The sequence below is a fragment of the Podarcis liolepis genome (assembly GCF_965112155.1).
Source record: "Podarcis liolepis genome assembly, chromosome: 10".
In the NCBI taxonomy this organism is placed as follows: Eukaryota; Metazoa; Chordata; class Lepidosauria; order Squamata; family Lacertidae; genus Podarcis; species Podarcis liolepis.
This window is the reverse complement of record NC_139562.1, coordinates 46,038,851-46,292,847: the sequence shown is the minus strand read 5'-3', so window position 1 is coordinate 46,292,847 and position 253,997 is coordinate 46,038,851. Positions and strand designations below refer to the sequence as shown.

The 253,997-nt window shown below is 42.8% G+C and overlaps 3 protein-coding genes across 7 annotated transcripts; 2 read left to right on the top strand and 1 right to left on the bottom strand.

Moving 5' to 3' along the window:
- Positions 1 to 39,509: 39,509 nt before the first annotated feature.
- Positions 39,510 to 79,757, bottom strand: WIF1 (WNT inhibitory factor 1). Its single transcript, XM_083463732.1, has 10 exons — positions 79,397 to 79,757; positions 76,872 to 77,011; positions 53,699 to 53,807; positions 49,000 to 49,140; positions 47,506 to 47,601; positions 44,848 to 44,943; positions 43,749 to 43,844; positions 43,171 to 43,266; positions 42,906 to 43,001; positions 39,510 to 40,313 (listed from the first exon to the last, which is right to left on the bottom strand). Exons 1-10 carry the CDS (start codon positions 79,554 to 79,556, stop codon positions 40,192 to 40,194), a joined length of 1,152 nt encoding a protein of 383 aa, XP_083319858.1. The 5' UTR covers positions 79,557 to 79,757; the 3' UTR covers positions 39,510 to 40,191.
- Positions 79,758 to 93,513: 13,756 nt separating this feature from the next.
- Positions 93,514 to 114,217, top strand: LEMD3 (LEM domain containing 3). The gene is made up of 13 exons (XM_083463425.1): positions 93,514 to 95,124; positions 101,024 to 101,058; positions 102,617 to 102,680; positions 104,072 to 104,139; positions 107,151 to 107,230; positions 107,914 to 108,062; positions 108,745 to 108,846; positions 109,681 to 109,783; positions 109,931 to 110,109; positions 110,544 to 110,625; positions 111,233 to 111,338; positions 111,422 to 111,500; positions 112,114 to 114,217. The coding sequence occupies exons 1-13, from the start codon at positions 93,579 to 93,581 to the stop codon at positions 112,275 to 112,277; spliced, it is 2,757 nt and encodes a 918-aa protein (XP_083319551.1). The 5' UTR covers positions 93,514 to 93,578; the 3' UTR covers positions 112,278 to 114,217.
- Positions 114,218 to 116,062: 1,845 nt separating this feature from the next.
- Positions 116,063 to 174,180, top strand: MSRB3 (methionine sulfoxide reductase B3). 5 transcript variants are annotated; one of them, XM_083463777.1, is made up of 8 exons: positions 116,063 to 116,480; positions 127,685 to 127,828; positions 130,001 to 130,127; positions 138,401 to 138,509; positions 142,122 to 142,199; positions 146,571 to 146,599; positions 166,124 to 166,221; positions 171,495 to 174,180. In XM_083463777.1, the coding sequence occupies exons 3-8, from the start codon at positions 130,052 to 130,054 to the stop codon at positions 171,657 to 171,659; spliced, it is 555 nt and encodes a 184-aa protein (XP_083319903.1). In that variant the 5' UTR covers positions 116,063 to 116,480; positions 127,685 to 127,828; positions 130,001 to 130,051; the 3' UTR covers positions 171,660 to 174,180. The 5 variants fall into 5 exon arrangements, with proteins under 5 accessions (XP_083319903.1, XP_083319904.1, XP_083319905.1 ...); XM_083463778.1 differs by lacking the exon at positions 127,685 to 127,828 and having other exon boundaries at positions 116,150 to 116,480; XM_083463775.1 differs by lacking the exon at positions 130,001 to 130,127 and having other exon boundaries at positions 116,265 to 116,480.
- Positions 174,181 to 253,997: the final 79,817 nt, after the last annotated feature.

Here is a 253,997-nt window from a genome sequence, read left to right as displayed (position 1 = left end):
AGCTGTCTGACGCTGAGGTCAGTGTCTTATGTGGAATTCTGCATGGGTACTAGAGCCCTCCCCTGTCTCTGCACATCAATAGGAACAGCTAGTTTTGGCATGGTGTATCTACCTTTACATTATTATGATAGGTAGTTCTGGACTCATCATTGTTGCCACCTGAGTGATGCCGGTAAGAAACTGAAATAACTTACTGGGTCTGTCTGCCTTTTGTGCGCTGTGATTTAAGATACTTTGGTGTTAAACTTTGTATCTTTGATGTATACAATGTACTATAGATATTGTAACATTATAAATATATACAGGATAATATATACAGGATGTATGAAATGGTGTCTTTGTCGGAGAAGTTTTTTCTGTGTTTGTGTCTGAGTCTCATCGGTATAGTTGATGCCATTTTCTGTCTTGTAGATTAAATAGGACTTACCAATAATGCGTTTTAAATAATAATAATGAGTTGCTTCCAATTTCTTGCAGTAAGGCAGGGTTACCAAATCTCAAATATTTCTAACAAAACAAAAATGCACAGCCCATGATTATCCATGCTGTGTGCACGATCTGCAAATGATCTCTTGTAGATAAATAATTGAATCAGGATGCCTTTCTAGTACAGTGGTGCCTTGCAAGACGAAAAGAATCCGTTCTGTGATTCTCTTCGTCTAGCGGTTTTTTCATCTTGCGAAGCAAGCCCATTAACGGATTAGCGCTATTAGCGGCTTTTCGGCTTATCGGATCAGCTGATAAGCGGCTTAGCGGCTTAGAAAAAGGGGGGGGAGGGAAAAAACCCGCAGGAACTCACAAGACATTTTCGTCTTGCGAAGCAAGCCCATAGGAGATTCGTTTTGCGAAGCACCTCCAAAACGGAAGACTCTTTTGTCTAGCGAGTTTTCTGTCTTGCGAGGCATTTGTCTTGCGGGGCACCACTGTATACAGAATACACTAGATGATATGATATTGTAAAAACAACAACAACACCCTAATTACTGTGCCTGTAATGAAATAGAAACCAGTTCCTTTGCAATGCTCTCAACAACTTTAGAGTCTCATGAGCATATTATAAGAATGCATTGAAATGAATCATCCGTGCAACTTGTTCAGAGGTGATCCTTGTGAGCTGATAAGCTGTGGGGGGGGGGGAAGTATCACTGTTGGTCAAAGCAAACGGTTGTGTACAGTTCCTTCTATCGTGTCAAAGAAAGTAATGTCATGTACAACAATATGATAAAATTCATACACACAGAGAGAGTTAATTAGAAGTACTTCAAATTAATCCAAATGGATGTTGTATGTTCACATGCAACTTGTGGCTCTAGCTGCCATAAGTGAAGCTATGCAGAGCATAGTTCTGCACAGTTGTCACATTGCAGCCAATACTTCAGGATCCCCTTCCCCCCATTTCTGTGTTTTGTTTCTGTTTCATAATGTGCTTATACGTGTTGCAGGTTTGCTTGCGTCTTGTATGTCATCCTTCAAGGTTTGTTTTAATTGTTATACTGTTTGTGTGGTACAGGAATGCAGCAAATGATAACAAATACACCAGTCAGTTGATAAAATGTTCAGTTTGGGGAATTTAAGAGTGTGGACTTCAATGTGATTCTTTTAATTTGAAGGGGAAACTGTCTCATCTTTGAATTAGTACATTTGTTCACGCAAAGACTCTCCTCCCTGGAAGAGAGGGGAGTGGTTGTGGGCGGGAGACCGAGCTCCGCCCCTGGTAGGGGGCATTAGCCCCCTCCCCTCCTACCTGGCTGGCGCCCACGCCCACTGGAGGTGGCCAACCAGGTGCCTCCGGGGGGCGTGTGTAGCAGCTTAATGCTGTGGTGCTAGCTCCGCCTCCTCCTCTGGGCAAGGAAGTTTTTGAAGAAAAGGAAAATAGCTGTCCTTTACAGTGAGCCAAAAAGAAATGGAAATATAAACTGTGGGTTAACCTGGACTTTTCAGTAAGGTACTATAAGCCGAAAACTTTTGTTGTTGTTGTTGTTGTGTAAAAGTGGTTTTCTTTAGGGAGCCTGTACTGGCAAGTGAAGCCAATGACAAGAACCAGGCAAAGGCACACCTTCAAAGGTTTTAAACATATAGACATGGAGTGCTGAGGAATGGTTCCCTGATCAGAAACCCTGAGTTGTCCACCCCAAGTCCTGCCTTATTTCTTCCCCCAAACATCAAGCGAAGGGGGGGGGGGTGGCTTAGAGAAACCAAGAGGGGTGAGGTTTAAGCGCACAGTCTATTCCAATCCCCGGCAGCCTTTAAAATTTTACAGGGGGCTCCCGCTTCAAGTGCTACCAATGGAAGGGATGGCAGGGTAAATTAAACCCACACTAGAAGAGTAATAAATAAATAAACAAACGGCAGGCACAATAAACAGCAGGCACAAACACACGCTGCAAGCACGCAAGCACACACACACACACACACACACACACACACGACTTAAAATTATAGAGGAACAGGAAAGGGAACCCTGAGGATCATCTAGTCCAACCCAAGCAATGCAGAAATATTCAGCTGTCCCCAACAGGGATCGAACTTGCAACCTAGGCATTATCAGTGCCATGCTCTAACCAACTGAGCTATCCAGGCTCTCAAGGACAATGGAGGGGGAAAACGCACCAGCACCCTGGCCAACAAATTAAAATGTAAGGCAAACCCACTCAGTCACCCAGACCAGCCATGCAATTGGACAGGTAAGGGCAATAGAGGGGGAAATGTACAAGCACCCTGGCCAGAAATTAAATAAAAACGCACTGCCACCAAGGCAGAGGCAGGGTAAGGAAAGCGAGGATACGAGGAAGAAAGAAAGACGGAGCCACACTCACACTCAGACCTTGCTGGGGGCATGTGCTGGGCAGGGGAACAAGCTGCAGCTTAAGAAAGGTTAATTTGCACTCAGGCTGCACAAACAAATCAAGCACCAGGAGTGGGGGGAAAATAGAAGGTTAAATGTAGGTTTTTACCCGGAAGGCAAACCTGGCGGCCTGGGTTTTTAAAGTTAAAAGGCAAGCCAGGAACCAGGCAGCCTCCACACACACAGACCCCTCCCCCGACTCCAAACCTCGTGGCTCTTCCCTGTGATAACTGAGATGACTCCTAGCTGATGACTCGCTGAGGGACAACAACGAATGAGGAGGAGGCGGAGCTAGCACCACAGCATTAAGCTGCTACACACGCCCCCCGGAGGCACCTGGTTGGCCACCTCCAGTGGGCATGGGCGCCAGCCAGGTAGGAGGGGAGGGGGTCGGGCCCTCGATCCACAATTATATTAATTGTGATACGTGCACACCAACTCTTGAGTGTTTAGTGCAGATAGTTGATAATAGATCAAAGCCTGATATACAGTAAAACAGTTTATGTATATACTAATCAATTGCCTCGTATCCAAAATTAGCTGCATGGTGTGAGCAGTCTGGGTGGAGGGCTTTGATAGTGCAAGGACCTGTCAAGTGTGTAGTGCATCTGAATGCATTCTGCATATTACACTCCTTTCTTCATTCCTGATCCACTGCTGCAAATGGACCCTGTTTTGACTACACCTTGCCTCTTAGGAAGTTGTGTTGTGGGACGTCTGGAAGCGATGCCTTGGTATGCATGTACAGTATTCTGGAATTTATTGCTTTTTCAACTGAAGCTGCCAAGAGCACTTGCAGCCATTTTACGTCGTTATGACCATTGTCAGTAAAATCAAAGCCTGCAAAAATAATAAAAGTAGAGTTATAAAGCTAGCTTCTGGAAAAAGCACTGGAAAAAAATAGTTTTCCATATGAACTTGGTACCTGGTAAACCATCATGGAGAAGCTGTTCGGAGCTGGAGTGTCATGACAGAGAAAGTCCTGTCTTAACCCACCTTGCTAATGGTAGCAACAGAACGAGAAGGCTTTCATTAGGAAAGTGTTCCGTAACTTTTTCTGCTATGACACCCCAACTCTGAATACCCTCCCCAGGATGGTTTGCCTGGGTACAGGTCCATTATATTTTAGGCTTCAGATGAAGATGGACCAGGAGCCAATGTAGTACAGTCGTACCTTGGAAATCGAATGGAATCCGTTCCGGAAGTCTGTTCAACTTCCAAAACGTTCGGAAACCAAAGCACAGCTTCTGATCGGCTGCAAAAGGCTCCTGCAGCAAATTGGAAGCCGCGGAAGCTTGTGAGATGTTTGGCTTTCAAAAATAGTTTGCAAACTGGAACAGTCACTTCTGGGTTTGCGGCGTTCGGGAGCCAAAATGTTCAAGAACTAAGCTGTTCGAAAACCAAGGTACAACTGTACTTTTAAAACTGGTGTTTTGTGTTCTATTCTCTTGCTCCTAGTTAATTATTTTGCTTCTATATTTTGAATGAACTCCAGTTTTTAATTGTCCTAGTTAAATGGAGTTCATTCAAAATATTGCCACCCCTCCCGTTACCTCTAGTATTATCAAGCAGTTAACGTTAACTACCATATTTTCTCAGCTCAATTCATGACAGTCAGAGCTGTATGAGAAATCATTCAGAGCTTTATTGTGCATGCATTCAATATGGGAAGCGTGCTCTTCTACTATTTCTAAATCAAACTGTCTATGCAGCCTGTATCTTTATAGACCTTCCCCCCAAAAAAGGTTTCCAAAGATACAGAAGTAAAGCAGAATTCTGTTGTTTAGTGGACAGAAGCAATTGTTAGTGGGGGGAAATAATTTCCCACTTGATCACTAGATGCCACTATTGGTCTACACACAAACCACTTTGCAGTTGCAGAATGCTGGTGTTTGTTTGCAGAGCTATAGTGGAAGCTCCAAGAACATTTTCTATATGAGTTTAATCTATCTCAGGTCTATTCATGTGCTGCTATGAAAAGAGCTGGCTATCTTGAAAATTACCATACATTGTTCATTCTTTCGTCTTTAATGGAAACAGTACGGCGAGACATTCCTTTGTATTGGATTCAAATGTGTCGGAGTGAAGGTGTTGGCTTCACTGTTCATGCAAACTTTTAAAAGGACCCCACAAAATATTGGGGGGGGGGATATCATTCCATTGAGGCTGCAGGTTGTTGTGTTGCATGCTAAACACTTGTGGAGTGTGTGTGCTACATTTTTTTAAAAAAAAAAAAAAAGTAAAACTGTTGTAGCTCCAGCAATGTAGTTCTTTAAACAAGAAAGAAGAAACTGTTATTGTTTACCCAAACTCAAAACATGCAATTAAAGTGCCTTCCACACTAGATTATTAGCTCCTAAAACTGGGTAGTAAAGATCATTTTCACTTTGAGAAACCTGCTTAGGCTGGGTGACGAGCAGTATTAGGTAGCTCAAGCTGCTTCTAATAATAATTGTAGCAATGGAAAAAGCTTAACTTTCCCTTCCACTACATCCTTCTTCGTTAGACACTGCAGACTTTCTGCCAATTGACAGTACTCTGATGGGCTAAAGTAGATACCCTAAACGCATTTAGTGGTGAGTAAGCCCCATTGCCATAATAGGGCATGTCAAAGTAAATACACATAGGATTGTACTGTCAGTCTACGGTATTTTCCTTTACAAACCTTGTAGCGTAATCCTAAGCACGTTTACTCAGCTGTAAGCACTGAGATCAACAAGATTTTAACAATGTAATCCTAACACATGCTTCCTCTGAAGTAAATGCCACTAATTTCTGAGAGTGGGAAACACAGACAGACCTGACTAATGGAATGTGCACTTTTTCAAGATTTGGAATCATAGAATTGCACAGTTGGAAGGGACCATGGGTCATCTAGTCCAACCCACTGCATTTCAATGGGGCTTATTCCCCATAAGTATGCATAGGATTGCAAACTAAATTATAGAATTGCAGCTATAATCTAAGCCACAAGGAATAATAATACATATAATAATTCATCGTTTTATTATATATTCTGTCTTATCTGCAATGACACCTGCAATATTTAAGAACATTAAACTATTTTGACACACAAGAACCTAGCATTGGAACAAAACTGATCCATTAATTTCATTGAGTCTGCTCAGCGCAACACTTGGCTGGATCCACAACCCAATTAAAAGCATCACCATAGCTCTGTAAGAAGTCACCAAATAAAAACCCCTTACAGTTCTGCCTAGAAATGTTTCTGGGCTTGGCCCCACATGGCTTTCTTAGGTAGGCGTTCCACAGCTGCAAAGCTACTGCCAAGGGCCAGGTAGATGCCTTATTCACTTACCCACCCTGACAGATGGGGAAATCCTTTTTGGGATGGCTGTTCTGACATTAAAGGAGCATAGAGTTGCCATATTTCAAAAAGTGAAAATCCGGACACAATAGCTGTTGAGGTTTTTTTGTGGGGGGTGGGGGTGGTAAGCAGGCAAAGTTGTCAAGCTTTTGTTTTTAAAGAGTTTTGCACTGTGGGTTAAACCACAGAGCCTGGGCTTGCCGATCAGAAGGTTGGTGGTTCGAATCCCTGCGATGGGGTGAGCTCCCGTTGCTCAGTCCCAGCTCCTGCCAACCTAGCAGTTCGAAAGCACATCAAAGTGCAAGTAGATAAATAGGCACCACTCCAGCGGGAAGGTAAACTGTGTTTCCGTGCGCTGCTCTGGTTTGCCAGAAGTGGCTTAGTCATGCTGGCCACCTGACACCTCCCTCGGCCAATAAAGCGAGATGAGCGCCGCAACCCCAGAGTTGGCCACGACTGGACTTAATGGTCAGGGGTCCCTTTACCTTTTTATAGCCTAGAGGTTAAGATCAGTAGCCCGAACAGGACCAGCGCTAGACCATGGTGGTAAAGGATGCAAGCAATTGAGTGCAGGTTTGGACCTACACAACCTTGCAAAGACCCCTTATAGAAATAGACGAGAACTGGAAAACCGCACACATTTTTTCCGTAGCGCAGAGGCAGTGGGTTTCTACTGCAGAAAAAGCATGAAAGTAGCAAAACAAAGGCCCTGCTTTCCTGCATGTGGTCTGTGTAAGTGAAGATATTTGAGAAAGCACCAGATAGTGAATTCAAGGAAATGGAATTTACTTCCATGTGTAATCATTCTCAGATTCTCTCTCTCGGTCTCCCCGCATCCCAAACCCCCCACCCCAGATGAGTCAGTATCTCTTTTAATGTTCCAGAGTGCCTTGGTGAAACACGGTGTTTATCTAAGTTCCCAATCCAAATCGGGGGGCCTCCCCCGCCAAACCAGAATGGCTCAGCCACGGATGTGATCTGTTCTATAATAAATGAAATGTCGAGCTGACACACTTGCAGAAACCACACCAAGATGAGAAGTGACTTCTCGCCTACTCCACCCAATACAAAAATGTCCGACCTATTATTCTAGTATATTTTTACCATATGTATGTGTGCCTGTATCTTTCGCTGCTGCCTGTTATTGCCATCTGTGATTCAGGCTGAGAGCAATAATATGCACTCTCTTATGTCAGTGGGTTGGTGGGAGCGTGGAAAAGAAATTAACATGTGGCCAGTTGCTAAATCTAGAGACACGGGGACATATGTATTTGTGCCTCATTCCTTCTTTTTTCTTGCTCTGTGCCTGCGGACAGCCCTACCGTTAGGCAGAGTTGAGGCAGCCGCCTCAGGCGGCAGGTTTGGGGTATCATGAAAGGGCAGTGCATTGTTAGTTAATGTGCTGTCATTGTATTTTGCATTGTAGCATTGTAGGGGAGAGACAGTTGTGCTTGTGGGATAGAGAGGTGACATGATAAAAGTAGGCATGGCACAGAGAAAATGGATAGAGGGACGCTGTTCTCTTCTCTGACAACGCTAGAACTTGCGAACATCTAATGAAGCTGAATGTTGGACAGACAAAAGAAAGTACGCCACTTAAGTAAACGACAGAATTCACTCCCAGAAGAGGCAGTGATGCCCACCAACATGGATGCTTTAAAAGAGAATTGGAGAAATCCATGGAGCATAAGACTGTCAAAGGCTGCTAGCCATGACGGTTATTCTCCCTTCACTGTTGGGGCAATATGCTTTTGAATGCCAATTTCTGGGACTTAAGGGCAGAGTGCTTTTGTGCTTGGGTCCTTCTTGCAGACTTCCCATAGGCATTTGGTTGTCCACTGTGAGACCAGGATGCTGGACTAGATGGGCCACAGTAGTAGTAGTAGTAGTAGTAGTAGTAGTAGTAGTAGTAATAATTTATTATTTATACCCCGCCCATCTGGTTTCCCCAGCCACTCTGGGCGGCTTCCAACGAAACATTAAAATACAATAACCTATTAAACATTAAAGGCTTCTCTAAACAGGGCTGCCTTCAGATGTCTTCTGAATGTCAGGTAGATGTTTATCGCTTTGACATCTGATGGGAGGGCGTTCCACAGGGCGGTTGCCACTACTGAGAAGGCCCTCTGCCTGGTTCCCAGTAACTTGGCTTCTCGCAGCGAGGGAACCACCAGAAGGCCCTCGGCGCTGGACCTCAGTGTCCGGGCAGAATGATGGAGGTGGAGACGCCCATTCAGGTATACTGGACCGAGGCCTGATCCATCAGGTTCTTTTTAGTTTCTGCCTCAGGTGGCAAAATGTCTTAGGCTGTCCTTGTTGTCTATGCATACATCACCACATGCCAAACAAAACAAAGCATGCAATTTAAAATATGTTCCTTTATATATGTATCCCCTCAAAATTTAATTTCAGGGTTTAACCCACAGCACCACCTGCGTCCCACTTGTAAATCTACCAAAGAATTAAAAAAATAAAACCAGGATTAAGGGGTTTTCTCAGGACGTTGGAGGGTATGTGCGCTGTGTCCCATTGATGAAGTGGTGGCGGCACTCACCCTTCTTTTGATAGAAAATGCTCTGTTGGGGGAGGGACACACACACACAAAAATGTGGGGAGGGTCGAGCAGAGTCATTGGATGGGGAATGAGAAATGTCCTGAGGAACTGTGGAGGGCCTGTCGTTGCAGTGCAGTGTGGGAAAAAGTGCTCAGCAAATGTGGTTCTAGGGACACACATTATGGATGCCCCAAATGAATGAGCTTAGAAACATAGCACAGTGGCATGTCATCTAGGCCTCCCAAGCCTCTGACGTTAGCCGCCTCTGGTTTAGATTACAGAATAGTTCTTTTCTGAGCCAGTTCACATTGTGGCAGAACCAACTGTACTTCCATTTCCATAAAGCTACGGGGAGAGAAGTCCTTACTGCATACCGAAGAGCCATGAACTCGGAGGAAGTAAAGATTTAATGAGATGAATAGGGAATTGGCTGTGAAATACAAACAGGGTTTTTGCCGGCCAGGTGTGTAATTCTCAGATCCAAAACTTCCCCTTGGAAAAATAGCAATCATTAAAATGGCATGCTCTTGTGAGTAATTTAAAGATGATGAAAATTGCCAATGTACAAAGTTAAATGCACAAAAAAGGAGGTGTGTGTGTGTCTGTGGGGGAGCCCTTTCATGTTCTTATTTCCTAGCACAATTCAAAGAGAGATTTAAAAAACTATACACAGTGTTGATCTTGCTATATTAAGCTTCATATGGCATTGCCATATAAAGAGGCGTTGTAGTTTTTGATCAGAATATCAGACTCAGATGAAAAACAACAAGGCTGCATGTGAGAGCACGAGATTAGGAGATGGTGCTCTATTTTTTTCATGACTAAAACAAAATGCTTCTATTTGGCCCCATCTTTCCACCACAAACCATTGTGAAAGGAAATCGTCTTATGCCAACCACTTGCCATGACTTCAACACAAAACAATCTCATTTTCTTTTATGTACACATGCCTCTGGTATTCAGTGGATTATGCTTCTGACTAGAATCCAAGTATTTGTGCAGTTTAGTGCAAATTCCTGATGTGATTCAATATTTCACAATGGCATCAAAGGAAAATTCCCCAGTTAATGATTCCTCCCAATTAATAGGGAGATGGGAATTGCCCTAAAAGGCTACTGCAAATAATGGGCACCGAACAGACGGCAAAGATCAGATAGGCTTAAGACAGAGGAGGTAGCCTGATTCAAAGGCCTAGGGCAGGAAAAGGGGAATGAATTATAAACAAAGGCTACCACTGATTGTTAAAAGTAAAGGCTGTCATTAATGAAAATTTTAAAAATTCCTTGTTATATACAAGAGCCAAAATGCTCCCCATATAAGTGTGTTCTTCAGCTTCAGTCTCTCTGTTTTAAAATTCCTTCCTTTTACACCTCAAGGTAAATACTCATACCCCCCCCCCCAATTAATCAGTGGAACATCTTGCTGAATATCTTGCTTCTTTCTACATTTCAGTTTATTATCATCAATCTTGATTGGATTTCTGTTTGAGCATGTGGGCTGCTTATTTTAATATACAGTGGTACCTCGGGTTACATACGCTTCAGGTTACATACGCTTCAGGTTACAGACTCCACTAACCCAGAAATAGTGCCTCAGGTTAAGAACTTTGCTTCAGGATGAGAACAGAAATCGTGCTCCGGCAGCACGGTGGCAGCCAGAGGTCCCATTAGCTAAAGTGGTGCTTCAGGTTAAGAACAGTATCAGGTTAAGAACGGACCTCCAGAACGATTAAGTACTTAACCCGAGATACCACTGTATATGTTTATATCAGGACTGATGAACTATTCTTATTGTCAATGTTGGCTTTTGTTGTTGTTGTTGTTTTCATTCAAAGAGAGAGAGGAAACCCCCCCTTATTAATATGGGTAAATGCTGTGAGGAGAACCCCTCCACTATATTGTAGGTGACTGAAATGGTGATCCTATGTACACTTGGGACTTACTTCTGAGTAGTCAGCGGTACCAGGAGATACACAGAATTGAATCTGGGATCTACTGCATTCAAAAGATACTCTGGAGCCATTGCCTTTTACTTGTAGCAGAAACAAGTCCACCAAAGCTTATACCATAATGTATGTCCTAATCTTCAAAGTGCCAAAATAATCTTTGGTGTCTTATTTTTTTACTGCTCCCCATTGTTGGAAAAACCACAGCCCAGTTGTTGCTCATATTTATCCCATACATAACAGCAACACACACAGGTTCCTGGTTAGGTAGAGGAATAAAAAGAAACATGGCACGCTATATATTAGCAAAGCTGCAGGTGAATTTTGGGTTGTATACTAAGAATCGATTGAAGCCCAAAATGAAGAACCTATTGACAGCCAATAGTATAGTATCATCAGTGGTTGGAGGAGATGTAACTCTGAAACTCCCATTCCACATTGAGAACAATATACATATAAAAAAATAAAATGACCCATTAACAGAAGAGCCAGTCACAACTGGGGAGATATTCAGGGGAATAATAGAACCATAGAATTGTAGAGTTGGAAGGGACCACAGGGTCTTCAAGTCCAGCCCCCTACAATTCAGGAGTCTTTCACCCAGTGTGGGGCTCGACGCTGAGATTAAGACTCTTGTGTTCTACTGACTGAGAAAGGGATGGTTTTCTAACCAGATTTTGATAGACATTTTTTTACTCAGCTGAAATCCAAAAACACTGCATTGGACTTTCTGAAAACTGAGAGTGATTCCACAACCTTGAAAGGAAGAAGATCAGCTTATTAGCCAGTACATGTAGTTGTCACATGTTTTCAGTTACGTTAAGCTCTGAGGGTAGCCGGGGCTCCTTCTTCCCCACATCAAAAGAGATCCTGTTTCATATTATGGAGACGAACCTGATATGGAATGATAGATCTAATGGGATTTCACTCCCCCCCCCACCACACTAAGATAGTGAAAATGAATTCCTAGTAAGTTTCGCATTGTTCAAGTGCCACTCTTCGGCACTGCAGTGATGACAGGTGCAGCGACTTGAGGGAATCTCCATTGGAATGATTAAGCCCAATGGCATTTGCCAAATTGTATGTGTGTCTTTTGAGTTCTTTTAACCCTTGCTGTGGTAGCTACTGTAAGCATACTGTTCACATACATAATTTCTTCCTGAGGCATGAAGCAAGCAGCAAAATATTCACTGTTACCACCATAGGGTGGCTAGGGGCAAAAGAGGACCAGGTTCCTGGACCTTAAAAAAAAAAGGCCATCTTGTTAATTTTTTAGTAAAATAAATTCCAACAAAACCAGTCATTTTAAGAAAAAAACCTGAGTGATGCCACGGCCAGATAACTGAATTGTTGAATTATTAAAATAATAATTTATTATTTATCCCCTGCCCACCTGCTGGCTTTCCCCAGGCACTCTGGGTGGCTTCCAGCAGAATAATAATAATAATAATAATAATAATAATAATAATAATGCAACAAAACACCAAACATTAAAAACTTCCCTAAACAGGACTGCCTTCAGATGTCTTCTAAAAGTCAGATAGTTGTTTATTTCCTTGACATCTGATGGGAGGGAGTTCCACAGAGCGGGCGCCACTATTGAGAAGGCCCTCTGCCTGCTTCCCTGCAACTTCGCTTCTCACAGTGAGGGAACTGCCAAAAGGCCCTCAGAGCTGGACCTCAGTGTCCGGGCTGAACGATGGGTTGAAGCCATTTAGGATTAAGAGAGCTCAGACAGTAAACTGCCCTGATAACTATGCCTCCATCACCAAGAGTTCAGAAACCACTGTGCCAGCACAGTGGCTCAGGATATCAACTGCATGAATTACTGTGCCTGTCCTTCGGAGGTATGTAAAGCATTAGGACCATGTCTTATCTTATGCCTAGCCATGTATCAGAACCTTGCTGTGACCGCTGGTTTGCATACCCTGCAAACCAAGTGACAGCAGCCACGAAATTAAGAGACGCCTGCTTCTTGGGAGAAAAGCAATGACAAACCTAGACAGCATTTTAAAAAGCAGAGACATCACCTTGCCAACAAAGGTCCGTATAGTTAAAGCTATGGTTTTCCCAGTAGTGATATATGGAAGTGAAAGCTGGACCATAAAGAAGGCTGATCGCCGAAGAATTGATGCTTTTGAATTATGGTGCTGGAGGAGACTCTTGAGAGTCCAATGGACTGCAAGAAGATCAATCATATCCATTCTTAAAGAAATCACCCCGGGGGACTCACTGGAAGGACAGATCCTGAAGCTGAGGCTCCAATACTTTGGCCACTTCATGAAAAGAGAAGACTCCCTGGAAAAGACCCTGATGTTGGGAAAGATGGAGGGCACAAGGAGAAGGGGACGACAGAGGATGAGATGGTTGGATAGTGTTGTCGAAGCTACCAGCATGAGTCTGACCAAACTGCGGGAGGCCGTGGAAGACAGAAGTGCCTGGCGTGCTCTGGTCCATGGAGTCACGAAGAGTCGGGCACGACTAAACGACTAAGCAACAACAACAACAACAAAAGAGAGTTCTGGAATAAAGCTTTCAACACCAAGAATTCGGATTCTGAGTCTGATAGTGGGAGCCAGGAAAATAAGTTAACCTACAAAAGTTTGCAGAGTGAAAGTTTCTTGCAGCCTTGTCTGTCTTGCAGTCACCTGCTCTCCCTCCCTCTCTGGAGGGTCCGTCCTGAAAAATATGAGACAGAACATGAGGCAGGAAGGATAAATCCAGAATCAGACTTGGCTCCTAAGAGCGCTTAAGACACTTCACCAAAGGCACATTTCTGGCCCTCTCCTCTCCCCAGCAGCCCCTCCCATCCTGATGGGAAATTTTCTTTCCATAAACTTCCTCAAGTTAATTTAAAGTAGGTTTTAAACCTTGATGTTGATCCTGGATCACCCTGGGATAGAATTTCCCCCTTGGCAGAATTAGCATGCCACAATTTTGCCACAGTATTGGGAAAGGAAGTGAGAGCTTTATGAGAAGTATCATCTGCTACTTCACTTAACATTTCCCACTCTTTAATAATATTTGGGCAATCCCGTATCACATGTCAATACTCATTTTCCCCCCTGCATGCATCTCCACCATAAATCTCTTGCTATAATCTATCTCAGCCCTTTGTAGTTCAAGCAGCACCAAGACGATTCTTCTCACCACCATTAAAGCGGAAAATATTTCCGCTTGTGCCTTTTTGTTGCTAGTTCCGTTCCGCATAGCTGCAAATGTTTATCGCATTTCTTTCCTGCAGAATGTGGCCAGATTTTAATCCCAGTTGAATTTATGAGACTCCTCACCACCCTTAAAAGTAAAAAGGTCTGAACATTTTTATGATCTAAGAACAAACTTCTTTGCTCCGATTCATATAGCAGATGTGATATTTTTAACACTCCATTTCTTGGGTGTGCAGCAAATTTCCTGTTGGTGCCAATGGGCATCTTATGAAAGAAGTACTTTCCACTGAGCTTTCATGGAGTTAGAAAAATATAAGAGGTTCCTCTGACAAACAGAGATAAACTTCCATACAGCCTATAGAAAGGTACGAACATGTATAAACAAGTCATGAATTTCAATAGCAGGCATGGAACGTTTGCTCTACAGTCAATAAACTGGTCAGATAGAAGAAATAAATTTTATTAATCCTGTTTATCATGAAACACTTCATCAGACTTACAACCAAACTTAACAAAAACGGTTCTAGTGCTCTCGGGTTTTGTTTTTAGTGCCAAGCGACATTCCAATGTATTTTGGGGAAAATAAAATGTTCCAAAACTAAACCAAAGTGTAGAGTCAAAAGAAGTCTGCTTTCCTGGATCAGTTTTTGTTTGAAAATCAACATGGGGCATTTTTCTACTAACACATTAGGATTGGCCAGCACACACACGCACAAATGCACAACAAAACTCAATAAATTTATTGAGGTCTGTTTATTTATTTATTGTCCCAGGCTCTTGCGGGTTCACAAAAAACAACACTCTATATATGTGCTTAAATTTGAATCACTGGAATGGTTTTTCATGGGCTCCACCCCCTCACCCCCACTCCCGGTATATTAAGATGGGCTATGACAAAAAACTATATCAATGACAAAGTCAATTACACTTCTTGAGGTAACTACTTTAGTCCCAGGCACTTTCTGTAATTTTTTTCAGCTAGAGGTTGAAATTGGGGGACATTGTTGTTTACGTATTAATTACATTTATATCTCGCCCCCCCGTTTCCTTTAAGGAGCTTGAAGTGGGAGGCATGGTTATTCTCTTGCACATTTTCTCCTCATAACATCCCTGTGATGTTAGAATGAGTGGTGGAAGACTGGCCCAAAGTCATTCTAGTGAGCTTCATGGATGAATAGGGATTTGAAACCCAATCTCCCTGGTTTATCTATTTATTTGGACATTTCATATACTGCTTATATTTAAACAATACACCCAGTAGTTTACAATATATGTATTGTAATAAACAATACAATTTGTTTACTGGAAGCAGAGTGGGACACAGAAAATGTTCCACATTACCTGTGTTTTGTACATGCTCCTACTTAAATTCTCATTTCTTCACGTTCCATATAACGTTTCCATCTGCAGAATGTCTTTTGGAATAATTCCCACAATTGCATACATCCTACAAGGGGAAATATTTTGTCAGAATGGGTCTACGTAATTCGCTGAATGGTGATGATGATGATGATGTAACGCTCATGGCCGTTTCTTTGAAGAAGCTGCAGGGTGACAGATTCAGATGTTGACCCCTTACAGAAACTCTTAGTACCAAAACCTTTTACGCAGTAAGGGCAGATTAGGGGGTCAAGGACAGTCCATGTAGCAGCAGAGGCGAAGGGTTCTGGGGCTCAAGAGGAGCAGCCAAAAGCTTCTTTCTCCCCAGTTTTTGTTGTTGTTTAGTCGTTTAGTAGTGTCCGACTCTTCGTGACCCCATGGACCAGAGCACGCCAGGCACTTCTGTCTTCCACTGCTTCCCGCAGTTTGGTCAAACTCATGCTGGTAGCTTTGAGAACACTGTCCAACCATCTCATCCTCTATCGTCCCCTTCTCCTTCTGCCCTCCATCTTTCCCAACATCAGGGGCTTTTCCAGGGAGGTCTTTTCTTCTCATGGGGTGGCCAAAGTATTGGAGCCTCAGCTTCAGGATCTGTCCTTCCAGTGAGCACTCAGGGCTGATTTCCTTCAGAATGGAGAGGTTTGATCTTCTTGCAGTTCATGGGACTCTCAAGAGTCTCCTCCAGCGCCATAATTCAAAGGCAGTTGCCTCACTCTGCCCACTGCTAGCCACTCTCAAGAATCTGCCTCACCTTAGGAGGCCATGCCAACTGTCTGCCTTGGGCTCACTCGGACTTCCTGCAGGGAAGGGGAACTAGAAATTCCACTTAAAATTCCAGCCCGACTTGCCTCTGTGATTGACAACTCTGAGGAATTCCAGATGGCCCCGTCCACGCTTTTGAACAGATCGTTTGATCTCATTTGAATTTCCTCCTTGGTTCACCTGTTCCATGTTTATTGAATGGAGACCGAGCAGGTGGGCATATCAAGCTTCTTGCCATCGGGTTAAAATGGCTTACAGGAAATTGGTATACACAGCTGGAATAACTATAAATGGAATGATTCAGGATTTATGAGCAAGTGAAGTGATACGGAGTTTAATTACGCGAATTACAATGCAAAACAAAAAACAAAAAACCCACTCATGGCTGTTTGTAATGATATTATCAACCCCCAAACAACCTTATTTATCTGCAATGTATATGCATTAAATATTTCATAAACTATGAAGTTTTAACATGGCTACGTCCTTTGATCTAAAAAACGTACCTTGTAATTCTTACAAAGACAGAAGAGTCAGTGCAACATATTAGATTCCATCCACACCTATTTCTCATTAATACTGCTTTCTTTTCCCTGTTGAAGTTTTATGAAATCTGTCTTTTGGTTGTTCTCTGTAAGCTCTGAGAAAAATAAGCACTTGATCACCTGGAAATTTGTTTTAAAAGGTTGCATCAAATCATACCGAAGAAACAATAGCAGAAAACCACGGAAGTGCACTTAAAACTTTATTATCCGGCCAACCACAAACCAAATCGGTGTTTTGAGCTCACTGGATGTCTGTCCAGCAGAACTTTTTTTAATTTACAAAAAAATGCTTGATCAGTTGCCAATATTAGGCTGCAATCCTAACCCCATGTGCCGGGAAGCAAGCCCTAGTGACTTATTTCTGTCGGTTGCAAAGAAAAATAGGTATATGAAAAGGACAATTCCTGGATACCAAGATCCAAGTTTGGGGGCAAGTACTCATTGATGACAGAGGGACGCGGGTGGCACTGTAGTCTAAACCACAGAGCCTAGGGCTTGCCAATCAGAAGGTTGGCGGTTCAAATCCCTGCAACAGGGTGAGCTCCTGTTGTTCAGTCCCAGCTCCTGCCAACCTGGCAGTTTGAAAGAACATAAAAGTGTGAGTACATAAATAGGTTCAGCGGGAACGTAAACGCCGTTACCATGCGCTGCTCTGGTTCGCCAGAAGCGGCTTAGTCATGCTGGCCACATGACCTGGAAGCTGTCTGCAGACAAACGCCGGCTCCCTCGGCCTATAGAGCAAGATGAGAGTGCAACCCCAGAGTCATCCGCGACTGGACCTAATGGTCAAGGGTACCTTTACCTTTATACTCATTGGCGACAGCTGCCCAGCAGAGATTAAAAGTCACAAAATGGGCAGTAAAGTAAATAGCAGTTTTGATTTACTCAGTTGGAGCTATCCAGAAGGGTCTTAAGACAGCAGTCCTTTGGGACTCCACTGAAATGCAAGGAAGTTCATCAAGAGCAAAACTGCTGGGCAGCACCCATTCATTTCAGCAATGCTTGTTCTAAACTAGTTTACAATTGTGGTATGGGCTTTACCCTTTTACTACAATTTCTCCGTCTCTCTCTAAAGCATAATTGAACATATATTGGAGATGTGTCCCCCTACTGAGACTGCTAAAGTAAATGTCTGAAATGTCAGCATTACTTAACCCTAGGAAAATAACAATAATAAGGGATCTTGAAATATAAGCAAACCACACGGCTGCATTTTGTTGTGTCAATTACTCTTTGCCAAACTGGGACATGAGCACGTAGAACTGTCTGCTGCAGTTTAACATAAATGTAGACTTTCATTATCCTGCCCTCATCTGTCTAAATTCACTTTGTGAACTGTTTAGTCCACGAGTTATTTACAGAGCAGCCTTATGCACATCTGCTTAGAAGTAAAGTCCCATTGACTTTTATGGGCCAAGGAAGTACTATAGGGCTTGTAATTTTATTTTGGGGCTCAATCCAACCAAGTCCCATTGACCTCAACCCCTAGGAGTTGGTGCCCTCACCCAAGGCACATACATAAGCCAGTTGGATTGGCAGTTGAATCTTACTCCAATACCAATGGAAGTATATTTCACTGCACTTGAGGGAAGCCAGCTATTGTTGGGGGTACAGGGCAGGCTACATGGAACTCACAGCTCTGTCCCCTGCCCTGCCCTCAGCAACTACCGCCTGAGGCAGCTGCTTCACTCTGGCTCATCCTAGGGCTGGGCCTGCCAACCCCAAGGGAAAAGAAATGTCCCTGTTGCCCTTTAAGAGAGCTCTTAAAATGTTTTTTTTTTTTGTTTGACCTGCTTTTAATTAATTGTCACATTTTGATTAATTGCTACTGTTCGTTTTAAAAGAGCCATAGCATGGTTTTAATCTGCGGTTTTATATATTATTGAAAGAGAGGCTGTTATAACTCTCTTGTATTCTATCATACACTGCTTTGTGAGGTCATTGTGCCCTGAAACGCAGTTTTACAAACCCTCTTTAACAAAATAAATATAAACATATTTATTGAATGAAACCAGTCTTTTCCATAGCTCCCAACTCAACGCCCATTCCCTTCCATTTTTGGCAGGGTGATGATCCCTCACATCTGCTTTCCCACAAACCTTTAGGTGTTGTTCTTCAGATTCCTTATCCACTGCAGCTGGAGGAAAATTTGCCTGCTCCTGGCCTTAGATGCCAAGTTGGTGGGCTGACAAAGTAGCTATAGAATTTCTGACTAGAAAGTACTGTTAGCATCAGTTACTTGTGAAAGGGTCCCTAAAACATTGTAGTGTTTGCAGGCTCTAACAGCAGACACCCCAGACAGCTTATTTATTGAACATTCATCCTGATCGGCTTGTACAAAGTTCACATGGAGAGGTTTGATTATGGCTGTGTACACAGCATACCTCTAAAATGCACATTCTTCCCTCAAAGAATTCTGGGCACTGTAGTTAACCCCTCACAGAGTTAAAAGTCATAGCAACCCTTAAGAGATTTCCTCTGCCTAGAATTCTCTGAGGGAAGAACTGTGCTTTGGATGTGCAACAATCCTGTGTATTGTTGGCACCTTGAGAGACAATGGAGTGTGCCTCTGGGGGTGAAGTCAAACTGCTGCGCTAGCAACACTGAAGTGACTTCCCCAGGCCGCAAGCCTAGGGCAGTATGTAGGGAGTGTCCTGCGCTGCTCAGTCGACAGCACTCGTCTCTTGGCCTTCCAAAGGAAAGTGGAGCAATACGTTTGGCACCAGCTTGGCTGCAGGAGTTGCTGGAGGGAGGCACCATCCAACCATCTTAAAAAGAGAATGTCTCAGACCTTGGTAGAAATGTATTTATTCACTGATTCCACTCTTCCTTTGTGGAAGGCAGAGCAGGTGACTCCCATGCAGCCTGTTAAAGAGCCGCTTTGTTTTAGTCAACTTTTAGCTGTCAATTTTTCCCTTTTCTTGCGAGGAATCCTATTCGGAATAAGGGAATTTCCCTTTAAAAAAGGGAAACGTTGACAGCTATGTCCATCATGGAGGGCATGTGTTGTGGTGAGATCATCAGAAACTGCCCCCTTGTTGTGGGGCGGGACCATTCGGATGGCCACAACACCCCATTGGTTGCCCCTCTGTTGCTGGGGCAGAAATTTGGTCAGTTGGGTTGGCTATTGGCTGCTGAGGGGCTACTTAAGCTGCTGCACGTCGCTGGAGAGTTTCACTTTCTTGCGATGTGCAGCGGATCACCCTCCCTCCTCTCCCTATATTTAGGGTGGTTCTTATGGCCTTGCTATGCCTGTCTAGGGGCCGTCTGTTTTGGAGCAGGGGCCTGATAGGAATTTTGCCATTTGGCTGATTGGCTGGTGCTGCTTGTTTTTTGCCTACCGTGTAGCAAATCGTCACAACTTTGGAAGGTTGGCGGTTAGGCATTTGGTTCAGTGTTTTGGGGAGGGGACGTGGTTGGCTGTGCCTGCCCCTCCATTGCTGCTGCTAAGGAATTCCGTTAAAGGAATCCAGGGCTCGCCTTGCTTTTGTCCAAACCCTGTCAAGCGGCTGGGGCCACGCCAGAGCCCCTGGGAGCATCTGGGGTGAGCTGTGAGATCGAAGGAGTTTTCGCTCCCCCAGGATGCTTTCCCTTACTGACATACGGTGGTGCCCAGTGTCAGTCCTGTTCCTGCCACCAATGCCTAAGCAACCACTCGCATGCTGTAATCAATAAAGTTGTGGCCAAAATTTAATGCCCAAAACCTTAAACTAAAATCTGTGTCTGTTGTGTCTTCATTTGCTGGTGGTTTTGGAGGTCTTCTCACGCAGTGTAATATAATTGTGTGGTCATCCTTGGACCGTTTTTTTGGTTTGCAAATTTGCAGGATAAAACTTAGCTAAAGAGAAAGTACCCAGAGCAAACTATTTTTTCCTTGCTTGCTTTCAAGCTGCATTTGAGCACTTGTGAAACTGCAGTTTCCATGCCAAAGGAATGGTTTGCCAAAGGAATTGCCTCAGCGTCCTGTCAAAATCATAGTAATTCGGGCTTTTCTCTGTGCTCATTTTAATTAGCAACATAATTTTAGTCTTGGCAGGGAAGCCAGCATCTTCTATTTTCTCGGCAGAACTGCCTTTGCTCGCCCCACTCCCTGAATAAAATCTCCCACACTTATTTCGATGTCAAGGTAGAATGCTGACTTTTGTCCTGAGTTTATCGCTGGCCTGTGCTTGGTCTGCCCTGGGCTGAAGTTTGATTGCAGCCGACCTGCTGCAGTGCCTGCCTTGGAAACATCTGGGGATAAGTATAAACAGCGCTGGAAAGCGTGTTTGCACAGTTCAAGGTGTCCCACTTTGAAGAGGGGCAGATGTTCCTGAGAACAGCTAATGAGGCACACAAATATTTAGAGATGGAAGTTCTGAGCTAATCCCATTGTTGGCGCTTGCGGCTTCCAGGCAGGGGCTGGGTTGCTCACTCCACTCCTTCCACGGCCTTTATCTTTTCTGTCCTGGCCCAAGCTACAACTGTGTATATTGGGGGAGCTTATTTCCCAACTGCTTTGGGTGGGCTTCTTTCCTTGGTGCTCTTTCCCCACCCCCCAACAGCTTGTGGGGTGGTGGTGGGGAGAAAGGCCATTGAAAGAGCTTGAGGATATTGATATTATTTAGTTACTGAATTTATATCCTGCCCTTCCTCTCCAAAGACCCTGAGCATAGCTTTCTGAGTTAGCTGAAAGCAGGGGTGTGAAACCTTGGGCCCAATAGCTTGATAGTTTTTTGTTTCTTTATTAAATCTCTATACCACCCTTCAGCTGATGATCACAGGGCAGTTGGCAATATAAATATGGCCCACCAGACCTCTAGCCCTCAGAATACCCCCCCCCCGCCACTCCCGACATTGACCTTGATTTTCACCCCAAGTGTTTCTCCCTTGAACTCTGGTAACGCCTCTCATCTGGATGGAGGGTGTGTGTGTGTGTGTGTGTGTGTGTGTGTGTGTGTGTGGTAGTTAGTCTAGTGTACACTTTTATTTCTGCCCCATCCTGTCCACCTTAGCACATGGCCTCTGGAATGTTGCCACAATGAGAGAGCAGCCCTCAGTCTCAGGATGTGCTGGGCCCAGGGGTTAACCCGAGCAATGCGGTCCAGGTCTGGTCCCGAACCCAAGGATTCCATGAGGAGTCAGTCCAACAGGGCCAAGGAAGGAAACCAGGCTAGGTCAGGCACAGGGTAACAGGCAGGTTCCAGCAAGCAGCAATGTTGCTCCCACAACCTGGGGCGGGGTCTGACAGCCTTTTATCTCTGACGGGGTAACGGCCGGTCCTGATCCCCCGGTGACTCACCTGCCTGTTTCGCCCGAAGGAGAGCACTCCTCCTGCGAGTACTCAGGTCTCTCCTCCTCTCAGACCTGAGTCTCTGCAGCTCAGGAGATGTCGGTGGGTTACTAGACCCAGGGGCTACCTCAGCCTCCTCTGACCCTACTGGTAGTGGAGCAGCTGTAAGTGATGGCCCAGCTGAAGGCAATGAGGTAATCCCCGCATCTGGAGCCAGGGCAGGCTCAGGCCCCTGACTCGGCCCAGCTGGTGCTTGTTGCAGGGGAACCTGTGCAGACTGGGGCTCTTCAGAATCAGGCCCCAGACTCGGTTCAAATGCCGCCTGAGGCAGAGGATCCAGTGCGGACCGAGACTCCTCTGGTTCCGAGCCCAAGACCGAGTCCCAGGCCATCACACAGGAAATGTATCCCATTCCGGTAGCTTAAAAGCTATTAAAATAATATCCAATTTCTAGGAGCTCTCTTTCTGAGGTCACATCCACCCAGTGCCGGATTTACGTATAAGCTAAACAAACTATAGCTTAGGGCCCCACTCTCTTGGCCCCCTCCCCAATTTAAAGGGGGGGAAAACCCTGTATGTACATTTCCAAAATATAATATTAAAAACAAATAAAACAAAACCTTCATACAGCAACAGTGTTTTGTGTTGTGTAGGTGTAGGCGTCTATGATGTAAGTAATCGGCCCCGCCTGCTAGCCTGTTCCCTAAAATATCACTGGTTAGATACCTATTAGGTCCATAAATTACCATATAGCATATATTCAACACTAAAAAACAGCGACAATTTGTTGTTGACAAAGGACAGCTGGACATATAAAGGGCCCCATCACCTTCAGTAGCTCAGGGCCTCATCAAACCTAAATCTGGTCCTGCTCCCACCCTTCATTTAAAGCTGTGGTTCCCAACATGGGGGCACATGTCTCACAAGGGGGCAAGTTGATTTTTAAGGGGGGCAATTTGGAAGCACGTTTAGACCAAGTTAATAGCCTTTCAGGCTTCCTCCACGTGAGTACGAGTTCACTTTTTGAATAATAAGAATTATAAGTCACGGGGGGGGGCTGGGGGGCATCAGGATTTTAGAGATGCTTAGGTGGGGCATGGCCAAAAGAAGGTTGGGAACCACTGATTTAAAGCCTTTGCATACCACTTTCACAGGCTCCTCCCCTCCTAATCCTGTGAGCTGTAGTTTCTTCAGCGTGCTGGGAGGCAGCTCCCGGCCCCTTTCGCAAACCACAGTTCCCAGTGTTCTTTAGGGAAGCAACAAGAGTCATGATCCCAAATGAGAATTCTGATCTGGCTTGCATTAAAGAGACCTGATTGCACCAAGGTGGCTTAGGAGAGAGAGAGTGTGCTTCATCTGGCTTTGCTTTCCTGGATTCTCTTTGTCGCATTGGCAAAAGAAAGTTGGTGGTGTGGCGATGCAACTGCCTGCCGCGATTCCATCTCCCTGCCTGTGTGTCCCATCCAGCGGTCTCCTACTTTTGTGCATCTGTTCTTGAAAGCAGATGCTCAGGACAGAATGTACCCCCTCTGCCCAACAGTTTCCTGATCTAGCTGGGGACTTGACAGTGATGTTGACATTTCCCATGTCTCTCTCAGGGACTGTGCTGAGGAGGGCTGCATAGATGAGGGCTGCACAGATCAGGAATGGTGGGAGCCTCCCCCTCCCCCCCCTGCTCCTGAGCAGGATCCTGAATCTTCCCAGAAGCAGTGGGACAGTATAGATTTGGAACAGTATAGATGTGGAGCAGAGAGACATAGTTCAGAAGACAAAAGTTGGGAAGAACTGGATGGTAAACAGCAAGGAGAAGAAGAACCAGGAGAGAGAGAGTTAACAGACTCCATTTCACTGGAAAGTGTCTAGCCAATCAGTCCAAGGCAGGCATTGGCAAACTCGGCCCTCCAAATGTTTTGGGACTACAACTCCCATCATCCCTGACCACTGGTCCTCTTAGCTAGGGATGATGGGAGTTGTAGTCCCAAAACATCTGGAGGGCTGAGTTTGCCTATGCCTGGTCCAAAGTCACGGAGATTAGATAAAGTAGCTGCACAGAAGGCACAGTGGTTGCGAGATCAGGTTGCAAGATGAGGGAGTGACAAGGATGACTCGGGGGGAAAGTGGGTGTAAACCTTAATTGGGAGCACCTTTACCCTGAGAAACGACTCTTTGTTCTGTCGCTGTGATCATTAAATCTCTTTAAATGGTAAGAGACTATTTTTGCTTGGTTCTGCTTATCCACGGCCAAAGAGAGGGAAGAAGCCGCTTCCCGGAAGCCTGACAGTCTCATTTATGCATTTTGACATGTAAGTAGTATATAATTTATTAGGACTACTATGCAAATCACTGAGATATCTACCACTAGATCCTGGTCCTTTTGTCCCTGACATAGCCCTGCCTACATTGCCTCTTTGACACAATTCTCTCTTTTTTTTAATGAAGTTTTATTAACACTTTTCAGAATATAATAAAAGGACAAGTTGATCTACACAAAGAATAATGAAAAGAAAGAAAATATGAAAAGATACAGAAGAGATGGAAGAATACAAGATCCTCCCTCACAAATATATCTTAACTTTTGTCCCATACAGAAAAATATGTGTCCTCCTCCCATCTCTCACCTGGGGGCACCCCTGTTTTCTCCCAGTCTCTCACCCTAAGAGATGTCCCCTTCCCTGTCTCTCACACAGGGTCCTTCAGACTGTACAACACCATCACATGCATGTAATTCTTCCCCAAATACAGCAAGAAACAATATTAAGAGTAATGATAATAGAACAACACCTCTTCTACTCAGTTCTTAAAGGCATAGGAGTCCTGTCTGTTGCATCTATTCACCCTAGTAGCACTGAGACTGTTCTCTTTACAGTATAGTGTTTTTTTTTTACCCCCAAGAAATGCCAAATCCTTTGAGAAGAATGGGGAGAACGAGCGATGCTATTTCATTAAAGGAAATCTTGATGGCTCCAAAACGATAACTTTAATTCGAGTCTGCCAAAAAGGCTATCATCTTAAACATTCCAGACATGTTTTGGGTTCTTATTCTGGGAAGAGTTCGGTTGATCTGAGTGGAAGAGAGCAATTACATTCCCCCACGGACTCCGCCAACCAACACTGTCATTAAAAAAAATGGGACAAAATTTTGTTTACCATCTGAGGCCACACTCAAAGCTTTGCAGCATATATTGTAGTAGATATCTATTTTTGTACTAAAATAAAAAAGCTCTTACCACAAAACATGTTTTCACATTTTGTATATGACACCGTGACAGACTCCTAGTCTTCTTTATTTCACTCTCTCTTTGCCCTGTCAAACCCAAGGAGGTTGAACTAAACACCAGCAGAGAAGAATGGAAGTTGGACCCAGATAACCGTACATCTTTTTTGCCATCTGATAAAAGTTCGCGAAACTACAAAGTTACAGATAGGTAGCCGTGCTGGTCTGCCATAGTCAAAGTAAAAAATTCCTTCCAGTAGCACCTTAAAGACCAACTAAGTTAGTTCTTGGTATGAGCTTTTGTGTGCATGAACGAAAGCTCATACCAAGAACTAACTTAGTTGGTCTTTAAGGTGCTACTGGAAGGAATTTTTTACTGAAACTACAAAGGTATACCCTCCAACATACCCTCTGATGAAATAGGGACGTTCTACCATACCCTCCAACATCAGAACAATTTTTTCTCTCTTGATTAGCAAGGGACTTTTTTGAGCATATGCGCTGCTGAGTACCATACAGAAGATTCAGAACACAATTGTGTTCCCCCCCCCCAGCAAAATTCTCCACCCAAAATATTCTTAATGGATAGATCACAAAGAGGGCTGGAGAAATCTTTGTTCTGTTCTCGTTCTTGCACACACACACACACACACACACACACACACACACACACAGCCATAACATTCCTATCCAGGCAGAATAAATCCTTCAGCAGCATTCTTTATCCATGGTTGTTTGATGTAGTTCCAGCAACTTCAAACACAAGAACCATCCAGACTGCTTAAAGTCAAAATGGCTGAGATTCCACTGTCAAGGGAACCGGCAATTGCGACAATGCAGCCTGCCTGACTGTCATGAGTAAAGTTGGAAGGGAAATGCGTCCAGCACAAACTAGCTATAGAGGCTCCCTCCCTGGCCCTTCTGCTTTTCAGCGGGCCTTGAGGCATCTTTTGTAAATCTGTTACCAACTAAACAAGAGAGAAAGAAGGGCGCAGGGCGGTGGGGCAAAGGGGGAGGGGAGACACCCTGAATAGCTTTACTGCTGTGTGAAAAGCAACGTAATGGGAACAGGAGCTCAGTGCAAGACCCACAAGTAAACTTCAAGGAGGGTCTGAATAAGAGGCTGAAAACAACAGCACGGTTTTGTGGAGGGGGTTTGGCTGCACTGAAGGATTTCACAGCCCTCGTTTTCAGCGCTGGAACTGCCTCACGACTTCCATATGCCTGGAGGCCTAGCTAGTTCCTGAAGTAAACCTAAAGGCCAACTGCCCTCCAACATCTTGAGTCCCCAAACTGGGACCTGCATCTTCCCACCATGAGTCACATGACCCATGCGAGATCATGGAGCCCCAAAGACTTGGGGGTTTTTCTGGGCCAAGCTCACACGGCACCCAAAAATGTGCATTTTGTGGTGTCACATGAGATTGCAGCACTGGAAAAAAACTTTTTTTGGGGGGGAGAACAGTTTTTGGGATGAGAAATTTCGCATGAGAAAATGGGTTGTTGTGGCCCCCCCACTTTTGGGGTATGCTGCTCAGGCAATATAGAGGCAGATCCCATCATAAAAGCCACATTGTCCTGAAAACAAGACAAGGATCATTCATCTCTACATGACTTCCCTCTCTCAACCAACTCCCACAACCAGAGAGACAAACCACTGGGCACAGGCCACCAGCTCCAGCCACTCTGGGCTTTGTGGTCCTCTGCACCCGTGAATGTACCACCTTGCTAAATTCTTGAGCATTTTTCCACACTACCCAGCAGGCAAATCACTGAAGAAATGAAGGACAAACAAAAGGCTTGTTTGTGGCATAACCCTACTGCCAATTATTTCTCCCACTGTTGTGAATAACTGCTGGAACTGGAGATTATGGCTTAAGTTGCATCCTTGGCATTATCATAATCGACAATGGAAAGTATGTGGTGTTTTTTCAAGTGTACCAAGATCTTCACATTACTTCAGTACAGCAGTTGTTGGCGTCCATCTGTCTCAAGAGACAATGGCGTGTGCCTTTGGGGAGGAAGTCAAACTGCGCCAAAGTGACCTCCCCAGGGTGCAAGCCTGGGCAGTTTGGATGGAGGTATTGGGCTGCCTAGGCAACAAGATCCCCCTCTTGGCCTCTCTGATTTGGTCCAAAGAAAAGCACATGCGTTGGGCACCAGCTTGGCTACAGAAGTTGCTGGAAGGAGGCGTATAATCTTCACATTTTAAAACTTCATATTTTATGTGATCTTTCATACAATGCAAAAGCCGCTTCTGGAAATCTAGTAGAATCTAGCTGAAACTTAGTGCTTATTGCTATCTTAATTGTTTCCAGGGGAAAAAATCATCATTGGCAGCTCTGTTATCTCAATCACAGGAACTTTGAATTGAAATTTCCCCAAGGTGTACACAAACACATCACTGCCACTCATGTGTTGACATTTGGGGTGGCACATGGCTCTTTCCTGCCACTGAAAATTTAGCATGCCATGGTAGTGATCAAATAGATACAGTTCCATCATGCAACAGGCACTGCTGCGTGAAGGGAATGTTAGAAATCGGAACAGATGTGCTAGCATTATAACCAGGAAAACTAACGCAATAAACCCCACGCTTGAATTCCTAATCATAATCTAACCTCTGTGTAAGCTATGTGCAAGCAAATCAGCATGAATGCTTCTTGCCCCCCCCCCAAGGAATAGCGAGAATTGGAGAAAGAGGAAAGATGACAGATCTCAGATAAACTTCTCAGCACCATCAGAGTTAGAAAATATCCAGTTTAAGACCTTGTTGAAAACTGAATAGGTTGTACTTATTACATGTGGTTGCACTGGTCCAATAATGTCCCAAAAAATGGCACGGCGTAGTGAATATATTGCAATACTCTCTGTTTTTGTTTGTGGTTTAGCCATCACACTTTCCAGGGTCTAGTTAAGTGATTTACTGTACAGCTTAATGCCTTTCAGCTGTCAGTCAGATAAAAGAGATCCCCAGGAGCAAGCTGCCAATGAAGAAAAAAAAGCTAATATTTTTCCAAGCGCAGACTTAGGAGAACAGTGGAAAACCCAGTTTGGCAGAAGACATAAGACGGATCACATTATGCTCTTCACGCCACACATAGCACACAGAACCAAAAAAAGAGAAAGGTCTGCCTGTTATTCTCAGACTTCCTTCCTACCCACCTAGGGAAATGTGATTCAGCTTGCATTTAAAGACCTATCTAGCTCACGATTTCTGAACCAAAACTCAGGTATCCATTGAAGTTTGCAGTTCTCCAACCAAATAATGTGTACAACATGCATATATGGGGGTAAAATGCCCCTAAAATGCATATATTGGCAGAAATGCTGTAGCCGGTGGTAGGGCATCTCATTGGCTTGGCATGCAGTCGCAATCGCCAGCATCTCCACATAGGGCTAGGAGATGCCCCTTGCCTGAAACGCTGGAGGGCTGCTGCCAGCCAGTGTAGACATTATCAAGCTAAAGTCAGAATTATATGACTTGATAGAAAACAGCTTCCCGAGTTCTCTGTTCCCTATGAAAGGGGCAATTATTTTAGGGGCAATTGCTTTGCAAAAAATAAATAAAAATGCCTTGCACACAGACATGAGAATGTCGGGACAAATTTGCACTCAAAGCAGTTGAACTTTCGCTATGATTTTTCTAAAGGATAGCAAATTGATGTGGAAATATGGACAGCTAAACTTAAGCTTGGGATAATTAGAAACACAGGAAGATGGAAACTGACACGTCTGTCCATCCTTTTACCCCACCTCAGTCTTAACTGAGAGCCAGTGTGGTATAGTGGTTAAGAGCAGTGGATTTGTAATCTGGTGAACCAGGTTCAATTCCCCACTCCTCCACATGCAGCTGCTGGGTGACCTTGGGCTAGTCACACTTCTCTGAAATCTCTCAGCCTCACTCACCTCACAGAGTGTTGGTTGTGGGGGAGGAAGGGAAAGGAGAATGCTACCTTTGGGTAGTGATAAAGTGGGATATCAAATGCAAACTACTACTACTACTACTACTCTTCTTCTTCTTCTTCTTCTTCTTCTTCTTCTTCTTCCTCCTCCTCCTCAAACTGCTGTTTGTGCTCATTCTGCACCCAGCACTTGAGCCCAGACCAATAGGCGGAGGCCAGGATAGCGCCTCCTCGCATTCCAAATACAGAAGCCGAAGAGACTGGCAGCTGAATCTGTCAGCACTGGCAGCGGGACAGCATCCTCCAGCACACCTGTGGGCAGCAGGCTACCTTAGGAGGTGTAGGACAGGCTTGTGTGGCTCCCAGAGCCTTGTGCTCTTTGTTGCGCAGAGTGACATCAGCTCCAGCAAGTCCCTCTCTGTCTTCCTATAGCACGTATCCAGAGAAAACTCTGCCCCACTGGTCCTCTCCATTCCAACCGGTTTCCATTACGCTTGCTATATCCATGCTTTACTTTGAAACCAGCAACTTCCTGGCTCTGAGGTTTCTGCCATTAGCATATAAACACCTACAGACAGTGCTTCTTTCCCAATGTCTCTGGCATGTTGTGCATATTGCCCTGCGGCACTTCCACGTCTTCAGCAAATACCCACAAAAGCAAACAAAAAATTAAGCAGAGATAAATGTATCCAGCTATACCTTTCCCAAGACTGTTTCTTTAACGAAGTCCATGTTTCTCTGTTGGCATCCCTCACTTCAGTTTCAGGGGAGTGTGGGTCCGTTTGTGCTCTTCTCTCTGCTTTTTCCTCCTGTGCTCTCTATCACTTTCCCACTTGTTCCAATTCTCTTCAAATGGTTCAGCCCTTGTTGTTGTTGTTTAGTTGTTTAGTTGTGTCCAACTCTTCGTGACCCCATGGACCAGAGCACGCCAGGCACTCCTGTCTTCCACTGCCTCCCGCAGTTTGGCCAAACTCATGCTGGTAGCTTCACAAACACTATCCAACCACCTCGTCCTCTGTTGTCCCCTTCTCCTTGTGCCCTCCATCTTTCCCAACATCAGGGTCTTTTCCAGGGAGTCTTCTCTTCTCATGAGGTGGCCAAAATATTGGAGTCTCAGCTTCAGGATCTGTCCTTCCAGTGAGCACTCAGGGCTGATTTCCTTAAGAATGGAGAGGTTTGATCTTCTTGCAGTCCATGGGACTCTCAAGAATCTCCTCCAGCACCATAATTCAAAGCATCAATTCTTCATCGATCAGCCTTCTTTATGGTCCACCTTTCACTTCCATACATCACTACTGGGAAAACCATAGCTTTTACTATACGGACCTTTGTTGGCAAGATGATGTCTCTACTTTTAAAGATGCTGTCTAGGTTTGTCATTGCTTTTCTCCCAAGAAGCAGGCGTCTTTCAATTTCGTGGCTGCTGTCACCATCTGCAGTGATCATGGAGCCCAAGAAAGTAAAATCTCTCACTGCCTCCATTTCTTCCCCTTCTATCTGCCAGGAGGTGATGGGCCCAGTGGCCATGATGTTGAGCTTCAGACCATATTTTGCGCTCTCCTCTTTCACCCTCATTAAAAGGTTCTTTAATTCCTCCTCACTTTCTGCCATCAAAGTTGTGTCATCTGCATATCTGAGGTTGTTGATATTTCTTCCGGCGATCTTAATTCCAGCTAGGGATGCATCCACCCTAGGACCCTCCAAATATATTTGGACTCCCACCAGTCCCAGCCAGCTTGGCCAATCATGAGGGATGATGGGAGTTGTAGTCAAGCAGTGTCTGGAGGGCCCCAGGCTACTTAGGGGTACCATCTACTGAGTTCGCTCAGTGACATTTCATTCCACACTCCAGTCTTGAACACTTTTTCCTGACATTCTCACTGACAGCATCATTTTTCCTGGCAGGTACAAGCCCTCCTTTTACACAGCATTTACACACTTGACATTGAGTTACTGCACACCCTAGAATGTAAGGCCTAGTCAGGGTTTCCCAAACTTGGGTCTCCAGCTGTTGTTGGACTACAACTCCCATCATCCCTAGCTAGCAGGACCAGTGGTCAGGGATGATGGTAATTGTAGTCCAAAAAACAGTTTGGTAAACCCTGGCCTAGATGATAGCTCAGGTGATTCAAATAGTACATTACATTTAGTGAGAAGAATCATGAGTTGACGGCGTGGTCAGTTTCAGAGAATTAAGGAGATTTCTCCTTACCTCATGCCCGGATTCGTTTCCATATGGCCTTTTGCTGTTGCCTAAAATTCGGCAACAAGATGCTGACAGCATCTCTTTTTAGTTACATCCACGTCTTTGACTTTAATAATTTACCTCTGCTTTTGCTAATTAAAAAGAACCCCAGAGGGGCCGCATAAGGAACAAATAATGTTTTGTTACAAAAGCAAGGGCAATCAAAAACAAATGGCACGATGAGCTCTGATTAAAGTTTCCATTAGGATAGTGTGCCTCCCATTTGCTCTTCTGTTTTTGAAGATTCCTTTTTAAAAAGCCAAAACCTCTTGAAATGAGTAGGCAGAGTTCAGAGCTAAAATTTCAGTCTCTTCCTCGTGTTAAATGAGGATATTTCCTAGCCACTTAGCGAGTGAACATTTGTCCAAATATTTAATAAGCCATGTGCTCTGTCCTTGTCTTTTCTCCGCTTAATGCGTGTCTCCCTTTGATTTAGATGTTTGTTTTTTCATTTGCTGCCAGAGAAAATTGATTGGTCCTTCTCAAGCAAAACAGAACTGTCTGAGTGATCAAAAGGAGTTTCAGTCTAAATACAAAGAAATAAACTGTTTTCGTATTGTTTCTCAAATCCCCAAGATACTGTGCAGGCTTAGCATAGCTCATCTCTCTTGGTCTGTGGGTGGTCTCAAGAGATACTCCAACAAGTTTTGGTGGAAAGGAAAGACATCACCCGCAGAAAGACAGAGCAAAAGAATTTGTGACTCGAGTACTGAATGTGTTCCCTTAATGAGCTGCAAAGTCTTGGACTGAGTTTCCCCGTAAACAGAAAAAAGCCTTTCCCATGTTTTTATAGAGTCTGTTCATACACCTATCATGCCACTATCTAGTCATTTACTGAAGTCCCCCCTACACTTGTGTTAACAATAGATTGTGCAATATATAATACATATACAGCAAACAAACGCAACTTCAAAAGCCTGCTGTCTCTGAAGTAAAGGAACAGTCTCTCTCTCTCTCTCTGTGTGTGTGTGTGTGATAGAGAGACAGACAGACAGACAGACAGACAGACTTCCTGCAAGTGTGGTGGGTGTGTCCATACTACCTGTGCAATGGCTTCTGAACTAGCAGAGGTGTCCACTAATCAAGCAGAAGGGGAAGATGGTTTTTGCCAGTTCCATGATCCTCCTGCACTCCATCTGTTCCAGGGGCCTGCCATAGTAGCGTGGATAGGGCGCAAGAGGCTGCAGCGGGGAAGGAGAACTGGCCAAAATGGCCTCTCCAAAATGGACGTCTCTGCTATAACAGATATCACCCCATAATGCACTCCACCTATTGACCCATTTACAACAGTAGCCACATAGAATGAACTATAGCACAAAATCTATGTTAGACCATTGCCGTGTTTGTTATTTGTTTCATATAATTCGATAGATCTCGGTAAACTTACAAATTGTAACGCAGGAGTTTAAATATGTGCTGTTCCATAAAACCTCCCCACAATCTGCTGGAATCCTGCTACTGTGGACACAGATTTTTGGAATAGTTTGATGTCTAAGCCTAGCTGAGCAATGATTCCCCACTAGTGGCTAAGATCCCAGCAGTGGCTCATGGGAGCTTTGTGGCGAGATTACTCAACTGCCAGCGTTAGGAAGCCTAGAAATGAGGAAGCTTTTAGGCAAAAACATAGGACTGACTCACCGGCCTCAAACAAACCTAACAATTTGAGAGTTCATAGTATAGCAGTTTGGAAACCATTGACGCAGTCCACCAACGATGTTTGTTCCAGAGTACTCTGAGGAAGTGTTGTCAAGAACAGGTGGTGGTGTTGGCTGCAGAATTCATGTTAATGGTTTAATTCTCTGATAGTGGAAGCGGAAACAAGGGGCTCAATAATGTGTTTTAGTGTGAGGTCATAAACCTCATGGCTTTTCAGCCATAGACCATGGGGCATTTTCTCCTCCCCTCTTCTATGACAGATAGTTAGTCTTTGGTGTATAGGTATCCATTGTCACTTGCGTGCCACTTCTTGTAACTACCAACACATAGTCCTTTCTATGAAAACCACAGGGTACATACACACTGTGCGATAATGTGCATTCAGTGTTGGATGCCGGCACCTTTTGGGGGTGCCGTACACACAGTGTCATCCCCAGTGTTGCCCCTGTCCCACACTGTTAACTGAAGTTCATTCTGCTGGGGGGGGTATATAAAATGTATTTCTCAGGTAACCTCCTACTCATGTTGCAGAGCTGTGCCACTGTATTTACCTTGCCTATAAATGAAATAGGCAAAATAGGAAGCGGTATGGTATAGTGGTGTAGCGTGGGTTGCCAGTGCCCGTGACCATGCAGAGGAGAGGGAAACGGACAAGAGTATGTATACACATTCAACTCCACATTCCCCAGGATATCGCAGCTGCAGGGGTAAGGAAAGAAGAGTCACTCCAATGTCTGGAGAGCTCACTCCCTGGTTTGCATGGAGAAGCCGTTTTCAATGGAGCACAGCAACGGAAGCACGTAGCTGTATTCAGTGCTATTTTTCTAGAAAAAGAGGTGATGGAACTCACCATGTGCACCTCCCTTGTTCTCGCAGAATGACAATGGCACCCACCTGAGAGGTGCTGGAACTGAGCTCCAGTGGAAGAAACCATGGCTGTATTGAGGCAGCACCAGGTGTTGACATTTTGCACACCTAACAAATGTTCTCCCAGGGCAATCATCCCTGTGCCTGAATACACCTAAGAAGATTTGAAAAATAGGGAGTCTATTGTAATAATGAACTACTCTGGCCCCCAATAATTATGACTAACTTGTTCCATTGGTTTCAGTGGACCACCTATGACTCTATACTATACAGGTATTCTTGGAAATATTCCCCAATTAGTTCAATTGGTCTTATTTCCTTGTAAGGCTGGAAACCTGTGCAGAGAATCTCAGCCTTACTCAAGGCTAACTGGGAGCAGGAACCGCCATCTCAAAATACAGAAACAGGATGCATGGATGCCTTTATTGCACAGGTGTAAATGCTTTCCACATAACTTCAAAAACATAAGCCTTAACAAGGAGGGGGGGAAATTGCCTTATGGTATCTGTTAGAAGCTCAGTCTGGCAGCTCATCAGTTATAAAAGAGAACAAGACATTAAAATAAACAGAAAAAGAGCTGCTGGATAATCATGACTCAGAACAAACCAGAGCACAAATCACTCATACAGTAGCCAAGATTGCTCCATAAAATGTGGCAGCCAACTCTATGGGAAGGGAAAGGAATGCCAAGCCTCAGTTCCACCAGTGCCAAGTGTTAAGTAGCCATGTTAAGAACCACCATGTTAGAATGCAGAGTGCCAGATGCAGAGCAGTGAATTCTGTGGCAAAAGTGATGCTCATCCTGTGAGGCTCAGTTCAAATATATGCAGGCAGATTGAGGTCCAGGTTTGTGGATTCTTCAGCAAAGTGCCCTGTGTTCAGCCCTAAATTGTTTCAATTGGCAACCCAATGGGTCTAACTGGTGGTAGTGGCAGAGGTCATAAGTACTTCAGTGGAGCTATCCTTTACATTTCTCACCACATAGCATCACCCCAGGGCATTGTGGGAAATAAAAATGGTGGATCATCCAGGGACCCAATGCAGAAAAACAAAACAACAAAAGTTTGAAGGAAAGCCCAAACAGGCATCAGTGATAAGTCCTGCCAAGACACAAGGACTTTTGTTCAGGTATGATGCCGATGTCAGGCCTATATCCATATTCACAGTCCCAATTTCATTTAAATCCACTCAACCTCTCACCAAAGCCGTGAGTTCACAAAGTGGTCTTAGAGAAGTCACTGCCCACTCTTCCAATACTGACTGCTATTTAGGAATAAAAATGTTGACCTATTTTACAGGATTCTATTTGAATGTTCTTATGTGAAGTCTTTGGCCACATCTTCACCCCACATTTTAAAAGCACTTCAACCGTCATGGTTTCCCCCAAATAATCCTGGGAACTGTAGTTTGTTTAAGGCTGCTGAGAGTTGTTGGAGACCCCTATTCCCTTTGCAGAATTACAATTCTCAGAGCGGTTTACCAATCGATTCCCCTTTCCCTGGGAACTCTGGGAAATGCAGCTCTGTGAGGGGAAAGGAGTCCCCCAAGAACCCAGAACAAATGGCAGTTATATGACAGGATTAGAGAACCTCAACCTCGTGGCTTCCCATACCATGCTCCTCAACAGCCTTACTCCGCTCTCTCCTCAAGTACTTTTGTTTTGTTTTGAAAGCTTTATTGAACTAGCTGGAGCAGGGGTAGACTTTGATAATATGGCATCCTGAGTGAGGACAAAATTTGCCCTGCCCCCAAATATTTCTTAGTCTCATGCCTCCCTCCCTCCCATGCCTTGCCTTCTGTTCTGTGCAGTGCTGAATTTATGTACAGTGGTGCCTCGCAAGACGAAAAGAATCCGTTCTGTGATTCTCTTCGTCTAGCGGTTTTTTCGTCTTGCAAAGCAAGCCCATTGATGGATTAGCGGATTAGCGCTAAAAGCGGCTTTTAGTGGCTTATCTGCTGATCAGATCAGCTGATAAGTGGCTTAGCGGCTTAGAAAAAGGGGGGGGAGGAAAAAAAACCCGCAGGAACTCGCAAGGCATTGTCGTCTTGCGAAGCAAGCCCATAGGAGATTCGTTTTGCGAAGCACCTCCAAAACGGAAAACTCTTTCGTCTAGCGAGTTTTCCGTCTTGCGAGACATTCGTCTTGCGGGGCACCACTGTATAAGCTAAACAAGCTATAGCTTAGGGTGCCCCCCCCAAAAAAAATTAAAGGAAAAAGAAACTGGATGTACATTTCCAAAATATAAGATAAAAAAAACCAAACCTACATACAGCAACAGTGTTTTGTGTTGTGTAGGCTCCTATGAGTAATGGGCACAGCCTGCTAGCCTGCTCCCTAGTGATATTTTTATCACTAGTTTGCTCATTTCTATATATAGGGTGCCTACATTCTGCATGGACTGGTTGCATGGCAATATGTGCAAATGGCTTTAGATACCTGTTAGGTCCACAAATTACCATATAGCATATATTCAACACAAAAAACAGCGGCAATTTGTTGTTGACAGAGGACAGCTGGACATATAAAGGGCCCCATTACCTTCAGTAGCTTAGGGCCTCGTCAAACCTAAATCCGGCCCTGATTTTGTGCATGCTCTCAAGTACATTACATCTGACTGGGGCCTAACTTTGAGTAGCTAAAAAAAGGGTTTAAAAAGCCCCTTGCATCCCCTTGGTTTGGCACCCTGTGAGGAGGAACTGGCCACACCACCCTTAAACTGGTACTGACTGGAAGTGCTGGACTGGGTAGGGAGACCTGGATTGCCAACCTTCCCTGCCACACAAACTCGCCTCAGAGCTCCCGTGTCCATCAGTGTCTCACCAAAATTTTTATTTCATTCAGAATAGGGACCTTATGGCAAATATAAAATATGCTGGTTTTGTTTTGTTTTCATTTCAATGAGTGTCCCATTGTGCTGTGTGATCATATCCTTTTCCATGGTATGGAAGTGTATGGAGAGTTCTCCTCATTTATTGCAAATCTAAATACAAAAATATCCTCCCCGCATATGGTAGGTACAGTAGCACTTTGCAAACAAATGTAATTTAATTTTGCACGAGAATCTTATATTTTTTGTTCCTAAAATGTCTCTGGGCAAATTGGCACTATGGTACCATAATGTACAAGAAAAGACATTTTTGAGAATGTACGTGAGAATGTTTTTTTTGTTTTAGTTTTAAGCCACACTCTCTTTTATATATAGCCAGCCTATTACAATCATTGGATGATGCCCATCAGGAAACACAGTGGTACCTCGGGTTAAGAACTTAATTCGTTTCGGAGGTCCGTTCTTAACCTGAAACTGTTCTTAACCTGCAGCACCACTTTAGATAATGGGGCATCCTGCTGCCGCCGCGCTGCCAGAGCACGATTTCTGTTCTCATCCTGAAGCAAAGTTCTTAACCTGAAGCACTATTTCTGGGTTAGCGGAGTCTGTAACCTGAAGCGTATGTAACCTGAGGTACCACTGTACAGTGAGATAGCTGTTTATATCAAGTTGTTTTGACAAAGCAGCACAATGGAGAAACAGGCCCTTTTAATTGCTCTGTTGTACTAAAAAATCATACAAAGGCTGTTATCATTCTTTTCGGGTTCAATCACCCACTGTAAGTTAGTTGCACTTAATGGGTTTTTTAGTTCTGGCTAGTTTTGCATATTGATTTCAGTAATTTCATGAGCTTATGACTTACTTGCTTTGGATCCAACCCCTTGTATTTACCCAGTAGTAACACTGACTTGTCTAAACTTATCCAAAGACCTTTATGATCTTTCTCCATCCAAATAAACAAATTTGCTTCCAGATTTGCTCTGTCTGTTGCACCGCATAGTTGCTTAGCCAAAAAAGTTGGACAAGTTCCATGTGTTCAGTTAAAGGGGTGAGGGTGAGGCGCTTCTCTGTTGATATTTGCTGCCACTTACTTTCCAAGCAGCTAAACCAAATAGGTCAATAAACAGAACTTTTGGAATAATTTTAATATTACTCTAATTGTTAGATTTATCTACTTATTTAAATTGTTTACAGCTGCAATTGAAGGCAAGATCCTGCTCTCCAGGTAACATATAGTAAAATAACCTCCCACCTTGAAGAAAAACACATCATAATCAATTTTTAAAAAACAGCAGCAGCAGCAGCAAGATACTGCTGGATGCTAGCTGGTGTGGATTATTGGTATATTATATATGAAAATCTCTAATATATTAGATTTCTGGGGTTTCCCTGACTCTTTTTTCTTTTCTTTTTTAAAATTAGAAATAGTCATTTTGATGCTGTGATGCTACTTTGACAACTGCTGCAAACATGCCCACCAATTCTGCTGTTCACAGAGCCAGAGAGAAATGGCTCATAACTGGAATTTCCTGGCACACTCTTGCACCAATGTGAGGCAACCAAGGCTAACTGGACCACCTTTCAGATGCTAATGAGGAATAGGTTAGCACATCTTCCACGTTAATAAAATGTCTTGGCGACTCTACAAAAATTTGTAGCCCTGCTCCTACCTGGCCTAGTGAGATCTATAAAATCCACAGAACTATCTAGACATTTCATAGGTCTATGGTGCTACTGAGACTATAAATCTATAGGGTTCTTGTTTTTTTAATCTGTAAGTCAGGGCAAGTCATATTGGGCAATTAAACATGGTGGGCAACCATCATGAGTGGCACCTGAGCATGGCTTCCATTCAAAAAGCATGAGTTCTGCCTGCACACAGCTCAAATGACTCTGGGGCATGACACGGAGGGTGATGAGTGGCAGCCTGGAGAGAAGGGAAGTGGTAGTGTTGCTGCCCCTGCAGACAGTGGTGAGCAGGACAGATGTCCTGCACTGGTTGGAGGGGGTGTTGGGAGCGGAGCAGCCAGGCAGAGGGGATATGTGTGATGGCAACAGGGGATCTGCCTTGGTTGGGTGGGTGACCAACCCATGGTGCAGGGCTGTGTGTCTCTTGAAGTTCGGCACTGACCATCCCAGGGGAAAAACCTGCTCTTTAGTGCTCAATCGGAGCTAACAGGAATCTGGGTTTCCCCCGGATTGCCATTTGTTCTGATATATCACTAAAGAGTGGGTTTCCCTTGGAAGGGAGTGGGGCAAGGGGAAAACTCATTGGACCTGTTATGTACTGAAGTTCTCACCCTGGGCTAGCAGGGGGATACTGTAGATAGTTTTCATCAGGTCCACATATGCAAATAAGGAATTGAAAGTGACGTTCAGTGATTGGATAGTTACAGAAAGTTGTTACTGTTGCGTTGTAGTGGAGCTCTATATAAGCAGGCTGGCTGAACCCTTCAGTTCAGTTCTGTTCTGGGCCTGTGAATAAACAAGAGCTGTCTGAAGAATCGCTGTGTCGTCTGATATGTTCACCCTCAACTTAACAGGACCCATGCTTAGAAAGCATGGGTCAAGCAGGTAACTGCTAGGACTTGTGCTTTCTAGGCACAGCACATGTGGAAGTCTGGATGAGCCCTGTGTACACACACACACACACACTTTACAATTTTTTATGTGCTGTAAGCTGCCCAGAGTGGCTGGGGAAACCCAGCCAGATGGGCGGGGAATAAATAACAAAATCATCATCATCATCATTGTCCCAGCATAAGAGGTGGTGTTGGATCCTTGTGGTGGGGCAAGCTCTCCCCTTGCACCATGCCACAATCTGAGCACCGTGAGGCCTAGTATCTTAGAACCACAGAGTGAGAAGGGCCTTGTAAGCCATCCCACCCAACTCTTTTCTTGATGCAGAAGTTCCTGAGCTACAGCATCCTCCGACAGTTATAAGATCAGTGCATCTCCTTCAGATAAGATTTCAAGCATCTCAACACACACAAAACTAAAGCAGCATCTTTATTTCATACATAACAATCAGTATAAAAATGTTTATTACATAAGAGCTGTTTTGTGTACACAATATATTATATTGCTATAAGCCGATGCAAAGACTGCGCTCATACTTCATAGTTCCACTTTGTTTCCAATATATTATATTGTTTCAATGCCACAACTACACCGTATTCAATAGAGCATGCTGCAGAAATGGGAATTGGCTTTAAATTAAAAAAAGCTTTCGCCTTTAATAAACGGAACATGTAAGACTGCATCGTGCCAAAATAAAAAATAAAAAATTGGTTTTTTAAGACACAAATCCAGGAAAAACTGTGGGTTCCAGGCCAGCGTTTTCAAAATCTCTCCCCAATTTTGGATAATCAATTTGTTCTGAGGAATTTCTTACAAGGAAAGGGGGAAAAAAAACCTCCAAGTCAATAAAGAATTGAAATATAGTACAAAAAAGAAACCGGTCCAAAAAGCACTGAAAACAAGAAGCCTATATAACTGTGCTAGAGAAGTAAAACTTAAAAGGAATAGTAAATATCAGCTCAGTGGTTTATAACGAAGCTAGTAAAATTCAGGCCAGTAATCTTAAAATGTAATGAACAGCGTTTTAACATTCAACACATGAAAGGTTAATGAAGGCTATGAACTTTGTGTAACATAAAACATTTCAGATGTTGGAGTTCACCAGATATAATTGGATTCAGGGGGTGCTTGCTTCTCCTCGGCCCTTTTCGGTGAAGGCGTGTACTGCCTGTGCTTGGTGCCTGTGGGCCTCAGGCCATTTGTCAGGTTGGCTCCGTACCCTGAAAAACAACCCAGTTCAAGAGTGAGGAAACTACAAATGCAGGCCCCCCCTCCTTTTCACTGTGAATGTTTCACATGGAAATTTCAATATGGACTTTGTGCCAGACTTCACACAGTACTACCATGAGACAAACATTTATTTCCGAAAGGCGATTTTTCTTGTTATATTTATGGATCTGCCTTGACATGTGTATCCTGCAGTAAGGTAAAGGTAAAGGGATCCCTGACCATTAGGTCCAGTTGTGGCCGACTCTGGGGTTGCGGCGCTCATCTCGCTTTACTGGCCGAGGGAGCCGGCGTACAGCTTTCGGGTCATGTGTCCAGAAGGACTAAGCCGCTTCTGGTGAACCAGAGCAGTGCACGGAAACGCCGTTTACCTTCCCACCGGAGCGGTACCTATTTATTTAATTGCACTTTGATGTGCTTTCGAACTTCTAGGTTGGCAGGAACAGGGACCGAGCAACGGGAGCTCTCCCCGTCGTGGGGATTCAAACTGCCGACCTTCTGATTGGCAAGCCCAAGAGGCTCAGTGGTTTAACCCACAATGCCACTCACGTCCCTGTACCCTGCAGTACTTGGTCACAAATCTACAGACAAGTAATCAAGAGGCAATTTGCTTGATTACCACATTGGCCTGAATATAAGCCTCGCTTTCCCCCCAAATTCTGACCGTGAAAAGTTAAAGTGCAACTTATGTTCACGACCTTACGGTATGCAGCCAGGAGCGCGGGGCAAACAGCGCCAGGAGTGCGGCAAAGCAGTGCCTGCCTGGTGCGTAGGCCCCCGTCCTCTCCCCCAAGGCTGGGAAGGGAGAGAGTGAAGAAGGGAAAAGGCCATCGGCAACGCAGCGCAGCTCCCCCCCCCCTCAATATGCAGCCAGGAGCAGAGAGGAATGGAGTGGCTGACATTTGGGTATTATTCTTTTTTCTCTCCCCCCCCCTCCAATTTTAAAGGTGCAGCTTATATTCTTGTGCGGCTTATATTTGGGCCAATGCAATATTCTACAGGGGTGCCAACTAGAATAAAATATTGGGGGACCCCAGGTCAGCCCCTCCCTGCATAATCAATCACATGATTGATTATCACTGCAATGCGCTCAAATGCACCTTTGTGTTTTTTTTTTGTTTAAAGATTTTTTATTGATACAACAAGAAAAAAGAAACAAACACAAATGCCAAATTACACACAGGAATAACTATAGACACATAATTTTCTTAGCAAACAATATAACATATATTGGTCTTAACACTAAAGGCCCAACCTCCCGTCTATCCCATATTTCAATTTCATGATACTTATTGCCAAGACACAAATGCACCTTTGAAGGTGACCCGGAAACTACAACTAATCCAGAATGCGGCAGCTTGACTGGCGACTGGGAGCGGCCGCCGAGACCACATAACACTGGTCTTGAAAGACCTACACTGGCTCCCAGTACATTTCCGAGCACAATTCAAAGTGTTGGTACTGACCTTTAAAGCCCTAAACGGCCTCGGTCCAGTATACCTGAAGGAGTGCTCCACCTCCATCGTTCTGCCCAGACACTGAGGTCCAGCGCCGAGGGCCTTCTGGCGGTTCCCTCACTGCGAGAAGCCAAGCTACAGGGAACCAGGCAGAGGGCCTTCTCGGTAGTGGCACCTGCCCTGTGGAATGCCCTCCCACCAGATGTCAAAGAGGACGACAACTACCAGACTTTTAGAAGACATCTGAAGGCAGCCCTGTTTAGGGAAGCTTTTAATGTTTGATGCATTACTGCCTTTTGATACTTTGTTGGAAGCTGCCCAGAGTGGCTGGGGAAGCCCAGCCAGATGGGCGAGGTATAAATAATAAATTAATATTATTATATTATTATTATGTGTCACCCCCACCCATTTGAATGGCAAAGTCCATCAACTTTGGGAGGCCCCAGCCCCCTCAGTTGGCTCCTATGACTCCCTATAAGTGTGGTAGCCATCTTTGTTATTGGGATTAACTCCCATCACCCCTGAGCTTTGGCAGGGGCTGATGGGCATAGGAGTCCAACAATGTCTGCAGGGTACCATGCAGGATATTCCTGATCTATATGGTGACAGCAACACCAGCTGATTCCCTGAGTGGATTCTGGTAAAGTAAAGGAAGACGTAATCTTAAAATTGGGCTTTGAATGGTGGAGGGGTACCTCCCTATGGCTGCTTAGCATGGCACAGGAAAAAGACAAAAAGACAATGAGACAACTAATGAATTGCTCTTAATAGATGATCTCAGGAGACTAACGTTTAAACTGTAGTGTATTTATTATATTTTTATCTTCTCCCACTTTATCCTCACAACCTGTGAGGTTAGTTAGCCAGAGAGAGAGAGAAAGAGAAAGAGAGAGAGAGGTCCGCTGCAAGCTCACATAAAAAGCAGAAATTATCAGGTAAGGAAATGGGTGGATTAAGTGCTGTCTAAGCGCAGCCAGAGTCTGCTAAATCATCTTGGATCTGAGTACACAGTGCCTAGTAGCAACCCTGTGCGATGGGATCGGTGGGGAAAGGATGTCAATAAACCCATACCACACAGAGTGCATATTTTATGGAGGCGAAGAGTCATATTTTGTCAATGCCACTTACTTTTATTGCAGTGCCTTCCATGCCAGCCTTCTCGACACTGGCATGTGTTAGGTTCAATACAGATCCCATACGATCCACAACCAGGTTCACAAACAGCTGCAATAAGACACCTACAGTTAATATCGAAAGCAAGTCTTTCCTTTTGTTTTAGGATCTTTCACAGCAGCACACTAACGCATACCCACTGTTGAGCATGAAGGTTACAAAATCCCGAATCTGCTGCAAAAGCTTTTTTAGGAAAAGGTTGAGTTGATTGAGCACTTACGCTTTGAACAGAGATCTCCTTGGTAGCCTTTGGAACACTTGCATTTATTTTTACCGGTACATTTGCCTCCATTTCTACACGGCTGATGGCATTTGCCTAGAAATGATTAAAAAAAAAGGATGATAGCACTGCCTTTATTGCCTTAAGTGAAATCCGGCCCAGCCCCATTAGAGTTTATTATAGATTTAACAGCAGTTATTACCTATGAGATGCAAATGGGACCACCACTGTGATCAACAAATACTGACATCCCATACTCAATAGACTTTGTACCCAGAATATAGGCCTGGCTTGCACATTGTATTTATACCACAGCTTAGCAGGAGTGTGAGGGCTCCAAGAAAAGAGATCATGGCTGCTTTGCTCTTCCCCAGGTCATTCAGCATCTATATGCCCTTACCCCATGACTTCTGTATCCTTAGTAATCACCAATCCATAAACCAACAAACCAGACACCAGGCAGCCCAGTGTTGGGAAACCTAAAGCTCGTTTCGGCTGCCTGCACCATCTTTTGGGAGTTAGGAACCTCAAGAAGAATCTTTTCAGTCTGCTGAAAATGGCATAAAATCAGGACTCACTGATTTCACACTGATCCCCCTCAAGTCCTGCAGGACAAATACATTTTCCTGGATAAAAACATGTTCCTCCATTGAAGCAGGTCGTTGTGCAGTTTGCTGGGGAGGACAAAGCAAAAGTATGAGACTGGATAGGTAGCCTTTCACCACCAGAAATGGATAGCTTTGGTAAGGTGCAACAAAGTTTGGGGTCTTTTCAAAAGCCAATTAAACCAGCCTCAGCGAAGGCTGAGCACTATTCCTAGCACCAAAAATTATATTTTCCTGCCATCACAGTTATGGCTCTGATGAACAGTTCGTTCAAGGCTGTCCTTTTATTGAACATGGCAGTTTCTTGCATGTGAAAGAGATGCTGTACCTCCAAATCCACATTTGAGTGCATTTGGTGCTAGGAATGGTACTCAGCCTTCGCTGAGGCTGGCATCCTAAAGGGCAAACGACAAGAAAAACGAAACTGTCCCAGAATCATTGGGGCACATTCTAAGGTTAAGCTTTGCTGAGACTCGGGTAGGATGTGCTAATCAGTTATGGTTTCTCTCAGTTTTTCATTTTTCCAAACTTAATTTCAGTTTCTTCCATGTTTCTGCATCAGTTTGAGATTATTTCTTTTAAAGTCCTCATGAAAATTCAGCAGGATTTTAATGCGAATTTCTCCTAATATACACATTTTTGTATGCAGTCTTGTTCCCCCAACTATACTATATGTCATTTTCATGAACATATGCATTTTAATGCACATTTTTTTCTCAGTATATGCATTTTTTTTCCAGGCTAGAGCACAGTATCGCTAAAATCAGAGAAGCGCAGATTTCAAAAAATAGCCGTGTTTCCAGCTCACATATTGTTTCAGAAAGTGTGGGTTGGGCAGAGCTGCCTTTAAATGCTAACTGAATCAAATTCCTCCCCGTCCCTAGACTGTCAGCTAGGCTGTCCTGTCTGCTCTTTACTTTTCCTGCTCAAATTTTCTTGTTTGCAGTTCTCCCAATTAACTGGAGGTGATTTTTTTTTAAAAAAATCTGCTGTGAAAGCTTTGGTGGCTTAGCCTACTGAGTGAATGGTTAAAGCTCACAGGTCTCGTTGTAATCCTTTTTTTAAAGCATACCTTTGTCGCAGTTGATGCCATAGAAACCAGGTGGGCAAATACACAATCCAGGCATGACGCAGAGTCCGCCATTCATGCAGTGCGGAGTACACAGAGCTGAATGGAGAGAATCAACACTATAGTAAATTGTTGGCACTGATGCAGAGAGGAAAAACCTTCAAAGCATAAAGCACATTTTATCTTGCAACTCATACGACTCCTTAAGATGAACTGTCTCTTCTGCAGGCAAAATGAATTCAGCCTGAAATCGGGTGTAATAAAACCCTTGAGCTTTGATTTTCAGACACCTGTCTCTGCAAATTACATTTAAAAATAATAATATTAATTTGTATTGAAGATTTTTCTTAGTTTGCAAAAATACACGCATTGTCGCTTTTTTCACGTTGCGTTTTCTACAGATCAGTTACGTTTGTTGTGAGACATTAGTGTTGCATGCAGTATTAGGTTGGGAAGAAAAGAGGGGGAAAGCGGGGAATGGTGATTGGGGTGGGGTGGCAATGCTTTTTTCTACTTAGCATACGTGTGGGGTCAGCGTCACTTGTGTGGGTTCTCTTTCTATTTGCTTGTTATATTTCCTTGGTGGTGAGAGAGGTTGGGGGTAGCCTAGTGTTAAGTTGTGGGTGAACATATCAGACGACACAGTGATTCTTCAAACAGCTCTTGTTTATTCACAGGCCAGAACAGAACGGAACAGAAGGGTTCAGCCAGCCTGCTTATATAGAGCTCCACTAGAACGCAACAGTAACAACTTTCTGTAACTATCCAATCACTGAACATCACTTTCAATCCCTTATTTGCATATTTGGACCTGAGTGAAAACTATCTACTGTATCCCCCTGCTGGCCCAGGGTGAGAACTTCAGTACATAACACCTAGGGTGTGGTTGGTTGTCTTTGGTTGGCTGTAGAGAAATTTGTTTATGTGTGTGAGTGTGTGAGGAGGCAGCCATATTGATTCGTATGCTGACATTTTAGGCATCATGCTGCCATGGAAGAAAACTATGGGCTATATCCAATGTTAGCTGCTCGCTAACGCGAAGGCTAACAGGTGAGTTTTAATGTCGCTCCACAGGGGAATCCAGTGCAGCAAGTTTGCCAGCGGAAACTCATTGCTCAACAGATGGCACCGTTTACCATGCAACCAAGTTACTCTCAACCTGCTTGTGCATTTTATTGTGTGACTATGTCTTGCAGGCACAAAACCTTTCACCAGAGGAACAAGTATACCACTAATTGACTTTAACTTAGCACTGCATTGGATATAAACTGGTAAATTCATACTCTCCGACAGCAAAATCTGGTACATCATCTTCCTGGGTGTCACCTCATTTTCCTCACCGGACATTTAGGGAGCCATGATTTCGCACCACAATTTGTTGTTTTTTTTGGGGGGGGGGGACAGAGCCGCAAAACATGCATTTTAGGATGCTGCACAAGATCGCAGCCCACCCAAAAGCACTTTTTCATGGGGGAAATTGCACCGTGAAATTGAGCAAAATTACAGCTCCCCAAATGGCTGCTGTTCCCTTGTGAGAGAGAAAGAGAACCTCCCATTCCTCACACACACACCCCGGACACTTGCGGGTTGTGTAAATTTGCTCATCCTTGTGCCTAAACACAACCACACCCAGGCATTCGCTGAATGCGCGAAATGGCAGGAGAGACTACTGGGCCCCCATTGCATAGATACCAATGGGTTGTGAAGAAGAGACCTTTCTCATTATTATCACAAAGACCATCTATCTGGAATTTTTAGCTATGATTCCTGGGCCCCTTCCAACTCTACAATTCAATTATTCCCTATAGTTGCTGGGGATCGTGGTCAGTGAGTGTGGGCTGGTTTGGGGCAAGTGTAGTAGGTGTGATTCTATTTCCCCCTTCTGGCATGTAAATAATGTGTGAGGGAGTATGTGGGTCCAGCCAGGTTGCCCTGAGTCTATAGTGACATGGGCCTGGGCGTGGTTAATCTTTTCATTTTCATTTCATTTACATATTTACACCCTGCTTACAGTCTCAAAGGCAAACCACTTCAACCTCGAATAATGATGGAAGAATAACTCTAGGTGCATGAGTGCTTCACCTAAAATAAATAAATATCGAGATACCCAGAAATGCCTGCCAAAAGCAAAACAGGGACAAATTACAGGCAGGGATTTACAAGGCACAGATCTGAGGAAATCCGAACTGATTCTGGCAAACAGGGCCGGCTGGAAAGGAGAAAAGGCTATTGCGCTCTCTCTCCCAGGCAGGCTGTGCCTCTGCACAGATGGAGACGCTTTCATGATCAAATTGGGACATTCTCTTCAGTAACAATAGCCGAGTAAAATAACTGTGGTACTTTTACAGCTAGTGTTCATTAGCAACAGCCTTTTACTTAATGTTTTGCCAGATGGACGCTCATTCAGTTGTTGGTCAGTCCTGTTCCGTCCTTTAAACCATTCAGCGGAGACTTCTTTATCTTTTTGTATAAACAATCTATGTTTTCTGAGAAGCCACAGCTCGTAAAATATTTTTCTTATGCGTTTAGATTTAATTTTTGGAAGCGGCTTAAGCCACATCTGAAAATCTCTACAAAACAATATTTTGAAAGGCAGCGCCTGCTTGGCTGTTCTTGCAGTGTAAATAAAAGCGCATGAAATAATTGAAGCCTTTCGATTACCTTTTTCGCAGTGAGGACCATAAAATCCATCTGGACATTCGCATACATGCCTTTCATTGCAAAACCCGCCGTTCCTGCATCCTCCAGGACATTCAGCTTCAAAGAAGATGGTAATAATTATTGGATGAATTGAATATGTGTTGTGTGAACAGTCTGATTACAGTCTGAGGTAAGAGCATCATAGTTTGTGGAGATGGAGCAGGGGAGATGCCCAGGAAGTTAATCCCGGTGTCCAAATGATGGACATTTTGGTAGTATACATTGACTGAGATGCTCAAATAAAATGTACAAGAAAACTAGATATTCACAGTTACAGATAGGTAGCCGTGTTGGTCTGCCATAGTCAAAATAAAAAAATTCCTTCCAGTAGCACCTTAAAGACCAACTAAGTTAGTTCTTGGTATGAGCTTTCATGTGCATGCACACTTGTGTATCTGAAGAAGTGTGCATGCACACGAAAGCTCATACCAAGAACTAACTTAGTTAGTCTTTAAGGTGCTACTGGAAGGAATTTAGATATTCACAGGCTCGGATCCTGAGGCAGCAATCCTAAAGGAGGAGAACTGAAGGCAAATGAGCTGCCACACCCAACACCCTGCTGGGCTCTTTGACAGGGTAGAAGTGAAAGGAGAGTAGTGTTATCAAAAAAAATCCCTTTCCCCGGCTTTTATTTTCCCTTTAATGATTCTCCTCACACTGCAATGTCCTGATCCATTCCCTTTTTGCCCCACCAGTGTAGGAGCTCAGATATTGATGAAGCTAGGGCCAGTGGTGGGCTTTCAAACTGTGCAACACCAAAATTCGGGTGCCCCCTGCTTCTCACCTTCTGCTCTAAGTCATTGCTGTGGCTCCTCCTGTGGCAACCCTCTCAGCCTGGTGCCCAGTGTGGGGAAACTGGTTGCACTTCCCTAGATTTGCATCTGCTAGAGCCAGAGATGTTTCCATGGAATAGGATATACACAGTCAGATTACTCTCAAAGAGAGAGGTCTGATATATCCTATTGCTCCGGCAGGGCCCACATGCCCATGAGGTGAACTGAGGCAGTCACCTCAAGTGGTGTAACACTAAGAGGCAGTGCCCCTGAAGGTACCACAGCTTCTCCACCATCTCCAGTGGTGAGGAGAAGTGGTGGTAGCAGCGGCGGCAGCTTCTGGCGAGATTTCACCAAAATCTCACAAGATGTTGCTGGAACCCACCGCTGCCTTTGGGGGAGGGGTGGAGTGGAGGTACCTTCCTATGAAGCCTCTGGCTGCTCCTGACCTCCTGAGATGCCCTCCTAAAGACCGTAGAATTATAGAACTGAGGAACTTTCCCCCTTCCCTCCCTCATCCCTGTAACCCTCCCCAAAAAACCTCTCATCCTCATCTGTATTCATAGTAGAAATTGCGTCTCAGCTTGTTTCTAGTCTGACAAATGTGACCCGCTATTCCCCAGGTGTGTGAGGACAATGACAAGACAGACAAACTTCCCTTCCAAGGGCAGGTTCTGGTTACCTTGCTGACATGTCTTAAAGAAGATGGCGTTCTGTGGCGTTTGGAGTATGGTATTGCCTTCCGAATTCATGATAATGACCGTCACCTCAAATGCCGCCACGCCATCTTGTTTCCCAAGGCAGGGAAATCCAACCTGGACAACTAAAAAAAAGGGAAGGGGACAAAGTGCGAAGAAAATAAAAGATGGTCTTACTGATTATCTGTGAAATCCGGAAATTTTTTAAAAAGACATTCCATACCAGTGACAATCTACCGATAAATAAGCAAAACAAGTACTATGAATAAACAGCTGATCATATTGCAAAAGTGCTACAATAGGTGCAAATGATTTAATTATCTCGTCCAATGCACTGTGGTACCATGGTGATTTTTGAGTCAAACAAGCTGCATCTACACAGTTCACGGAACTTCTGTCTCTGTCCGTCCCCCATCTAATAGTGCCAAGGGATGTCAGTTATCAACAAGGCATGTGAGGGTAGTGGCACTGCTTTTAGGCACTGTTTTTGTGGCACTTATGTGCTGCTTATGTACACCTAACCAGTGTCAGAAACAGGTATGGGTCTGATCAAGGAGAGCTTTCCTTGTGTTCTTATGACTGCCTTGTGCACCAATGTGAGCAAACCTTGGAAGCTACAATCAATAGGGTAACCCTATAACTGGATAACTGGATTCTTGCTGCCCACCATTAAATTATTCTGAGTTCATATTCCCATTCTTAAAATAAAGAAATGGACCAGTCAAGTCTCCTTTTAAAAATAACATTTTCAACAACACTGACAAAATTCTTCACACTCTGCACTCATTGAGTGAATGATCTTAGCCTTCCATGTCGGGACATTTCCAATCTTGTTTGCAGCTGGGACTTGTCTTTGGCTGTGGCTGACAGATCATTTTCTTTTGTTCTGAGTGATGCTTAAAGAGAATTGGTCAGGGCTGCAACATAAGATCCTTCCTATGTCCCCGGATATCCAGGCAGCTCTGTCACATGTGGATATAGATATTTTCTAAAGTACAGTCCTATACGTAGCAGGCACTCCTGTCTTCCAGGCACTCCTGTCTTCCACTGCCTCCCGCACTTTGGTCAAACTCATGTTGGTAGCTTCGAGAACACTGCCCAACCATCTCGTCCTCTGTTGTCCCCTTCTCCTTGTGCCCTCCATCTTTCCCAACATCAGGTTCTTTTCCAGGGTCTTTGAGGTGGCCAAAGTATTGGAGCCTCAGCTTCAGGACCTGTCTTTCCAGTGAGCACTCAGGGCTGATTTCCTTCAGAATGGACAGGTTTGATCTTCTTGCAGTCCATGGGACTCTCAAGAGTCTCCTCTAGCACCATAATTCAAAAGCATCAATTCTTCGGCGAACAGCCTTCTTTATGGTCCAGCTCTTACTTCCATACATCACTACTGGGAAAACCATAGCTTTAACTATACGGACCTTTGTTGGCAAGGTGATGTCTCTGCTTTTTATATCTTTTAGCAAAAAAAAAGGCTACGTTAAGCAATAGTTCTGTCATTTCCCCAAGGAATTGGAGAGAAAAACTATAAAAGATACCGGTTTAAACCAAAGGTGTTAAGTGTTCTAAATGCAACAAATAGATGGGGATGGCTGCCTTTAATGCAAACTTTCTTTTAACTACAAAGAGCCAATGGAAGGCAGTAAATCTGGAGTATTTTAATGAGGAGAAAAGCCTGGTAACCCCAAAGCCTTGGAATGCTGTTTTGTGGTTGTTTCATTTGAACGCTGCTTGAGATTAATAGTGACATTTATCTGCTTTCTTTATGACCAGCTTCTCATTGATGCTTTTTGGAACTGCACCTATTAGGTTCCCCTCCCTCCGTACAGCACATTTTGAGGATTTTACTGCAAAATACTCTGCTAATAAAGATATTCTGCTAGTAAACACCAATCTATTTTGGGGGGGTGATCAGCTCACTGTTTCTGCAAACAAATACTAATCGCAAACAGACACAACAGCATCATCATACGAAACATAAACCGTTCTTCATTATAGATGCTGTTTTGTATCAGTTCCATGTCATACTTTTATTTGGCTCAAAGGAGCCATGAGGTAAAGTGGTCATAGCTGTCAAATTCTTGGGTGTTTCTTTCCCACTCACAGGCCACAGAAAACGTTATTTGCTGAGCTGCATTGTTTCAGAATAACCGGCTCCGCTGAGACCTGAATTACTAATGTGTCATGTTGATGCACACACATACATTTCAAACTCAGCTTACTGAATAATACTACTGCAAGCCATATGTATTAACTTAGCGGGCGCTTATTATTCAGCGCAGCCTGTAAGTATATTTGTATGTCTGCACATGCTCGCCATATGGAAACAAAGTCTACATCTCCAAAGCAGTCTTGGAACTCAAGTCACCAGAACTACAATTATAGCGAGCCTACTTTCATTCCATTCAGACCTCCCAAAAGGAGAGGAACCCAAGAAGCCCCTTTCCAAGTCTGGACGAGGAAGAGAGCTGAGACTGAGCATTCCAAAATGGTCAGTTGCTGAAGCAACTTCAGAACGCACAAAACCTGATCCTTCCACAAGTCTTGCCCGATTTGCATGGGAAATTGTGTTTCACAGCTCCGTGATTTTGCTGCTCTGCAGGCCTGAAGCTCGCTCACTCCTTCTTTCATCCCTTTCAGATGTGGAACATGAGATAACTTTGACAGCAAAAGTTCAAGAGCTTTTGCGGTTACCAAGCTATCAGATCATCTGACACAAACAAGTTTGTGGGGGCAGATGCAGCAATGGCAAAAGACCTTTCCCATACGTATCTCTCTCAATAACTTGCAATTTGAGGGAAAACGTGCAGTCTACACAAACAAACCAGCACTGTATGGATGCATGCAATGGTTGCAACACCAAGTTAATGGCTTGCTCGTGGGGAAAGGGCTCTGGCAGATCCGACATCAGACACAGACCTTTCCCAGAATCCCAGACACAAACATTTGCAACTGGAGGCAGTTCCCACATTCAGCTGAGAGCCATTAAGTGATATAAATCATGGAGCGATGCAGTTTTAAGCGATAAACATGTATGTGTGAATCAGCCCTTGTGGGATGGCCACCAAGAGGGAATCTGCCAGATTCCTCCTGAGGGGGCAACAATTCTATGTAGCAGCTGCAACGTATGAGATTCGAGATATGGGTTGTCTCCATTGCAGATACAGTTTTGGCCTCAGTGCAAGACGCATTGTAGCCTCTGCGCATGGCAACTTCGCAGAAGCATAGCCAGTATTGCACTAGTGCAGTCTGCAGGTTATGTGCCTCACCAGTATTGCTGTTGTATTTTTGTATTTCATTTTAGATCTTGTTGTGATTTATGTGGAAATTGTTCGATTTGGTTGTGTAATTTTTTAAAAATGTTTTATTCATTGCTTATGACTCCTTTTGTTTTGTTGTAGTTATGTATTTTATCCATGTTCTAAGCCGCCTTCAGCATGGTTTGACCCAGGGCCAGATTTAAGTTTGATGAGGCCCTGAGCTACTGAAGGTGATGGGGCCCTTTATATGTCCAGCTGTCCTTTGTCAACAACAAATTGTTGCTGTTTTTTGTGTTGAATATGTGCTATATGGTAATTTATGGACCTAATGGGTATATAAATCCATTTGCACATAACAAATAGGAGCCTACACAACACAAAATACTGTTGCTGTATGTAGGCTTTTTATCTTATATTTTGGAAATGTACATCCAGGTTTTTTTCCCTTTAATTTCTTTTTGGGGGGGCCCAAGAGAGTGGGGCCCTAAGCTATAGTTTGTTTAGCTTATACGCAAATCTGGCACAGGATTGAACTGGGGAAAGATGGCATGCAAATAAAATTATGTCTGTTTGTGTGTATTTCCCTTCATTCACTTGCTCTGCCTGCTGTTGACAGTGTGATCATTTGTTTTTCTTACAAAAATACTATACAGTAAGAAAACTAAACTTTTCCCTTGAGCACTTCTCTCCCCCCCCCCCCGGGCCCATGAAGAACCTTATTGGTTGCCAAAGTTTACTCGTTACTGCCTTTTTAAAGTTTGAGGTCTTTGCCACCTGGCAATTAAATACTTAATCTCTAATTTTGAAAAACACACACACACACACACACACACACACACACACACCCTTTTCAGTCTGGGACATCAGTAAAGTGGATAGAAACCACCTTGAAAACCATTTTGCTCCCGTCATCGTTCATGTCTGCTGACTGGAACCACCAACTGTTATTTGGCTACTGCTACGGAGATGCCGAAAGCTTATAATAGTAACGCCTTTGTAAGCATTGAGAGTAGGAGTCACATTTAACATACATATATTTTATGCTTTGCACTTTGGACTGGCTTTTGCTAGACTGCACCCATTAGCAATACTAACAAGGTTAGCTTGTACAGAGAAAATACATAAAAGATGCTATTCATTAGCTGTTTCAGAGGAGAAGTTACATTCTCTTGATCACATATTATTTATACAGAATAAATATTCAGCATTATGGCAAACCTTTCCCCTAACAGATCAGTTTGACCTATAATATTATTTTTTATTCATTATGAACCGTAAAATTACCATATTTACTCGAATGTAATGCACACCTTTTTTGGCCAAATTAGGGTGTGCGTTAGATTTGATGGTGCATTAGATTTAAGTAAATATGGTATTTCCTTGCAACCCCCCCATCTTTGAACTCATAAATGCATACAGATCCACAAACCTGATGCCTGGTGAGGTATTGTTCCAAGCAGAGGGATGTTCACAGTTGGGTCAGCCATTATGCCTTTATCCAATGAGCGCAAGGACAGGAATTCATAAAAGTATTCAGCCTGCAAGAAAATGAATGCATAAGAGAGGTTATTTTTTATCGCATCGGGCTATCTGTTCTTCATGTGAGCAATACAACTAATGCTTGCAATCATATGTATCAACGAGTAAGCTCCAATGAACATAGGAAGACTTACCTCTGAGTAATAGAACTGGAGATTGAACATTGGATTGGAGTTTTGGCTATTTACAGATATTGTAATTTATTTATTTATTTGCATTTCTACTGTTTTGTTTTCTTTTAAAAAAAATTCACACATTTAAAGTAAGAGTACAAAGGAACAGAATAACACTTACACGAAGGAAACTACTCTGTTCACCACAAATTATATTCAGCCAAGTCCTTCCCAGACTAGACCCTTTGAAATCAACAAACCTAAGTTAGTCATGTTGGTCATGAATGTTCTGTTAAGTGAACTTGTAATGTCAGTGGAGATATCAATCCTCAGTTGTTGTTGTTTTTGGTAGATCTGAAACAGATACTTGAAGGGTCTTAAGAGACTGAGGGGTCCGCCAGGGCCCAAATCAAGTCCTAAGCCATCCAGTGGGGCCAGCTCAGAATCCAGCAGATCCCAGGCAGACTCAACCCTCCCTATCCCCCCCCCCAATGTCATTTTGCCATTCATATATTGAATAAAGTACTTCAAAATTTTAACGAGACATTTCCTTCCTCAATTTTTTTTTCATTCACCCTTCATTGCTGTTATTTTGGTAGGGATCAAATAAGAAATCTGATAAACTGACAACTGTCAGAGGCTGCAATCCAAATCCCTTGTGCTGGGCAGTAGCAGCACTATAATAAAACAGGGTGGAGCACAGCAGGGGCAAAGTATATTTCTAAGGTAAAGGTAAAAGTAGAGGACCCCTGGACGGTTAACTCCAGTCAAAGGTGACTATGGAGTTGGGCCGCTCATCTCGCTTTCAGGCCGAGGGAGCCGGCGTTTGTCCACAGATAGCTTTCTGGGTCATGTGGCCAGCATGAATAAACCACTTCTGGCACAACAGGACACTGTGACGGAAACCAGAGTGCACGGAAACACCATTTACCTTCCCGCCACAGCGGTACCTATTTATCTACTTGCACTGGTTTGCTTTTGAACTGCTAGGTTGTCAGGAGCTGGGACAGAGCAACGGGAGCTCACCCCGTCGTGGGGATTCGAACCGCCGACCTTCTGATCAGCAAGCCCAAGAGGCTCAGTGGGTTAGAACACAGCGCCACTTGTGTCCCTATAGTATATTTCTAGGACCCAGGTGCTCGAGAAAGAAAACAAGGGCAAATGTTAACGACAGGAGTTCAGAAATGAGGGGGAAGCAGGGAAAGCTCATTGTTTGGTGTGGCACTCTGGTAAAGGAGAACTAGACAGGACAGGGGTGTCCCTTTGTGCAGCCCTGCAGGCTTCTACCCATGAAGCTACGCTGCCCCAGAGCTCCTATGCCACCAAATGTTGGGTGGGAAGGAATGCTGCTAATGGGGTGCCATCTAAACAGGACATTCTGGGGGTGGGTATGGGGAGGGTTGAGTCTGCTTGGGATCTGCTGGATTGTGAGCTGGCCCCACTGGCACCATTGGATGGCTTTGGACCCAATTCTGGCCCTGCTGCACAGCTCCCGACTGATTTACCTGTCCCTGCATTCTGCCCAAGCTGGCATGAGTCTACAGACGCAATGGTGGACCCCTCAGTCTCTTAAGCCCCTCTGCTTCCTGGCTGGTGTGTGGATTGCGGTGAAAATGTCACCAAATGCCAACTATTAAGTACTGTTGAATTTCAACCATCAGATATTAAATACTGGTTGATGTCCCACCAAGTCATGCTCAGAATGGCTGAAGTCCACCGATTTTAATATGTCTACTCTAAGTATAATCATCAGTTATTGAAATACCAGATATTCAATATCTGGTGAATAGTTGGCAAGCAAACTGCAGAGGGATTAAAAAAACCATACGGTGGTACCTCAGGTTAAGTACTTAATTCGTTCCGGAGGTCCGTTCTTAACCTGAAACTATTCTTAACCTGAAGCACCACTTTAGCTAATGGGGCCTCCCACTGCCGCCACGCCGCCGGAGCACGATTTCCGTTCTCATCCTGAAGCAAAGTTCTTAACCTGAGGTACTATTTCTGGGTTAGCGGAGTCTGTAACCTGAAGCGTATGTAACCCGAGGTACCGCCGTACAGAAAAGTTGGCACATATTGAAGTGGAAAAGGGAAATAGAAAAATAAAATCTGTCAACTGTCCCTCACTCAAAAGATCTACTCTTTTGCCCCTATGCGTAGCACTGAAGCCCTTAAACCTTTTGGTACTTGGTAAGCAAGTGAAAATTTGCCTAATGGAGGCAGAATGCTCCACTCAGTAAAGGACATTTGAGAGAAATACAGTGCAGAATAGGAAGGTAGCAAAACAGGAGATAAGAGGTGAAAACTACAGGTTTTAATACAAGGCATGCAGTTTTTCCATGCAATGTGGAATAAGCAAACTATCCAAATGGTCTGTACAACTTTGTTTATGAACACTTGTTTTAAAAACAAAATAGTCTGCTCAGAAGAAAAATAATTGTTTTGTTTCCTGTCGATCCCTACGAAGCCATGGCATCAGAGCTACGGCCGTACTGTCTGTTTCTCATTGTTTCAGCTTTGATGTTTTAATTATATCAAAACCCAGGTTATAATGGGCTTTGTGATTAAAACAATGTGTTCTTCATAGTTTGAAAACAACAATTGGTGAGTCAAACCAGCAGCTCTCTCCATCTTAGCGCTGCTTTCCACTGTGCAATTCTGCCGTAGCATTTTGGAAGGTAGCTGGGAGACCCGACATAGAATAGGCGAAGATCCGAGCTGAGTCATTCTTCAGGGAGAGCCATGGGACTCATACTAAGTTGCCAAGCTTATCTGTACAACAACCCTGTGAGGTTGGTTACACTGAGAGCTAGGGTAACAGGATGATGAGTTTCAAGGCTGAGTGGGGATTTGAATCCAGGTCTCTGTAGTCCTAGGGAATTCCTAGGGAATGCAGCCCTCAACAGAAAAAAAGTTTGCCTACCTCTGTAGCTTGGGCTAGTGGGTGATCTCAGCAATTGCTTTATTCCACACTTGTGGTTATTGCTTCCTAGCTGTAAGAGGAATGGTGCAAGAATCTTCCTGCTCCAGACTATGGGCAATAGATTATTTCCACCTGAGAGGCCTGTATTGCAGATCAGGAGATGCTGTTTTCTGGATATACCCACAGCCACTCGCTATTCCTTTCAGGCCAATTGAGACTGTATGCACTACAGATGTCTACAAGCAGGTTTGAGATGTTGTTGGGAATTAGTCCCATGCCTACTGATATCACAGTATTGAAGGCACCCTATTCAGTCTGCCTCACAGAGTTTTCATTCTACACAATTCTTAAGATAGAGGAATGTCGGAAGCTGCCTTATAATGAGTTAGACCATTAGCTAAGCAGCGTCTGCACTGACTGGTGGCATCTCTGGAGGGTTTCCCGACAGGGATTTCCCCCAGTCCTACCTGGAGCTGCCGGGACTTGGACCTGGGATCTCTGCTTGCAAAGCAGATTGTCAGTCCCTGAGCTATAGCCCTTGAAAAATAAAGGAGATTGTAAGAAGTTGCTTCCTCCATCAAAGTTTGTAGGTTTCTCACACACAATTAAACTATCACTTCTTTTGCACATTCCAGATTTTCTTCCGACTAGGTGCTCCACTAAAACAGTAAAAGAGGGAAAGAAAAGACTCATAGGCACACAGAACATTTTTTTTCTGGGAGCGTACCAAATTGCAGTTTTATTTTGAAGAACAAAAATACAAATAGAGATTTTATTCTGAAAGGCAGGAGAGATCATTTTGGGGGATTGCAGCTGGGAAGTAGTTTATTACTAAACAAGCACATGCCTGTCTACACAGACGGAGTCCCATTTATTACCACAGGGCTTACTCCCAGTACCACAGGGCTTACTCCCAGGCAAATACAGCCTTAAGGATTGCAGCCTTAAGCCAGCAATGTTACTTGAAGAAGATGATGTACAAAACCCAAAGGATGGATTCGCACCTATTTATTTATACTTTTTCTCTGCTGCGCAGAAAAACAAATCATGTCAAGCCTTCTGCAATTTTCTTTTCATTTGAAAGATTAAAGGGAACGAGCCTTTGGGGCAAAATAAATAAACACGTCTTTAGAACCGTGTGTACATATACAGGTTTCCGAGTGGCATCGCTGTAAATTAAACATGTATACTTAAAGATTTTCATCTGTCAGAGACAGAAGTTTACCTGATGTGATGAGAGAAGAGTTCACAGCCGATGGAGAGGATCCCCGACCCCTTTGAATGGTAGGAAGCACGAATTGAACATGCAAGGTCATTTTGGCCATGCTTCAAACTAGGGAGGCCTTTGTTCTTAAGGCTCAGAAGACAGCTTTGAAGTTTGGGATAAAACTCCTCTAGCACACCATTACCAAAGAACAACCTTTTGATTATGATCTCATGAAAGTATAATCAATAACTTACATAAGTGAAAAGTGTGGCTAGAAGCAAAGGTTTTGTAATTGGACCTTTATTGGTTCCACGTGCTGCCCTACAGCTCGCTCCCTTGCACTGCTTTATAATAAATATCTACCTCCCAGCCCCTGCATTTTTTAAAAACTCTCTTTAAAATGATGAAACTTCAGCAGCTACTGTCAGACTTGAACATATCCAGGCCATAAGTGCAAGGCGCTTTTTTAAGATGTGAAATACCCTTGTCAAAATCTAACCTAGAATAGATAAATAAAAAGCAAAATGTGGGTACCGTATTTTTTGCTCTATAAGACTCACTTTTCCCCTCCTAAAAAGTAAGGGGGAATGTGCGTGCGTCTTATGGAGCGAATGCAGGCTGTGCAGCTATCCCAGAAGCCAGAACAGCAAGAGGGATTGCTGCTTTCACTGCACAGCGATCCCTCTTGCTGTTCTGGCTTCTGGGATTCACAGCACCCATGCATGGAGGATTCTGTTGCCCCAGCAGAGCCTCCCTTTCCTCTTTCCTCCACCTACAGGTAGGCAGACAGCATTGGGGGGGGGGCATCCATCTAATAAGGGAGCAATGGCAGGTAGCTCAGCGGGGGGAGGAAGTTGCGGATGGAGCAGTGCAATATGGGAAATGGAGTCAAAAACATGAACCAGAGGTAAAGTATTCTTGTTAGGGTGGAAAAGAGCAGAGAAAACAGGGAGATGAAGGATGATGGACCAGGGAGACAAGGTGAGGGAGGCTGAAGAAAGTTAGCAAATCTTGAGATCCAGAGAGCTACATGCTATTTTGCAACTGAGTTTCAAGCCTGCACCCAAATCAAAGGAGGCTGCATATGTTGGACTAGTGGAGAGGTTAAGAGCTATTTTTGAGAAGTTGTTCATCTCTTCCTTCTCTTCCGACACCTTTTCTCGACTATGCCCTGTTTCGTTTTTCTTGTTTACAGTTGCCGCCATGGTCTTAGACAGCACTGATTCAATCCACACTGCCAGTTGAGGTGGTAGCTGCTCTTGCTGTAATTTTAATCCTTCCCCAAGTAATAGGAATGATAAACTTGATCAGCTCGCCTCCATTACTCTGAAAGCTAATGAACTCAGCTAGCAATAATGTGAATCTGTCCAGCCACACAGGCAGAAGAGCCTTTCTTTCATGGGGACCTGTCCTTCTTCCTTACTTAATCTACACCTATGGTGCAATTCTGTGGTGATTTAAGAGGGTTTTCTCCATTGTCTATGACTCAGTGAGTATTTCTTTCATGATACTAACCAGTGCATCAGCACACAGCCACAATCTTCCCTGCACACTGCCATTGACTGCACTGACTACACAACAAACGGGAATTCTGAATGGATGTCTTCCAGATAGGTGTTCATCATTATGCGGGTGATACCCAGCTCTACCTCTCTTTCATATCAGAACCACTGAAGGCGGTGAAGGTCCTGTGTGAGTGTCTGGAGGTGGTTGGAGGATGGATGGTGGCTAACAGAGGCTGAACCCTGACAAGACAGAAATACTGTTTTGGGGGGACAAGAGGCAGGCAGGTGTGGAGGACTCCCTGGTCCATAATGGGTAACTGTGCCCCTGAAGGACCAGGTGCACAGCCTGGGAGTCATTTTGGACTCACAGCTGTGTCCAGAGCAGCTCCATCTGGTATGCAGGTCTGCCCGCGGACCGTCTCGCCAGAGTGGTGCATGCTCTAGTCATCTCCCGCTTGGACTACTGCAATGTGCTCTACGTGGGGCTACCTTTGAAGGTGACCCGGAAACTACAACTAATCCAGAATGCGGCAGCTAGGCTGGTGTCTGGGAGCAGCCGCCAAGACCATATAACACCAGTCTTGAAAGACCTACATTAGCTCCCAGTATGTTTCTGAGCACAATTCAAAGTGTTGGTGCTGACCTTTAAAGCCCTAAACAGCTTTGGCCCAGTATACCTTAAGGAGCGTCTCCACCCCCATCGTTCAGCCCGGACACTGAGGTCCAGCTCTGAGGGCCTTCTGGCAGTTCCCTCACTGCGAGAAGCAAAGTTAAAGGGAACCAGGCAGGGGGCCTTCTCGGTTGTGGCACCTGCCCTGTGGAATGCCCTCCCACCAGATTTCAAGGAAATGAACAACTATCTGACTTTTAGAAGACATCTGAAGGCAGCACTGTTTAGGGAAGTTTTTAATGACTGATGTTTTAATGTATTTTTAATCTTTTGTTGGAAGCCACCCAGAGTGGCTGGGGAAACCCAACCAGATGGGTGGGGTACAAATAATAAATTGTTGTTGTTGTTGTTGTTGTTGTTGTTGTTGTTGTTGTTGTTGTTGTTGTGATTCGGTTTTTACAGACACCACACTGAAACACCACAGTGTTTCAGCCACCACACTGAAACTGAGGTAATCATTAATCAACATCAATTACCACATAGTCTCAGTCATGCAAAGTATGATGCCACACACAGCCTCCAAAAGAATACTTTTGTCATAGTTAAAAAGACCAGCAAAGGAGACTCTGTCATTACTGGGAACCAAACCTGACTACATACAGGAGGATGAGGAGAAGCTCTCCACCACATTTTACAGGGCCCTGTCCCCAAGAGTAACTGAGGGAACTCCACAATGTCCTTCTACATTCTACACAGGACAAATCTGACATCAGAAATGACAACATTCATTCTCCAGTGGCGGAACATTTCAACCTTTTCAAAGATTCTGCAAGTGACATTTAAGTGGCCATCCTGGAACAAAGAAACTTCAAAAGGGAACTGCAAAATGAAATCACTGAATTACAATGCACACAGGGGTTTAGTGCTATCACATGTAGACAGAACTGAGGCAAAGGATTTTCAGCATATTGTGTTAACAGGTCGATCATGATAAACTGGTAGATCGTGGGGTGTTCCTGGTAGATCCTTGGCCCCTCAGTGATCTCCCCTCCCCCCAAAAAGGGGGGGGGACACAACTGTGGCTTCCTTAAAAAAGCTCAACCATTTTGCCTTTCCCAAAAATGCTCGACAACTTTGGTCTATCTAACGACAATGGGTAGATCACTGCCAGTTTTTTTATACTGTAAGTAAATCACAGTCTTTTGGGAGTTGTATGTCCCTGGTCTATGGCATCAATAACAGGTGGCGCTGTGGGTTAAACCACATAGCCTCGGGCTTGTCGATCAGAAGGTCAGTGGTTTGAATCCCCGCGATGGGGTGAGCTCCCGTTGCTCGGTCCCTGCTCCTGCCAACCTAGCAGTTCGAAAGCACGAAGTGCAAGTAGATAAAGAGGTACCGCTCCGGCGATAAGGTAAACGGCTCTGGTTCGCCAGAAGCGGCTTAGTCATGCTGGCCACATGACCCGGAAGCTTTACGTTGGCTCCCTTAGCCACTAAAATGAGATGAGCGCCGCAACCTCAGAGTCTCAGAGCAACTGGACCTAACGATCAGGGGTCCCTTTACCTTTAAGTATCTAATTATCACTGTTTGTACTACTGAGTATTTCATTTTCCTCTGACACACCCTAACCATGCATGCATATACAGTACCTGCAACTCAGGATAATGTTTCATACATCTGATAAAGAGGACAGTAATCCACAAAAGCTTGTGTCATAGCAAATGTGTTAAGACTTTAAGGTGTCACAAGGCTCTTTGTTGTTTAGGATAGCTGTAGTCAGCACTCAAGAAACATGATTGTGTGAAGTGGCTCTTAGAGCAGAGATAGGCAACCAATTGTTGTTGATCTAAAGCTCTCACCAGTGCCAGCCAGTATTGCCCAATGGTCAGGAATTTGAGCAGTTACAGCAGAGTAACATCTGGAGAGCCACATGTTCCCCATCCTTGCCTTCAAGGCAACAATCCCATAAGCCAGCCTCCCCCCCCCCCCGGCTAAATATAATAGTCAAGTCCAGAAACAAGCTGCGTTTCAGCAAATGATCTCAAAGATGGAAAAAGCCTGTTTCTCAAGGTGAAAACTCCAGACATGGAGGAATGAATGTGCGTTTGAAAAGGAAGACCATTTATTTCGTGCCAAAAAAAGAACTTTTGAAATATGCCAACTAGTCTGGATACTGCATGTTTCTGTCTGCTTGCGAGTCGGAAGAAAATTGAGGGGAGGGTATGGTGACTCAAAATCATTGCAAGCTCCTCAGCCTTTCGTGAGACTTTAAAGAGCTTCTGATAGCGCTAGAAGACTGAAAGGACCTGTGAGTAAATATGCACTGAAGTGTAATCCTTTTCATGAATGGCTAGATGAAAACCTGCCCTATTCTAGGATACTACATTCCATTCCCCTGCCTCCTTCCACCCTTGCCAGTTTTCTGCTCTTCCCCAACATTCAGCCAGCATTCCATGCCCCCTGAGCATCCTCACTGAACTATTTTGAGGTTTCCACCAAAGAGGGGCAGTTCTGAAGATGCCTTGTTGTTGTTGTTTAGTCATTTAGTCGTGTCCGACTCTTCGCGACCCCATGGACCAGAGCACGCCAGGCACTCCTGTCTTCCACTGCCTCCCGCAGTTTGGTCAAACTCATGCTAGTAGCTTGGAGAACACTATCGAACCATCTCGTCCTCTGTTGTCCCCTTCTCCTTGTGCCCTCCATCTTTCCCACCATCAGGGTCTTTTCCAGGGAGTCTTCTCTTCTCTTGAGGTGGGCAAAGTATTGGAGCCTCAGCTTCAGGATCTGTCCTTCCAGTGAGCACTCAGGGCTGATTTCCTTCAGAATGGAGAGGTTTGATCTTCTTGCAGTTCATGGGACTCTCAAGAGTCTCCTCCAGCACCATAATTGAAAAGCATCAATTCTTCGTCGATCAGTCTTCTTTATGGTCCAGCTCTCACTTCCATACATCACTACTGGGAAAACCATAGCTTTAACTCTGCAGGCCTTTGTTGGCAAGGTGATGTCTCTACTTTTTAAGATGATGCTGTCTAGGTTTGTCATTGGAAGATGCCTTACTTTGGCGTTTTTCCAAGCCTGCTGGTGTTTCCATTCCCTTGTGCATGGATGTTGCCATTTTGGCTGCAAAAGAATGGGCAGTTGGAGAACAGAGATCATGGTTAGTATATATTATGGAGCAGCCAACATGGTGCTTTCTGAATGTTGTGGGATTGCAACTCCCATCAGCCACAAGCTCACTTGATTGGAGAACAGCTATGAGTGTTGAAAATGGAGTCATTCTGCAGAAATAAGTTGATGTTTATCTGAAGCCCCCTGCCCCATTCCTCCCCTGCCCTGCCTGCTGCTTGACTGATCTGTGAAAAGGCAGGTTTGTGGGCCATGAAAGATTGTACAGTGGGTCAGAAAAAGCCCAGGGAACAAAGACCATACCTTCTGAACAGGAACTAGAGAAAAGCCATTGAAATCATGGAGTTTGAGGAAGGAACATGCAGGGATCGAACCTGCAACCTTGACGTTATCAGCACTACACTTTTATCAAATATGCTATCCATGCAGGGCAGGTTTCTTAGTGACTATGCATAATGACTGGAGAATTTGCACATTGCCTGGAGAATTCAGCAGATATAATAGGCACATTCCCCAAGGCCTGCCAGAGGTTATGCATTTTCACCAGGAAATGTGCACAATTCCTTCTTTGAGGAAGGGTTTTTTTGCACATTCTCTATGAGGTCTGGTGAGTGTGTACAATGGATAGTTGTGATGCACATTATACACTCAATTTGCACCCCCCTAACTATATATAGTATGGGGTTTTTTATATATGCACATGTACACACAGTGAGAAATGTAAATATTGGGACCAAGGAATGTTCCAGTTATTGCTATATTGAGTGTTCACTATCCTTCCCTTGTATACATTTGTGCTTTGCATAGAAATGCCAGGGAGGGAAGCTGTAAAGATTTAAGGAGGACATTATTATGAAGAGGTGTTTGGGGTATTTTTTAAAGCGCTAAATAAACTATGCACTTGGGAAAACAGCAAAAGTTCTATCCATTTGTCTTCGATACATTCATCATAAAAGCTACTTTACTATCATTCTTATAGACTATCGATATTTGAACACAAAAAGTCAGTTTAGGGTTCTTGTAAACATCCAAATAACTAAAAACATGTAACAAGCTACCATTTGACAAATCTACATGGATGGGGTTTTGTTTTTTAAATAGAACTATATTTATTCTCTGTTTATTTAAGATGATGAAACAGTGGTTCTTGTCTGACTCAAGCTTGGAGTTTTTGATGTATATACTTTAATCCATGTGGTATACATTCTGCAGATGAAATGTGCAGGAGATCAAACTCCATTATCACAGCCCATGACTGTGAGAGGGCAGGGGGGTGAATTGTTAGGATTACTGGGTAGTAAACCATAAATTACCCAACTAAACCCATAGCGGAGGGGGTGGATTTTGAAATGGCAACTAGACTGGCACTGCCTTTTCTCTCTTGGTACCTAGTCTTCAGAACTCTTTTGACAATAAGATAGTAGTCCTTAGCGCATCTTGGGATGCAAATTCAAGAGGGGCTTATGTAAATATGTTTAGGATTAATTGCTGGTATCCAAGTTATAATATCCATCTTATGTGGCTCACACTATATTGCTCCTATTTAGTTTTTGCACTAAGTGTGCGATGTTAACTATAAGCTTCAATTGTGCTACAACCACTATTTGTTTTCCATTGTGTGATTTGTAACATTCGCACACCTGCTATCAGAGGAAGTACTGCTACAGCAGAGTACAATTTTACAAAATGCTATTACAAACTATTTTTAAAATGGGTATATGCTGGGGAGGAAATCATTTGAAAACTGAATGGATTTTCTCTCTCAAAAAACTTTGACAAATGAAGGGAAAAGAACCTACAATCACATAAAGAAAAACTGCAAAACAACAAAAACAAAAAACCAAAGCAACCATTTTGCATTTAGTATTTCTAAGTGAGGTACATAAAAAATAAATCATATGGAAAATGAAGTACTAAAACTGAACATAAACCAAAACACTATCATGAAATGCCTGCTGGAATAAGAAAATATTTTCCTTGTGCCTGAAAGTCATCACAGATTAATATAGAAATGAGCTGGAATGGATTTGTGAATCAACACATTCAAAATTTACACAGAACAGAGGTAGACTGATCCTCCATCTCTACAGAAGTCACTTATGGTTGCCATGGCAGCTGTAAGCAGGTGACCTCCTATGTGCCACACAATGAGTACCACAAGAAGTCACCTCAGCAGGGTATCCTAACGGCCTCTTGGTACTTTGGAAAGTTGCATGTGCTATAATAATAATAATAATAATAATAATAATAATAATAATAATAATACCCCACCCATCTGGCTGGGTTTCCCCAGCCACTCTGAGCGGCTTCCAACAAAACACTAAAATACAATAAAAGCTTCCCGAAACAGGGCTGCCTTCAGATGTCTTCTAAAAGCCTGGTAGTTGTTGTTCTCTTTGACATCTGGTGGGAGGGTGTTCCACAGGGAAGGCGCCACTACCGAGAAGGCCCTCTGCCTGGTTCCCTGTAACTTGGCTTCTCACAAAGAGGGAACCGCCAGAAGGCCCTCAGCGCTGGACCTCAGTGTCCGGGCAGAACGATGTGCTAATGCAATGATGCACCTTGGTCTGCCAATGGTATTAAAGAGGGAATTGTGTCTGCAGCATATGAAAAAGCACAGGAGGCTGTGTTCAATGTGGCAGCCACACCACCTCTCACTTGCGCCGGTGTGGCTATCCCTCATACCATTCACTCCCGTGGCTGCAAGCCTTGAAATCTAAATGTTGCCAAACCAAGAAAAGCAAATACACCCTCCCCACCGCCCGGTTTACAGCGCTTTCCCCCATTGGGTTGGGAAATGCGCCCACCAAAAAATGCCTAAATCTCACTGAAGCCGGTATTTGCCAAAAGTTTATGTTACCGTGAAGAAGAGGGTGGGGAGAAGAAGAGGAGAGTAATTCTGCAGTTTACAGATATGCCATGTAAATGACTGTGCGAACCAGATGTAGCTTACAAGGTACCTAGTAACTCATCTCTGCTGAGCAATAAAGCTTTTCTGGCAAAAGTTTGAGAAATTTACTGCTGTTTTCTGTCAGCAGCTACAACAGATGGCGGGCACATGCCTGCCTTGCTAAATGAAGTGGGATCTCTACAGCACGATGCTTTGATCTCTGGTGGCAGGTCCACAACACCGAGATGCAAAATACCACAGCAGAAGCACAATCTAAATATTAGAGGTTCAGAGCTTCACTTTTGATACAAAGACCCTCGTTTCTTTCTTCCCTTTTTAATTGTGTCCATAAGCATGTTCACATTCCACGTTGCCGCTCAAGTATGGAAGTCAGAAAAGATTTTTTCCCCTCCCTGTCTGGTGACAGGAAAGCAGCGAACATACCATTCAGGCACAACTGCCCCCGTCATAACTGTCTGTGTGTAGCTGCCCGAGTTGGCTGTTGGATAAACGGTGGCAGAAAAATGCAAGAAATAAATATGAAACATTGAGGGAAATGTTATGGACGAAAGGGTGGCTTCAGAAAGGAAGGACTCCTGTGCCAAATCCACTCAAGGAAGAGGGTGGCCTATGTTCGTTCACACTTTCTTTGGAACAAATATTTGAGCCGAAGCCCACTGCCACACTTTTGTTTAAATGTTAACAGCACCTTGGATGAAATTTTCAAAAATGGAGAGTGGGACCAACGGCCTCTTGTGCCAACAGTGCATTATAATAAACAATCCCTTTACCTTTGTGAAGGAGGCTAGGATAAAAGGGGTCAACCGTGGCAGTCAAAATTCCTTTCTTCTCCTCAAACTGATTTCTGATCTACCGTATTTTTCGCTCTATAACACGCACCCGACCATAACACGCACGTAGTTTTTAGAGGAGGAAAATCCGTAGGCATGCCACCCGTAGGCATTCCCTCCATAACACGCACAGACATTTCCCCTTACTTTCTAGGAGGAAAAAAGTGAGTGTTATGGTGCAAAAAATACGGTAAATAATGTACACATCCATAGAAACTCAGGTCGGGCGACATTTGTTACACACTTGTTGAAAGAGTTGGGTTTGTTTAGCCTAGGTAAGATCGGTGGCAAGTATGATAGCTGCCTTCAAGTATCTGATGGGCTGTCAAAAAGAAGATGTAACAGATGTATTCTCTGTTGCTTCAGAGGGCAGAACTGGAACCAATGGATGGAAACAACAGAGAAGCAGATATTAATAGAAAGTCCTCACCTAGGGTGGAAGGATCTGTCCATTTTGGATCTCTCCTATAATTTTAAATACACCTAAACTGACAAATGTCTCAACTGTATTATCTTCAGTGGATTGCTGTCAGTGGACTAGGGGGACTAGGCCAGTCCCCTAAATATTCCTGGTAAATTAGAGAATTAAAGTATTAAAGTCTGGCCTTTTAAAAATTTATGTATGCCACTACTGCGGCCCGTGTTTTGTTAGCCCCAAAATGGAAAGCGGGCGAGGCCCCAACCAAAGAAGAATGGCAACGTAAGTTGACAGAATATGCGCAGCTTGCAGACTTAACATATAGAATAAGAGAACAAGAAGAACATACGTTTAGAGAAGACTGGAAAACATCTATTGAATATATGGGAAATAACTGTGTACAGCTGAAAAGGCTGGCAGCGTTAAGATAAATTCCAACAGTGTAACTAAGTTTTGATGGATGTAACAATGGATTACTGAATGGTATAGTTTTTGTAAAATACGCAGGGATTTATGATATGCAAAATGAACCATGGAAAGAGAAGAAGGGAAGTCATTGATATCTTAAGGATGTAAAAATGAGTACTTTAAATTGTAAAACAGAAAAATTAATAAAAATTATATATATATACAGTGGTACCTTGGGTTAAGTACTTAATTCGTTTCGGAGGTCCGTTCTTAACCTGAAACTGTTCTTACCTGAAGCACCACTTTAGCTAATGGGGCCTCCTGCTGCTGCCGCGCCGCCGGAACACGATTTCTGTTCTCATCCTGAAGCAAAGTTCTTGACCTGAAGCACTATTTCTGGGTTAGCGGAGTGCGTAACCTGAAGCGTATGTAACCTGAAGTGTATTTAACCCGAGGTACCACTGTATATAAAACAAAGTCTGGCTCCTCCTTCCCAAAACTCAGGAAGCTTCTGCCCAGCTTAGGGACTGAGTCGAAGAACTCTCTCTTGTCACCTTCCCAAAGCCCGCCCTGCTTTGGGAAGCTGGCAGGAGGGCTCCTGCATCCTGTCAGAGACCTGGTGCCTCCTCCCCAAAACCTAGTTTAGGGAGGGCAGCACTATGCCCATGTACGTGCCGTTGGCCCCCCACATTCACCTCTGGCCCTAACTGGCACCTCTGGCCCTAATTGTTTCCCTACGAGAGATTTCACCGCCTGCTACTGATTATCTTCCTTGGATGGAAAAGTGAGAGAGGCTTTGCAGCAAACAGAGCCTCTTGACGCAGGGACAGGGAGCTCCCCAGGCTGGTAGGAACAGACGCCTGCAGGAGACAGGGTAGGCTCTTTTCCTCCCAGTACGGCTAAGCACAAGACAGTTCAAGCTTGAGTCGGGGCACCTGAGTGATGTTTGTGGTTGGGCAGTCAGACCGATACCTCAAATATATACAGTGGTACCTCAGGTTAAGTACTTAACCTGAAACTGTTCTTAAACTGAAGTACCACTTTAGCTAATGGGGCCTCCGCACCGCCGCCGTGTGATTTCTCTTCTCATCCTGAAGCAAAGTTCTTAACCCGAGGTAATATTTCTGGGTTAGCGGAGTCTGTAACCTGAAGCGTATGTAACCTGCAGTGTATGTAACCTGAAGTGTAGGTATGTACCACTGTAGTCAAGAAGAGAGAGGTATTCCATTCATCCTGCACATATATCTATTCCAGATGTTCATTTGATTAAGAGACGGGGAACCTCAGGCCTGGAGGCCAAATGTAGTCCTACAGGCCTCACTACCTGATCACAGGAACACCCCTTAGGCCAGGATATTTCCTTTGGGGACTCACCTGTCCAGCTCTGCATTCTCTTAAACCCAGCCAACAAGAACATTGCAAGTACTAGGATTCAGTGACTGAGAGAGAAGCTAGCGGCAGTAGGTCACACTTGAAGGAGGTATCATTATCTGTCTCTACAACGGGAACTTCAGATCATATTTCTAACCACATTTAATGGAACTCTTTGAAATAAACACCATCCCTGAAGTAACTCGGCCAATTATCTGCAATAAGCAAAATCATACATGAGACAAACTATCATTCAAAAAGCTTCAGAATTCTAAGAATAAGATAAGAATTGCAGCCAGTAAAATAGATGATTGAACTTGTGTACCTTCATAAGTAGGATCAAACAGTATATAGAGTCATAGAATAATAGAATTGTAGCTTTGTAGTTCAATGCAGGAATCTCAACTACTGTAAAGACATCCAGTCTCTGCTTAAAAACAGAGTCCACCGCCTTCTGAGGGAGTCCTTTCCACAGTTAAACAGCTTTTACTGTCAGACATTTCTTCCTGATGTTCAGCCAGAATCTCCTTTCTTGTAACTTGAATCCATTGGTTTGGGGGTCCTACCCTCTGGAACAGGAGAAAACAAGCTTGCTCCATCTTCCATGTGACAGCCCTTTAGATATTTGAGGATGGCTGTCATATCTCCTCTCAGTTACAGATAGGTAGCCGTGTTGGTCTGCCATAGTCAAAATAAAAAAATTCCTTCCAGTAGCACCTTAAAGACCAACTAAGTTAGTTCTTGGTATGAGCTTTCGTGTGCATGCACACTATGTATCTGAAGAAGTGTGCATGCACACGAAAGCTCATACCAAGAACTAACTTAGTTGGTCTTTAAGGTGCTACTGGAAGGAATTTTTTTATATCTCCTCTCAGTCTCCTTTATTCAGACTAAACATACCCAACTCCCTCATTAGGCTTGGTTTCCAGACTCTTTAGCATTTTGGTTGCACCTCTCTGCACAAGCTACTAAGGAGCCAATGTGAATACTAGCAAAATTGGAAACTAGAAAACTAAAAGTATCTTCTCAAAGATGAACTGAACATGTAACAGACTTCTAAACTTTCACGTGAGATCTTAAAGGAGGAGCAAAAGTAGAAACTAGTTCCCTGAATCGCATACACAATACGTATCAAAAACGGCACAATAAATAGCACAACAATTTCAGTGATTCTACCACAATCTTTACTCATCACAGAATCCTTCTGAAGCAGTAATTAATAGGTTTTTCACTGCAGTCTAGCTACCAAAGTATAACCGTACCAGATTAACAATTCTAGAAGCTCCATTTACAGAAGATGATGTAATTAGAACCTCAAAACATGAGGACCTGATAGCTTCACCACAGAATTTTACAATAAATTTAAAGAGTAGTTAAAAACAAGTAGAATAAATGAATTACTTAACCTAAAAATCAAAGACAGACGCGTAGATAGTAGAAACGATTCACATTACCCTGCGCCTATCATCTAATATCACTCATCAACCAGGACTTTAAAATATGGACAATTATCACTGGAAAACTTAAAGAATAATATACCATATGGACTAAGACCAAGCATGCTTTATTAAAAACAGAAAGACTTATAAATTGTATTGCGATAGCCCCATTTGCATCACGAGCAATTTCGGGTGACAAAAAAACACACCTTTGATTGAGTGGAATGCGGTTTTCGATACAGAACCTAGGACTAATTTAATCATAGAATTGTAGAGTTGAAAAGGACCCCAAGGTTTGTCTAATCCAACCCCCTGCAATGTAGGAATCACAGCTAAGGAATCCCTAAGAGATAGCCGTCCAACCTTTGCTTAAAAGCCTGCAATGAAGAGGAGCCCACAAACCCACTGATGTAGCCTGTTCCATTGCCAAACAGCTCTCACTGCCAGAAAGTTCTCCATCATGTTAAGGCAGAATCTCCTATCTTGAAATTTGAATCCTTTGCTTTGGGTCCTACCCACTGCACCAGCAGAAAACAAACTTGCTCCATCCTCCATGTGACAGCTCTTCAGATATTTGAAAATGGCTCGAAGAATAATAATAATAATAATAATAATTTATTTATACCCCGCCCATCTGAGATATCACATCTCATTCTTCTCTTCTTATGGCTAAGCATACCCAACTCCCTCAACCATTCCTCATAAGGCTTCTTTTCCAGATCCTTTAGAATCTTAGTCACTCTGCTCTGCACATGTTCCAGATTGTCCATATCCTTATTTTAAACAGTGGTGCCCAGAACTGGACACAGTAACTCTGTTTTTAAATTATCCCTCCTCAGTTCATTACTCAAGCACCCTAATTATGTCAACATATCAAGTAACATTACTGTATATTGAAAGTATTTTGTAGTGCTTGTCTGATAGTATCAGAAAATGATTAATCAAACAACGCATTTTTATTCAGTCTCCATTGTAATAATGTTGTAATGTTACTCAGTCTCTTAATGTTATTTGCCTTTGAACTTAATAAAAATGGAAAATAGGACAGCGGCATTTTAGGGGGAACTTCTCAGAGCTAATATAGTTTAAACCACAGTGTTCAGTACGTAAGGCTATAGTCAACAGCACTAAAGCCCTGAATTATCACTGCTTATCTTGGTAATATTTAAGACGTGAATAAAAAAAACCTCATCACAAAGTATGAGATGTTTTTACAGTTTCACATCAAAAAATTATTTTATCAATCTACAGGTGGATTATCAATGGCCACGTAATCACAATGATCTTGTTATTCCGCTGGAAGGTTAATAGTACTCTTTCAAATTTGGCACATTGTTACCCATTTGATAACTAAATGCAGCCACCTTCATGAAAAGCCAGTGATAAAGAACTGTATTATCAACCCTAATACTAAAAGACTGGTCCAGAAAATGTTTGGTTTTCTATCTGACAAAAATAACTGGATCACAAGCAAACATCTTTGCCGAAAAAAACGGGGGAAAGACCCAAAGAGTCTAAGCTTTATGTGAAAACAAGAACGGAACTGATTGCTCAATAATGTCCCATCAGCATTAATAATGACAAACCAGAGGAAAACTGTTTAAAAATATCTACCAGTGGCACCTCATTCTGTGTAAACGAAGCAAAATGTATCACTCAGCCTCAGATTTATGCTGGTGGTGGCAAGCATCAAAGGCAGATTGCATGCATATTTTTTGGTCAAATTTTTTCTACTATTATACAAGAGGTTACAAGTTACCATTTTATACCCAGTCTCAAAGTGGCTCTTCTGTGTTATTTAAAAACCAAAATTTTACAAGCCGGTGCACCTTTTGTGTTATGTTTAACCATTAGTAGCTATGGACAATATTAGAAAGCATGAGAGAATAATTAAAGAAAGTTTGGGAAACTGCTTCATTAACAAAACCTCCATTCTTCTCCATGGCCAGGTGAAACATATAAAATTCACAACAACAATTTGACTGAAGAAATGGTCTTTATTGTAAATTACTGGAACAACAAATTTCAGGACAATTTACAACTGTTTGTCTTTTCTTTCCTGTGTTTTGATGACCTTGCCTTTTACACAACTATTTTTCATATTTGTCTATGCTAGCATCAATCTGATCAGACTCACATGATCTCTGTGCCCAACATTTTCTATTTTTCATTATCGAACTCTCACTTTTAAAGAGTTACTGTATTCATGTATGTGAGTATATTTTTCTGTTTCTACTGCTTACACTCTGAGATCCTGTAAATTTTCTGCATTTTTGAAATAATATAAATATATTTAAAATTATTTATAAAAATAGAAAATAAAACCTACAAACTAACACAACAAATTATAGCAACGTTCAAACAGGCAGGGAGATTAAACTGCTCTCATTTAAGAGCTTGGGAAAACAGAAAATGTTTGCGACTGGTCCCTAAATTATAATCATGAGAGCATCGGGCGGGCATGGGAGACTCAAGTGATAACTCATAAACCTTTCTGCAAGGTTTTATTACAATTAAGTGGTATGTAAATGGGATGCAGGTGGCGCTGTGGGTTAAACCACAGAGCCTAGGACTTGCTGATCAGAAGGTTGGCGGTTCGAATCCCCACTACGGGGTGAGCTCCCGTTGCTCGGTCCCTGCTCCTGCCAACCTAGCAGTTCAAAAGCACGTCAAAGTGCAAGTAGATAAATAGGTACCACTCCGGCGGGAAGGTAAACCGTGTTTCCGTGTGCTGCTCTGGTTTGCCAGAAGCAGCTTAGTCATGCTGGCCACATGACCTGGAAGCTGTACGCCGGCTCCCTCAGCCAATAAAGCGAGATGAGCGCCGCAACCCCAGAGTCGGTCATGACTGGACCTAATGGTCAGGGGTCCCTTTACCTTTACCTAAATGTTGTGAAATAAAGAAAGAGCACAAAGTAGGGCTCCTTCTCAACAGACTTCTAAGGGTCCTCACCAGATTGTGGAAATGAAGCAGAAAAATACTCATTCGTGGGAAACTTAGAAGTGTGATAGCATTGATCCTAGACAGCAGTCTCATTCAAAGATGAGGCGAGCAGCTTTAGTGCAGTGGTGAGAACATCTGCTTGGCATGTAGAAGTCAATTCCCAGCATCTTGAGATAGGCTGGAAAGGACTCCTGCCTGCCACCCTGGAGAGCTGCTGCCAGTTATAGAATTGTAGAGTCGGAAGGGACCAGAGGATCATCAGCTCCAGCATCTTGCGATGCACAAAAATGTAGCTGTCCCATACGGGGATTGAACCTGCAGCCTTGGCGTTATTAGCACCATGCCCTACCCAACTGAGCTACCTCAATGTAGGATGTGCAGGCCATTTGGCCTCACTCCTGGCACTCTGTGTGCTAAGAGACCCTCTCCTGGCATTTGCATGGATAGCTGTGCATGCAAATATCTTCCCTGCAGACATTTATGCTATGTGCGCAGATGGCAGGGACATGGCTTCCCAGTATCATGGCATGGCTTCCATGTTGCACAAAACACTAGAGTGCAAAGGAGAAGCAAGATGGTGTCCAGGAGAGCAATTACGTCTGCAACAAGTACTGTATCTGAAATTGCCAGAAATGGCTCGTGCTTTTCAACGCTCACAAAAAATGAACAGGAATCGAGGCAGTCCCAAAATAAACGTGCTGTTCCTCAGCCTAGCCAGTCTTCATCTCATGCTCTTGTGTGTCCAAGCCCACTGACATGTGAATCCATTGAATTAACTTGATGGACATTTGGCAAGGGATCCACATGAAAAGTGAGTTTAGAGCAGAACATTATAGAAGAACTATGAGAATTATGTCACACCCTGTTGAAATGGATGGTGATATCAGAATGCATGAAAGCTCACTGAGGTGGTTGCTCATCTGCTTTAGAGGAATCATAAAAGCATGAGAGTGCTTAAAAGGGAAGGAGATGAATGCATTTCTTCATTAAGGGGAAAAAAAGGATCAGCCAATCTTATGTGCATCCCATTTAAATAATGTCCTGCTTCTTGAGCTGATTCTCAATTAGCACCAGAGTCAAGCTGCAACCCTAAACACATTTAGAAAAGAGCAGGTCTCACTGAACACAGTGAGGCTTACCTCTGAGTAAATGTGCATAAGATTACAGTGCATGTTAGCCATGCTTTAGATGCACTTGAAATCAGTGAGACTTCCATTAAGCACAACTAGCTTCCCCCATTGATATCAATAGATCAGAAGTGTTACTAACTTAACATGGATCCAACCATTGCAAACAACATGCTTATTAATTGTTTGGACGATTTCTTCTTTTTTTTATTCCACCTGAAAAATACGTGTCTATTCCCAGAATTTTCCCCAGTGCCCTGAAGGCTTTTATGCAGATTCACCATATGTTGTCATGATGTCAAACTGCACATGTGCGTGTTCATACCAAGCATTCCTACACGATTTGTAGAGGTTTGCTGGGTGTACAGATGCCAGTGCCCCAATCATTTGCAAATAGTGCTTTGCAAATTTGCCTGGGCAGAGTAGTTGTCTCATAGGTCTTCATTTTATCTATGGGTGCCATATTGAAGCCACATGCAGACAGGTAACAGCACTGAAATCTAAGAGCTAGCGCAATGTAGTGAGTAAGGTCACATTTCTATGCATGCTTTTTCCTGCAAGTAAACCCCACTGAAGACAGTGGGGCTTGCTTTCGATTTGTGGAACAGACTCCCATGAGTGGTGATGGATCCAGTGGCGTAGCGTGGGGGGTGCAGGGGGGGCCGGCCGCACCGGGCGCAACATCTGGGGGGTTTGGGTTAGGGGGCGCAAATCCATGGGTTACGGGGCACAAATCCACGGGTTAGGGGGCGCAAATTACTTGCATTGCCCCGGGTGCTGACAACCCACGCTACGTCACTGGATGGATCCTCTTTCCTTGGAGACTTTTAAGCAGAGGTTGGGTGGCCATCTGTTATGGATGCTTTAGCTGAGATTCCTACATTGCCCCATCGGGGTCTAAGATTGTATGATTAAACATGCATGGGTAGGATGATGCAGTATGTGACTGAAGCAGCAAGGGCTTCAAAGCTTGCCTCTGCCACTCGCTAGATAGCTTTAAGCAAGGCACTTTTTCTCAGTTCCAAGCTCAGATCTGTAATGGCGGGTAGCAACAGGCTTCATAAGTCCAATAATTAGCACATCTACCTCAGTAGCGTTTATCCTAACTGGCCACCTCTACCTGAAGCTGTGCAGTCTGCCCCCCATCCTGATTTATTACAGGCGACTTGCAAAGATGATTAATATTACTTAAATGAAGGGCCAGTAATGATGTACGGAAGTGAGAGCTGGACCATAAAGAAGGCTGATTGCCGAAGAATTGATGCTTTTGAATTATGGTGCCAGAGGAGACTCTTGAGAGCCCCATAGACCTATCCATTCTTAAGGAAATCAGCCCTGAGTGCTCACTAGAAGGACAGGTCCTGAAGGTAAGGCTCCAATACTTTGCCCACCTCATGAGAAGAGAAGACTCCCTGGAAAAGACCCTGATGTTGGGAAAGATGGAGGGCACACAGAGAAGGGGATGACAGAGGACGAGATGGTTGGGCAGTGTTCTCGAAGCTACCAGCATGAGTCTGACCAAACTGTGGGAGGCAGTGGAAGACAGGAGTGCCTGGCGTTCTCTGGTCCATGGGGTCATGAAGAGTCGGACATGACTAAACGACTAAACAACAACAACATGAAGGGTCTTGTGCACTGGAAAAGCACCTTATGAATGGCAAATGTAATTGTTAAATGCTTCCAAGAATGGAGTGTTATATAAAGCATAAGATCAGCTATCTTACAAAGCTCTGGGTCGCTGAGTATTTTGTCTGCTAAACATTCTAGTTGTGTGTGTGTGTGTGTGTGTGTCATGTTTTCAGCACCTTTCCATATACACCTGATAGTTTCTGAATGAGATTGTGAGCTATTTTCCACTTTAGGAACAAAGTTTCATAGAAGATGGAGAGGAAGAGAGAGAGAGAGAACACTGTATACTTGTGCGTGTCATAGATGTGATTTATTAATATTTCTTATGACAGGTGATTCAAGGAACCACTTTGTAGTGACTTTTTGGCACATCACTGAAATATTTTCCGCGAATATTTTCATAAACTAAATATTTGCTCTGGTTAAACATGCAGCTCTTCTCCCCTCACCGGTCAGAAGTTGCGCTCCTCTTTGCCAACTTTTCCCAATCCCAGACTCTACCTACCCTTCCAGTTGCTTGCCAGGTGAAATTCATAGAGTGGATATTGACCGGGATGGCAGGCATCCTCTGCTGGGCTTTCCTGAAATCGTGGGTGAAGGGGGCCATCTTCCCCTCAGAAACAATAAGAATATCCTCTTCAAAGCCTGTAAAACAAAACCAATTAACTCAAAACAGGTGGGAGATTAATCGTAATGGAGGATGAAAAGCAAATGTTGTTTTTTTCCCCCGCTGAAGCTTTTGCAGACAGGCAGGCAGGCAGGCAAGACTCCTGTGGGGAGGAGGGGGGTGCTTCTGAAATTTCCTACACGGAAAGCACTTCTGTGGAGGGAAAAGGGGGCAAACCTTATGCAGATCGTCAGGCGTGACAACGGATGCACACATATCTTCGCGTACACAGGCAAGGAAGCCGCAATTGGCCACAGCACACTGGCGCTCTGCAACAAGTCCATGTGAGTGGGAGCACCGTGACAATGCGTACATGTGGCTTTGATTGTGAAAGCATGGGGCTGCTTTCGGTGCGTGGGGGGGGGGAGAGATGCACTCCTGCAATCATCGCACATGATCTAGTTGCTCTCCCCCCCCCCCGTTTCTCCTTGAGCTGCACAGAAGTGCTTTACCGTGCAGAAAATGTGGCACAGATGAAGAGGCCCTGAGATTTCTCCCTCTTCCGCCCCTTCCCTTTTTTTTCAGGGCACATATAAGAAGTGGAACATTTAAAGAATTCGGCACAAGCCCATGGGCTGCTGCTTCTCCCCCCCCCCCAACTTACAGCAGAAAAATGCTAATCCATTCAAACTGAAAGCCGACATCCTATGCACGTTTATGGGGGAGTAAATCCCACTTAATACAGTGGAAATTCATCAGACCTACCAGACGGGCAGAGGGCCATTTAGCCCCCTTAGAACCAGACAGAGGGCCTTCTCAGTAGTGGCGCCCGCCCTGTGGAACGCCCTCCCTTCAGATGTGAAGGAAATAAGCAGCTATCTTCTCTTTAAAAGACATCTGAAGGCAGCCCTGTTTAGGGAAGTTTTTAATATTTAATGCTGCATTGTTTTTAACACCTGATTGGGAGCTGCCCAGAGTGGCTGGGGAAACTCAGCCAGATGGGCGGGGTATAAATAAATAAATAAATAAATAAATAAACAAACAAATAAATAATATTTATTATTATTTATAATAATAATTTATAAATAATTATAAATAAGAATATAATAATTAATAATAATATTAATAATAATAGTTTGTGATGGCTGCCTTAGCTTCATTTCCAGAATTTTGTTTAGGAGAGACAGATTGGGCTAAACTTTGGAGGTGGGTGGGTGAATCAGGAGGGGACTGACAGGTTTCATTAAGGTCCCCCACTCACTTTCTCCTTCATCGTTCCAGCACTGCCTTGCTTCCCAGTAAACTGAGCATAGGATTGCTCTGCAAACAGACATGGACGGCAAGTGGCACTGGACAGACCTATGTCCAGCTTTAATGTGAATGGATGAAGCTGGCATCAAAGTAGGCAGACTTACGACGCTTCCAGATGAGAGTGTTTATGGTGAGATCACAGAATGGTGGAGATGGAAGGAACCACCCCCAGGGTCATCTAATCCAGCCCCCTGCAATGCAGGAATCTTTTGCCCAATGCGGGATTCGAACCCACAACTCTGGGATTAAGAGTCTCACGCTCCACTGATGGAACTGCAAGACCAACGCTCCTCCTCGCAGCCTCCGCACCATGGGCGTGGCGGGGAGGGGGCAGGCAGGGGGACGGCTGCACTCCCCTAAACCAAGCAAATAAATAAAAATAATTCTTAAAGCAGAAATTGCAGGAAGAGATCGACAATTTTTTTCCTGAGCACTTGCAGTCAAAAGAAAGTAATTGAAAACAACTGTTGTGGAGGCCATTCATTCTGAATCAGCTAGACGGAGCCACGCAGAGGATGGTGGCAGGTGGGTGTCCGTCCCCCCAAACATAAATCCCGGCTACGTCCATTCCTGCGTTTGGCGTTCATGTGAATGGACGAAACCGGCATCCGATCAAGCAAACTTTCGCAGCTTCCAGACTGGGGGGTGTTTATGGCGAGGTCATAGAACGAGAGAGTAGGAAGAGACCCCATCGGGTCATCTAGTCTGACCCCGCTGCGACGCAGGAAAAACTCCGCTGCAACGAAGGAAAAACTTTTTTTTTGCTCAACGCGGGGCTTGAAACCCACCACCCCGAGACGAAGAATCTCACGCTTCCTTCCTCCTCGCATACCACGTCCTGGCACCCTAATGCCACCCCCCAGGCTCTCATTTCAATTTCCCCCCATGAAAAACCCCATGACTTTATTGGTGCTGCTAATGAACCCGATTGCCAAACAGCAGCAGCAGCAGCAGCAACAACAACAACAATTTATTATTTATACCCCGCCCATCTAACAACCTGATGTCTTTTCAGTTGCCATAAAACTGTTGCGTGGGGGGGACCGACCCCGTGGCTGTTCCCCCCCCCCCAATCCGCGTGGGCGCGGGGCTCCTCCCGCCGGGCGCCTTACCTATGAGCACGCGGGCTTGGTGCGCGTCGATCCACAGGTAGAGCGTGTCCTCCTGGCGCGGGGCGGCGCGCGCAGGCGGCGGGCTCCCCAGGCACAGCCACAGCCAGAGCGCCCAGCACAAGGCGCCGCCGCCGCCGCTTCCCCTCCTTCCCCCGGCCATGCGGACGGGCAAAGTCCTGCTTCGGAGAGCTGCTCGCTCTGTCCTTCTCCTTACAACACACGCAAGCGAGCGAGCGAGCGCTTCTCTCAGCGCCGAGGCGGGCTGCTTGCTTGCTCGCTTGCTTGCTTTCGCCTGCTGCTGCTGCTGCCCGAGGTGAGTTTGCCTCTTGGCAGGCGCCGCAGTTGTGAGCGGGACTCCTCCGAGAGGGGGACGTGCCCTTGTGGGGGAGAGCGAAGTACGGGGAGGGGGGACGGCGGATGGGAGCGGTGGCGCTCAGCTCCGCCAGGGGGCGCCGTGGCACCGAGGACGGAGAAGCGACTCTGGCCAGGGCGAGGTATAGAATCATAGGACGATCCCCTCCAACAGGAAAATAGGGGCATCCTATTCCAAAGTGAGGAGGAATTAAAGAACCTTTATATTGAGGGTGAAAGAGGAGAGCGCAAAATATGGTCTCAACATAAAAAAAAACGAAGATCATGGCCACTGGTCCCATCACCTCCTGGCAAATAGAAATGGATGAAATGGAGGCAGTGAGAGATTTTACTTTCTTGGGCTCCATGATCACTGCAGATGGTGACAGCAGCCGCGAAATTAAAAGACGCCTGCTTCTTGGGAGGAAAGCAATGACAAACCTAGACCTTAAAAAGCAGAGACATCACCTTGCCAACAAAGGTCCGTTTAGTTAAAGCTATGGTTTTCCCAACAGTGATGTATGGAAGTGAGAGCTGGACCATAAAGAAGGCTTATCCCCGAAGAATTGATGCTTTTTGAATTATGGTGCTGGAGGAGACTCTTGAGAGTCCCATGGACTGCAAGAAGATCACACCTCACCATTCTGAAGGAAATCAGCCCTCACTGGAAGGACAGATCCTGAAGCTGAGGCTCCAGTACTTTGGCCACCTCATGAGAAGAGAAGACTCCCTGGAAAAGACCCTGATGTTGGGAAAGATGGAGGGCACAAGGAGAAGGGGACGACAGAGGACGAGATGGTTGGGCAGTGTTCTCGAAGCTACCAGCATGAGTTTGACCAAACAGCGGGAGGCAGTGGAGGACAGAAGTGCCTGGCGTGCTCTGGTCGATGGGGTCACGAAGAGTCGGACCGGGAGGGCTTCTGTAAATCCAGGACTGTCCCTGGGAAATAGGGACACTTGGAGGGTCTGGAGAATTGTAGGGACCTCAGGGGCCAATCTAGTGTCTCACAGGAATCCTTGGGTGGGCTCGAACCACCAACCTTCTGGGGTTAACAGCCAGATGTACTGAGCCATTGTTGCCCTGGATAAATACAATATTACCATAATAAAGTTTCCTCGGGCCACAACATAAATTGTATTTTAGTGTTTTGTTGGAAGCCGCCCATAGTGGCTGGGGAAACCCAGCCAGATGGGCGGGGTATAAATAATAAATGATAATGATGATGATGATGATGATGATGATAAAGACATCGTGCTTCCACCCCTCCTCCTCCCGCAACGCGTGCTTGCAGGCTTCTCTAAATAAGTCGTGCTCGGAGATGCAGACCCGTTAAAATCCATGCCCTTAGGTGAATTCCTTTTATTTCAATGGGTCGGGTCCGGAGCATAACATCTTCTCCACCCCGGCAGTTGGGAAGGGGAGGGGGACACCTCGCGGACGCAACAGGGAGCTGGAGCTTCCACGAGGAAGTTTAAAGCCGCTCGTGACAGGTGTCAATCATCAGGGCCATTCCGGCAGTCACTGGGGCTGCGGATTGTCCCTAGGCTTTGGAGGGAGAGTTTGTCACTGCATCGTCCAGATTTTCGGGTGCTCTGCGAGCGCAAGCAGTTTGGGCTTCCCCTTCATCAACTGTCCTAAGTCTGCCCTGGAAGGCTGGAACCCCAGAACAGATTTTAAGGAGGCGCAGGAAGCAGACAGACGAATCCCATTGCACAGCCCTAAGGATTTGCGCTAAGGGAAATCCTTAGCTGGATACCGACCTTGATTTTTCGCATACATTAAGTAGTTGACAAATGGATGCTCTGGTACATACCATTATTTAACAGGCGTTTATGCATGCTTAACTGCTGTTGGTGTAACGTGGCCCTCTAGTGGTTTATATTCCTAATAACACATTCTGAAGACAATTACTACAATCTTACGCACCTATTGAGTCTCAGCCACGGTAAAATAAAGCTGTTTCATGACTATCTTACTCATCAGTAGATATCTTGCATTTCCTCCCCACCCACCTTAAGAATGCTGCAGACTTTTAAACATCTAACCATGGGGTTTTCTTTTTAGCATAAGATGCTGGTCTAGATTGAAAATCACTCTTGTTTATAAGGAAAGTCTCGTCTGAGCCAGCTACAGTTTGTAACATTGAAAAGGGAACATTTTTATGAACAAGTACAGCCACACCCCTAGAATTCTTAGACGGACTACTATATTTCCCTTGCTCAGTGTCTACATATTCTGTCTTAATCATCCACTAAAATATGTGTCTCTTGCAATAACGCCACACCAGCTTTTAAGTATTTTTCGTTTCGAGAGCACCTGTTACCTTTTCCTAGGAGAAGCGATGCAACATTTAATGTAACAAAATTTAAAGTTATAATAAATCTGTTACTGTAGCGATAAAGTATCTGTCAACTGCATGTGTAGAATATCTTATGACTGTCCCACACTGCAACATACTTAACATCTCCTAATGCCCAGGCATATAACACAGCTGCTGAAAATCTATATAAATCATAAGTGAAAGGCATGTAATTAGATACTTGTGGGCAGTCAAACTAAACGGGGAGTGCTGCCCCAAAATTTATTTTGCACATGTGCCCGCAATGAAGTGCTACTGGGTAGTCACGCTGGTGTTCTGCAAGAAAAACAACAGAGAGACCAGCTAGACTGGTAAAGAGAAAGCGATTTATATGCATTGTATGTGAGATACAACATTGTGCCACCAGATGGAGATGCAGAGTCTCATTTTTCTCTACCTGTTTTCCCTGTTTAAATTTACAATGCTTTGAACTGAAACGCTTCTTTAATGTGTCTAGATCCAGCCAGAGTCTTCTGGCATCTTAAAACCTATTAATTGTTGGTTTTAATTTCTTTATCTATGAATGAACTTGTTAGCTGCTTGCTGCACAAAAGGTTTTCTGAATTACCTTCATCATATGTAAGAGAATAAGCATGAGTAAAAATATATAATAAAAGCATATTGATATAAAACACATGTACGCCAAAGCACATGCAATTCATTACACACACACACACACACACACACACACAAAACAGCCCCCAATCCCAGCAAAAAACGGGTAGTAAAGGACTCCTAGATGGTTAAGTCCAGTCAAAGGCGACTATGGAGTGCAGCACTCATCTCACTTTCAGGCTGAGGGAGCAAACTGTGCTGGTCTCGGGGGGGGGGGTTACTGTGCGGCGTGGTCTGAGTCCGGTCCTGGGTCAAGGGTCTGGAGGCTGTCTGTCAGGGGCGAAGCGGGATCCAAGGCAAGGAGCCGGGCATGGTCAGGAACTCCAGAAGAGCAGGTCAGGATGCTGGCAGGAACAGGTTTCCAGCGATGTTGCTCCCACAACCTGGGACTGGGCTGACTGGCCTTTATCTCCTCTGGGGCCTAGGGTGGTCCCGGCCCACAGGTGACTCACCTCTCCTGGCCTTAAGGCGAGCACTCCTCCTGATAGAACTTAGTTCCCTCCACCTCTCTGCCCTGAGCCTCTGCAGCTCAGGAGAGGCTGGAGGGTTACTGGACCCAGAGGCAGCCTCACCTTCCCCTGACAGGACTGGGAGAGGAGCACCTGTAGGCAATGGGTTCTCAATCACCCCTGGAGCCAGAGTGGATTCATCTGGTGTCTGCTCCTGAGGATCCGGCACAGGTGCAGGCCCTTCAGATTCAAGCCCCTGCCCCGGCTCAGCCGGCCCTGGAGGCGGGGACTCCTGTGCAGGCTGGGATTCCTCTGGTTCAGCCTCTGAATCAGATTCCCAGGCCATCACAGAGCCAGTGTATGTCCACAGACAGCTTTCTGGGTCATGTGGCCAGCATGAATAAACCACTTCTGGCACAATGGGACACTGTGACAGAAACCAGAGCGCACGGAAACACCATTTACCTTCCCGCCACAGTGGTATCTATTTATCTACTTGCACTGGTGTGCTTTTGAACTGCTAGGTTGGCAGGAGCTGGGCCAGAGCAATGGGAGCTCACCCCGTTGCGGGGGTTCGAACCGCCAACTTTCTGATCAGCAAGCCCAAGAGGCACTGGCGGAGGAAGAAGAGTGTGGGGGGAGCGCACCGCTTCTGGCAGCGCAATCCCAGTGGGGTGCCATCACAGCTGCCCCCCTGCCCACGCTGGGCGCCACACCCCTGCAGGTGGCGTGCCCCACCCCCACCACCACGCCCCTGCAGGTGTCAGCTTTGCCTTTGAGCCGCTGCCAACAACTGGGCTCAACCTCTTCAGCCCTGACTGGGCCAGGCGAGCTGGGAAAGCACTTCCAGAGAACGTCCACTGCAGGGAGCAGGTCTAAGTGCAATGGACTCACAACTTTGAGCTGTGAGCACCAAACTCAGTTCCAAAGTCAGCGGAGCACAGCAGAGTATGAACTACACGAACGACGGCCCTGAAGCATACCTTCTTTATTCTTTTACAACTACTGCAAAACTAAAATAAACTAACTAAAAACTATCGGAGGCTACCGGACTACATGAGTGTTACAGTTGTTTAAGCAGTCATCTTATCTCTACACAGATAACACTCAGATTCATAGAATCATAGAATCATAGAGTTGGAAGAGACCACAAGGGCCATCGAGTCCAACCCCCTGCCAAGCAGGAAACACCATCAGAGTACTCCTGACATATGGTGGTCAAGCCTCTGCTTAAAGAGCCTCTTTTTGAATCAGGCTGGAGCGGAAGAAGCAATGAGCAGATTCCGCCTCCTCCTTTCTGGAAACATTGTCAGTAGATTCTTGCAATGGGAGGGGTGAAATATCCACAGCGGGTGGCGCGCCACGCCCCTGGGAAGCACGCCAGCCTCGCCCCAACTTGCTCTCTGCCACTGAAGCTTCGCCACTACCAAGAGGCTCAGTGGTTTAGACCACAGTGCCACCCACTCCCTGCTCCCAGCACAACCAATAGGAAACATCATTGTTGTAGTCAATCAAAAGCTTGGAGCGGGGGTGGGTGGGGGTGGGACGGACTTTTTTTTTTTTTAACCTGCCACTCAAAAGACATCACCAAAGGCCCCAGGTGAAGCTCTCTCACTCCACAAATGGGGAGCCACAATTGCAAAGGCCACACCCTGGAACAGTTTAGTCATCAGAGCCCGAAACTCTTCATCTCAGGGGCATGGGCTCAAGCATCATGTTGGGCAAAATATTTCTGCATTGCAGGGGGTTGGACTAGATGCCTGTGTGGTCCTTTCTAACTCTGTGATTCTATGAGTGGATCCTTTGTTATTATTCCCCAAGCATCCTTCAAAGCAGGAATCCAGAGAATGCCTTCATTAAGATCTAATGGTCTAAGAAGGTTCATATAGGCAAATTAAGGCTCGGGGGCAGGATCTGGCCCAATCGCCTTCTAAATCCGGCCTGTGGACTGTCCAGGAATCAGCGTGTTTTTACATGAGTAGAATGTGTGCTTTTATTTAAAATGCACCTCTGGGTTATTTGTGGGGCACAGGAATTCATACATTCCCCCCCATATAGTCCGGCCCCCCTCAAGGCCTGAGGAACAGTGGACTGGCCCCCTGCTGAAAATGTTTGCTGACCCCTGATATAGGCTAACAAATCTGTAAGCCTTTGAAGTGGCAAAGCACTCTTTGTTGTTTTCAGAAATCTTATGTCCTACGAAGTTCTATCTTTGCAACAGCCCTGTGAGGTAGGTTAGACTGAGAGTCACCTAGGTTTCAAAACGTCACATGCTTGGAGAGTTTTCCACCTGCTATTGTTGCTGTCAGCGTTGCCCAATCAAAACATATCACTACAGATCTGGTTTCCTCCTTCAACATCATGTACATCTGAAAGTATGGTAGGTGGGGAGACAACCTCTCTCACCGTTTTATGATAAACAGGGCAGTTATTTGGGTGGGTGAGTTCAGGGAGCTAGTAGACACCGGAGGAAGCCCTCAAAGGTGTTACTGTGCCACACTGGCAACCCAACCTCTATCCCCTCATCGCATTCCTTCTTCAAATACTTTTTGTTGCTAAGACACAGCAACTTGCCCAAGCTTTGATCGGAGCTTAATTCAGATTGGTCGTATTTCTTGCCTGCTGCCATTTTTTTTTTTTAACAATGTTGTAAAATGTGTTCTAGTCTCTATGTTTGTTTCTGAAGACCAAACACCAGGAGCAGGAGAAAACAGTGCAATTGTGCGTTGTTCCAATTATGATGTCAGCCACTTGGAAACAGAGACTGAGAAGGGAGACATACATTATAAAGTAGTAAAATAAAAAAAGATCTTCTCCATTTCAGCTGTTAAAAAAAAAAGGTTGCTACTGCACTTGAGCTTCCCATGTAGCCGACATATGATTTCTACAAGCAGCTGCCTATAGGGATCGCAGCTGCAATCCAGATGTGGGGGTCAGTGAGTGTTTTCCCTGTCAGCATCCACAAGTGAAGTGCCTCGAGTGCACTGGACTTGTGACTTGGGTTTCAATCTCTTGCTTAGCTGTGTAGCTCAATTTGGGTGGCCTTGAATCAGCCCTATCCTCTCAGCCCAACCTATCTGACAGGGTCATTATTAGGATAAAAATGAGAGACGCCCACATATTTCACTCTGAACTCTTTTTGTGGAAGAGCAGTCTGTAAATCTAACAAATAAAATGCTCTCCCTAAACCCCCAAGCTGTTTCTGGATTGACTCCTTCCTTCCCCCTGGCTTGTCCTAACCCTGGTTTGCCTTCTGGGCTAGGCCAAACAGAGGCCCTCTGCTTTCCCTGGAGCAACTAAAAAGGCCTTGAGAAAATATGCCGCCTCTGAGGGGAAAAATGAAAACGAAAAAGGTGGGAAGGGAGATTGAATTTAGTTTCTTGGTTCACCAATGTCTGCTGTCCTTCAAAACTTTGAGGCTTTGCTTGCTAGGCATCATGACCAGTTAGAAGTGGATAGAGAAATGAGAGACACTGCTGTGATCATTTCCTTGACTGGGCCTGATAATTCAGTTCACTCATCATGTTGATTTTTAATGGGTCCGTGCAAACAACATAAGGTTCCTAAGATTCAGGGACAAACTAACAGCATCGGTTGCAATGGCTGACTTGTGAAAATGCTTTTTAAAAAAAAAATAGTTTTGAAAAATATATCGAATCTGCCATCAGCTCACCATCACCATCTAGTGTCACATTTGTATAATGCACTTAAAACACACTTAAAACATTATACAGTATATGCAGCTGTATAGCTGAGTCCTTTCTGTGTTTGTCCTCTGCAGGGTCTCCAACTGTTTTTGGACCACAACTTCCACCATCTCTAGCTAGCAGGACCAGCATCAGGAATGATGGGAATTGTAGTCTAAATACAGCTGGAGACCCAAATTTGGGAAACCTTGCTCTACTACACCATAAGGTGGTACATTGTTGCCCCCTGGTGAGGAAACAGCTAAGCATGGTAAGTGTATAGGAAAATTGGTTGTTGCACCAGCTCTGTTAGTCTGTTGCAGCAAAAACAACCAAGGATCTCATAGCATCTTAAAGAATAATTTACCATGTTGCAAGAAACCACTCATCAGGAACAGAAAGTGTTATCCTCAGTTGACAGCTTTCATGCTAACAATGCAGTCAAGTGACACATTAAAATTTACATCTATGCACAAAGACCATCCACAGTTGTAATCATTGGTGGTAATGCAATACCTTAACACTAAGTTAATTACCATTAAGAAACGATTATCATAGCTGCTAGAACTGAACCTGATGAGTGAGTTGCAATTTCACATTTTTCACACTGGGGTTTCTCTTTGAAGATATTTTGTTCAAGCACAGCCATTTCCAGCAGCAGAACGGAAAACCTTCTGTTTCTGAAGCAAGGTTTGGGATGGGATTTCATTCAGCCCAAGTCCCAAACTGTCTTCAGATCTCTGGGGAACAACCTGGCTGGCATCCAAGCAGAGAAGAGAGCAGGCTGCTGTGGACATAGGAGGCTTCTGTTCTCTCTCAACAAGTTGGGGGGGGGATTTCTGTCTTGTATTTTGCAACTGCTCTCTCTGCTCAACATTTCTCTTCTTTTCAGGGTGTTGGGGTTTACGGTGTAGGGCTACAAGCAAAGAATGCAAGTCACCCTGGGCTGAGGAAGGGTTTCTGAAAAACACGCTATTGGGAACTTCAAGTTAGAGCCGTATTCTGGACAGGGTTATCAAATGCCATGGTGATGGCTAAATGGAATGGGGCTTTCACATGTAGGGAGCCAGCCAAGCCCCAGATCTGCCAGGATGAACTGAGTTTGGAATAGATTGGACCGCTGGCTGAGTCTGAGCTCAGTCGGGCAGAGAGAGACATCCACCTGTTGCAAACTCTGCTCCGCTGCGTCATGTGACCTAGCAACCCAGTGGAAGTTACAAAAAGGCTGATGTAAGTCAAACTCCATTTTAAAGGGTTGTTTTCCCTCCAAAAGGCTGGGTGGGACTGAATTAGCTGGCAGCAGCCACACTCCTGATAGGAGTTTGAAACAGGGGTAAGTTACACTGGCATAAATTGCCCTGGCATAAGTTACACTGGCTTCCTGAAGCTTAGTGTTGTATTTTAGTGTTTTGTTGGAAGCCGCCCAGAGTGGCTGGGGAAACCCAGCCAGATGGGTGGGGTATAAATAAAATAAATTATTATTATTATTATTATTATTATTATTATTATTATTATTATTAGATTGCTCTGCCCAGGGCAGTATATCTGCCACAGAGTATCTGGTTGCCAACAATTAAGAAGGATCTCCACAAGTGACTGGCTGCTGTGGAACTGAGATGGACGTCTGCTCTGACCCATCAGGACTTCTCTTATATGCTTAGCCTCTGCAATAGGCTCTCTTGTGGTATCCTCACTGCCTCCCAAAAGTGATCTTCCCCTTCACTTGCTCAACCCCCTCACCTCCATCAGCTATGTGCCAGCGCAGGAGAGTCTTCTTCTTCTTTGGCGATCACTCGTAGCTGAGTAAGTTTGTCTTCCACGAACATGGTCTTAACGGTATGTCCGTAAGTGACTGTGGAGGCCAGTTCTGGATCCACACGTCCTTCCACAGTGGGGACATAGCTTTCCGGGCAGGAGTTGTTCATGGTGAGGGTTTGCCAAGCGTGCCTTCCTCTTAGCACCTTTCTCCCTTTCATCCTGAGTTCAAGCGTCTTCAAAGCCCACAACACCTTTGGTAAAGGCTGTTCTCCAATTGGAGCGCTCACAGGCCAGTGTTTCCCAGTTATTGGTGTTAATACTATATTTTTTAAGATTTGCATTGAGAGAGTCTTCCAACCTCTTTGTTGACCACCGGCATTACGCTTTCCATTTTTAAGTTTGGAATAGAGTAGTTGCATTGGAAGATGATAATCAGCCATCCAAACAACATGACCAGTCCAACAAAGTTGATGTTGAAGAATCATTGCTTTTGACACTAATGATCTTTGCTTCTTCCACTACACTGGCGTTCGTTCTCCTGTCTTCCCAAGTGATGTGTAAAATTTTTCGGAGACACCATTGATGGATCTTCTGAGGAGTTGGAGATGGCCTTTATATATATATTTTAAAAATAATATTTATTAAAGTTTCATAAACAATCAAAAGCTTCAAAGTTTAAACATAGAATACAAAAACCAAGAAAAACTACAAAAATGAAAAAATACAAAACAAAACACATAGAAGTACACAATAGAAAACAATTGACAAGATAGAAAAAAAACACACCAAAAAGCAGAACAGAAAAAAGATTAGTATTTCCATATCTTATACTTCATTCACTAGTTTCTTGACCTCCTCACACCTCCCTTTTTGTATTCCAGTTCAGATATTTAGTTCAGCAAATCCTTACCCTCTATCATTTATCCTTACTCAGCATCTTAACCTATAATAAATATATATTTTCCACCATTATCAATCCATATTTACATATTCTTAATAATCTTTTTACCAATACCACTTATTTTCCATCCAACATCATTTTAACATTCCTTGATTTTACAGTATTTCTGAAAGTAGTCTTTAAATTTCTTCCAGTCTTCTTCCACCGACTCTTCTCCCTGGTCACGAATTCTGCCAGTCATTTCTGCCAATTTGGAGATGGCCTTTATAAGTGGTCTGCAAGCTGCTGGAAGGAATGTAAGTGATGAAGAGGGGCACTGAAGGCATTGAATCTCAGATTGCCTATGCTATGGTTGCAGTGCCACTCCTTTACAGGGATGTTGCGGCTGCTGCCAGAGGCTGGGCGAGTGGCTTGAATGTCCTTTCCCATGTGGTAGCCCTGCTAATGACAGAGGTTCTCTAGGCTAGCCTTACCCAACCTTGAGCCCAAGTGTAGGTGAACTACAGCTCCTGTCAACTCCGCCAGCATGGCTAATGGTCAGGATGATGGAAGTTGAAGTCCAAAGGCATCTGGGGACCAAGGCTTGGAGAAGGCTGCTCTATGCGCTGGTTGCTTGCCCTTTGACCTAAGGTGGCTTAGAACAGCAGCATGACAGCCACAGAAGTATATGGTAAACAAATTAAGGAGTCGGTCTCCAAATGCATGTGGGTCACTGGCTAAACACTGTTGCTTAAGCCATTGATGTGGTATGTCAAGGAATGTTGATCACCCACCCACCAGGAAAGGATGAAATGCATGTGTCTGGGCTAGCTGCAAAGCCAAAGTTTATTCTGAACTTAATGCCTGTTGAGAGCCAGTGTAGTTTAGTGGCTACAGTGTCTGACCAGGACCTGGGAGACCAGGGTTCATAATCCCCACTTGACCACAAAGCTCACTTTGTGACCTTGGGCCAGGCACTGCCTCTTAGTCTAACCTACCTCACAGAGTTTTTGTAGGGATTAAATGGGGGGGGGGGGGAGAACCATGTATGCCACCTCAAGCTCGTTGGAGAGAAAGGTAGGATATAAAAGCAAGCAAACAAACAAATAAATGTCACCAGCTGCATTTTCACATAATTTGTCTTATATATAAAAAAGGTAAATTATTTTAGAAATGGGACTTACAGCAAAACACTGCTGTGTGCAGTGCTTTTGTTTAGGCTACTCCATTACACAGGCACACACACAGAGTGAGTCAGCATCATTCCATGCGTGCTGAGTTTGCTGTTCTGGAGAATTTTTTACTTGAGATTTCCCCACCCTACTTTCTGCGGATCTTGAAGTCTCCTTGAGGCTGCTAGCACCTCCCTCTTGACACCTCCCATTTGGGTGACATTAGCCAAACTCATTGGAGATCATGGTTAGTATATATACATACAATTCAAGAACTTCCCAGAACTGTGACAGACACCCTCTTAGAAAAAATGCAAACATTTCTTTCAAATGTATTTTATTCATATGCAAATCTGTGGATTTAACTGATGGATGGATCAATTCCTGAATGAAAGCTCCTATGTTGAGCTAAGATTTCTGCAAACAGTGACAGCCCAATATCTGTTATTAGCATTTTCAAAGCAGCACACAAATGCCCAAACCCAGACCTGCTTAGCTCCAGCAAGGTGGAAGCCTCATATACCTTCAGGAGATATCCTGAGACCTAGTAGCTAATATAGATTTATAAACAATGCATCCTATTCTTATTCCTTCTTGTGGCTGCTCTTTCTCAGATCAGGAAAACAGAAAGCTTTGCAGACATGGAGTAATCTCCGATCACTGCATAAAAGAGGACTATTCACAACCGTCATGTAACAACAGCATCATGGAACTGGATGACTTGCTTCTTGACAAGAGTGTTGATTCTTGGGTGCTGTGAATAATCTAAACTAGGAAACAAACAAATAAATTAGATTAAATATCTGGGCTGAGTGGGGTAGGAAGCTAATTTTGGTGGCTGCTGCATGTTATGTAAAATAAATGTAGAGCATAATTTATTTTTTCTCTTGCTAACCAAAGCTTGCTTCCCATCCTCCTTCTCCAACTGGCATGGGAGAAAGGCCTTAAAAATGGGCTATGGAACGCAGTCTTTGTCCCTCCCATCAGGATCCATTCAATCCCTCATTTACCATCTACACTGTTACTCATGAGTAAACTAAAAAGCCTTCTTGTAAGTAATTAGCATAGGGTTGGACAGAGTCACAGCAGTCCCTCTTATTTTTAACCTGCTTCACCCATATGCCTTATTCCCCACCTTCTCTTTTTAAAAAAATGGTCACAGTCTCTGAGCATGTGGATACCTCCATTTCCGAATTTGGTTCCAACATCCTATTGGCATCCGCTAGGAATAATGTTCATTATTAGAAGGAATGTGGCAAAGTTCACCACTTGGAAGCAGGACATGGAGCCCATACAAAATGACTGGAAATTATCTCAGGTGAACTGGAGGAACTCGATTTTGTATCATCATGTCAAGCCCTAAGGAGTATTTTATCACACTTTTAGGGGATGACCGAGTAGTTAAATACACACTGGGGTCACTTGCTATTTGGTCATGGTAAAGGAGCTGGTAGCATCAGCCACTGTGGTGAGAACAAATAGCACCTTGAAGCAAACCCATTTTTGGAGGGAGGTTTTGGATCTGGTTGCATTATGGTCACGCGAATAACGTTTTGAGTTGGGCATCCCACTGCAAAAGCTGTTACAGGATGCAGGATATGAAGCTGCTAAACGTCTTTTACAGCTGTTCCTTTAAAGAACACAGAGAGAGCTCTTCAGTTCAGGACGTTAGGACTCCCCCCACACGTGTAGGGTGGCCCCCAAACTGAATTACAGCCTTTCTCCGTTTGGACTTGGTGCCCTTTGTACAGGAAGGGAGTGTTTGCTTATTAAGTTGCTATTCCAGCCACATGGAACAAAAACGTCCCTAATAAGTAATACACGTGTATGTATGTGTAACACTGTGTGCTTTTACATGACACGCCTCATGCTTGTACTTTAGGGTCGTGATGGGAGTTTGCAGTCTCTCTGTCCCAGAGAGAGATCTTGAATTTAGGAAGCCCACACAACCCGCCTCCCTCCTTGGCGGGCAGAGCGGCGCTTCCAGGGTGACGGGCGGGTCTAGGCCACAGTCTAGTGCGCACGCGTCAGTTCCGGCCGGCGGGGACCAAAGGGATAAAACAAAAACCCTGAAGCTTCCCACACCTATCGCTTCCTTGTTCTGATTAGACTTCCCCAAGCCAAGCAAGTGCGGATTGGTACCTGGGGTGAAGGAAGCTTTCAAAGGATTCCCAACACAGTTGCACACTGTGTGTGCAAATATACTGACGGCCATATCCAAACACGGAGCAATATTTAAATCTGCATCTCGCCTTTCCTGCCAAAGGAGCCCAGTAAGCGCACTTTCAGGTGGGCACGTACAGGATCGCAGCACCAGGAGGATCTATGTTTGATACTTGAAGCAATGGTTTTATACGAGGGTGAAACTGGTTGAAGTCCGCAGGGCTTCCACTGGGAAGCCTGGTGCCTTTCAAAGTTGGCAGCAGGCAAAAATTCAACAGGTGTGGATAATAAACAAAGGTGCGCTGTAAACTTCTGGCTGTGTCACAGAAAGCAAACGCAGAATCTGATTCCATCAGATAAAGACCGTTTCCTACTTTGGGGTGGGTGTGCAGAAAACGGCACACACCCGAAAGGTTCTCTAGTCTAAAAAACCAGGTGCGGCACAGAAACTCAGCAGGTGAAACCCACCCCATCTCTTCAATTTCTGTCCAAGCCAAGGTGTGAATCCTGTCAGGAATAAAAAAGTCGCCCTTGGAGATTGGGTCGGCTTTCCCCTTTTTTCGAAGCTATGGGCAGAGCGCGCGTGTGCAGCGCTTAACTCTCCTTTTTTACCCCGCACATGGCAGGGCTTCCATCGGCGAACCGGAACTCTCGTCAGAGGAACCTATAAGACCGCAGCCCCTTGGGCGGGGACCGGAGCTTCGGCGCGTGGGTAGGAAGCGGCCGCGGCGGCTGTTGAGGGAGGAAAATGGCGGCTGCCGCCGCCGCCGCGCAGCTTACCGACGAGGAGCTTTTCTCCGAGCTGAGGCGACTCGGCTTCTCGCCGGGGCCCGTCACCGAGAGCACACGGCCCGTCTACCTGAAGAAGCTCAAGAAGCTCCGCGAGGAAGAGCGAGCTGGCGGGGCCCGAGCCGCCGCCGCCGCCGCCAGCAAGACCCGGAACAGTAACAACAATAACCCCGGGGCAGGCGGCGGCGGCGGCGGTTTGGCGTCTCGGCTGGCCAGCGCCGACCTCTCTTCCTCCTCCTCCCTGTCTGGGGCGGCCGGCGGCGGCGTCCGGGCCCGCGGCGGCGGCGGCAAAGTGCTGCTGGGCTTCAGCTCTGACGAGTCGGATGCGGAGGCCGGTCCCCGGGGCCCGGCTGGCGCCGCGGGCAGCCGGCGGGAGCGGGGCTCAGCCTCCCGGCGGGACGCAAGGCCTGCGGCGGCGGCGGCAGCCGTGGGCACTGGCTGCCTCCCCAGCAGCGTGGCGGCGCTGCCTCTTCGGAGGAAGCCCCATGCCTGGTGGGGGGCGACGGCCAGGCGGGCGGCTGGAGCTCGGGAGCAGATTCCGGGCGGCGGAGAGGACGACGACGACGGGGAGGACGACGACGAGGAAGCAGCAGCCGCCGCCGAGGACGAGCCCCAGGAGGAGCAGCCGCAGCAGCAGGAGCGCTGCAAGAACCGCGCCGTGAACGGGAGCCGATTCCTCTCCAGCAGGAGAGACAAGTACTCGGACTCGGAGGAGGAAGAGGCGGCGGTTGCGACGGGGGCCAAGCAGCAGGTGCTGAGAGAGGAGGCGCTTGCCCGCCACTACCTGGCCCGAAGGAGCCTTAACAGACCTGCCTCGCCGTTCTCGGGCCAGGCAGGTGCAGCAGGGGGCTTGATGGAGACTGGCCAGGGTGCTGGTGGTGGCCGTGCATTGAATGTTAGGGTGGCTGCTGCTGGCAGGAGCAGTGACAGGGGGAGAAGTCGAGAGGAAGACGAGGAGGAGGAAGAGGAGGAGGTCGACCTGGCGAAAAGGGGCGGGTATCTGGACTCCAGTCCGCCGCTCCTGCCCAGGTACCGCGGTGGCGGTGGCGGCTCTGCGAGGAAAGCCCACCAGCAGCTGTTTCTTCCGCCGCTGCTCAGCGGCTTGGACAGTAGTAGCAAAATGACTGATTCCTTGGGCGGCGACAGGAAACCAGCCAACAATCATATCCTCACTGGTGGCTACAATGTGGAACCTAGGATATATACCGCTACCACCATCCTCTCTCCAGGTGCTACCACTTCCTCGTCCACTAGAATCAATCACTCCAACCACACAGGTTCAAATCATACTTATCCGAAAAACACCTACAAGCAGAAGGTTTCGGAGCCCGAGGAGGATCTTCTGCAGCAGTTCAAGAGAGAAGAAATATCCACCACAGGAGGCTTCAGTGCCCATTACCTGTCTATGTTCCTCTTAACTGCTGCATGCTTGTTCTTTCTGATATTGGGGCTCACGTACCTAAGAATGAGAGGTTCGGGAATAACTGAGGATGTGGGAATTGACAGTAAGTATTGGGAAACGGGGTAGAAGCCCTTTGCTCCACTTAATGACGTAAATAAATGTGTGAAGTATGTCACATAAGGAACCCAGAAGCTTGAGTTGCTGCTTTGTTTTCTGTCAACCCTAACAACTGCTTCTGTAGACTTGTGGATGTTTTTGCTTACGGAGTGGAACGAGAAACAGCTTTTGGGCAAACCACAGAGACCTCTCTGTTCCTTAATTCAATAGCCTTTATGTAGATTATGTTTCCTCTTAACTTCTTGCCATTAATTTTGTTAGAACGTCTCAAACTTTTAAGGATGTGTCCTTAAAGATGGATTGGGGTCATTGGCCAGGAGTTGGTGCACTTGACTATCTTTTTTTTCTTCCTAGAACAGAATAATTACTGCTATGCCTCTTAGATTTAAAAATGGGAATCTTATTCTAAACTTGTGATTTGTAGCTGTAGTGCTCATGGGGTGAATCAGATTGTAAATGATGTTTGAAACTCAGATACTCATCCAACTAATTTTTATTCTGTAGGAAAGCACCCCACACATGACAAAATTCAGACACAGGAGATGCTTCTGTTTAAAAATGAACGAGTTGTATAGGGTAAATTCATTCTGATGCACATGTTGTATGTTAATTCCTACATGGAAATCTTATGTAGGTATTTATAACATGTGAGTGACACCTGTGTTTAAATTTAATTTAAATTCTAAATTTAAATTTAGGATTTACTCTTAGGATTCTGAAAAAAAAAAACTAATTGTCAGTGACTCAAAGTTGGCTTAGTTACAGTGGGTTCTGACAGTTGGAAGGAACAGTGGGAGGAAATAGCAGGTGTTTGAGTTCAGCTGAGGGGGGATAGGGTAGTGGGAGATCTTGAGCAGGAAAAAATAATTAGTTTAAAGTGGTTTTAACAAGATGATTGTCTTGTTTAAGGCGTAAACACCTTGGATTTAATATGCTGTGCAAAAAAAAGGGGAGCTTAAAGGCCTCCTGAAAATCTGGCGCACACACACCTTTTGCTAAGCAAATCAGCACCTTTAAATGATTTCCTGTAACTTGTGGTTCATTGACATAGCCACAAGGCTAGATTTAGAAGATCTTTCCATCGTAATGCTGTCTTTTTCTTGGTTTACTCTTGGCATTTTCATGGTGACCTGGTTTTCATGTCACCCTAAGCGAAACCATAGCTTAGCATAAACACACAGGTCCCAGGAGACAGATTTGTGCCTACCTTACTCCTCCCTAGTCACTCTGCTGCTATGCTAAGTCAGCGCTTGACTTAGCATGTGGTCCTGGGTTTGTGGTTTAACTGTCTCCATACTAACCATTAGATGTAACCCAAATTTGTCCCATGGTTTGTGGCTCATTGTTTGTTTGGAAGAGCTAAACTGTGAGCCTGGGTTCAGACAACATGCTAAATCAAGCTATGGCTTAGTGTAACACAGCAGCCAGAACCACTGGGGAGGCCATGCTCTTCTCTGGAAACTTGCACACTCACATTTGGACTGAGCCATGGTTTGGTTTGGTTTGGTTTGGTTTGGTTTGGTGTAGTGTAGTGTAGTGTAGTGTAGTGTAGTGTAGTGTAGTGTAGTGTTGTGTAGTGTGATGTATAATGTATGATGTATGAACCAGGCCAGTGTTGTCCTCCTGGTAAAGATGGAAAAACAGAATATGGTGGTTCCCCCAATGGTAGTTTTGTGATTTATGAAAACCTTTTTACTAGGAAAACATGGATAAAAGACTATTTCATACCTGGAAGCTGCAGTCTTCCTTGGTTTATTTAATCAGGCAAAGTGCTTCTTGCATACATTTGAATCCTTCTAGCTTAGTTGTATGTGTTCATTTTTATTAATCCATAATTGCCTGCCTGAAGTACTGTTTGGACAAAAAACCCCTTGATGGATTATAAAAACTAGGTAGATAAGTAATATGTTATCAGAATTCTGAAACTGCTGCTGCTGTATGATGAGGTTCAAAAGTCAAGAAGTACATGCTACTGTTTTTATCGGCCTGGTTTTTGTGTTGCTTCATATACCACGTAGATAACATGTGAAGCAGCACCCAAGACTTGAAATGCTTGGAAATAGCCCTATAAAGAGAGAGAAATTGGTGCCAAATCAGAATATTTCCCCAGAGTTCTAGTGCCTCAATCTATATTCCTAGTGGTTTGGTGATATGCTTGGCTTTTGAATCTCAAGCCTCCAGATTGCGTGCACACACATTCACCTGGTGGTTTTGGCAATATTGAGTCATCTTGGCCCTTTCCTTATTAATATGCTATATATATGCTAATTGCAATTTATATTTGCTTCTGAAGTTCTCAGTGGATGTAATCTTACGGTCTCTGAGAGTGTATCATGGGTCATACAATAGATTGCATTGATACTGAAGGCAGAGAACTGGACAGGGCCATCTCATATGAGCCTCTGTCTTTGCTGCTGGCTTCAGTGCCCTGCTTGAACTAATGTCAGAGCTCCAGCACCTGTAGGGCCAAAAGAGGGACATGTCTGGAGCCTCCCATGAAGCAGGTTGGAGCTGAAGTATTCAAAGCTGCCCCAGTCCCATGGCACTCCAAACCAAGGAGAGGAAGTTTAGACATGTTTCTAAGCATGTCTGATGAAGCAAAATGTCCTTTAAGAGTTGGAATGTGTATAATTCTAGCAAGGCTCAGGTGAGGAGAACAGACAAATGTGTCGTCGCCAATTTCTAAATGTGTGTAATAACTAAGCTTAGGGTTTTTTTTGGGGTGTGTGAAATTGAATGGTTAGAGGTTTTGTGCAGTAGCTTCTGAACAAGTGGATCTTGAAAACTGAAATTTGTATCAAAACTGCATCCTTTTTCAGGTGGGCAAGAATGTTTATTGTGTTTCTGAAACTGAGGTGCACCCAGCAAAGTTGTGGAGGAGCTGAAGCTCCTGGGTGCTGCACATGCTTTTGTATGCAGAATTCCCCAAGTTCAATCCTTGGTATCTCCAGGTGTGACTGGGAAAGGCCATATCTGAAATCCCGGAGAGCTAATGTAAGTAACCAGGGATAGGGCTAAGCTGGATGGAATAGTGGTGAGACCCAGTCAAGGCAGATACTTGCCCTACAGCTCCCACAGTCCCTGACATTGCTGACAGGCGCTAATAGGAATTGGAATCCAACAACATCTGGAGGGTCACAGGTAGGCCACCCCTACCTACTCTGCTGTATTTGCCTACAGAGTGTGGAAATATTGTTGTCGGTACGTAAAGTGGACTTACGCTGCATATAGCAACATGCTCCTCTGTGACATGGGACTAGTGATCTTGGCAGTAGCCCTGTGATTCTAAACAATAGCTACGCTGAGGTACAACATATATGATCCTCCAAGCAACTCTCTGTTGCTTGATTTAAAAGGTTTGTTAAAAGTAAAAGTTTCTGTAAGTGGTTAGAAACCTGACTGCCACTGTAGACTTTCAAAATAGGGCTGGAATGTTCTTGAGCAGGAAGCTATGTGATGTAATCTTATTTTCAGGGACTCGGTACAGGGGAAAAAAAATGGCTGCCCCAGGCACAAACTTTTTCTTTTTTAAAGCCAACTACCTTGTAACTGCAAGTTGACTAACTGCTTCCCTCACTCACCTCAAAGTCAAATATGCTTTGTTCCCCCCAATTATTATTATTTTATTTCATAAAATTTATGCACTGCTTGATTGTAAAAAACAAACAGACCCTCAAAGTGGTTCACAAAAAAGTTAAACCAGTAGGATTATCAATAAGAAGAATTAACAACAATTTAAGACTTTCAAAAGTTAAGATAATAAAGCATATTAAAACTTGCACCAACTTTCTAAGTATCTGGGCAAGCAAATGTTTCCAGCGGGCACTGAAAAGAGTACAGTAAATGCACATGGCATCTGCCGAATATCCATAGGCAGGGAGTTTCAAAGTGTAGGTGCTGACACTATAAAAGATCAAGTTCTTACAAATGCGGAATGGGTATTATGTGCACCTGTAACAGTGCTGGTTCCACTGTTTGAAGTGGTTGAGTGGGTGTATATTTATTTATTTACAGTGGTACCTCGGGTTACATACGCTTCAGGTTACAGACTCCGCTAACCCAGAAATAGTACCTCGGGTTAAGAACTTTGCTTCAGGATGAGAACAGAAATCATGCTCCGGTGGCAGCAGGAGGCCCCATTAACTAAAGTGGTGCTTCAGGTTAAGAACAGTTTCAGGTTATGAACGGACCTCCGGAACGAATTAAGTACTTAACCCGAGGTATCACTGTATAGCATTTGTACCCCACTCTTCAGTCAAAAAGGCTCCCAGAGTGGCTGACAAGAAATCAAAACAAGCCATTCCCTACCTGCAGGCTTCCACTCTAATAAAAGGAAGGCATATCCCTGAAAGCCTCCCTAGTCCCAGGCTGGGAAGAAAAATTCAGCAACGGTGGTGGTGGTGGTAGGGATTTCTGTCCAGCTCTACTTAAAAGCTGGGCAGGTTTTTCCACAACCCGGTCAGAACAGTTGGCCATACCAATAGTTGGACTTGTGCCTGAAATGAACTGCTAGCTGGTGCACTTAATGGGGGGGGGGGTTGTCAAATGCTCTCTCAAACTGGTTTCAGACCGTAACCTGGTTGTAGCCAGTGTTAGAAACACAGATATATAAGATAGGCACCAAATGGCTCCTTAAGCCAGGGTTACAGTCACCAAACTGGAATGTCTCGTTGCCATTTTGGGGCCAGATGGCTCAAAAGTCGTATTTCTCAATATGACTTTTTGGTTCTTGAAATTCATTCTAATTGTGCAGATAAAATTTTAAAGGATGTGTTGTTAGTGTGTGAAAACAGGCAGGATTTAAGGATTTCCAGGAATGCACCTCCAGATAGTAGAGACATCAGGCGCCATCTTGGCGCTGGACATCTTCACTTGCTTGCAAGTGGCCAATAGCTGGGTGCAAAAAGTGCATGGCGAGTGGCGAATTTCGAATGCTGGTTGCAGCATTTTGCAGCAGCTGAATCTCATATACCCAATTTCTTCACCTGCTATATTATCCTCACAACATCCTTATGCAGTAGGTTATGCTGAGAAGAACAACCATCTCAGTGAATTTCATGGCTAATTGAGAATTCTAACCTAGGTCTCATTGGTCCTGGTCTGACACTGAAACCATTCCATGACATGCTTAAAATATCTTATGTGTACACCTAAACAGAACATTGGATAAGTTTTTCTGCTTTCTTCTCAAATGTAAATGCTTGACTTTATGAGCACTATCAGTGTAGTCAGCAAGAACTGTTCTATTTCTTTTGGCAATACTTAAGTCTTCAATTACTGTTTGAGGGTACCAAACAAATTGGGCTGGCTAGAAGGGGGGTGGTGGTGATACCTTTTTTTGCCAATTCCCCCTCTTCCTGCAGCCCCCTGAGCCTCCTAAAAATCTCCTCTGACAGGTTGGGGAACCCTTTGAAGGCAGCCTGATGGGTAGCGTTGAGGAACTGGGCATCTGTGAATATTGTCGTCTTGCCCTCTTCCTAGAACAGGAAGTCTCTGCTGAATCTCTGTACCTTCCATAAGCAGAATACAGTAACTGTTTCCATTTGTGGAACAGCCACTCTGTATCCAACTAAAATCTAGTAAGTTGTTGATAGCCTGCTCAAATTCTGCGTTTTAGCTGTTTAGGAGCAAGTTTATGCTTTCAGCAGTGACAGGTGACAAGTCAGGTGGACAACTTCCCCACTTGCTTCTAGGTGTAGTAACACTATAATACGCAAAATATTATGAATGGCATGATATTGTGCTAGTCACATTGTAATTACTGGATTCCTTTGTAATATGTATAATGTAAGCTGCATTTAACCTAGTGGTTTTATTTTTTACAACATTTAAGATATTGGTATTGAAATGGTATTAAGTAAATTTCTTTTTTCCACCTTTAATAGATAAAAATCTTCTCACTGGGATGGTTAATAGAAACGTGAGTATGCTCTTAGTATCTATGTTGAGGGCTTGTCTTTTGAGTTGTATCATGTCCTGATCATTTTGATTAAATAGGTTATTGACAATCTTAAATCTTGGATAATCTTAATGCAAGAGTTTTGTGTCTGCAAGCTAGATCTCCATTTTACTAAGAATTTGTGTCCTAAGAATTGTTGCCGACTCTGAGAAGTCCAGTTTGTAGGCCTCTTGATTATAAGGCTGTGTTTGAATGACTTGTACACAAACCCTACACTGCAGAAAAAAATAGTTGAATTAGGGGAAATCCTGTTTTGCTAGCTTAAGCACATTAGGTTCTGAAACCATTTACTCTGATGGCCTTATCATTTCCAACCACTCACCTAGAAGTGAGGGCACTCAGTTCCTTGTATTGCTTTGCTTTCAGTATGCAGTAGCCTCACAATTTTTGGCAATGTAGATCAGTCCCTATATGACAAACTACCATCCAAACGTAACACAGCATTTCATATAACTACACTCTTCTTTGAAGCCAGTATTGGAATAGTGGCAGCTGAGAGAGAGAGAGAGAGAGAGAGACTCATGGGAAAGTAAATTGTTCGTTCCTTTTAATTAGAGCATTGTGCCTCTCCCAGCCCCTGGGTTTCTTTGCTGTTGAGTGATGTTTCTCAGAATTTAGGATGGTATTCTTTTAAGTCTGTGGCACTAAAGATTTGAAAGCCCAGGGGGCAAAAACATATTTTTCTCCCAATTTTGAAGAGAACACACACTCCTATGAAACAAAAGTTTCTCTTTTGGAATGAGTGAAATTTTATTCATTTGGAATGTCTAGTGTGAAAATTTCTATTAAAGGCATTCTGAAGCTTTAGAAACTGATAATTTCTATCTATAACAATGCAGAAATATACAATGCTTGGATCCAAGATGCATTTCTGCTCCCAGGACATGCGGCCATCTTCATGAAGAACATACATTGCTTTTGTTTCCTACAGCTTTCTTAGTTTGTGCATCTCAGAAGTAGGAAAAAATAAGATAATGTGCTTAGATAGCCCAGGATGCAACCATTTGCAACTCTGTAGTATTTAGCATGCTTACCATTTTGTAAACTTATATAGGATTGCTCTATGAATTTTGTAAGTATGTCATATTTAGCATACTCACCGCTTTGCTTGTAGAAAATGAAGCCATGTGTCATATAGCAACATGTTACATACAAAAATGTATCATTTATATTTTTTGTATTTCTATAATTTTGTATTTGTGTTATTGTATTTGTATTTATCTGCTTATTCTTGAGTCACCTTGGAAGCCTTTTTGGCTGAAAGGCGGCATATAAATAGTAACATAGCAACATAACACATTTTATATTAAAGCAGCAAAGTAAGTTTTGTTTGATAAGAATGTATCTATTTGATATATTTTCATTTTTCCCAAAATGGGGGGAAACAATTTTGCGCCCACCGCTTCGAAAATTTTTGGGGAAATTGTACATCTCTGTGTAGTGCTATCTAGGATATATGCTATTTCCATTATTTCAGACTTTATTATAACACTTCTTAACTGGCTTATTAAATTTCTAGGTAAATGAAACAATTCTTATGAACAGCTTATATAAACTACATGATAAGCTGGCACAAATAGCAGGTGAGCATTTAAAGCCAATATTAAACCGTTGGATTTCAAAAGAATGCATGTGTAAAGATTTATAGCAATAAGCAAATTGTGAAGGTGCTTTGTGATTGCAGGAATAAGAATAATTATTTCATTCGTATGGATACAATAATTGTATTGAATCAGTGCTAATATCACAGATATTATGGTAAAAGACCTTGTCTTGACTGTTGAAATATGCTTATAAAACAAGAGAGATTTTAAAACGAGAACTTAAATATTGCATTAATCAGCAGGGTAACTAATTCCCTCAGAAAAAAAACATAGAAAAAGCTGTGTTGGCCCATTAGGGGAAAATGTAAAAGGTAAGTACGTTTATTGGGATCAGCTAAAACAATATGAAATAGTGAGCCAACTTTCAAGCTGTCCAGAACTCTTCATCAGGCAGACATTAAAACAAAATTTGTCAGGGCAGGGTGGAGTAAGTGAGGTTCGGGGGAGGCAAGAAAAAGCAGGGAGTGGTGTATTTTCTGAAGTCTGCAGTGTATAGCAATCCTGAGCTGGAATACAGGAGTTCCCCAAGGTCCAAGACAGATTGCAGGTTGCATTCATTACTGTTGGGGCTAAAAAGCAGGAATGGATGTTACCCTTGTTTTTGGAAATATAAAAATGAGCAGTTTTCCACTTTTGTGTCGGGCTCTAACTGGAACACATAAGTGACTTAGGAGGCAAAGAACAGAAAGGAGTCTTTAGATTAGCAAAACTTTGGATTATTTGCATCAGTCCCCCAAGGTATTCAAATGGTAGAAGATTAGCTATGAGAGACTACTTCAGTTAAATCCATTTTGCATTTGGTTTTGATTTTTCATCAGAAATAAAGTTAGTAAATAAAAGTCAGCGTAGTAGTATTAAGTTTCTTACCTGTCTTTCACCATGAGGTCCAGGAGAGAGCCTTTACAACAACTTAAAAATACAAGATTGAAAATATTTAAGAGAGTACCTTTGCAATATGTGTGTCAATAGGAACTGTACAGAAAACCTATTTTAAGTCTGAGAAATTTTAGAAGTGTATATACTGTAATTGTTGAAGTACACAATATCATTGAACTTAAAGATTATTAGACTTTATTCCATACCTGAATAGAATTTGACACTTAAGTTAATCTTGAGAATAAGCTCTAGTGAAGAAAAAGGACTCTACTTCTGTGTATACATGTATAAGATTGTACTGTCAACTGTTAGTAGAGTCATCTAGCGATTTATATACTATTTATCTTATAGGATACTTTTCTATCAAAGCAATATCAAAAATAACTTACAACATTTCCCCTCATGTATCTGAAGTTAGTATTAATATATCCAAAGTTTATTTAGTTACATAACTGTGAGAAATACATAAAAATAAATACTTTTCATTGTACTAGGAGATCATGAATGTGGCAACTCTATCAAGAAAGGTCTTTCTCTCCAGGAGGCCGATACATATTTAAAAGTAAGTAAATGCTCATCATTTTAAACATTGGAATTAACTTGGTATGAATGTTACATTGACTTAGCTTTGTGTTCAGTTATTCTTCTTAAAACATATTTTTGTCAGCAAAACAGAAGCTTCAGTGGTAGGTTTCTTAGCATGTGTGATTTAATAGCAAAAAAATATTGAGTGGGAAAATGTTTTTGGTTTTTTTTAAAAAAAGCAGGATTCTGTTCTTGTTGGTCAAATTACTCATTATAACCTATATATTTAAAATACATTTAGCTGTCTTTACCTGCTCCACTATTGATCAGAAAGCTCTCTAAGAATAGGAGAAATCCTCACTTGGAGGATTGTAGGAGACCATAAGCATCAAATTGAAATGTTTACATGCTATGTGTGTTTTCAGTTGAGAGCCATGGAGCCAAACCTTGAGTGTTTTGGTCTTTAGAATAGAGGGATCAAGGCTCAAGCACAATGGTTTCTCTTCATTACCTGACGAGGGTTTACATACATTTTTCAGCAGACTGTTCTTTCTCTGCTTTGGGGTGAAGTATTGTGGTTCAGCTGACACCTCTAAATTTTTACTTCGTATTGTATGCCACCAAGGAAGGAAGTGCACTCTACTCAGGTGCCACTGATTAGGCAAAAAACTTGAGCACCATACCCTGCTGTTCTGGGGAGAGAATTCTGAAAGTATGACACTTGAATACAAGGTTCTACAGGCTACCGGAGAGTAGTCATGAGCAAAGAGTAGCATGGAGCTCACAGATTTTAAATTTGGAGTAGGTATGTTGTGGGGAAGATTCTTCTGTCTTATTTCTTCTTATACTGCTTGTTCCTTTTGCTCATCTGTGTGTACCTGTGTCATGAAGGATTGGGAGTTGCCAGTCTTCTACAAAGGAGAATTTTTTGCAGTTGAGAAGCATGATAGTTTGACTTTCTCTAGCTCTGGACAATATGAAGGCTTTGGGCCTAATCTGATCCGCATGAACATGGCAATATTGCTAGTAGAAACATAAGTGTTGAATTTTGTTGCTCATACATAAGTATGTGAATGTCATTTTCTGCAATTTGTTATATAAATATTTTAGCTGTTGTATTCAATAGCCCGGGAGGAATGTTGATGTGGTAGAGAGAGACTGACAACCATAGATACTCCCCCCCCTCCAGTTAATTAACTTCATAAAAACTGGTTCTGCCAGATTTTTTTGTCCAAATTCCTGCATAGCTACTTATTAACTAAATTCTTCTACTCAGAGTACAGGGATTTGCATTGTTGATTATCAGCTTATTTCAATAGCATAGCAACATCTCAGTCCTGTGTTGCCTTATTAGACATTTACTAGCAACAAGAATAGTTCTAAGCTAAATTCTCTTTGGCCCTACAGTGGTGATACAATACATTTTTCCATTGAAATATGCACTGTATCACTGTTGGTTGGTGTATAATATGCAGTCTGGGGCTATTTTAAGACCTGTGTGTTTTGAGGAAATTCAGAAATAAGGAAGCTAAGGCCAGGGAGCTTGTGCCACCAACTCTGAAGATACCGTCAGTTGGCCTGGGAGGTCTCTGTTGCTCTATATTTTATACCGTTCATGTGTTTTAGTGTTTTAAAGTTGTAAACTGCATTGGGCAGAAAAACAGCATAAACGCAGTTAATTAAACAATAAACATATGACTTTAAAAAGCCTTACATTATATGTATAGTCTCACTTTTCATAGGAAAGGGGCAATATTGATTTGCATTCATGGAACGGGAAGTAAGCAATTAAACTAGCAATTAAAGTATAGAGCAGGGTGCATTTTTTTATTATTTTACAAAAGTACTAGAACTAATTTCCATTGAACAATTCAAACACAGAGTATGGCATTTGTGTGTTCTAACATGCTTGAAAATGGATTTAATACTTCGAAGATTAAAAATGGGTAAATGCATTGTCATTCTAATGCACTGTAATACTTTCAGTAGTTTGTACATGTAGACTTGCAAGCAGCACATCCCAGTGCAAATGACCTGATTGTGTTGAGAACTGGGGCAATTTTCCTGTTTCTCTCCCCAAGTAGTAGCAGATTGGAAGAGCATTGGTTGCAACCAGGCACAAATAAGTGTTCAAAGGTGCAAAGGAATGGTTTTTTTAAACAGTATTTTGCATCCACCGGAAAAATAATTATAGCAAAAAAATCAAACTTCACAGAAATTAGCAGAGCACTAGTATTACTTTTAAAATGCATATATTTGTAAAAGCTATCTAGAGGCTAACCTGTTACCAGTCTAGACATTTTATAGCTTTGTATCCTCGCACTACAATGTAAAATAATCTGTTTACTGCGTTTTATTCTGCTATTAGTTTTTCTGTTCCTCTTTGTGAAATACGCATGGCTGCTACTATTTGTGACTACCGTGTTGATTCATTGATATAGTTGATTTGGTAAAAAAGCCAGGAAATATGTTGCATTTTATTGCACAGCCATTAGCATTTAAATATTACTCAATGCTGAACACAGAATGGCTTTTGATCCTATCAGTATGACAAGGGAATGGAAGGGGCGGGGAGGAAGCACATTTAGAGTCAAAGTCTGGTTGCTTAACAAATGTCAAAAATTTGTTCAAAAGTGAAGAGGCCAAGACAAGTGAGGGCATGGCTGCATCTCCAGCTGCATCAGACAGCGGCCTGGTAAAATTGTCATAGTGTTTTGAATGCTATTGCAGGGGTTTGAAAGGGTGGTGCAAGCAAATACTTCGTTTAATTTTCCTGCATTTGATGGACAAGTTCCGACTATAAACCACAGAATTTAATATTGATAAATCAAGCTGAATAAAATGTGGTTGGCTTTGCATGTTCCAGATGTTGAGGAAGGAATTGATGGTTGAGGAAGAATTTATATATAAAAATGTGGTGGTGGTGTTCCTTTTTAATATGTTAAAATGCTTTGGATGATATTGTCACATTTTTGTAGCATTTATTTTGGAATTTCTCTTGCAACAACTGCCATTGAACCCTTTGCTTTGTTTTCTTTTTCTCTTTAGAGTTTAGGTCCAGAATACGAAGGTGTATCTAATGAATCCCTGCAATGGATTCTAAATAGTGGAGAAGATGTTGGCATAAAGTAAGTCATTTTATTTTGTAGTCTGCTTTCACACAGAAGCTCAGTTCAGGCAACCTTTTAAATAATGGTTTAAAGGGACGCGGGTGGCGCTGTGGGTTAAACCACAGAGCCTAGGACTTGCCAATCAGAAGGTTGGTGGTTCGAATCCCCGCGACGGGGTGAGCTCCCGTTGCTCCGTCCCTGCTCCTGCCAATCTAGCAGTTCGAAAGCACATCAAAGTGCAAGTAGATAAATAGGTACCGCTCCGGCGAGAAGGTAAATGGTGTTTCTGTGCACTGCTCTGGTTTGCCAGAAGCGGCTTAGTCATGCTGGCCACATGACCCGGAAGCTGTCTGTGGACAAACACCGGCTCCCTCGGCCTATAGAGTGAAATGAGTGCGCAACCCCAGAGTCGGTCACGACTGGACCTAATGGTCAGGGGTCCCTTTACCTTTATTATGAACAAACGCAGGATCCATATTGCTTGGTGCACTTGCCCTCCAAAGCAGAATAATATGAGGTTTCTGATTGGCTGAGGGCGGGGATGAATGATAAGCATAGGTTGCTGATTTGGTTGTTACAACAATGTATACTTAGTATAAAACAAGAAATGGAGGGGAAACCACAGAAGAAAGGAGGCATGTGTGCATTTGTGACTCATTCATGTCTAAGCCATAGCTGTCATAATATCTCTTTTTAAATAGGTTTGTTGACAACAGCTCTGATGAGGATTCCATAACCAATACAACTAATGTAAAATACCTGGTATCAACTAGGCCACAGATGTCTTTTACGTGTCGTTTTCGCCGTGCATTTATTACTGTAACATGTAAATCGTTAATTCTGCTTTTGGGTGAGTTTTTCCCCCTGTCAGTTTATTTTAATACTTGTATATCTCTAGGGAAACTGTGAGAATGATGTTACCAGACAAGTGCTTAAGATTTTGTAATCTACTTCATGGTAGATTAGTCTATGGGAAAGAGGAAAAAATAGGCAACCACTTTCTAAAAAAATTGTGTAGGCAGGACATGTTGGCAACATCAAAATTCTGTAGTGCAAGAAACAGTCTTTATCTTCTCTTCACTTACAATGAGATCTTAGCAAAGTCTGTCCCTTTCTCAAGAAAGAAGCACTAAAAACTCTACAGGCATTTTCACCTTGTATAAAAAAATGTTACTGCTCCTATAGTTCAGTAAAAATTATTCATCAACATTTGGTATAAAGCAGAGGTGGGAAACCTCCAGACATTGCTGGATTGCAGCTTCCATTGTCCCTGGTAATTGACAGTACTGAGGATGATGGGAGTTCTAGTCCAACAACATCTGGAAGGCCACAGGTTACCTGCCCCGGGTAAAAATTTTCTTCATAAAAGATACTAAGGAGTAGATGGAAGTAGTAGATGAATGATGTTCCTCCTTAAATACCTTAAAAATGTTAGTTTTGTGTAAAATATGTCTATTGCATAATGACAGCCAGTGATTTTTTTTAATAAAATTTAGATTATTCAGCTGAGAAAATCTTTCTATTTGGCACAGGTATAGGAATGGCTTGGGGAGTCTTAAGGTATATGAAATACCGATGGTCTAAGGAAGAGGAAGAGACCAGACAGATGTATGATATGGTTGTAAAAATTATAGGTAAGTTTCAGCTAAATTTGGCAGTGGCTGGACTCAAACACAATACTAAACTTTGGGTGTGGGTGTGTGAATGAATGTGAGCCGCAGACTCCCTCTCATTCTCCTTTCTCCAGTTCAGCTGCAAGCAGATGAGAAACTCTTACTTTCATTTTCGGTAAACTGCAGTTAAATTTTACTTCTGAACCCTAAGCAGTGGTTAGCTTAACTATGGTGTGGGGAATAGAATAATAGAATCATCGACTTTGTAGAGTTGGAAGGGACCGTGAAAGTCATCCAGTCTACCCCCCTGTAATGCAGGAATTTCAACACCCAGTTCCCTGAAGCAGGCCAACTCCATTAAAAAGCAGGGTTGAAGTTAGCTCTTTCATTATACCATAGTTAAGACTAACTACCATTTGCCTGGGTTCAGAAATCCTGGTAAAATGTTGTTAGTTAAAAATAGAAGTGAAAGCTTCTGATTTTCTCTTTGAGATGGAGTAGAGGGAAGCAAGGAGCTGATGAAGTGTAGGCTTGTGTTCATAATGCTAATCCATAGTCTAGCATTACATGTGAATGAAGTCAGCGTCTCACCAGATGACCCTGTCAAGGGAATCTGCGTCATTTTCAGTTTTGTGTATTGTGTTGAGAAATTAAATGCTATTCAAGGATGGAAAATGGAGAATATTTCATGCTGGAAGATCTTTGAATAGCTTATTATGCTGTCTTCTGATCTATATCTTAAATGTAAGAGGGGCAGTATCTTGAAACATTTTTTCTTTAAATACTATGATTTGTAAATGTGATTGATTCCAGTTCAGATTTTACAGTATTGTTAACTTGGTGCAATTATTTCAGATGTTTTAAGAAGCCACAATGAAGCATGCCAGGAAAACAAAGACTTGCAGCCATATATGCCGATTCCACATGTACGAGATTCCTTGATTCCACCTCAAAACAGGCATGTACAAGTTACATTATAGTCAGTTTATACTGATGCATGTTCTGTTTTGCCTTCAGTGGGAGAATTACAGTACTTAGCACACTGATAAGTAACTTTGCTTTCGTAACTTTTGAAAACTTTTTTTGGGCTTGTTTTTAAATATAGGAAAAAAATGAAAAAAGTATGGAACAGATCTGTTGATTTCCTTGCTGCTAATGAATCTAGAGTTCGCACAGAAACACGAAGAATAGGTGGTGCTGACTTCCTGGTTTGGAGATGGATACAGCCATCTGCGCCATGTGATAAAATATTAGTTATACCATCTAAAGTATGGCAAGGGCAAGGTATGTAACTATTTATACATCCCTTCAGTCTGCATTTACTCTAGCTGAGGTCTGTTACCGTTTTAAACTAAGTTTAATACAACTTAATTGTAGTCAGAAAATTGCGCTTTAAACAGAATTTCTTTATCATTGCTTCTTGCAACATCTATAGCTATGTACGTTCTTTCTAATACAAGCGTCTTGTACAGTTATAAAAAGTGAACTCTTATCCCTCAGGGCTGTTCCTTGGCTTTTGAAATCTTCTTGTCTCAGTGTGCTCTAAAAGTTAGTTTATCAGATTCCTACCAGGAAAGCTGGTAGTTGACCCCACACATAATGCACACACATGTATGCTTTTATAACTTGTGTAATCTACAGGAAACTGATTAATATTTGAAATAAGTGGACTAGAATCAAATCCTATTTGCTGATTGAACTTTTTTTCCCCTTGGCAGCGTTCCATTTAGATAGAAGAAATTCACCACCAAATAGTTTGACACCATGCCTAAAAATTCGCAATATGTTTGATCCTGTCATGTAAGTACTTTTTAAAATTCACAGCGAATAGAAAACATTGAGTTTATGTTTTGTCTTGACAGTACAGATGCAGAAGGAATACAAATTCATTATTACTGTCTTAGCTGGTATAATGACACTGGGCAGCTGGAGAGGGAGACATAAGAACAAATTGCCTGAATACTGTTTTCATTTTTAACTTCATGTGATGACTCAAGCAACCAGGGCTTTCTCTTTGTTGAGAACCAGCCTTTTACTCTGACTCTTCCACTATTCATAACCGTATATTTTTTAATGCATATTCATTTCAGAGAAGTTCTGTTCCAAGGAAGTCAGTACTTGTAGACCTATAGGCCATATTTGCATGGATTGCTAAACCAGGGGTGGGGAATATTTTGATCCTTGTTTGACAATAATTCCCATAATCCCTAACCACTTATGTGATGCTTGCTAGCATTCATGGGAATGGGACTCCAATAACCTTTAAATGTCCACAGGTTAACCATCTTGATCTAGAGAAAATGTTTATTACTGTGTTTCCTAATAAGTTTGTATCATTATTTTCCCCCACAAAAATCAAAATACTAATAATGATGTGCAAGTTTTGTTTTATGTGTGTGTATTTTAGGGAAATAGGTGACCACTGGCATTTGGCAATTCAAGAAGCGATCTTGGAAAAATGCAGTGATAATGAGGGAATTGTCCACATAGCAGTAGACAAAAATTCACGTGAGGTAAAAAAAATGATTTAAAGTCGATAGTTAGTATACTCAGTTTCTCTATTTGATACAAATCAAAGCTTTATTTCTCTCCTCAGGGTTGTGTATATGTCAAATGTTTATCTCCAGAATATGCTGGAAAGGCTTTTAAAGCATTACATGGATCTTGGTTTGATGGTAAGTTGTTCTGATTTACAATTAATTTAGCACGTTGGTACAGTGGTACCTCGCAAGACGAATGCCTCGCAAGACAAAAAACTCGCTAGACGAAAGGTTTTTCCGTTTTCAATTTGCCTCGCAAGACAAATTTCCCTATGGGCTTGCTTCGCAAGACGAAAACGTCTCGCAACTTTTTTTTCTTTGTCTAAAAACAAAGACATGTTTTGTTTATAAAGTTAATTTATTTTCCCTTAAATTTTTGAACTGCTCTTTACAGTATGTGTGACTTTAAAGAGCAGTTAATAAACTGTTGTTGTACCAAATTTGGCTTTGTTTGGACTTTTTTTGACCATAGGAACGCATTAATTGATTTTCAATGCATTCCTATGGGATTTCGTGATTCGCAAGACGAAAAATTCGCTAGACGACAAAAATTGCGGAACGAATTAATTTCGTCTTGCGGGGCACCACTGTAGTTGGCTATACATCAGTCTCAACAGCAAGAGTGACTAGCTTCTAGATAAAAGTATTGCATGTCAAAGTATTCATCTCAGTTATATGCGCAAATCAGTGTGTAGAATAATGCTTTAAAAATTCAAAATCTTAACATTCTGAACTTTCTTTACTATAGGGAAACTGGTAACTGTAAAATATTTACGGCTAGATCGATATCATCATCGTTTTCCCCAGGCTATTACTTGCAATGCTCCATTGAAGCCATCAAATACACGCATGAACTCAATGTCACATCTTCGTCTCCGAACAGGCACAACTAACTCTCAGGGAAACTCCTGAGACATCTTACTGCTACCAGAACTGTTGACTTGCAGCAGGAAAAATTCCTGTCTGGTCCCGTCTTCCACTTTTAGTACTTTTTGTATGTAACATTTTCATTAATCAAAGTTCCAGAGGTCTCATTTTTCAGGATTTCTGAGCAATGAGGCAGTAATACTGAACAATTGCTCTATGAAGTGTTTTGGAGCTCAAGCAAACAAACGCATTAAGTTTTGCATGACAGATGTTGAATTTATTAAACATTCTCAGATGTGGCTGTATTTTTGCACCAACAAGTGTTTGATAACAGTCTAAAAGCATGGAGATGTACTGTATTTCCATAGTTCCTGTGAAATAATCTTGTGGGTATTTTGTAACACAACCACCTACAGTTTCTGATGGCAAGTAAGTAGAAGTGTTAGTTTCTGTCTGGTTTTTGGCTTCTGTTGCTGTAAAAGCTTCATCTGTGTCAGCCTAAGGATGAGAAAGGAATTATGTCTTGGTAATTGCTGAGAGAAAACAAACTGAATACAGGTTTACTGGTTTTGTATATAAATGTAGATGCTGGTGGCGGAGGCAGCAAAAGTAATCTTGTTTTGTGAGGATGTCTGCATTAAAGCAGTGAATAAGCTTCCTATTTTATTCATAACCTAATGTTTTCTATGTTTTGGCTGTACCATTACATAAAGGCCAAACACCTTGAAGTATTAGATACAAGTTAAATATCTTTTATAGGTTTTATATTAAAATATATGGTTATGATTTTTGTGTGAATGGTCTGATATTGTAACTGTGATAATGGATTCAAAATTATGTGAGCAATAAAGACGCAATTGGCAGGTACTCAAACACTTTGTGAAAAGCTGTTATTTATTACAAGGAGAAGCTCTGACAAAATTGACCACTGGGGAATATACTTTCCTATATGGTTTTGCTACCTAGGCATGTGTGAAATTAAACAGATGCACATATTTTTGGAAACAAATATCTTGATTGTTAGAGCTTAGAAGTGCAGAACACTTACAGCAAGAATTTATGTTCAATATTAAATGTGTGCATTGTTTACACCTAAAACTACAAAAATGTTGACCTTTAGTTGAAAATATCAAATAATTGGATTCAGTAATTCCTGTTGAAGCAGCATAATTTGTCAATCCACCTGGATATTGCATAAGTGAAGAGATGGGAAACCAGCCAGTTTAAAATACATTTATTAAAGCCCAGTTTCTATTGTAGATATGGATCTGCAGCATGAACTTGCACAAATGCACGTTTTCTTATGGTTAAGTGAACATGATGCACACTTCTGTAACAGAAAATCCTATTGTGCCTTACCTTTGTGCTTTTTTGTGGGCAACTTGTTTAATAATGATGGACGGTTTCTTATCTTTGAAAAAAACTTGGTCTATGTCCTGGATGCTAATGAACAAGTATATGTAATATAATCAGCCATGCAAAATTCTACTCACCAAGAACAAGTACATATTTTTGACCAGCGAGTAGATTTTTGTCAAGTCTGGTAAATTTTTCATGAGATTTACTATATACATATACAAATATGTACAATATATATGTATATGTATTATATGTATATAATCAGATTTTGCTGTATTTGTGCATCATAGTGATTTATTGAGCTGAGTAACCATCTTGTGACCTGTTGCAAGTGTGAATGTAAAATTTAGTTGTGGCAGTTTAAAAGGTTGCCTTTTGATGCAGTCGCATCGTTCTTGCTTCTAAACTATTTGTAAACACACTGTACATTTATTATAGTAATCTGTACTATTATGCAGCTTATTTTACCTTTAAAATGTTGACCAATATTCCTCCCTGCAAGACAGATGGGAATGTGTATAATACCTTGGACATTTGAGAAAAATCAGATGTTTGTAATTTGTAATTTGTCCTGTAAAAACACAAAAGCAAAACTAAACTAATTAAAGATTTATTAGGGCTTTTTACACATGTGTCAGTTTTTGTGACATTCTGGGGCTTATGACAGCTCTTGTATACTTCTTTTTTGGGGGTGGAAGAAGGCATGGAAGAGGGTTCAATATAGACTGCAGCACAAAGAGCCACACTATACCACATTCCACATAAAGTGTTTTTCATGCTGTCAGTTTCTGCTAAAAGTACTGAAAAATGGAGAGCCTTAGTTTGACACCAACTCCAAGTTAGATACCATTGGTACATTATGTGGCTTGCCATCAGAATTCCATAAATATGTGTGCTTATAGAAGGTGGTAAGATAAGTACTATATACCAAAATGCAATCACAAGAGAACCTGTTTGGTTCCAGCCATTCATTTAAACCTCCTTTAGTGAGTGGAAAAGACAACTTTAGAAGATGCTCAACTCCTTGTTTACAAGAAGCAAAATGGAGAAAGTATAGGAACACCACAAAAGGCATTCGTTATTTTAAAGATTCTTCAATACTCTATAAAGACCCCAAACTTCCTGCTTTTATCAGTTGCCTTTATGAAAACTCTGTTGGGTGAACCTGGAAAACAGTACATGCCTACTGCCATTCAGAGACCTTAGTGTACTGCTGCTGGGAGTTCATGCTCCCAGTGTCTCTTGGCGGTGGTCTTTTCTTTTAAAAGCAGTGTTTTTAATGTGAGCTTTTTCTAGCCTTATGATTCAGTCTGCCAAATGCGCCAAAGCTGAACAGCAGTGAGCCCTTTGATTTCTGTGTCTTTGTGAAATCTTTTAAAGTAGTACTTCTTTATTTCTCCCACTAGATTTTATGAGAGGGGAAACAAAGCATTTGTTTATGTTGATGCTTTTGTTTTAAGTCATTTCAGCATCTGAGGGAGTAGACTCTCTAGAAGCTCATGTCCCTGAAGGAAGCTGGAAGTTCCTATTTTAATAAGCTGCAGACTAATCCAGTTCTGCCCTTAAAAACCTTTTTATTGTGCTTTCTCGAAACTTCCTTAGGAATTATCCCTCAAAGTGGGTGGGGCTGTAGCTCTAAGGTGTAGGGCACATCCTTTTGTGTGCAAAAGGTTCCGCATTCAATCCCCAACATCTCCAGGTAGTGCTGGCAGAGACCCATGTCTAAAACCCTGGAGAACTACTGCCAGTCAGTGTAGTAAATACCAACCAGTAGTAAATACAGACCAACCTTAGACTGTTGGACTGCAAGTCCCATCATGCCTGGCCATGGGTCGCCCTGGCTATGGATGATGGGAGTTGTAGTTTTAACGGCTGCTGATCCAAGTTTGAGAAATACTGAATTCTGATCTTTTTGCTGCACCACTACGCAGCTCTGCCATGGATTTTGTTGGCTTCAAGCTTGCTTTTTTTAAACAAAAACACACACCCCCCCCAATTACTTACTGGGACCTAACAAGGCAAGAGGTCTAATGACTTCTTTCCATCCTGGGTATGGGTGGGATGCTTATCTGTATCACACTTTTATCATGTTTTGGTCTTTTTCTAAATAGCTTTATGAAGAGCACTCACATTTTAAAAAAGTAGTCTGACCTACCCAGCTTATGCCTCATAGATGCTGAAGAAATGCAGATGGAAAGGTTAATGTAGCTAGCGCCTAAGTTTGCTTCCACGCCCCCGTTCCTTCTCCTTTTGCATCTGTCTTTTAGGCTGCGATCCTAGGAGCGTGGGGATGCGGATTGCTTTCTTTACAGATCTCTCCGCAAGCCCGTCTTACTTGTTTTGGACTTGGGAGAAGCAGGCTGGAGGAGGGGGGGGGAAGCCAACCAAATAAAACGCCCCGCTTGCAGCAGAGCTCTGAAAAGGCACATGGCCAAATTCCAGGTGGAAGCAGAGCCATAGGGACCCATCACCACCCGGGGACTTGATTCTGAGGGGCGTCAGGAGTTCGCCTCCCCGGGACGGTGGGGGGGGGGGCGGAGTGAAGCTCACCCCGAGGTGCCTCAGGAAAACCACAGCCCGGCCGGCTTCTCCCCGGCTCGCGCTCTCTATGCTCATATTTGGAGTTGCCTGGGCAGCCGGTGCCCAGGAATTTCCCGTCATGCCTCTCCGAGAGGCGGCTGGGCCTGTCATTTCGCCGGGCCGTAGGCGGGCGGCGTAGCTGAGGGGGAGACGGTGCCTTCAGCCCCGGCTGCTGCTGTTTCTTCTCCTCCTCCTCCTTCTTGTTCTTCCCGCCTTTACTTTCCGCCTCGCCGCCCTCCATGCGCGCGGAGTTTCCCTCGCTGCTGCTCAACTTCTCTTGCCTTGTGGCGGCCGCTGCGCCGGTGGCAGGTAAGGGAGACGTCGTCGCCCGTCATTGCTGCAGACCGGGCAGCCTGCCCTGCCCTGCCCTGCCTGCCTCCCTTAGGGTTTCTAGAGCTTTCCATCCCGGCCCCGCTTTCTCTCTCCCCCGCCACACACCACCTTAAAAGTCTAGGGAAAGGAAGCCGTGTCATCCCTTCCCGAAGCTCAGGCATGTCTACTCGGGAGTAAGACCCCACTGAGTTCAGTGGCACTTGTTCCCAGGTAAGTGGGCACAGCAAGAAGCTCTCCTAGCCTAGGAGTCCTAAATCCGAAGGGCTGAGGTGTCTTCACCTCCCTTCCCCCCAATAAAATATTTGAGGTGTCCCCCCCCAAAAAAGTTGATAAGCATTGCCATTCAAATGGTTTCATGTGCACCCTGAATTGTTATCGATTTTGTGACGGGCGGGGCTTACTCCCCCCCCCCCAATATTTTGATCAAGTTGGCACCCGGACTCCTAGACTGCAGCCCACTTCACCTGGGAGCAGGTGCCATAGAAACTAAAGGGATTTTCCTATGAGTAAAAAAACCAAAAACAATCCACAAATGTCTTCGGAATGGTGGACAGTATGCTTATCTAAAAGGAAAAACCTTTACTTTTTGTTTCAAGGAGTTAAGAAGGTAATTGTGGCCATAAAACCAAGGGCTGGTAATGATTTCTGGGTTAAATATGTATGTAAAGGTTGCCCTGCTTGGAGGATCGCAGGAAGGCCCTTCTCACCTAGTATAATGTTTCCAATGGCGGGTAGCCACATCACGGCCTCTGGAAGCTCCCGACAGGAGCATGACGTACAAATTTGCATGTTGCGTATGTGCAGTTAGCTAACTTTAGCATCAGGATTTAAGGATCTTGTGGTGCGGTGTCCTCTTTAGATAGCGGTGTGTGTTACAAACTGTGTTAAACCAGCCCCAGCTGCATTTAGGGACCCTGCACTTCTGTCCCAAAGTCCTGCCTGGACAGCAGCACTGCTTATGTGGCAACAAAATCCAAAGGGTACTGTACTTTATTTGGTTTGCTTTTGGCACCTGCAGTAGGCTGGAGGGTAATTGAAGGGGTGAACCCTCACCCGCATAATACAGGGTTGCCTATAGATCCTCTTTGTAAGGATCGTATGCTGGAGGAATTTACATTTGTTTTCTCATTTTGGATGTAATAATTGCCAAAGCAAATTGTGTTCTAAAGGAGAAGTTATTTAATGGTCCAAAGTGAGTTTATGACTCCTGAATAGAAATAAAGCTGTTGGCAACTTTCTGGACTCTTGAGAAAGTATGTCCTAACTGGCCATGGAATGTTGGAATGCTAGATATAAGTCACATCCTACTGAGGGCTTGGAAAATAGTTTACTCTTGTTTTAATGCTGTGGAACCATGATGCACAAGTGAAATCATTTCAATCTCTGTACACAAAGTACAGAATAGATACAGAAGACCAGGAGGAGCTCCTTTTTTGAATTCATAAATGAGGGTTAATACTTTACACACAGAACTATGCATATATAAACGGATAAATGAATCCTTGCAAAAAAAAATAGTAGACAATCAGTCTTTTATCAGCTAATTACTTTGAAGGTTGTGGGACTTCAGATTGTAAAACTTCCTTTTCTAGTTGCTGATATTGAATCCTCTAACAAAAAATAATAGCATGACCTGGAACAGAAAGAGGAAGCCTAAGATACACAATATATTAGAGTTAGCAAAGTTAATGGATAAACTACGTGAAAAGGACAATAGCGATTTTGAAAAAGAAACCCTTTACAATATATTTGCAGAAACAAAAAAGCAAAACAAAAACATGGACTCATTGGCAGGATTTAAATAAACATTTACAATTTTATTTATAGAGAACAAGAAGTATAACAATATGATATACAAGAAGTATGACAATATGATAACAATACAAACAGCAGAAAGTATCATTTGATGTAATAAACCAGAAATGGAAGCTAAGGGAAGTCAACAGGGAGGGGGGAAATTGGAAAATGGTTGTTTTGTAATGATATTGGATATTTGTTACAGGAAAAGAAAACCAGTAAAAAGATACACAATGTATTAACATTTAGGTCTTTTTCTAAAGTTTATTGTAAGATGGAAACAAGGATGTAAATTAGTGCTGTGAAAAAATATTCTATCTTGGAATAAGATCAGAAAGATGCTTTATTCTACATTGAGAGACACTTTTTTGTTGTTCATCTCCCAGAATCTTGGGCAGGCATTCAAAGCTGCAAGGTGGTCCAACAAATATTGCCTCCTAGAGTCCTGCTATCACCTTTGCCTAGTCAGCTGGAATTCAGGGAAAGGACTCTGCTTTCTGAACAGTGTTGACAATTCAGGGATTCCCTCATGCCTATCAGCTAAGCCATGTCAAGGATCCCAATTCCTTTGGATGATGTCACTGGAAATAGTTCCCTGTTTATGGAATGCCTCCCTGGTGAGATGCATCTGTCTCACTCATTATTAACTTTCAGAATGAATTTTAAAACATCCCTGTTTATGCAGGCGTTTGATTGCAGTAATATGCTTGGCAGCCTTGAAATTATTAGCTCTGAGGATAAGTGACTTTCATTTTTAAAAATGTTTTTAATTTCTTAAAAGTTTTAATCCCTATTCAGTTTTTGAATGCTGAATTCTCATTTCTTATTCTTAAATACATTCCTGTGTTCCTTCAATGCACATTGGAATTAGTAGTAGCATACTGCTCACAAGATTACATAGATGAATGACATGTGCCTTCCCTATATTGTAACTCAGGGTGGCCCAACTTTTCATCCTAAGTGGGCAGCAAAAGTGCTTTTACACAGAACCCGCAGGTTTCACATTTCCTTTTCATGTGGGGATGGGGGGAGCAAGGTCAAAGTTTGATGCCCCCCCCCCAGCCCTTGCACTGCCTTTGCAAAGCTAGCTAAGCAAGGCACAGGGCTTTGGGAAGGAGGTATGAGGCTCTGGCAGGATCCTGGAGCCCTTCTACCTCTTTTCAAAGGTCGGGAAAGTGCTAACTAGGCTTTCAGAAGGAGGCAGGAGGACTCTAGAGCCCTCATTCCTCCTTCCCAAAACCCAATGCCTTGCTTACCTGGCTTGGGGAATTATACATCTCTGCTTCTTGGGAGAAAAGCAATGACAAACCTAGACAGCACCCTAAAAAGCAGAGACATCACCTTGCCAACAAAGGTCCATATCGTTAAAGCTATGGTTTTCCCAGTAGTGATGTATGGAAGTGAGAGCTGGACCATAAAGAAGGCTGATCGCCGAAGAACTGATGCTTTTGAATTATGGTGCTAGAGGAGACTCTTGAGAGTCCCATGGACTGCAAGAAGATCAAACCTCTCCATTCTTAAGGAAATCAGCCCTGAGTGCTCACTGGAAGGACAGATCCTGAAGCTGAGGCTGCAATACTTTGGCCACCTCATGAGAAGACTCCCTGGAAAAGACCCTGATGCTGGGAAAGATGGAGGGCACAAGGAGAAGGGGACGACAGAGGACGAGATGGTTGGACAGTGTTCTCGAAGCTTCTAAAATGACCAAACTGCAGGAGGCAGTGGAAGACAGGAGTGCCTGGCGTGCTCTGGTCCATGGGGTCACGAAGAATCGGACATGACTAAACGACTAAACAACAACAAAGGTGACAGTTGCATAGAATATATTAGGAGAGGAATGAAGCTTTTTGTATATCAGTGGAATATAAACAGGTGATGAATACGAACTTGTAGTGTACCAATAGAGTATCGGGAACTCGGTAGCTCAGCCAGTGGGATTACTTTCACCACCCAAGCAAGTCCTCCCTTACCAAAGAAAACTGGGAATGCACTTTTAGGGCCCATTGGCAGCAGCATCTCTACCTGCTCCACAACTGATGCCACATTTGACCTTAGGTGTGGGGCAAGTGAGTGTGGGTTTCGGAAAATGGCCTCTCAGGCCAAACTGGGACCAGTGCTGGGTCTAATTATGCCCATTGGCTAGAGGTTCTCCATGCCTGGTTTAGCTCACGATCTATAATAGTAGATGTGAATCCACCCACATTGTGGCATAGTGCAGATCACTTTGATTCCAACCTAGTGCTGAGAAATTCTACTTGCTTGATGACTCACTATTGTTTCTTATGGGACGCTTTTTTATGCTTACTTTTATAGTTCTGTCCTAATGCCTAGAGTGTAGTTTCCTTCTTTGTGTTGTTGTTGTTGGAGTTTGCCAAGAAATGTGAGCAAGATAGCCCTTCAAGGCTTATTTCCAACAGACTTTCCATGTGACTATTAAATTTAAACATTTGTTCCTATATTATTTTAAAGGTTTAGTGCTCTTGAGATTATAATATTTGGTTTAACGATATTTATTTCTGCACTTGATATAAAAGTATCAGATGTCCACATCCTAATGGCAACCTATGAAAACATAATTAAAGATTTGAAAAAGCTCTGCAAAGTACTATAGACTCTGCCATAAAAGCTTATGCCACAATTCATTTGTTAGTGTTTACGGTGCTGCATGACTTCTTGTTAATATTGTATGTCTCTCTTATCCATCTTAACTATTAGTTTCCCCAGGATACAATATCTGTCTGCTTATACATGTATAAGAGGAAAAGGTTTGTGTTGGGCTTTTTATTCTGAACTGACAAAAGACTTCAAATACTCTTACTTATTTTTCCCTTGAGTTGAAGGTTAGAGAGATGGTGAATTGGAGCAGACAGCTTCAGTTTCTGCTGTTTTAGTATTTGTTGTAGCATAGTCACACCTAAATATCAGAACGTAAATCCTTACAGCCAAAGAGTGCCACCAAATGCAGTGCTTTAATTTTTTGTTAGAAGTTAATGGTGTAACCATTCATTTATGGAAAAAAACTCCTGCTCTAGTGCATTCGGGGACACCAGTGGTGCAGGGACTGGCCCTCCAGATGTTTTGGGACTACAACTCCCATCATCCTTAGCTAACAGGACCAGTGGTCAGGGATGATGGGAGTTGTAGTCCCAAAACATCTGGAGGGCCGAGTTTGCCTATGCCTGGTCTATTTACTGCCCCTGGTTATCCGGGACTGTTCATATCAGCAACACCCTTTGATTCTGTTAAATACTGTTCATCTACAATCTTTCAAATGTTGCTATCCATCTTAATACCATGGTTATTTACAGTTATGTAAGTTTTATAAATTGGTCAAACTTAAAAATCAGGTTTAACTGAATTAGGGGAAATGTTTGTGTGGGAGTGTTTAAATTGGCTTTATTCTAATCTTGTTTAAGGTGGCAAGGAATCAGATTAAACTAAGCCAACTAAGGCGATTTTAAAGGAGAATAGGTGTCTCCACTAACTGGATTTTCACCTATTTAATTAAATAAGATTTCAAAAAGATTTTTGTTCAAACTAGGCCAGAATCATTCCTTTAAACAGAGAATTGGCTCATGCATTGAGAGTTTAAAAGCAGATCTGCAGTACTGTACAGCAGAAAGTAGATCTTGCCTGGCAATGTAGCAGCCTCCTCTGGCACGTACAGAGTTTACCAAGGCACTAGTTTAATCTACTGCATCCAAAAATGCTTAACTGAGCACCTGTGCCATCTGTATCCCTTTTCTGGAGGGAAGACCCTGGAACACGGGCCCTGGAACTTTGACTATAACATCAGTTTTCAGGGACAAGAAGAGACTAATATAATTACCCCCATGATTGTATATCTTTTTTGTGCACATTTCTGTGGATTGCCTTCTAATTATAGATCCATTCTCTGTTACAGAAGTGGTGATCCATTTTCGGTCTGAGGGCCATATTTCCTCATGGGCAGCCTCATGGGCAGCTACATACCAGTGGTGGGCAGGGCCCAGGGTCAACAATTCTACTCTTCTACTGGATTCTACTCTTACCTTTGTCCAGTAGGCTATATTACAGCTACCCAAAAGTCAGGCGTTTCTACACCCTGACCCACCACCCTCAACAACTCTCTTCAAACAAGCAAGAAGTATTTTTTATCACAGTTCAAGAACACATTGCAGCCAGGCGAAAGCACCTGAGGACGGTGCAGAGCAGGACCAGTGATGGGTATCGCCTGGGGAGAATCTTCAGGAAAGACAGAAGTCCATAGAGGGCCACATTTGTATCCCAGGCTGGTTATTCCCCACCTGAGCTCTATTACAACACCAGACTGTGCTCACTGCACTTTCTTGGGCATCATCCTTGATCTCTGAAAATTTCCTACACTAAATGCCTCATCAACAGGATGCCTATGGATGCCTGACCTCATTGTATGAGTCACCATAGCCCTGCTTGATCCTCTAGTGTGTATTACCCTTTGCATACTATGACTCTGGCACCTATATTCATTTTCCATACTGTCTACTGGATGAATTGGTCTTTTTATATATTCTGCCAAGAGTATGGAATGCTCCCTTTTCCTAACTCACAGCAGCTATAAGCAGATGGAGCGTAGTTTCTGGGAAACACAAGGAAGTAAGTGTTCCACTGTTGTCTTATTACTTGCACATTGAGTCTAGGGGATTCCCCAGGATGGTTTTAGACTTGCCTTTTGCAAGAGTTTTAAATTGGTGTTTATTTTCCTTTATAGAGAACTACTGTGCTCATATCTTCTTGCAAGGAAAACACAACTATGCTAAATCCTCAGATCAATAGCTGGGCAAGTGCGCACTGTCATTTGGTTGTTCCACTGACATCAGCCGGACTTTTGTAATGAGTGCAATAACAAAGCAGAATTTACTGTTCTGTCCTTGTCATCAGTCAGGCCCTTTTAAAACCCCAGCAATTTTAAATAAAAGTGGGGAAATACTAAAACACCTCCAACAATTCCAGGCCTGTACTAATATTATAAAAAATATAATTACCATTTGAATCTGGCAGTTGTGTCAAGTGCTTGTATATCTATTTACTACAAGCACTCAAATAATAAAAAATAGATGATAATCAATAATAATGATAAATGATATTATTTGATGGATGCCTGTACATGGGTGAGATGTTAGGAGGTTGCATTCCCTGTCTGCAAGGTGAGATATAGTAAGAAATTCTCTTTGTCACCTGGACTGCACTAATAAAAATGACACTTCGTGGCATGTTGTGTTCTTTGGTGATTGGGCTGGGCTACAGAGGCCACAGAAAACTGAGAATTTGGGAATCGGTTCTGTGCCTGCATCATAAATGGAACGCCTGACTATTCATGGGAAGCAGGGAAAGGGGTTTAAAAGAAGACTCAGTAATTCAATTTAGTATTTAAATTTTCAGACTTCATCTATGTTCCCAGTATTTTCTTCTTCTTCTTTCTAAATGCACAGTTGTGTTGCTTTTTTCCTCCTCCTAACTTCAGATTTGGCTGGAGTTTAGTCATTACGTAGGACAAGGGAGGATATGAAATCAATAATTCAGCTTTAATAATAGCCCACAAAAGCTTTCATGATATAAGGGGAAGAGTTTTTTCTCTCTCATGGTCACAGGCTGAACTTTTGTGACACATAGTGAAAACCATTAGAAGGTAAAAAAACAAACAAATGTATTTTTTTATACTTGAGTTCAGTGAACAGTTTAAATCTCACTGTGGCATACATTTTTACTTTTAATGTCTGATGAAAATGGTATTTCATACATTATTAAAGAAAATGAGAATACCATGATTGCTGCTAAAATGACTTTTGTAGTTACTGGCTTAAGTGTGTAAATTGTGAGAGACCAAGTTCTTTATGTAATTTTCACTCTAGTCATGAATTTGCTAGGTGCCCTGAGGCAAGCTGTTATCTCTTAGGCTCTGCAGTAAGAGGGTAATATTACTGACTACCTGTAAGGTAGGGTTGTTGTAAGGGTTACTAAGATCACATGTACATAAAGTACTCTGAATGAACTCTAAAGAGCTATATAAATGCTAAGTGTTAGCATCATCTAGATTTTTAATGCAGTAATTTAACATAGATGTGGCTGCTGCGTTATGGTTCTGCACCTACAATTCTGATGGTTTAAAAAATGTTTTCTTTGTGTGGGTATTTTATGGGCTATTGACTCCCAGTATGTTGTATCAGCAAATTCATTGACATTAAGAATTTACTGCAGCTTTGAGTGACTGTCAGTTCTCTGCTGTGCTAATGGCTTGTTAAGAAAGACATCTAACGACTTAGAACTGAACACAAGCCATTTCTATTCTAAGAAGCAATTATGTATGCTGACACAGCATATGCTATTGAAACAGCCGTTCTTACATGTTGTTCCAGCTAACTATGTATTTCATCTCATAACTATTAAATGTTCAGGTGGAAAGCCCTGCTTGGTGGCATTTTGCCGTCCCCCCCTCCACATTTAATGCAGCCAACTACTTTAAAGCAAGTTCTTCAGTTTTAACCCTTCCATTAATTTGTTGACAAAATGTATAAATAAGGTATGACATTATAGGTTCAGCCAAAACTGACTTAGGAGGTGGAACCCTATTAACATAGAGGTGGGTAAGTGGGATTACTGCAAATTGAGTTTTTCCTATGTTTCTCCATTGCAGACATTCCATTACAGTCTCTCAGCATTCTGTCATATTCCCTAATACCAATTTGAGTCTTCCTCTCCTTGTGCTAGGGACGCGGGTGGTGCTGTGGGTTAAACCACAGAGCCTAGGGCTTGCCAATCAGAAGGTCGGTGGTTCGAATCCCCGCAACGGGGTGAGCTCCCGTTGCTCGGTCCCAGCTCCTGCCCACCTAGCTGTTCGAAAGCATGTCAAAGTGCAAGTAGATAAATAGGTACCGCTTCGGCAGGAAGGTGAACGGTGTTTCCGTTTGCTGCTCTGGTTCACCAGAAGCGGCTTAGTCATGCTGGCCACATGACCCGAAGCTGTACGCCGGCTCCCTTGGCCAGTAAAGCGAGATGAGCACCACAACCCCAGAGTCGTCCGCGACTGGACCTAATGGTCCCTTTACCTTTACCTCCTTGTGCTAATGTAGCCAAAACCATATAAGCTACACACAAGAGGGAAGTATTGGCAGACTCAGGATATCCCAAAGTATGTACAAGTACGGAAAAGCCTCCTGCTGAAACAAACCTAAAGGAGAACAAAGAAAGCAAGTATCAACAGGCTTGATGCTTATACTAATTACAAAAGAACACAAGTTATTGTGGAGCAATTACATTGCTGTTTCTGTTTTTAAATGAATTATTTTGTTTTATATTTATTCTGGGCTTCCCTGAATAAGCTATGTGTGGTGTACCTAGTTCCCCCATTTCATGGCTGAGTGAGGATTTGAACCTGGGTCTTCCTAATTCGCCCCTTTGCCATACCAATCCTTCCTGCTCCTGGTCTTCAAATAAGGCTGACAATCTCACCTGTACCTTGCTTCCTTCCCAGGATGCCCCTTCCGCCCGTTGTCGCAAAATGTCCCTGTCAATAACTCAGGCAGAGATTTTGTAAGAACAACCAGTTTTCTTCCTCTGAAGAGTGGCTGCCTGCTGCCCATTGGTGGCCTAAGAGTCTGCCCACCTACTATGTCTTTTGTCCGAGACCATGCTCAGTGTTCCATTGGCACTGGAAACCTGGTTAGCGCCACAGGGCTTTTTTTGGGAAGCTCAGTTGGCCCCCTCTCATTGCTTTTCTGAAGTTCTGTTAATGCCTTTCCCCCTTCTTGTTCTGAGCTACATTCTACTTGTCCCTGTTTTTTTCATATGATTATGTGTTGATTAAATTATGTTTTTAACTTGTGATTGTGAGCTGCCTTAGGGACTCCACGCGGAACCCCATGTGGATAAATTATTTTCTATTCCATGCACCTGCCTGTCAATTTGACTGTTTACTCGAGGGAAATTGTGAAAATAATAGGCGCTTTCATCACTGTAGACTTTACTTCTGCTATGCAGCTGCAATGCACCAAGGCAAGATAGTGAGCCATCTGTCTTCTTTCAGCCACCACCCCAAACTTTAGGCGATCAATGCCTGATTCTTGCGTTTTATGCAAGATTCACACTTTGATGCCTTAGTATCTGTGGATTTTTGTCAAGGGTATTTTAAACTTGTGGTATTACCCACTCCTCTGTTTGATGAAAGGTTGTTCCATATGTCTGGCAAAGCCTACTTTTTATTTTTAAGATGGTTTAAGCATACTTATAACACCAATCCTGGCTCAATTACACTGGTTTCCATTTAGTTCTAGGTCCAATTCAAAGTGCCTGTTTTGACACATAAAGCCTTAAATGGCTCAGGACTGCAATGTTGTTGTTTAGTCGTTTAGTCGTGTTCGACTCTTCGTGACCCCATGGACCAGAGCACGCCAGGCACTCCTGTCTTCCGCTGCCTCCCGCAGGACTGCAATGCAGTACCTCAAAAAACTGACTCTCCCCATATGAACTGACCCCAACCCTGTGATCATCATCTGAAGCCCTTCTTTATGTGCCTCCTTCTCGAGAGGTCTGAGGGTGGCAACGGGAGAAAAGGCCTTTTCTGTGGTGGCTCCCTACTTGTGGAATGTTCTTCCTAGGGAGGCCTGCCTGGCGCCTTCATTATGTATCTTTAGGTGCCATGCAAAAACTTTCATCTTCTCCTAGGCCTTTGGCTAATTAAACAATATATGGCATTTTAAGCTACGTATGTGGGCGGAGTATTGTTTTTGTTTGTTACTATGTTATATATTTTTGTGCTTTTATATCGTAAACTGCCCTGTGGTCCTCAGATGACGGGAGGTATAGAAATTCAATGAATGAATGAATGAATGAAATATGTTGTGAGAAGCTTAAGCACCCTCTTTATTAAAGCATATTTGGGCCTCTCCCCCTTTACTTCTTATTAGCTGGATGACAATAAGTGTCAGACTCCTGAGATGAGGCAATCCTTTCTGAATTTTCAGTGAAATCCCAAATTGCATGTGTTCACTGTGTGTACCGTTACAAAGAACAGATGGACTTATTTAGTCTAGAGCGCTTAATTGCTTCTTGAGTGTGAGCCAACCTACACTTTTATTTCTAATTGATATTAATCTTTTTAACTTTCAAAAGTTCTATCATCTGGTTTAAGCAACAACACAAGCCATTCCTTTCGCTCACACTTTTCTCCTATGCTAACCACTAGGTGGTGCTCTGCTCCTTAGCTAGTGGAAAGAGCAGCATTAATCATAAATCACTAAGCCAAAGCATGCTAGAGGCCTCTCTACTCCTGGGGCACCCAGTTGTTTTTTTTTAATGGTAGAATACATCTTTGTTCTTTGCCTGACCTGAAGAGTGACATCACTGCCTTTCTTCCTGTTGCACTGTAGCTGCTTGACTCACAGTCTTTGACACAAGCCAGATGGCTGCAATTGGTAGGCGCACAGGCTGCCTGGTACTACAGTTGATGAAACAGAATAGGAAGACGTTTTATGATCAGCTGCGGGAGCACAATAAGACTCCAGCTTTGCTAGGTAATTACGTTTTCACTGCACACTTTTATTCCTCATGGTGAAGGTTGCTTGGGAGAAAAGATTACATTTTTATTTGTGTGTTTGGAATGCATATACCTTTGATCTTTTATTAGTCAGTAGTCTGCTCCAGAGGAATGTTAGTTGGGTGTTTTTTGTTTTTTTTTTTAAAGAAAGGAAACAAAAAAGCAGTTCTGCAGTCACTCGTGGAAATGACATGTTTATTTATGTTTAATGGTTCTCTCAGGCTATTCATTGCGGTACTTACCTTCTCACTCTTCCTCCCCACCTCTCCATTTAGGAACTCACAAATGTTTCATTTCCATCGCTTTCTAAGTCAGCGTTCAGCCATGTTAATTCAAGCAGGGTTTTTATTGTTATTGTAGTTGTTGGTACGTCAAACTGATTTAGTAATACATATATTGATGCTTCTTATGTAAAGGGACTGGAAGAAGCAACATACAACTTCCCCTTTGCTTGACGTAGGGGAAGTAGAAACAGTCATCCTTCTTGTATATGTTTAGGGTGACTGCATATCCTACTTTAGAGGACAGTCCTCTGAAGAAGTGATCAAAATCCAATTTTAAGGATGGAGAAGGAACAACAAGGGGCCCTCTCAGTTAGTTCATGGAGAGCAGACTGCAGGCACCACAGGTCACCTGGTCACTGTAACAAGATGTATTTCGCTTAAGCTAGGAGATTTGCATCCTAGAAAATTTCTCACGAATAACCTACATACATTTGCATGCCTTTTACATTGCAAAACTAATGCACACAATGCAAATGGAAAGGATTGGATCCCAAGGTTTGTGTGAGTAGAAGGCCGTTCATGCAGCAGATCTTTCCTGTCTCATCCAGACCATGTGCTCCCTAAAATGCATGTCAGGAGCATAGACTGTAGTGTGGGGTGGGAGCTACTGCTGTGGGGAAAGGGAATCACTGACAATTGGGAAGATAGATGTTGCATGAGTGTAGTTCTGCTTTCACAAGGTGCCTTCTCTTGCATAACTTTTGGATTCAATCTCATGTTTTTCAGAACTTAAAGAGGGAGCAAAGAAGATATAACTATTACCCACCCGGGCCTTCCTCCTACTCTTTCGATGTTTGCACACAGGTTTCTAGGCTGTTGGTGTGCCCTGATTTAGTGTACCCATGATGCCCACAAGTCAAATGAAAATGGTGTCAATTTCCATGTTGATCCGGTTTGGCCAAATTACACACCAGGGAATTAACATGGAGGCCATAGATGATATTTTACAAATAAGGAATTGCCCAGGTTCTTGTACAAACATCTGCAAAACTTTGCCTCCCTTTCTACTGCTTCCTGCAACTTTGGTTTACCTTCAGATTACAGGCGGATGAAGTTGTTGTCACGGTGCAAAATTAGTGCAGCTAATAAAACGTTTTATTATACAAAGTGTGCAATCTGTTGCAAACTTCTGGATATTCAAATGAACGGGAAGAGCAGAAGAGAATAGATGCAGCCTTGCACAATCTGTTTTATTGCAGCCTGCCAACTAGAAGTTTCTTTTTGGTTTGGATTGCAGAAACTTAAGGAAAGATTCTATGTTTATTTCATAGGGTAACTGCACTTTGCCAACTCTTGTAACAAATTTCCAGTCCCCTCAGATTAACTTTCCTCTCTGCATCTCTTGCTCTTTGACCAAAGGCCTCAGTGCAGTGTTCATGGGATTACACCATTTAAATATGATGACAGGGAAATTGTTAAAAGTACTCAACAGTTTCAAAGTGCCTATTATTTGTGTAACACTATCTGCCCCATTATTTTGAAGGGACCTGGAACATTCATGTAATCTCATAATAAGAGAAAAAGAAAAGTTCTGTGTTTTACTTTCTGAATTTTTCATGAGATCATTTCCCAATCATCCTTGAATTCCCTTTTTTTGTGTGTCTTGTATTTTAGCAAGGTGCATCAACGCCCGGTGCAGTCAGTGTGTTTGCTTATTATGTTATCAATCATGCTAATGTAATCAAGCATAAAAGCCTGACGGCAAGGAATTAGATAAAATTACTTACGAATGTGTATTTGGAATGTTAGTCTTGTATTTTCCTTTCATTTTAAAAAAAATCATAACCACCAGTTTTGCTGTGAATGTATCTAACATTTTTGATGTTTTAATTTTATTTTCATCTTTTTTTTTCTCCCTTACTCAGCTCTTGCCCCTGTTCTTTGCCTCTGGTTGTGTTGGTGAGGATATTACAGTGATGTCTGCATTCAACCTTCTGCATTTGGTGACAAAGAGCCAGCCAGTGGCCCTGCGAGCCTGTGGGCTTCCCTCAGGTTGAATGGCTGCTACTTGTTGTGGTCATGCATATGGAGGTCCCTCTTAGTGACGTGGGTGCCTCTGCTACAGTAAATACTATGCCATGCTTTGCTAAACTGCTGGCTATCTAAAACGTCTGAAGCTGAAAGTATTTGTTAAAGAGACACCATGCTTTACAGCTATGTTGGAAAATTATTTGAGAAATGTTGACTGTCTTGGAGGCCCATACATGACACATTTCTTTAGATTTGACAACGTTTCTCAGTTCACAAAGAAATAATAAAAAAACCAATATAATTGTCCTGTAAATAATAGTCACATTAAATACTGTATTTTTTGCTCTATAAGACGCACCAGACCATAAGACGCACCTAGTTTTTGGAGGAGGAAAACAAGGAAAAAAAACATTCTGAATCTCAGAAGCCAGAACAACAAGAGGGATCGCTGCGCAGTGAAAGCAGCGATCCCTCTTGCTGTTCTGGCTTCTGGGATAGCTGTGCAGCCTGCATTCGCTCCATAAGACGCACACACATTCCCCCTTACTTTTTAGGAGAGAAAAAGTGAGACTTATAGAGCAAAAAATACGGTACTCCCCAAGCAATATATAAGCAATACAGTCGTACCTTGGAAGCTGAACGGAATCCATTCCGGAATTCAGCTCGACTTCCAAAACATTCGGAAACCAAAGCACAGCTTCTGATTGGCTGCAGGAAGCTCCTGCAGCCAATCAGAAGCCCCGTTGGACGTTCGGGTTCCAAAGAACCGGAACACTCACTTCCGAACACTCACTTTGCGGCATTCAAGACCCAAAACATCCGAGTACCAAGGTGTTCGGGATCCAAGGTACGAGTGTATTTACAAATGTCATCCATCTGCAGAATAAGGAAGACAATTTTCTGTGATTGTCCCTCCCCACTGCAACCCCTTAATTCTACCCAAGATCCACCCTGGGGGAATGAAGTCCCTCCAGAGCAGATCTTGGACGGGGAACCCAAAAACAAGACATGAGAGCAGTGGCCCTTGCCCAAAGGTGTTTCCTGCCAATAAGAGGTGCAGCTAGGGGAAGAGAACTGAAATTGACTCAATAGTTTCCACTTCAAAACACTAGCACCTACTTTCTAGTCTAGATGTACTTAAGTGTACATTAATAAGGGAGAATGGCATTAGTAATACGGCATATATATCTATAAGTAGTCACTGCCTTCTGTATTAGACATTAGAGCTGGTCTGACTTTTTTTGTTCACCTTTTTATAACAGAATTGCACTTTAAGATAGTTTATGAATATCTTCAGAGCAATCTGCTTCCCCTCTCACCCAATACTCTTCCTTTTTCCAAGCCTATCACAGTTTATGCCACCTTATTGGCCTCTTCCTAATATTGCTATTCATCTGGAATACATCTTGTTTTTCTGTAGGAAATATTAGAAGTTATATGTTTATATAATCAAGGTGTTTTTATTTTTTCCCCAGTGCATAAAATTGGGATTATTTAGAAATGACTTAGTTTTAAATTAACACATGTTCTGTAGAGATTTCAGCCTAAAAGTTAATTGCTCCAGATTGCCAGTAGATGGCACTAATTATGTATTCTTTAGAATATTTTAAATAGAATTATCCCTCTCCAAACAAGAAATCTTTCACATGCAGACTTAATCTTGTTTGAAAAGCAATTCTAATCTAGAAAATATATCAATAGTGTTCTACTTGACAATTGAATAATCTAACAATATTTGAGAATTCATTACATTTCTGTTAATATACAGATAAATTTTGTTTTATAAAAACTTTAATGTAAATTTGTAAGGATAAAATCAAACCCTTATTCATATGAATTTATACAAAACTTTAAAATATATTTTCTGTAGCAGAGCACCATATTTATATAGGGGGAAACTGACTTTGCTTTGCTGTGAGTTTGCATTTTATAAGCTCATTCATCTCTTTTTCTCATTCACACTTTACGTTGCTTGCATCACCTTTTGCATGTAGTAGAAAGCTATTCTTGCTCTTAGAAGTCTAGAAAAGTAGAATTACATGTATAAGTTTAGTTACATTGATTGTTAAGATGTCTGAAAGACATGGATGCTTCTTAACACTAAAGTTTTTAAATACTGTGCAGTGTTTAATTGCTAGAATATTTAAATACCATTTATAAAATATTTTCTAAGTTCACCGTGGAAATTACAATACAGGTATTGGGCATATCATGTTGTTTTTTTGGTATGTTTTTAATGTTGAATTTTGTTTTCTTTTAATTGACTTTAATAATAATTAGGCAGTTTTAATGTGAAAATGAACTCTTACAAAGTCGTTAAGTAGCTTGTTGAGACTACTTTAATGATAATGGGAAATACAAAATTCAGCCACATCTGTCAAGCAGTAAATATGTTTTGAGTATAATACCTATCAAAAAGGAAGGTGCAAAACTGTTCAAATCTAGTGGGGGTTTTTATACAAAAGTCCTTTAGCAGATAGATTTTTTAAAAATCCTAGTAAGATGTATAGTGAACCTATTTGCCTCAACTTGAGCGTCACAGTTTTAAACACAGAATTCAAATTGTTGGATATTTAATCTTAAACTAATTTCAGTCTTTTCCTTGCTGTGAGTCAGTTTACTGTGACCACAACTTGAGAGCTGAACTTGTTCCTGTCCTAGTTATTTAAAGTGGTTTCTTTTACACATTTTAAAGAGTTCTAGACAATTTGTCTATTAAAACCAACATCCAAACTAGGAGATGAAGGGCCCTTTACTGTTTGAGGTCATCAGTGAGGTGTTTCAGAGAGGCTAAAGTACAGTCTCATATCTTCTGATCTGAAAACGTCCCTCCAATTTGTCCTTCTTGAAGATGGGTTACTGAGTAAGCAGTGGTCCAGTTCCAGGAACACATGGTTACATCTGTACCAGTTCAATATTTGGTCAGGAAATAACATTAAGACTGTGCTTTTGACCTTGATTGTTTGTCTTCTGGTGTCTATGTTTGGGAGCTGGATATGCGTGAACCAACTGAAATTAACTCTACACACTATAGAAGTAGTAATGATTGGGAGGTATTAAAATATAGAGCATGTTGGCACTCACATCATTGTTCAGAGTGTCAGCAATGTACATCCTTTGGTCACTTAAAGGTAAAGGTACCCCTGACCATTAAGTCCAGTTGTGGACGACTCTGGAGTTGTGTGCTCATCTCGCTCTATAGGCCGAGTGAGCCGGCATTTGTCCACAGACAGCTTCCGGGTCATGTGGCCAGCATGACTAAGCCGCTTCTGGCGAACCAGAGCAGCGCATGGAAATGCCGTTTACCTTCCCGCCGGAGTGGTACCTATTTATCTACTTGCACTTTGAACGTGCTTTTCAACTGCTAGGTGGGCAGGAGCAGGGACTGAACAACAGGAGCTCACCTCGTCGTGGGGAATCGAACCGCCGACCTTCCGATCGGCAAGCCCTAGGCTCTGGTTTAGACCACAGCGCCACCCACGGCTTGCAGTATTTGATGTGCTCCTATATTACTCTTCATTGAGCCCTGATATTTGGTTGCAGTGGGTAGGCATATAGGTTGTGGTCCTCTTTCAGAGATGGACCTCATAGCCATCATGCATAGCTTTATAATCCTGACATGATCCACCCTAAGGCACTTTGTGTGGCGCTACCATTGGTAGTGGTTCAGAAGCTGTAGCTGGTGCAGCGCATTTGACCTTTCTTACGTGGATAGGCTAGTCATAATCATAATGTATTGTGATTGACAGCACTCCAATGCCTGCACTGGCTTCCTGCTGCCTCCCAGACTCAATCTCAGGTGCTGCTGATTATTCCAACGGACCTAAATGATCTTGTCAAAACACCCCCCACTGTTTTATTGTATCATGACCTTTTTCATTTGAACAGTTCAGTTAAGCCCACCATCTAGTATGTACAAAGTCACGATTGTGAGTGCATTCAGAGAAGAGTTCTCAGGGGTGGACATTCTTGGCCAGGAACTTTGGCAAGTTTCTACACGTGCTTGAAAGTCCAGAAAGACCCCCAACACTGCTTACAAATAAGGAAACAGAGAGCAAAACACTATATAGCAATAAAGTGGCATCAGATACTGTAGATATAAATACAGAAAAATGCATTTAAAAGTTTTAGAATGCCAGGGCTTCCCTACCGTTTCATTCTAGAGTAGAAGTACTCAGGATTTGCTGGAATTTTATATTTGCATTTGTTTTTATTATTATTTTTAAGTCGGAACTAGTTTTGAGTGATGGAGAGGTAGTGTATAAATATTTGAAATAAGTGTGATTTAAAAACAAATAAGCTCAGTCTTTGAAGGCTAGTTGTTCTTCCACAGTTTTTAAAAGATTCCCCCCCCCCCAAAGAAAAGCCTCACTGGAATATTGGTAAAAAAATTAGTGAATATTAGAACAGTGAAAATCAGTAGAAAAATACTGGGAAGGTTGTACTGAAATTAATAAAGAATCAATATACAAAATGTAAGTATGGCAGCAACAATAATAAATTTATAAGATATTTTGTAATTTGTTATGTTTTATAAAAACAATACAAATACCCTCTGAAATGATATAATGGATGAATGCAAAGATGAAGTGCAATCCTTCATCTTTTAATTCTTATAAACAAATTAAAGAAGACCTTTTTGTTCAATCAAACTTTTGGTAGCCAGGGACAAATTGAGATAAGACAAAAAGGGTTTGTAATTTTTTTTTATTGGACTTTGGAGCTTTGTTCTACCATTGCTACCTATTATGAACCTCCAGAGATGGAAGTGGGCCACATAAAATAAAATAAATAGTCTTTTTGTAGCCCTGGATTTAGATTGGAAGCTATGGTGACTTAAATTATAAAATTAAGAGATTGCATAGGGCAACATTGCCTTGTCTGTGGGTTTTTAACGTTGATCCCCAAACAGGTCAAAACAGTGTTGCATGCATGAGTAATGTAGGTTCTTATTCTGCTTTTAGGTAAACTTCTGAAAGACTTATTAGTGCAAGAAAACAGCAGAGTCTGTGAATGTAAACCTCCACCACTTGACTTCTTAAAATAATCAACATAACGTTGTAAAGCACAAACCTCACTCACAGTTCGGAAACAATATTTATATTTAAGGTTGAGAAGCCAGGATGTAGGAAAATCTTGCTAATTTGTAAGGTGACCTTTAAGTGCACAAAACCCAAATAATTTGTCGCTTATGAAACAGGACATTCCTGCAAAATTTGGGTGAGTACTTACATAGTGAATCTTGTAAGACAAAGAAATCTGGAAGAAAGTCTTTATCTTCCTCCAAAATAAGATTTAAACCAACAATGGGGTTAACAACAATGGTCTTTCAAAGACTCCTATTAAAATGAGGGCTCTGCAGCAATTAATGAGAGAGCTCAAAGTAGAAAACTTGAGTTTTTAAAAGAATGGCAAGATCAAAAGTAATTTCTAATCTGTGAGATAAAAGTTTCTTTCTAGTACCTTGCAAGTTAATAACAAAGCTTCTAATGTCTACTGTTTACTCCAATCAAATACTTTTAAATGTTCTTCTTTCTGCCTGCAAAGGGATAATCAGTAGTGACCAGAAGTGTGTATGTTTAAATTATATATATATATATATATATATATATATGGAAATGGAATAAAGGGGGGGGGGAGAAACATCTTTCCTTAAATTATTTGAAAGCATCTGTTCTTTAAGCTACTTTTTATGAACACTTCTTAGTAATGACTGAAGGTAAAAAAGCAGAAAAGCATCCAATGTTAGGAAATTGCAATCCAATACCATGTAATTTAAACCTGCCGTTTCTTCTCTTGTACTAAATGACATACAGATGGATAACTCTGGTGACTCTACTTTGAGAACACAATTGCTTTCTTTATGAGCATATATCTATTACTAACAAACTTTTATCAAGACTGTTTATTTCTAATCAAGCATAACTCCTTCAGTAATTAGAAAAACTCATTTTGAAAAACATTAGTTTTTCAGACCCAGGCTAACTGTAGACACTTCAAAAGTTTTGATTTTCCTAAAACACCTGTGTGGCTTTTGAATATAATTTTAAATACATGTATTTGTAGCCTAACTTCAGTAGTATATGGCCAATAACTAAAGTTTTTATAGGTTATTTAATGCCTTCCCTCCCCCACCTGCCCATCCAACAACTGGATTCTTTAAAATATATATTTTGTGGTGATTTTGCCTTGTCAAACAACCCCATATTCATTTTGTTAAAAATAATTAAGTTAGATAATTAAATATATTTTGAAAATGTTGACATCTCTATGGTAGCTTTTGTTACGGGAATGGGGCCACAGACCCCCTGGGTGGGCTACGTGGACCCCAGTTGGGAACCACTGGTCTAGCGCAATGTGAGCAAGCATGAATGAGCCACAGCAAACCTTGGGCACATGTATTCCCCTGCCTTCTTCCAGCAGAATAAGTTCAGAATCTTTCACTTCTGCTTTGGGTTTGTTGAAATCATGGCTTCTAGTTGGCTTGTGTCAGACAAACATACTTAATATTAACCACAGTTTGTTGGCTCTGACAAAACAACAAAGTGAGGTGTTGTGTTGTTGTTTAGTCGTGTCTGACTCTTCGTGACCCCCTGGACCAGAGCACGCCAGGCCCTCCTGTCTTCCACTGCCTCCCGCAGTTTGGTCAAACTCATGTTTGTAGCTTTGAGAACACTGTCCAACCATCTCGTCCTCTGTCGTCCCCTTCTCCTTGTGCCCTCCATCTTTCCCAACATCAGAGTCTTTTCCAGGGAGTCTTCTCTACTCATGAGGTGTAGCAAAAGTCAAAGATTCTGAGTTCCTCCTCCTAGTAAAGAAGTGCATAGGGAGAGGCGAAGGAATGTGCAAGGGCTCATTCATGTTGTGCTAAACTGTGGTTTTGAGTAATGTCCAAACACAGCCAATGGCTCTTCCAAATTCTCCCAAATCCTTCCTTATCCTGCTGCTTTCAATAACCTGGTTTTTGTCATTTAACATAGACTGGATCATTTTATTTTGCTTAATCATTTTAATGACTCGGAAGACTGTTAATAAATCACACCACTGCCATCAAATGTACATAACCACTTTGAGGTTTTATTACGATCAAGGGGTGCATAAATCCTGTTAAATAAATAACAACATATTCTATAAGTCAAGGGTCGCCAACTTGGCATCCATGGCTTCAGGGGCACCTTGAGGTCTTCCCCGGAATCTGCAAAGCCCCAGAGCTGACCCACTCACTGCCCTCTTGGTGATGAATTGGTCACCTTTTTATCTTTTGAAAAGTACACAGAGTGGAAAGAGGAGGTGGTTCAAAGAGTGGTCCTTTTTCACTCTCTCTTTCAGCTTTATGTGCTTTTCAAGGTTCAGATTAATTTTACTGGATCTAATGGACTGACTAAAAGTCTTTTTCAAGCAAAATACTTTAATTTCTAGTACAATATACAGAACAAACAAAGTAGCAGGCATGCTACTCCATGTAGCAATAATTTGCAGATTAATACATTAATTCTAAGAGAGATTTCTTTATCTCTCTCAGCAGTAGCAAGTAATACTTTCCAATGCCATTAATATTTTGGATGCTCCTAAGACACAAGAGGAAGTAATCATGAGCAACCTCCAGAGAAAGTATTTCGAGCTTGCAACAGATTTTACAAAAATCAAATTGATGAGGGAGGAAGGCTTATCTGTTTCTTATCAGCAGCAGGCAAACCTTTAAAATACCATTCATTTAGACCTAAAATGCAAATTACAGCTTCCAACTGAAGTGCTGTCAGCTATTCTCTTTGATGCAAAGTAAAATTTTAAACAAAGAAACATTTGTTTCTAAATTAAGGATAGCTAATTACAAAACTTTCAAGTTTCACTGAATTGTGTTTAAACATCATATGCCCATTACCTTTATATCTACCGTTTCTTGCAAATACAAAGGCTGTGCTCCTAAGCATATTTAAAGTTCCATTATGTTTAGGCTCAGGTTGTCGCCTTTTTGTGAATGATTGTGTGAATGTAGAATCTTGCCGATGGTTGTGACTTTTCTGCATTCAGAAGGCTTTGGCTGTATCACATGATCACTGTTCCAATGGAGTCACCCCCCTCCCCCTTGTGAACAGCAGACTTTTATTATTATTATTATTTTTTAAAAAAAGTTGGATTTGAAGAAGCCACCAGCTGAGGCACTCTAATATATTAGAAGCTGATCTGGTCACTGGGAAAGCAAACGCAGAAGCTGTGTTTTGGCTAGAAGCCAAAGCTATTGTTCAGGATTTCAACTAAAAAGACCCCTTCTCCTGTATCCTCTCCCTTTGCAGGGTCACGTCGGGATAAAAAGAACTGTAAGGTGGTCTTCTCCCAGCAAGAACTGCGGAAGCGGCTGACACCTTTGCAATACCATGTTACTCAGGAGAAAGGGACTGAGAGGTAAGGTATGGCCATGTGGTCAATGAGAAACACAGGCCGCTCCTCTTTGAATCTGCTGCTGTTTTCTCCTCAGCTGACAGCTTCAAGAAATTTAGCACTTGTTTACTAACTTATACAAATTAACACCACCAAACCAGACAGGAATTTGCGGCGGGGAGGGCAAGGTCACGGACTTCATAAATATAAAATGAACGCTATTCTGTCCCTTAGCTTCTTCTTGGGGTCTGTTTTCAGTTTACTACAAAATGTGTGGAAGTAATGGCAGTTAAGAGAGTCTTTTGTTGTTGTTGTTTTGGGGGAGGAGGGTGGAGACACCACAGTAAGCAGAACCATAAGGGAAATAGCCCTGTGCCATTTAAAGGTGAAGTTTTGAAGGTGGTCATTGTATGTACAGACAGTTTGGCTGGGGGTCGGCGAGAGTAAGAAGGTAGCCTATTTTCATTCCTCTTCCACTTTCTGTATTGAAGCACATGTGGAGAAAGTATTTATTGGCTCATTTGTGGCTGGAATGTCAAATATTTTCAATAACTGCCCTCACACGGCTTTAGACCTTGAAAGCAAGCTCTAAATCCTAGAGAAGGTTTTGGGGCGGGGGGGGAGAGAGACAAGAGAGCTAATTCCTAAGGCTCTCGCCGTGAATATAATTTATCTCAGCTGATTTCTAGAATGAGGAGGAGGAGGCGGTCACCTCGGTCAATGTCTATTTTGCTACATGCAGGTTCGATCCCCATTCAGCTCAGTTGCATATTCCTGCAGGGTTGGACTAGATGATTCTCAGGGTCCCTTTCAACTCTTCAGTTCTATGATTCTCTGTTTCTTCTGACCATGGAGTTTAAAGTCAGGCTTCTGTTCCAATAGCAATAGTAGTAGTAGTAGTAGTAGTAGTAGTAGTCGTAGTAGTAGTAGTAGTAATAATAATAATAATAATAATAATAATAATAATAATAATAATAATTTATACCCCGTCTATCTTGCTGGGTTTCCCCACCCACTCTGGGTGGCTCCCAACAGAATACTAAAAACACGATAAAAGATCAAACATTAAAAACTTCCCTAAACAGGGCTGCTTTCAGCTGTCTTCTAAAAGTCAGATACAGTGATACCTCAGGTTAAGTACTTAATTCTTTCCGGAGGTCCGTACTTAATCTGAAAGTGTTCTTAACCTGAAGCACCACTTTAGCTAATGGGGCCTCCCGCTGCTGCCATGCTGCCGGAGCATGATTTCTGTTCTCATCCTGAAGCAAAGTTCTTAGCCTAAAGCACTATTTCTGGGTTAGTGGAGTCTGTAACCTGAAGCGTATGTAACCTGAAGCGTATGTAACCCGAGGTACCACTGTAGTTGTTTATTTCCTTGACATCTGGTGGGAGGCCGTTCCACAGGGCGGGCGCCACTACCGAGAAGGCCCTCTGCCTGGTTCCCTGTCACCTCACTTCTCGCAGTGAGGGAACCTCCAGAAGACCCTCGGCACTGGACCTCAGTGTCTGGGCAGAATGATGGGGGTGGAGACGCTCCTTCAGGTATACTGGGCCGAGGCCATTTAGGGCTTTAAAGATCAGCACCAACACTTTGAATTGTGCCCGGAAACGTACCGGGAGCCAATGTAGGTCTTTCAGGACCGGTGTTAATATGCAATCTTTCATTCTACTCCCATTTCCCAAAAACCTCCTTTGCCACATGTGGGGTCCTGTTTAATTGGCAACAGTCTTCCTGTCGGAGTCGCCTTTTTACTAGATTTTCTGAATGGGGATCACTGGCACAAGGTTGTCTGTACCCCCACAACAAACTGGTGGTGGTGCTTTCCTCCAGCTCAGTAGGCCTTCCAGGCAAGTCGTTTACTGTTGTGTAGAAGATTAGCAAAAATGATTTAGTGTGCACAAACAACCAGGGTTTAGGTCATTTTTTAAAATCCTGTTTATAAAAAAAATATATTGGACCCCCATAAAAAGGGCGAAAAGATAATAAAAACAAGCTGCAGAACACATAGACTTTTTGTTGGAATAGCACAGCTGAATTGTATTAGTTGAATGACCTCCTAGCCTTTAAGATTGTTAACTTAGAAAAATATTCCCTTAAAGCAGTAATATTCCTTTTCAAATAAAAATATAGAGCTCACACAGCTTGAAATCATGGGCCAGTTTTCTTCTCCTCCTTTTCTGTTTGATTCTCTTGGTAGTCCTGCCCAATCTCCCACAAAGATCTTGCACTACTGCATAGTTTAATGCAAAAGATCAAGACTATGATATGGAAATGTTGTTAAGATGTTTAGTATTGAGGTTTATTTTAAAATTACCATAATGTTCAGGTGCAAAAAAAAGAGAGAAAAGGGCTTGATCGAAAACGTCTAGCTACTTGTAAGCAATTCTGTACTTTGACATCTGAACAATAGTTTCTTTTCATAAACAGGACACATTTATGTTGCTGTTCAGATTTTAATATGCACCTTTTTTGTTTCTGAAGGAAGAACAATAATTCGCAAACCATGAAGTAGCATTTATATTGGAATATACCGTATTGGCCTGAATATAAGCCACACTTTTCCCCCAAATTCCGACTGTGAAAAGTTAAAGTGCGGCTTAAATTCGCAGCCTTACAAAAATTGGCTTTTACAGTATTGCTGCTGAAACAGACATCTGGTAAAATAGAATGAGTGCAGGCATAATTTTAAGGGAGTGGAGTATATTCAGGTATTGTCTTTTTTTCTCCCCCCCCTCTTGAATTTTAAAGGTGTGGCTTATTTGCGGGTGCGGCTTATATTCGGGTCAATATGGTATACGAGTTGAACATAACAATTTCAGTGTTAACGCAATGAGAGTTCCCTGTTTGGGTGTCATAATTTTGTTTGATATGCATTTTGTTGTAATGTTAATGAAATGAAGTTCTAACAAAAATTCTTTCAAAGCGTTAATTCTGTAATGCAACTGCAAGCTATCACTCTACTTTGGAACACATTTTTAAAATAAAAACCTGACTAGCTTTTCAGATACCTTTTAATTGCATAACTTTCTAAAGAAATGCCTGAAGTAACTGATATTACAGTCTGAAGTCTTGTTTTTTCTGTTATATTTTACTCCAAGAAGACCCATTTATCCTAAATAGAACCCAATAAGGCAAACATTTATGTACAAAATATTTTTTTCAATGTGTTCCCATTGAGATCCCAAGATGAAATTTTGTAGGTAGATCTTAGAAATATTAAATAGTCAATACATTTTTTTAAAAAATCTTTAATCATATTTGTAATCACTTTTTTTAAAAAAAATGTAACTTAAATTTAAAATTTAAAGTAAGTCCACCTTACTTTAATATGTGGCATATCATTATAAGCCCCTGAAGTTCTGAAGAGATTGGTGTTTTTAGTTCTGACGTATCTCAATGCTGGGCTGAGTTTTTAAGGTTTTAGTGTAGTCCGACAAGGCCAAAATTGACATTTTTTTGAAATTTCAAACCCTCATAACTCAAAAAAGGGATGAGATAAAAAGCTAAAATTTTAGATTTAAACTTAGTTTTAATATTTAATATTAAGAAAATTGGATGACATGAGGTTATAAAGTTGGACAACTTGATATGAAATAACCTGTTTGCTAAAGTACTGTGTTGCTGCTTTGTTCTAGTGCCTTTGAAGGAGAATACACACATCACAAAGCTCATGGAATATACAAATGTGTTGTTTGTGGAACTCCTTTGTTCAAGTGAGTAAATTAAACATAGTTACAAAATAATGGTGGCTCTGGTTTTTTGAGTGTTACATATGTGCTGTAGAAGTGGATGTTAAGGTATTGGTCTTGTACTTCATACTGATCTCACTATGGCTGGTGGGAGTTGCAGTCCACAATGTGTGGAGGGCACCAGGTTGGGAAAAGCTGCCCTGAACAGAAGCAGCACAACTGAACTCCTTGTTGATGGAGAATCTCAAGGGCTACATCAAAACTCAACTGTAGCCCGTGCAAGTAAGACTCGTCTTCAATTCATACTGGATCAAGATTCACGCAGAGCAAATCAGCAGTGCAGACACATTGTAATAGAACCAAAGACACTGGGCTTTATGTGAGCATAGACTAAAGGATGATATAAAAAGCACCAGATTCCTTACCATCATAAACAAGAATTTAAACCTATGTTGGAAGTTCATAGTCTAGCATTCATTACATTTCTCCATACAGAGTCAGGGTCATCATTATAGCCTCTGCTATATTTGAAGAACCATCACAATTGTGAAATATGGGCAACAGAATTTGGCTTCCTTCCCATCCCCTGAACTCCATGTTTCTGAGAGTTGCTGTTAATTTTTTGTTCTTTGCACCATTGTAGTCTGTAACTATGTCATCATGACCTGTGAACCAGTTATTTTTGCCAGGAAAGGGAGAATGGTTCTTCAGCACTAAGATTAACAAACTTCACCTTTAATAGATCTGATTTATGCTGCTTCATTACTGTGTGGCACGTAAGGTCAAGGAACACATGAATTTTGCTCTGTAGATGAAAGACCTGAGGTTTCTTGGTACACGTTTAAAATAGAATTCTCCCCTTATCAGCAAGGAACCAGTGAAACTCAATCTCACTCTTCATTTAATTTGATCGTTCCAGCAACTTGAAAAGCTACAAAGTATTTAATTGTGACCACCACCACCACTTTTCTATAACGAAATGTGGCATAGTCATAAAATTATTGCCCAGAAAAATCCAGCTTTACATTTGCAAAAATGCAACTGAGAGTCATTTGCTTAGGAAATTTACCCACAGATCTCTGAACATCTGAAGTGGGGGTAATCTTGGCTTTCCCTGTAATCTTCCTACAGGTAGTTGTGCTATGAGTCCCTGTTACAATAAAAAAAAATGCTTTGTTTCCTAATGAATTGTTTTATAGAAACTTGAAGAAAGAGCCCTTTTCTTGCAGAAAGAGCCCTTTGCCTGAGCTTTGTAGCTTGTGGAATGGGGGAATTGCAGGACCTGAGATGCAGAGTGGGCCACACCCCTGCCTGATTTGGGAGGGGAAAGTTTGATTTTATAGTTTTAACTGATTTTTATCTTTTATACCTTTGCAAACTGCTTAGAGACTATTGTAGCTGAATAGTATATAAATTGTTTAAACACAGACACAAAAAGCAGGAAGCCTGACTACTTAAACCATCCATGCCCTGAGGATCAGGCAGTTAGGGGTTTCTTCTGCACCTCATTTGACATGTCATTGTGGGGCATGGTTTTCACCTTTCGCAGGGCAATGGGCTGGGGTGGAGGTATGTGGTAGATCAGGCATAGGCAAACTCCGGCCCTCCAGATGTTTGGGACTACAATTCCCATCATCCCTGACCACTGGTCCTGTTAGCTAGGGATGGTGGGAATTGTAGTCCCAAACATCTGGAGGGCCAGAGTTTGCCTATGCCTGTGATAGATGTCTAATTTAGCTAATTTTATTTTTGTTTCATCACAACTTGGCCTCTGGACTAGTGGTGAAGGAAGAGCCAGTTAGAAGTAGGACAGAAGAAATGTAACAGGATTCGGTAAGGGAATTTAGCAAAGCTGGCAGTGTCTATTTAATACTTAACTGGTTTACAAAATAACAAATATATATGAAAAACTGTGGTACAGTGCAATGCAATATTAAGCAGAACTACAATGCAGTGCAGTAAAATAATAAGTTTAACCCCCTCCGTTCACCAACCCTGCCTATCTGCCAACCTCCTCTACCTTCATCTATTATCCCCTCAAAGTTTCCCTATGCATTTGATAAGAATGGGCACAATCCAGCTGCCTTTTGTCTGCTCCCTACCACCTTGCCCACATGCTACCCCCTGCACAGGAGCTGCTTGCCACCAGGGGTGACAACTTGAATTTTTTTTTTTTCGGGGGGGGGAGGTAAGCCCTGCCCCACATTATTGATCACATGATGTGGTGCATGCACACCATTTGAATGACAATTCCCATTAACTTTGGGGTCCCTGCCCCCCCTCAAATATTTTATGGGGGGGGCAAAGACCCCTCAGCCCCTAGGTGTTGGCTCCAATGCAAACCACCAGCCACTTTTCCCCATTGGCAGCCATCGGCTTTCTTTTGTATAAAGTATAGGGGTATATATTTGCTTTCACAGCAGGATCACCCCCTAAAACTCTGCCTATGGCATCTGCCTATATACTAATAATGGCTCTATTAAGTTGTCAGTCCTCATGTTGCAAGTGTGACAGCACTAGTTAGGCATATTTGTTTAGGAAATATCTGATACACAAATGGGAAATGATGTAGCCTGATTTGAATCAAAATTGCCCTGCTTGTGGGAGAGCTTACAAAACGAATTCTGCGGGGCTTGTACAGGAAAATGTCCTGTGGATTGTGCCCAAAAGAAACAAAAGTTGGCAGTAAGATTGCTGTCAGAATTCTTTTTTTATTATTATTATAAAAAATACACTATTTATACCCTCAGAGTAATGTGTGAAATTTATGGCTATATAGCAGGCTCACTGAGTTCTGTATACCCACTCACCCGTTCGTGGCCTTGAGCAGGCAATATTCTCTTTACTGGAAGGGTGTTCACTTGTAATGGAGATTAATGCTTTGATTCATGTTGCTGGTGCACTGTTCAGTACTATTAGAATATATTTTTGGCTAAAAATCTTTGCTTCTTTTCCCACCCTTTGAACATATTGAGGGTTTCTTAGTGGAACAAAGCAACCATTTTCCATATATACTGCCCCTTTTTTCCCTTGGCTTTTCCGACTCTTTCCATCGCCATCTAATGACTTATTCCAGTTAACTTGAAGTTATGGGTTTAAAAAAATAAATTTATAGTGCTTTGCACTAATTTGTTTTTGGGTGGAGGATTTTTATGTTTAACACAGAACAGTTTGCAATTGTTGCTTTGGTGAAAGACCTGTACAACTCCCCAAAGCGCACCAATGTCTTCTTGTGGGTTCAAGGAATCTGATATTTCCTACGTGGCTTGGGTGCACTTCCCTATATTCCTTAGGGCAGGGGTGGGAAATCTGTGGCACCTCCAGGTTGTGGGTCTCCCATCAGCCCCAAGCAGCATGGCTTGTGGTCAGGGATGTTGGGGGTTGTAGTTCAACAATATCTGTAGGGCCATAGATTCTCCATCACCACCTTAATAAATACTGCTACAGAAATAACAGGCTTTAGGAAGATTCCTACCAATCAGCACTTATAACTTGCTGTGGCAGGGTGTGTGCGTGCGCGCATATGTGTATAAACACTCACACACACACACCACTGATGGTTAATTTGTGATATAATTCTGGCTAGAGTATGCCCACTAATTGGTTTGAGAGTTAGACCTAGACAATGCTTCTTATAGCTGTTTCTTCGGATAGGACTAGTCATAGGGTTAATTCTGCTTGACAGCACTTCAGCAGCATCTTGAAAGCAATTACCCAACTTGCGTTTTCCCACAGCTGAATTGAGAGCTTCAAAGGCTTCTGAGTTTAGAACTATCATTAAGCTATATCTGAAACATGATGTTCCCACAAAGGCTAATTTCCCCTCTGTTCCCCACTCCTCCCACTCATTATTAAATCTACAGCCTACTGGGTTCTTTTGTGGTATGCTAAACACATAAGATATCATGTAATAAACAGGCAAAATTGGTAGTATAGAATGGGCATGGTAATTGTATGTTTTGTGTGTACTAGTCTCTTGTTCTCTGGGTTTTCCAGCCTTCTCTGTTCTTAAGGGAAACAACCATTTATTTACTGAGGGGACAGATTAACATGCACATTGATTAAAACTGTCTTATGATGCTTTCCAAAGAAATAAATCTGACAAGTGTGATGATAGAGGATAAATGACATGGTGTTTGTAACTCTCACAATGTATTTCTTCTATTTTTAACTTTATGGAGAGGGGTTGTGGGGTTTTTTTGTGTTCTGTGATTATTGATCAAGGTTTCTAATGTAAAAATACACTGAGAATATGTTTAGGAACAAATGTGTTTACAGATGAGGTGCATTAATATATAAATTTGCTATTTGTACTTCAGTCATGGCTTTCTCATGACATAAACAGTTCTTTATCATTAAAGGATTCCCCCCCCCCTCTTTCTCTCTCTATTTTAGATCAGAAACAAAGTTTGACTCCAATTCAGGTATGTTTAGGTTTACATTTTTATGTTGACTGTATGCTGTTTTCATGTTGTTCCCCAAAGAGTAATTTATCAGTTCAAGTGCAGTCTTAACTTTAAACAGTCTGGAACAAGCCAATCTTTTGAATAATCTCAGGTTTCAGATTGCCTTAAACAGTGCTATTACTGTGAATGGCAGTGCTTTTATTCCTTTCATAGCTTCAAGTCTCTTTAATTTTACTCTTTTATGTTAAAATGATTGCAAGGAAACCATGTCAGTTCTGCATTAGGTTTTGAATGATATAGCAGGCTGGGAGAAGCGGACTTTGGGAATATTGACTGTTTTAAAAGGATATTTTTCTTCCTGGAGGACAAAGCTATTTCACGGGCATGAAGTCTGAGCAGCCAATACATCAGGAAACAGGTTATTTGTCACCAAATTTTCATGACATGTCCATGTATACTTGCATGCCAGACAAGGCTATAGATTTCTCTCTAGGTGGTTAATTTAAATGTCTGTTTCTTTTAGATATATAAGAAATATTGATGTCATAGGCTCTAAAAAGCAGAACATTCCAAAAGTTAATTTAAATTGAGCAGGAGAAAGTATGCATTCTAGCAAACTGGCTGACTTTCTTAAATCAAGGGTGGTGGTAGAAGAATCTGAGTTGCATTTCCTTCAGCACAGTTTAGTGGTAAAATCTTCTTTCCTGCTGAGAAGTTGAAGTGGCTTCCCTATAATTAAAGCTCTCTGAATTCTTTGACAGAGGCTTTCCATTTAGATTTTTCAGTGATTGTGTTTAGCCTTACTATGAGAATTATCAGGCAGCAGCACCTTGAAACAGTTTACTTGTGTCTACATGTGTTAATTCAGAACTGAGAACACTGTGCTATATCTTATATACAATATGTTGAACAGACTTGCCCAGTTAAAACAATAAATCTTTGTAATGCTGCTGTAAATTCATTGCATTTTGTGCCCAAGGGGTGAGTTAGCGCTGCATAATAGCCCTTAATTATGGGAAGGATCCCTAGATCTGTGGAGATCTGAATCTTCAGCCATCACAAGAACTCTGAAATTCTGGAATATGGCTGTAGACCAGGGACAGGCATAGCCAAACTCTGCCCTCCAGATGTTTTGGGACTACAACTCCCATCATCCCTGACCACTGGTCTTGTTAGCTAGGGATGATGGGAGTTGTAGTCCCAAAACATCTGGAGAGCCGAGTTTGCCTATTCCTGACCAGGGATGTGGAAGAAGTCATGGCCCTCTCAAAAGTTATTGAATTCTAATTCCCATCAGGCCCAGCCAGCATGGCCAATTGTTAGGGAGGATAGGCACTGTAGTTCAGCAGCATCCAGAGGACTGCCAGTTCCCCACCCCTGATTGCCAGGCTTTATAGCCTTTAGTGTATATGTGCGTATCTTACTGGGAAGTACACCTGAAACATAGCTATGCATCCTTACCTGTTCTTGCAGCCCCCTTCTTATAATTATGTGGTTGTAGTAGTAGCTGCTACAACATGGCTGTTTCCTTTGACATTAAGGTAATGAAGAAACCCCAGGGCAGTAGACAGTAGATGGAAGAGATGCATAGTAGCTTCTTCAAACATGGCCTATGGTCTTCCATGATACTCAGCAGGGCACAGAGCCATCTTTACCTGGGGGTGCAATGGGTGCGGGGCACCCGGGTGCCGAATTCTGGGGGGCTCAAGCCGCCCGCCGCTGAAACCGCCTAAGCTCTTAACTATCTACCTGTTATGAAATAATGAATCATTTTGATCAAGCTAGAAAAACAAAATACATATATACCCAGGTATTACCGAAATGTTTCACTAAAGGACTTTCAGCTTTGTGTGCTCATTTAGCCAAGATGGCTGCGCCAGCGGCTGCGCTTGTCGTTCACAACGGCGGCGCTTGTCATTCACAATGGGCAGGCGAAATTAACTCTTACATCAAAATATTATGTTATGTTTTGTATTGAGCTGCCATGCGGCAGCGGGGTCAGTGGCACCTTTGACACGACTGATGTTTCTCCTAAGTAGGTGCCTAAACAATACTTATAAGTTTAAGTGTGGTGGTGTTGTATACTTAAGTATAAGTGTATTGTAAATAAATGAGCAGATAAAAAAGTTTGTTTCTTTCCCCCCCCCTTCTTTCGTAAATAAGAGATAAGGCGTAAGCATGGTGTCTGACATAAGCATAATAAAAGTTAATTTGGGGGCTAAACTAAATCTAGGGGCACTGGTCGGATCTTTGCACCCCGGCGGTGCAAATGCTGAAGACAGCGCTGGCAGGGTAGGTGGTAGCTGTATTGCAGTTGCTCTGGTTCCTCCACAGGAAGAAGTGGGCTGGAGACCACATTTAGGCTTTATCATAAGATATGGAATAAGCTGGGGAGAGAGAGACAGAGAGAGAGATGCTTATTATCATTGACCTCAGAATTGTGGGAATATCCTAGCAGGTTTTCTCAATTCCTGGATAGAATATGACAATTTTGATGAATAAGTCTACTTGTTTTACTTTTTCTTGGGTCTGCTATTACAATTTCTAGCTCATTTAATTAAAGAGGCTCAATTCTTGAATACTGTTTTTGTTGCTCTGCTTCTGAACACTAGTCTAGAGCACACATTTTCTCCTTCCTTGGACAATTCCCTCTGTTGGAGAGGAAATGTATTTGGAAAACCCATTTATAAGGCACAAATAACTTGATAATTTCTGTGATTTTTTATTTTTGTGTGGTGAAAATAACATGAAGAATTACACAGATTTATTTCCTTGTAATAAAAGCAGAGTCTGGCATGCAGTTATGAAAGGACCAATTTATTAATTTCAGCTACAAAATCTGGAAACCTCGTACAGGGCTGAAAGACTGAGGAAAACATTGTCTATGCGACATGAATTTGAACCGAACATTTAACTTCAAAGTGAAACAAAAAATTAAATTAATGTTTGATATTCATCATGCAAATGGCTATAACATCTGTACAGAAATGCACATTCTTCACTTTGATGACCAGAAGTTTATTTACTTTAGTAACACTGTAATCTTTTGCTGAAAGAAATTCGTCACTCAATGTAGATACTCTTGTGTAAGAAAACAATTATATTATTTTCTGTTTTTGAAACTTAGAGTCATAGAATAAACTGATGCATAGATTAAAATGTTGCACTATACTTTTAACTTTAAAGAGGTAAGAAATTGAACTAATCAGCATTTCATAAATAGCTGATTGAAGGGAAAGAGGTACTTCTATGGAAATCCATCTTGCCTTGTGGGGAAAAGATTTAAGAGGACAAAGAGTAGTTGCTGGCAAGCAGGAATCACGCTAATATTCTCTAGTAATAACAATAACAATAAATAATAATTTTATTATTTATACTGGGCTGAGGCCGTTTAGGGCTTTAAAGGTCAGCAGCAACACTTTGAATTGTGCTCGGAAACGTACTGGGAGCCAATGTAGGTGTTTCAGGACTGGTGTTATGTGGTCTTGGCAGCCACTCCCAGTCACCAGTCTAGCTGCTGCACTCTGGATTAATTGTAGTTTAAGGGTCACTTTCAAAAGGACTGTGTCTCATATATATTGTACTTATGATGTTATTAATGCTTTATTATTTATCCCAGTAACATCTTTTGTCCAGTATTCTGCAACTTATATAGGTTGGTTTCATATGTGCAGTTTGGGTTTCCTTGTGAGTGATGAGAGAGATATCTTTCTTTAGTAGCATTATCTATCTCAAGTAATGTGCTGAAGCTTCCAGAGCCATTGGACAGCAGGGAGTGCATTGCTTCCAAGAGACCACAGTGGAGAAACAAGTTGTGCAGTTCTTACAGTGGAGTTCTGTGTTTGTTTACTTGGATGTATGTCACGTTGTGCCAGACTATGAAAGAAAATGTTTATTTAGTTTTTGATGACTGCATCTCTACTTTGATCAGAATTTCACTATGTTAATGATGATATATGCGTCTTCTTCCTTCTTTGGCGACCACTCATAGCTGAGTAAGATTGTCTTCCACGAACACAGCCTTAACGGTATGTCCCTAGGTAACTGTGGAGGCCAGTTCTGGATCCACACGTCCTTCCACAGTGGGGACATAGGTTTCCGGGCAGGAATTGATCATGGTGAGGGTTTGCCAAATGTGCCTTCCTCTTAGCTTGTTTCTCTCTTTCGTCCTGAGTTCGAGTGTCTTCAAAGTCCATGACACTTTTGGTAAAGGCTGTTCTCCAGTTGGAGTGCTCGCAGGCCAGTGTTTCCCAGTTGTCTGTGTTTATACTACATTTTTTTAGATTTGCCTTGAGAATTTAAACTTCTTTTGTTGGTCACCAGCATTAAGCTTTCCATTTTTAAGTTCAGAATAGAGTAGTTGCTTTGGAAGACGATAATCAGGAATTCAAACAACATGACCAGTCCAACGAAGTTGATGTTGAAGAATCATTGCTTCAGCACTGGTGATCTTTGCTTCTTCCAGTACACTGGTATTAGTTTGCCCATCTTGCCACGTGAAGTTGTTGTGTAAGTTCAATTCCGCCCACTTTACAGACTTCCGCAGGTCCACTGGCTTTGTTGTTTTTCATTTGGTTAATAGCTGTACACAGCTCTCCCAGATTTGGAGATACTGCAAGCTCATCTATAATTTGTTTTTGTGGAATTTGTGAGAGGACCTCGGCAGCTACGGGGCAGTTGCGGTTAAGGAGATGCTGGTAATGTTCCTTCCAGTTCAGTTCAATAACTTCTTTATATTTTAGAAGTGTAGTACCATCTGTTGAGTGTAGGGGGCATATGCCATGATTTATTGGGCCATAGATGGTCTTTGTGGCTTTAAAGAAACTCTGTGCATCATGAGTGTTGGCTAAGTACTGGATCTCTTGAACTTTTTTTTTTTTTTAATCCACCAGGTGTTCTTTAGTTCTCTGGTTCTTCTTTGAACCTCAGACATAGCGTTGGCATTTTTCTTAGTGGTGCAGTTTCTACCTCTTTGCCAGATCTGAAAGGCCTTCCTTTTCTTGTCAGTAATGCGTTCAATCTCACTATTGAATCTCATCAAACCAGTTCTAGTGTTTCTTGGTTTGGTATCCGTTAGTTTGTTCACAGGCTGCAATAATGGATGTTTATAGCTTAGTCCAGTGTTCCTTAATGTTATCAGGGAACTCCAAAAGCAGGTTGTCCTTACAAGTCATATGGAGGCAATCCTGCTTAATAGGATTTGAAGGGCTTGAGTGTTCATTTTGCGCCCTGGTTTACTCCCTTGGAGCCTGCGTTGAGGTATAATCTTGATAGCCATCGTGGTATGTATTAATTGGAGATCTGTCCAGCAGTCGTTGGCACTCGTCATAGCTCTGGTAAGGAGCACATTATAGCAATCTTCAGCTCAATTACATAGTCTAAGAGGTGCCAGTGGTTTGACCGAGAGTGCTTCCATGATATATGCAGAAGTATGCTCAAGTGAGTTCAGTGGAACTTACTGCAAAGTAAGGGTCCATAGGACTGCATTTTTGTTGTGGCAAAAGTGCTTGTGGAGTCCACTTGGAGTTAACCTACATACAGATGCAAAGGCCAGGAACTATGCAGCATAGAAATAGGCTTGTGGTATTTCTGTGCAGAGTGCATTTTTATGCAAGATAAGAACAGAGTGACCCATTCACAACAGCAGTGCTTGGGACTGTTTCCATAATATTGTTGTGAATAGATCACTCTGTTCTTAACTTGTAGATGTTTGGGCTCTACATAGAAATATGACGTATCTCTTGTTATCCTTTGCATTTTTCTGTACCTGAAACCTTTTGTCTGAATCCCAGACATGACTACTTGGCCCTATTGTGTCCAGCGAGGCTTACACATTGATCACACATTGATCACACTGGCTACAACCCTCCTACTCCACAATGTGGGTGCTTTTTTATACTCTCTTGTGTGACTGCAAAATTAATCTCCATACCTTTTAATGAAAAATCAGGATCTTGTTCTGAGATCTGAGAGCTCAGGGTGGAATATATGGATAAAATTAACAATATAATATCCCAACCATCTCTTTATTGTTAGAACTAATAATGTCAGTTCTGGGATGCAGATGGGGATCTACCTTTAAACAAAAATGTGGCATGGATTGATAGGTTTCTTGGGGTCCTCAGCCCTTTCATGTATTTTTAGACAATAGGGATGTGTGGCATAAGGTGTGGAAATTTGAATCTTCAAGGCCTGTTTTGATTCTCGCATCTGGACAGGCTTGCAAGGTGTTTTGAAAGCCTTCTGTGAGAACTTTGCCTTGCTGGTGTTTGGAAATCAGGCATTTCCCCTGAAACAGATTGTCTTGATGGCTCCTCACCCTCTCCCCTGCGGAGATGTGGACTGTGTGTTACCTCTTCAGTAGTTTTATAGAGGGAATCCTACTGAGTGCACCTGGCATTTATGGACAATTACATCAGGGGCATGTGCAAACCTTTTGGTATGCTTGAGTTTTTCAAGTGATGGAAATGCATCACTCCTTTTTGGTTTGTAGAGGAGCTTGTGCCTAAGAAATGAAACCGTTTCCCATAGTGGAAACAAGTGTGCAAAAGAACTGAAGCCCAAGAAGAGAATCTTGAAAGATGGGCACCAACTTTGTGAGCATGTGAAAAGTTTAGAAGATGGTTACATGTGGATGGCATGGAGATGCTCAAGAGATGGTACTGGGGCCAGGCCACTTAGTTTCTTCTGAGTCCCCTGTAGGACAGAGTTCTCTAGGGTGAAGGCTTATAAAGGAGAAACTTGAACACTAACAAATCACAGTTTCCTTTGGAGCCCTTGCAAGTGGGTACAGAGTAAGTAAACTGAGGTTGTGAGCAAAATACAAAAATTGAGAACACCAAAAACTGAACCGAACATCAGTTCTAATTGGAGATTCCTCTAAAAGTGTGTGTGTGAGAGGTTGTAATTGTGGGTGGGGAGCACTGTTCTCTGGTGCATCTTTTGCCTTTTAAGGATACCTATTTATCTTTACCTATGATCCGCTTCCTTATTTGTAAATAATACAAACATTACAAAGGCACTAGAGCTCTGCAGCTGGACTTCTGGATTCTGCACGCAGGTCTGATGCTGTCTCACCTTGTATGTTGTTTCTTTATATTGGAAAACCTTATTTAATGAGTAAAGGAAGTGAAGATAATGGACGCTGATGGGTGAAATCTGAAGACCTTTTGGTAACTGTGATGTGTTTAACTGTGGTTTGAATTAAACAGTCTTCTTCCAGCTGCTGATATTCACAACATTTCTGACAGTTAACTATACATCACACATTCTCATGTCTAATTAATCTAAACATTACTGTTTTAAGGAGAGTCCAGAACTAAAACACAGTGCCGGAAGCAAAGTAACAATCTAGCACCTCCACCCTTAACACATTTATTTGCAAGCAATTCACACTGATTTCATTAGAATCCATTTCCAGGTAATTGTGCCCAGAATCTCAGCCTAATGTGATATGGACCTCAGTTCTATGCTCAGTATAACCCGGTTCTCATTCAGGTAGTAAACCTATGCATGGGGTCTCCCACTTGAGGCAGCAGGTGGGGGCTCATATGGCTGCATAAAAATTTACCTCGATGGCCAGGAGCCCTTTCAGCCAGAAACCTTTGAGCTGAAAGACCTAAGGACAGTTCACCTTGAGCCAGATTCTCCTGGTGCAATGCCAAGGGTCTCATTTTCTCTAGTGCTTGCTTGCCAGCATATGAAATGCACCAGGCAGGAGTTGAAAGAGGGGCTTTGAGTCCTCTTCTAAAGCTCTTCAGTCTTCAGGAAGGGGGCAGAGCCTGGGAGGGGGTAGTCAGGCCCAGGAATAAGGATCCCTTGAAGCTAAGAACATGTTGGAACTAGTCATGTGCTCTGTGTGATCTGTCCAGAGTACTGAAGGACTCGCTGCAGATTTTCCTTTCCTTTCGGTTTAAGGATTATTAATCTCGACATGTAGACCCTGGCTGTTTTTTTGCCTGCTTTTCATTTCTGCTCCAGACAGTTCTGTTGGACTGCTTCCTGCCAACTCTTCCCAGTCTTGGCAGGCTAGGACACTCCTTAACATCCAGCATTTTTGTTTTCTGAGAATCATGTAAACCCTCACCCTGACTGCAGTCAGAAGTAGTCCAGCAGACACATAGGTTTACTACTTCAGTGAGAGCTAAACTTTACTAAGGAAAAGTCTAGAGACAGTTTTATAAATGATGGTGTTTTAAATTATTCCAGGTGAATAAAGCTAGATGTGATTTTGAGGACTCTTGTTTCACAGCTCTTTAAATTTATTTTAAAAGTAGCCCTTGAAGCAACACCATGGCACCATGGTGTGCCCCCCCCCCCAAATCCCATTTTCCTGATCTGAATTTGGTCCATCACATTGTGAAAAACAGTACAGGAGAAAATATTTTTAACTCTGTCCTTAGCAGCATGGCGCTGCTGATCTGGAGGGGAGGACATGGACCAACAGATTCACATTACAAGGAAGGGGATTCCTGCTAAACACTGGAAAGAACTTTCTGGTGGCAAGAGCCATTTGACAGTGGAGCAGACCCCCTCAGAAGGTGACACTCTCCTTTTTAAGCAGTGGTTGTATGGCCATCTGTCAGGGATTCTGTCACTGTGATTTCTGCATTCCAGGGAGTTGGACTCGGTGATCCTTGCTGTACCTTGCAACTCTACAATTCTATAACTTTGGGGATCCCATGACAACTTCTTAAAGAAAGTTTAAAAGACCCCCCCAAAAAAATCCACTTATGGGTTTCTAGTGTCTCATACAGTTGGCCCTGAGTTTCCAATATGAGATCCACCATCAAATTAATTAAGATTCAGAAGACCATATGGAAGCTCACAATTTAAATATCCAAAGTTTTGTGAGGGGATTAGAAAGCAAGCACATTCCTAGATGATATAGAAGCATATTTCTATCACATTCGTACACTACTTAAGTGTCCTTGTCTTTTTGTGTGTCAGCAGTTGGGGATTAATTTTGCGTTGGCTTCAGAAGCCGTACAGTAGCCAAAGAAAAGCCTATGACATGACACGTCTAACCTTTGGTTACATGGCTTCTGCTCTCCTGGATTTCTGAGCAAGCGTGCGAGTGCTAACTTCCTCTTTCATTATTGCAAATAATTGCATCATTCTGTTTATCGCACAGGTGCTATGCAGCAGCTACTGCATGGCTCCCAGGTTATCTGATTCCACCATTTGTATGATCTTTTTCTGTGCATGGATCAATGAGATCAATGATCTCAGGCAGTCTTGACACTGTTTTAGGCTGTAATCCTAATCCCATTTACCTGGGAATAAATCCCATTGAATTCAATTGGATTTACTTCTAACCAGACATGGTTTGGATTCCAATCTTAGTTGTCACATTTTATTGGCAGTTGGAATTTACAGTTATTATATTTTGTGTTGTAGCCCAGCCTGGGATCATGAACTGATGAAGGGTGAGACAGAAAGGGAAGCAATAACAACAATAATTTATACTTAATTGGACCCAGGACATCTTCCCTATATTTCAGTTATCCTACCAGTTTTACCACCATCACAAATAAACTCCCTGAATCGAAAAGCTACCAAGGGTGGAAGTTTCCTTGTGAAAGAGATAAAGGCCAATGAAAATTGGCTCAGGTTGGTCTGATTTCCTGCTGTATTTCAATTCTTGCTCCCCTGCACTAAATTCATCAACCTCCTTTCCTAGCGACAATAGCTCATTAGATTAGTTGAGTATTCATGGAGATTTTCATCTTCTGAGTCATACAACTCCTTTATTCCCTAAAGAATTTCTTGTGTAAGAAAGGAATTTCATGTCTTTGTAGTTATAGCTGGGTTTGTTGAAGTAGTTTCTGAAGTTTTCTTGTAATACCTGGGGAGCCAGGTCACAGATTTACTCCCGTTTCTCAAGAAAATTGATCCCTTTTGGTGCCTCTCCCATGGTGGTTTTATTCAGATATTTTCTTAATCTTTTTAACCTCTTCCTTTCAATAACATCTTCACTTGGCTGCTTAGCGTGTTTCCCAGAAGCTAGATGTGCATATTTTAGTTTAATTCTTTGAATGAACCAAAGTCATTTACTATTAGTATGTGGCTTCCAGGCTTGTCCCATCAGGTTTCCATCACTCACTTGTTATATAAGAGAAAGCTAAAGTTACAACTATATTGGCCCATTTAGCAATTGGTGAAGAATGCTTTTATGCCCATTATGCACACTCTTTTTCTCTTTCATGACATTTTTCAGGGAGGGGGGAGCAGATAAAATTCAGATAGGTCGGAATACCAGAATTTTAGTGTGTTTTCCTTTGCAAGGCTGAGTGATTTGAGGATGATACATCTTGACATGTGAGTTCCGGAAATGTATGGAGTGATTGTAATGTGAGCAAGGCTGGCTTATGCAAGGAATTTTTCATGGATGTGTATCTCCGGTTGTATAAGGTGACTGCACTTAGCTGTTATTAGTTATCAGTTGTGTGATATATTTTGAACATCCTTGAGTTTGAGATGATCATGCTACAGGTAACAATATTTCCAGATGTACTTTTAACCCTCTGTTGAAAGTGCCGATAGAAAAATTTACTGTATCAATCTGGTTTGGGGCTCAAATATACCCCAAGAAAGCCATAAAAATAAAATAACTGAGAGAAGATATTAAGCATGATACCATATGCAAGAATGATAGTATGCCTTTGCTGAAAAATGTCATTTTCCAGCAAAACAAAAGGGGGGAAAATCATTGGGTAACTGTATCTCACCTACAAGAACAGGGTGTGATCCTATGGGTTATCAAAAACATATTATACCCTTAACATACATATAACATAACAGTTACATAAGTATAACTGCAATAATCATGTCTTGCAAATTACTTGTAAGAAAAATAACAAAGCTCACAGACCTTGCAACCAACCATACTGTTCAAGTCACTAATACACAATTACCACACTTCACACCTGCATGAGTAGGAGGTACAAAATGGGTTGCACGAAGCACGTCGTTGCAGCCATTTTCTGTCACAGAGATGATATCCTGACTGATGGTATACTGGTGATCAGTTGTTTTATTCTGTTCAGAAGCCTGGAGGCTACTAATACATAAACCAGTGCAAATGCTGGCAATCAGCTGATTGTCCAGGCTTGCAGAGCGCTATATATCATTGTGATGTCAGGTGACTGATAGTTGTGTGGCCCGCCCACCTGTCAAACCTGACCTGTTTGGGAGATAAGGATCCCTCCTGCTGGCCAGCTAGACCCACTTTCACACCCCTGTTTCACACAGATCATTTTGTGCAAAGTAAAAGGTACCCTTTCCCCCTACTCCCATTCCAATACTTGGATGAAAGGCTGCTTTTTACTCTTAAAGAGCAGGCAGACTGTGTTATCTCTGATCTTGAAATGTCTCTCCTATTGGTTTTTGTTTTTTTACAAGCAAAGGAATTTTATCTCCTGATCAAATTAGGAGATAAAGCTGTAGGTGCTGGCAGGCCACTTCCTGCAGCTTGCTGGACCAGATCCAGCTGCCCCTGGACTGAAACCTTCCATGTTGTACATACCTGCACTCTCAGTAGATATTTGCAGGAAAAATCTAAGTCATCTGGGGCCAGAGAGCTTTAGGGAACAACTTCTCCCATGTAAATCCTTCGTACAATAAGATCATTTCACGGGGCCCTAATTCATCAGAAGTTTGGGCCTGGTGTATACATACATGTGGGACACGGGTGGCGCTGTGGGTTAAACCACAGAGCCTAGGACTTGCCGATCAGAAGGTTGGTGGTTCGAATCCCCACGATGGGGTGAGCTCCCGTTGCTCAGCCCCTGCTCCTGCCAACCTGGCAGTTCGAAAGCACATGAAAGTATAAGTAGATAAATAGGTACCGCTCCGGCGGGAAGGTAAACGCCGTTTCCGTGCACTGCTCTGGTTTGCCAGAAGTGGCTTAGTTATGCTGGCCACATGACCCAGAAGTTGTACGCCGGCTCCCTTGGCCAATAAAGCGAGATGAGCGCCGCAACCCCAGAGTCAGCCATGAATAGACCTAATGGTCAGGGGTCCCTTTACCTTTATACATACATGAAGCAAAATATAGTGGTTCACGCTGCAAGGTGATTCATCGGGCTGCGTTGTTTCTGAAGGCAGATAGAAGTTCACATTTCTTTTTAGAGCTCCTCTATATTAAAGAATCCCCTCAAGTAGAAAGCTAGCATGGCAATCAAAATATTAGGCTATAATCTTTCTCCCTCATGAGCTATTCTTCAATTGTAGGGAGTTTCCTATGTGGAACAGCATCAAGGGTTGTATCTACCACCTTGGTACATGCCATTCTTCCAATGCAAATCTAGACTTAGCCACAGGTAGTGGTAATAAGGACCAGAGTATCCTTGTGGTAGCTGCTTCATCCCTGAACAACTCCCTCTGAAAAAAGAAAACAGTGAAAGCTGTGTTGTTTGGGGTCGTTTACTATATCAGGAGTACTGTATTTTGTGCATGTGGCTGCTATACGTTCTATTTGTTTTTAATTGATACTGCCTATCTTTTATGTGTATATGTGTGCGTATTTAAACAGTTTAAATTTAAGTTATTTTATACGGCTTTGATGGATCTGCTTTCAGAACAAAAGGCAGGTTTTTAAGGTTGGCTTTTTTAAAAAAATCCATATGGAATTTTCATTCTCCTGTTTACACTTTTTTACAGATTCCTCTTTGAGTAGCCTCTTATAAGAGACTAATATTACTTGAATCAGATACAAACTGAAATGTTTGAATCTGGGAATGGTATTACATACAAGTCTAGTGTTAATTTCTTATTTTTCATGGTTAATTTTTTAAAAAATCAGCTGAACCGAAAGCAGTTAAAACAACTTCATTTGCAACAGATAATGTTCCCTTTCTTGAAGCTGCAGTTTAGTGGTGATCTATCTTTAAAAACCTACATTGGCCTGGATAAATTGATTTTCTTTCCCTATCAGCAGGTGGAGACAGGAACATAGACAATGAACATCAGTCTTTTTATAGCACGCTTGCTAGCTTTCGTTTAAAAATGTAGGCAGTTGCCACCAGATGGAAGCAGCTCCATGCTAGCTATTTTGAGATTTTTCTAAAGCTTCATAAATTGCTCCTTTACCTAAATTCTGCTAAGCCCTTCATGTGAATACAAGTTGTTTATTTGAACAGGTCCATCATGGGAATGAGTAACTAGCATTATATGTGATAACTCACTTTTGGAATCCCTTCCCTGATGTGATACTGGGGCCATTAGTACATAACTCTGTAGAAACTATTCTGTACATTTTCATTTTCTTCACTCCTTCAGGGTAAGAACAGAAAAATGGATAAGATTTTAAAAAGCTTGATGATGTTTCATGTTTGACAATGGAAAAGAAACTGGGGAAAGAAATGTTCCTCCTTGCTTTGACCTCTAGAAGTAATCCAACTGCCGTAGATAAAGTTATACAATCTTCTTGAATAATTAGTGCAGAAAATTTATCCATTATTTTTTACACTATTATCATGTGAGGTGGCTTTTTCTTAGTCCCCCCATGATAGCTATCTTCTGTATTGCAAGTAGCAATGACTCGTTTTCTTAATTTCTAATTAATGTGGTTGACTTCCATAATCAATCTTGACTACAGATGTCATCATCTACTATTCTCCCTTGTTAATTTTTGGGAACCACATTTGCTGAACTGTTAAACAAAAACAGTCAACTCTAGGGTTGCCATACGACCAGAATTTCCTGGACATAGCTCGGATTTGGTCATTGGAAACAGTGTCTGGGCGGAAATCACTTAAATGTCTGGGAAAATACAGGCGTCTGGCCACTTTAACCTTTTGAAATACAGTGGTACCTCGGGTTAAGAACTTAATTCATTCTAGAGGTCCATTCTTAACATGAAACTGTTCTTAACCTGAGGTACCACTTTAGCTAATGGCGCCTCGCGCTGCCGCCATGCTATTTCTGTTCTCATCCTGAAGCAAAGTTCTTAACTCGAGGTACTATTTCTGGGTTAGCGGAGTCTGTAACCTGAAGTGTCTGTAACCTGAAGTGTCTGTAACCCTTAATTGTTGGTTAATTGTTTTTAAGGGTGTTGGTGGTAGTATGATTAGCAGGCAACATTGTCCATTGTATAGACACTCGCTACGGTGCTTTTGTTTCTTTATCATCTCTCATCACCACACTTAAGAATTCGTTGGGGTAATTCTTCTTACTCAGTTTGCATGTTTCCGTCTCTGATGCTTAGAATTCAATTTGAGGTTGCAAAGCTGTGCACATATGCTTGAAATGATTCCCATGGAACTCACTGGGACTGCCTTCTGAATAAATATGTAATGGGCCACTTGGCCTAGGACCCAGCAAACACAGAGTATACACCAAACTCAGCCCCTTCCCCCTAGCTACCACCAGACAAGGAGTCAAATATTTCCACAAGGCTTCCCCTTATCAATCGGTTTCCAAATATCCCTGTGATTTCTCTAAGTAGCGAGTTCTGTAGCTCCTACATGTTATATATTCCTTAGTGCAAAGAGAAAAGTAGCTGCTTCTTTAAAATTGCACAGGGTTCTCTGGGACAAAAGGCCCTGGAAATCATGATTGCCTCTGCTAAATTAGAGGACAGTTGGAGAGTAAAGAACAAAGCATTTGAGAAGCTATATTTTTTGAGTTAGATGGGTTTCAAGTGATGAATCCATGTATTCTAAATGCTTTACCTTTGAATCTGTATGGCTAAGAAGTGCTTGACTTTGGCTACTGCATACACCTAGTGGCTGTGCATTGTGATGGCAACATGCAAAATAATCTAATGTTGCATTTATGTGAATGAGAAATTTACTTACAAAATTAGGTTTGTCATTGATTTGATTTAAATGATAGGATTTCATGTTTCACGTGTGTTGTGTTGACAGGGTAGTGTAGACTAAGACTCAAATATCTGCAGAGGGTCCTATAGATGGTGTTTTAATATGGACAATATTAACTATAGAAGCTGCAGCAGTTTTATAGCATCCTGGAGCTAGTGAGTTATTCATTAAAAAAAAACCATGGGCAGCGTGACAGGTTTTGTTTTGTTTTTCAGTTGAACTGCTTTTTGGGATAGTAACAAAAATATTGTTCAACACTGAATGTTTTTGGATTGAGGTTACCAGGTCACCAGTAAATTTTTAAAAACTATTTCATACATTTTTAAATGGCACTTCAAAATTACAGCTTAGGGTTATACTTCTACACAGTGCCATTGGGATCCTTTGATATTTATGATCTACAACTGACTTACATTTTAAGTTCTATTTTCAAAAATCTTCCCCGTGATTTAAAGTAACACAAGAGATCAAACAGAAGTGGACGAGGCGAATATAATGCTTTCGTTGAAATGAAGCGGATTCCCCCTAAGCTGTAAAGTATGTAATTAATGGTAGAAACTTCACTGGCAAGATACAGTGGTACCTCAGGTTAAGTACTTAATTCGTTCTGGAGGTCTGTTCTTAACCTGAAACTGTTCTTAACCTGAACCACCACTTTAGCTAATGGGGCCTCCCGCTGCTACCACGCAATTTCTGTTCTCATCCTGAAGCAAAGTTCTTAACCTGAGGTAATATTTCTGGGTTAGCGGACTCTGTAACCTGAAGCGTATGTAACCCGAGGTACCACTGTATTCCCTCCCAACAGCAGGATTAGTGCATTTGTATAATAAATAGAATATTGGGGTGAACATAATTTTACTGTCACCAATTCTGATACATTTTGAAGACTGGCAGATGCTGGTAGAGGTTATTAAATATATTATAATTGTGACAGTATTGTATGTATTGATGTGTTTAATCTCTGAAAAGAATCAGAGTATATTTTCATTCCCCAAGGGTGTCTAAATTGCTCTTGTCAATCTCACTTTTCTGAGCAAACCACATGTAAAATCTTGCATTTTTAAGTCCCTTTTAAAACAAGTGTTATCCTACTGAGAACTGAGCCAAAGAAATGAATCCTGACAAACTATTTTTGTTAGATCTCTTAGCACATTCATCAGAAAGGGAAGTGAAGAAAGAAATATAATCCCTACAGTTTTTATTTCCTTATTATTGAAAGGAGAGAGAGAAAAATGGGATTTCCTCATAAAGTTTGAGATTCAGAAATGTAGCTACAATTTATGCAGGTTGTCCCCGCTCCCCACAAGTACAACTCCCAATTTCCCCTCCTTGTGCTGCTTCCAATGTTGTCAATTCATCTCCAGACATAAACTACCTCCATGTTCTTAGTCTGAAACCTCTCAAGGCAATTACTTTGCAGCATATTTTCCACTGGTAGCCATTGACAGTGCTGTTGCTGGAGAGATTAAGAACCTTGTTAGATCAGAGCAAAGGCGTCTCTAGCCCACCATCCTATTTCCTGCAGTGATCAACCAAATACCTTTGAGGAGCCAGCAAATAGGACAGGGACTGATGGATCACCTTTTTCTGTTTGATGCCAGACAGTTCCATCCCATTTTGTTGCTGTGGTTTTTTTTTAAAGCTATACAAAAAGTCATGAACTTATGAAGGTCTTTGAGGATCCCATGGAGGAGGCAACAGTTATGTGCTCTCACTTGTGTTAGGTCATATTCCCTTCAGGACTTGTGCCTCTTATCCAGCCGGTTCTTCAGCAAACCATGAGTCATCTCACAGATGAGCAGGCAAGCAAGCCATGGTTTGTTTCTCCCAAAGCTTATTTTGTTTTCTAGCTACTCTTGACTTGTGTTTTTGTAGCCTGACAAACAGTTGTGGCCAGGTGGTAAAACAAAGTATTGTTAAGCAAGGCTGTTGGGTTTGGACATAATGCCAAACCATAGTTTTTTAAAAAAGCTATGGTTCATAAGATTAACCTGCTGGACTGAGTTTGCATATTAGTGCTTTCCTCACTAAATGTACTGGAAAATAGATTCACAATGAGACAGATTACATTTATATGGTCAATATGGATTCACTATTCTATATTTCCAAGCTATAATGCAGTCCATGCCTTGAAAGAGCAGTTGCCTTACTGACAAAGAAACTGAATAAGAAATAGAAAATGAAATATATATATTTTTTTGCAGTGGAGTATTTTCTGATAGTTCAGTACAATTTTTCAGCTGATTTCATGTTCATAATGTGGTTGGGGTAATATATATATATTTATTTATGCCTTTGCAGCGGACAAAAGTAAGAGGCTGCAAGTAAGGGGGGTGAGCAATTGATTATCAGTATCAGAACTGGAAAGAAACTCATCCATCTTCTAGTTCTTTTGAACAATATAACTTTTCCCATAAGACAGAGATTGCTCCAGTCTTTTCATTTCAGCCTTTGAAGTTTGCCTCTTGTTGTGTGGTGAAGGATGTTCTCTTTGAGGATTTCTTCAGCACTGAACTAGTCTTCCTCCCCAAATGATAAAGGCATTCTTCTTCCAAAGTGCTGTTGTCAGTTTATAGCAATAAAGTACTGGTCCAAACCAGAAGCAATTATTAGGGATACTTTATCCTCCTGGAAGATGTGAATGTTTGTGGAAGATTATGTTCTCTGGCTCCTTTCCATTGGCTTGGCAGGAATAGGGGAATCTTTAGAGTTTATGTTTCAAGATGTTTTGTGTTGTCCAGTCATTTTGGTCTGCATCTTCTTCAGAGAGCCCAGATGACCTTGCTCTTCTCATTCTGATGTAATTGGTAGATACTCTTAGGCTATGATCCTAAATAATTAGTTTTACGTAGCTGGGTAAGAATGAGGCACAGTCTTTCCATTAGTTTCTACACATGGGCTATATTGACTCCCCAGTGAGATTTTTTGGTCTTAGAACATTCTGCATGGAAGTGGCTGGAAGATATGAAACTTAATTTAGTGTGTTTCTTTATTCAAGTTTTTTTTATGAGTCCTTTTAAAATACACTCTTCTTTCAGTTTTTCATCTTGTTTTAACTTGGTTTCAATTACATCTGAAACAGATTGTATTCAACCTATGTTGAGATCTTTTGATGACTTTTGCACCATTTTGCTTTAAAATATTTTTAAAAATTAAGCACATCTTGCAAAATAAGTCATCTCATTTGCCCAAGGCCTTCTACTTCCTCAATGGAACTTCTCTTCCCTCTCCTCTCCTTGTCTGCCCCCTAGCCCCTCAATCTTCAGAAGGGGAAACCCAGAATCGATTGAGGGAGCATGGGGGGAGGAGAGAGAGAGAAAGATCCATTGAGCAAGCAAAAGTCCTTGTGTGAATAGGACAACCTTGCTGGATACAACCCTAAAGGCTGATCCACACGTCCTCTTTCCCCGTGCCTAGAAAGCACAGGTCCAAGTGGTTTTCCTCTTGTCCCGTGCTTTCTAAGCACAGGTCTGAGCAGTTTTCAGCCCCCCCCCACTGCTTTCCCCTGGAAAAGCTGCTCTTTAGCGCTGATTCAGAGCAAACGCCAATTTTGGAAAACCCAATTGATATTTGCTCCAATTCAGCGGTAAATAGTGGTGGTTTTTTTCCTGGGGAAAGTGGGAGGACAAGCAGAAGTCTGGCTGATCCCTCAGTCTTTGCTGCCTTGACAGCAATCAACTACTTTAGAAAACAAGGAAGATTGCTGACTTCCCACTCTGCTCGGAAGTACCAGTTGGAAACTGCACTAGACCAATCCTTCATCTGATTCATTGGACCTCGAATGAACTTTATATCCTGCGACTATTTGGAAACAGTAGGTCTTTGCTTGGTACAACTGTGATGTGCTTAAATTTAATTTGTTCTCCTCAGTGTTCTTATTGACGAGTTGCTTTTATAGTAGGGATGGGAAAACAGTAGCCCTTCATGTCTTGTTGAACTCCAATTCCCATCAGGACCAGGCATCATGACCAATAGCCAGGGATGATAAGAACTGCAATCCAACAACATCTGGAAGGCAGAAGGTCCCCAGTCCTGTTTCAAAGCATTAACCTTAGCGTGACACAATAGCAGTAGGTGGAGATGGTTGTAGAGATTCTCTGATACAAGATCCAAGTGTTCCTACTTTCTGGGGGTAATGCTGGTTTTACACATTTTCATACCAGAAAGAAAATGTCAGAATGGCACACCTTACTATCACCCACTGCTTTTAAAAGTGGAAGAGGTCTTTAAACACACACCCCCACACACCCACACACCCCAAGGACAATTATGCCTTTCTGGAATTTGCTTGCAACTTATTCATTTAGCTCCATGATAAAGGGACCTGTTAACTTTTCAAGAAATTCAAAATTTATTTAATTTGGGGAATGTTCTACTGCAGCCTTCCCCAACTTCCAGATGTTTAGGGCTATATTGCCCACTGTCCCATACTACTTTCCAGATTAATATTTGGATAAAACTATTGGACAGAGTGTATTAGTACACTGTTGTAGATTTGCACATTTTCAGGTTGCATAGGATTCTGTAGGCAAAAAAGAAGAGTATATTTGCAATTTGGAAACTTGCTGCTTTACCTTGCCAGCCAACGGACGTTATCATCTAGAGCTTGTTAGATCACTGACAATCCTATTTGTGATTGAAACTTTCAAAATCCTATCTGATGCAGAAATTATCACAGGTTGTTGCTGCTCTTGTTCATCCTTTTGTTTTTTTCCAGGTTGGCCTTCATTCTATGATGTGATGGCTTCTGACAGAATTACATTCACTGATGACTACTCCTATGGGATGCACAGGGTTGAGACAAGCTGCAGTCAGGTCAGTTCAGACACAAAGAGGTCATTCTCATATTAAAAGGTTGCCGAAACCGTAGTGTGTGTAGTTTCTTTACATCTGAAGTTCTGCAAAATTTTTACTTGCCAAAAAGACTCATTAGGGTTGCATGATGAGCCACAGGCATGACAGCTGGTGGATAGAAACGAAAGTCAAAGTGCTAATGAGAATCTGTATTGTTATCTAGGTTAAGCATTATTTAACAGAGCATGTATAAATGACATCAGAGGGCTGTAGCCTACAGAAATGGTCTTCCAGGAAGGCATCTCTTCAAAGTTCACCTCTGAACTCTGCTCTCTTAAGCCTAAATGCAGATAGTCTAGACGAACATTGAATTGACTCTATATCTGCAGATTCCATCACAGAGCATTTGCTGAGGATCACTAGTGACAATGCTCAGGGTATCTTTCTGGCCACTTCTACGTCCCATCTGCCCAAATAAGCAAGTGAATAATAATACCAGACACTTGTCAGTTTCCCATTATCTTTCTCATTCCGACTCCTTTCATTCTTTGTCATCACCAGCCTTCTGTGGCCTTAATGGCTCAGTCCTAACTAACTTATCAGGGGAGAAGGGTTGTTGACCTGGCAGTTAGTGGAGGAAACGCTTGGATAACCTGCAGCTAGTTTCTTCCACCGAGAATGCACCAATTTTAATCAGAACTTAAAGTCTGATCTCCTGCTTTGTTTGCTTTAGACCAACTGGGAATCTGGAAGAAAATTGGGAGAAATGAGCTCTCTGAATAAGCAAGGGGCCAACATATTGTGTGGCCACTTTCAATTACTCTTTCCAGGAGGGTTTTTTTTGGGAAGAACTTTCAATCTGCTGCAAAACAGTGTTCAATAGGTTAGTGCCCAGCTATATCTAGATTGAAATATTATCTGAGATCAAAGCCATAGTTGTATTTGTATTCAGTGGTATACTGCATTTAAACAGGTAAACTTTTAATCATACAATGGTACCTCAGGTTAAGTACTTAATTCGTTCTGGAGTTCTGTTCTTAACCTGAAACTGTTCTTAACCTGAAGCACCACTTTAGCTAATGGGGCCTCCTGCTACCACTGCGCCACCGCCACACGATTTCTGTTCTCATCCTGAAGCAAAGTTCTTAACCTGAGGTACTATTTCTGAGTTAGCGGAGTCTGTAACCTGAAGTGTATGTAACCTGAAGCGTATGTAACCCGAGGTACCACTGTATTTGTATTAATGTCACTTTATAATTAGATGTTTGCCTGTTTCTGGGATTTGTATTTTGCCTTTCACTGCAAACAAGTCCCGAGGCAGCTCACAATAATATCAAGTAGTAAATTATACCAAAACTTTTCTTACTTTTAACAACAAAAAGCCCTTTAGTGATAGCATATATTTATTGAAGATCTCTGGAATTTCTGGTGCTGTTCTGCATTTGCTATTTTTATTTTATTCTCTGTTTCTGGTTTTATGCTGCGTTACGTTTTATGGTTCTGTTATATTATTTACATATATGGCTTGCAGCTTTTATTGTAAGCCACCCAGAGAACTTTTTTTTAATGGAGGAGGGGGGCTTGAAATACAACAAATCAGTAAATAAATAAAAGACAGTATTAAAACAACAACCGGTGAATAAAAGCAGCATACCAGTATACCAGTATATGTGGCTTGTGTCCTCCCCATAGTCATTACCACACCATATAATGCATCCATTATTCAGTCATTTATTCCCATCTCCATGAGTCTAACAATATGAATCATACATCCAGCTGCAAAATGCTATTGTTTTATTACAAATCCGAATTGCATTGGGAGTTTACTTGGTTAAAGTGGAGAGCAAAATCCTTTTATTTTATTTTTTCTCCTTTTAGGGGTGGGGTGGGGGCAGAATCCAGCAGATGAAAAAATTAAGTACACTTCCCATAAACATTCTAACACCTGTCATGCTCCTGTGTGAACATCTTCCTTTGGAATGTCATTGATTTAGGATACAAATAAGTGCTTTGGAAGAAAATTGCCTTCCTATAAAACAAAAGCATCCTAAATATTGTCTGTGAAACAGCTTTCACGGTTTTGTTAGAAATACATCACTGTGGAAATATGAGAAAAGTCAAATATTTGTGACAAGAAAATGTTGATTGCAGGTGCACTTAGGGAGTAATGTGAAATTGGTTGCACATTCTTCCTTCCTTTCCTATTCAAGGGCTATTTCCCTTGGAGACCTCTGCAGCTATTACATTGTACCTGTAGAAGCCAATAACACTGTTTAATCACAAAAAAATGGGTTGCACATTGATGTGCTGTGACTAAATCACTGGCAACCGTCTGCACAGATCTTACTTTATCTCATAGTAATGGGATTATTGTGTGTATAGTCAGGAACTCTGAGAGGTGAAATATGTTCTTAGTTGGCAGACAGCTAATTTCCATATCCAAACTGGCATGTACAGTAGACAACGTGGTTTGAGAACTGAATTCAGAATATGGCACAGTAGACATATGCTTGTCTTACCAAACCAGTGCTCAGCTCATGTCTGGCAGCATAGCAGTGGCAGCGTAAGTGTGGGACAACTTGCACACTACACACTCATTGAGGTATTCACACAAATAGGTAAAGGTAAAGGGACCTCTGACCATTAGGTCCAGTCGTGACCGACTCTGGGGTTGCGGCGCTCATCTTGCTTTATTGGTCAAGGGAGCTGGCATACAGCTTCCAGGTCATGTGGCCAGCATGACTAAGCTGCTTCTGGCCAACCAGAGCAGCGCACGGAAACGCCGTTTACCTTCCTGCTGGAGCGATACCTATTTATCTACTTGCACTTTGATGTGCTTTCGAACTGCTAGGTGGGCAGGAGCAGGGACCGAACAACGGGAGCTCACCGCAGGGATTCAAACCGCCGACCTTCTGATCAGCAAGTCCTAGGCTCTGTGGTTTAACCCACAGTGCCACCCGCGTCCCTTTCACACAAATACATGCGCCAAATTCTCTGTAGTTCCAGATCCACTCAGCCCATGTCTACAGCATGCCACTAGGGTTGTATGAATTGAGCAGTGACACAATTATCGCTCCTGTCAGTCAGTCCAGTTTGCAATCTCTCTATTTTCCTGCTTATGGTAAAGACTGAATTTTTTTGCAAACTCTCAGTTGGTAGTCAACTAAGGTTTACTCAAGGTAGACCTATTGAAATGACAGAAGATGGCTAACTCAACTCCATTAATAGCAGTGGGTCTGCTCTGAGTAAAACTTAGTTGAATAGCACCCTGCAGCCCATTTTACATAAATTAACCACCACCATGGTGCAGACCTAAAGTTGCAGCTGTTTGGAGAGCTGTAATATATGAACCCACTGCCCCCCCCCCCACAGCTTCTCTTGAACATAGTGGTGCATTGGTGTATGTATATGTGTGTAGTGTAGTGTAGTGTAGTGTAGTGTAGTGTAGTGTAGTGTAGTGTAGTGTAGTGTAGTGTAGTGTAGTGTAGTGTAGTATCCTGTGTTCCATGATCACCCCTGGGAAGCTGCATGGTCTAGTCCTCTCTCCCTCCATGCAGCTGTGACTACAAGACCTTTCTTTGCATACGAGATTTTAGCAAGTATGAACGGAGCCTTCAGTGGAATTGCTTTTATGTGTGGGTACAAACACAATTGATATAAGATTGACCAATACTATGAGGCATCGCATTTCCGGGTTGATCAAGCTGATCAAGTTGAAGCGGGTTGATGCAAAGAGTTATTTGGAAAAACTTTTTTTTTTTTAAGAGGGAAAGCTAAATTGGTCAGGCATCCAATTGCTGCTTAACTTCTTTCGCATTGGAGTGTCAGAAGAAAATTACAGTCATTAACTTTCTGCAAGGAAATGTAGGGGTAGTAGACTGAAACCACACTTCATACATGTGTATTTGTCTGCCATTCCAGAAATTCCCTTCTGTTGTGATTCTTGCTTTGTTTCTTTATTCCTGATTGATCACTTGTTTGCCCTGGAATCATCCTGTGGTATCTTCAGTATTTTAAGTTTGCTTCACAGTGTCATGTTACTGGAGTTCAAAGGCCCTGGAGGGAAAATGACTCGGATAACAACACCTGGGAACTCTCTTCTAAGAATTTGCTTATAGATGTACAAGGTGTTTCCCCCCAACATGAGTCACAAAAGCATTAACAAGTATTTGTAACCTGAAAGTTACATGTTTGATTAGCCAAATTCCTTTTGCCTAGCATGTGTGCATAATTCTTTGGATTCTTCTTCCATGACCTGAGCTGACTTCAAAAGCTGTTTAAAAGTTTTTGCTACAAGGAAAAGATAAAGCCCGTGCAAACTTGCTCCTTTCTGGCCTTGTGGGCTCACTCTTGCACCCGCCTTTTATTTCAGCTGCCAGTCTTTTTTTTTTTAAAAAAATGTTTCAATAATTTTATTATGAATAATTCAAATCATTAAACACATTTGCATGCATGCATGCACACACCCTTCAATATTATGTGAATTCATTTAAAATTAAACACATAATTCAGTATGTTCAGTCTTAAACACCAAAACATCAGTCAAAATCTTTCCACCTTTGATTTTTTTAAAGATTATGACCAATACTGATGCATTTACTTGAACAATGCAAAATGGGCAGACCACCTCTGTTTTATCTGGATTGAGCTTCAGTTTGTTGGCTCTCATCCAATCAAGGCAAAACAATGGTCCAGCACATCCACTGCCTCACCTGCAGATGTAAAGGAGAAGCAGAGCTGTGTGTCATCAGCATATTGTGGACAATGTACTCCAAAACTCTGAATGACCCCACTCAGCAGTTTCATGTAGATGTTAACTTGGTTGGCCTAATAAAGGTATTGCTATAATAAATATTTTGGATTCCCCCCCCCCCAAGAGTGTTTAGTCAGAATATGTTGTTCAGGCCTCAACCTGCCTTTTGGCATGTTCAGGTTTTGATACCACAACTTAGCATTGGTACTTCACATGCCTTGGTGGCTCTAAGCCTGCATGATAAGCACATTCTCTTTTCAGATGTTGGCATCAAACTGTACATGTCTGGAGTCCATTTGTAGAAACCAGACCTCTCTTGGATGACAGCTTATATTTTCACATTACTAGCAACTGGAAAAAAGGCAATGGTTGATCCTCAAATGCTTTACCTCCTGATGAAATTTAAACTTCAAAATGAAGCCTGTATCTGTGACTCTCAAAGAGAAGCCCGTATACTATTACAGGTTGTTGTTTTTAAAAGTGTTTTCATTATACTTATTGATACTTACTAATGAATACAAATTATGCTCTTCTATTTCAGTGTGGTGCTCACCTTGGACATATTTTTGACGATGGGCCTCGTCCATCCGGCAAACGATACTGCATAAATTCAGCTTCATTGTCTTTTGAGTCTGCAGACAAGAATCATGCTGGAGAAGGAAGCATCAGCGCGACTTCTGCCCAACCAGACAAGACAGAGCTGTAGAAGAGAGATAGTTTCTCACAAAGCTTATTTTCCTAGATGACTCTTAAAGAATGTTATTCTAAATTGCCTTCTACCTTATATGTTTTAAAAAAAACACAAAACCTTTTAGGGATATTCTGCACTATCAGTTTTTTTGTGTATCAAAACGAGGCCTTGTGTGTGCCAATGTATTTTTGTTATATAATCACACTTAAATAATTGTCAACTTACATGCAGTGGGGAACCTCATAACAAAAGGGTATTTAGCACTATGGGTTATTAATCTCCACTTAGTGCTTTGTTAAAATAGGTTTGAGTAATATCCCTCCTCCTTTATGAGGGAGCAGGCTGTAGTTCATTCATTGCAGAACTGTAGTGTATATACAGAAGTCTCTTAATATCTCATTACTTCAGTGATTTTGTTCTGATTTACATGACATGTGTACTCTACCATCTTTCCATTTGACACATCACCCAACCTCCATTATGGAAGTGTGTGTTGGTTAAAGAGCAGTGGGTCATATCCAGCCCATCCTTTTGCTGTGATAGGGCCAGCTGGAGTGGATAGCAGGCCTTTGCCCCTGAGTCTGTTCCTTCAAGTTGCGATGAGTATTTAAACGAATGTGGATGGAAACCTGTTTGTTTCAACCAGTAGCAACCAGCACTTTTACAGGCCTGGTCTATCAGCCAGAAGTGGGTGAAAGCGAATAGTAGGTCACTTGTTTTACTATGCCCCTAATGAGGGTCCTGCAAAAACAAAACATCAATGAGCCAAAGAGGATTCACAGTGTAGCATGAACTAGTTGTTTTGTGGGTCGCGCTTTGGAGCATGTAGTAATGTTGCTAATTACTGCTCCGCTTTCAGGTTTTGTCCTGGGAAAGTGAATACCTCATTGAAGAGGTACAAACTTCCCTACAATTCCCCCTTACAATGTTTGGACAGGCATTAGAAGGGATGCAGTTCCCTTTCTTTCAAGCAGTTTCAATGTGCAATTATAAGCACCAAGTGGCTGTGCCTTCTCATGTGCAAATTTACAGCAGTGTGCTGCTTGAAGAATAACCTTACTATTTTCCAGCTTGTATGTGTGCTCAGTCTTATTTTCTGAGCACATGTGTGTACAGGAAATGCACAAAGCCGACAACCAAAACATTAAGAAATGCAGCAAGAAGTAGACATGTCCACGAAGAGTTTTAAGTGGAAACTTGTCCCAAGCCCTTTAGTGAGATCAGATTAGACATTTTTAAGCCTTCTAAGGATATGGCCATCTACTTTGTGCTGAAACTTCCTTTTTTACACTGCAAGAAAACTGTCTATAGGTAGTGTGTGTGCATATATATATATGGTTGAAGCAGAGAATAGCTGCATTTTCTAAACTCGATACAAGTACTGTACTGTTTAAGAAAATTTTGTTGTAGAATATTCAATTTCAATATCAATAGCAAACATACTACCTGACATATCTAACAACCTGTACAATAGGTTGAAATTACTACCTTCATAGCCTTATAGCTCAAAAGTGAGAGAAAAAATGTGTTTGCTAATATAATTGAAGAATAGACAGATGTAGAACTTCAGAATGCAACCATATGCATAAGAGAACAATTACTCCTGTTAGCATCACTGTTCATGTATGCAATTATGTACTTTCAAGTTTGTGCAGTCCTTCCTTTACAATGGCAGAGAATTTTCTATGCTTCATGTCATTCTTTTGCTTATTTCCCTCTCCCAAAGGGCTGTTCCTATTCCTTGCCTTTGTTGGAAGAGAAGTGAGTTTTCTCCTATCACATTTTCTGCCATAAATCTCTAATATGCAACATTTGTAAAAACGTGGAGCCTACATGCATTTTGCTTTTCAGATCTCTGCTGTAGTTAAGGGTTATCGAGTTTCAGCATATTTCTGTCTTGCATTAAATAAATATATTACTAAAACTTCAATGAGCAATAATGCCAGCTGTCCATCGGTAGATTTATATTTGCAGGATATGGAATGCAATGAACTGAATCAATATGGCTAGGTGTATGTGATCTATAAGAGTGGAACACTGTTAGCAGAAGAAAGCCATTGTTCTTTCTCTGTACGGAACACTGGGCAACATTTTTCACTATTAATGCTAGTAGGGGATATAAGTATGACTGGTATTGCAAAACTCAAATGCAGGTCATCTTGTTTATGTCCTTGGCAGAGGATCTCAGAAGGTGAGCACAATAAATAAGCAGGGAGCCCATTGCTTGGACTTCATTCTTTGTGTTGTATGGGTGCGTGCAACTACTGAATACAAATTATATAAGAACAGAGAACTGTATTTTATAGTATCCAATCTATATTATATAGAGATTTGCAAAGCTTAATATATAAATATCAAAGATACTTGGGGAAAAAGTGAAAAATAAAAGTATTTTATTCATTTTGGAAAAAAATCAAACTTTTCCTCAGAATTATGGTTTGCTTTTGAGACAATAGTGTTGGATTTTTCAACGAAGGGTATCTTTTAATATATTTCTTGTACGCTGGGTATATAATAAAGTTAATTTATAAATAAATGCCTCTGTTTTTAATGGTTATGATATTGTGCCTGCAGCTGCGTTGTGCCCCAGCCCCTTTCCTCACCTGTCAGTAGCAGTGACACATCAACATTTGAGCTCCAGCATCCTTTCCAAGATGAATAGGTGGAGCAAAGGGATAAAGCACACCCCAATTCCTGCATGTGGTGATGACCCTGGGAAAATATTTTCAAGGATTCAGATATAACTTAGGGGAAGGAGCACTGACAGAAGTACTCAGCCTCCACCTTAGCAAAAAGACAGAAAGAAAAAGATCTTAGCGTTTCGTGTACGCTATTGTGTTCTTTGGGTCTGTTCCATAAAGATAGCACATTGCTTATTAAAAGGAAGTCTTGCCAAAGAAGTTCTAAACTACAGCTGAATAATTTGGCTAGAGATGTTTTCTTGCGGATTGGTGTCTAGGGAAACAGATTTGGAATGCCCTATTGTTTGCAGATAAGCTCAGTTTGAGAAATCAGCAACACAAAAATTGGGTGAAAAGGGAGCTTTTGTGGTGGTCTCAACTCAGCTGTCATGTTGACATTCCCTGAGAACTGCTGGTGCATCCATTAAGTTGTTAATTGTCAAATATTAGGAGGACTATCGAGGGGCAGTGGGTGCAACCGATGATGGGAATGCCAGGAGGCAGTCTCGCTTTTGTATTGTGGTACAACTTCTTAGTAACAGTTCTTGCACAGGAGATACTGGAGCATGCTTGCCTCTATCGACAAAGAATCTTTATACAACCCTTTGTGCTGCGTACATGCTATTTAAAAAGGACATAGTTGCATTTTCATATTATGAGAAACTCTGCAGCCATGTGCAGCAGATAGAGTTGTATCCAACTATGTTATACCCAGAGTATACCCACTGAAATTCATAGATCTAGGTTAGTAATGGCCATTATTTTCAAAGGATCTGCTCCTAGTGGAACTACCATTGGATACAACCCAAAGAGGGGTATTCAACTATTGTGTCCCGTGTCAGCACACTGATTTCCACTTGCAAAATGGGATCCCCCTCTTCTCCCCAAACATGCCCTGTAACCTACCCAAATCTGCTCCATGGGGTTGGTGGAACCCCTAGAACAAATGATAAGGGAATGGGGGGGGGGGACACTTCCATTATACAAGGAGAAATCCTTGTACCAGCAGAATGAGAGACAGCACTATCGTGGATGATTCTTGCATGGATGATGCACTTGCTATATTTGTGGGAAGCATCCATGTAAATTTCTGAATGCACAATCCAATCATTCTGCCCGGGGATTTTAAAGGAGATGCGTTTGAGGTTGATCTGTCTGAGCACCTCTTTCAACAGCCTGAAACCTTGGCTGTTACCTGACTAGTTTTCAGAAGCAACAAGCTTTATCTTATGAAATAAAATCTCTTCTGCCTATTTTTCCAATGAGGATACTTTTTGTCATGGATTAAAACCCCCAAAACGGGCCTTTGGACAATGCCGTTACCCCCCCCCACTTCACTGGAATTGTAGAAGTGGAGTTTATTGTAGGGTTACCAGACGTCCCCGTTTCCCGGGGACAGTCCCCGGATTTGTGAATAAGTCCCCGGACAAATTCCATCCCCGGAATGTCCCCGGGAAAAGCAGCAGTGGCAGTCTCAGCAGCCCAGAGCAGTTGGCTCTGGCTGGCTTCAGGAGCTGCTCGGAAGTCCCCATATGATGCCGGTGCAGGGGCTCTCAGATGCAGCTTCCGGGCTGCCTCCACTTTCCCCGACCCCAGCAACTAAGTTTTAAAGGGAAGCTTCATGCTGCCTATTGGAGCAGTCTCCTAACTCCTACTTGCGTGCAGGGATGTCTCAGCTGTGAAGGGAGGCTTCACAGGAGGGGGCAGAGATCTCTCAGTTAGGCAACGGGAAGCCTCCCTTCTCAGCTGAGGGATCCCTGCCCCTTCTGGCTTGCACACAAGTAGGAGTTGGGATGGGGCTGCTCCGAAAGGCAGTGTGAAGCCTCCCTTCCCAGCTGAGGGATCCCTGCTCCCTCCTGCTTGCACGCAAGTAGGAATGTGACTGGGGCTGCTCCGATGGGAAGGGAGGCATCGCACTGCCCGAGCCTTGCCACAGCTGCTGCTCTCAGCCCTCCTCCGCCTTCCACGCCTGACCCACCACCACCACCAAAGAACCAACAACTCAGGGGCTGCCCAGGCTCATGGAGAAAGGAGATAGAAGCCTCGGAGGAAGGGGAGACATGGTGGTTGAGGTCAAGGCTGTGGCCACCCCTCTGCCACCGCCATCACTGCAGCATCAACATCCCAAACGTGTAGTAATTAATTAATTAATTAATTAAAGTGTCCCCGGATTGATTGAAAAAACTCTGGTAACCTTAGTTTATTGACTCATATGGTTACAAGCAGGAAGGTCTACTATAAATTGCTCTCCCTAAAGAACACCGAAATTCCTTTGTTCCTGGAAGAGAGATTAAAGCTTAAAAGCCCACTTTCAAAATAGCCTTGTTTACATTACTCAGGTGAGGCTCTCCTGGCCATAAGGTCACAAGATGCCAGACCCTGTTTACATTTTAAAATGACGGCAGGCATGGTGGGCGTCGTCAGATGACTGCATCCAAACAAACAGGATGTCCTAAACCAAACAGTGACCTGGCCAAAGGGCAGTTTTGTCCATCCTAACTGATACTCTGGGCAAGATAGGGAGCAATTCCAACTACTGAATGACGTACATAGAATGTGAAAAATAATTGGCATTTTCAGTCCATGAGAGTGATGTGGAGCAACAGTGTGTATTTGCCTGTTGGAGACATTTTACAACCATGGTCAATTACTGAAAGTTAGGTTGAGCATAAAAGGCTGGTGAGTTTCCCCTAGTGATAAAACACCAGAAAGAAGTAATATATCATTGCACTCACTATATGCCATAAAAATAGGAGTCACTATGGCTGCAATCCTACACATACATATCGGGGCGTAAGTCCTATTAGCTCAGTGTGGCTTGCTTCTAAGTAGAAATGTCTAGAATTGCACCGTATAAGATAATAACAATTTAGACTTGTTTCCCCTGTTTTGTTTGCTTTTTAATGTAAAAAATATTTAGGGCCTTTCTAGCTGATCAATTCAAAGCACAAGCTCAGTTGCTGATTCTTTTTGCTGTGGATGTCTTCCTCCAGAAAGTACTCCTCCTGCTGTGGTGAGTGGGCAGAGGAGAACATTGTCCCGTCCCCCCAGTAGTACCTCTTTTCAAGCATGCTAAACACGCAAATGGTGGAAGGCGTGACCATTGGGCAGGATGCATGGCTAGCCAACAGAGCAACATGGCCTGTCTCAGGAAAGGGGGGGTGTCATTGCTCTCAGGCATAATCCCATTGTCCTTTGAATGCATATGGTGTGCCGTCTAACCCGCCCCCATGTGATGGAACTTTATAGGAACTAGCTTTTATAGTCATTTAACATATGCTTGTTCCAGAGAACACCACTGTTCCTTATTATCTTTTGTGATGGATACATACTGGTTGCTAAACTCCCAGCGTCACCACCCTTTTTGTGGTAAGATGCAGCTGTACCTCTGGCCTGTAGGGAATCTATGCATTGCTTTTTTAAAAGCTTGTGGTTGGGTTTTATGTTTCCTTTCTTCTTTAGGTCAGGTCGTTTGTTTCCAGGAGAAATGTATCGCAGTCTGGATGAGTACAGTTGACCAGCTTTCCATGTGGGAAAGGTTGCCCGTTTTCTCAGGGTGTGCTTGTTTGCAGCAATCAGGCAGCTCGCACCTGGTTTTCAGCTTTTTCTGTGGTTGCTATTGCTCTGCAACTGGTTTCGTTGCTAAGGGATAAAGACCTTCCTTCAACCTAGTCCCTCAAAGCATTGCTGTGCTGGGTTGGGTACTTTCATCTCAGTGGTCCTTGACCTTATTCCACATGGCTGGGAAGAGCCCGGATGAAGCAATGGAAGGAGCGGGGCAAGCTTTGTACAAAAAATTCAGACCTCTGGCAAGAGTGACCTGTTCTGCTCCTGGAAGTGCGCTAAGGGTAGGGCAAAAACAACAACATCAACAACAACTATTATTATTATTATTATCATTATACCCTGCCCATCTGGCCGGGTTTCCCCAGCCACTCTGGCTGGCTTAGAGCATATCTAAATAAAAAATAAAAACATCAAGTGTTAAAAACCTCTTAATACAGGGGTTCCTTCAGATGTCTTCTAAAAGTTGTGTAATTCTTTATCTCCTTGACATATGAAGGGAGGGTGCCACTACCAAGAAGGGTGGCAAAGAGAGAGAGAGAGAGAGAGAGAGAGAGAGAGAGAGAGAGAGCAGGTGTTGCCTTGCACCAATGCTGACACAACATCCCTGAGGGCATGCAGCTCTCCTAAGTAAAAGGGTTTCCAACCCCTGCTGAAGAGGCCACAGTGTAACTGGAAAGTGGAATTCTAAAAGCACGATTGGATGGGTGGACGGATGCATTGCTGGGTGGCGCTGTGGTCTAAACCACTGAGCCTCTTGGGCTTGCTAATCGGAAGGTCGGCAGTTCGAATCCACACGACGGGGTGAGCTCCCATAGCTCAATCCCAGCTTCTGCCAACCTAGCAGTTCAAAAGCATGCCAGTGCAAGTAGATAAATAGGTACTGTGGCAGCAGGAAGGAAACAGCGTTTCCATGCAATCTGGCACTCATCACGGTGTCCCGTTGTGCCAGAAGTGGTTTAGTCATGCTGGCCACTTGACCTGGAAAGCTGTCTGTGGACAAGTTCTGGCTCCCTCAGCCTGAAAAGCAAGATGAGCACCGCACCCCATAGTCCAGGGGTACACAGGTCCTTTACCTTTACCTACCAGATCTTTGTTTACAGACACAGATGGTTAATCTGTTCTCACTATCCTAAAAGTGTATTCAGACTAATAACGGTGATGTTTCAAAGAGGTCTGCAATGACATTTCCTGCTCACTTTGCAGGAGTCCTTTTTCTGCCATGAAACATGTATTCACAATGACTAGATGATTGGGCTGCACTCAACAAAGTCATCCTGTCTGTGCAGGGGCCTTTTGCCCACACAACGGGACTTCCTCTTCTTCTCCCTGCATGCCCCTCATGCACCACAAATCAATTCCAGAGGGTAGAGGGACTCCCCAGAACAGAGGTGGGGAGACAGAGAGGAGAGAAGGGGAGGTAGTCTCATTGCATAACTGAAAGTCGTTGCATGAACAGGATGACTTTGTTGGATATAACCCATTGTATTTAAGCCTTTGAAGTCACTTTTGCCTGTATAATTCTTCACTTTAAAAAGAAAAAAAAATCTCATAACACATGCACATACAACCTTCTTCTCATAGAACACAAGGATCTCCTGGAACTGTAAAGTCAGAAACATTCTCATTATTGAAATGTGAAAGCATTCCAGCTTGCCAGATGAAATGACCCCCCCTCCCTTTCCTTGCATGCTGTTCTGGGGGTTCTCTCACCCCACCCCCGCCGTTGCCAATGCCAAGTGAAAAGGAGCAGGAACATGCAGAGAGTTACAGCGCCTGCTGTGGCCGTAGAGACATGTTTTGTTGCAGGTAGGGCAGATGAAGGCATCTCTCTCCAAGCATTGTGATTGTTTTCAGTCAAGCTGAAGGCTTGGGAAAGCAACAGGGAGAAAAATATGCCAAAGAGAGTAGGGGGCGAAACACAGCCCTTTCCCACATCATTCTTTATAGGGAAGGCGGTCAAGGATGATCTGTCATCCTGGACAGTGCCAAAAAGCTCCATTGAGCTAGTGGAAGTCCTTGCATAGGCTTCTGTTAGTGGGACTTCCTCCTTGAATCTGGACCTATGCCTTTAAATCATGTTTGGAACACATTCTTTCCCTCAAAGAATTCTGGGCACTGAAGTTTTCTCCTCACAGAGTTGCGATTCCCAGCAACTCTTAACAAACTGCAGCGCCCACAATACCTTGAGGGAATGAATATGCTTCAAATGAGCTTTAAAGGGCTGGCGTGTACACACAGCCTAAATTACCGTATTTTTCGCTCTATAACACGCACCCGACCATAACACGCACATAGTTTTTAGAGGAGGAAAATCCGTAGGCATGCCACCCGTAGGCATTTCCTCCCTAACACGCACAGACATTTCCCCTTACTTTCTAGGAGGAAAAAAGTGAGTGTTACGGTGCAAAAAATACGGTAATTGCACTTAGTTTCTACTGAAATCAATGTGAAAAGTTAGCCATGGCTTTAAGTCTTATTGATCCGGATCCAACCCATTTGCTGCCGGTTATGTCAGAAACACAATTTTAAAGGTAAGACCTAGACATTTCTTTCCAGAATGCACCATGCTTCCCTTTGTAATATATAATCGCAATATGTTTACCATTATGCAGAGAAAACTCTGAACGTTACTGCACTCTGCTCAGGAATCAAACAGCTTGTTTTTATCAGGGTCAGTAGAGTAAGGAGCCAACTACAAGAGGCTTGTAAAAGACCAAATCTGGGATTGTTTACAAGGTAATACATTGAGATCCCCTAGAATCAGCTGAGGGAATCGCTGCCTTAAAAGGCTAGACATGAGGTAAGAACACACTTTTTGAGGAATAGGATAACTTAGGCTTTTATATTGCCTCCAAGCTGCAAAATGTTTTTCAGCTCAAGATAGTATTATTACTTCAGAACCTCTGAGGGAAATTGCCAGCTTTATTTAAAGATATGCATGAAGAATTGTACTGTGAAATATTTCATTTTTGGCTGTTTTCAAAGCTAATTCCAAAGAACTAAAATGTCAGCCGCAAAGATGTACAACATTTTTCAAGAAGCCCGGACCAATGTTTTCATAAAAAAAAAAGTCTGTCCTTCATAACCACTGTTATTGAAAAGACCTCCCAAGGTTGCATAGACATACTTTAAATACTTTCTGAAATTCAATCTAATATAATTTATACATTAGGACTCATTCATAATCTTGTATTAAAAACCTATGCAATTTTCATGAAATATATCTGCTGTTTAATCATGAATGCTGATTTTTAAACCACAGTGCTCTTTTTTTCCCTTAACACCCTTCCAACAGGTCTTAAAAAAACCCCAAGAAGAAATAACAGTTTAAATTTTAAATAAACATTTCTGGAAAAATAACGTCCTTAAAAATAGGCTGTAATCTTAATTTACTGCTCTTTTGAATGTGCCACAGAGTCCTTGGTTGTGTGAGTACATTAAAAAACCTCTTGCTTTATATGGACTGCAGGCACACAAATCCATTTGTAAAGAATCTGCAAAATAGGGTAGAAATTATATGATGTTATTTAGACAAGAATTAATCTGAACAAGCATATGATCTAAAAAATATTTAAAATATCAGTACATTATCCTTTACTGAAGTTATTTGAGCTTTGAAAGAAATTAAGCCCATTTTCCTCAGTACTTACAAATTAGGTCTTATTTTTAAAAATATCAGAGATCATCTAAACCTAATAATTGTGTGGCACAATTCTCCACATGTTTATTCAGTGTTGTTGCTGTTGTTGTGATGATGATGATAATTTTCTGTTCCCTGCCCAGCCACTCTGGGCAGCTTCCAGCATAAAAGAACAACAGCAACACAACAGAACATCACACATTTAAAATTTCCCTATACAGGGCTGACTTCAGATATCTTCTAGAAGTCAGAAAATTGTTTATTTCCTTCACATCTAATGGAAGGGTGTTCCATAGCATGGGTTTCTTCTTCCCCTTTGGCAATCACTTGTAGCCGAGTAAGATGGTCTTTCATAAACACTGTTTTAACAGTGAGTCCGTAAGTGACTGTGGAGGCCAGTTCTGGATCCGCACATCCTTCCACAGTGGGGACATAGGTTTCCGGGCGGGAGTTGATCATGGTGAGGGTTTGCCAAGCGTGCCTTCCTCTTAGCACGTTTCTCCCTTTCGTCCTGAGTTCGAGCATCTTCAAACCCCATGACAGCTTTGGTAAAGGCTGTTGTAAAGAGTGGGAATGACTACTGAGAAAGCCCTCTGCCTGGTTCCCTGTAACTTCACTTCTTGCAATGAGGGAACAGCCAGAAGGCCCACGGAGCTGGACCTCAGTGTCTGGGCTGAATGGTGGGGGTGGAGATGGTCCTTCAGGTATACAGGGCTGAAGCCATTAAGGCTTTTGAAGGTCAACATGTTTCCACAATACTTCAAACTTTTAATTAAGACCATAATATACCAGCCCGTTAACATCTGGATCTAGAAAATGATATTTTCAGGTGGATCTGGCTTAGGCCACAATTATTTTTTCCTTGACATTGCTGGGTTTCTAAATGGAGGTGGCTGTTACTCTAATTATCTAATCCCAGCAAGCTGCTATTTGCTCATTTGTCTTAGTGTGAAATTCCCTACATAGCATAAACCCAGATCTGAGAAGCTGAAAGGTAAATGGAAACTTCATGCTCCCACCTTCTTTTCCCACCACACAAATGTTGGTGGGTCTTTAAGTTCACTGCCAGAGTTCTTCAGGAACTCTCTAAGGTTAAATTAATTGAGAATATATATACACACACACACACACATATATATGCAGTGTGCCATGTGCTTGGCTTTGCATTTTATTATTTTTTAAAACAAGTAACTCCAACCAGTCCTTTCACACAGACACATCTTAATTTTTTTTTCATGCAACGTTTACCATGATGTCCAAATATGACATAGTTTCTGGTTTGACTCTTACAGCTGCTTTTCCCTCATGGCTCAATTCCATGGCAGTGTAAGAATTCAAAAAACATGTGAGATTTCAAGGGAAGATCTATGCTGGCACCAGAGGACAGATCAAGAAGGTTGTTCTTGTTATCCCTCCCCTCCCCTTCCAACTTGGTTTCTGTTTGCGTTAATGGGAGCAATGAGGGAAGGAGCCATAGATAGGGGAAGGCAAAAATGCTCTGTGAAGCTGCTGGTGCAAACACGGAACTCCTGAATATGTGTACAGAAGAATGCAACTGTGGCCTATTTAAGTTGATCAGAATGGTCCTTTGGTTAAGTGTCCTGAGCCCCGGTGTACCCAAAGATAAGTCCTGGGCAACACTGGAGAGTAGTCGGACAGTCCAAACAGCCAAATACCAGTCCAGGTCCAATGAGCAAGGTCCAAAGTCAATCTGCAAGGTCAGGTTCCTGCCTCTGGAGAAGATCCAGGGTTGAAACACCCAGGATCAGTCCCAAAGTCCCAGGCCAGTGGAATTCCTGAAGCAGCCAATCCATGGTCCATCAACAGAGAAAGTTGAGCAGACACAGAGTTTCTGCCTTTGCTTCCTTTTTCTCCTTCTCAATCTTGATTGCTACACCTGAGTTGGCTTCAGCTGAGCAGCCACACTGTGGAGACTTGATGAAGCAGGTGATCCTCATTTGCCTTGAGCCTAATCAAGCTAATGAGTCCAGTGATCTCCACCTGGTCCAGTAGTGAGCTGGGCTGCCTCAGTCTCCTGCCCTGCACTTCCTGCTCTTCCTGACACCTCAGAGCCCACCATGTCTGGGAAGATGTAGACATGTCTGGTCCTGGTGCCTTCCCCTAGCTCCTGTGAACTATCAGCTGCCCCTTTGATGTCTTCTGATGTCCTGTGAGTACCTCCTAAGTCCCTAACCTCCCTTTCCCCATTTTCAGCTTGTTGCTACACCCCTCTCCAAAATCCTCTTCCCCTTCCTCTGTGCTCTGCCAGTTCATGACATTAAGGGCGGTTGTATGGGCATGAATCTGAGTGCATGATTTTGCACTTGCAACAAATTGCTTGATGGAATATGACTATATAGCTTGCTGTTATTTGGTGAAGTGAACAATGTGAATACAGAACCCTTTGTTTCAAACTTTTAAATGCCACTTGGCAAGAACTGGTATATATAAGAACCTTTTTTTCTTTTCTTTTCTCTCTTTGCTTCTCTTGGAACACTGTACCAGCACTTTATGCCATTATTTCATTCTGGTTGAGTCTTTAAAGAGCGCAATTCAAACCAAGGATTGTTTAATAGCAGGAGGGTTTGAGTGGTGAACAGTTTGTCAATTGGCCATTTAAATCTTTTTTTAAAAAAAAAAAACAACAACCCAGCAACAACAGGTCTACGTTTTATTGACATAAAATTGCTGGAACTGCAGTACGAAGACAAAAGTGACAGGAGAATTTACATAACTGGGATTGCAGTTATTGTGCAGAACTATTTTAATCCTTAATGTTATTTGATTCCATAGTGGGGGCAATGTACAAATCATTTCATGCTATGTTCATGCTATGCCAATTGCAGACTTCAGCGATGGCCATAAGTCAGGAATGGTGTGTTTTTTTTGTTTTTACTCAAAGGTTGCCATTCATACAACTCTCCTTGTAGACAATTAAATGGAGTAAACTGTGTGCAGTGTGAGTCCCATATGTATCCTACAGCAGCAGCTGGGAGCTGCTGGAGGGGCAGATTTCTGAGATATTTCCCACCCTTTCTGGCTGGTTACAGGAAAAGGTTTGGGGATGGATGGATGGATAACGCACTGCTGAGTTTTTAAACTTTGTTTTAGAATTCTAACCCTATCATTTTGTGATGGCTTGGGGTAGGCTAATGAATTAGTAGTTATTTAATCAAAACATCTATACCTCTCATTTTGCACCAAAAGTACTTCAAAGCTACTAACCTTAAAACCAAAGCAAACCAGGGCTGTGTACCCACAGTACATTTGAAAGCTGATTTGAAGCCTGTATTCCTTCCCAAAGAATCATGAGAATTGCAGATTGTTAAAAGTGCTGAGAATTGTATACAGTTCCTAGGATTTTGTGGGTGTGTGGTTTGAATCTGCTTTAAAATAGGCAGTGTGTCCTCCTGACGGCCAGACAGAAAGTCACAAAATGCAACTCTATGTAGTTTGCTAAAGGTGCTTGGAATTGTCTGGTAATACGAGTCTTGTGATATGTCTCCCAATCTTTCAAGGAGTTTGAACTAAAGAAAATGAATAGTGAGTCAGCAGAAAGGGTACAGATTTTGGAGGGTCCATCAGAAGTTTTGGAATATTCTAGGTCACCAGGTCTACCTGGAGGACAGAAGTTCTGATGTTTCCCATGATGATTTCCTCTTTTTTTGACATAATCAAATGCCAAATTCTTCTTTTTTAAAAGTCTCTCTTTAGTAGGTGGGGGTGCCCCTGCTTTGCTGGTGCCCTAAACATGCACTCAGTCTGCTTATTGGGAAGTCCAGCACTGCCTGGAGATTTTTAGAAGTTTAGGGGTGAAATGGCCTGTGCCGGATGCGGATGGTAAGAGTTACAGCTTCCCAAAATCTGGAGGGCACCACGTTGGCAAAGGCCATTCCAGGTTGTCAGAGCCTCTTTGTTTTCATCACCAATTCTGCTATTTTCACATTGGAGCAGCAGCAGCAGCAGCATTACTCGAAACAAGCTCTGCCATCCAAAAACCCCGGCTGCGCTTCCAAAGTTTCACCTAATAAAAAGCGAGGCCAGGGCAAGCATTACACATTCAAGAGCTTTACATTTAGTCCTCAGATTTCACGTAGGTTCAACTTTGAGATTCCGCCCTACCAGAGAGTTTGGAAAGGGTGGCCTTAAGATGTACACACACACACACACACACAAAATTAATAATAATTAAAATGTGCATGTTTGGCAGCTGACTCCTATGACCTCATTTTCTTCTCTTGCAAGGGACCAGCTAAAATGAAGAGCCCTTGCTCTTTCAAAGATGATCAATAGGTTTCTTTTTTTATGATGCGGCTTAGGGTCCTGCTAAGTGAAGCAGGAACGGTTCCTGCATGATCATAGTCTACATTAAACACTAGCTTTATGGCAGAGCGGTTTCCCCCCCTTTTTCTTCTTTGACTAGGCTGCTTTCAATCAAATTCTTTCTGCAGAGGCCAGCCTCAAGTATAGCTTGGAGCATGGAACAATGAACACTAGTACACACTTGTGTAGAGTGTTCTGAGCAAGGGATATAAATCACCAAATGTCATGTTCATACCTGACCATGCCAGCATTGTATTTACTTTACACTTCTGGAATCTGGGCTTGATGTTTCCTCAGCAATGGCTGGCTTGTGCTGGAGAATCAAAGGACTAAGTCACTTGGGGCAGTGTTTTTAACTGTTTTTATCAATGAATAGCTTTATTCCAGCTGGCAGATATTTGAACTGATTCAAGCAATCAAGCATGCAGTACATTGCAAGAGGAGGAAAGGGGTTTCTCTCTCATCTGACAGACTGCCCTGCAACTGGGGAGAAGGGGTTGCCTTATATGGAGGCAAATAAATGTTCCGTCTAGTCCAGGACTGTCAAACCTGAATGGCCCATGCAAACATATTTCCGAGCCCTAGTTCATGAGTATGCTTAATTGGAATTGCCAGAGATTTCTACAATAGTATCAAGTCACACACAAGAGTTTTACGCCACATAACTAGATTCTGAGCTCTGACATATTTTCACCCAAATTGGCTTGCGTTCCTGCGTGCAGAATTCGAAAGCAAAGATGACATACACGGCGGCCACATCTTTGCACTTCCCTGGATCTGAGAAATAGGTATCAATGAGTCCTTGGGAAAATTAAGGCTAATAAAGCACAACAGGTGGAGGAAAGAACCAATGAGAAGGGAGCAGGAGGCTGTAAGTTTTCTGAGGTGGTTTTGTTTATTGGTTTTAGCACGAGTAGCTCCATGGGGTTCAAGTGATCATCACTGTGGACGACATCATCTGCCATGTTGGCGCCATTCTGCGTCCACCCTTGAATTGGCTGGTTTGTTTTTCCTTCCTGTTTGTGGTGGTAGTGGGGACTTCAAAGGCTGCCACAAGGAAAACACACATGAGGAGAGAGCTGGGCTTCTCCTGTTCCTAGGGAGGAGCGGCCCGGATGGAAAGTTTCCAGAAGAGCACTGTCATAACCAGACAGGTTTTACAATTAACAAAAGGAATGTAGTGAGAAGAGCACTGGAGGATTCCCCCCCCCAGGTTCTTTCTGCAAAGGCATTCACAGTGGGTGGCTTAATTTAACAAGGGGGGTTGGGGGGGGGGGCTGGGAAGCTATCAAGTGTCTTTGCTACCAGTATATCACAGCTTAAAGCTAACAGCATTATGTTCTTGCTTTGTATACTGTAGCGCCCAAACAGTCGCCTGCAGAATGAAAGGGCCCTGTCTTCCATCAAAGTGTATTTAAAGTTCAGTGTACAGTCATAAGCAAAACACTGGGAGATATGCCTTTACACCTATGGGGCACACACACACACACAGCCTATCTTTGCATTCCTCTCACACCATTCATTGCCTGTCTTCTCCATTTACGACCGCGTCAATTGCCTTTCTGCATGAAGACAAAAACATTTGCAAGTTAAGACTCTCCTCTCGAAATCCTTTGAAGGCCTCAGGAAATGCAGTGTTTCTTCAGACAGCAAGATGGGGAGCCTGGTTCACATCATAGCCAATATCTTTCTAGGCAAATCCTGTTAGCTTTGCTGTGAGGTAACTGCATATACATTCTGTGGGACAAGGACAGGCAAATCAAGAGAGGAATTGGTATTGATGATAGATTTCCGTCACTGGCAGGCCCAATGCCAACAGTTGGCCAGTTCAAGCACTGGTCATGGGTCCCAGAAGCTCAGAAAGGCCCCTCATTGGCCTTACCAGGACCCTAGGCAGCCATTTTGTCAGACCAGAGTGCTGCTAGTGAATAGAAACCAAGCTGGGTTTCATCCTTGGTACTGGTGGTCACCTGTCACCTTCTATTTACCCAAAATGTAAAATTCCAGGTTATATACAGTGGTACCTCTGGTTATAAACTTAATTCATTCCGGAGGTCCGTTTTTAACCTGAAACTGTTCTTAACCTGAGGTACCACTTTAGCTAATGGGGCCTCCTACTGCTGCCACGCAGTTTCTGTTCTCATCCTGAGGTAAAGTTCTTAACCCGAGGTACTACTTCTGGGTTAGCGGAGTCTGTAACCTGAAGTGTTTGTAACCCGAGGTACCACTGTATCTATGAAAGAAAATGTCCTTGAAAGTGAAGGAGGAAGTTTTACGTATGGAACGTGCCCCCATGATGATTAACCTGTGTTTCTAATACCCCTTAACCACCCACTCTGAATATTCCCTCATCATTCTCTTGACCCCGCCCTCAATTGTTGCTTCCAAATTCTGCCAACTCTTCAGGACATTTTAAAAACCGGGAGTAGATCCTGAATCAAGTCTTTAAATATATACCGTAGGGAGAAATAACAATGCGTGCAGAATAAAGCCATGATAACCTCCTTAACTTGTTTCACTGAAATGTCTTGAATTGTGAAATGAGGTCGCTCAGTGTGCTTTCCCCAATCCTTCACCGTGTTTGCCAGATGCAGACTTTTTAACAGCCCAGTAAGCAGGTGTGAACCTGTGTCAAGGGTTATAATAGAATTAAAGTCACTTCCACTGAGATTAAAGTGTTGATGTGGTGAAGACTGAAGTGTAAACAGCAGACTTGGCTCTTTTGGCATCTTGCTGCAAATGTGTGGCTTGACTAGGGTTGCAGGACAGAAATGAAAAAGTGCCCTTAAATTGGATGTGAAAGTTGAGAGGAAGCTAGTAAAAGGGAGCGAGCAGCTTTAGAAAGGGTGGTAGGAGCTTTAGCTGGTTCAGAATTCTACATCATAAAAATGCTGTGATATAATGTATGTGCCAGCCCAGAACTGAGTAATAATTTGTTTGCATTAAGCAATTGCTTCCCCATCACTTTTCCTTATTGCAAGGGAGATCCAATATTGGAGGGGGAGGAGTGAGCTTGTTGCTCAAGAGCTCCAAATCAGTTTTAACTGGGCAAGCCAAAATTGCCTGGATGTGATTGAATCTCTTTTGAAAACAGCTACAGTCTGGAAGCACCTGCCAAGGCCTCAGAATATAGTTACGGTGTTTAACTCTTCCAGTGAATTCTCTTGATCTAAATTGTTAAGTTGTGGGCGAACATATCAGACGACACAGCAATTCTTCCAAAGCAGCTCTTTATTTGTAAGCTGGAACAGAACTGAACTGAGGAGCTCAGTCAGCCTGCTTATATAGAGCTCCACTAGAATGCAACAGTAACCATATTCTGTAACGAGCCAATCACTGAACGTCACTTTCGATCCTTCATTTGCATAACTATCTACAGTATCCCACTGCTGGCCCAGGGTGAAAACTTCAGTACATAACATAAATTGTCTCCTCTTCTGCAAGCCGCTGTTAGTCCCACAGCAGTGGGTGGGTGGGAATGCAGGCATAATCCAGGTAGTGGGGGTTTTTTTCTATTGTGGATCTTAGAGCAACTTTGGGGATATAGGAAAATAGTTGGTAAGAAGAGGAGTTCTGCTGGATCAAGCCCAGCTAGTTTAGTTTCCTGCTCTCACTGTAGCCAACCAGATGCCTATGGGAAGCCAGCAAACAAGGTCTTGAGCACAACATCACTCTCCCCTCCTCCAGTTTCTATAAAATGGTATTCCAAAGCATGCTGCCTCCAACGGTGGAAGTATAACATAGCTATCAGGATTTGTAAGCATTGATTACTATTGCTAGAAATGGGTTAGCACACTGCTGTTGAAATCAGATAACCCTCCCCCTGTCCAAGCACAACTGTTGCTGCTTTTACATGGGAGATTGGAACACAGTTTTCCTGCACCATGGAATGTTATTTGGCCTGCAGGCTGCAGAACACCATGGAATCAGGGTAACAAAAAATTGTGAGCTGGCTCCTAAAAGCAATATTACGTGTGTGTGTGCACGCGCGCGTGTGTGTGCGAATAACCAGTAGACAAGATAAGAAGGAAATAGAATACAAAAAACACAATGAAATACATTAAGTATAGAATTAAATATAGAGTTTAAAATGATGTAATTTTTTTTTTTTAAAAATTAGAAATATAAAATGATTAAATTAAAATGGTAAAAAGAACCAAGGTAAGTTGTTAATAGTTTTTAAAATTAAGACAATAAGGCCTTCTTGGTAGTGGCATCTGCCCTGTGTAGCACACTCCCATCAGATGTCTAGGACCTAAATAACTACAGTGGTACCTCGGGTTACATACGCTTCAGGTTACAGACTCCACTAACCCAGAAATAGTACCTCAGGTTAAGAACTTTGCTTCAGGATAAGAGCAGAAATCGTGCAGCAGCGGAGCAGTGGCAGCAGTGGGAGGCCCCATTAGCTAAAGTGGTGCTTCAGGTTAAGTACAGTTTCAGGTTAAGAACAGACCTCCAGAACGAATTAAGTACTTAACCCGAGGTACCACTGTATATGACTTTTAGAAGACATCTGAAGGCAGCTCTGTTTAGGGACGTTTTTAATATTTGATGTTTTATCGTGTTTTCAATCTGTTGGGAGTCGCCCAGAGTGGCTGGGGAAACCCAGCCAGATGGGCAGGGTATAAATAATAAATTATTATTATTATTGCTGCCACACAAAAACCAGTTACCTTGGCAGGAATCTCAGGAAACTGGTCAACCAAAAGATAGCTGGTATAAAACACTTCAGATCTTCCTGGTATATTTTGTAAAACTGGATTAATAAAATGGCGGTGGATATCAAAGTAGAAGGGACAATGCAATAAGACATGCCTCACAGTTTCTATTTTTTCCGCTTCACGAGGGCATAAGTACATACCTTGTTGTATGTACAAAATAAGCAGAGTGGGTACTTTTGGTTAATTTGCACCTTCCCTTTGGATTCCAGCCCTTATGTTTGGGTTGCTTTCTTTCTGATTGGCATAACTATCAGCTCCTTGTATGGGATCTGTTCTCTAACCCGATGACTGGTAACCCACACAAGAGAGGCTAGGTAGTGCCTGACAGGGAAAGCTGGAGCCAAGATAAACAAACACCACACAACAGGGGGCGGTGTTGAAATACCCACAGAACTCGTAGAAAGAAACAAGTGGGGGAAACCTCTCGCTCCAGACAACCCTCTACAATCATTTCATGAAGAAAAGGAAAAGAGGAAGGAAGCCAAATGCCTGTGGGGTTAAAAAAGAGGGAGGAAAAAATATCCTGCAGTTAGCACAGCAAGTGTGTCGCTTGAGATTGTAATCTGTCCACTTCTGGAGCGAGGGCGATGGAAGGAGGTGGCCGCCCCACCTGAGAGAATCACTCAGTCAGCAGAAACAACTTAATTTCTTTGTCATGGCTCCTGCTGGGAGGGTGCTGCCTGGGAATTATATAAGGCTGAAAGGCGAAAAGAAAAGGGGGGGGGATTGACAAGGCAATTTCACTTGCTTTATTTAAAATGTAGTCTCACAGAGTTAAGCTACAGGACTTTGAAATACATTCATTGTGCCAGGTAGCGTCTGGCTAGGGATGCCAGAAAATTCTGACAAAAATGGAAAAGGAGGAAGAAATCGCTGCACTTTGTATGTTTGGTTTCTGTTCTTGACCACAGACAAACAGAAATGATGGGTATTCACTGTTGGGTGGTTGTGCCATACATTGTTTTAACGTTTCCTTTACACTGGAATGAATGTAAGTTATGTAGGTTACGTAACCTGCATTAAAATGGAGGACAGGGATACAAACAAAATAAAATTTGGCAGAAACTGAACTGCAGTAGAATGGAGACATGGCTGGTTTCGCTTCCTTCTTACACCTCTACTTCTGGTACTGTATTGCAGACTCTGAAAAAGGCTCAGTTCACAACACTCAGGAAATGAGGTTTCTATCCTGGAATGCGGATTTTATTGCAGCAAAATACCACCAAATGTGGAGAAAAGTGTTTTCCTGTATCCCATCACAGGGACTTACAGATGTGGAAGATGTGGTGGTTTGTTTGTTTTTGTTATTTTATTAATGTTCAATGCAACTATCTTGATACCAGGATAAATGTTTTGCATTGACTTGACACCGTTATGCCTCCCTCACTACAGAATTTCTGTCTATGGACCCAGTTCCACCAGAAAGCTCAGTGGGAGGCCTTGGGCATGTGGCTCCTTCACCCTAAACTGCCTTTGTATGAATCAAATATCCAGGAGTGAGAAGACAGAAAGGACTCTCTTGATTCCCAGGAGTTTACAGAGAATTTGCACAGAAATCCATGTAGCTAGGCTCAGCCACACCTTTTTATTATTGTGAAAAGTTACAAAACATAAAAAATCACTGTCACCTTAAAAACAAACCCCAACAACAGTTGAAGTATTATAAAAAAATCTAGAGATAAACATGCAGTAGTCAGGATGTGTTCTTGTAGGAGCCTAATATTCAGGGCTCTCTACCAAATGCACTATACTTTTAACATCAGCCACTTCAAAGTGCTGTTTTATGAACTACGTATTTCACACAGCCTTCTGATTTGTGCACAATCAGAAGGCAGATCTGGCAGAAACTAGCCTTTGTGCTGTTCATAACCTGGTCAGCCTTCACTTGAATGGCTCCTGGACTGCACAGACATCACTGCTGGGCATATATGACAAATATGAGATCAGCTGTGTACCTGAGCTGCCGAGCCAATTTCCCCACAACTGTAAGGAGCTGATCTTATCTTCCGATGATTGGGACTGCAGTTGGATTTTATTTGGGGCGAGCCATTGGAAAAAGGAGAGCTGGGCTTCTTCTATCAACTCCTGGTGTGCTTGAAAGAGGAAATTTTGTCAGGTGAAACTTCTGATGAAGGGAGATGCTGAGAAATGCCAGAGCTCTGTCAGAATCTATGCTTCTGGTCATCCTAACCTGAATCAATGGCTCCTGTTTTTCCTGCCTGCCTGGCTCTGCCAACAAAGGCAGTTCTGAAGCAGGTGGGAGTTAGCTGCTATAATCTTGGTGGGCCACAAGGCATGAAGCAGACCAGGGCCAACTCCAAGGCTGAGGGTCCTCTCTCTGGTGGTTCCCTTGCATTGGTGAGCCCTGCAAGTGAGCAGCAGTGCTCCAACCAGTGCCAAGTTTTTGGGTCCAGTTGTTTTTCCCTACTGTATGGGGGGGGGGCTGCCAGTTCAGTTCTCTCCATTTCTCCTTTCCCCAATCTTAATTCCAGTTCAGCCCGTTTCTGGAGCAACTGGCAATCATGATGATTTTTTTAAAAAGTTTTCATGAAAATTCTTCAGCATTTTCATGCAAATTTCTCCTCAACACATTTTTGTATGCTGTTTTGACCAATGTACACATTTTTCTCCTGAAGTAATGCAATTTTTTCTACCATAATGAATCTGCAAGTTTTATTTCCACTAATTTATCCATTTTTGTGCACATTCCCCCATAGTATATGCGTTTCTGTAAACATTGGTTAGTTGGAGAACTGTATTGCAAAATTCAGAGAAGTATGAATTTCTAAGAGTGGCTGTGTCTTGCTTCTTTCATTGTTTTGTAAAGTGAACATTTGATAGATTTGACTTTAAAGGTGAACTGAATCAAATCCCCATCCCTGTCCTGCTATAAAGTTTGTAAGGGTACGTCTCTTTCTCTTGTGCTGGGGGGGGGGGTAAAAACCACTGTAGAAGAATAGTTGGTTAATATCAACCATTAGCTGTACAAACAGACATGAAGAAGAACAAACCAAAGAGCTTACTCTGGAGTTGCTGTTCGTTCTGAGATACTTAACTTTCTGCAGACTCGATTTAGGGAAGGAGTTGTCAGAATGTAATTGTTTCTCAGTTTGATCCATGAACAAGAGTCTAGATTTCCAATGGATCTTTGTCACCGGTTCACCTCTTGGGAAAGTTAAGTGGAAGACTCATTCCCATGTGATTGCTTTAAATCCATTCACTGTAGTGAGCAGGAAATACTATGTCAGAGACGGCTCCAGAGATGTGCAGGTTTTCCTGCAGTTGCAAAGACGGTGTGTTGCTGCGGACGTATTAGTCTTCTTCCCACAATCTTTCTCGCTCTTGCCAGTGATGTACAAAAACACTTTTCACAGCACCGCAGGGACAACCACATGCCCCATCTCCATGGCAGGTCCTCTCTGGCCATTGCTATGTCATCCCAACTTGTACTGTTGCGCAGTTCCCGATCCCGTCCCCTGCAAGGCCAGTCTAGTGCTACGCAAACCTGAGCACTTCTTAAGTATATGTTCTTCCGTGGTGAAAACGAGGTTACCATAACAACATATTGTTTGTGAAATATTTACAGTGGTAGTGGGCTGCTCTTTCTTTTAATTTTCTTATTTCCTGATCATTGTAGACCAGGTTGCAAGTAGGAACTGATCCCTTAGGGGCACATATATTGGCTTTTACTATCCGGCAGAAACCAGGATGTTTTCCTTAGAAGCAGCAGATCTCTTTGATTTCATGTGGTTGCACGTTTCTCAAATACACCAAACCTGGAAGAGGTAATAGAATCACAATGTGTACAGCTCATGAATTGCTGTGATCGTATCCATTACCAAAGCCACCTGAAGTCTGGTCAGAAAATGTGCAGTCTGAGCCAAAGGAAAGCTTTTTGCAGACCATTTGCTCTTTCCTTTTTTTTTGTTACATGATAGGAAGCTTTTTTCAAAGTCTGCCTGTGCTCTGTTTTCTCAAATCCTCTCCCTATTTAATCATGAAGGAATGCTTCTCAAAAGAAGCCAGGTCACAAGTGCTCAATAAATCAATCCAGATACACCCCTAATGAGTGGCAAATTAAACAGCATTTGTTTTAAGTTCAGAGGTCCTCCCGGGAGATTCCTTCTTAGTTGCAAGCAACATTTCTCAGTTGCAGGTATGGGGAAGATGGGAATTCTGGAATGCTGAGCCTGGGGTTCAGCTCACTAGATAATGCCACATTTTTCCACCCAGCTGGGGCTACTAAAAGAAGATCCATGTTACCACCAACCTATTTACTGAGGAATTTGTGCAGATTCAGGTTAGCTTCATTATAGCCTTTCTTCCCCCACCTCCCAGTATATTAAGCTTCTGTCGTAGCCAGGGTCCTCTATCACCCTACTGGTTTGCTTGGGCATATTTTATACTTATAGTCAGTGCTCCCCCCCTCCCCCTAGAAAAATAAGTGTCGGTACTCACAATGAAGTTGTTACAGTAAGTGCCACACTTTTCAACAACAACAAAAAAGAGGTGCTGGAACTGCGAGTCTTTGAGTACCCCCTGAAAAGAAGCACTGCATATAGGACATTTTTCCCCTATAAATCATGTATTTACATGGTATTTGCATCCGTGAATGTTCGTGGAATAAAAATTGTAACTGTAAGGGCTTGTTAATGTGCATTTAACTGTTGACTAACAGTTAGAGTGATCTGGGGAAAAACACCTGAATTCTATATTAAAACAAAACATTTGAGTATCCAACTTTCCTACATTTTAATAGGGCTTTGTTACATAAATGTCACTAGTAATGGGTTGGTATCATGGTAATTTCAACTGATCTGAAAGGTATTCAGGTAGTCCTCTGCAGAACCTTTTGTTCCTGAGTGTATTTTGTTTGAGAGCTTGTGCTGTCAACTGTGATTTGTTCTGGGAACTACAATTCCCGGGGTGCAATAAATTAAAGAGCATGTATATGGCACCATCAGAATGCACACACCAACATTTGGAACTGAGAAAGAGCTTGGTCCCATTCAACACCCACTGAGAAAGCTTGTAATTACTGAACTGATTCCGGACTGAGCCTACAGCACTTCACCACAACTAGATCCGGGGTCAGTAAGGATCCCAGTGGATCCTTATCCACTAGGATCCTAGTGTTTGCCCCAGAATAGATATCCAACTGCAATGAGTCCTAGACCATCTCTGTAGAGCCCCTTGTGTTTTTACATTGCAAATTGCCCTGTGATTCTTGGATGAAGGGTGGTATTGAAATTTAATAGATAATATAATCCCAGTTTTACCCTACCCCTTCCTTTTCTCTTGCTATTTGCAGCTATGTTTACCCAGTGCTGTTGATTACACTTTCTTGCTGACTTCTCATTCAAGCGGCTCAACTAACATTGCTGTCTTACAAAAAAGGCAAGAAGTACCGTATTTTTTGCACCATAACACTCACTTTTTTCCTCCTAGAAAGTAAGGGGAAATGTCTGTGCGTGTTATGGAGGGAATGCCTACGGGTGGCATACCTACGGATTTTCCTCCTCTAAAACTATGTGCGTGCTATGGTCGGGTGTGTGTTATAGAGCAAAAAATACGGTAGTTAAATATAGGAAGCAAATGAGAGAACTGACAACCCAATCGATAGAAAGTGAACATGCAGGAAATAAAAGTGAATGCCACACCAGCTAAAACAATGCCCGACACTTTAACTTTCCTTTTGCTGCAAACTTACATAGATTCAGGGATTATTCCACGTTCAAAGCAGCCTGCCTCATGGAAGGCATGGCAGAAGCCAGCAATTTTGCACCCTGGACCAGCAGTGAGCTGAGAGAATTCCACATTACTCAGTCTTCTAATATGCAGTTGTCCCCAGCTAACAGCTTGGTGGCAGTAACTAGAGCCGGGTTTTGAAAAACTTCACATTTTTCCCCCTCAAGAAAATGTTAGTAGTAGCCAGGGCACTGAGCTGTGTTTGTTTTGGAGCATGTGGACCACACGGATAATCTGGGAAATGATGGCAACTGGAAATGGGGAAATGAAAAACTGCAGCTGCAAGGCGGAGCTTTTTGCAAGACCCAGAAGTGCAAGACACTTTCTAATCTTTAAAGCCGAACAACCAGGGTGTGGCCACTTACATACAGCCCCCGAAAAGGGAGGAAATGTATCACTGCAAAGGAACGCAAGAGAGGGTAGTGATTTGCATAAAATGCACCTATGCTGATTTATACGTATAGACATAACTACTATAATTTAGCATGAAATAAAATATATCTCATCGTAAGTGGAAAAAGTGTGATCTGTGTGCCTGCTCAGTCTACTAAGAAAGAAAGAAAATTATGTTTTACATTCCACCGATTTAATTGTTAAATTGGGCACCAGCTTTATATAATTACCTAATGTCATATTTTACATTAAATTGATACATCATATTAATGCCTGGTCCTTCAACCATCAGATGGAACTGAGTGTTAGACCCTTTCCAGTCAGTTCAAGGCAAGACCTCACCAATGGAACAGGCAGACCATCCTGTAAGTTCAGTTGTCTTAACACAATCTAAAGTAGTACAGATTGTGATCTAGAGGGGGTCCTACCCTGCAAGATGATTAAGTCCCAGGTCTAAAAGTACCCAAACACAGGGCTTCCTGCCCCCCAGCCAGAACTCCGTTTCAGCACCTCTTTTTGTGGAAAAATAGCACTGTCTAAACATAATCTTGGGCAAAGATGGAGAACAGCGTTGGTCAGGTGTGGGTAACCTTTGGCCCTGCAGATATTGTTGAACCACAGTTCCCATCAGCCCCAGCAAGCACAGCCTACGGCCAAGGATGATGGGTGTTGTCATTCAATAACATCTGGAGGGCCAAAAGTTCCTCACACCTAACCCTAGTACACTGTTCTCCATCTTTGCCCAGGAATGTGTTTGGGTACAAGCCAAAGAAACAAGGTTCCGTTCATTCATTTATTTATTTCTCATGGCTTTTCTCTTCAGTAGTGAGATCTGCAAAGCGTATGACAGGACATACATGAGTCTCCACACATGCCTATCACTGATTCCCATCATGGCCGTATATGGCAGATAAAAGCCAAGAAGTTGGATCAGTGGTGGAGCCTGAGAGATTATACGAGATAGATCGAAACACCCAAAGAATGTACTGTGAGTCACTTTATTACAATGAACGCCTAAAAAGTAATAATCATTTGGCACTTGTTTAGAAGAGTTGGCAGGAATTATTGTGATTTTTAATTCCCATGTCTTGTGTTTGTCTTGCTTTGAGAAAGAAGCATTACATATCTTATCTGTGGAGGAGTTACTCGTAAACCTCAGTAGATGGGCACTCAAAACTTTTATTGTTGGAAAGGGGGTATTATAAAAGAAGATCAAGGATTTTATTTTTTTTAGTCATGTGTCCACACCAGTTCCATACTGGGAGATGAAACACATACCTCGGGGATTACAGAATCAGAAAGCACCTTTTATAAGGAAAGCCAGCTGAGTGAATCATTTTAGGGGGGGGAGTGTTGACATGCTAAACAAGTGCTTTCTTGATAGAGTGCTGTTGTTAATTATAGAAGGATTCCATGAGAATAGAGACAAGTTAAGGCTCATAGTGTTGTTATAGGGCAAATTGTTAAAAAGAGAATAATAGAAGTCACTAAAGTTCATTGACCTTAACTGAATTTAAAGGGAGCATTAAAAGACCCCGCCCTCCATATACTCTGAGTAATCCACGGGTCCAGTTTTGTTCTGTCATATATTTGACTCTAAATTCTACTCTTTCCATTATTCAAGAAATTCCATTCCAGCTAAGTTGTCTCTGCTATGACTCCTTTCTAAAGCCACAACCCACACTAACCAATTGCTTCAGAGTAGATCTACTGAAATCCGACCTACCGTCATGTAATCTTGCTGAGGACAAACATGATTTTCTATAATCCAGAATCATCATACTATTTAGGATTTGTCTGTAATTTTGCTCTCCTGTTAGACGACAGACCACAAGTTGCTTAAAAACAAAAACAAACCCCCAACAAATACACACTGTCTTGGATTTAGCAATGGATACTGAAATATCCTATAGCTTGAAATTGTAAAGAGAATGGTTTGCTTCTCATTGGAGGAAGGAGAGACCCTTTGGATGCAACCCAGTGTCTTGAAAAAAGATTATCAATAGTACCCGATACTTTATAAACTAAAGTTAACTATGGTGGAATCTACACACATATTAAAAACGTTCTGAAAATGCTTTTTTTTAAAAAGCGTTTTTTAAAATACATTGAATTTTCCATAAGGCTCACAACCACCACCTAGCGTCACATGATATATTGCACTTGAAACACACTTAAAGCATTTTATTTACAGCTGTATAGCTGAGTCCTAAGTAATCACGATAATAATCTTTGTTGGTGATTTCCCATTCTGGAACTCTGACAAAATTAAAAGCTTTTGGAAACCAATCCTTTATTACTGTATTTTAATGTCTCTTTCATTTTTACATCAGTTATTTCAATCCCTGTTTAATTTTTATGGTGATTAGTTTTGCTTGTATGGTGCTCTGTTCTTTGTTTTTAATAAGTTGTGCCAGGGTCTAAATTGTTCTCCATGCGGCTTATCTTGTTTTATGTGTGTAGTTGTATATTTTTATTTGTTTATGTTTTATTCTATTTCGCCTGGAGGTTTTTGCATGAACCAACTAAACAATATAATAAATAGCATTATATAGAGCGGATCACAGGATATAGAATGCTAGAGGGTCCCTTGTGAATTTCCTACCTGACAAAGTGGGCCCTGACCCACAAAAGTTTATACTGTAATAAACTGGTTAGTGTGTTGTTGTTTTCTTCAGATGCCACATGACTCTTTGGGCTTTTAGTAGGATGAGCAACTCACCCAATACAGTGGTACCTCGGGTTAAGTACTTAATTTGTTCCGGAGGTCCATTCTTAACCTGAAACTGTTCTTAACCTGAAGCACCACTTTAGCTAATGGGCCTCCCGCTGCTGCCGTGCCACCGGAGCACAATTTCTATTCTCATCCTGAAGCAAAGTTCTTAACCTGAAGCACTATTTCTGAGTTAGCGGAGTCTGTAACCTGAAGCGTATGTAACCCAAGGTACCACTGTATTTGACTCAAAGAAGATAGCACTTTTAAGGGTGCGCATTTTGGATGCTTTGAAAAGCTTGTGTTTTTTTTGCAAACGCCCAATTGAAGGCTCACAAAGGTTTCAATGGCTCTCTTAGTGTGCCACCTTCATCCCAGCAACTGAAAACACAAAAACAGCCCTGCTTGATTGGGCCAATGGCCCATCTAGTCCATCATCTCGTTCTCACAGAGGCCAATCAGACTCTATGCCAAGCCCCCACAGGGAAGACCTGACTGCAACAGCCCTCTCTCCCCACTAGTGATTCCCGGCAACTGGGAAACGGAGGCATGCTGCCTCACTTACTGGTGGAACATCTTCTCAAGCCATGGACTGGACTGGGAGCACTTGCCGCCACCACAGTTTGTTTCTTTTCCATGCCCCAAAGTGAATGCCTGGGCCTTAGGGAAAGGGAAGGTAGTGGTGGTGCTTGTGTGATAGGAATTTTGAGGTCTTAGATATATGGTAATGTTCATAACCACACGTACATAGATCAGCACAGGAAGACCAACCTAGAACCATTTTGATTCCTAAACTGACCAAATGTTTTCTCTGCAAGGTCAAAGTGGGAAACCTCCCCATTGTCTCTTTCCTCACAAATCCTGTCTTAAGGACACATTTAAGATATGAATAGGGTGTGAGCCTGTGACCTGGCCCAGGAACTAAGTATTTATCACTACAAAAGAATGGCCGGGCTCCCCAGGCAATCCAATCAAGTAACCTGCCAGACAGGAGATAGCAACAGGAGAAAAACAATATTCAAATTTCTGTTTTAGACCGCCTTTTCTGTGATGTAGGTGTGATGTATCTGAGGGGTGGTCTTAGGTTACACCCCTTCTGTGATGTATGTATGATGTTTCTGGGGGTGGTCTTGATCTACAGAAAGTCTTTATAAGGCCTTGCATGCCATTTTTCTGGGTCCCTCCTCTCTCCTGCGGGTGAGGGGAGCACCCTGTTGCAACAGATCAATAAAGGCCAAGCCTACAGGCTGCTGTTTTGCTCCAAGTTATCCTGGTTGGTGTCTTTGTTTTTGTCCAAGGGAGCCCTCGGATTTTTCCGTTAACACTTGTAATTATTGACGTAAACAGGGTTCCACTCACCTTGACAGTGCTGGCAAGCCTTTGACCAGGGACACTTAATTTTTATGAACTTTGGAGTCCCGGGTGTGGCTAATCTGTACTATTTACAGCTCAAGGCCACCTGACTAGCCAGGGCTGACCCAAATGCCGCAGCAAATATTCATTCCTGCTTCTACCTGTGTGGTATTTTTGCTCAATGCATCATTCCTGTCTGCAGTTTTAAAAAAAGAGAGAAGGCCTCCCTCTCCATGCATTTTCTTACACCGTATTGCATGTCTATGTAATGAGATCACTACTGACCCAACAGAAACATTGCTCCGGTTTGCAAAAACCTGGATAGCACAGGGCAGTATAATCAGGTTGTCTTTAAGAACCTGAGAAGTGTTGGCTAATTCCTATAGCCTCATTTGAGAAGAGCAATCGATGGGGCCACCCAAACTGAAATGGAACGCAGTGAAAGCGTTCCAAGCCCATTCCTTCAGCAGGGCACAGGCCAGATTTCAAATTCTGCTCAAGTGACAGCTGTCAGCTCCGCAGACCAATTAGGCTATAAGTGCCTCCAGTTACAAGGAAGGTTTTGGCTGACTATACAGCCTGGCATCAATTTCCATGGGCTCACAGCCCAGGCTTTTGCCTTTTTATTTCAATGACAAGGCCTTCAAAGGTCCTTGTGTTTTTAAACTGTTGTTGTCATCACTCTAGGATACGGTAATCTGCATCTTGGCACAGTGTGCTAACCCAGCTGGGCTTCTCTACAAAAGGAAGGGGGGGAGAGACCCGAGATACTTACCACATGGCCAACTGGCAGTGGCCAAATATGCTGGATGAGAGTTTGGAAATGGAACAAGAAGCCATATCTATATGTTTCTACTCTGTGTGCAAACAACAATGTGTAATCTTGGGAAGCTGGTTGCAGATGCTGAATAAATAAGGTGACAAAATGTCAGATGCCAAGCCCCTTTCTCCCCTTAAAATAAATAAGTAAACCCTTCCCACACTCAAGTTCTGGCCCAAGACATTTTGCTGACCGAGAGTGAAGGACAAGATGGCTCCCCCATTCGACTTACAGAAACCAAGCTGTCTCTCTTGGGGCCCCAGCACTGCCTTAAACAGCCTGATCCCTTCCCTAATGGTAGGGCTGTTCTCACTGAACTCTCTTAATCATTGACTAAAGCAGTGTAATGAGGGGACCACTTTCTTGGTGTTTGCTAGCAGGCCCTGCCAAAGAATTTAGAGAAATATAAATTTCTCAGCATGAGGCTAGGTTGGATACAGGAGCATTATATTGCATGCATGTCATGTGACGTCTCTTTTGAATTTGCTGCTCTGGCTACCAATTTGCTGCTGAATTAAGTGTAAGGTTTTTTTTTTTTTTTTTACTGATAAGGCCCTTAAACAACTTGGGACCTGGTTACCTGAGAGGGTGCCTTCTGCATTTCTAAGTGAAAGCTGCCCATTCATCGATGCGTCACACCATGGCCACTGGTATGAATGAAATTTAGCGTGACATGTTGGCATATCGGGCAGAAAACCATAGCATAACAGATATCTCTGTGTGAAAGGAATGCTAGAAAATGGAACAGAAGTGCTAGCATTATGACCACATAGCCTCAGAATGTCTTGATTTTCCAAGGACAGTCCTGGAATTATGAAAGCCACCCCAGCTTCTGATTGGATCCTGGAATGTCCCTGTTTGCCCTGCCAGCGCTTGCCTTGAGCGACGGCAATGGTGGCTGTGAAGGAGCATCCCATTGCCTCGCCATGGCTGCCACTACCAGTCACCTCTCTTGGGCAGCTTGTAGCGGTTGCTGGAGAGCAGGTGAGGAGGAGAGGCTGCCGCTGCTGTGGCCCAGCCCCATGCGATTTGCTGGCTCTGAGGGGCAGGCAGCGGGCACGGCTGCCCTGGAAAGAAAAGAGGAATGGAGCGCAATAAGTCTTTATTTTATTTTTCATTTAAAAAATGCTTTGTGTATCTGTGCCTGATCTTGCCCCTTTGTAAAAATTGGTGTGTGTTTTTTTCTTTTTGTAAATCTACCAGAAGAAGAAGAAGAGGAGTTTGGATTTGATATCCCGCCTTTCACTCCCTTTAAGGAGTCTCGAAGCAGCTAACATTCTCCTTTCCCTTCCTCCCCCACAACAAACACTCTGTGAGGTGAGTGGGGCTGAGAGACTTCACAGAAGTGTGACTGGCCCAAGGTCACCCAGCAGCTGCATGTGGAGGAGCGGAGACGCGAACCCGGTTTCCCAGATTACGTGACTACCGCTCTTAACCACTACACCACACTGGCTTATTTATTACCAAATAATAAAATAAAATAATATCGGGATTAAGGGGTTTTCACAGCATGGTGGAGCGAGTGTGTGCTGTGTCCCGTTGGTGTGGTGGTGGTGACACTTGCCCTTCTTCTGATAGGAAATGCTCTGGGGGGCACAGAAAAATGGGGGGTCAGACTTCTGGTGCTGCCGTCATGGCGAACAGCGGCTCCCACAATATCAGGTGCTGGCCATGCAGCTAAATAAGGATAAGTAATTATCCTTGCAAGCCCCCCCCCCAGGTCAGGGGGGGGAGCTTTCACTTGCAGATCATCCAATAACTGCCTCTCGCTCCGATGGAATGCGGGGGCAAGGACACTTAGTGCATAGCACTTCACGTATCGGAAACTCTCCAACACAGTCGCCATGAGTGGAGGTACTTCTGTTTTTTAAGGTGGTCCTGAATTTGGACTTAAGAAACAGGCGTGTTCTGGATGAAGGACAATACAATAACCTGCTAAATGAATCAGCCACTGAGTGCCAAGGTTTTGATCTGGAGAGGGTTTTCGTCATAACTGGATTGCTCTGTAAGTGATTTCTTTTTAAAAAATCATAAGATTTGCTGTCTTATGATTCAGCAAGCCTTCGGTGAAGAAGAAGAAGAAGAAGAAGAAGAAGAAGAAGAAGAATTAATTACTAATGGAATGAAATTATTAATGGATTACAACTATATATGGAATGCAAGAGGGATTCAACAAGAACCTTATAATTTTCTTTACGGAGTACTTGAAAGAATAGACTGTGTGAAATACTGTGCTGATTCGTGACATGACCTTCTAAAGAGGGCTCTAACTCTGATTTATTATGGTTTTGGTGAGACACCAGATTGTTAGAAGATCAGAAAGGATTAAAGAAGGCAAATACTGTAAGTCCACCAGGAGTCACGACCGGACACTGGAATACTTTCGGTTTAGAAAAAGTAAAATGGAGAAGCTGTGGTGCAATGATAATTGAGTCCTTGAAGGAGGGGTAATGCTGAAGAGCACTGATTGATTACAACATGAAGGAAAGGATGAATGTAAACAAATATTTCACACAGAAAGCTACAGGATATAAATTCCCTTTGCAAGTTAATGGATGTGGATTTGTTAAATATGAATGAAAGTCATCATACCAGTGGCTGTTAAAATAAAGGATTAAGATCAGAATTGTTGTATTTGGACTAATTAAGAGAATTGGAGCAGGACCAAGGAATAACATCAACTCCTGATAACCAGAACACAGGAAGTCATCCAAAAATGTTTAATTCGGAACTGAATAATTGGCTCTTTTGATTGTATTATGATTTGGTATGATTTGGTATTATATTAATGTAGCCTGCATTGGATTGTTATTAATGAAAAATTAATAAAAATTGTTTCTAAAAAAGGAAAGGAAAATGGGGGAGGGGTCAAGGAGGGGGAGTGAGAAATGTCCTTATTTTCATCTGGGAAATGTTGGAGCGTATGCACCCAGAGAGCCTTCAGCCATTGGAACTTAAGGCAACATAGGGAACCTACATTGTTGAAATACAGATTTTGTTGAAGTACAGTTTTGCATTGTCCCTGGTCCTTGGTCATGCTTCTTGGAGCTGATGTGAGCTGCAGTTCTGCAACATCTGGAAGGCCAAAGGTTTCCCACACCTGGGTTTAAGGGGGTTGCTTCTAGATCAAATGAATAATTTAAGGCTCAGCATCTCTCTCTCTAAAAATTGCACAGTGCATGGAGGAAATTATCTAAATCCAGATAACAAAGTTGGTGGGGAGGGAATTCAATAGTTCCATGTGGGGGCCATAGTCTTGGGGAGTCAAGATTAGGGAAATCTCTGCATGGCACCATCAGTGGCCTGTCCATACAACTATGCTAATCCGTGCATGGGGTGAGCAGCTTTCAGTGGTTCTGGCCCCCACCTTGCAGATTCCCAACAGTCTCCTATCTGAGCACTGAAACATGAGAGCTAGTCTTAAGAACTCAAAATCAGTACTTTTAATTTTAGTCTGGCCACCTATGCCTCATAAAGAATGTATTATGTATGATTCAAAAGCTTGTAATTTATTTAAGCAACTGGCAGTTGTCCATGGAAGGATATCATCTGAACTTATTTTATGGCTATAATTCTTTCCATAAAAGAATCATAGGCCGATATCCTTACAGGAAGGAAATACATGACTGTAGCAATTATCATACCTTTAGCCTTTTGTGGATTTTCTGTGATCTGTGTGCTGTATGTGTAAATAGAAGACTACAGCCAACCATGCACCTTGCCAATTTGAATCCTGCTGAACAAACCAGTCCTGAGTTCCCATATGACTTTTGGGCTGTGGTGAGATGGGGGGGGGGGGAACTGCCATGAAAGTGGATGGCTTTCTCTCGTGCTCTGAACAGTTCCTGAAGTGCCAGTCAGTAACTTTGTAAGCCTTTCTCACTTTTTTGACAAATGGTTTTGAGAACAAATTTCTTGACTTCATAGATCTGTGGGCCAGGGCAATGCATTTTGGGTAATTTAAGATGGTGGGCAGCCACCATAGGTGGGAGCCAATCACAGCTCCCATTCAGAAGTTCCATCGCTGAAGTGTGTTCAGAGGCCTGGTGGTAGCAGGTGGCCACCAGCACTGCAGCCATCACAAGCAGATCTGGGCCTTGTCCTGGTTCAGGCGGCATTAGAAGGATGGGTGCCCATCAGTGCCAAAGTGCCAAGGGCCTCCATGCCTTGAAGGCAGACAGTTCCGAAGCAAGTGAATACAGTCAGCATAGAAACCTCTTTGACTATGTCTAACCAGAATTCTCAGGCAATGGCTTCTAGTGTGAGAACAGGGAGATTTCAAATCGACCGAGTAGGGTGTCATCTTTGAAATGTTGGTGGATAGAAATCTAGCACTAAAACCAGCTGCCCCTTCTCCTAATGGCGGTGCTCAGATAAAGCTTGTCACACTTTGTTAGCCAAGTTTGATGGATTAGCAGAAAACAAACAGCCTGCTTTGTTGCCTGATGTCTGAAAAGGAGAGATACGGGAGGCCACTGAAGGTCTCCCATCTTCTGACCACTTGTTTCCTCTTAGAAGTGGTGAAAAAATGTTCTGATGACTGAATGAAAAAAGGAAACAATTGAAGCAGGAATTAGGTCTTCATCACATAACGTAACCGTTACCAGCAGGCAGTTTGAAATAATCTTGATTTTTATCACTGGACTCTACAGCATTCTTTCTGTGTGCATGTAATCACCATATCCTGCATTTAGTAGTTAACATATGCTTTCACATATTTGTCCCTATATGTGTGTCTGTGTGAAAGTAGGCTTATGTATGCACTTGGCTGGACAGAGAGCTCTAGGTACATCTCTGGCCTAGTCCCAGCAGCCAGGGCTTGATGTTGCATATAGCAAGTTTACAGGGGCCACATGTCAGTGATGTGCAGGAGCAGAGGCAAAAGTAGGAGAAGATATACATACAAATTTTAGCTTTAATTCCTACACAGTCTTCTCTCTTCTGCATCCAGGCAAGCAAAAAGCATTAACAAGAGTTCAGCGACACATTCCAGCCAGGGAGGGTGCAGAACAGGGGAGAGGGGGGATACAGCAAAGGTGTGATGTGAGTAGACACTTGAGGACAAGGTAGAGAGTCTTGCCCACCTTGCCTGAGGTTTCCCAAGCCTGGTATATAACCTGGGCAAAAAGGCAAAACTTTACTGGCTTCCCCCAAAGAATTCTGGGAACTGTAGTTAAAGTGGCTGAGTATTGTTAGGAGACCCCTGTTGTAGCTTCACATAAGCCACATTTCCCAGAGTTCCTTGGGAAGAAGGGCTGGTTGTTGAACTACTCTGAGAACGGTAGCTCCTTGAGGGGAATAGGGGTGTCCTAAGAACTTTTGGCACTTTTAACAAAGTTCCCAGGATTCTCTGGGGAAGCCATGGCTGTTTAAAGCAGTATGATACTGCTTTAAAAGGTTAGTGCAGATGAAGCCTTAGTCAGAACCACGGAGCAAACCAAGATGCAAGGTCAAGAAGCTGGGTGTCAGGACCAAACATCAAGCCATAACTGGAGGACAAAGCAGGAGGCAGGATCTTGTGTGAACAATAACTAAGACTATTGGAACACCTAGGAAGCCCTTCCTGCCCCACAGGAAGTCTTGAACAGGAAGTCTTCCTATAGTCCTTCCTGTCCAGGAGGATCCACTGACCAGCCTTGGTGGGCCAGGGCCTGAAGATACATAACCAAGGTGCTGTCCGCTGTAGTTCAAAGGTTGACCACACAGGGGAGTAGCAGCGCACTCAGATCCAGCAGTTAGTAGCAGCAGGTTTGCCTGAGTTTTGTTGGTCTGGAGCCATTTTGTAAGCTTGGTCAGTGGCGTAGCGTGGGCTGTCAGCACCCGGGGCAAGGCAAGTAATTTGCGCCCCCTAACCCGTGGACTTGCGCCCCCTACCCCTAACCCCCAGATGTTGCGCCCGGTGCAGCCGGCCCCCCCTGCACCCCCCACGCTACGCCACTGAGCCTGGTGACAGATTTGTGTTCTGTTCTTTGTGTTGTGGTGATGTTCTCTTCACGACAGATGGCCTTAGGCAGAAATAGGATAAATAATTTTAGGATGCCAGATGATGGGCGGCAGGGGGAGGGGGTAGTTCAGCCCGCAGAGGGTGTTCGGATAGGCAGAACAAGCACAGGTCCAGGAAATTAGACCTAAAAAGTAGACCTCTGAGTTCGGAAAAGTGTGTTCTTAGAGGTGGGGCAATTTGCAATAGGCTACCTAATAACTCTGTTCAGAATGAGTGCTGAACTGTAAGTCACAACTTACGCAGGGGTTAAGTTCCAGTGATCATGTCTAAAGCCAAATTGTGTATAGTCAAAACACATTGGGTCAAATGGTGGGTGGGATTGCCAAATCTGTTCTCCTGCTCCCTTTTAATTTTAATTTTTTTGCCAAGGGTGTAAAGCTGAAAGTGCACAAGCTACATGTTGTGGACTTAGTGTACCAAACCTCTCCTTTTTACTGCTCTACACCAATTAATGAAAAAGGAAATTGCATTTGACAATTCTCAAAGTTGAGAGGAATTTTTAGCGAAATTGTCATGAGTCGGGTGCAGGGATTTTGCTGCACTTACCATACTGTCAATGTGGCGAAGTGTTGAATGTGAGTGCAGCTGGCCAGGTTGAGCACTGGTGAGGGCCCCAGGGGCATAGGAAGGCCCCCCCCCACCAGCCCAGCCCAGCCGCACCACCATTTCCCACCCTGCCCACTATGCTCCAGGTGTTTTTCATTTGTGAGTAGCAGTGCTGCATTTGAATGGAAACAAGTTCAACTCCCATCTGCAGTGACTGTCCATTGTAAGTTACCTAAAACATAATGCCCCCTGCCTCAAGGCATTATGAAATCTATTGATTTATATAACTCTATACATTTCATATATCTATGGGCTGGGCCTTTGCATTTTGGGTGACTTGAGATGGTGGGTGGCCACCACAGGTGGGAACTGAACCCTCACCTATCCACTACTGAACCCTTGTGGAGAGAGTTGCGTAGCCACTACAATGACTGAGGAGATGCTGGGAGCATTGTGCCAAGGGCCTCACAGAGTCTACTGCCAGCTCTGTGGCAGACTGCTGGACAAATGTTTACTGGAAAGAAAAATGAACACACAGTCCACAGTTTTTGTGGATCTAATAGCGCCTGAGAGCCAATTCAATCGCCAAATTATTGATACTGTACAGAAAGGATTGTGCTTTTCTTGCACTTGGGGAATTAAGATAAAGAAAGAGGTTGATTGAAATTGTCTCTGTGTCAACATCTCCCTGAGTGCAGAAAGCTAAAACATCAGGGATATGTTGATTTCTTGCAGGAGAATGATGAGAGGGGGGATACATAGTGAGAGAACTGCTCCATGGACTTCTAGTGTGAACCTGCCCAACAAGCATTACTAGCTGATGCAAAACTGCTGCAATGCAAACGCCTTATGTGTCCAAGGATAACTGGAACATATCTCTCACACTCAGCTGATGAAACCTGCCGTATTACTGTGTATCTAGACAATAAATAATGTCTTATTCTCAGTGGAACAAATGTTCAGGACTGTGTCAACGGCAAGATTCTGGGAGTGTCAGCAATTGAAGAAAAGCTTTTACTTTCCCTGTTAACAGTTACACAACAGAGAGAAAGGTATTCCGAGATACAAGGCAATGAAGCATCTGCCTGTAAGCCCTTGATAGCTCTGTTCCTCTAGGACATTGTCAAGGAGTGAACTCAACATCAGTTGTGAGAAAGTAATCCTAGTACGGGAGAGAGGATCTGCTGTCCATATGTGCCTGCAGGTGAGTGAGGGACAACACCTGAGCCTTTGGCTTAGCTCTACAAAAAAGAGAGTTCACCCAGGTGGAGTCAGCAGGGAAGAACAGGCAAGTGTGCGAGATGAAGATCTGACATCCCAATGTAGGATGACTAAGACTAAAGCACAGGACAGATAAAGAGAGAGAAAGAGATAGAGAAAACAGGAAAATTGTCTTTGGGGCTTAGATGCAATGCAGCACAATCTATTCACGGCCATAGGCTACACAATGCAGCACAATCCTAGTTAGGTTTAGCTAGAAACAGATCCCACTGAATTCAATTATGCTTACTCCCCAATAAGTATGTATAAGATTGTAGCCTAAGTCACACAAATGTGAACACCATTCCATTTTCCTTTTGTGTTGTATCTATAAGAAGTGGCATAGTGCAGGTTGCCAGTGCCCGGGGCCACACAGAGGGTGGGGGTGGGAAGGAGGGAAATCCATGCACATTCAACTGCCTAATGGTGTCCATGTCACCCAAGAGATCTCAGCTGCAGAGATAAGAAAAGTAGAGTCGTTCCGTTGTTTGGACAGGTCACTTCCTGATTTGCATGGAGAAGCCATTTTCAGCGAAGCCCAATGACTGAAGCACACAGCTGTACTGGGGCACCAGCGGGTGTTTAAATTTTGCACTCCTAATGGTTTTGCATCCGGGGCAACAGCCCCTGTGCTCCCCACCCCATGCTATGCCACTGTCTATAAGATTGTGAACCTACAGGCAGGGATTGTTTTTAATCTTTCCACAGTTTATAGTATTTTACACCCTTTATAAATGAATAACAACAAGAGAAATAAAAAACAGTGGAAACACATCCATAGGTAAAGGGTAACGGGGACCCCTGACCATTAGGTCCAGTCGTGGCCGACTCTGGGGTTGCGGCGCTCATCTCGCTTTATTGGTCAAGGGAGCCGGCGTACAGCTTCCGGGTCATATGGCCAGCATGACTAAGCCGCTTCTGGCGAACCAGAGCAGCGCACAGAAACGCCTTTTACCTTCCCGATGGAGCGGTACCTACTTGCACTTTGATGTGCTTTCGAACTGCTAGGTTGGCAGGAGCATGGACTGAGAAATGGGGGCTCACCATGTCACGGGGATTTGAACTGCCGACCTTCTGATCGGTAAGTCCTAGGCTCTGCGGTTTAACCCACAGCGCCACCCGCGTCCCGCATGTATGTATACACCAGGTTCAAACTTCTGATGAATTCTGACTAGGGCCCCATCATATGATCTTATTGTACAAAGGATTTATATGGGAGAAGTTGTTCCCTAAAGCTCTCTGGCCCCAGATGACTTAGACCTTCTGATCGGCAAGTCCTAGGCTCTGTGGTTTAACCCACAGCGCCACCAACACATCCATAGGAGGCAACTAATCAAAGGGAAACTACCCTGGCCCGTCAATACTGATGAGCGGTGCTGCTTTCTGAGTGTGGTGGGGAGCTTGATCCAGCATAACATTCCTCTATATCCCCTCCTTTCCTGAATCATTTGTGCAAGGCTAACATAACTAGAAGTGCCTAAACCACTGGATTGGACATTGTGCTCCTATTGTATTAGCCATTCAAATGGGAAACACAGGGATTTGTCAGGGCCTACAGTTTTGATGAACTTTTCTCTCTCTCACTTTATGGACCCCTACATTTGCTATTTCTTTCTTTCTTTCTGTTGATGTAAAATCATCTTTGGAAAAAGATTCCCCCCCCCCCCCATTATAGACATTATTCTGTCACAACCTATATTTTTGAATCACGTGAATCTACAAAGTCCTGAGATCTGAGTAGAAACCCAAGAAATGGAAGAAGAGTATTAAAGGATTGCAGACCTTCATGTCGCTGCCCATACAGGTGTTCACCTTATGTACCATTGCACTGCGCATACTTTGGAAAACTCTTTCATATTGTAAGGCCTCTGTGATGTAGATCAGGTACTTCTTGCTACAGACTGGATTCATTTTAGCCTTCTGTAATCTCTTTCTTCCAGAATGATCCCAGACTTCTTTCTTCTTTTGAAGAACAAAACCATTTACAAATTACGGTATATCTGTAGAAATCCTCACACGAACACACATGATTATGGAAAGCTTAGTTATTCCAAATGTAAACCTCACAGGTCTATTTCCAAATGAAATTGTGCTTGGCCAACACACAATTGTTTTATATCAGATCATTTAAAAAAATGATTTACATTTATCGATAACAAGGTATAGTAACAGATGTCAAATAAAATAAAAGGGATATCTAGAACTAGAACATTCAAAAATCAAACATAATAAATTAATATCACAAGGCTTCAAGTAGCACAAATGGGTTTACATAATCCTGTAACTTATTACAGTGGTACCTCTGGTTATGTACTTAATTCGTTCTGGAGGTCTGTTCTTAACCTGAAACTGTTCTTAACCTGAAGCACCACTTTAGCTAATGGGGCCTCCCACTGCTGCTGCGCCGCCGTCATGCAATTTCTGTTCTCATCCTGAAGCAAAGTTCTTAACCCGAGATAATATTTCTGGGTTAGCAGAGTCTGTAACCTGAAGCGTATGTAACCCGAGGTACCACTGTACTACAATACATTATTTAAAAGACTCCTTTTCTTGATAAATACATTATCTTATTGTCTTCCCTCTCTGGTTCTCATCATGTATGTAAACTCAACCATATGCACACTGTGTCCAGGTCACTGCCCCTCTAACTTGCATCACAGGGTTATTGTGTGTGGGGGGGATCAGCAGTGGTGCATGATGGGATGGAGCAACCATGGCAGCCTCTCACCAGCAACGCTGTATTTACTGGTACAAGATGGCAGCAAGGTCTGTGGAGCTCTGGGTTGGTGGTGTCCATGACCCACAGACTGCCACCCACCCACCCCATGCTGCATTCTTGCAAAAAAGGGGGTGAGGCCAGAGGGATAATATCAGCAGGGCTTTTTAAAGCCGCCGAGACCATATAACACCGGTCTTGAAAGACCTACATTGGCTCCCAGTACGTTTCCGAGCACAATTCAAAGTGTTGGTGCTGACCTTTAAAGCCCTAAACGGCCTCGGTCCAGTATACCTGAAGGAGCGTCTCCACCTCCATCGTTCTACCCGGACACTGAGGTCCAACACCAAGGGCCTTCTGGCGGTTCCCTCACTGCGAGAAGTGAGGCTACAGGGAACCAGGCAGAGGGCCTTCTCGGTAGTGGCGCCCTCCCTGTGGAACACCCTCCCACCAGATGTCAAAGAGAACAACAACTACCAGACTTTTAGAAGACATCTGAAGGCAGCCCTGTTTAGGGAAGCTTTTAATGTTTGATGTATCACAGTATTTTAATATTCTTTTGGAAGCCGCCCAGAGTGGCTGGGGAAACCCAGCCAGATGGGCGGGGTATAAATAATAAATTATTATTATTATTGTTGTTGTTGTTGTTGTAAACTTTGTACAGAAAGGTACATTCCAGGCATCCCAGAATGTGAGGTTTTGACACCCACAACTCTCTATCCTCTACCCAGGCAGGCAAGAGGCAAGGTCAAGGCTCAGAGAGACCTTCCAGTAGAACAAATGTACTTGAGGAGCAAAAACAGTGAGGAGAGTGGCCTGGGGAAGGTTACAAGGACCACATAATGAGTCCTCTAGAGCTACATCTGGCTCCCAGGCCTGAGGAGCTCCACCCCTGAGCTGAGACATGCATGATTAGTCCACCCCAACCCCATTCGGAGTAGTTTAGTCATTAAAATGGGGACGCGGGTGGCGCTGTGGTCTAAACCACTGAGCCTCTTGGGCTTGCCGATCGGAAGGTTGGTGGTTCAAATCCCCGCGACAGGGTGAGCTCCCATTGCTCGGTCCCAGCTCCTGCCAACCTAGCAGTTCAAAAGCACGCCAAAAAGTGCAAGTAGATAAATAGGTACTGCTCCGGCAGGAAGGTAAACAGCGTTTCCATGCACTGCTCTGGATTCAGTGTTCCATTGCACCAGAAGCGGCTTAGTCATGCTGGCCCCATGACCTGGAAAAATTGTCTGCGGACAAACTTCGGCTCCTCAGCCAGTAAAGCGAGATGAGTGCCGCAACCCCAGAGTCGTTTGCGACTGGACTTAACTGTCATGGGTCCTTTACCTTTACCTTTGTCAGTCATTAAAATGACACCATTTATAGGCACTATCCAAAATGCATGTGCCAGTAATTCATGGGTGTCAACCATGGCCACCTCTGTGATCTTGGATGTATCCAATGGCAGATCAACAGACATTATGTTTCTCTTTTATTAACTTGGATCGTTTAGGATACCTGCATGTAAACATTAACAATGAAGCAGTTGGCGTAACAGTTCCATTCTACTTTAAAAGAATTCAAGGAATGATATAAAACCATCTCAATAGAAAGCAAAAATGTTTCCCCTGCACACAGCAATTCCTAAATAATGTGTTTCGTAGTCCTTTTTGGCCCCTGTGAATTTAGACATATTCAAGGACATGCTAACTGCAGCACAATGCTGGCACACCTACACATAGCCTTGTTACAAAGGCATATTTGATTTTAAAACCCGTTTCATATTCCAGAATGTTGCAGCCATGAAGAACAGATAATGTCAGGAATCCTTTCTTTCAAACCCTACAGTATGTTATAGTTCAGGCTAGGGCCATAGCCATACCCTGCAGAAAGCTTGACACTCACATTGATGTCACAAGTCCTGTTATTATACGTGTTCAACTTTCCTTTTCCTTTCCTTTTCTTTTTAAAAAGTTTATCTCTAGCCCTTTTCCTGCGATAGTTTTCTATCCAATTGCTTGCTTCCAGCTTCTGTTGGCAATGCCTAACAGTTGATAACATCTTTCACCCTTAGCATGTACATTTTAATTTTTTTAATTCAAATTCTTTAATAAATAGCATTCCTAAATACTGTTTTCTTGACTTTAGGTCTCTGGTCTTTGGGCAGATTTTGCTCCCCTCCCTAGCTGATGTTTGTGGCTGATTTTTTTCTCCTCTTCTTGTGGCTCTGGAACTCATTCCACATCGGGCCCCTTCATATAACCCAATTCCACATGAATTCCACCATCTGTGATTCCAGTTTTTGTTTTAATCTCAGCATGCATGGGAGATGGTGCTCAGAACCCACGCTTTAGATTGCTTCCTGATTCAGGATTGTTACCAGCCCGCACTCCATCTTGTTTATTTATATACATACTGAATTTACTTCATTAGGTTTTAACTGAATTTCTAAAGCCTTTCTCCTCGCAAGGCCTCTTTATCTTTGTCAGCTGACCAATAGGTAAAGGCACCTATGCAATCACTTTGTTGCACTAGTTCCTCAAGATTACAAATGAGGGCCATCTGTAGTCCCAAGTATTTGCCGAGATGAAAAGAAGGCTTAACTTAATGTACTCTGGCAGAGTAATAGGAAAACATCAATCAAAGGGTGACATGTTAGTTCATAGGCACCAATAGGCTCATGTTTGTGGCTGAGAACATTAAGTGGATCTGCTCCTTTACCAACGAGCCCATCACTTAAGGATGAGCATTCAAAATTATGAATACAAGGCACTTTTAAGTGCGACTTCATAAAGAGTTTGAAAATGCTGGTCGTGGCATGAATCTAAGCTCTTCCTCAGTTTCCTTCAGGTTTCTTATTAAAATGAGCTTCAGAGTTGAAACTGGGGTCAGTTGGACAGTAATTTTAGCTAAAACAGATGGAGTTCCTGTGGTTGCTTCTAAAATGATGGGTTTTTTTATCAGTGTCTGAGATACAAGACTATTTCCTACAGAGTATTAGGGTTATGTTGTGGGCTGCCTGTGAGAGCTGCACTTTTAACTAGAGGCAGACAACACTTTTATACTTTTCTCTATTGCTGAGAGCCAGGCCCAGGCCAGATGGGAATTGTAGGCCCTGTTTCAATAATATTTGCCAACGGGTCCCATACCCTTCAGCTGTCCCACTTTGAGCGGAACATTCTGGAATTACAGAAGTGATCCCGGCTTCTGATTGGATCCCAGGATATCCCATTTTGGCTCCTGTGAGAGCACGACTCAAAAAACCAACAACCCCATGGGGGTCCATGCTCTTTTGCAAGCCACCTGGCTCCTGCGAGAGCGCAGCTCCAAAAGATGTATGCCCCGATTTCCCTCTGCGGCATGTTGGAAAGTATGGAGTCCCCTTTGCCTCTACCAGGGGGACTCTGAGTAGTCCCCGTCAAAATTGTAGACCCATCCCAATTGGCGAACCTGGTCTCCCCCTTCTGTTCTGGCCTGCTGAAAGCTAATTATGTAGTTAAATTATTTTTAAATAAGTTAAATTATTGCTGTATGGGGATGAATGGATAGAGACTGTGTACATGCCTCTATGGATGCTTGTGAAGCAATCTTTCTGTGAGTAATGTTTTTTCAGGCCCAATTCTTACGCTGAATTGAGTAGTTGCAGCATTTAGATGGAGCTACACATTATTTAGCTGTTCAAAAATTTCTTCACTGATCAGGATTCCATTCATTCATAGCCGGTGCAACACAAGGGCTGCTGCTAATCCTGCTCAGGACCATGGAAATTGATGAAGTTTACTACACAAGTAAAAGCAAACTGGGTATAAACAGGTCCATCTTTCCTTGCCCAATCAGGCCATTGAAGGCAAAGAAGCAGCACTTCTTTTTATTATTGCCAGAAGTCCAGAAAATGTTGGTGATAGGGTCCGGTTGCAATCTAATGTAGCCTATCCATGGCCAGCTAGCACAGTGAAAACCAAGTCCTGGCCCCTCTAAACCTATACTCCATTTTTATAGCCTATCCATGCCTAGCAGAGAATCAGAAAGGAAGCCATCCTTGCTGCCTGGGAATGTTTTTGGCTGTGGTTGCTGCATGCTGAAAACCATTATTGAAAGTCATTTTCAGGCAAAGCACTGCAATTCTTGAAAGTCATTTGCAAGGCGATGTACTTCTCTGCTAGCTGTTTTTTTGGGAACTAGTGCCATGGCATACCACGTAACTGTGGGCTGGGTCTTGGTACTGCAGGAGTGAGGTCTTTGCTTAATTGTGTTGGCATGGGAAAGACCCTCCTGCAGTCTCCACCTGCCATTGGTACCAGCGCAAGTGCTTTTTAAAATTGTTGGTTGCAGTGTGGGGCAGGTGCTTTTTGCAGAAATTGCAGTGGCGTATGTGTATAAAATCTCCCTTCTCTGTGTGCTGCAGTCTTGATAAAATTTCACCCAGGCTTACTATTAAATAATCAATCAAAAAGTGACAAAATTAGCACCCCACATGATTTGCGCAGTACAGTGGTACCTCAGGTTAAGTACTTAATTTGTTCTGGAGGTCTGTTCTTAACCTGAAACTGTTCTTAACCTGAAGCACCACTTTAGCTAATGGGGCCTCCTGCTGCCGCTGCACCACTGGAGCACAATTTCTGTTCTTATCCTGAAGCAAAGTTCTTAACCTGAGGTAATATTTCTGGGTTAGCGGAGTCTGTAACCTGAAGTGTATGTAACCTGAAGCGTATGTAACCTGAGGTACCACTGTAGTATGAACCTTGATCTCCAGTCTACTCAATTTGCCACATCTCAGTGGCCCCCATGTAAGTGTTGACCTGACTGTGAATGCCACCTTATGAGAAAATAAACACCTGAGATATATTTCACACAAAATGTGCACACTCTCCTCCCCACCGGCAGATATGGAGATTATATTGGTATAAATATATGGGCATAAAGCGGGCCTTAGTCCTGAAGAAAGCTAAAATGTATTTTTCTTAAAGGTAGTTATGACCATTATGGCAGGCCTTGTCTGCCCAAGCAGAAGTTACAGGTCACTGCAAAACTTTCTTTTGGCTACCTGATGAAATTATGAAAAGCTAGATAAACATACATTCATTTTTATGAATAGGGAAAAAGAGTACCACATATTGGAAGTAGGGAGGGGAGAATCTGTTTTGGTTTTGCATTTTCCTTTACATTAAATTCTCCATATTCCCACATCCGTTTGCATTATTTAAAAAAAGTCCTCCTGAAAATTCACCAGAATTTTAGTGAAAATTTATCGAAATATGCACATTTTTGCAGAGCAATTTCCCTTAGTATAACACATTTTTGTATGTTACTTTGCTAATATATGCCTTTGTATGCATCCATTACCCTGCTATATGCATTTTTGTACTTGTTACTTGGCTGGAGAGTTGTGTTGCAAAATTCGGAGAAGTGCAAATTTCAAGGGTTGGCCAAGTTATGCTTCACATATTATTTCAGAAAGTGCAAATGACCTAGGTTCATCTTTATAGGTGAAGTGAATCAAATTTATTTAATCCAGAAGTAAATGTTTACAAAACACAAATGAGGAGTTCTTAGTGATATTGCCATAACTGAGAGCTGTTATTTGATAAAGAGAAACCGTGGAGCTTTACTAACTTGTTGTTGTGATTTTCAGCCTTAGGAACAAACAGCATTCCAGCTCTTAGACAAAAGGAACAATTGCAGCACAGGGAAGCTTGTCTCTAGATCTCAAGTTACGTAGATCTATAGGAAAACAGTTGGGAGTTAAAGTGTAATTTAGTGGCCCATCAAAACACCCCCGTTTTGTTTGTTTGTTACAAGGCAGTATTTTATTATTTCTGGAAGTTAGTCTCTAAAGTAAGCTTCAGCTTTAATAATGGAAGTAAGTCGACTTGTTTGGGGGTGTTCTGAAAGCTAAATGTCAGAAAATAAGTAATTCTGCCTACTGCGGTTTCTATATTCCAGGGACAAGGAGCAGATGTGGTGATGAAAAGCTACAAGTTACTCTGAATATAATGTATGAAATGTCTCCACAATGATTTTGGGGGAGGGGGGTGGAGACCCACACATAAAAAGCTTGACATAGGATGCCTGGGATAGGCTGGATATCATGTTGCTTTCCTGGCTACTCTTCGGTTCAATGGGCTCCCTGAACTCCGCTTATGATGTTGATGAACTAGGAGTGGTATTGAGGTCACCCAGACTTACTGATCTGGGTGAGTTATATGGATGTACTGGCCGTCTGAACAGCTCTGCACCTCCTCTATCATCCGTCCACTATTTGAAGGGCTCCCCAGCTTAAAAATAAAAGAACCAGAAGAACAGAGAAGAGTTGCTCTTCAGCAATTAGCACCAGACTGAGCAGACACATAGGTTACTTCTGCACAATCTTCCCTATTTGGTGTGATGTATTGCATTTCAATTTATAGTAAGTATTTCTAAACGTGTGTCTTTCTATAGATAGGTAAAGGTAAAGGGACCCCTGACCATTAGGTTCAGTCGTGACCGACTCTGGGGTTGTGGCGCTCATCTCGCTTTATTGGCCGAGGGAACCGGCGTACAGCTTCCGGGTCATGTGGCCAGCATGACTAAGCCGCTTCTGGTGAACCAGAGCAGCGCACGAAACGCCGTTTACCTTCCCGCCGGAGTGGTACCTATTTATCTACTTGCACTTTGATGTGCTTTTGAACTACTAGGTTGGCAGGAGCAGGGACCGAGCAACGGGAGCTCACCCTGTCGCGGAGATTCGAACTGCCGACCTTCTGATCGGCAAGTCTTCGGCTCTGTGGTTTAACCCACAGCGCCACCCACGTCCCTCTTTCTATAGATACATGCACATAAATTCATCAAAGAGAACAGCAAAACATGGAATGGCTGTTTCCAAGATGGTTGACATAATGAATATGCATCCTCACATAGCAGTTTCACTGTTCGTAATTGTGCTTGCACTTGGTTGACAGTTTCCTGTCATAGGATATTTCTAAAGTGGGTCACACTGTAGAAGGAAAAAAAAAAGCAACATAACGTCAATGTAGCTAAGATATGGCAGAATGCTGTTCTTGAAAGGATTGTGTCCCACATTCAGAAATGGTAATTGACTTTGTCATCTCTTGTCCACTTTTTTGTCAAGGCATAGAACTGATACATGTGGAAAGACATGCGTTGGGTTGCATGCTTACATAGACCTGGAAACGGATGCTCTGAAATTGGCCTGGTGCCAGGAAGCCATTGCTGTAGTGGTGCAACCATTTGCTCATGAAGGCTCAGATGCTAAGTTACCACCAAGGAGGTATCTCAGTTAGGATTGCTTGTCCTGTTTGTCCTCTGACAAAACTATCTGGTGGAAATGCCTGCTGATCTTTGCTGACTGTTCCACCAGTGCTGTGGCTGAATAGTTGGCATCTAGTGACCTGATTGCTCTCAAAGGCCAGTTGTGGCTTAGTAAGCCCACTCTTTTATGTTTCCCCTTTAGCCGTCTAAAGTTGCATGGTTGCATTGAGAGGGAGACAAAGGTCAGCTGAGTGCATCATAAATAATTTTGTGAAGGACTATGCTTTGTGCCGGTGGAGGCAAATTTATTCTCTAGTACCATTTCAGTTTAAAGAAGGCTGATCACCGAAGAATTGATGCTTTTGAATTATGGTGCTGGAGGAGACTCTTGGGAGTTCCATGGACTGTAAGAAGATCAAACCTATCCATTCTGAAGGAAATCAGCCTTGAGTTCTCGCTGGAAGGACAGATCGTGAAGCTGAGGCTCCAATACTTTGGCCACCTCATGAGAAGAGAAGACTCCCTGGAAAAGACCCTGATGTTGGGAATGATTGAGGGCAGAAGGAGAAGGGGATGACAGAGGAAGAGGTGGTTGGACAGTGTTCTCGAAGCTACCAGCATGAGTTTGACCAAAGTGCGGGAGGCAGTGGAAGACAGGAGTGCCTGGCGTGCTCTGGTCCTTGGGGTCACGAAGAGTCAGACACGACTAAACAACTAAACACCAAAACCATTTCAGTTGTAGAGTGTAATTCAGCAAAGATGCTTCCAGGGACAAGTGACCTGACAAATCTAGAGTATGTCCAACTAGGGATTGAATCATCCTGTTCCTGTGGACCAAGCCAGCTCAATCCCTTGTATTTGCTCCAACACAGGAACCTCTTGCCCTGTTGCTGCATCCAAGTCTGAAGTTTAGAAGATTTAGTCATCTCCTGTTTATTTGGATTCATTTTAATCTCTGTTTCCCACTGGGAACGAACCGTGCACACTATACTTGTTCAACACAAGATATCAAAAATCTGTCTTACTCTTAATATGTGGTTGTACTGTATTGGGAAGGAATGGTCACCTTTTAGTCTACAATGACTCCTTTCCCCAATGAACTGTAGTGGGATAGAGAGAAAGAGTGCAGGGGAAAGAAAGGAACGGTTAGGGAACCCTAGAGTACAATTTAGCACAAGGCCCCCCCCATGTATTTTAATCCAGTCTGCATTCCTGCAGCTGGCAACTGCCTACCCAACTTTCTCCAGCTGCTGTGGATTAGCATTTTAACTACTAGTATTACCTCTGATGGCAGATAGTTCTTTCACAGGAGGTGGCACGATAGAGTCCTTTGTAAGTGAAGCAAGTCTACAATACTGACCCTGGTTGAAGGCATATTGGTATTGTCATGTCAGATACTACCTTAGGTTTTCAGACAGCTGTCGTTTTGCAATGATGGTGTTTGCATACATGCCACCCTTTTTTCCTTTAAGAGCTTAAGATTCTCCTTGGTGTTCTGCTTCTCAAATTGCTTTCTATACTCACACGGTGCTCTGAAATTGCCAATATTTGTCCACTCGCTTTTCTCCGGACAATGCCATCAGCCCATTGCATATTAATGTTTCCTGTGCTTTTCTCCTAATTTATTTCAAGTCTGATTTGCGGTGATGTGTTTTCTAATTAGACTGGATTTTAATTTAGAGATCCCTCTCCGGAAGGAAAATTGTGTTCAAGGTGGCTCACAATATGCGTAACATGCAATACCTGAAAGTAACAATAAGAATACATTTCTAACGTATCAGCTTTTCAATAATATCTCAGTAACCATTAAAAGCAGTGCTTTTTTTACAAAAAAAATGTTTTGGGGTACTCTCGTTTTGACTCAAGAAAATCACCATTTTATAGTTCAAATCGGGGGAAATAAATGCAGTAAGTGAACAAAAGCACAAAGATTCACAAAATGTTTAGGGGTATGCATACCCCAACATGCCCCCCAGAAAAAAGCACTGATTAAAAGCCTTTATCTTTAAAAATCCCAACAAGATCTCTACACATGTATTAAATTTCAGTTTCCCCACCATGTGTAGCGCAGACAGAATACAAGCTGCTGAGGTGGTAAGGGCTCCTGTGCCTTTAATTAAACACTTCCTCTTTGTAAGTTCAGGTAATTGCATTTCTCACTGATGAGCAGGGAAGTTAGTGATGGACAGCCCTTTTCTTTCTTTGGCTGCCTACCCTCAGGAACAGAAAATGATATAAGGGCAAGAGACAGCTTATGCCAGGAGCAATTGATAGGATATTCATCACTAATTTCCCCACCCTCACCATCAGAAAACATGAATGTACAGAGATGAAACTTCCATTTATGTTGCTGGATGCTTTGCTGAATGGTGCTTCTTAGGGATGCCACATTTCAATAAGTGAAAATCTGAACACTAAAGTTATTGAGGGGTTTTTTAAGTTTTGCCCAAATTTGCCAAAAACTAGACTTCCAACATGGGCTGCCATTCATCTGGATTTTCCCAGACATTTCAGCTATTTCCACCCAGATACTGTTTCCGACTGCCATATTCAGGCAATGTCCAGGGAATTCCAGGCATAGGGCAACCCTAGAAACATCATAATGGGATCCTGTTCATGAGAAAGTGGATAAAATAGCAGATTTTTATTCTAAAAGTATATTTGAGAACCACTGTCTTAGCTGATTGTAGTGCAATCACTGGGCAGTGAAGAGGCAGACTTTTTTTTTAAAAAAGTAACCTGCTCCAGGGCTACTCAGAGTTTTGCATATAAGTGGTAAACCATAAAACCCTAGCTTGGTGGCTAATAGGCACCCAGTACAGATATCTCAATTCTCTCTGGAGCACTGTATTGCAAAATTCATAGAATTTCAAATTTCGATGGATGGCTGTGTTTCAGCTTTAGAAAATGTGAATCAAACCTGTCTGCCATTAAATGCAAACTGAATTTCAATTTCTCCTCCATCCTAGTGAAATAGCAATTCAGAACGAGAAGGTTCTCTTGGGGACTACCGTATTTTCCTGCGTTTGGTCTACAAATCTTGCAAAATCGAAGCCAGTTAAGGTGGGGTGGGGGGTGGGGGTTAAGAGGCTCACCCGGCCCAGGCCCCACAGGCTATGATTTCAAGTCTCTCACTCCCCATGATTCTCTCATGATTCCCCATCACACAAACAGTGAGCACTTCAGTGAGGAAGACTGTGTCTGCTCTCCAGGAGAAAGGCAAAGTTCTCAGTTCAGCTGTTGTTACGGGAGAAATATCCTCTGAAGCACTTTTAAGGTATCAAATGGGGAACACTTGGAAAAGCAGAGCTTGATTAAAGACAGCTAACATCGATTCAGGAAAGGGAGATCATGCCTAACTAATTTGTTGGAATTTTTTTGTCAGGAAATTACTGCCACGGTAAAGTAAAGGGAAGGATATTATGCACTCAGTTTTTCAGAAGGCATTTGCAAAATTCTCCACTGTTGGTTAAAATATCTAAGGTCTGAAGTCATGGAGTAGCAGGACAATGGGCATATTGGCTCAAAAACTTGCAAAGAAAAAGGAGGAGGAAAGATTGCATTGTGTATGAATGCTGGTTATTTTCAAGAGAAGGAAGTTGCATATTGAATCTGAAAACAGATTTCCAAGGATCTGGAGAGAGACAAGTGTGCTATAAGGCCAAGCAGTGCATGCTTTCAAGAGATCATGGCTGGCTCTTCTGTTTTTCCCCAAAGAGATATATGTCAAAGGACTGAGTGGTGTAATGGTGTTAGACAAGTCACTTGTATTTCCCCCCTGGAGGGCTAGCAGTAGACTTGGGGGAAGGGAATTTAGATCTGGAAAAGAGTACAGATTCAAACATAAGTGCTGCTAAACCACTGAGAGAAACATTCATAGGTAGCATGGTATGACCAGATTACCTATGTGAATATTCAGGAACATGATTGACACCCTTGCCAACCTTCAAATGTATTTGATTGATTTGAAATGCTCAGTTTTGTCACTTCATGAATTTCTGCCTTCAAGCATTGTAACAGTAGTGGTCAATCATCTTCTTTGATTGGCTGGACATATCTGAAACCTAAACAAAGAAGCAAATGATTATTCCATTATTGTTGGCTGCATCACTATGGTTTTCCATTCACATACATTCTTTTCTTACCTTGCCCAGGGTCGCTTTCCTTTATTTGTTATTTTTTTTATAGTGGTACCTCGGGTTACAAACTTAATTCGTTCCAGAGATCCGTTCTTAACCCGAAACCGTTCTTAACCTGAGGCACGCTTTCGCTAATGGGGCCTCCCGCTGCCACCAGCACCCAATTTCTGTTCTCATTCTGGGGCAAAGTTCTCAACCTGAGGTACTACTTCCGGGTTAGCGGAGTTTGTAACCCAAAGCGTTTGTAACCTGAAGTACCACTGTATAAGGAATATTGTAATAATAATAATAATAATAATAATAATAATAATAATATCTATATCAGTTTTAAGTTTTTTAAGTTTTTAAGTTTTATTGATTTTTGTTGTGTTTTTGCATACCACTTGGATATTTTTTTTAAAGTGGTTTAAAATGCTTTAAAAGGGGGCGGGGCTTACACCAAGGTAAAAAGATGCAGCTCCACTGAAAGAGTTATCAGGATCTAAAAAGGTCTTTCAAATTAGCTGTGATAACTCTTAATAAGACATGCCACAGGCTGATAGCATCCATACCACGCCGCATTGAGGCAGTAATTGATGCAAAAGGGGCCCAAACCAAGTACTGAGTACATATGCATGCTTCTACTTCTCAGAGGTCCAATATTGCTCTATTTGCAGTCCTTGTTTTGCTGATTTCATTTAATATTCTAATTTTCTGAGATTGTTAATTTGGGGTTTTCATCAGCTGTACGCCATGATCATCACAATTATAACAAATAAAGGCTTAACATATCTCGCTTATTAGTTTCTCTATATATAGAGATATAATATAGAGTCTATCTCAGATATTAGTTTCACCTTTTAAGTTGAATTACTGAAATAAATGAACTTTCCCGCGATATTCTAATTTTCCAAGTTTCACCTGTATTCCAAGGAGCTTCTAATCTGTTAGCCATTCATTCATTTCCCATTTACAGGGAGATCACTATTCCTGCCACACTGCAGAGATCATGAATAGACACCAGGCTGATTAGAATAAAATAAAATAATCCCAAACCCCTCATTTCTCCCCCCCCAAGTCCCTCCAGTACTTCAGGAAGGTAAAAAGGGGAGAATGGTTTGTTTTCTGAACCTTAACTGTAGCCTCTGTTCTTATCAGGTTAATTAGGCTGTGGTAATGTCTGGCTGAATATCCTGCCCAGAGGTGATTTCAAAATGGCAAATGTCATGCATTCCCCCCCCCCGCCCTCCATTTGCTTAATGCTGGAATGTCAACTTTCCTATATAAATCAGAACAATTTCTTTTGCCTCTGTGACATAGGTATTTCTGTAACAAGGATTCTTAGATAAATAATCAAGCTGCTACTGAGAACAAGGTAAATGTAATTTCTCTCTCTCCACATACACACACACACACACGAGTCCAGGAACTTTATTATCGCACTGGCAGTGGAAAAGCCCTTTGGTTTTGAGCCAGGGTTTAGGATGTTACCCACGTGCTTCTACTTCCACTGAGCTCTAACGGCGGAAGTTTCCCTGGCACATTTTCAAAACAAATATTGGAAGGTGGACAGAGTAACACATTCCACTCTGGAACCTTTTGAGCCTTTCTAATTGCACAGTGGCTTCCAGTTGAAAAAAAAAATGAGTAACAGGACTCCACAATACCCAAATATAATCCGCTGAGGCTCGGCAACGCCTTAACTAGATTAAAGGCAGATGTCCTACCAGGGAGTCTGGGGTGCTGTTGGAGGCAGCAACACAGAATTCTTCAGGATAGAAAGACTTCTGCTAGGGTTAAATATTATAGGGGCTGATAGCCAAGAAGATGACCATGAGTCAGAGCAAGAACAGCCACCTCGGCAGGCAGCTATATCCTGGGTTCTTATAGGTGAAATATGCAAGAAGAGGTAAACAGTCTCAAACAAGGAGACCTCAGAAATGTCCTAGAAATTGAGGCAAGGCTGGAGATTTGGGTAGCGTACAACAGTATACATGGTTATTTGATAATTCAGACATAATCATACAGTGGTACCTCGGGTTACATACGCTTCAGGTTACATACACTTCAGGTTACAGACTCCACTAACCCAGAAATAGTACCTTGGGTTAAGAACATTGCTTCAGGATGAGAACAGAAATCACGCGGTGGTGGCGCAGCAGCAGTGGGAGGGCCCCATTAGCTAAAGTGGTGCTTCAGGTTAAGAACAGTTTCAGGTTAAGAACGGACCTCCGGAATGAATTAAGTATGTAACCAGATGTACCGCTGTATAGCAGGCATCATTTTAGGAGAGTAATTTCCCCATAAAAACAATGGAAAACCCCTTTATAAATGACGTTTCCCATGTGCAGCTTTCCCAAGTCCTTGCATTTAAAAGGATTTTTTTAAATAATAATCTGTGCTACTTGATTAATTGCCCATCCCTGGTTCCCGCCCTCCCCCCGAGTTCTGAACAACAAGCAAGCTTCTTAGACCTCCACATGACTGCGCTACTACCTGTGACTGACTGTTCATTGTATTCACCACTCCGCTTCTGGCAGACGCATGGTGTGTTAGAATTACAATATGTGATTATAAAGAATGAAGTGCTCCCATTGGATCAGCCTCTCAAGACAGTGCACACTTGACAAGCTCCTTCCCTCGCAGCGATACAAGATCTGACAGTTTGCTGCTTGGAATAAGGGCACTTTGTGAAGGCAGGTCACTGGAAATGGAGAATGTTCATTTCACACATCTGGAGACCTGAAATAATGTATCTGTTTACCACATTCGTGTCCTGCCTTCCTCCGAGGAGCACAGGGTGGCATTCATAAGTGGAGATGCAGTGAGAAAGGTCCAAAGGGTGATATAGGCAACGGTGCTCCATGCGGTTGAGTTTACAAATGCACTGTGAGACATGTGCAACAGCATGTCTCAGAACATCCTTGCAACATCTAGCCACGAATTATCTGTAAACCGGGGTGGGATACTGCAGGAAAACAAACAAACATTGCAGAGCCTCAACCTAGAGGATAGTTGTATATCAGCATTGCTGAGCTTCAATGAATCAAGGCCTTCTGAGAATTCCATCCTCAAATCTCTATAACTGCCACTTTGGAAAACAGCATCATTTTTATCAGAGGTGTATGAATCTTCCACGTAGCAACATAGAGCCTAGGACTTGCCGATCAGAAGGTCGGTGGTTCGAATCCCCGCGATGGGGTGAGCTCCCGCTGCTCAGTCCCTGCTCCTGCCAACCTAGCAGTTCGAAAGCACGTCAAAATGCAAGTAGATAAATAGGTACCGCTCTGGCGGGAAGGTAAACGGCGTTTCTGTGCGCTGCTCTGGTTCGCCAGAAGCAGCTTAGTCATGCTGGCCACATGACCTGGAAGCTGTACGCCGGCTCCCTCGGCCAGTAAAGCGAGATGAGCACCACAACCCCAGAGTCGGTCACGACTGGACCTAATGGTTAGGGGTCCCTTTACCTTTACCTTATGAATCTTCCATGTAGCAACTACCTGACTATTCTCAGTTCAGTTTCTTTCTACTGGACACATGGTTTCCATAGCAGGAGTGTGTTTCCTTTACTTTTCCTTCATATCCTGACATTTCCTTTGATGCAGCTCACATGAAACAAATAATCCGGAGCTCATTAGTTTTTTTTTTGGGGGGGGTTGTCTTATTCAGTCCCTAAAGACATTGTTTATTTAAAGTACTGCAAAGCTAATCAAAACTGATCATCAAATATAATACAAATCAATGCTTCTCTTTCCTTAAGAGCAAGCCCGTTGCTCAGAAAGTTAACTTGACTGGACTCAGATGGGTTTGTTTTTTTCTGTGCTTACAAGTATTTGTTATTCTACCATTAAAGGGATCGTGGAAGGGGCGCTTGGTTTTTACAAGGCAGTAATCTGGGTTTGTGAATGAGCAAGTCATGAGGCCACAGAGAGACAGAGCCATTTATTCTCTTTAGGGAAAGTGGATTATTCCTGCTGGAAAATGTGACACTCCTTCCATTATACCCTAAATCTTAGTGTAGAAGGCAGACAATAACACTTGCCTTTTCTGTGCAAATAGAGCATTCCTCCTTGCCCTGGCTAGTTGAGGGATATTTTCCTCTTCCACCTGCACTGTATCCTGAGCAAGCTATCGTTAAGATCCGCCAAGGACTCTCACCAGCAGTCACTCTCTGCCCTTGACTCTTTTCCATGGCTGATTTAGCAAAAGGTTCCGCAGAATCAATTTAAACTTTCCTTTCTCCTCCTGGTGTGTCTGCTGCTGCCTAAAGCCGAGCTCAGCTGTCAGCTTGGGCCCTGACTAGATCAGACCACCCACGTTACCAACAAGCACTCTGAGCTGCTCAGGACTGAAACTTGACAGTTGGATGTGGCGCAAAGGATGATATCATCATTAGAAGCGGGGAAGCTTAGCAGGCAATCATCAGAAATCACATACAAAATTACTTGGCAACGTATTGTGTGTGCGTGTGAAGTCTTCCAGGTACGGTAAATACTTCAGAGATGGGGATACTACATCGTAAGATTTCTGAGGTCCTTTTGCAGCGCTCCAAATCCTGGTATATCCTTTCCAAGCCTTCCCATTATTGCTAGGTCTGTTCGTGGCTACAGTAAAAGAGTACTAGCCTGCAGTTAATATGCAAGCTTTTGAGTGACCTTTGGTTCAAGGCAATTTGCCATCATTTGGCATACCAGTATTCCAAAGTCCTTCCAGTAATAGGCCACCCCAGCTGGCATGGTCAGTGATGTTTTAAGTGGAGGTATCTGTGCTTGGTAAGGGACGTGGGTGGCGCTGTGGGTAAAAGCCTCAGTGCCTAGGGCTTGCCGATCGAAAGGTCGGCGGTTCGAATCCCTGCGGCGGGGTGCACTCCCGTTGCTCGGTCCCAGCGCCTGCCAACCTAGCAGTTCGAAAGCACCCCCGGGTGCAAGTAGATAAATAGGGACCGCTTACTGGCGGGAAGGTAAACGGCATTTCCGTGTGCTGCGCTGGCTCGCCAGATGCAGCTTTGTCACGCTGGCCACGTGACCCGGAAGTATCTCCGGACAGCACTGGCCCCCGGCCTCTTGAGTGAGATGGGCGCACAACCCTAGAGTCTGGCAAGACTGGCCCGTACGGGCAGGGGTACCTTTACCTTTACTATCTGTGCTTGAACGTGGAACCATATGAATAAACAATAAGGCTCTTATATCATTTAAGGAGGACTGTAAACAAAGTGTTGGCATCCATATACCTGCCACATTCATGACATTTATTTATATATGCTCTCCCTTACAATCACACTTAACTATAGTCCATCTCTCTACCCACCACAACATCATGTGTGACTGGGATTATCATCCTTTATTGTCTTCGTCTCACCCTGTTAAAATGAACAAATACAGCATAGAATGAAAGTCCAAAAATGCAAATGGTGGGAAATGTCTATTTGTGACGAAAAGCAAAATTGTGGAAATGGGTTTTCTGAGAGGGATGCTATGTGATACGCAAGTTTGTTTCCTAAGAGAGATGTGGGGAACCTTTGGCCCTTCAGATGTTGCTGAATTACAACTCCCATCATCCCTGGCCACCGACCATGTTTGCTGGGGCTGATGGGAGTTGAAGTTCAGCAACATCTGGAGGGCCAGTGGTTTTCCCCTTCTTTAAGGCATGAAGTGATAGTTACTACAAACAGGAAACACTTGTATTCTAAACTGTAATTCATGTCTTCATCACCCAGGCATTTGACTCCCCTCTAAGTATCTTCTTGGTGACTCCTGTTTTTCTGTTATCAGTCACTGTAAATATATGCCAAGTAAGCAAATGGAAGGTGGAAATGAGGATTCTTGCTTAAAACTTGTTAACCTGAGACCTCCAAGGCATGGCTATGGACAGCCAACTGCCAGAATGTGTGATGTCACATATGTAGGTTTGTTTTTTTAAAAAAAAACCTAGCTGTGCAATGTGTTTCTGACATGCTCAAGTGCCCTTCCCAGAGACATGGGATAGTTGCTGTAGCTTGGGCAGGGAAAATGGTGCCCTGAGAAAGAAGTTACTATTCTCAGATATACATACTTTGTCATATGTGAATCTGAGCTCCTCTAGAATAGATTAAGTAGAAGAGGAAACCTACCATTGCATATTCTGGATTTGGGTGGATATTTCAGGTGTAGGTATAATACCCCTCACAGCATTACAAATCCCAGAAAGCTTTGACAAATGACAGCGCTCAGAATTCTTTGAAGGAAGAATGTGCTTTGGAATGTGCTTTAAGGGTGCAGTGTGTACGCACAACCATAAAACGCCCTCCTTGCCTTTTTTTTGTCAGTAAGGGATGCTAACTACGTGCTTTTAATGATTTTGTACAGTGTGAGAAAAGTTGTTTCCCTCTCCCCTTTCCCCTGGCCTGTTAACTTGCTTTTCCCTTGTTAGCAAGTTGGTGTATCCTGTGTTAAAATCGCAAATCAAAAGCAAAACTAAAGGGTGAGTGAAGTTCAATGAAAAATACTAATAAAAGCCTTTCATGGTTCACGTGCTCAGTCTGAACTATGTCGGAAAAAAGGCTGACACTCCCCTCCCCAACCCAACAGCTTGAATGTAAATTTAGCTTGTGAAAGAGCAGGTCTGAACTATCCCCTGGCCATTTATAGTATGCAAGGTTTTATGTGACTGTTTACTCTCCTGTTCAATAAAAGAGCGAGGGCTTACAATGCTCAGAGGAGAAAAAGGATGCCTATTTTTCCCACCTCATGCCAAGTTCTGCTTTAAGGAAGCATTCTCACCCATCCGTAAGGTGAACATCTTGTGCTTCCAGAAAGAGATGAACAGGATTTTCAAAGCCTAGAGATGAATGTTATAAAAGAAGGAAATGCTGACAAACAGAGGTGGCCCATTTGTAAGCCTGTAGTTCTAAAGCTCTTACAGTATAGGCTTTGTTCAGGCTGAGGTAAATGAAAACAAATGCTACCTGCTTTAATGCCAGTTGATTAAATCTGTACTTTTTCTCCACTCTACCTTCCTTTTTTTTTTGTGTGTGTGTGTGTGGCTTTTCAGATGGGAATGCATAAAAGAAGCAGTAAAGTCTGGATGAATTAAAAATAAATATGTAGATGAACTGACCAGAGAAGAATTTTTAAAAGTTGAACTTCCTATTTATATTCTAGGCCTAGACCATAGCTCAAATTACAGGAAGTTGGGAAGGCTTTTGTCATGATTTCCCAGCTGCTCTTTTAGAAGACTTGAGGCAGTTCATGATTTGTCTTTTACTGAAGGGCCCTAGTGCCACTTCCATCTCTCCACCTGGTCCCTCCGTGGTAATGTGCCCACCTGAGGAGGGCAGCCTGGTCTCCAGCTCTGCATTGCTTTGTTTACTCAGGCAAGCTGAGATTCATCCATTTCATGTCCTCTTCTTCTAATATGACTCAACTCCTCTATATATTTATCAGCGTCTCCTGCCTGTGGAATGGGGGAATCTGTCAATTTGGGGTTCTCTCGGTTGCTGATCTTCCCAGTCTTAAATCCAGCTCCCCAAAGTTTTGCATCAGGTTGTGACCTGCCCCCCTTTTAAGTCCGTGTGAAAATTCCTCAGCATTTTAATGCAATTTTCTTCCAATACACCTTTGAATGCATTTTTGCCTAATATACACACTTTTGCAAAGCAGTTTCCTCTTGTATGATGCATTTTGTGTGTTATTTCGTGGATATGTACATTTTTATGGACGCTTTACTTGGCTGGAGAACTGAGCTGCAAAATTCAGAGAATTTCAAACGATGGCCGTGTTTCGGTTCTCGTATCGCTTCAGAAAGGGTCTCCTCAAAATGCAAACAGAATCCAACCTCTCTCCCATCTCTTCGTCTGCCACAGCAAAAGTCCCAGCAGCCTTTAGAGTATGGCTGAGGAATATCTCATGGTAATTGGAACAGCTTTGTTAACTGCTTCAAAACTTACATTTGGGGCAGCGTCCGGATCCAAAGCAGTCCTGGCTCCAAGCTGAGCACATTCTTGAACTCCAGCAGGCAAATGAGTGGGAGAATATTGTGGGGAGTACAACTCCAACGGTCAGCAGGAAATGCAGAGAGGGTCAGATTCTGCCTCTTTGGGCTGGAGTGTGGAGACAAGAGTGCTGCGAAGATTGTAGTGAAATATATTGTAAGAAAACAGAGCTGGGGCTTTTGAGAACCAATGGGCAGGGCTGAGATTGGTGAGGGTCAAGTAAGGGGTGGGGCTTGTGGCTTTCATTACAGGCCTCTCTACCTTTCCCTCCATGATCTGAGCTCTGGCATGCCACCATCATGTGTGCTTTGAGCTTTGAAGTCAGGAGCCATTAGACTTTGGAGATCAAAAGAGTAAAGCTTGCTTGACAATACCGTTGTCTTTTAAAACATGCTTTCAAGGTTTAAATCCACTCCCAGGGAACTTTTTTCTTTTTTAAAAAAAGAAGAATTAAAAATCACACCCATAAACAAAGGGCTTTACTTTTCAGCGTTTCCCCCAAGTACCTTCTATTTTCTGCTGGAAGTAATTATAAAAGACCAGGCTGGACTATATTAACATAATGAAGAGTGAAGTTTTCACTGTGTTCCCATTTAATCATCACCTCACAACTGTACATTGTAATGTCTGACCTTAGGATATCCTCTTCCATGATCACATTAAGAATAATTAAAAGGAAACAGGAAGGTCCACGAGTGATATGGTTTCCTCAGAAGATCAGTGGCTATCGGCTTAATGGATTCTGAATTTCACAGATAAAGAGCAGCAGCAGTAGCTTAGCCTTTAGCCAGATGTAGCCAACACTCACACAATGCATTTTCTTGCTAATTAGCAGAATTGTCTTAAATAATGAGGAATTCCTCTTTTTTTGCGTTACGTTAATATAATCCTGCCGCACATTTCGACCAGGGAGAGAGAGAGAGAGAGAGACCACTTACAGCTATACCCCAAGCAAAATCCCTCTGAGTACACAGAGAAGACATTTTAAAAATAAAGCTGGACCATGCATTTGAAAGCTGTACTTGACCCTTGAGCATTTCGACTGTGGTTCAAAGCCCAGACTTGAAGTTAACTGCAGAAGTCATTAAGCTGACCGTATATGGCAAATTTCTGGATGTCATTTGTATAGCAAGAAGTTCAGTGTTGCTGAATGAATTGTGTGGATGGAAAGGGGGGGAGGAAAAGACAGGGGGAGAGGAGCAGACCAGCCGGGCAGTCATAATATGAAAATTGCAACATTTCCAGGGGGCAGGAGAAAAGGAATTATAATGGATGAAAATAGGAGATGAATTATTAAATAGAATCCTTTCATCAAAGAGCCTGATGTTAAAACTCACATATTAAGGGTCATGGAAGTTAGTGGGAGGGGGGAAAAATCACAATCATTATGTACTTTATTCGGGATCAAACCTGGTGGGAAATCTAGAGTATTGCCTTAAAACAGTTCCAAATGTTAGAAATGTATTGTTCCGTACAAAACTGTTCACTTTTAAGTTCACATGCATAAAATCATTTTCATATGTGCGCTGGTTTCTGTGTGGATGAGGACACACATTATGGAAGAGGTGGGGGAGAATTTCCTCTTCGATGGCCTCAGTGTTTTGGCTTTAGATGAAAAAGCATATAGAGCACAATCCAGGGAAAGTTAACCACTTTTGAGCCCCGTTGTTTTCAATTGGGGGACTTAATGTGTTTTTGCAAGCCCCCTCTCTTTCTCCTATTAAAAAGTAAAAGGATTTTAGAAGATCTCATCACTGGTTGGGATATGTCCATGATAAAGTAGTTCTCATGGGAAATTTGCAGCAATGAGCAACTAGATGAGGGGTGATATTGTTTGTATTCCAAAGCAGTTGCATACAATTTGGTCATTTCAATGTCTTTGTATCTCTATGCTCTGGTATAGGAGGAGTTTGGTTTTAATTTCCCACTTTATCACTCCCCTTAAGGAGTCTCAAAGCAGCTAACAATCTCCTTTCCCTTCCTCCCCCACAACAAACACTCTGTGAGGTGAGTGAGGCTGAGAGACTACAGAGAAGTGTGACTAGCCCAAGGTCACCCAGCAGCTGCATGTGGAGGAGCGGGGAAGCAAACCCGGTTCACCAGATTACGAGTCCACTGTTCTTAACCACTATACCACACTGGCTCTCAGTTTTGTTCAATTTTGTAGAACTCAGTTCAGTACAACTCTACCTTTATTCTAGATTCTCCAGAGGGCTGAATATGGTGGTGACTTACCTATTTGTCTTAGTTTGTGCTACCATAATAATGGATTGTTGTTGTATTGGCAAAGTTGAGTATGAACAATAGTGATAAAAGGGCAAAATTTGCCCATCTGGCATTGAGTTTATCTGCAGACTAGGTCTGTTAGTGGACAGTAACTAGCTTGTTTTGCTCGATTTTGGTGGGACTCTGAAATTATTGTCTCTGAAATACTGCCACCACCCCTTCTTCTTCCCTTTATCATAATCTACTTCCTGTTCATGGCATTTGAAAGTACAGTGCATCAAAGTTCTTTCTGGAATCTACAGCACCACTGAGGTTAATGGATCCACTGTGGGTGTTAGTAAAAGCAGAGGAAGTGAAGAAGGTGAGGTGACCTTGCAATGAATTGGAGCTACAGATGGATGGAAAGTGCTCAGGGGAACATTGTGGTTTTGACATATTCACAGCACTCCAGGTGCCTCTGTTGGCTGGGCAAGAAGGCCTTGCACAAATGCACCAGCAGCGATTAAGTTATGTTGCATAAATCCCATGCACATTAAATCAAGAAGCTGGGAACTGTTTTGCTAGAAGACTTTTGGGGAAAGGGATATGCCTGCTTCTTTCAGCATTCTGCTGATTATGTGGAAATCTGCCCTAGTGCTCACCAAATGATGATGATACTACTTATACCCTGTCCATCTGCCTGGGTTGACACAGCCAATCTGGGTGGCTTCCACAGAATAAAATCGCAACAATGCATCAAATATTTAAAACTTCCTGGTAAGAGGGCTGCCTTCAGATGTCTTCAGAAAGTTGTGTAGTTGTTTAATCTGTTCGGCATCTGATGGTAGGGTGTTCCACAGGGCGGGTGCCACTACTGAGAAGGCCCCAATACATAGCCACTCAATCAATGACCATCATGCCAACCAGCAACTAAAAGTTGGGAGATATGGCCACATTATTCATAAACTCCTCTGCCCAGGTGATCAAAGCATTTCAAGTACATTATTCTTACTCACCATAAAGCAGTGGTTGGGGAAACTCTGGCCCGCAAGCCCAATTCAGCCCAGTAGTTCTCATTAGGCTTGCGAAGTCACGTTGGCCAAGCTGTGCCCCCTTGTCCTGACATCAAGTGTGGCATATATGGCGTCAGGTGTGAGGCAGGTAAAGCCATGGCTGGGATGAACAGTGCTTTGTAGGCACAGCAGACCAGCTCATCGGCAGCACCCACCAGACCCCACACTCAACATTGTGCAAGCACCAGCTATTGGCCACTTGTAAGGTGCTGTTTGCCTTGGAAGGTAGGCAAATATTATTGCATTGTTCTGTATTGTTGCATTGTGATGTATACTGCAGAAAGGGGGCCAAAATGCCTAAGACCACTCAGTGAGTTTGTGGCAAGAGTGAAGCTTAAATCGTAGGACATCCAACTCGTATCTGAACCCTCTCCTGCACCAGCTCTGAGCCCTGACATTACGGGCTCTTGGAACTTTTATTGTAAGTCTTCACCCGTGTTTCTCACCAGAGTTGTAGTTTCACAGTGTCTGGAGTGCACTGCACTGCCTTGGCTACCTCTGGCCTCAACCTCTGTCACTTCAGGTATGTAATGCTATAGATAGCAAAGTGAGTACTGACTGACCATATGATAGGAACTCTTGAAACACTTTTCTTGCAACTCTTCATCCATGTTTCTAAAGCTATGTTTATGTTATAGTAACAGCTGTGTTTAGCAGATACATGACAGAGCAGACCAATTTGTAAAGCTAAACTTGAATCTTAAAGTGAGGATGCTCATGTTTGGGGAGGGGGCACTTCAAAGGAGGACAAAAATGATTAAAATAGACATAGCCATTTGTTTAAACTATGGCTCTCTCCAGAAAAGCCTGTGTAATGTAAACTAGCCGGGCAAGGTCTAAGCAGCTGTTCCATGTAGTTTTATCCACGACCTCCGTTGTGTAAAAAGGGTGGAGAGAAAGCAGGTCATAACAGGGCATTATACCTTTAAATAAATTATTATAACTTATAAGGGGTTTTTTTTTAAATAGCCATTAAGGTATAATAACTCAGTATTGTGATTCACCTGTTGTAGATTTGGTGCCATTATTCTCTTGTATTGGCTGAAATAGCTGAAAGGCCTTTATGGTTGTTTTTATTGCAGAAATGATTAAATATCAATAAGAGGAGGGGATTTGTTTTATAGGTTTATAGCCTCATCACAAGCGATCCTGTGGAGGGTCCCAAGAGTATAAAATACAGTATAACGATAAAATACAGACAAAACATGCCAGAAACACCGTCTGCCACCCAACCTCCAATATAGTCAGCTGGCATCAGGATGGTCCGTGATCCACCTGGCATCAGGAATGGATTGATGCTGAGCATAGATAAGTACCCTGGATGCAGGCTATACAGGAGTGTGTACGTAGCCTAATTTTCACTCTCTTTTCCTCTAAATGTCAGTGAGTTCTGATGGACAATGTCTTCTTCCATCTGCTTTTGTGACTATGGATTATTGCTGTTCTTAATGGCTCTGTAGAACTCTCATTCAATTCACATCAAGGGAATCTTCTATAGGGAAACCTTCACCACGAAATCTGAACTGCACCCCAGCCACCCACCCTTGCTTTCTTTCTGAAAATATTTTGCTTGGAGCGATATTACATTTCTCACAGATAACAAGTTGAGCATTTTGTCTAGAGGAAATGCAATTATTAAATATTATTGGTTGTTAATATTAGTGCACTAATTGCAGGGTGTGTGTGAGAGAGAGGGGTGTGGGGTGTGGTGGGGGGGGGAGTTTCTATCCATCAGTCAGTCAAGTAGTCTAAACAATTTATCTGGAAGTCTTCCAGATTTTCTCCGTCAATGATCAAAGCCCTTATTTGGAAGACAGCCCAATACTACAATCTTAAGCATACTTACTGGGTAGTAAAGTCACTCTGAACTCAGTGAGACTTGCTCTGGTTAGGGCAAACATGCACATGCAAAATTAGGCTGGGCTCAATCTGTGTGGTATTCCCTGCTTACAAAGACAGACACATGTCTGCAGCAGTTGAACACTTCTAATTTTGATAATACGGTTAATGAGACTTCATGAGCAAATAAAAAAAAAGGAGCTGATTTATCCCCACCAGACATGGATCCATCGGTGCAGTGGTCCACACAAAGCAAAAGGAAAAAGCCCAGGGATAAAACTGCCTTTATACCAGTTATAGAATTCTAAGTCTCTGGTTCTTTAGTGCCTAGGGAATTTCCAAGAAAGAGAGGCAATAGACCAAGAAATGCAATGCCAACTTCCCTAGAGTTCCCTAATTGCAACTCAGAAGATTGTAGTCCTGATATGGGGCCATGTTCGGGTTTATGAAGGTTATCCGTGTTGGAGTAACGCAACAATTTTTGCGTTACTCCAACCTGAACAGAAAGGCAACCTATTCTTACCTAGCATCCTCTTTTATTAACTACTTGTTGGTAAAGCAGATTACTTCCCTTCAGGCTTTTACTTGCTTCCTGCTTCATTTCTGAGTCTAGTTCATTCAAGGCACTCTAGGGATGAGCTAGCTTGTTCTAGCGTTAACTTAAAGGTAAAGGTACCCCTGCCCGTACGGGCCAGTCTTGCCAGACTCTAGGGTTGTGTGCCCATCTCACTCTAGAGGCCGGGAGCCAGCGCTGTCCGCAGACACTTCCGGGTCACGTGGCCAGCGTGACAAGCTGCATCTGGCGAGCCAGTGCAGCACACGGAACGCCGTTTACCTTCCCGCTGGTAAGCGGTCCCTATTTATCTACTTGCACCCGGAGGTGCTTTCGAACTGCTAGGTTGGCAGGCGCTGGGACCGAGCGACAGGAGCGCACCCCGCCGCAGGGATTTGATCCGCCGACCATGCGATCGGCAAGTCCTAGGCGCTGAGGTCTTACCCACAGCGCCACCCACGTCCCAAGCGTTAACTTGGCCACATGTAAAATCTATACTTAGAACTGACTTTCATCTCCCTCCTTATCCGTCCTGCAATGCAACACATTAGAATTGAGCCTGCAAAATAATAAACTTTCCTTAATGTATTTCCTATTATTTGTTTGCTGGGAGATTAGACAACACTGGATATTTAATGAGTATGTGTTCTGATTTGTTTGTGTGAAATTCCACACTTCCACATCACTTTCTATATAGCAAAAAGTCCAGTGTTTGGGGGAAATGGTTTGGTGGTTGTTTTTGTTTTTGTGTGCAACCTGAATTTGCCAGGATGTGATTGAATCCCATACCAGAAACTCCCAAAAAGAGCAACTGTCTGGAAGCACGTTCAGAATGACTTCCATCCTGGTGCTCACCAGACCTGCTTCTCTTCATACATGAACTCATAAAACCCTTTAGTTCCCATCATCCTTGCATGCACCCTATTCCCCCTCCCCCCCAGCTTTTTAACGAAGATAAATTATTATTCTCAGTATCCAGTAGCTGGTTTTATAGAGGTAGGGTTTGGTTTCTCCTCCTTCCAAGTGGCTGGCTCATAGAAAGTCAGAATTCAGAAAAACTCTGGCATATCTTCAGTGTGCACAAAATGTCCTAGTTTAGCAAATCTTACAAATGCTGCAGCTTCATGTTGTTGTTTAGTCGTTTAGTCATGTCCGACTCTTCGTGACCCCATGGACCAGAGCACGCCAGGCCCTCCTGTCTTCCACTGCCTCCCACAGTTTGGTCAGACTCATGTTGGTAGCTTCGAGAACACTGTCCAACCATCTCGTCCTCTGTCGTACCCTTCTCCTTGTGCCCTCCATCTTTCCCAACATCAGGGTCTTTTCCAGGGAGTCTTCTCTTCTCATGAGGTGGCCAAAGTATTGGAGCCTCAGCTTCATGATCTGTCCTTCCAGTGAGCACTCAGGGCTGATTTCCTTCAGAATGGATAGGTTTGATCTTCTTGCAGTCCATGGGACTCTCAAGAGTCTCCTCCAGCACCATAATTCAAAAGCATCTATTCATAGTTTCATAGTTACATTTATTATTAGCTGTTATATATTTCAACATTATTATCAACCAGACACCCCCAGTAAGGTTACTTTTGTTTCCCTCTTTGAAAAATTTCCCCCATAAAATCTCAGTCAGCCTTCCATGCTCCAAGTCATGGATCTCTTCACAAATGTACACACCCTTTACATATAATGCTACTGATCCTTTCTTCTTATCTATTCTTTTAAATAGGTTATACCCCTCAATTTCTACATTTCGTTCATGAGTCTCATCCCACCAGGTTTCAGTAATGCCTATTAAATCATATTTGTCATCTTGTATTAATAGTTCAGGTTCTTCTTGCTTATTTCCCATACTCTGTGCATTAGTGTAGAGACATCTGAAACTATGAGTCATTCCTTTGCACACTGCTGCCTCCACCCCCTCTGAACGGAGTCACTGGCCACCATCACATGTTCCTTTCTCCTCTGGTTGTCAAGAATCGTCCTGTACACTGTACTATGCACTGTACCTTCTACTTCCACCTTACTGCAATTCTGAGGTCTACAACTGCTGTTCTTGAATTGGTGTCCAAGGTGAGGGCTTGGCATGGATTTTGCAATTCCAGGAGCACAGCATGGCTCCTGACAGTCCTGCTTTCTTGTGTCACCTTCCTCCAGTGGTTTGTCTCCTACACTGGGTGATCTTCCTCCTCTCTAGGGGCACCCCACCTGCACCTCTGTTGCAGGACAGTCCATTCTGATCTAGCGAGGATTTCCGCATCTTGTCCAAGTGTAGATAGGCAGGCCTCAAGTTGCTGAACAATCTCTCCCAGCAAGGCAACCAGTTTGCACTTGTTGCTGGTGCACAAGACAAACATGGCACAGGTGTGGCAAGACAGTGCAGCAGTTACCTCACCATCCATTTCTCTTGGTCCTACATGCACTGTGAAACAGCACTCTGAGTTCCCCCCGAAGGTTGAAAGTTTCTTTTGTCCCATAACCACGCTAGCTTCTTGATTTAGAAAAATAAAATCACTCTGGATAAGGAGGCAAATCAAATGAAGAAATCTTTGCTGCACCAGATATCCTGCAGTTTGCCAGACATCAACCTATCTGTCTATATGTTACAGAAGTACCAATGTGTTACTCTTGCAAGTAAACCCAAAGATTACTGCAATTCCTTAGGGTTTAATCTCGGCTCTTTTTTTTTGTTCCTCTGATTGGTTGAAAACTCTAGCAGGTCAACCAAACTCTTTGAAGAATGAAGGGTCCCATTACAGGGTGAGCCCCACTGAATTTGTGAATGAATGAAAAGTTAATTGAGGAAAAGGGTAGAGCATATTTCAGTCACAGTTAATTTAAACAATGCTGATAAGCAAGTAACTGGAAACAGTATGCTACCAAAGTCGGGTTCTCTGATAGCATCAGTATCTTTTGTTTTCATTTTTTATTAGGGTAATTTTAAAGGTCAGTGTTTGTCATAAACACTTTATTATCTAAACCTCTGCTAAGCAGAGCTGCAACAATGTTGATATAAAATACATTATCTGAATGTTTATCTGTGGTGTGGTTGATGCATTCATGAAAACCACATTAAAATGTAGTAAATAATGTTGTTTTTATATTATCTGTGTTGAATGCAGAACTGATTAACATTTCCTTTTTCTTAAAAATTGGCAGCTTTATTTGAAAGCATTTGAAACAGACATATGCTTCATTTTGGGACGTTTATTGAAAGGCGCTTCTTTTTTTTAACCACACACAAACACACATTTCAGGAAATAAGGCTCATTTTATGACAAAATTATTCATGGGGCTTCAGGAAAATAAATAGTCTGGTTTCAGGATAATACAAATGGGATTCATATAATGGCGAGTGAGCAGGTTTAGTATGAGTTATGGTGTCAGGCCAGATATTGCGATTATATCCTGGAGTTCATTATAATGTTTCAGAAATTTCAGTAACCTTGCATTCCGATCCATTGCTTGTTTGCTCAGTTTAAGACCTGAGCAATCCCTTACTTGTCTATAGGCATTTAACAGAAAGTGTAGCCCTTAGTCATATTCCCTGCTCCCATATACAGTACGTGTGCATAGGATCTCACCCTGAACATTACAACGATAATTTAGAAGCATCTTAAACACAGAAGGTGACGGGGTGTGTAAACACCATATATTTAAAGCACCATCGCCCCCCAAAATCATGGGAATTGTAATTTACCCCTCCCAGAGCTGCAATTCTCAGCACCCTTCCCAGGATTATTATGGTGGGGGGTGGGGGTGTGTTTTATTTTATTTTTTTATTTTTTTAGGATGCTTTCTTTCTTTTTAATATAATTTTTATTAGTTTTTTTAACATATCATTTTCAACAGTAATTAAACATACTTTTACATCTTATTCAAATTTTTGACTTCCATCAATCCTGTCTGAAAATTTTCCAATCTAATCTCTCAGTATGCATTTCTTATCTTCCCTATTACATTTCAAACTCATAACCAACATCTCTATCTTTTTCTACTTAGTAACACTTCGTATATTTCTCCTTACAAAACTTCTTGTAGTCCTACTAGCGTAATTTGTTGATTACAGTTGCTCTTCAAATAATTCATATACTTCTTCTAATGTTCTGTAAATCTCTGGTCCCGCAGGTTTCAAATACTTCCTGTCATTTTGTCCAATTCTGCATAGTCCATTAATTCGTCTGCCATTCTTCTTTTGTCGGAATTTCTTCTTGTTTCCATTTCTGGGCTAACAATACTCTTGCCGCAGTTGTTGCATATCAAAACAATTTAACATCTTGCCTATTAATGTCCTGACCTATAATACCAAGTAAAAATGCTTCTGGTTTTTTTAAAAAATGTATATTTCAACATCTTTTTCATCTCATTATATATCATTTCCCAGAAGTTCTTTACTTTTTTACGTTCCCACCACATATGATAAAATGGGTGTGTTTTAAATTTGCTTGAAATGAATGGCATGTACGCAGCCAATGTTATTTATTAGGAAGCAGAGCCTGCAGTGATGCCACAGCACCCTCAGTAGCATAGCAAAATATTTCTACTTGGATCACTAGTTTGCTTGTGTGCATTAAATATTGCTACCCATTGAACTTGTTCACTGCTTATACATTCGGACCAGCCCTGAATATGGGCTGTGATGGTCATGTGTTGGACTCTGTTGGAGCATCGCACCTCCCTCCCTAAGCCGAGCAGAAGCTTCCCAGGCTTTGGGAAGAAGGCGCCAGACTTTAATTTACTGGGAATACTTAGGGGAGTAGCCTTGTCCCCCTAGTCCACTAACCAGACACCTCTGCCTGTACTGATGATCTCCTCCCCAATCCCAGGTCCAAACGTGGTGGCCATGGATCAGCGATGAAGCAGATGCTTTGCCTATAGGAAGTCACAGGTTGATCAGGAGTCCAGCATCTCCAGGCAGGTCTGGCAAAGACTCCTCTGTCTGCTAATTCTGGAAAGACACTGCCAGGCCACACAGAGTTCAATGGGCAGCCAGTGTTTTTGCTGTAATATATGGTAGCTTCCTATGTTTTGATGGCTTCTCTTAAAACTATTTTAAAATCCCAGGAATGGAACACATCCAGAGATCAGTTGGAGGAGCACTGTTATTTGTTCCCAATGGGCATTTAGTGTTGTTGGAACACTCCTCCAGCAGAAATTTGGTGAGCACCCTCACTGTTGACTTTCAGGCTTTCTCCTGAAGACCTTTTCTTATCCTGGCAGGCCTTTTCAGCTCTTTAATTTTATTTTTATTATTATAAACCAGCTCCTTTAATGATGTTTTACTGCTGTGCTGACCGTCCTGATATTTTATGAAATGGCAGTATAGAAATAAATACATAAATAAGGAATAACATATGGCATCCTGTACCTTTCAGGGCTGTGTTCAAGGAGACATTTCAGGAAGGAGAACTTGTCATATTTTGGTGCTGCAGCTACTAAAAGGTTCAGAAAGCTGACTGTTACCAGCCATAGTTTAAATTCCAGTCCTCTGTTTTAGCTGGTGATGGTGGACCTGGACTATATCTGCTGCTGAAATCGCCAGGCTTAAATTAGTTTAACTCCTCTGTCATAATTGGTTTGCGTAAATCACTTTCTACCATCCATTCAGGGCTGCAATCCACCAGCCCTTTGAAGTCTTGCTGATACGATTAGAATTATTCTGGAGGAAATGGGTTGTGGACTGCAGTGTCTGGCTGCTACAGTTTTGTTTGCTTTTTTAAAACCCACCTTCCCAATTCATTGTGAATTTTAAGGGATTTTCTACGTATTCAGTAACAATGCAGTGGTAAGGAGTTGGTGCCTCCTATATTAGTTTCCCTCTTTATTTTATATCATTCTTTTCCTTCTTCTGTATTAAGAATTCTGTTTTCCCCTGCCGGTTTCTTTCTATCTATCATCTCTCTCTCTCTCTCTCTCTCTCTCTATCATCTATCTATCTATCTATCTATCTATCTATCTATCTATCTATCATCTATCTATCTATCTATCGTCTATCTATCATCTAGCTATCATCTATCATCTATCTATCTATCTATCTATCTATCTATCTATATCTATCTATCTATCATCATCTATCATCTATCTATCTATCTATCTATCTATCATCTATCATCTATCTCTATCTATCATCTACCTATCTATCATATTTCTGGGCCACCAATATCCATCCTAGGTGATGTGCATAATTAAAATTAGAAAATACCAACACCACAACAGTCATAAAACCATCAAATCCCCCCACAAGAGAAAGGCCAATAAAAATTATCAACCAGACAATTAAAACACTTTCCACAGTAATAACAAACCATAATCCATATGGTGAAACATCAATCATGCACAGGCCAGTCAAAAGAGGCATATCTTTAGGGCAGTTTGAAAATGTTGAAAGCATGGGAGTCTGCCATAAATGCACTGGCCACGAGGTCCAAAGCCAAATCGAAACGCAAGCTGAGGTTTAAGGCTCCCAATACCGGTCCAAGGAGACCACTGTTTCCTCCACCTCATTGCTGTTGTTTAAGCATGGGGTGAGGATAAGGGAGAGCCGTCTTCTCCCATGCCAGGTTTCCCAGAACAGGTATGCGCCAGCTTGATACAACAGCATGGGAATTTCTCTTTGTTGTTTAGAGGTAATCGGAGCAGGGCTCTCCTGCTTTGCCTTCCTTGCATTGAACAGGATGTATATGGTAGCCATTGACCTGAGCCTCTATTTATGCTGCAAGAGAGCTACATGAGGAAACAGGACTGGCCTCCCCAAGGGTGTTTTAAGTTATCAATCTCGCATGACAAGCCAGAGTATTACATGCATTCTGTGGTTGTGATATACAAGGAATGGCTTTTGATTAAATCAGTAAGGACACTTGGTAAACACACTTTTCATGTACAGAATTAATTTTATTTTGGGGGAGGGGGTGTACTGGCTTAATCCTAAAAACAGAACAAACTCCTTTACTTGGAAGGTTTTAAAAATAGCAACAGATCTTTTTTTTCCAAATTTAAGTAGAAGAGGTGCTTTTTGTTGTTTTTCAGGAAAGTGAGTGCCAAGGTTCAGAGCAGAATGTGTTAGCACATTAACAGATGGCAAACAAAGCTGTTTGTTTTTTAGTCAAGTACTGTTTGTAGAGGGATAATAATTGGTAAATAGGGTTTTTTCTGTTTTCAGGGATAGGATGGTGGCTGGAGGGAGGGAATGGGGTTATTAAAATAACTCCAAGCCCCAAACTCAAAATTGAAAACTGCTGCTTGTTTTGTAGGGAGCAGATACGTTCCGACGGATTTCAGCACTTTTAAGAGCGGAGAAAGCTGTAAAAGAAAGGAAAATAACAACTTAATGGCCCCGCTTAGTACAAACAACCTTGTGGTTTTCTCTCCTTTTTCTTGCAAGAGAAACTTTGTGGCTTCTGGACCTCTGGAGTTGTCACAGTGCTCTCTCTCTCTCTCTCCCCTCCCCCCCCCCAATGTAAAGGAGAAAGGAAGTGTTTCATCTTGGGAGAATCAAGGTTGATTTTGTACACTCCTGTTTCCCCTCCTCTGTCTCTCCTCTGCCTGATGAATGCGGGTGGGCGCAGAGCAGACTCCCACAAGGCCCCTCCTTCCCTACTCAGCCACCAGATCGCATGCCCTGAGCCAGTTTCCTCCGTTGCTGCTCTCTGGGAGGAAATTGACCGCTTTTAAATGGCTGAGGCCATCTCCATTCCAGTTGCCAGAAAGCCCAGCTTTAGGCTGTCCTCCTCAGCACATGTGGTAAGGAAAAAGGCTCTCCCAGGAGGCTCAGCGTAACTTTGTACCCACCAGCATATCAGGAAACATTTTTATCGATTTTATTTTAAAACATCTTTGTTGCCCCACCTTCCCTTTGGACTTTTAGGTAGTTTACAAAAATGTTTCAAAAAAAATATAATTTTTTAAAGCAAATTTGAATACAATACAGATGGGAATGTTAACGCATGCAAACAGAAAACAGCAGCAATAAAAGTATGTATTTGTTTAAAAGCATTTCTAAATATCCTAAATGTATTAAAATCTCTTAAGTGGTTATATAAACAAAATTAAAAACTATTTATCTATCTACGGTAATAACAAAAAAAGTCCGTTCTTTTTATTTTTGGTTAAAAATGAGCACTGGTATTCATCTTTTGGCAAAAGTGCTATGAGTGACAGCACACGGGGGGAAAAGAGGTGATGATACTCTGTACAACTGCTCACCCCCTCAAAAAAGCACTGAAAACTATCATAAAAAACAGCAAAACATTACTACTATAAACACAGATAAAAATAAAAGGTAAAAGTAAAGGGACCCCTGACCATTAGGTCCAGTCGTGGCTGACTCTGGGGTTGCGGCGCTCATCTCGCTTTACTGGCTGAGGGAGCCGGCGTACAATTTCTGGGTCATGTGGCCAGCATGACTAAGCCGCTTCTGGCGAACCAGAGCAGCGCACGGAAACGCCGTTTATCTTCCCACCGGAGCGGTACCTATTTATCCACTTGCACTTTGATGTGCTTTTGAACTGCTAGGTTGGCAGGAGCAGGGACCAAGCAACGGGAGCTCACCCCGTCACGGGGATTTGAACCGCCAACCTTCTGATCGGCAAGCCCTAGGCTCTGGGTTCAACCCACAGCGCCACCCGCGTCACTTCAGATAAAAATAGGAAGAGGTAAATGGCTAGAACGCCATATAATAACTAAAACCCTCTAGTGACTTCAGTAGGGGGGTAGATAAGCTCCAGCCGTTCAGACATTAGTGACGGGTGTGAAGGGGTAGAACTTCCTGAGATTGGCATTTGCTTCCGCTTCCTGGATGATGCTGGGCTGGGGCAAGGACATGGCAAGGTCAGGCATGCACAGACGCACTGGCAAAACCTATCTAGTGCTCCTGCAGGAGCATCTGTGCATTCTCAACTTCAGTGCTGCCCAGCTCTGCCCCAGGTAAGGTAGGTGTTTTATGTGGGTTTTAACTATATGCGTAAATTTGGTGTTTATTATAGTATTTTAGCGTTTTATGGTGTAAAGCACTCTGGGGTTGTTGTTTTTTATGAAGTGTGTTATATAAATGAAATAAATGATAACGTCTGGAGGACAACCTATTCCCCCATTTCCACAAATGGAAGTTTTCATCTGATGGCTACAATAATGGATGCCAGACATCTGAGGATGGCATTTCACTGATGAGGCACCACAACAGAAAAGGCCCTGTGTCCCTGGTAGCCACCATGTGATCTCTGAAGATGGAGGCAGATAGGACAGGGCCTCAACAGAGGATCTCGAAAGCCCTCCATCAGAGGCTCTGGTCTCAGACCACATTTAGGGGGTTACAGGTCAAAATCAGCACTTTTGAGTTATGTCTGGAAACAACCCAAAAGCTAGTTTTTTCAGATATGTTCAGTGATCAAAGCAATGAAGTTGAGGCCATTAGTGGAACCGTCTCCATCCCTCACCTAAAGCTACATCATACAGTTGTGCGAATAAAATGGGACAATCTATAAGCTCCCTGAAGACAGGTTATGACATCAAATACTGTAAGTGTTGGAAATTCCTTAATGTTATTACTGAAGTCTTGGGTTTGTTTCTTCCTAGATATTTTGAACTTGCACACAAGTGAGTATAAAATGCACATGCATTGGATCAATTTTGGAGGATCAATGCAAGTTTGAAACATACCCCTTTCCCTTCAAAATACTTGTTATTTCTCTATTGTTACTTTGCAGTATGTTCACGTGAATATCCGCACTAGAAATGTGTGTGTCCTTCCTGTGAACATTCAAAACCTGCTGCTGTTCCTTAATGACATATTTCAGATCACAAGTTGTTTTTCCCTGAGGCATTAAACGGACAGAAAAAAACAAATAGGGAAAGCTCTTTTGGATCACTGGGGGGACGGGACTAGGAGGAGGAATAATTGTAACCATCCTAGGATCCATCTTAGCTACACATCTTCTTTTTTGTATATCCTTCCTTTTGCAAGTTTCCAGAACATCATTACAACACAAAAGATTCCTTTGTTTTAGGCATACAATATGGCATTCAAGTTCCCTTGCAATTCCCTCCCCTTAAATATTTGAGGCGCTGTCTCTGTTGTCTTTTCGGCACCTACTGAAGACCTCTCTCAACAAGATTTTTAAGTTGAGATCTTTCCTGGTCTGCACCTGTACTGGAATTGTTTTCAAGATTTAAAAAAAATCATTTGTTTCACTTGTTGTTTGCCATCCTGGGATTCTTTGGAAGTGCAGCATATAAATGAATGAATGAATGAATGAATGAATGAATGAAAATAAAGCAAGCCCCAAAGACATGGGCATCTTAGAAACAGTTTCCAGCTCCACTGATTGCCTGTATGTTGGTCACTGTTCAGCAGACTAGAAACATGCTTAGCTGTATGTATGCCTTGTGGAAGGAAAGACTAAAGGCAGAGAGGACAGCTGTTTTCTCATCTCTAAAGTGTTGTCACACAGAAGATGGAGGAGCCTTGTTCTCTGCTGCACCAGAAAGCAGGACAACACTAGAACCAACGGGGGGAAATGGTAATGGAGAAGAATTTTGGTCAAGTTTTAAGAAAGACTTCTGAACATTATGTATTTTTATATTCTACCAGGGCTTTTTCCAGCTGGAACTCAGTTCCGGCACATCTCAAGTGGGTGCCGTTGCCATTCTAAGAGAAGAAGGGAGGTGTTCATGGTGAGTTCCAGCCCCTTTTTCTAGAAAAACAGCAGGGGTGCAGGATAGCGTAACAGTTCTCCCTCTTTCTTTCTTTCTCCTCTCAACCACCTTGCAATGTAGATTTGGCTAAGTCTAAGAGATAATGGCTGGCACATGTCACCCAGGAACTTTCACGTCAGTCTGGGATAGCTCAGTTGGTAGAGAATAGAGATTCTTAATCTCAGGGCCATGGGTTCAAACCACATGTTGCAGGGGGCTGGACTACATGCCCTTCAAGACCCCTTCCAACTTTACAATTATATGATTCTGTCTCCGAGGCTGGAAGCCCAGTGATGCTGTAGCCAACACCGTATTGTGATTCCTTCCATTGCGGTCCCTGCATTGATCTGGGGGGTTGGAATGAATGACCTCTTCCACCTCTTAAATTTCTATGAACCTAGGAACTCCATGTTGCCATTTTCGATGTACCAATGCAATGAGTTTCGATCATTTCCTATACTCCATTAACGATCACCATTGAAGTTTGAAGCATTTTCTTCCTCCTTTCCCTACATTCTTGTAAATTGCCTTTAAGGATCCCCTCGCCGACAGGCTAGCGAGGTTAATAAAGGTTAAGGGACCCCTGACCGTTAGGTCAAGTCGTGACCGACTCTGGGGTTGCAGCGCTCGTCTCGCTTTATTAGCCGAGGGAGCCGGCGTACAGCTTCCGGGTCATGTGGCCAGCATGACTAAGCCGCTTCTGGTAAACCAGAGCAGCGCACGGAAATGCCGTTTACCTTCCCGCCGGAGCGGTACCTATTTATCTACTTGCACTTTGACGTGCTTTCGAACTTCTAGGTTGGCAGGAGCAGGGACTGAGCAACGGGAGCTCATCCCGTTGTGGGGATTCGAACCGCTGACCTTCTGATCAGCAAGTCCTATTAACCCACAGCGCCACCCACGTCCCTAGCGGGGTTAATATGCTCCCCCAAAAGGCGGGATATAAAGAATTAAGAGTGCGTAATAGAGCTTAGACTCAACAGCGAACTAATCGCGAGGCAGGAGCCGCCGCCGCCGCCCGTGCAAACAAAAGAAACAGGCCAGCGCCAGGGAGAAAGCATCGCTCTTGTTTAGGGCTTCGTGAATGGCTAACACTTCCGGCTGCTTTGCGGCCAAGGCGGCCGAGAGGCTTCACGCGATTCGCTCTCCCCGTTCTGACGCCAAGCAGTCTGCCGTGGAGAGGCGAGGGGGCGTGGCTCCCTCTCTAGAGCGGGGAGGGGGCGCGTCCCTCCGTCTTATTTTAATGAATGAACCGAAGGCCCTCTGTGACAAATCCAGAAGCGTCGCTTCTGGGCGCGTGATGAGTTCTCCCCTAACAACACTCCTCCCAGCCCGCTAAGGCGAGCAGCTCCAGAGTTCAGCTGCCCAAGCAAAACGGAGATCAGGGGAGATCGTGGTCGGCATTAGTTAAGGAAAGGCATTTCTGAGCAGGGAGTGAGCGCGGCGGGGAAGGAGGATTTGCGCGCAGGGGAGCAGCTTACAGAGAGAGCGGCACTCCGGCACTTTTTAAAACGTTCCCCCTCCAAACCCTTCCTCTCGCACCGTGTGTGGTTCATATAATCCAGTTAACACCAGTCATAGGAGCCAACTCTTAGGGGCCGAGGGGTCTTCGCCCCCCCCATAAAATATTTGAGAGCCCCCCCCCCCAGTTGAAGGGCTATTCGAAGTGTGCATGCACCGCATCATGTTATTTAATTAAGCGGGGCGGGATTTACCCCCCCCAAAAAAAACAACAACAACAACAACACACCAAATTTATTCGTTGGCATCCCTGACACGAGTGCGGGGAATGAGTGCGCGTGGGGAGCGACCGATAGTTGCGGCTGATCCCAAGAAAGCGATCCTGCTGTACACGGTCACCTGTGAGCGGGTCTTACAGAATGCAGTGACTGAATAAACGCGTCAAAGACTGGGCTGTGTAGGTCAGTTTAGTAACTCAGACCCCAAAACCAATTACTGTAAGTCTCCGTTCTCCAAATCAGACCAATTTAGGCCTTAGATCTGAGAATCCCGACGTTAAGGATGGCATCCAGGCAAGCCTGTTTTCGAGCAAGTGGGGGTTGTTATGGGCGACCGTTTAAATTCTCACCCACGCTATGATGGGCCAAGGAGCCTCATTCATTCATTCAATCAATCATTCTCTCATTCATACTCTGTTCGTGGAGGGAAAGCAGTTCCGGGTGTGCGGCATGTGGGTCCTGCTGCGAAAGGATTTCGTAAGTCTTTGTGCTCGGAGGTCTTGCTTTCCTTCTCTTCCGCGCCGCCTCTCCCTCTCTCTCCCCCACACCCACCCAGCAGCGCCGCCGAGGACACAAAATACATTTTCTGGGCGTCAGGGGAGATGGCGTGTCCTGTTCCAGGCCTCCACACACGCACGTACGTGCCCTTGTACTGTGAGCGCCAACTGCCACCAGCTTGGGTGCCCTCCCCTAACCGGATCGTACGCTGCGAATGAATGAATGAATGAGTGTGTTTATGTTACACCCATGTGACCCAGAGCCCCGAGTGAGGCGGGGCGGGGCTTGTCTTAGCTAAACTTTGCCACTTCCGGGCGCTTCAGAGGCTTTTCGGTGCACGTTGAAATACCCTCACTTTATATATATAATGATTTTAAAATATATTATTTGCACTTGGGCTTCTTTCCAAAGATAAAACCACGGTACCAATGCTGCCTCTCTTGTCCAAGTTGATCAGCTCTTTTGAAATAAATTTGCAGGAGAGGGGAATCTCTCTTTTTCCCGATTCCACTGAAGGGTGAAGGGGTGGCAGGAGGCGTGATAATTTAATGTGTATTTATTTACTTAATGAGGGTGAGAATGGGCGCGGGGGGGGGCGGGGGCAGAGCGGCCGGCCGTTGCTCCTGCTGCAGCAGAGCTGGCCTGCTCTGATCGTGGGAAAGTGGCCCGCCCGTAAAAGCCGCGGGTTCTTTGTGCCTGTTGTTCTTCTGTAATCGATCTCCCTTCAAGTGGAGGAGCCGAGCACTTCAAAGGCAGGCGAGGCTGTTGGGGGTCGAGGCGGGAGCCGCCAGAGCGCTCGGCCGGCCCCCTCGCCTTCCAGGAGGAGGAAAAGGGAAGGGGGCCGAAAGCGGCTCGCCGACGGGCTCCGAACAGGCGATCGCAGGCAGGCGGAAAGAGACGAGGTGGGGGGAGGGCTTCAGGGATTGGGGGGGGGCTTCCGAAAGGGCTGAGCCTTGCAATTCAATGATCTCTGGAGCGCATGGAAGCAACGTCCACCTCCCCCCCCCTTGCGCGCACTCCACACAGAGACCGAGGCGCGCGCGCCCCCGCGTCGGCCTGGGGGTTGTCCCCGCCGTGGCCCACTTGGCAAGGCGCGCCCAGACCGCCATGCCCAAGGCGCGGGGGCTGCGTGGCGCCAACTGGAGGTTGTCCAAAGTACTTTACACACACAGATCGATCAGCAATGACGCGGAGCTGTCGTTACATGCAGGGAGGGGAAACGGCTGCGAGCCACACACAGACCAGAAGCGCAGAGCCAAATGTGCGCTCGGGCCAGCTGTCCAGGGAGGAGAGACTTTGGACGTAGCTGGCCACCGTGCAGCTGCTGCTGCAGTGATCTACCCTACTACCACGCAGGGAACGTTGACTCCCCAGGCTTTAGTCGGTATTTTTAAGAATGCATCCATGGTTCTGCTGATTTTGCAGTTGTCAGCGGCGCATTCTAGCTCCCGCCCCACCTCCTGCTTTTTGCATGGAACCTGGAAGCGTCCAGTCATAAACCTAACATTTATGTGCATAATTTATATCTTGTACCTGCAACCTAATTTTATGGCCCTGGGGAGGTCGGGGACAGAAAGAGTGAGAAGCTTTTAACATCTAATTGTGCTTCTACTTTATAAACTGATGCTTTAAACTGATGCAGCTATTTCGTTTGAGGTTTTTGGGGGTGGGGGAGCTGTGCCAGTCAAAGGTCTTTTGGATTCTAAATGAGTCCAACTCCTAAGAGGCCTGATGTGAGCTTTCCTGGGGTACCAGCCTGGAGATGGCAAAACAAATTTTTTGGAAATAGCCTTCTTCCAACCCATGAATACACGCACCTTCATAAGAGCCAACTCCTAAGGATTGAGATCCATTCGCCCCCATCCATAAAATATTTGAGTGGCTGGGCTCCCTTGAGCGGTGGTTTTGCCACTTCGTCCATCTCTAATGCTCAGTGGCCAGAGTTACGGTGGTTCTGTTTGGCTTCATGCAGACTTGCCTTGGTGAAAGCCTAACCAAAGTCAGTGTGGCTTACTTCTGAGTAGACATGTAAAGGACTGTGTTGTAAGATCCGGAACATGTCAGATTATCCAGCTACAACAAGTCCCTTTAACTTCAGTGGTGCTTATTGCAAGACTAGAACTTTTGAAAACAAGGATATTAGTGTCAGGCTTGTGGTTAACTTCTGGTTTAAGTTCTAAAAACTTTCTGTTTCAAAAGAGCTACTTCACATTCTCTGCATTTGTAATGCTAGAGTATAGCAAAATAACTTAATACTGTTATATGCTGCCACCCAGATCTGTCAGAACTTGCATCAATTTATGAAAGCCCCAATAAGCTGCTGACTTCAGAGGGTTTAACCTGTGCTCTTGAGCTGCCTCACAAGTACATATGTAGCCAAGATGGAGCTGCCTTAGCAAATGAGCTCTTAACAAATATATTTCATAAAGTTATAAGCTTCACACACTTAAACTGCCTCATGTTGTTTTCATTTATCTCTTCCTGGGGGAACTTTTGGCTGTTCCTTCATGTGGGATACACTCAAGGTATGGATGTTTGAAGGGAGACATTTGTTTATTAAAAGCCAGCATGATGGAGTGGTTACTGAGGGGTTAAGACTAGAGATCTTCAAGCTCAAATCCCTAGCTGGTCATGAAGTTCACTGGGTGGTCTTGAGCCAATCACTTTCTCTCCACCTAACCTAATTCACAGGGTTGTTGTGGGGCTAAAACTGGGGAAGCTGAGCTCCTTGACCTCCTTGGAAGAAAAATGAAAAATAAGTGTAATGTGTTTGTTTATTTATATGATCTATAACATTTGATACCGAATTACATCTGCTCACTTGGTCAAGAAGATCTCTGAGTACAGCAGGACTTCTGGTTTCTCCTCTAAACACCCAATTTGTTTCAATTTACCCCCAATCCTCTGGAGCAATTTATGGGGACCAGAGGTTGTATCAGGGAGCAGAGGATGGATAATTCCTGAATTGATTGTGACCGCCTACTCTCACAACACTGAATTGCATCAATGATATTTGAATGCCCTTTTCTTAGCACTCAAAGTGATGTGCCAACCATGGTTTTGAATTACAAACCACACCCGTAGGTCCTTTCACTAGCATACTGTGAGGAAAGGGTAATATGTTTGCTTGGTTAATTTCCCTAGATTTTTCCCTTCAGGTGAATTGAGTCTGAGTGAAAGTGGCTTTCAGCCACTTTCAAGCCCAGCAGATTGTAGTACTGTGAATAAATTCCCTGCATAATAATAGTTGATCCGCTAGTAAAAGAGTTTTTCTTACACTTATCTCCCTTCAGTTCAAGGAACTCTTGGGAATGTGTCCATCCCTAGGGATTTAGGAACCTCTCCCCGTTGCATTTTAGGCATTGCCACTAAGTTATAGTTCCCAGGGTCCCATGGGAAAAGCCACAACTGAAATAATTCCAAGCCCAATTTAAGCTGTGTTGCCGCCACCCCTCCATGGAGGGTGCATCTTAAGAGTTGAACCACATGCAAGGAGTTCGACATGTGAAGCTTGCTACTTATCACCTCCCATCTGTCCAAAATAGCATTGTAAACTATCGGTGCTAAATACTACTTTGTTTGAGTCTCTTTCCTCTTACAGGGAAAGGGAGTAGCTATCCCTTCACTGCATGGTATCATGACGGCTGTAAGTGGAGACTCTATATTACCTGTTTATTAAGCATTTATCCTGATTTATTTGCACAGAGTTTGTGGGGAGGTTGTACAATCACATCTGTTATTGACTGAGCATTCATTCTGGTTCTTGTGGGAAGCTTATACAGCATTCCCTATTTATTGTGCATTTATTATTATTCCTTTTTAGGGAGGTTATCCGATGTTGAGTACTTTCGAGTGCTTTTCCTCATCTCTTTCCTTACTGCAAAAAAGGAGGGGGCACTTGAGGAGTGGCTTTGTTGTGCAAGAGTGTGAGCATGCCAAATCCACTGTCTCCTGAATT

Coding starts and splice junctions, on each gene's coding strand:
- MSRB3 (XM_083463775.1), top strand. CDS start 127,717: ATGGCTGCAATTGGTAGGCGCACAGGCTGCCTGGTACTACAGTTGATG. Junction 127,829..138,400: donor TAAGACTCCAGCTTTGCTAG/GTAATTACGTTT, acceptor CTCCCTTTGCAG/GGTCACGTCGGGATAAAAAG. Junction 166,222..171,494: donor TTGAGACAAGCTGCAGTCAG/GTCAGTTCAGAC, acceptor CTTCTATTTCAG/TGTGGTGCTCACCTTGGACA.
- WIF1 (XM_083463732.1), bottom strand. CDS start 79,556: ATGGCCGGGGGAAGGAGGGGAAGCGGCGGCGGCGGCGCCTTGTGCTGG. Junction 77,012..79,396: donor CCAAGCCCGCGTGCTCATAG/GTAAGGCGCCCG, acceptor TTTGTTTTACAG/GCTTTGAAGAGGATATTCTT. Junction 43,002..43,170: donor AGGAGATCTCTGTTCAAAGC/GTAAGTGCTCAA, acceptor GTCTTATTGCAG/CTGTTTGTGAACCTGGTTGT.
- LEMD3 (XM_083463425.1), top strand. CDS start 93,579: ATGGCGGCTGCCGCCGCCGCCGCGCAGCTTACCGACGAGGAGCTTTTC. Junction 111,339..111,421: donor TAGACAAAAATTCACGTGAG/GTAAAAAAAATG, acceptor TTCTCTCCTCAG/GGTTGTGTATATGTCAAATG. Junction 111,501..112,113: donor ACATGGATCTTGGTTTGATG/GTAAGTTGTTCT, acceptor TCTTTACTATAG/GGAAACTGGTAACTGTAAAA.